Source organism: Bicyclus anynana, chromosome 8 (genome assembly GCF_947172395.1).
Source record: "Bicyclus anynana chromosome 8, ilBicAnyn1.1, whole genome shotgun sequence".
In the NCBI taxonomy this organism is placed as follows: domain Eukaryota; kingdom Metazoa; phylum Arthropoda; class Insecta; order Lepidoptera; family Nymphalidae; genus Bicyclus; species Bicyclus anynana.
The window spans coordinates 11,823,209-12,111,566 of NC_069090.1; the positions used below are offsets into that span (position 1 = coordinate 11,823,209).

Below are 288,358 nucleotides of genomic sequence, written 5' to 3' on the forward strand. Positions count from 1 at the left end.
TCCACGTATAACATTATAATGTAAATAGAAAATAATAAAAAAAAATATTTTACATGAAAATTTTAATTTTACTTAAAACAAATGAGTGAAAGTGCCATTACTTAAAACTAAATAAAATGAGAAAATATGTTATACGAAACATAACTCTCATAATGAAATATTCTTAACGGGCTACTTCTTACCACATTCATGGGAAAAAGTATTATAATGGCAATAATTTTTCATACTGACGTGCAAGGAACATATTTACTCAGGAGAAGAATACCAACCTCATACAAAAAAAGTGGCACTAAAATTACCGCCATCTGTGGAATGCCCCCATTGAAACAATTTGCCAACGCGGGAAATTCAAAGCTAATATATTGTTTTTAAATTTTCACAGTTCAGCTTTTGTAGACGGAATAGCTTTAAAATAAATATTTTTAAAAACCATTTCGATTAATTAATTAATTTAAACAGATATTTATAAACTCTGTCGATTAATTAATTAATTTAAACAGATTTTTAAAAATATTTATTTTAAAACCACTCCGTCCCCAAAAGCTGAACTGTGAAAATATTAAAAACAATATAATAGCACAATATTTTAGTAACAAGTAATTGTATATAATAAATTAAACAATAGAAAGAATAACAGTTTCAAGTTGAAATGTCTTTATTATCAAATAAAAAATCTTATGCACTTAATCAATAACTAAGTAAACATCAGCACCTTAAATATAATCTACATATATTCATTTTGCTTCTAAAACTAAATTTTATCTTTAAAGTAAAATGAAAACCAAAATAAAAATATATCTATGCATCAATTGGGTATTTGACTTCACTGAGATATTTGGGAAAATCAAGTCAATTATAACTTAACCAATTACCAACCAATTAAAAACCAATACATAAAAATATACATTGTCGGGATATTTGTACATATGATAAACTATGCAAACGTCACGCAGTTTCACCAGCGTAGTTCTCGTTCCCGTGGGAATACAGAGATAACAATTATGGCCTAATCCATGATTATAATGCTGTAAGAAATTTTTAAATCAGCAAAGTAGTTTCAGAGCCTATTCAATGCAAACAAACAAATAATCAAATTCTTCCTCTTTCTAATTAGTATAAATTTCATAAACAATAAAATTATTAGAATTTGGCTAATGAAAGTAGAAACTGAAATCACCCACCAAATTTTAAAAAATCAGAGTAAATTCTCAAAATTATAGTGCAAATATTGGAATAACTGAGTTTAACACTTATAGTATAGGTAATAATGTATTCACAAAGAAAAACTAATTTAAATAAATTATGAAAACGCATGTTTTTTTAATTTGTTTATATGATTTTTAAATTTGGCGGGCAATTTCAGTCTCTACTTTCATTAGCCAAACTTTACAACCTAATGCGATAACATAATATTACTTTTAGGCGAATCAATAGAGCATTTACCCTCTACCTCCTCAGAAACAGCTCTAATTTCGATGTTTTTTTTTGTTCAGTTTGTTTCTTCATATTCTTTGAAATCAGAAACCTTTTGGAGTGAGGATGGAACGATTTATACTATTTAACAATAGTTATGCTATTTATATAATAAATAATTAAAAAATAAACACTACCGACTTCAAAAACACAAAGTTATGCAGTAAACTAATAAGCTGAAGAAAACATTATAATATTTTCTATCTACTGATTACTTTGAAGCCGGTGCCAATTGTACAATTAATGGGTAGGCAATCAATCGTACCGTTTTTTTCCACCTTAAGGATTCGAATTGTTTTCCGAAATTTATATGGGATATACTTCGAAATAAACCCTTTACAAAAAGTAAAGAATTTTCAAAATGGGTCCACTCAGTAAAAAGTTACGCATAGTTTAACATTACAATAAATGGGAAAACAATTAATCATCTTCTATTTTCCTACTATTAGGTTTGAAATTGTTTTCCAACATTTTATGAGACTTTTAGGAATATACCCTTTCTATCAAAAAAATAATAATCAAAATCGAACCACACAATAAAAAGTTATGCTTGGTTTTACATTAAAATGAATGAGAAAACAATCAATCGTACATTTAGGATTGGAATTGTTTTGTAAAATTTATATGGGAGCTTTACAATCAAAATACCTTTACAATCTATAAAGAATTTACGAAATCGGACAACTTCGTAATAAGTTACGCATAGTTTTACAATACAATTAATGGGAAAATAACCAGTCATCTTCGTTTTTTTAAAATTTATAATGATTTGGGACCATTATCGGAATATACCCTTTCTATTTAAAACAAAGTTATTCAAATCGGAATTCGACGACATGCTTGGTTTTAAACTAAAACAATCAAGAATGATCAATCAAAAGAATTATCAAAATCGGACTACTCATGTTCACAGTTATGCTTGGTTTTACATTACGAAAACAGGGGATGATTGATTGTTTAACCATTAATTTTAGTATACGACCGATCGGTTGTATACTAAAATTAATCTATACTAATATAATAAAGCTGAAGAGTTTGTTTGTTTGTTTGTTTGTTTGATTGAACGCGCTAATCTCAGGAACTACTGGTCCGATTTGAAAAATTATTTCTGTGTTAGATAGCCCATTTATCGAGGAAGGCTATAGGCTATATATTATCCCCATATACTTACGGGAACGGGAACCACGCGGGTAAAACCGCGCGGCGTCGTCTAGTGGTTAAATATAATGAATATATAAATGGTTAAATAGGTCGGACCGGTCCGATTTTGATAATACTTTTTTATTATAAAGGGTTCATTCTGAAGATAGTCTTTTAAACATATTAAAAAGCAATTCGAACCCTATAGCTAGTAAACAATAGATAACTAATTGTCGGCCCATTAATTGGACCATTGGCACCGCCTTCAAAGTGATCAATAGATAGAAAATATTATAATATTTTCTTTCGTTTGTTAGTTTTCTGCATAAGTTTGTATTTTTGAAGTCGGTTGTATTTAAAAAAAATATATATATGTATAAATAGCATAGATATTTTTTAACAATTTAAATAATTTCGACCACCAAAACATTTCTGATTTTAAATAACATAAAAAAACATGACTTTAAAAAATCATCAAAGTCGGAGCTGTTTCTGAGGACTTCCAGCATATGCTTGTTTTATTTATTATTTGATTCCATTATTTCTTTCATAAAAACGTGACATTTTTCATTATGAGAAGTACAGACATAAAGAGACGAATTTTAGTATTCCAAAGAATCATGGTGCAGGTGCCTGGTCCATTGATTATATTTGTTACATCAATTGTTGTGACCTGTAACAGAAAATTTCATTTAACATGACTTTTTAAAATGCACTGAAAATAAATATTTACATAATTATATATAATAAAGAATTCCTATTCTCATCAGGGTCATTTTTAGTCTATTTTCTGCTCCATTTACAAAAAATCATTTTAGGAAGCTCAGCTGTAACCTTGAAAAGTATAGAAATATGGATATTTTGTTACATTATTTACAAGCGGACGCCCGCTACTTCGTCTATGTGGAATTCAGTTTTTCACAAACTTGCACACAAACTTAAAGAGAAATTATAATGTGTTTATTTCAGTTTTTAAAAACAAAACTGTAAGTGTATCTAGGAAACATGTAGTTCATTGTTATTAAGCAGGTCAAAACTACCTTGTTGGTTCAGTAGCTCACACGAGATCCTGGTTCTGTCTTTAAGAGATACTGAGTTTTTGCTTCTGCTAACAAATTCTTAGTCTGGAGTTGGGAAGTTGGTGGTGTCACACCCCGTGCCTCAGAGAGCATGTTAAGCCGTCGAACCCGGTCATTATCATTAACATTTCTGATAGTGATCATTAATCAATCTAATAATATCAACCTAAGCCGAATGAATAAAGCAAGTTACCTTGTGCTATTTTGCAAAAATGCCAGCAGCAACGTGGCTGCAGTAGTGTGGCTCGGGACGGGTACAGTTAGATCTTCATCTTTTATTTCTATCTCATGATATTTAACAATATATCTTCATTTTACAGCACCTGCAAAAATAAATCAGAAGTTATACATTTTACATAATTATTATTGCATGCACTGCACCTGCAAAAATAAATAAGAAGTATACATTTATGGGGTGTAAGGGGGAGGCTAGTACCAGTCAGCCTCTCCAACTGCCAACATCACCTGCACGTGGTGCACCCTGCAGATTGACCGACGAGGCTCTGGCGACCGACCAATGGCGGTTTAACCATTCTGATTCAGCTAGACTTCACAAGTACCACAGACCGGTGTCAGGCAGCAGCGATACCGGTGCGAGAAGTCTAGGCCTGCGAATGACCAACCCGCATGCCCAGCGTGGTCATTTATGGGCATTACCTTGCAATGTATAGTACAACACAACAAGATCCATGCAAGAGGCCTATGTCCAGCAGTGGACGTCTATCGGCTGATAAGGTATACATTTTACATAATTATTATTGTTACCAGTTAAGAGGATAATCCCAGAGGATGTTGCTATTTCGTGATCTAAACCAGACATTTTCTTTTAGCATAGTACTTGTAGAGCTTACTGTCCCGTGGGAGACTAACATTCCAAAGGATCACAGTATAAAACTGAATAAATGTTATGACCAACAAATGAACTAACTAAAATGGCTATATGGTTAGTCTGTACGCCGTAGAGAGGTGCGAGAGGATTACCAGCAAAATCTCTCTATAATTTGCTTAGAGACCTTGGTCTCTCTAGAAGTGCAGATTTGGGTTACAAAATTTGGCAGACCTTACTACGCAGGGAGAACAACACGAGCAGAGAAGGGGAGTGTTAATCAATTGTCAAGGAATTCTTTAACCTTACCAATTGATCACAAGTCCAAGCTCTGCTCAGCGTTTTTCTCTCTGCCACGTGATGGACACCCACATGGTGAATCCATGAATTGGTAAGATATTCGTCTAAAAAAAAATCATGTTGTACACTAAAATAATTTAGTTGAGTAGGGTGATGCAAGCAGCAATGACCGCGTGAAATACAGTTTTTCACAAATCTCCCTTGATTTTTTCAGGAATAAAAGTTAATTTTAGTGAAATTTATCAATGGTTTTTTTCAAGTGATTATAGTTATATACACAATACTAAAATGCAAACAAGGTCTTTTAAATTTTTCGTCTGTCTGTGTTTCTGTTTCTCTGGGATAATCTTTGGAACGGCTGAACCGATATTAATTGGACTTTCATTGGAAGATAGAGGAAGTTATTGAGCAATATTTAGGCTACTTTTTATCCCAGAAACATGGTTCCCGCTGGATGTTCAAAAACTGAACACCACACGGTTGAAATTGCGGGCGTCCGCTAGTATTATAATATTGGTTAGCCAATGTGGTTTTGGACAACGAGGTCGTGGCTTCGAATCCTGGGTCAGGCTATCAGATACTGAGTTTTTCTTTCTTCCAAGAAATTTACAGTTCTCAGCCTGGAGTTGGTGATTTGTTTGTATTACACTCCCGTGCCTCGTCCAGGTCATTATCATTAACATCTGATAGTGATCCACAATGAATTTCACTTTATCACCCTTAGCTCACCTTGTGCTATTTTGCAAACATGCCAGCAGCAACTGTGTGGCTCAGCACTGACTGGCACAGCTAGACCTTCATCTTCTATTTTGCTACAACTGGAAAATTAAACATAAAGAATAAATTTTATGTATTTTCACCAGTTAAAAACAAATGAAAACTAAAGTAATTTTATTAAGTGAAAAATGTGAAGAATAGATTATGAAAAAAAAACATAGACTCGAATTGAGAACCTCCTTCTTTTTTTGAAGTAGGTTAAAAATGTGAAAAAAATTCAGTTAAATTCTCATCTTGGAGTTGGGAAGCCTTTAATCCTGATTATTATCATTAGCATCAGATAGTGGTTATTAATTAATTGAACATTATCACCCTAAGCCCTCCAACAGCATTGGAGCAGTGTGGTGGGTCTCAGCTCCATAATCACTTTTCTATAAGGCCTGGCCCTGTAATGCCGTTAAAATAGGTTGATAATAACGATGAAGCAGGTTACCTTGTGCTATTTTGCAAACATGCCAGCAGCAACTGTGTGGCTCAGCACTGACTGGCACAGCTAGACCTTCATCTTCTATTTTGCTACACCTGAAAAATTAAACATAAAGAATAAATTTTATGTATTTTCACCAGTTAAAAAACAAATAAAAACTAAAAGAATTTTATCAAGTGAAAAATGTGAAGAATAGATTATGAAAAAAAATATATAGAATTGAATTAAGAGCCTCCTCCTTTTTATGAAGTCGGTTAAAAATAATTCAGTTAAATTCTCATCTAGGAGTTGGGAAGCCTTCAATTCCGATTATTATCATTAGTATCAGATAGTGGTTATTAATTAATTGAACATTTTCACCCTAATCCCTCCAACAGCATTGGAACAGTGTGGTGGGTCTCAGCTCCATAATCACTTTTCTATAAGGCCTGGCCCTGTAATGCCGTTAAAATAGGTTGATAATAACGATGAAGCAGGTTACCTTGTGCTATTTTGCAAACATGCCAGCAGCAACTGTGTGGCTCAGCACTGACTGGCACAGCTAGACCTTCATCTTCTATTTTGCTACACCTGAAAAATTAAACATAAAGAATAAATTTTATGTATTTTCACCAGTTAAAAAACAAATAAAAACTAAAAGAATTTTATTAAGTAGAAAAAGTGAAGAATAGATTATGAAAATAAAAACATAGAAGTCGGTTAAAAATAATTCAGTTAAATTCTCATCTTGGAGTTTGGAAGCCTTCAATCCCGATTATTATCATTAGCATCAGATAGTGGTTGTTAATTAATTGAACATTATCACCCTAAGCCCACCAACAGCATTGGAGCAGTGTGGTGGGTCTCAGCTACATAATCACTTTTCTATAAGGCCTGTCCCTGTAATGCCGTTAACTCTAGAAGCCCAATCATATTTAAATAGCTATAAAGCCCAATCATACGTAAAAATTACGTGTAAAAATAAATTTCAGAGTTTTCCAATGTTTTTCTGGTAATGAACTATATTTTTGCATGAGTTATCATAATTTAAGTTTTAATTAATAAATAAAATACTTTTTAAGTTAAAAATACTCTTTATTAATATAATTATGGCACTTTAATCAAATCTTGGAAAAAAATCAACAAAAACATCAAGCTTCTAACACTATTTCTTAAAATTACGTAATTATAAAAAAAAATCAAGTAGTTTTAATTGTTTTCATAAAATCAAATAAACTTGTAATAATACTATATAAGTCTCTTAGAAAAAAACAGTCTTTAAATGCAGTCTTGACAAACATCAATATTGTGTTCTCCACATATAGCCTTTAAGCATTTGCAACACTGCGCTTTGGTCATCCGCTTTTTTTTATATGAACAAAATCCACAATAGCGTCGTTTCTTTAGTTCTGGCTCATCACTAATATTTTCCGGAGATGGCGGTACCACATTTTTCAAAACATTTGTTATATTGTCTGTTATATAAAGTTGAAAACAGAGCAATGGATCAACAATATTCCGACACATTCGCGTTGGTCCTCTATTTGTGCGTATAATATTGATAGCCGAAGTCCTTCCCGTCGTACGTCCCTTTGTAGTTGACCATATATGGTTGTTTTTTCCACGTATTGACCGCTGAGGCAAACAAATTATACTGTGTGTAGTCAATGAAGTTACCTCAAGATTAGGCAATTCCCGAGAAGCAATATTGTTATCGGAGCCCTCTTGCCTTCTTGTATCTTCAATGAAGTCGATCATCGCGTCCTCGTTATCACTCCAGACATCATCTTCAACTACAAGATCTTCTTCCTCGGAGTCCGAATCCAGCGGAGAATAATCGTCATCATTTTCTAAAATTGCAACTATTTCGTCCTGGTTTAGCTGTTGACGGGATTCCATTTTGTATTCAACCTGAAAATATTAATATCATATGAAAAATGTAACGAAGCATTAAGATTAACTCAAATAAATCACAAAAATAAAAATTAGAAACAATTTCAAAAGTTACACAAAGCCCAATTATACGTCAAAATTACGTGCAACCTCTCTATTACAACAAAATGGCGGCACTTACCGAGATAACGCAACTGCGTCCTGCGAGGTCTTAATGGCCACTGAGTTGGTTAAGAAGTTAGCGGCGATCGGACGGTAAACGTGAAAGAGACAGAGATATTTCGCCGTGGTATACGTAAAATTTACGTAGATTGGGCTTCTAGGGTTAAAATAGGCTGATAATGATGATGAAGCAGGTTACCTTGTGCTATTTTGCAAACATGCCAGCAGCAACTGTGTGGCTCAGCACTGGCACAGCTAGACCTTCATCTTCTATTTTGCTACACCTGAAAAATTAAACATAAAAAATAAATTTTATGTATTTTCACCAGTTAAAAAACAAATAAAAACTAAAAGAATTTTATTAAGTAGAAAAAGTGAAGAATAGATTATGAAAATAAAAACATAGAAGTCGGTTAAAAATAATTCAGTTAAATTCTCATCTTGGAGTTTGGAAGCCTTCAATCCCGATTATTATCATTAGCATCAGATAGTGGTTGTTAATTAATTGAACATTATCACCCTAAGCCCACCAACAGCATTGGAGCAGTGTGGTGGGTCTCAGCTACATAATCACTTTTCTATAAGGCCTGTCCCTGTAATGCCGTTAAAATAGGCTGATAATGATGATGAAGCAGGTTACCTTGTGCTATTTTGCAAACATGCCAGTAGCAACTGTGTGGCTCAGCACTGACTGGCACAGCTAGACCTTCATCGTCTATTTTGCTACACCTGAAAATTTAAACATAAAGAATAAATTTTATGTATTTTCACCAGTTAAGAAACAAATAAAAACTAAAAGAATTTTATTAAGTGAAAAATGTGAAGAATAGATTATGAAAAAAAAACATAGACTCGAATTGAGAACCTCCTTCTTTTTTTAAAATCGGTTAAAAATGAAAAAAAGAATTCAGTCAAATTCTCATCTTGGAGTTGGGAAGCCGATAGCAAAATTTCACATATTTTCACCAGGTTAAAAACAAACAAAAACTAAAAGAATTTTATTTAGTGAAAAATGTGAAGAATAGATTATGAAAAATGTAAAAAAAATTCAGTTAAATTCTCATCCTGAAGTTGGGAAACCTTTAATCCCGATTATTAACATTAGCATCAGATAGTGGTAATTAATTAATTGAACATTATCACCCTAAGCCCACCAACAGCATTGGAGCAGTGTGGTGGGTCTCAGCTCCATACCTCCTCTACTATATGGAGACAATGATGAATGATGGATGTGTAGGATTAAAATAGCTTTTATGAAACATATCCTATTTTAACATACCTATTGCCTGGTTTCCATCTGTTAATGCTATATTTGCTAAGCATAGTTTGTTAATATTATTTTATTCTATTGTCTTCTTTTAAATTATCTTCTTGAAATTTCTTAGTCTGGCTTGCAAGTAATGTTATATGTGAAATTTGGGCTCATTTTTGTGAGTTTGTTGGTACTGAACTTCTGCGAACATTGTTTATTTTTCAAAGCTTTGATTGCTTTTTGAGACATTGTGTAAATATTTTTTATATTAAAAACCATCGTCATGCGGGTAAAATTCATGTGAAGAAGCAGGATTGCTGAAAGCATTAGGTATATATTTTAATTTTAATACATAATAAACTCTTATTTATCTCTCTCTCTCTCTCTCTCTAACTATTATTGGTTCAGTGTAACTATCATGAAATTCTGAAAATATTATTTTTTATATTAAAAACCGTCGTCATGCGGGTAAAATTCATGTGAAGAAGCAGGATTGCTGAAAGCATTAGGTATATATTTTAATTTTAATACATAATAAACTCTTATTTATCTCTCTCTCTCTCTCTCTCTAACTATTATTGGTTCAGTGTAACTATCATGAAATTCTGAAAATATTATTTTTTATATTAAAAACCGTCGTCATGCGGGTAAAATTCATGTGAAGAAGCAGGATTGCTGAAAGCATTAGGTATATATTTTAATTTTAATACATAATAAACTCTTATTTATCTCTCTCTCTCTCTCTCTCTAAATATTATTGGTTCAGTGTAACTATCATGAAATTCTGAGTTTGAGTCCTGGGTTGGTCTATGAAATATTGAGCATTTCCTTCTTTCAAGAAACTCACAATAAAAATCTATACTAATATGTATTCAACCCATTTTGAAATTAAATGTCTTAAATGGTGAAGCATAACATTGTGAAGAAACCTGCATAACTGAGAATTTTCTTAATTGTCTAGGTGTGTGAAGTCGGCCAATCCGCATTGGGCCAGCATGGAGGACTAAGGCCTAACCCCTCTCGTCCTGAGAAGTGACTCGTGCTCAACAATGAGCCGAAAATGGGTTGTTAATATATATCTATACTAATATTATAAAGAGGTAAAGTTTGTAAGTTTGTCACATTTTTTAAATGGGGTAATCTTCGGAACTACTGGTCCGATTTCAAAAATTCTTTCACCAGTAGAATGCTACATTATCGGGAAGTGCTATAGGCTATATTTTATATTAGCATGATATATATTCGCCGAGTAAACACAGTTTTTGTCATACAGGTCGGACCGAAAATCCTCTTAAGCAGACTTATTCGCATGTGCTGCCTTAACCACTGTGTAAAATTGAAATTAATGTATGGAGGCTTTTTATCTTTAAAAGTTCTACAAAAAAGTCCGCGACATCATATATCTATCTTCTATATATTAGCAGATATAGTACCTTTTGTGTTTTAAAAATTATAAATTTTATATACTTAGGTTAGCGTCATTATTTATGCTACTTAACTTAAATCCTTATCAAAATAAATTATTTAATAATCACAAGGATATGATGGAGATAAGATTTGCTCTTTATTAAATTAATTAATTAATTAGTTAAATAGTTTCGGAGATAATACAAAATTTCTCAAAGACGCAGAAATTCCGCTACATGACGCCCCGCGCTTTCAATTATGTGGTTCCCGTTCCTGTGCGAATATGGGAATCAAACATAGCCTATGACACTCGCAAATAACGTAGCTTTCTATTGGTAAAACAATCTTTCAAATCGGTCCAGTAGATCCAAAGATTATAATTTTAGCATAGAAGTCTCTATTTTCCTTTGTCATCGCACCACGCTCATAGGGCTGGACCGATTTTGCTAAGGGTAGGGGTAAGGTAGGGAAGGTATAGGGTAGGGTAGGGTAGGGTACAGGGTAGGGGTTGTGTAAGGGTAGGGTAGGGGTTGTGTAAGGGTAGGGTAGGGGTAAAGGTAGGGTAGGGGTAGGGTGGGGTAGGGGAGTGTATGCCTAGGTTAGGGGTAGGGTAAGGGTAGGGCCTACCCCTATCCTAGGGGTAGGGAAAGGGAAGATTACGGGTAGGGTAGGGTACGGGTAGGGTAGGGGTAGGATACGGGTAGGGTAGGAGTAGGGTAGGTATTTTCTATTTTTTGTCTGTCTGTTTGCCTTTTTTTTGATCGGGCATCACGCTGAAACTACAGAATGAATTCAAATGATACTTAAGACGTTTGAGACCATAATACGTAGAAGGATAATAGGATACTTTTTGTCGTGAAAACAAAATCAGAATTGGGTGAAGTAGGGGTAGAAAGTTAGTACGGAAAGTCCTTAATTTTTTTAGGTACAAGGTATAAGTTATAAAACTTGCAAAATAGAATGTGAAATAGGGGTTGAAAGTTGACATCGATTTTTACGCGGACGAAGTCGTGGGCGTCCGCTAGTATGTATTATAAAGAGGTAAAGTTAGTGGTGTTCTAGCAGGTAAACTCTGGATCTACTGAACCAATTTTGAAAATTCTTTTACCACTAGAAAGCCACGTTATTTCTGAGTATCATAGGCTATATTTTATCCGCGTATTCTCAAACTGCAGAAAGTTGGATAATATTTATATTAACACATTACACACATCACTAACTAGTCTCAAAGTAAGCTTAGCTTGTGTTATGGGTAGTAAAAGCTCAACTGAATGAGGAATGTTCATAAATAAATTATATATCTATACTAATATTATAAAGAGGTAAAGTTTGTAAGTTTGTAAGTTTGTCACATTTTTTAAATGGGGTAATCTTCGGAACTACTGATCCGATTTTAAAAATTCTTTCACCAATAGAATGCTACATTATCGGGGAGTGCTATAGGCTATATAGCCTATAGCACTCCCCGATAATGTAGTGCTATAGGCTACAAACTTTACCTCTTTATAATATTAGTATAGATTGGTATCGTATATATTAGCTGAGTTATCACAGTTTTTGTCATACAGGTCGGACTGAAAATCCTCTTAAACAGACTTATTCGCATGCGCTGCCTTAACTATTGTGTAAAATTGAAATTAATGTATGGAGACTTTATGTATCTTTAAAAGTTCTACAAAAAAGTCCGCGACACCATATATCTATCTTCTATATATTAGCAGATATAGTACCTTTTGTGATTTAAAAATTATTAATTTTATATACTTAGGTTTACTTCATTGTTTATACAACTAAACTTTAATCCTTATTAAAATAAATTATTTAATAATCACAAGGATATTATGGAGATAAGATTTGCCCTTTACAGTATGTTAATTACTTAAATAGTTTCGGAGATAATACAAAATCTCTAAAAGACGCAGAAATTCCGCTATATGACGCCCGGCGCTTTCATTTACGTAGTTCCCGTTCCCGTGTGAATATGGGGATCAAACTTAGCCTATGACACTCGCAAATAATGTAGCTTTCTATTGGTAAAACAATTTTCCAAATCGGTCCAGTAGATCCAGAGATTACCTCCTACAACCACACGAACTTTACCTCTTTATATTATTAGCATAGAAGTCTCTATTTCTCTTGGTCATACCACCACTCTCGAAGGACTGGACCGATTTTGCTAAGGGTAGGAGTAAATTAGAGAAGTTACAGGGTAGGGTAGGGTAGGTTTAGGGCCGGGTTTAGGGTAGTGGTAGGGTAGGGGTAGAGGTAGGGTAGTGGTAGGGTAGAGGTGCGGGTAGGATAGGGAAGTGGTAGGGTAGGGGTAGGATAGGCGTGAGATAGGGGTACGGGTGGGATAGGGGAAGGAAAGGGATAGGATACGGGGAGGGTAGGGGTAGGATGTAGGTAAGGTAGAGGTAGGGTAGGGGTAGGGTAGGGTAGGGTAGGGGTTGGGTAGGGTAGGGTTGGGGTAGTGGTAGGGTAGGGGTAGGGGTAGGGTGTGGTAGGGGTAACGGTAGGGTAGGGTAAGGGTAGTAGTAAAGTTGACATCGAAATTTACGCGGACGAAGTCGCGGGCGTCCGCTAGTACTTTATAAACTCAAAGCCCACCAACCGATACTGATGAATAAAGCATTGTGTATTAAAAAACTTTAATAAAAACAAGTCAACCGACTTCAAAAACATACTTACTAAACTAAAAATAACATTATACTAAGTTCTATATATCATATTATGTTCTAACTGATGATCAGTTTGAAGGTGGTGCTAGCCCAATGATGTATTAATTCAAGCCATGTAAGAATATCATAAATATTTAGGTTTTTCTGACAGTGTTTTTTCATGTAGTTCTTTCAGTAACAGCTTAAATTAAAACAACACCGGTTTAGCACAGCCTTCAAACTGATCATCAGTTAGAACATAATATGATATGAACTTAGTATAATATTATTTTTCGCTTTTTAGTTTAGCCAGTATGTTTTATGTTTTTGAAGTTGGTTGAATTTCTTTTATTAAAAATTTTTATTTTTCCATATTTAGTGAAATCATCCTAGATATTGATCTAGCGCCAAAGGTATGTTGCTATGAGTCGTGATAAAACATTGTATTTGATTGCGTCTGACTTAGAATCAAACTAATTACTACTGTGAACCATCGAGGAGTTCCCTTAACCGTCTTCATTACCAGACCCCTAATACAGTCACAACCCATCTAGGTGGAAAGTTCTCATCAATACAAATTTATCAACACATGGTAGCTACTGTGAACCATTGAGTTCTCTTAACTGTCCTTCGTCTTCATCACCAGACATCTAATACAGTCACAACCCATCTAGGTGGAAAGTTCTCCTCAATATAAACTAGTAGCTAAGGTAGCTCCTATTAGTGGACTTGTCAACACCTTGAATTTATGAGAAATAGTCCCGAGTACCCTGTATAAAATGTAACTTAACTATGCCTAGTTTGTTTCAGCTGATGCTATATTTATGAACAGCACCAATACATATAAATAAAATTTAAGTGTATGTCTGTGATTTCAAAATAACTGTGTTTTCTCAAGTGCCTATATACAATACTGACATACAGTCATACTTCTTTAAAATGTTCATCTGTCTGTTTGTTTGAGTCTCTGGAACAGCAGGGTCATTTTAATGGGACTTTTACTGGAAGATAGAGAAGATTATTGAGCAACATATAGGCTACTTATTATTTGGGCCATTACTTGTTATTTAACATGGGCATACACTCACAACCACATAGACACTGAAATACATCCATGCTCATCACACTAATATGATGAGTTCGATTGTCACAACTGGCTGTGGCGTGTAGATGCAAAGAGCAATGATGCTATCTACTGCATCACTGGAGAGCTGTTGCTGGTGTTATATCCCTATATCTCAGAGAGTATGATATGCTATATATCTCAGTCTTTATCATTAACACCTGATAGTGATCCTTTTATAATTTAACTTTATTACCCCAAGCCTATCAACCCACATTGGAGCAGTGTGCATTTTACAGTAGGTGTTTAACTTACCTTCTTATTCTCTCTCTCTCTTCTTCTTACAGGCAAAACATCTCATCTTTTTTAAAAATGTAGATGACAAACCATTCATAGTTCAATGTAAAATTTATTCTAAAAGTCCAATAGTCTAATCATTGATTATCTGGACATTACTGAAATAAAGAGAGTGAGTAAATTTAATTAAAAATACATAAACATACTACGCATGAAGAGACAGATGAATATCTTAGCATTCCGTGCAGGTGCCAGGTCCATCGCCTGGTAGAGAGAAATACTCCGAGCAGAGTCCTGGAGTTGTGACTACAGGATGTAGGGTTAAGGAATTCCTTGACAATTATACTACCCGCACCGTCGTACGATTAACATTGTTTCACAGTTGCTCCGTATTTATTTATTCTAAATCATATGTTAAAGTTATCAAAGTCACACAAGCAATATATTTTAGTGTAGTGTTTGAAATAACCTTGCGAATAGTGATTGAATCGTGAAGATTGGACGAGTGAATCGTGAGTTATTAACATTTTAAGAAACCGAAAGGTTGGTCATTTGATTAATTCCTGACCTACGACAACTCGCAAAGTTACCGCTTACGTCACGAACATAATCCACGCACTGTTCTGCACTTTAATTTAGCGCCTGATAATTATTAATAGTGCTGCTGTTAGTCGGGACTTTTGATAGCATATTTCAATCAGTAATATAATATTACCAAATGAGTACCAAAATTATGAAATCCAAAAAGTGCGCTGCATGCTCTGTAGATATAGAATCGATAGAACAACTTAAGTGCGTCACGTGCGGCTTACGCTACCACATCGATTGCGTTAGTTCTATTAAAAAGAAATATAAAGAGCTTACTTCGGAGTACAAAACAAAATGGGTGTGTCCATCATGCCGATCAAAGCAGCCAAAAGGAGATAACACTAACACACCTGTACGTGGTACAAGCTGTTCACCTCATGAAACGGGTGCTTCTTATGTTACTCATAGACGCCTACAGCCCCAAGAACAATATCACGACGATCTCACACTGGATAACGTCAAGCACCTCATCCAAGAAGAAATGAAAATCTTATTAGGTAACATAGAAAAAAATATTACAAAAATAATAGATAGCAAAACGAAAGAAATGGCAAAGGAAATCACCGAAATAAAGGATGCTATTTGTTTCATCAATAACCAATATGAAGACTTTAAAACGGAATTACAAGGAAAGATTACGCAAGTAAATATTCTCAAAGAGGAAAATGAAAACCTGAAATCCACTGTAAAGGATCTCAACAACCGACTCAATGTGATCGAGCAGCACTCGCGTATGTGTAATCTCGAAATTCAATGCCTACCAGAACACAAAACCGAAAATTTACCTAGCATCATTGCGCAAATAGGCAAGGTAACGGGAAGCAGTATTTCAGACATGGATATACATAAGTGCACAAGAATTGCCAAAATAAACCCAGATAATGGACGCCCACGATCAGTGGTTGTAAAATTCTCTAGTCCGCGCACTCGTGATACATTTCTTGCTGGAGTAATTAAATTTAATAAAAAGCACAAAGATGACAAACTTAATACTAGCCATATTGGTATAGGAGGAGACAAAAAACCGTTATATGTCGTAGAACACCTAACACCTGAGCTAAAAAAAATACACGCTTTCGCTCGATCAACGGCAAAGAAATTAATGTACAAATTTGTGTGGATAAAAAACGGTCGTGTATTCCTGCGAAAAAGTGATGTATCTGAGCATATTGTGGTGCGAAGTATTGAACAACTGGAGCAATTAACTTCCTAGATTATATTTATCTTTATATGCTTAGTCTCTAATATTTATTCTGTTAACATACGATAATTTAAGAATATACTATCAAAATGTTAGGGGAATCCGTAGCAAAACGCAAGAAGTGAAACTAAATATTTTATCAACTGATTTTGACCTTATAATTTTTACTGAGACCTGGCTTAACGATGGGGTATTTGATGGTGAATTTATCGATAGCCGCTACACAATTTATCGTAGGGATAGGAATCAAACAAATATAAACAAAATAAAAAATGGAGGAGGAGTTTTGATCGCTGTAAAAAATAACTTAAAATCATGCCGTGTCAATACCTGGGAAAGCACTTACGAAGACTTATGGGTTAAAATTGAATTAGGTACCAAACAAGATGAAATAAATCACCTAGTCATTTGTGCTACATATTTGCCACCCCCCCTCAAAACTGCTTCATTTAATGATTTTTTGAATAATACATCTAAATCGATTAGCGAAGTTGATAAAATCTTACTAATAGGAGACTTCAATTTGGGTACACTACAATGGTCAAAAGTTCCAGAACTAGAATGCTTACACCCCACCAGTAACTGCAACTTAGGTTCTAGCTTTATTGACTTCATGGAAGAATGCGAACTAAAGCAATTCAACTCCGTTGTCAATAGTAATAACCGGATACTTGATTTAGTTCTATCAAACATAGCACAAATTTCAGTCAACGAAAGCAATCCTATAAGTGTCATTGACAGCCATCATCCTCCACTATACATAAAGTTCAAATTGGATACTGGTACAAATTTAAAGGAAAAGTCTGCTGAAAGGTTTAACTTCTTTAAGGCCAATTACAACGCTATAATAAAGGATTTAGATGATACACCGTGGCTAGATATATTCCAAAACATAAATGATGTCAATACCATGCTTACTATTTTCTACGACAAATTAAACTCAATTATTGAAAATCATGTTCCGAAAACCAGACCTAAAAATCATAAATTTCCGTTTTGGTATAGTTATAAATTAATCTCTTTGTTAAACCTAAAGAACAAATTTAGAATTAAAGTTAAAATTTATAAAAATCCTTTAGATAAACTGAAGTTCGAAACGTACAGATCAGAATGTAATAATTTAATTCAAAAATGTTATGATGCTTATATCAACTCAATTGAATGTAATTTATCGAAAAATCCCAAATACTTCTGGACACATCTTAAAAATATAAAAAAGACGCCAAATACGTATCCAGCTGATATGGTTCTCAACGATAAGAAGGCAACAGATGGCTTAAGTGTATGCAATCTTTTTTCTGAATTTTTCGCCTCCGTCTTCGACAACATTGACGTCACTGAAGATTATTCTTATCCAGTGGATCAGATAAATAACAATTATCTATGTTCTATAACTATCTCACGTAAGGAAGTTATTCAAAAGCTAAAAAGACTCGATATTAAGAAGGGTGCTGGTCCTGACAACCTACCCCCATTATTTATTAATAGATGCGCTGTCCCTTTAGCACTACCTGTTTGTTTAATCTTTAATAAATCTCTTCATACAGGTTGTTTTCCCGATTTGTGGAAATGCGCAAGGATTGTGCCTATTTACAAAAAAGGTGGCCGCGAAATTATCACTAACTATAGACCCATTTCTATTCTATCAGTGCTGCCGAAAGTATTTGAATCCCTTATACATCCTGTACTGTCTCGTCACGTCCAGCACACTCTTTCTGATGCTCAGCACGGTTTTGTTACTGCCCGATCCACTATTACAAACCTATCAAATTTTGCAACCTTCATAACAGATCTAGTCGACTCTCGCCAACAAGTAGATGCCATCTACACCGACTTCTCCAAGGCATTCGACAAGGTCAATCACAAACTGTTGGTTGTAAAACTTTCATCGTTTGGCGTGGGTGGATCGCTTCTTTCGTGGCTCTCTTCGTATCTATGTGATAGGTATTCTTTCGTGGCAGTTAAAGGTCATACATCCAAAACTTACAAAGCACCCTCGGGAGTTCCCCAGGGTTCAATTTTGGGTCCATTATTATTTAACATATTTATAAATGACATAACAACTTGCTTTCATAATTCAAAATATTATATTTTTGCTGATGATCTAAAATTTGCCAGAAAAATCTCCGACAGTAACGATTCTGCTTTACTGCAAGACGACATCAACAGAGTCACGGTTTGGTGTAAATGTAATGGCATGGAGCTGAACCCAGCCAAATGCTCTTTTATAAGTTTCACGCGAAAACGTACTTTGTTTGATGCCAGATACGCAATCAACAATAGCTACCTACGAAGAGTGGATTACATCCGAGATTTGGGAATAACCTTTGACACCAAACTACGTTTTAACTACCACGTTGACACAATTTGTAGATCTGCGCGCAAAATGCTAGGATTCATCATTAGAAACTCTAAGCCTTTTAAAAAACTAGAAACTAAAAAGCTTCTGTTTAAAAGCCTCGTCAGAAGTAAACTCGAGTACGGGACAGTAATTTGGAATCCTTCATACCAAATCCACAAAGATCGCCTAGAAAGCATCCAGAGACGTTTTACACGCATCCTCTCTGGACCAAATAATAGAGCATCCTACTCTACTCGTCTTACAAAATTCAAGTTGATTTCGTTGTCAGACAGGCGTAAGATGCATGACATTATGTTTCTATACAAGCTTATAAATGGGACCATAGACGACGCAGAGTTGCTAGGCCAGGTCACTTTCAACATTCCTCGTCGTATGCCTCGGTACCCGATCCATACCTTTCGACAAAAACACTACAAAACAAACCTTGGCAACCACTCAGTTTTACCCCGGATTTGTAAACTCTACAGGGAATTCATTGCCAAAAATAAGTCCATTGACTTACACAGTGACAAGTTGCATCTTTTCAAATCCAAAATTTTAAAAACTTTTCTTAAGAGCTCCGTTCAATAATTCGATCTGTAATATTCTCATCATAAGTTGTGACTTAAAAAATACCTAATTTATGTTTTTATTATTTTACCAATGTATAATTAATTAATTAAGCCATACTGTTATAATTGTAATTTTTATTCATAATTTGTAAAATGTATAATTGCAATTCTCTCATAATCATTCTTCATTTTATAAACATGTAATTCTCTCTCCACTTATAATTTTAAAATTTTAAAGTTCTCGTTTAAATTTTTTCTTTTGGTTTTTGTCAAAATGTGTAAATTCAAATTTATATTTTGTTTTTTTTCTTTCTATTTGTCAATTTTAATTTCTATTATTCGTACGACCTATATTTTTTGCATGCTGTGGCTACCTATAAGTAAAATTATATGTGTTATGCTACCCTTATTTGTAAAATATTTTGTATGTGTTCATATAATTTTGTTGGTGGTCCAAATTAATAAAAAAAAAAAAAAAAAAAAAAAAAAAAATTGATTAAACTCCCCTACTTGTGTTGTTCTCCCTGCTTAGCCAAATTTGGTAAGATCCTACTAAGAGCAGCTTTGGATACTTATTCTTCTTTCTCTCTTTCTTCTACATAGAAGTTGCTGCAGTCCTAAAGATGCCAAGGTCTTTAAACAAGTTATAGAAAGATTTTGTTGGTAATCCTCTTGCACCTACTTCTACGGCAGACAGACTAACCACATAGCCATTTTTACTTAGTTCATTTGTTATTACTATTTATTACAAAACCTTGACAAGAACCAGGTGAGAAATATAACTAAAATGTCCGGAGGCAATCTGATGATAGAACAGAAACACAGATGAGGGAATTCCTCAACTGTTCACAGAAGCTACATTGTCAAAAAGAAAAAAAAAAGTAAAATGTGCAAAGCTTAGGTCTTATAGCTAAAAGCTATTTCTTTCAAACAACCTTCAATGAAAAATGTAGCTTATTATTGGCAGAAGCTTTTATAGATCAAGGCAAGAAAAATATTGCCAAAATGGCCTCTGTAGCACAGTGGATTAACTATGCAAAAGTCCTGGGTTCTATCCCTGGCTGGGCCGATTGAAGTTTTCTTTCTGGTCTATGTCTGGCTGGCTAATTAATACCCTACTGGCAAGCGATTTAGTGTTCCGGTGATATATTATGTAGAAACAGAAATGTGTGTGGATTTTCATCTTTTCCCTAACTAATTATCTCGCTTCCATCTTAGATTGCATCATCACTTATCATCTTATTCTATAATTATGTCAAAGAACAGATTTTCGTACAAAGTAAACTAACATACTCTTCATTAGTCTGCCTAGTGCCTAACGTAATTATAAAAACTTGTAATTGTAGTTTCAAATTAACAAATTGTTCTGGTTCATCATTACATAATTATAAAGTACTTATAGATAGATAGATTCAAAAATAAAACTCAAATTTTACTCTACCTGCCTTTAGTACATATACCTGTGGTTTAATATTGAACAGTGGTATAGTAAAAAATTTACTTCTGGTAACAGATACTTTCAAATTAGTTCATGGAATTTGCTTTTCTCAGATGTTTATTTTCATTACCATTTACATTTACATAATTAACCTTATGTTGCTCCAGATTAAGCTACCTGTGATAACCAAATGAAAATCTGTTTAGTAGATCCAGAGAAGTAAACATTCAAACAGCTGCAGGTCAGACAGTTATTTGGGGTGCATTGCATCTACAAACCATAATGTGTAAACCCAGCATAATTGTATAATTGAGCACGAGTTTCATAAGAATTAGTAGGATTTTAATAATTCCCATATCTTGAGAAGACTACTAAGAAACCTAATTAACTAACTAATGTAATCATTATCTGATCAATAGCTATTATTAAAGTATTTTATTATTAGCTAAAACTTAAAGTAGGTACATACCGGAGACTAAATTTGTAGAATCAAGTTTCGGTAATCTCTGTAGGGTCTTCTCTGGATCATCGGCAGGCGAAGAACCACACTCAAAGCATTTTCTTTTGTTCTTCTTCATAGTTATAGAGACACTTGAACTAACAAAGTCTTATTTTTAACATAATGAAAAACCACAACACTCAGATGAAACGTAAAAGACTTATAGATCTTCTCAACATCAAGAATGGCGAGGGTATTACACAGCAGGTTGCTTAAATCCAATCCATGAAGAGGTCTTCATAAATATTAACAGGCCGTGGCAAACATTTATTTTATTATTCGTGAATTTGTGTTTTAAGATATTTGGTGAAATGACGCCATTTTCATTTTATAACATTTTTATTTTTTATTAAGTAATTGGGGTTGCCACACTTCGTTTAGAAAATCTTACCCATGCGTTACTAAAACAATATTCAACGAGAGTGTCTCTCTATATTTTTATAGAAGAAAAGTATTTATTCAGTTATTAAAGTCATATTTAAATCTAAAAATGTATTAGATTTATCAGAATATTATGTCAGGCGTGAGCTACTAACGATAATAATATTGTTACAACTACCAGACGGTAGAACCGTATGGATGATGACACCACAGGTCTAGCCCCCGTAGGTATAACCAAACTTTGTTCGAGAGTTGACCCGGCCTGCTGACGTGTATCCATTTCAAAGACAAAACATCAGAATCTACAGAATCTATAGTCGTCCATGGTCTATATTACAGATTATTCACAGCAATAAAAATATTCTGTGGTCTAAAGTTTTGGTTTCATAGTGCAGACTTCGCGCCACGAAAGAAGTCCCGTGTGAACTAAAATTGACAGCGCCATATACAAATGACAAATAGCGCTGCGATGAGCGCCATTATGACATTATGACATTGGTGCTGCGTCTGAGGTACTACTTTTGTGGCGCGGAGTATAGGTCGAACTGTGCTCAAAAGATGGTGCTTTACGAAGATAAATGGCCATAGAGCAAAGAATAATACATTACTGCCCTATAAACCAACCTAGAATCAATGATAAAATCTTGATTAAATGTTGTATAATCTCTAAATTTTAAATTAAAATTAAAATCGGTCTATGTCGAACAAAGAGTAAATTAATATATGATCCACAGATTAATAGATACTACGTTTAATAATGATATAATATGGTCGAACTCTGGTAATAGATGGCGTTAGGCGGAGATGGCACCTGATGATGAGTGATGACTCTAACTCTATACCACTCTATATATACCCTAATTATCTTTTCACTTTATCTTTATATTTGTTGTTTTTAATAAAAAAAAAAATTAAAGTTGTTTTTGTTTTGATTTTGAGTTCAATTATGTTATTCTGAATATTCTTTTTAAAGGATATTAAAATAAACTTCATGGTATAAGTATTAAATGATTATTCTTTTAGCCTTTTGTGATATTGATTGATTTTGATGTGATATTGATATTACAAGTAGTTCCTCGGTCCACCCTCAAAATGCACAATGCCGATATAAATGATTATTTACCATCCATATTGAAGCCCAGGACTATCCGCCGCGAAGAAGCCTGTACTTTGTCTCTTACACAGGTATGCTAAAAAAAAAACTTTCATTTTATTTAAGTTATCCAAAGTCTTTTTCAACCCTAATCGATGTGTACTGTTTACCTACAAACAAATTAAAAATGAGGGTATAAAATTAAATTTATAGTCATTTCACACTTAATATTAATTATGGTTTTATGAGTTTGACGTGTCTATCTGTCTGTCTGTAGCACTATAGCTTCCGAAGGTATGAGTTGATGAAAATAAATTTGATTATTATGCTTAGAACAATTAGATATAGTTAATATATTTTGAATAACATTTTATAAACTAACAATCGCCAATGGGCCTCACAAAAAGGCTCAGAGTCACACATCAAAAATAAAGTCACCAACATAGCTCAACATGTCGCAAAGCTGATGTGGCAATGGGCGGGGCACAGTTTGAAGAGCCGATGGCCATTGGGGTCCCAAGGTGCTGGAATGGCAGCCCCACATCAGAAAGCGCAGTGTTCTTCGACCCCCCACCAGGTGGACTGATGACATCAAGTAAGTCGCAGGTATTCACTGGATGCAGGCGGCTCAGTATCGTGATGTTTGAAAGTCCCTACAAAAGGCCTATGTCCTGCAGTGGACGTCCGTTGGCTGACATGATAATGATAATGGAACTAACAATACATAGTTATGAGTTGTCATGCGTTTTCTACTTTCATTTCTAATTTGTTTGTTGTTATAGAAACCGAAAGGGTAGGATTTTCATCCTACTCTTTACAAGCTAGCCCGCGTTCATCTTAGATTGCAATATTACTTACCATCAGGTGTGACTGTAGTCAAGGGCTAACTTGTAAAGAATATTTTAAAGAAAACGACAGAACTTGTAAAGAATACTTTCTGGTATGGGGTTGCCATACCTTGGGACCCCAACATCCATCGGCTTTTCGAACTATGTGGCCTGCCTATTGCCATTTCAGCATGCTTGGAATGCTAAGGTATTTGTCTCTAAAACACAATTGTAAATATTGTATATTTTTGAATTTAATATATTGTTTGCATTTTTCAGAATTCAGTTGTTAGTTATCCCTCTCTGTCTCTCAAAAGAAACAAAATAAATAGCACAGGCACTTCAGATAATTTAAATAAGGTATGTAACTTATTCTCAGCTTTTTGTGCACCATAACACAGGCTATTGAGCTTGCAAAGGATACCATTAGCTTGGTTTTTTTAAATGGAATTACAAGTTAACCCTTTGTTGTATTACCTAATGTTAAATAATGATGTAGTCTAAGATAGAAGCAGGCTTACTTCATAGAGGTAAGAGTTTATTTTACCCATATCTCTGACCATTTCTACACAGTATTTTACTGGAACACTAAACTGTTTGTGGAGTTATTTATGTCTTGGCCTGTTGTTGATGGTAACTGTAGTAAAGCCAAACTTGATGTGAAATATTTTTCAACAAACAAATAAATATGAGGGTATTAATCGCTACAGTTTGTTTCATGTAGGATGGTGCGGGTGACAGTTTGTTTCACTCTTGAAAGATTGCCGCGACTCATAATAGTATGTACTATGAATGTCATACAAGAGACTGTGACCATACTCATACTATCTGAAAAACAAGTCATTTCGCACCCAACGATAATTACGAATTAACTTGTTCCTAAATGTATGAATATAAAGGAGATCATTCATTTTTAATATAAATTAATTAACATAGAACAATTAGACATAGTTTATATCTTCTGAATAACATTTTTCTACCTTCATTTCCAATTTGTTTGTTGAAAAACATTGCACAACAAGTTTGGCTTTAGTATAGTCACAGTCAGATAGTAGGTACAATTTAGAAAAATATTTTTATAGGCCCTCTACAGGAGGCTCTTCTTGAACCAAGGCATATTTGGAGCCCTCATAATTTTAATTCCAAGTTTTTGAAGAATTATCACCTATTTAAACAATATCATTACCTGACGTTTCAAACATGCTTGTAAGCGAATTGCGATAAAAGAATTTTGACTTTAACTTTGAATATTTAATAGGGTGTGGAACTTGATCCAAGTCCTAGCACGAATAGTCCACATAAAAGAAAAGCTGCTGCTATCAACTTACAAATAAAAAAGAAGAATTTGACAACTGAGCAGGGTACAGAGCAAACAAAAGTTCCTAATTTAAAAACAGATGTCAATAAGAAACTAACACATGCCATTGTACAACCAGAAAATTGTAAATCAGTGAAAGGGAAAATTTTCGATAAAAGAAAAGATAAACGAAAATTTGGTTCAGAAAAGAATGGAATTAGTGTTGCGGGCTGTTTAAAACAGAAATCTATCGACGCTTATTTTAGATGTACAAATGTTTTGAGATTAAAACATTCGGTTGATGCAAATGCAAATAAGGATGCCTATGCATTGCTAAGTGATTGGAATGTTTGCACAGATAACAAAGTGCGTGTTGATGATGACATGAATAGGAATTCGATTGTCGTCGACGTAAAACACGATGGCCGTTCGTATTATAAGCCGAGTCCGAGTCAATCGGCGAAAACGCCGCGATTGCAGCACTCCCCGTCGCCCAAAGCCTCCCTCAAGTCATCTCTGTCTGATGTACCACGTGTTATCTCGCCGAAATGTAAAAGAGATAGCGTTGGATCAATCACGCCTAGACGACCAGTTGAATCTCTGAAATTCAATCTGCCATTAAAGTCTAGTTCAAACAAAGTCTCGTCACAAAAAAATATACCTCCTTATAAAATTGTTGCAGGTAAATCATATTATTGATGAAATTTTTGTCTTATCATTACTGTAAATATTAAGTGATTAGCTGACGCCGCGTGCATTCACCCGCGTGGTTCTCGTTCCCGTAGGAATACGGGGATAATATATAGCCTATAACGTTCCTCGATAAATAGGCTATCTAATACTGAAAGAATTTTTCAAATCGGACCAGTAGTTCCTGAGATTAGCGCGTTCAACCAAACAAACTCTTCAACTTTATAATCATAATCATCATTATCAACCCATATTCGGCTCATAGTCCACCACGCTGGCCCAATGCGGATTAGCAGACTTTACACACGCATAGAATTAAGAAAATTCTCTTTTTTCCTTCACTGTTTGAGACACGTGATATTTAAATTCTGGAAATGCACACAACTGAAAAGTTTGAGGTGCATGCCCCGGACCGGATTCGAACCCACACCCTCCGGAATCGGAGGCAGAGTCATATCCACTGGGCTATCACGAGCTTTATAATATTAGTATAGATTTCTTTTTCATTTCCATCTTAATTATAGTATTTTTCTTTTCTCTTAGTGTTTAACATACATCTATGCAATAAGTTTCGTTTCTGTATTTTTATTACTACTCATATATTTAGTTCATAAGATAAATACATAAATTATTTCTTTATTGTTTTGCGTTTATCAGGAACCCATTTTGCGGTAGACGCATTTTCGTACGGCGAAATTCCGAACGTGAAACATTATTTCCTCACGCATTTCCATTCGGACCACTACACGGGATTAAAAAAAAGTTTCAACAAATTGTTGTTGTGCTCTGAAATAACTGGTAAGTCTTACGCCAAAGCCCCAACCTGGCTCCAACATGCGAATCATCATCATATCAGCCGATGGACGTTCTCTGCAGGACATAGGCCTTTTGTAGGGACTTCCAATCATCACAATCCTGAGCCGCCTGCATCCAGCGAATCCCTGCGACTCGCTTGATGTCGTCAGTCCACCTGATGGGGGGTCGACCAACACTGCTTTCTAGTGCGAGGTCGCCATTCCAGCACCTTGGGATCCCAACGCCCATCGGCTTTTCGAAATATTTGCCCCGCCCATTGCCACTTCAGCTTCGCAACTCGTTAAGCTATGTCGGTGACTTTGGTTCTTCTGCGGATCTCCTCATTTCTGATTCCGCGCCGCGTCTACGGGACTTGTTTCATGGCGCGGAGTATACGTTGTTACGTTTAAAGAAATGAGTTAGGTATAGTCGGAAGCAATCTTTATGAAGTCTCCGAAATAAGGTGCGAATGATCCTACACATGTCACAAAAATCGACACGTGATCAGCGCCGTCTTAAACCAGTCTGGGGCCCATGGGCACACAAGAAAATGGGGCCCTTTTGGTAAAAAAAAGCGAATTATACTAACATTTTTTTAAACATTTTTTTAAACCACTTATTATAAGTAGGTAATCAAATACAGTATGATTATGATATTACTTAATGTTATTAATTAATTGTAATAGTTCGAAGAGCCGATGGACGTTGGGGTCCCAAAGTGCTGTAATGGCGACCCCGCACTAGTAAGCGCAGTGTTGGTCGACCCCCTACCAGGTGGACTGACGACATCAAGCGAGCGAGCGACATCAGTATCGTGAATTCGTGATGTTTGGAAGTCCCTACAAAAGGCCTATGTCCTGCAGTGGACGTCCATCGGCTGATATGATGATGATGATGATGATTACTTAATGACTTAATGATCTTAGAATGCTGCTGGTTTTTTGATTATGATTACGATAATGGTTTCTTTTGGGATTTCTATTGAGCAAAATCTTCTATTAGGTATATCCTTAAAGTCAACATTTTGAAGGATATTGATATTGTCAGTCCTTCGGGGGGCCCTGGGCACGGGCCCCGTGTGCCCTTATGGTAAAGACGATATTGCGCGTGATACGACACGTGGGTGGGAACCATCCGCGGGGTGATGCCTTGCCGCCGCCTGCCTGCGTAACGGGTGATACCTAAAATTTTGTATTGCACACCTTAACGCACCTTATATTCTTCTTCACTAACTTCATAAAGACTTCATAAAGATTGGTTTTTGGGTTCCCAGTGCGGTTTTTAGCGTTCCGTAGCCAACAAGGAACCCTTATAGTTTTGCTATGTCCGTCTGTCCGCGGCTTAGCTCGGAGACTAACTAATAGAGAACCTGTTAACAAACGAAGTTTCAGATTTATATTATTTGTATAGGTTCATAAGCATTATGGTTTTGGACCCCTAAAAGATTGCTTATTGCTTTAACTATTACTTAGTAGCTAGCTTGCTTATTAGTTCAAGTATTTAAATTTAAAACTATAGACGAATTCTTACTCATACATGGCGGCCTCCGTGGCGCAGTGGAATGCGCGGTGGATATACAAGACGGAGGTCCTGGGTTCGATCCCCGGCTGGGCAGACTGAGATTTTCTTAATTTGTCCAGGTCTGGCTGGTGGGTGGCTTCGGCCGTGGCTAGTTACCACCCTACCGGCAAAGACGTACCGTCAAGCGATTCAGCGTTCCGGTACGATGCCGTGTAGAAACCGAAAGGGGTGTGGATTTTCATCCTCCTCCTAACAAGTTAGCCCGCTTTCCTCTTAGACTGCATCATCACTTACCATCAGGTGAGATTGTAGTCAAGGGTTAACTTGTACAAAATAAAAAAAAAAACGTTAATTAATTTCAGCGGATCTATGCATTTCACGTTTAGGCGTGAATTCAAAATGTATACGGGTGATAAACATCGATGAAACAATATCCATCGAAGGTGTCGAAATCACAGCGCTCGATGCGAACCAGTAAGATTTGATTTATTATATTTGATATATTCCCAATGGTTCGTGGGGGCCGGGAGGGGGTAGCGATGCCCCGCGCGTACGACTTCATACCCGCGCAGACTTTCCCCTCTCCCCGTGCGCACGACTTCATACTCGCGCAGTTCTTCCCCTCCCGTCGCCCGCATATCATCAACGAACCTGCCAAGCTATAGCAGACGCCGCGCGGTTCCCCATCCCGTAGGAATACGGGGATAAAATATAGCCTATAGCACTTCAGGATAGTGAAGCTTTCCAACAGTGAAAGTATTTTTCAAATCGGTTCAGTGGTTTCAGAGGTCATTCAATGCAAACAAACAATCAAATCTTTCCTCTGTGTAATAGTAGTATACTCTGTGTAATATTAATATATACTAGTAGATAAAACACCCGCGTAGTTCCCTTTCCAATTGGAATACGGAAATTAAATATAGCCACTGTTACTCGCTGACAATGTAGCTATACCACTGGTGAAAGAAATTTTAAATCTCTTCAGTAAAATTCGATGTTAATTTCGCAGCCTATTCGATGCTTACAAACAAAATGATAGTATAGATTAGCTGACACCCAGATTAGAGATGAAATAAACCTTGCCTCTTTATAATACCTACAAGTATGGTTATGGCATCTTTGTTTTATCAGTTGTCCAGGTGCCTTGATGCTGGTGTTCACGCTGCCCAACGGAAAAAGCTTACTACACACTGGCGACTGTCGCGCGTCGCCTGCTATGGAGTCTTACCCTGTGTTCTGGAATAAGGACATACACACCGTATATCTAGACACGACGTGAGTTTTATAAGAGTATATATCTATAGCTTGGCAAATTCGTTCGTAACACTCCCGATAGTCCCCGATAGTAGTAGATGCCCCGCGCGCACGATTTCATACCCGAGAAGCCCTTTCCCCCCCGGCGCCCGCATGTCATGGGAGTGTCATCAACGAACTTGCCAAGCTATAAAATCGTACATGCAACGTGAGTGATTTTATATTTACATTTTTAAAAATGTCCCGATAATCTAAAATTGCTTAGCTGGCTAATTTTATTTATAGGTATAGTTGAATAACTATACCTATAAATAAAATTAGCCTAGTGGGTGTGGGCCCACGCGCAGTGTAGGGTTCCGTAGATTAAATAAATCGACCAACAAAAATAAGCACTTAAAACCTTGATATTTTACAAACTTATCCCTGAATCGACAAATATATAGGTAGAAGACCCTCATATCTTTCAAAGACCTCTGCAACGATAGCACACACTATTAAATAAAGGTGTAAAAAACAAATCATCCCCACTTTTGCACTCTTTAAAAATATTTTTCAACATTTTATTCTACCATTTTGTTTGTACGTATTTTACAAACGGATACCTGAATTGAAAAATAGTATTTGACACACCCACCATTTTTTTTTTAACTTTAATCCAAACAATACCCCACGCTATGACTTATGAGATATACAAGTAAAAAAAAATGTCTATTTTATAGATTGACTTGATTGATTTTATTGTACGACTTTGTCGGAATTTTATATGTACTCGTGCTAAATTACAGCTTTCTATAGTTATAAGTCTCTAAACTAAATCGCGGACGGACAGACAGACCGACTGACATGGCGAAACTATAAGGTTTCCTTGATGACTACGGAACCCTAAAAATAAAACGAACATTTATTTCCAGTTATTGCAACCCTCGCTACGACTTCCCAGCCCAAGACGACAGTCTGGAACTGGCGCTCTACATTTTGAGGCAAAAGAAAATGGCGCTGGAGAAGGCGGGAAAAAAGTTCTCTTCCGTTCTCATTGTTTGCGGCACTTACACTATAGGTATTTATTTATTTAATTTGTATTGATGTTCATCATCATCATCATCATCTTTAACAACCCATATAAAGTTCACTGTTGAGCACGAGTCTCCTCTCAGAATGAGAGGGGTTAGGCCTTAGTTCACCACGCTGGTCCAATGCGGATTGGCAGACTTCACACACGTAGAGAATTAAGAAAAATCTCAGGTATGCAGGTTTCCTCACGATGTTTTCCTTCACCGTTTGACACGTGATATTTTAATAAAAATATTTTTCTTTCTTTCTATCAATTTCTTAAAATGCACATAATTGAAAAGTTGGAGGTGCATGCCCCGGGCCAGATTCAACCTACGCCCTCCAAATCGAAGGCAGAGGTCACATCCACTGGACTATCACGTGTAATGATGTTATCAGATGTAAATTATACTTCTCGAAAAAAAAATTGAAACAGTATTCCCCGTTCCCGTGAGAATACGGGAATAAAATATACCCTATGACACTAACAAATAACGTGGCTCTTTCCCATTCATACCAACGTCCCTTTAAAGTTTAAACTAAGATCGGAGTCTCATAGGAGATTTTGAGAAAAACGTTAACGTTGTCCTTCCGCTTAGTTATAAGACTAAACTCTGGCCAAGTTTCTACGATCGCCAAGCCTGTACACCTTGATAATACTACATCAAATTACGGACTACAGTAAAAATAATCTAACTACATAGCCCTTTCTTTTTTTTCTATTTTTTTTCTAAAAATGGCTATGTAGTTATTCTGTACGCCGTAGAAGTAGGTGCGAGAGGATTACCAGCAAAATCTCTCTATAACTTGCTTAAAGACCTTACCAAATTTGGCTAGGCAGGGAGAACAACACGAGCAGAGAACAGGGAGTGTTGATCGATCGTGAAGGAATTCCTTAACCCTACATCCTGTAGTCACAAGTTCAGGACTCTGCTCGGTGTTTTTCTCTCTACCACGCGATGGACCCGGCACCCGCACAGTGAATCCATGGAATGCTAAGATATTCGTCTCAAAAAAAAAAGTACAAATACCAAATTTTAGCATACATAAGAAGTGAGTGCCTTCTAAAGGTAAAGAAGGTTCTTTGCTTTGCTAGGTAAAGAAAAGTTCTTCCTCGGGATAGCGCGTCGAGTCGGTTGCTCGGTGTGGGCGTGTCCGGACAGGGACCGCGTTCTGCGTGCGGCGGAGGGTCGAAGCTACGCGCACTCGCCGCCCCGCTCGTGCCAGCTGCACGTCGTGCCCATGAAGGACTTGACTCACGAGGTTTGTGCGCCGCATGACTGAGTTACATATTCATTAGGAAATACGTGTTTTTTTTTTGTTTACAAGTTAGCCCTTGACTACAATCTCACCTGATGGTAAGTGATGATGCAGTCTAAGATGGAAGCGGGCTAACTTGTTAGGAGGAGGATGAAAATCCACACCCCTTTTCGGTTTCTACACGACATCGTGTAACACGACACGAACGCTAAATTGCTTGGTGATACGTCTTTGTCGGTAGGGTGGTAACTAGCCACGGCCGAAGCCTCCCACCAGCCAGACCTGGACCAATTAAGAAAATCTTAATCGGCCCGGGGATCGAACCTCCGTTTTTGTAAATCCACCGCGCATACCACTGCGCCACGGAGGCCGTCAAGTTTTTAAGTATATAAAACTTCAATGTTTGTAACATCGAAAGATTTTGTTCCATTTGCAGAAACTACGGAGCTACCTTGACAGCATGCCGGGCGTGTTCACCGAAGTGGTAGCATTTAAGCCCAGCGGGTGGGAGAATGGGAAGAATTCCCCCGTTGAGAAAGACTCTGTCACTATTTATGGTACTTAATCATTTTTATACAAATTTGATTTTTTTTAAAATAGAAAGCTACGTTATGAGCGAATAACTGGCTATATTGTAAAAAAATTGTGGGATATGATATTATCTATCTTTTAGGGATAACTTATTGTTGCCAATTTTATCTTTAAAAACTGTTTCTGGGATCAGAGGCAGAGGTCATAATATCCACTAGGCTATCATGACTTTTACTTACTTACTTACTCTAGTATATACAGGGTGTCCCATAATTAATGGATAAAACGCAAATGGCAGATAGTTTAAAAAAAATCCTAAGGTAACCAAGTTATATTTTTACGGATTTTTCAAAATTTTCTATCTTGAATTAAATTTTTCAATGCTGCAGCTGCTGGAATTAAGATTTTGAAGATCTGATTTTTTTTAAACATTACTGATTAAATTACTTATGTACTATAATACTCCTTTTGTAAATAATGTTTTATTTGTTTTCTGTATAAAAAAAGCTTTGAATGCAACAATTATTTTTCTTTCATTATATCATACCATTATTTTAAAAACTTGAACACATATTGGTATAAAACTTGTGTCTACTCTTTGAATTTACAAAGTTGCTGATAAAAATGTATGGGGAGGTGCTGAATTTCCAATATATGAAAAAAAATTAAAGACACCCTGTATATGTAATTGTTAAAATAATATTTCCAGGTATACCATACAGTGAACACTCAAGTTTCTCCGAGTTGATACGTCTGGTCAAGTTCCTCAAGCCGAAGCAGGTCGTGCCTACAGTGGAGATTTCGGGCGGGATCAAATCTGTGCAGGTTCTGAATTCATATTTACATTTTTAACAAACAAATTAAATGTATAGTACAAAGATTTTATACTATTAGATTTATGTTATACTGTGAAAGTAAAAAAAAACAGCTTTTAATAACCTCTTTATTCATACAAGTTGGGGGGGGCAGTTTACCAGAAGTTGTTACTAACCAGATGTTTTTTTTACTGTTGCTTAATTAATAGTTATACAATAGGCAACAGTAAAAAAAACATCTGGTTAGAAAAGAATTAATACTTATACAACTTAACAGCCACAAAGTCCTTCAAATTCATTATATCGTACCGACGCTCAGAAGTTTTCATTATTTGGTAACCCAGTTAGCTCCCAGAATCGGGATTTTTTTGTATTATTTTTTTCTGTTACCAACAAGCTAAACAAATAAGGAAAGGAACAAACAAACCATAAGTCTTCAAAAAATATCGTAAAACTCAGGTATAGTCAACCATCTTGGCTTGTCCCCGTTGTGGACAAAGATGAATTAAAAATGTCGTAAAACAAGCAAACTTTTTTTGATAAAGTAATGATTTAATTGATTATGAAACACGGCTAAAACTCAAGTGATATTAGGTCGGAGTATGCCCGACTAGTTTCGAACCCATACGGGGCCCTCAGTCATGAGCTGGTTCTTGCATCGCGGCACGATATAAACTGTATTCTAAAAAATTTATGATTTCATTATTAAAGTAGAATTATCTAGATATTTTTGGATTTAGGTAAAGTGCTGGGTAGGCCTGGGCCGGAGATATGCATTCCCCTTTGATATGAGTCAACTATCATATTGGTTCAGCCATGTTATAAAATTCTCTCATGTTTTAATAATCCGTATTATGTAACTGTTAACTAAGAACCTGCCTTCCGAACCGGTGGTAGAATCTTTACAAATAGTCAACTGACGTGTCAAAAGTGCTTGTAAACTGAGCCTACTTGAAATAAATGAATTTTGAATTTTGGTATTTTTTTTTAACTGTTTCACAATGTACTGTTTTTCCCCCGCAGAAGTACTTCCCGTGTCCGTTGGTGATTAAAGACTTCGCGCAGTGTCAGACCAAGCTCACGGAGTTCTTCAGAATACCGAACCAGCAACAAGCGTCTGCTGTCACTTGAAAAGCGAAGTTTGTATTGCTTTACTTATGACCTCTGCCTCCGATTTTGAGGGCGTAAGTTCGAATCCGGACCGGGGCATTATGCACCTCCATCTTTTCTGTTATGTGAAATTAAATATCCTCAAACGGTGAAGGAAAATATCGTGAGAAAACCTGAATATCTGAGAGTTTTCTTAATTCTCTATGTATGTGAAGTTTGCCAATCCGCATTTAGCCAGTGTGGTGGACTATTAACGTAACCCCTCTCATTCTTAGAGGAGACTCTTGCTCAACAGTGAGCCGGATATGGGTTGTTAATGATGAAATCTGAAGACGATTCATACCGAACAGGCAATATCGCTTGCTCTTTCGGTTCGTCGCGATTGGTCGATTTGTCTTCACTAGACAATGTCGTAGCGCGCATGTTAGGTCTACTGGTCCTGCTATTTGCTGATATTGTACCACACTTTTTTGAGGCTTTTGAAGGCCTCCGTGGCGCAGTGGTAAGCGCGGTAGATTTACATAACGGAGGTCCTGGGTTCGATCCCTGGCTGGGCAGATGGAGATTTTCTTAATTGGTCCAGGTCTGGCTGGTGGGAGGCTTCAGCCGTGACTAGTTCCCACCCTACTGGCAAGGACGTACCGCCAAGCGGTTTAGCGTTCCGGTACGATGCCATGTATAAACCGAAAGGGGTGTGAATTTTCATCCTCCTCCTAACAAGTTAGCCTGCTTCCATCTTAGACTGCACCATCAGGTGAGATTGTGGTCAAGGGCTAACTTGTAAAGAATAAAAAAGAAACACTTCATATTTACCACCAACGTAAGCCCACCAACCCGCATTGGAGGAGGAGGTGAATCTGTGCTCCATATCAGCTGTCCAAAGTTAGTGAATTAGAACTTAGGACAACTATGACCAATTTAATAGTAGTAACTTTGGACAGTACTATGATCAATTTAAGTTGGCAACCTATGTGTCAATGTGAATATATTTTTTTAATATTTTCTATAATTTATTTCTCATTCCAATTAAATTACTGATGAGGGTATGTATTTCTTATGCCGGATCTCGTTCTATGTTTTATTTTTACCGACTTCAAAAAAAGGACAAGATTCTCAATTCGACACTTATGTTTTTTTTTTATGTTTGTTACCTCCTAACTTCGTCATTTATGAACCAATTTTAAAATTCTTTTGTTGTTTGAAAGAGTATACTTCCAGATTGGTCCCATTTTATTTTCAAGAAAATCGATTTAGTAGTTTTGTGTTAAAATCAAAATAACTGAAATACATATTTGAAGTTGGTTCCATTTTTATGTTTAAAAAATTTAATTAGGTTGTTAATAAAGACCAAATTAGTAAATAGGTCAGCTGGCCTGGCTGGCCTTGTTTGCTCTCTGTTTAGCCTTGTTGGCCTTAGTATAATCGAGTTTATTTTAATTGAGTTTGTTTTGTTACAGGTAAAAACGTTATTATAAGGTGCCATTTTTGACTGTGATTTCTGAATTTATTTATGGAATAATTGTAATGTTTATTTTATGTGATTGTTTTGTTACAAAGATTAATAAAATATTTTTGAGTTTCGTTTTGTAATAGTTGATTTTTCTTTAAAAATATAAATTGCAGCTTAATAGTATTTTTGAATAAACAAATAAATGATTTATGACTTCTATGCTCAAGAGGCTCAAGAAAAAAACGGGCTCGTCCGGGATTTGAACCCGGGACCTCTCGCACCCAAAGCGAGAATCATACCCCTAGACCAACGAGCCGCTTGGACTAATGTTTCAATTTTAGGTATAAATAGGAAAAAGCTGTATAAATGGAAAAAACCGACAATATGCCTCTATAATAAATACTTTATCAACATGACATGACGTCATGTGTGAAGTCTGCCAATCATTGGGCCAGCGAGGTGAACTATTGGCCTAACCCCTCTCATTCTGAGAGGAGACTCGAGCTCAGCAGTGAGCCGAATATGGGTTGATATAATGATGATACAGAAGGAGGCGTATGTGGCATAGAAGCTCATTTACCTACAATGGCTTACAACTGCTCACGGAGATGTTAATTTAAAAACATTTCTGCCAACCATAGATTTACGATTCGGTACTTTCAGTTTCATACTTATCTGTATCTCTTGCAACCAACCAACAACCAAACCCAACCCGTTTTCCGAAAATGGTTGATCTATAAAAAGGTATTTATTTGCTCATCATGTTTTTAATTAGAATGCACTTTCCACATTAGTAAATAAGAAGTTTTGGCTGGTGGGAGGCTTCGGTCGTGGTTAGTTACTAGCCACCCTACCGTTAAAGGCGTACCGCCAAGCGATTTAGCGTTCCGGTACGATTTGTAAAAACCGATAGGTTTGGTTAAGTAAAAACCTCCTAATAAGTTAGCTCGTTTCCTTCTTAGATTGCATCATCACTTACCATCAGGTGAGATTGTAGTCAAGGGCACTTGTACTGAATAATAAAAAATTGTAATTTAAAAAACTCAAGTCATATAAAAAGGTGATATAGAGAAAGAAAGAGATTTTAAGAATGAAGGCTCAATGCATTTATACTAATTAAGTAGACTTACTGATGCTGGGAATAAATGAAAATATTATCAATAATACACCAGAAACTTAGTTCATCACATTTATTATAATTTATTTGGAATATAACATCTGTAATAGTTTAAATTTTATAAAGTTTACAAGCCTCTATGCTAGGTTAAAAGATTTTGTCATACATTTTGTGGTAATGAAAACTCGATTTTCCGGAACTTTTTATGTGGATGTTGATTATTTATCGACGCCAAGTATAAATGACAAATTCATTGATGATGCGAATTATATGGTTTTTATTGAATAAAATGTTTTCAACTTATACACTAAATCATACAGACTTTCGATTATCTATACTAATATTAATGAGGTAAAAGTGAAGTTGTAGGTAATCTCTGGATCTACTGAACAGATTTTGAAAATTCTTTTACGAATGGAAAGCTACATTTACACCGAGTAACTATAAAATATTAAAGTATTTCTATTCCAACGGAAACCGTAACTTCGTGAGGCGTCTAAATAAATGCTGTTAAACAAATCTTTTTACTGTATCAAATAACGACAAATCGTTTTATGTACGTAATTTAACAAAATAAATACATATTTTCTATAAGCTCAAATAAATTACCCATAAACTTTAGGGTTCTCCAGCGGATTATCACAATTTCGGAAACCTTTGCACGTAAGCATTTGAGAGAGAATTAGTTTGTACCAGTGTTTCACAGATGGCAGCACTTGATTGATAACGTTCGTCAACTCGTAGGGGTCCCGCGATAGATCGTACATTTCTATGAAATCCTGAAATAATTAAAAAAATAGAGATACACTAACTGTACTTAAGCCATACTCGAGGAATACTGTTTACCACCAAACAAATTAAAAATGAGGGTATAAATCACTAGTCATTTCCCACTAGAGTTTGGCCTATGAATTTTTCATTTTCACTGATTATTATTATTAGTCTGGCTAATGAAAGTTAAAAAAAATCGCCCACCAAATTTTAAAAATCATATAAACAAATTAAAAAAACAGAACAGTTTACAGTTCCTGAACACACAACTCGACATTGTATACAATATTACGGTATAATGTATTTAAACAACTTTCTTTGTTTACTATGCGACTCAATGATATGAAGACAACTGTTTTTGTTTGCCTCAGTTTTGACACGCTAGTCACATACTCGTATCCATCGATATAGATCGTTAGATGGGCCCCTCCATACTAAAGAACGCACAATTTCATGTCATTATTTTATGGTATCTAAAGACGTGCACGCACGTCTTATCGTAAGTAACAAGCGTTATGCTGTGAGTGGATGTGGACTTAAAAAAATATTTACTGTTTTTTTTTTTTTATTTTAATCCCTTAATTATGCCTTCGTGTTCATTTCGGAAGTGTAAAAACACAAGCCACAACATGAATAAAGAGAAATGTGTTACGAGTGATGACGTACTCAATGTGCAAAACCAATGACAATTCCGCGACGCTTTGAGGCCCATCTAACGATCGACGCTCGTATCTGTATTATGAAATCTTTCTATAAACTCATATTTACCGTAGAGTCAGCAAAACTGCAATATTTCATGTTGATTCTCTTTGCAATGTGTCGCAAACACGCATAAGTATTGTTCCTTGCGTCCTGACATTTGCAGTTGTATTGCGGGTAGCATTGCTGGAAACATAACATAACATTTCTATATAACGAGCAAGTGGGTCACATGATGGTAAGTGATTGCCATTGCCCAAGGGATCACATTAATAAAGGACATCTTATCAGAGATGGATAATAAAATGATCCTAAAAATCTTGTTTTTTTTTTCATTTGAGATGCAAAACCATAAAAAAAGTAAATCCTTACTGTAACAGTTTATGTTCTCATATGTTTAAAATTATTAAAAGAATTCTCAGATATTGAACATTTAATGTTTTAAACATTGAAGATCTGAGGTAACATAAAAACAAATAACATATCTACTACTAAACTAATATTATAAAGATGTGATGTGATTTTTCATTTGTTTGTTTGGGAAACCACTGGACCGATTTAAAAAAAAAAAATCTTCAATGGAAAGTTACATTATCAGCGAGTAACACATTATTTATATATTTATCCCCATATTCGCACGGGAATGCGATTGTCATATATATTATTTACATAAATTCTGTGACTTTTCCATTTTATCCCTTAAGTTATAGTTTGCATTAAGTTGAATAATCACACATAGATCAACAAACTTTATTTAGATAATAAATCGTATTATTTAAACATATAACTGGGATTTGCTAGTGAAAAATAATGGCTTTAAAGAAAGTACCAAAGATACTCACAGCAAGATTATCGCTATCATACTTCCACGGACAATTCTCATCGACCGTACCATCCCTTCCCTCACCATAATACTCCACCAACATGTTTCTTTCCGTTTCCTCATTTCCAACTATTTCTATACGATGAGTCTTCCTGTCCAAATCATCTTTAACATTAAACTTAATACTGCGTCCGTCCATACTCTGTGGTGCGTTTAAGCCAGCTAAAGTCATAATTGTCGGTGCCAAGTCAATGTTTAATATTGGTTGATTGTCTGTGGCGTTCTTTGGTATTGTGGGCCCTCGAATTAATAATGGTACTTTTATGTCCGTTTCGTATGGTTGCCTCTTGTCGTATACTTGAGAGAACTGACCTGCAATTAATAAATGTTTATTGGAATATATTTTTAATTAATTAATCGTTTGTTAAATGTTTTAGTTAATAGGCTACTCTCCTGCTGTACAAAACTAAGAAGATTTTTTGCATATAGGCAGTTTAGATGTCAAGAAACTGTAATCACATATTTATTTGTGAAAATATCTCAATTTTAATATTTTTATAAAACAAAATTGTATTTTTATTACGTCACCGCAAACGCCAATCATAAACTGTGACGTCATTTGCTACAAGGCATCAGTTTGTGATTGGCGCTTCCGGTGACGTGATATATCACATCACTGCAAACGCCAATCACGCTGTTATCTCTATGAATGACGTCACTAGCTAATGTGTTGTGTTTCGGCGGCAAAAATTTTACGTAGACATTTTTTCATTTGTATTAAATTTTTTACTGGTTATTATTGACGGGATAAAATAAAATATAGCTTATAATACTTCCATAATTCAGTTTAAACACTGTTTACAAAAGAGGCAAGTAGCCTATTGTCTTGTTAGTTCAGTGGTTAGTCTATGGGTGGGTCTATGGGTTTTGACGGCCTCCGTGACGCAGTGGTATGCGCGGTGGATTTACAAGACGGAGGTCCTGGGTTCGATCCCCGGCTGGGCAGATTGAGATTTTCTTAATTTGTCCAGGTCTGGCTGGTGGGAGGCTTTGGCCGTGGCTAGTTACCACCCTACCGGCAAAGACGTACCGCCAAGCGATTTCGCGTGCCGGTACGATGCCGTGTAGAAACCGAAAGGGGTGTGGATTTTCATCCTCCTCCTAACAAGTTAGCCCGCTTCCATCTTAGACTGCATCATCACTTACTTAGGTGAGATTGTAGTCAAGGGCTAACTTGTAAAGAATAAAAAAAAAAAAACAAGGGGTTCTTCCTGGGTTCTAGTTCTGGATCGGACAATGGAATAATGAATTTACTTTTAAGAAATTTTCAATACAACATATTTTCAACTCACGTGTTTCTGGTGTGTTGTCGATTCCTGAACTTCGTTATAAATACTTCATGTAACACTGTATGTTGTACGTACCAATGTGGTACCCGTTGTCAGAGGTATAGATCAGGTAGGTGTCAGGCAGCAGCGCGCTGGAGTCCAGCGCCTCCACCACGTCCGCCACCAGCTCGTCGACCGCCAGCAGGCTCTCCCAGCGGGAGCGGTACACGCGGTCCAGCTCGGGCAGCATGGAGTCGGGCAGGGGGGACGGGGGCATTGTTATAAGCCAGTGTTTGTCCTGAAAAGGATAATATTGTTATAATGATGTCCAGTACCTCTACAATACATGAATGAAAGTGTTGGTTGACCTCCTGCAAGGTGGACCAACAATATTGAGCCGGTTACAAAGGACTGCTGGATGCAAGTGGCTTTAGACCATGTTGTTAGGAAATCCTCGAAAGAGGCCTATGTTCAATAGTGGACGTTCATAGGCTGATGACGATAATGATGATGATGGAATATCCCTTACCGTGATAGAACGGTTGAAGTTAGGGTGTCTCATCAAGACAGCAGGGTTGGAGTTAGGATGTCTCACTGAAACAGCAAGGTTGAAGTTAGGATGTCTTACCGTGACTTACGTACTTGACTACAATCTCACCTGATGGTAAGTGACGATGCAATCTAAGATGGAAGCGGGCTAACTTCTTAGGAGAAGGATGAAATCTACACAGCTTTCGGTTTCTACACGACATCATACCGGTACACTAAAGCCACGGCCGAAGCCTTCCACCAGCCAGACCTGGACCAACCAAGATAACCTCAATCGATCCAGCCGGGGATCGAACCCAGGACCTCCGTATTGTAAATCCATCGCGCATACCACTGCGCCACAGAGGCCGTCACGGTTGAAGTTAGAATGTCTCACAGTGAAAGTAAGGTTGAAGTTAGGATGTCTCACCGTGACAGCAAGGTTAAAGTTAGGATGTCTCGGCGCGGAGACGTTGCTGAAGGCGCCCTGGTGGCGCGGCGCGGGGGTGAAGGGCTGGTGCGGGGCGGGGGGTGCCAGCAGCATGAGGAACGGCTGCGCCTCCGTCTGGTTCTCTATGTAGCTAAGACTCAAGTCTCGCTGAAAATAGATTTTTTAAGAAGTTCATTTCAGTTATTCGTTGATAATGTAGCTTACTGATAATTGGTAAAATAATTGTATTGTCCAATAGTACCGGAGCCTATTTATAATAAAGAAAGAAAACAAACAAATAATGAAATCTAAACAAACTAATGATCAGATAAAGGTAGTATTTACTCTGTAAAAACTCGTCCGAGTCCTGTAGCGAGATTAGCGCGTTCAATCAAACAAACTCTTCAGCTTTATAATATTAGGATAGATAAAAAGATTTTATTAAATTATCGTGAAAAATAGAGGTGAATTCGAAACTCTCACGTGCGAGTTATACAAAACATTCTTACAAAAAAGCGCTATTTACTCACAGTTGCTCAGCCCACTAAGTGATTTTGAGTTTTTGTTCAAAATTAAATATTACCTACTACAAGTTGGTTAATAAAAACTTACAATAATATCAGTGAGGTATAAGTCTGTAGAATAAGTTGGTACGCCGTTGTTGGATATAGTATAGTTGTAGTAGACGGAGTTGCCGACCAGGCCGTGCCATTCACTCCATCCCGGAGGAACTTGCTCAGGACCTCCAGCAGAGGGTGTACCATACTAAAATGATGAAACATAGTATATATTTATTTGCTGATTCAGTATTACATAGGAAGGCTGATTAGTGAGGTGATTAATGAATTTAACTTTTGTAACCTGAGGAGATCCGCAGAAGAACCAAAGTCACCGACATAGCTCAACGAGTTGCGAAGCTGAAGTGGCAATGGGCGGGGCACATAGTTCGAAGAGCCGATGGACGTTGGGGTCTCAAAGTGCTGGAATGGCGACCCCGCACTAGTAAGCGCAGCGTTGGCCGACCCCTCACCAGGTGGACTGACGACATCAAGCGAGTCGCAGGGATTCGCTGGATGCAGGTGGCTCAGTATCGTGATGTTTGGAAGTCCCTACAAAAGGCCTATGTCCTGCAGTGGACGTCCATCGGCTGATATGATGATGATGATGATGATGAACCTGATTTTAAGTGACGATGCAATCTAAGATGGAAGCGGGCTATCTTAATAGGAGGAGAATCAAAGTCCACCCCCTTTCGGTTTCTACACGACATTGTACCGGAACACTAAATCGCTTGATCATGGATGATTTCCAGAGTCTGAGTGTTAATGTATGTATACCAAGTCCTGTTTAGTTTTTCACAGACCCCGTAGGTACCATAGATTATTCTGGGTAGCCTATTATGTTGCTCAGTATTCTCTTTTATATTACAGTCAAAGTCCCATTTAAAATTCGCTTTGCCATTACATAGACTAGTCCGGACAAACAGACAGAGATACAGACGGACGAAATTTAAAAAAAAAAAGCTTGTTTGTGTTTTAGTAACTATAATCGGTAAGACACTGTTATTTTAAAATCACAGACAGACACTTTAATTTTATTTATATGTATGACCAATATTATACCTACTTATAAAATGTCCTAATTAGTATTCACCTCATTCAAATATTTCCCCGCGTAGAAGGTGTTGTAACCAGAGTCCCTGAGCGCCTTAGCGAAGGTGCGAGCCTCCAGTTTCCTCCAGGTGCGGCCGTAGCAGCCACCATGCAGACTGTTGTTCCACGTCATGTGGTTGTGTACATGCAGCCCGGTCAGCAGGCTAGCGCGGCTGGGGCAGCATATCGGTGACGTCACGTACTGTAACATGTGTGACGTCACGTACTATAGCAGCGTATTGTTGATATCACTTACTGCTGTAGCATATTAGTGACGTCACGTACTGTAGCAGCATATCGGTGATGTCACATAATGTTGTCTCATATCGGTGACGTCAAGTACTGTAACAGTATATTGGTGACGCTATGTATTGTAGCAGCATATCGATGACGTCACGTATTGTAGCAGTATATCGATCATGTCACGTATTGTAACACCGTGTTGGTGACATCACGTATTGTAATTTGTAACATCATATTGGTGACGTCATGTACCTAACTACTGCAGCTATATTTGTGAGGACACAACATTTCGGCAATGCATTGTCTATATTCTAAGTAATATTTTTACTGTAAAACCTCTTATTGTAATGACTGTTTTTTGTCATAATAAAAAAAAAAAAGAAAAAAAAAGTCACGTACTGTAACAAGTTATTGGTGATACATGGATAGTCGGAATTATTTAAATCACTTTGATAAGTTTTTATTTATTTAATTAAATATTAGTGCAGTTCGGCTCCTATAAGTGGACTCGTCAACACCTTGAAGTTATGGGAAATACTCCCCAGCACCCTGTATAAACGGAATTTCTTGGAAGAATAAACCAGCTAAATATTTCAAAACCTGAGTCAGGCCCTCTACCCTACTACTGAATGTTAAAAGCCAAAGCAGAATGCAAAATATTTTGATTCATTGTAAATAAAACTTACAGAGTTAGTAAACGTGGTCCCTTCATTACCGATGAAGCGTCGCACATTCTTCATGGGGTCCTGAAAGTTGAAATTAAAAAAAATAAAACACCAACACTCTTCACTAAATAATTTATTTCACTAATACATTGGATACAGTTATTTGAGTTTACTAACCATCCCACCTAACACGTCATCTTGATCATCGGTTAAAATCACTACAAAGTTTGGCCTCTTCTCTTGGCACGAAACTTGAGTGAAGAGAAAAACAAATAATAAATATTTTAACATCTTTTTAACTGTTGATTATCTTTCTAAGTGAAACTTATATTAAAGCGTGTGTTGTGCCTACTGTGGTACTGCAGGCATGACCTCAAGGCCTGTGCACTCACTCGCGATAACAACGCCGATTGAGAAAAATCCAACACTCTTCACAATTGACCTGAAAGATTAGACGGGTATCAATGAACTGTTGTTTGTAAATAAACATTTATTTTTACATAATGATAGTAATAATAAGCCCTTTATTCTTTGTTAAGAAATTACAATATTATATACATTGCATTTTGTTTTAAATTTTTTTTTTTTTAAAGAATGTTTCTTAACATATTTTTAATTATAATTTATTACCATTATCAGACCAGTTGAATGGCTCACTACACAAGGCACAGCCTAACTCTTTTAACCAACCTCAAAATAAGGAGGAGGTACTCAATTCATAGGTATTATTTTAAAGGAAGGGACATGAAGTATAGACCCTTTTCTTGTACTATACAAAAATACTTCTTAGAGTTGAGTGTTCTGTTCTGAGAAGTGGGTTTGAGAAGAATGTTTGTAAAATTTCTCTGTAATCTGCTTAAAAAAGACCTTAACCTCACTAGAACTGCAGTAATATAAGAACAGGTATCCAAAGCTGCTCTAGTAGGCCTTAACAACTTTGGTTGGGCAGGAAAAACAACACAGACAGAGAAGGGAAGTTTTATATGTTGTAAAGGAAATCTTTGACCCTACATCTTTGGTGCTGGAATGGCGACCCCATGCCTGAAAGCAGTGTTGATCGAACTCCCAGCGGGTGGACTGTTAATATCAAGTGGGTTATAGGTGGGTTACAGTGGTAGAGAATAAGTTTGAGCCGATACTATGATTTTACCACAGGTGGGAGTTTCAGGAGTTCCTTGATGACTAGTCAACACTCACTCTTACTGCCTAAATTATTCTCCCCACCTAATCCAAAATAATTAGCTCCAAAATAATGAACCAGACTGCACATAGGGCGGCTATATATCCTTGACCGCTGGTGTGAGTTTCAGGAGTTCCTTGATGACTAGTCAATACTCACTCATACTGCTTAAGTTATTCTCCCTTCCTAATCCAATATAATGAGCAACAAAAGAATGAACACATAGGGCCATATATCCCCACTCTTTGGTTGTCCATTACACATTTATGGAACAATACTGATTCATGTTGCTTCATTAGAAGAAATCACAACTTACACTGATATCTTAAATAGCCAATGTGAGGTAATTTAATTAACAAAAACACAATAAATTGTTTATTTTCTTTTTATATTATGGATTGGATGGACGGATTATAATTTTGTATATATACTTCTTAAAAAAGTTTTAGTTGTGAATCCTTTTTAAACTACCCACCACTTATTAGAAGGTGGAGAAATTGGCCCTGAATTAAATAAATGCTGCCACTATTGGGCTACAATGTCTTGTTCTTTCCAGAAGGTTTCCTTGTGGCACACATCTTAGGCTTAACTATTTCCTAATTATGTAGGTGCGGTAGGCTCCTTAATAATTAATCTCAGCGGCTTCATTAAGGTTTTAAGCGAGCGCAGAAGCATCGCCTGATATGGCCCAAAGACAGAAGCAGAAGAGATGGGCGGAACGATTCTCTAAGAGCGTCTCCTCTAGACTCTAGGCCTAACTGATGTGTAACGATTTAAAAAGCACTACGAGTTCTATTGCGACTCCGCGGGAAGGCAATAATTTTATATTGTTTGCTACTTCTACCGGTTACTATTTCTACTGTATTCTACTGTACTACTGGTTACTATTTCTTATAAATACAGTACGACAAAATCATGTATAAAAGATTTAATCGCCTAAAATATTGTAGTACTGGATTAAAGATCAATAGTTGCGCATTTTTATCATGGCATTGAGGTTATGTATCGGCACTTACCATTTAAAGGGGTCATAATAAAAATCTTTGATGAAAACAGTGAATCCCTTATTGCCCATTATATTCGGAACTGGTTCAAGTATCAATCTTTATGTAACAAATACGTTAAATTTCCTGAAAAACGATAAAAATCTGCAGAAATTCTCACGCTGAAATTGATTGAACTATTTTATATTGATAATTTGTCAATTGTCATTGTCAATGTCAATTATGAAATTGACAGTGACAGATAATCATCTAAGGTATCTGTCTCTGTGGCAAAGTGCATAACAAAGTTTGATTACATAACTCTATTTCATTGCAACGATTACAATCAGATTAATTATAATCTGGAAAAATCGAGATTTAATTTGAGAATTTAAATCAAATAAAACAAAATATAAAATCAAGTAGGTAATTTTATTAGTTTCGAAATAGAAAAAAATCTAATCAATAAATAACTCCTACGTTTAATACATTAAGTGGGATAAAAATTTTATAAACTAAATATTTTTAACGATGCGATATATAAAGGTAGTTTCATAATTTTACAAAAATAATTCGGAGTATTTTACAACGTATACCAATTAAAACGAAACCTATTTGTTGTATGATATCGTTTTTACAATCCAATCTGTATAATGGGATACTTTTGTATAAACACCAGGATAGTATTTCAGTCCACAAGCATAACCAAATGATACAAGGCCAACCACAACGCCTTTATAAATTAAGGGCCCTCCTGAATCACCAAAGCACCCATCAACTCCATCTACATCTGTTCGGCCCGCACATAACATTGAATCTGCTATTATAGCTCCAATAGTCTGATATTGTGATTTGCAGTATCCTTGATCTATCACCAACATCATCGTTTGTTGAAGTTGATCTGGTTGTGGACCATCTCTCTGAAATAGAGAAAATATTAGACAGTCAAAATAACGGTTTGTGAGGAGGTATCCACGGTATAACTATTTTGCCATGTAACCAGCCAAGTGCAGGTCGGACTAGCGCACGTAAATTTCCGTTCAATTTTGTATACAAACAAAATCACGTTTGTTGTACGGAAGCCCCCTTATATATTTATTATATTATATTTTTTAGTATTTGCAGTTGAGCGGCAATGGAAATACAATATAAAGGTTTATCATAAACGACAGATGGATGGACGGAGAGCAAAGTCTTAGTAATAGGGTCCCGTCTTACTCTTTGCGTAATCACGCCGTATATATGGGCATCATTAGAAAATCAGGGTCAGACTAGTTGTTCATTATTTTAAAATTATCGTCGTTTCATAATCGTTTTAATTGATATTACCAAGAGAGCTAGAATTGTAGCATGCTAGTAGAAATTTTATGCTCCTAAACTTATACGCTATCTGTAGGTCTAATTTCAATAAATTGTCATTAATAATAGTTTAAACTGCTATACGTTACGTTATTTGATACGATGCTTTGAAAGTTGTAAAGAATAAAAAAAGCTACATCTTCTACGAGTAACAAAGGCTCTATGATCTAAATATATAAAACTCAAAGGTGACTGACATAGTGATCTATCAACGCAAAGCGTAACACAACTGGAGGGCCGAAATTTGCATGCAGGTAGATGTTATGATGTAGGCAAGGGGGCGAATTTGGAGATGAAAGTTTGTATGTTAACAATGTATGTTGTTTGGAGATGAAAGTTTGTATGTTAACTTTGTCAATTTTGCGGCGATTTGGCTGAAATTTGAAATGAAAATAGATTTGACTCTGGATTAACGCATACTTTTCATACCGAAAAAATCCTTGATTCCCGCGGGATTCGTGAAAAACTGAATTCCACGCAGACGAAGTCGCGAGCGTCCGCTAGTTATTATTACAGCCCTGTATATATACGGAAACAGATACTACGCAGATAAGACCTCGGGGAGTTTGCTAACTGACTATGAACTTACTTCTATAGTAAATCAAATAACATACCTCAGTAGAACCCCATCCGACCAATGTACATACAGAATTAGGTGAAAGTTCGCTTTCTGGTTTTATGATAGTGCCTTGCCGAATTAGATTTCCTATCGTGAATTTCTTGGCTACGACTACAACGGATATGTCATTTGTATAATAGCGTTTGTCAAATCCATAATGTGGTATGATGGACTTAACTTTGTGCAAAACTCCACCTCGGGTACGGTAGGTCGAGCCAACACGGACCTTCCAATATTGCGGTATTGAATAACTGAAATTAATAAACATAAATAATGATCCAATTTTTTAATTCTCGCATTACTAGTGATTACCTCAGCTATAACTCTAGGTCTAGGATTATTTATAAATTAATTTATAAAAAAATATTGGACCCGATTGATTAAAAAAAAATAATATATTTTGCCCTTCAATCTGACTAATATTCCCGTTCCAATATTTATTGTAATATCTGACCTCAACAGGCACAGTAGTTTATAAATTACACTATATGACTAAATTACATTATTATAAAGGTTGACTAGGGCACATTGTTATAGCGATAAGCGATAGGACCACCTTTGCACAATGTTGGTTGAATTAACTTTATTCCACGTTTTTAAATAATGTGTGTCATTGTTTGTTGTGTCACGTGTGTTCAATAATCAATATTAAATTAAACATTACATTTAATGATAGTAATAGAGTCGTGATATGTTGTGTATATGACCAGTGGATATGACCTCTGCCTCTGATTCCGGAGGGTGTGGGTTCTAATCCGGTCCGGGGCATGCACCTCCAACTTTTCAGTTGTGTGAAATTAAATATCACGAGTCCCAAACGGTGAAGGAAAATATCGTGAAGAAACCTGCATACCTGAGAATTTTCATAATTCTCTGCGTGTGTGAAGTCTGCCGCATTGGGCCAGCGTTATAGACTATTGGCCTAACCCCTCTCATTGTAGAAAGGAGACTCGAGCTCAGCAGTAAGCCGTCAGCAGTGAGCTAAATATGGGTTGATAACATCATGTGTATTTTGGAAAGTAATCCAAGAATATATTTTTATGAAGCATTGACTTACTTTCTCCCAGTATCTTTATTGTATTGAAAACAATGAGCTGCAGATATCAAATGCCGTGATGTCAGAATAACGCCTGCGCAATGTTGAACAAACTGTTGATTGCCCCACGCGTCCAACAATAGTTGAGCCAGTATAGGGTACTGCTGTATTGTTGTAGGTGATCCGTTTAGAACACGCAAAAATGGGTAATGAGCATTCACTGCAAAAAAAAGAAATAAAATAAATAATTATTATTAAGTATTGAATCCTACTTGAACCTTGATTGAAATTGTTTCAAAGTTCCGTAATCTGGTTTTGCTCTATGGTATTAGAATAATCGTTATTTTAAAACGAATAACGATACAACCATACTATTATCTAATAAATCAACTCACGACTGTACTCGTACGTAAGCACTAGCCAACGACGTTTTAATGTACCTTGGCACTAGCTGTGTGCCGAAAAATGTCAATAATTTATCGTAGCTAGCTAGGTAGGTACTACGTATCTAATAACTCAAAAAAAAACTCTTTCTACAAATGCTAACCAGCGAAAGTGTAAAATAATCATATGAATAACGTGTATTTCGACGGCCCCCGTGGCGCAGTGGTAAACGTGGTGGATTTACGAGACGGGGTCCTGGGTTCCATCCCCGGATGGGCCGATTGAGGTTTTCTGTTTTCTTAATTGGTCAAGGACTGGCTGGTGGGAGGCTTTAGCCGTGGCTAGTTACCACCCCACCGGCAAAGACGTACCGCCAATCGATTTTGCGTTCCGTTACGATGTCGTGTAGAAACCGAAAGGGGTGTGGATTTCCATCTTCCTTCTAACAAGTTAACCCGCTTCCTTTCTTATATTGCATATTACCCTCAGGTGAGACTGTAGTAAATAGCTAACATGTAAAAGAATAAAAAAAAACATTCATGAGGATTTTATAGGTTAGGTACTGACTTTCTGTTAACCCAGAGCACAGATAACATAATAATTACAAGAAGAGCTATTAGTTTGGCAAGACATACCCATAGACATAGCCATTTGTAGCCCAGTCATATCAGGTAAAAAGGGGGTTAATTGCGGAATGAGTAGGTACACTTAATCTAAAAGCCCTATTACCTAGACCTTAATAATTTAATCGATTGATTTGAATCAATTTACATTCAGAACTACAGTATCTACTTTATTAGGTCGTACGAGTAGGTTACCGCTATGTTACTCTTATTCGTGCTGTACAATAAAAATAATGTATCAAAATCACTCACCATTGTAACACCATAATCCAAGGAAACATATTATTATCCATTTTGTAACACCCATTTTCTTCAGGTTTTTTTTTAAAAACGCCTTACAATAATTCTCGCAAAATTATGTTACGGTATGTTCATACACTTTGCAAGTGATATTTGTACTGACTTCTGATGAATCGAAATACTATCTAACATTCTTGCATCTAATAGCCGAGCTAGTAAACTCCTCTTACAGTTATGGGAAGTTCATTGTGTAGTGCGATCTATATGTTTTGATCATTAATTACTTACCTTTATACCTACCGAATGCCTATTTTTCTAGAATTATTTTTATAAACATAGTATATTATAAGAAATAAGTACATAATTATATATTTTCATAAACATATAAAAGTATAGGTATAGATACCTACTGTTTAAAATTTTATATCTATTCGATCTACCCTACCCACTATAACACTATACTTATTATAGGTACACAGACATATATTAAATTAATTATTACATGTAATTACTTTTACGTACTATCTATTTACATATTTCACTTAAGATAGCAATAAAGCAACCGAGCAATAAGGCTAGTTTAATAGCCTTATTGCTCGGTTGCTTTATTGCTCGGTGCTCCTAAACTTGTTACCTAGGTACCTAAAAAGCAGAGCCGGATTCAGGTTCCTTGATGCCCTAGGGCCTAGGCAATTGTGAACTTCAAAGAATTTCAAAAATGTTATTACGTAAGTACTGCAGGCAGAATTTGTATTTTTTATTTTTTATTGTTTACAAGTTAGCCCTTGACTACCATCTCACCTGATGGTAAGTGATGATACAGTCTAAGATGGAAGCGGGCTAACTTGTTAGGAGGAGGATGAAAATCCACACCCCTTTTCGGTTTTTACACGACATCGTACCGGAACGCTAAATCGCTTGGCGGTACGTCTTTGCCGGTAGGGTGGTAACTAGCCACGGCCGAAGTCTCCCACCAGCCAGACCTGAGCCAATTATTTCGGCCCAGCCGGGGATCGAACCCAGGACCTCCGTCTTGTAAATCCACCGCGCATACCACTGCGCCTCAGAGGTCGTATCAAGCAACGTTAATTCATGCGCATATTTTAAAATGGCTTTGATTTTCGTGTGCTCGTTTTTTTTCTTGATCATATTTGATTGCTCCCTAGACGGGATGTCGTAAGCAATTAGTTAAATAGCTTAGAGAATAATCCAGGACTTGGTGTAAGAATTTGAGGTGAGATGAGATTTATATAGGCAAATAGATACCTATAAAATTTATAGGTAAATTATTTCTTTACTTTTTATTTACGTCATTCAAGACTTATCCATCGAACTTCACACGTAGGTACCTATTTCCTCTAAATATAAATAAGTAAGTAGATTTCTAGAGGCTGAACAATATTAAGAACATCAATCATGCTAAGTGGTTCGCTTTGGGTGGTACTAACGTTACAATAACAAATTATAATATCTGGGCGACCGAGCTGTGCTTGGAATCGGAACGGCTCCAATATTTTCGAATCGAACGTATGGCAATAACATTTTGCTTTTTGTATTCATAAAAAATAATAGGTTGATAATAATTATTTTTTATGAGTGTTCAACTTACATAAAAAAAGCGTATAGATAGGTCCATATCTATCTTTGCCCATTATTACAAAACCGCATCAAAATCGGTCGGTCTATAGATTTTATACATAGTTATACTTGGGGTGTACCTACAACTATTTAAAAATTACCAACTCATACCTATTTAATTTATTTATTACATCTCCATATTTATATAAAAGCAGTAAGTAAGCGTTTGGAAAGTAAATGACCCGTAAACTTACTACCGTTTGCTTTACGTCGAATAGGTCTTGTTCGTTTTAGCGGAGTCAAAAGTGATTACAAAAATAAGAAAACTATTATCGAACAAAGGTTATGATTGACATTTGTCAGAACAACTTAATTAACAAATCAAACTGTAACCAAAATAAGACCCTAGAATGGCAGAGAATGTTCTTAAGTGAATTCACGCACTTGTGAACGATGTGTGAGGGGTTTAAGGATCCTTTGACTGTTAACAATCACTCCCCTTTTCCATTCAAGTCACTCTCCGCGCCTATACCAAGTAACCCATAAAGAATTCCATAACAAGAGATGAGGACGGCTCAAACGCCACGAGCACACTAAAGCCGTCCGTACCGCAAGTCGTTGCAAAGCGGCGATAACATTCTTTCCTGGGCTTTTTCCGCACTTTACCACTAAGGTTGGCCGTTCAACGTATTCGTAGGTCCATTAGATGCCGGTCTCCATCTGGCTAGTCCATTAGTACCTACTGGAGTTACACCAGCCAACCGAGCTCGCTCTAAAAGCTTAGTAGGCCGCCCCAGATCTCGAAGGCCTGAAGGAGTGTTGCTGGGGAGCCAATGTGTGCTGCGCGTTGTTCAGATACACCTCTGCATCTGAGCATAAAATATTATCGGTGTTTCTTCTGCCTCCATGCATGCTCTGCACTGCACAGACGACTGTCGGTTATACCTAGAACCTCCTAGAACCGAACGGTGTATAAGTATATTATAATTAGTTATTAGTTGTACCTATTTTAAGTTACGGTTAAATTTAAGTAGTTTTAGTTTACCTAAACACGGGTTGAGGTTTAGTAAGGCTTCTTAAGTGAGTTTGCAGTCATTTGTATTAGCCCATGACTATGCATGTGTCATCCGTGTTTTTTTTTGTACTCACTGTTGGTACCTTACGTTAAATAGGTACTTATGAACCTAATACCGATTAATAACCCTGCTTTTCTTGTCTTTTGTTCATTTATTTTTGACAGTTGACTCTGATATTAGGCTACAAATCTACTCACACACACACACACACACAAACACAAACAACGCAATTATGGCAACACGTAGTGGTTGGGTATCGAACTCAAGACCTCTAGGATATGAATCCGGCCTCTTTAACAGTGACGCTCAAGGAGTTAGAAGCTATTTAGACTTTACGAGTTCAAAGTCCCGCAAAGCCAATCAAATATAGATTAAAATTAAAATTGGATTACTCAGTATAATTATCATTTTTTTGCTTGTATGCCTCATGCCTCAAATTGTAATATGATAATGATTGATTGCTCTCAGAAAACGATGTAGGTATTAAGAGGCAAAACAAAAGAAGCAAGTGTTACTATGCGGAGTTGACGTTTAATTTTACCTATATCACTCAATTCACAATCACGGAAGCACTCGGATTGATACAATTAAGCCAAAACATGCTTTCAGGACGACCCTCTAAGCCGAGGTTCGATTCTCAGAGGTTAGAGAGAGAGAGAGTTGCTCCACCAATCTCTTTGGCCTTTGGGCCCCATCAGGTGATGCTTCTGCGCTCGCCCAAGCCCCGCCGTGAACCGCTGAGGTCCCATTAGGGAAGCAACGGCGGGGCACTTACACAATCAAAAAAAAGATGTGTGTTAGCTCCGACGCACGAATGGAGTTTACCGTTTCTGATCAATTGTCTAAATAGGTGTGTATGTTGCCCCGCAGCATACACTATGTACGTCTCAATACCCACGCCTGAAAAGTGAATGGTGCGCAGAATAGGTTGCGCACAAAAAACGTAACGCTGTCATTCGTTCATCCAATTTTACTGCCAATATTTTTTTTTATATCAGGTGCTCTTTAAGATAAATCGATTCATATGGGGTAAACTCCAAAATTCTGCCACTAGGCACTCAAAAAGGAGTGTGGATGCTCAACCTACAAGTTAGACTGCGTGCTTCCATCTTAGTCTTAGCATCATCACTTACCATCACTTGATATTGTAATCAAGGGCTAACTTGTAAAGTATGAACAAAAATTAAATTCTGTGCCTAGCTGTGGGCCATTAAGAAATAAGATTAATAACATTGATATTTTTAACAGAAACAAATTATTTATTTCAAAAAATCATCTATAAGTATATATACATAACAAAAATATAGAATAAAATTGTAAAATGAGATTTTATCTAATAATTCCTTTATTTCTAATAGCAGTTTCAATTTGTGTGTCTATACTTGTATAATACTTCATGTAAGTTAACAATTTTGTCACCCTTTTCAGATCTCCATCAAAGAAAGCTGTGGACAACTTCTTCTGTAAATCTTTTATCATCGCTTTATTTTCCTTATTCAGTTTTATTATGTCTTCCTCTGTACTCGCTTCTTCTACTTCCTCATTCTTCTCCATTATTTTCACTAAAAACTCCTGATCCGCTTCTGTGTTCTCTGGTATTTCTTTACCTCTTAAACGCAGCATATAAATACCTATAACAAAAGGGAAATATATAAGATAGATTATTTGTTATTTTTGCATTATTAAAAAAAAACTAGCAGTCAAATTATGCTTATGTGCACTTCTTCCCTATCCCTACCCTAAAATAAAGGAAACTCTCCATAAAAACCATTATCATACTTCAAGGAATGTCTTTAAAAATAGTCTTTCAAATTGGTTTAGCCATTTGCATTTGCATTTGCACTTAGCAACACATTTCATACATTTGTTTTTATATTATAGATGTTATACTGAGTGAAATTGCCAATTTAGTTTCAAAAGCACAATCTTACTATAACTGGCAAAAATAATGCCTAAGGTTAATTTTAGTTAATTATAAAGACACAGTTACATACCTCTTGCTAGTGGCTCCAATAAAGTTTTATATGCATCATTAACTATTGATGAGTACTGTGCTGATATTTCTTGTTCTTTTTGATCTCTGTAAAAATTAATAGTGTTTAAAAAAATTATAACAACTTCTTCTATAACTTATTTCAATAGAAGCTGACACAATTACATTAAACACATAGTACATGTTTTGTTTTAACTATAAAGTTTAGATAAAATTAAATGAAATTTAGTCATAAGTATTCATCTAAATATCTATTACTTTTATAATTAAAATGACTTTGATTCCTGTTATAGTAACCTTCCTAAATTGTGTTAATTGAGTAGTGATTTTCCTTTATATGCACATAACTGAAAAGTTGGAGGTGCATGCCCCGAACCGGATCTAACTACACTCTCCAAATCGAAGGCAATGGTTATATCCACTGGGTTATCATGGCTCTTTAAGAAATTAAATATCCCATTTCTCAAATGATGAAAATATTGTAAGGAAACCTGCATACCTGAGAATTTTCTTAATTCTCTACATGTGGGAAGTCTGCCAGACTGCATTAGGCTAGACTGGTGGACTATGACCCTAACCCCCTAACATTCATAGAGGAGACTCATGCTCAACAGTGAGCCGAATATAGGTTGTTAATGATGAATGATGAGTGATTTTTGGTTTCAATACCAAAAAAAAAATTAAATATTTACCTATTCGCATATTTGTCAGGATGTAAATACTTCTGCAGATCTTTATACTTTTTAGCCAGGTCGGTCTCATCAACGTCATATGTTTCTTTTACACCGAGAATGCAAAAATAATTCTCCGCTTTGTCTGGCTTTTGCAAAGCTTTGCAGTGGGAACAAAAAAGGTTAGAAATCAAATTGTTGTCATTTTTACCGCAGGACCAACAAGATCTATATCTCTGATGTATAGTAAAACGATTTTGTCGTCCGAAATTCCATACAAATCTTCCGATACTCATGATTTTCAAATATTTCAATTTAGTTTCAAATAATCAGTGAGGCTGTTTTCTGACCTGAACTTGACCTTTATTAAAATTTCACGTCACACATCATAGTACACACACTTAAAATAGTTTTTTACGTAATATTACCCCTATATTTGCTATACAATATTTTAAATAGTTTTTGGTATATTTTATTTGTTTTCATTTCATAATCAAAAAGTCACCGATCAGCTGACTGTTATCAAAATGACAATAGCAGATAGCTTTTTTAGTTTAACTGACTTTTTGGCTCTTAGTTCTTGCCTCTTTTTTTTTTTTAGCGCCTAATGGCTGCTAATGACAGATCTGCAAGAAGACAGATGCGGATGGTTATAAAACACATTGATAATTAATGTTCCTTGGGCTACTCACATTGCTGTCGCCGCAAGCCACCTTGGTTCTGGCCGCAAATCTATACTCGAAACAAATAGGTATACTGTGGCCTAGACCTCAGAGCCGCAAACTGGTTGTTAAAAAATATGAATTGTCAATGTCAATGTCAGTCATTGTCAATTGTCATTGTAAATCTTCATTTGTGGTCTGTGTTGTAAATGTTGGGAATGGAATGGAGGTTTTTTTTTTGTAATTTGTTTGTTTTGTTGAGCTCTGATTGAGATATTTGATGTGATTTGATTTGAAATTTCAATTTTTAATACAAATAACATTTACATTTTTTCATTTTAGTTGAACATTTACCATACTACATTGTGGGCTGAGTGCTTGTAACGGCTTGGAAGGCACTACAGAAAGGAAAACGCTTTACATCTGGAAGGACCTGAACTTGAATACTTTATTACATTCAAAAGCTTTGAAAACCATGGTATCATATTTTACTATAGATGCTACAGGTGAGAATACAAACTTTCAAAAAGAAATCTCGAATATGATGCACGGTTTTGGCGACAATCCTAACCCGAACGCTGCTACAGTGGTGCTAGTAGAAGACATTGTCCTTCAGCAACTCAGATCAATGATCCAAGAAGCTTTGAACTACTCAATGCTCAAAGGCACGAATGTAATATCAAATCATGAAATTATTTATTTAATGAGAAAGAACCCGGTTAAATTAAAAAGACTACAAAATTATCAGATAAAAATGGATCATATTGACAACACACGTAATCCAACTGCTGCAAATCCGTCTACTACGAGTATATTAACAGGAATCGTTTTAGAAGAGGAGAAGGAGAGTAAAAAGAAGCGAACGCACATTGATGTAATAAAAGATTTGGATGAAATGGATGAAGTAAGTTTAGTCAAGTTTGATGCTATAGATTATTTAAGGAAGGTTAGAGCTGCTAAGATAACAGAGTCTATGTCGTTTGAGAAATATGAGGCTTATCACAAAGCAAGATGCAGTTCATTCCGTTCGGGCTATGGTCTAAGTAAAGGATTTGTGAAGTTAGAGAGTTGGATTAATCCTACAAAGGAGTTGAAAATAACACAATTGGCGTTAGAAGTATTATGTTTTCTTGCATATGAAACAGTTGCGGAAATAGTTGACGCTGTATTTTTAATACGGCAAGACAGTAAAAAGAAAAGTGGTGATCCCTTTAGTAAGTTTGAAGGTGGTTACTTCTGTAACCCGCAGAGTTTGAACAATGCTGTGTACATAAAATCTGGATATGAAGGCGTACCGGCCATTACTGTGGCTGAAGTTAGAGAAGTGTTGCGAAGATATTTTACACCTACTACAGGAATCAATGGCCTGTTTCATAGAAATATGAGCAATGATTTGCCTGTTAGATTTATTGCTATATAAATTTGTGACCAAGTTTTTTTTATATTGGAGCTATAAAAATATTAAATAATGTCATTACAGTATTTAATAGTTAAGATCCATACTTGTAATCCATTGATCTTAAGTATAATTTGAATGAAATTGTAATTTCTACATGAAAATTCATCAAATAATTTTTTTTTAAGTAAAAAATTACTGAAACTTACCTGTACTGTTTGCTGGATGCAGATGGCTCAGAATCGTGATTTTTGGATCAGTGGACATCCATCGGCTGACATGATGATAATGACCTGTACTGTAAAGGCATTGTAGCATACTTTGTTTTAGAACAGCAGTAACTTTGTCAGTTCATGCCTCCCATAAGTAAATATGTACATAGTGGCATCTATGAAGTTTAGGTCTATGATAATCTAATGTTAATTACAAACCTTTTGTGAAAATTCAAGAATTTGTGTCATTAGAATCATCACAATTTTTCTTAAATAAAAGTCATATAAAATGTCTCTATTGTTTTTATTTTGGGTGTTGGCAGATCTTGTTTAAACAACATTTATGTAATTATGTAGTGAGATTTATATCTAAAAGCCTAGAACATGCCAACAGCCAAAGACAATTCCATTCAGTTTAAGTTCAATTGAATAGCCTTAGTTATTGAGCATGTCTAAAACATTTCATTGTTTGTTGTGACTTTTCATTATCCTACTAATATTATAAACACAAAAGTTTGTATGGATGTTTGTTACTCTTTAACGCCACAACTACTGAACTGGTTTGGCTGAAACTTTTCATCCCGGAAACATCCATGTTTCCCAAGGTGTTTGTGAAAAGCTAAACGCGGACGAAGTCGCGGGCGTCCGCTAGTAGACTATAAGTTTCAAGGAATTTATAGACTAGTGGACCCAGTCAAGCTTCGCTTTGACTTATGAGCACTTCTCCCTGCCCCTACCGGTTACTCTACACTTGAATTATATATTATGGTATTCAAGTTCAAATTTAGGACTTTTATGTATTATTTCAGATTGTTTGTATAGAAAAGTTTGTTTTAGACGTTTTCATGCCATTTTCTTTGAATTTTTTTCTCCGTAAGAATCGTCTTCAAGAAATATTCTATAAAAAGAATTAGCAAAATCGGTTCAGCTGCTCTCGAGATTTGCGCTTAGGAACAAATTCAAGATTCATTTATAAATTAAGTATAGAAAAAAAGGAGGTATTTCTATAAAGTTGTTATGACAGTGGTAGTAATAATCTTATTAACATAAAAATGGAACCGACTTCAAAGACGTATTTTGATTTTAACACAAAACTACTGAAGCAATTTTCATGAAAGTGAAATGGGACCAATCTGTAAGTATACTCTTTCAAACAAAAAAAGAATTTTCAAAATTGGTTATTAAATGACGAATTTATGAGGTAACAAACATTAAAAAAAGACGCTTTGAATTGACAACCTCCTCCTTTTTTTGAAGTCGGTTTAAAATAAGAGTGTATTTTGATGACGTTCTTTTTTGAGCAGCTTGCATGTCGTCATGCTGCTCGTCGCGTTAATGATTGAGTGCGATAATGTTCTGTGGTGTATTACTGATCATAAATTATTTAGTTCATGTTGAACATGTTGGACACGGCAGGTGAGTGTTATGCATTCTAAAAGGATCCCTAAAACCTACACCCAAGATCCCAAGTCCTGGGTCTGTCTTTTCCACGTAATTAAACTGTTTAGACTGTAGCTTAATCAAAGAACTAGAGGACGCCCGCGACTTCGTCCGCCCTTAAAGCTCCTTAATTCGGCCCTCTTGCAAAATCCGTTCTTAGCGGACGTCTACTAACTGTGTGCCTAGTTGGAGTTTTCAATATTTTCATACTGTTATTTTGTTATTATCGCGTTGACGCAAACGCAAATTTATATGGAATTGAAACAGTTGTGCAGTAGTGCCACTAGATGGCGCTGTTTCTATTTCTAAGAAATTCGCGTTTACGTTAACGTGATAGCAACTGTATCATACTGCCACTAGGCCCTCTGTAAATGAACTCCCTGCCAAATGTCATATATACGTCAAGTGGTTTTCGAGATTTCGATATAAGTGATTTTCGCATTTATTTGTATACTAGCTGACGCCGCGCGGTTTCACTCGGGTGGTTTCCTTTCCCGTAGGAATATGGGGATAAAATATAGCCTAAAGCCTTCATCGATAAATGGGCTATCTAACACTGAATGAATTTTTCAAATCGGATCAGTAGTTCCTGAGATTAGCGCGTTCAATCAAACAAACAAACTCTTCAGTTTTATAATATTAGTAGGTATAGATTACTAGCGGACGCCCGCGACTTTGTCCATGTGAAATTTAGTTTCTCACAAACCCTCGGGAACCATGGGGTTTTCCAAAATAAAAAATAGCCTATGTGTTAATACAGAGTAAAATGTATTTCCATTGAAAATTTCAGACAAATCGATTCAGTAAGTAGTTGCGGCGTTAAAGAGTAACAAACATCCATACAAACTTCCGCGTTTATAATATTAGTAGAAAATAGGATGCTGACGCTGAAAATGCAGGCATGCCCTACTACACGAGCAAATAATCTAGATAACTCCAGCAGTTGATTAAACACAAAGCAAAAAGCAAACAGAATAAATTCAGGAACCTATTCATATATTTCTAAATCCTGCAGCACGATTTTAATATCACAGCACATAATTCAAACCAGTAAATAACATTATGGGCAACTGTGCGAACTGTTGCTACATACTCCGGGCATTGCTCCAGCGCGTGGAGCAACTCACTTTGTTTGATAATTGTTGAGCAAACTGGTATGCAGAGTCGCCCGTCCTTTGCAATTAAGTGTAACACAATCATGCTGCATACAAGTTTGAGCTTTAGCGATCCGCAAATTCTCTGGATATTGTTTACGTTCATATAAACAGGTTCTGGTAAATATTATTTGCAGTAATACCGTAACTGTCTCGTAAGTCCTGTAGTTTCGGATTACGAGATTCGAGTCCTTATTCAAGAAATGAAAAACCGAGTTTTTCTTCTGAGTTTTCTTTAAAAAGGCCCAAAGTTGGGAAGTTGGTAATGTTATCCTCGTACCTCGCAGAGGACGTTAAGTCGTCGATCCTAGTTATTGTCATTACCATCTGAGCAACTCTCTGTTTAATAATTGTTGAGCAAACTGGTATGCAGAGTCGCCCCTCCTTTGCAATTAAGTGTAACACAATCATGCTGCATACAAGTTTGAGCTTTAGCAATCCGCAAATTCTCTGGATATTGTTTACGTTCATATAAACAGGTTCTGGTAAATATTATTTGCAGTAATACCGTAACTGTCTCGTAAGTCCTGTAGTTTCGGATTACGAGATTCGAGTCCTTATTCAAGAAATGAAAAACCGAGTTTTTCTTCTGAGTTTTCTTTAAAAAGGCCCAAAGTTGGGAAGTTGGTAATGTTATCCTCGTACCTCGCAGAGGACGTTAAGTCGTCGATCCTAGTTATTGTCATTACCATCTGAGCAACTCTCTGTTTAATAATTGTTGAGCAAACTGGTATGCAGAGGCGCCCCTCCTTTGCAATTAAGTGTAACACAATCATGCTGCATACAAGTTTGAGCTTTAGCAATCCGCAAATTCTCTGGATATTGTTTACGTTCATATAAACGGGTTCTGGTAAATATTATTTGCAGTAATGCCGTAACTGTCTCGTAAGTCCTGTGGTTTCGGATCACGAGGAGATTCGAGTCCTTAGTCAAGAAATGAAAAATTTTATTCTAGATTTTCTTTAAAAAAGACCAGAGTTGGGAAGTTGGTCATGTTACTCTTGTACCTCGCAGAGAACGTTATGTCGTCGATCTTAGTTATTGTCATTACCATCTGAGCAATTTTCTGTTTAATAATTGTTGAGCAAACTGGTATGCAGAGTCGCCCGTCATTTGCAATTAAGTGTAACACAATCATGCTGCATACAAGTTTGAGCTTCAGCAATACGAAAATAAGAAGTTATTAGTAAAAATTGGCAGCCTGGAGTTGGGAAGTTGGTGACTACACTCCCGTACCTTAGCAAGGGCGTAAAGCCGTCGGTCCCGATCATTATCATATCATTAACAATTGATTGTGGTCGTAAAGAATTAAACATTATCACCCTGCTCGCCAACCAGCGTTGAAATAGCGTGGCGGATCTACGCCCCATATCTCCTCTCCTACCAGAAGGGAAGCCTGGTTCGGTCGTTAAAATATAACGAATAATGATAAAGATCCATTTCCAAGTAATCTAAATATCTCTCAATGTTTTTTTCACAAATTTTCACTTAGCCATACTAAATTTCTCCCAGTATAATTAAGACCGTCTAGACGAAACGCATTAACTTAAATAATGATTAAGTAAATAGATACGTGACATGGCAAATTGAAGAAACCATATTTACCTGTCTTAGATACCTACCGATTTAGTTAGTCTATTTGCAAATTATATCATCATTAGCATCATCAACAACCCATATCGGCTCACTGTTGAGCACGAGTCTCTTAACCCCTCTCAGAGTGAGAGGGGTCCATTCCATCCATCCATAAAAATACTTCATACACATAGAGTATTAAGAAAATTCTTAGGTATGCATTTTTTCTTACGCTGTTTTTCTTCACCGTTTTAGACACGTGATATTTAATTCCATAAAATGCACTTAATTCAAAAGTTGGTGCCCCGACCGGTGACGAACCTAATCGCCCTCCGAATCGGAGTCAGAGGTCATATCTCCATTGGGCTATGATGAGGACACCTGCATACCTTAGACTTTTCTTAATTCGTGTGTGAAGTCTGCCAATCCGCATTGGTCTTGGCATTAGCCTTACTCCACTCATGCTGAGACGAGACCCGTGCTCAACAGTGCGCCAAATATGGGTTGTGAATAATGAAGTCAACTAGTTACGAGTACCTAAGTACCTCAACGCAAATTAAGTGTTTTTCTCCGCCTAAAATATCTTTCTCAAAGAAGATTCAACGCAACGATAAATAAAATGTGGCAGCGCCTTAATAATTGAGTGCTTAATAAGTAAGCATCTAATATATAAACCATTGGCCCGACCTCCGCTTACCGTTTCAATAGCGATACGATCTTACATTTGCCTTGTGTCCAGGTTCAAGTAGGTAAGTACATAAGTACATAGTGGAAACGTATGAGTATGCTTCAACCCCTAGAGATCCTTCAACCCAGAGCTCAGACCCAATTCCAACGATTAATTGAGTGGCCGAAGGGAAGCCGAATTGGCTATCGTAAGGCCACATGTTATGTTTCGTGACTGAAGTGCCTTTCTACTTGCGTGGAGCGAAATGCTTTTCTTTTATCTTCGTTTGAAATTACTTTTTTTCATTCGATGAAATGTTGCGATGCGATCTTTACGTCGAGGCATTAATGATCTTTGACTTTATATTACTAGTAGATGCCTGCGACTTCGCCACTTGAATTTTAGTTTCTTACAGAATACGTTATCATAGTTTTTTTTTGAGATAAAAGTACATACCTAATAACATATATAACATAACTAATAAAAGCTGAAGAGTTTGTTTGTTTGGTTTAACGCGCTAATCTCAGGAACTATTGCTCCAATTAGAAAAAAACTTTCAGTATTTGATAGCCTATTTATCAAGAAAGGCTGTGTGTATATGTTATCCCCGTATTCTTACGGGAACGGGAACCATGCAGGTGAAACAGGCGCGGCGTATATATTGTTTAATACTCCTCCAGTGATACTTCTTATAAATTGGCTTAGCCATTCCAAACATTAGGCCGGATAAACAGAAAGATAGAGACAACATTTTTAAAAGTTCATTTGCATTTTGATATCGTGTAAATAACTGTTAGCACTTAAGAAACTCATTTGTTTTTAAATCACAGATATACACTTTAATTTTATTGATGTGTATTGATAACTAGCGGATGCCCACGACTTCGTCCGCCCTTAGACCTCTTTAATTTAGCCCTATCGCAAAATCCGTTCTTAGTGGATATGTACTAAATATAGATTACCTCCCTGCCAAATTTCAGCTTGGTAAATCAAGCGGTTTTTGAGATTTCGTTATGAATGACCTTTCGCATTTATGTATTAAGATTATTATCACATAAACTTGATTCAAGATGAAAACATTCAGTTTCAAGGTACACAGTACCTAGGTATACAGATAGTATGATGGTTTTTAAGATTACGGTCAAATGTGGCAAGTCAAAGCAAGGTTTGAAGTGAGCCTCAGGGAATACGTGTACCTGCCTACTCATAGAAGACTTCACTTTCTTATACTTAGAGAAACCTATTTGCTTAATACCTAAAAGGTCCTGTTTGTGAATATTAAAGCTACTTCGAAGAACCACCAAGTTTAATAATATATTATACGCATTAATGGAGCTCTTATTTAAGCATATCTTAACTGAGATACGGTAGGTAGATGCCTAATTATTCTTCAGAATTACTTTCCTAAAGTCTGTTTTATTAATCATCGTCATATTCGCGGCTCACTGGTGAGCTCGAGTCTACTCTCAGAATGAAAGGAGTTAGGCCAATAGTCCACCACGCTGGCCCAATGCGGATTGGCAAACTTCATACACGCAGAGAATTAAGAAAATTCTCTAGTGTGCAGGTTTCCTCACGATGGTTTCCTTCACCGTTTGAGACACGGGCCCGCGTGGTGGACTATTGGCCTAACCCCTCTCATTCAGAGAGGAGACTCGAGCTCAGCAGTGTGCCGAACATGGGTGGATTTAAGCCTCTAAAACTATTAGGCAAATTTGAAAAAAATCTTTAACCAATCGACAGCTGCATTATTAGGCCAGTTACTTACGGGATTCCTACGGGATCGCAAGTGAAACCACGGGGTTCTGCTAATAATCTAGAATTGAGAAAGTTGGTAAATGTTGGTAAGTTCTATTTCTTTTATGGTCCAAATACTTCTTACATACTTCAATATTAAAAACACTGAACCATTTGAATCTGATCAAACTGTCAATTAAAAGGGCGTATAATTTGTATTACTAAAGGAGATGGTCCAAAATTATATGGAGCACAGGATCAGTCATTGTACCCTAGCGGAAATAAAAGAAAATATTTTTTTAACTATTTTTGATTATTAAAAATCTACGAAATTACTTTAATTCTTTTGAAAAAATATACATTCTCTCCCAAGAAATGCAACACTCATATTTTTTGCAACACTGGCGGATCGATGACGTTTTCCATGCAGTAGTCGATTTGACGATTGCTGTCAATTGTCATGTCATAGTTACTTTATGGGCGCCAACTTGATATAACTCAAAAACTTGGGTTTTAATTTTATTTATTTCTTTTTATTTAGTTAGATTTATTCACTTATTTAGATTTTAATAAAATCCTTGTATTTTTTAAATTTTAGACCACTCTTGTGGTCTTCTCCTTTGAACCAAAAGCAAACAGAGAAAGCTAAACATAACCGTATAAAATTACGACAACCCTGCAATATCACCTCTCTAGATATCAAACATGAATGACTCCCGAAGATTAAATCAACCAAATAAAGGCCCAGTGCTAAATGACAGCAAGAAATGTACGGATATATGCGGCACTCAAATGTATTTGAAATCCTCAAATCAATAATTCCTACCCATCTCGAGAATCGGGAATCTCAGATATTCCATTAGAATGAATGTCTGTCAGAGCGATCTATCTTTCTCTACTTCTTTATTAATATATTATAAACTAGAGGACGCCCGCCACGACTTCGTTCGCGTAAAATTCGGTGTGCTTACATCGATTTTCAACCCTATTTTACCCCCTCTATATATTTGCGTATGTTTTATAGATAATTAATATTCCACTAATCATTTAACAAAATCTTACTAAAACGATGAACGATTTATTAAAATAAAACTTCAACCCCTATTTAACACTTTAGGGTTAAAAGTTTAAAAAATCTTTTATTACATTATTTTTCTGGTAGTATACATACCAATTTATACAAATGCAACTAGTATAAAGAAAAACTTTCCAATAAAATACAAAATTTTAACCCTTGTTTCGCCCCTTCTGATTTTTACAACAAAAAGTATCCTACGAGAATAACCTTTGTATTATTGTGCCAAATTGTACCAAGTTTTATTTGAATTCATTCAGTAGTTTCAACGTGATGCCCGGTCAACTAAAAGACGGACTACAAATAAAATATTTTTGACTTTAGTATCGATTATATAATGCCTGATTTTTAAAAGAAAGTTTCAAAATTAAAATATTTTTGATGTACTTGTTAATATCTGAAAGTGTCTAATAAAGTTTTAATTAGTTTATAAAATTTTGCGTAGCGGAGTTACGGATCCGCTACGTCATTATGAACGTAGCGGATAGACGTAGACATAGATTGTTATGTCGAAGCGCTACGATGAAGTGCTACGCGGACATGTACGACGGCTGAAGATGTATTAGAAGGTATACATATTAGACGGAGAGCTAGCGGCAGTCAGACCTTCGTCATTTCAGTCAGACGCTTGCCTTCATGACAACTCTTCGCTAGAGAGACTTGAAGTTTCATCTTAAATAGTGTTTTTCGAAGGGTTGCCGTTAAGGTAATCAACTGGCGACTGGAAATATAATTTCTTATATTATGCCGTGGAAAATATAAAAAAAATACACTTTATATTTAGACGTTTGGGGGTCTGGACCCTTACTTGCTACCTCCCAAAGCCACCACGATCCAAACTCGACAATGAATAATGTTAACTATTTTTAATTGTTAGCTTTCTGTATTCTCTGTTGAAAACAAAGAATACTCGTGAAAGAACTATTTAATTAGATACGTTAATTAATTCCCGAGATATAGAAATTTAACGTGAGCGCTTGGTGATCGTTTAACGCCGTGACGTCATCAAACAACATTTGCTCGCCCCTTATAGACAATTTCGTACTTTGCCTTACCTACTGACGAACTAATGGTTAGAATTGAAAAAATCTTTTTGTGTTGAATAGCCCGTTTAACGAGGAAGACTATAAGCTACATAACATCTCGCTACGACCGATAGGAGCAAAGCACCGATCATAAATGTGGCCAAAACGGGAAAAATAATGGGAAAATAAAAAAAAAATTACTTTAATTTATATTCATATTGCCTATTTACCTGAAACTCATTCCACAAGTTCATCGGCTCGTACATAAGTGTAAACAATAAAAGTAAATTACCATGCAGACCACGAGTAAGTAAAATATGAAACATTTATTAATGTTTTAATGGTGGCCACATTATATCAATGGAACACGCATTCTGGTCACGAATCCGCCGTGTTCCACGTCGTGTGCGCTCTGCCTTACGTCACGTAGTACTAATGATTGACGCTAAACGTAACGCGGCTAAAATAAAACGTGCCCCCACTTAAGTATAGTACATAATTTTCGGGTTGGGAGACTGGAATTCCGTAAATTTCGCAGCATTATATTCTCTTAATCGCGTTATAAATATTATTGCAAGTTCAAAGAAGGCTCTCCCCGTGCGAGAGGGACGGAGAACACTTGACTGTGCTACGCGATTTCAGACTTCAGTATTCGGCGAACAGCCTGCGTGAAATATACGTGTTATGTGTAAAATTTTCACGTGAAAAATCACCTAAAGAACACGCGATTGTAAACTATCGTAATATATTGTTAGTGTGTAAAAATACGTGTTTAGTGTAATCCACTGTAGTGATTTTAAATAGTTACATATATGAAGTGTATTGTAGTAAGTTTCTTAAATGTTCCTAGTGGTTTTATAATAATTTAGTAATATTTCCCCAGTTGTAATTGTATATAGTAGTGTTTGTGTGTGTATTGAACTTACTGCGGTTGTCGTAGACATTCACAGCTGGTGAGTTGAAGGTTTTTGTTAACTTACGTATTAAAGTGTTATTATGCTGCCATTGTGTTTTTTGGGCTTTTGCAGAGCGTTTTTAAACAAATGGATTTCTTTGTGGCTGTACAGTGTACATATGACGTTTCATTTAGATTTCCTTGATTTTACATTAATATTATTATAATAAACGATTTTATTTATCCGTTTATAATTAAATATTTGCTACACGCTCTATATTAGCTTTACTTGTAACTCTATGTATATAAGAAAATCTTGGAATCGCAATTTGACCCACTTCCCGGTCTTCGCTTAGGATGAAATTTTGCACACGCTCTGAGTTTTGATGATAATACATGACTAGTTAACTAATTAACTCTAACGTGTCATGAAATACGGCTTCTTATTTATATACTAGGTAGTTGTAACCTGCGGTTTCAACCTTGTTGATCTACTTTTAATTTAATATACAGATAACAAAGAGCCTATTTTGTGACAAATTCTATCCAGATCCATTCAGTACACCATTTTGGCGTCATTGAAAAACACAACGTTCATCCATCTATCCAAATATTCACATTTTCAATATTAATGGTATTACGTGTGAAATTGCTTTATTTATATAACGTCTAATTTCAATAAAACCTTGCTTAGGGAGTGTAGAATGTTGTTCGATTTATGTAAGACTAGACAACGCCCCGCAGTTTCACCCCCGTAGTTCCAATTCCCGTGAGAATACGGGGATAAAATATAGCCTATGACAATCACAAATAACGTGGCTAAATGAAGAATATTATATTCAATATCAGTTCAATAGATTCAGTAGATCCAGAGATTACCCCTTACAACACCACAAACTTTAAGTCTTTAAAACATTTGTATAGACAGCGGTTTATCGTAGATAGTAGACACTAATTAAGTGTGGTATGTTTAGAATTGAACAAACTTTCTAACAAGGAACGTTTAAACGAAAACGGAAAAAAGAATACATTTGTTAATTAATTATTTTTGTGTTTCTATGGTAACTGCATAACTGCAACAATATACGAGTACGCCTGAGTAATTCTACCGATCATTATGAAATTTCGAATACTATATGTACCTACTCAAAATTTCATAATAGGGGTAAAGAAAAAGCTATATCATACCATGAATCCATCCAGAATGTATATCCCATTCCTGATTTATAATATAATGACTTTTTTAATAAAATATCTACCATAACGCGAGCGAAGCTGCGAGTTTAACTTAGTTGTTTGAATGGTTTAAATAAATAAATAATAAATAATATAAACCTATTATATTTCTGTACGCCATGTTTGTAATTCTAAGCTTACATTTCTAATGTTGTTAGTAATTTGTAAGTAGGTAAGTTTTCTTAGATTATGTTGAAATGTAAGTGTGGTAATATAAGGTAGATACTAACAAAATAATATTTACTTACATCTATTAGCCTTACTTCACACTAATATTATAAAGGCGAAAGTTTATGTGTAAGTGTGAAAGTGTGTAAATATGTTTGTTCCTCTTTTACGCTGCGGCTACTGAAGCGATTTGACTGAAATTTGGAATGAAAAAAGATTTTACTCTGAATTAACACATAGGCTACTTTCATTCCGGAAAAAATTTGTGGTACCCGCGGGATTTGTGAAAAACTGAATTCCACGCGGACGAAGTTGCTTTCGTCCGCTAGTTTAATATAAAGTAATAAACAAGAAACCAAACGTGGAATGAGAAATTAAATACGTACATCTAACGCATAGTTATATTATAACAGAAATGAAATATTTTTTTTTATAAATTAGGTAGGTACCTCTATTTCTATGAGCGTTATGTTATACGCAACATAAATTGTTACATAAGTTCGATTCTTCTCCCAATACTGTTACAATTTTCCTCGTATTGTTATACAAAGACAGAACATAAAACCCCTTTTAAATAAATCCCTTTATGTATGGAATGGGATCGTCACGGATTTATTGCTGACTTTATGCTCTGAACCGCCGTGGATGATTAATATCGAAATTTATATTTGGGCGAATCGTTGATGGTTGGTTCTTATTACTGCCTGTGTACTCGTAAATTGGAACATACTGTTGTCTATAATACTTACGATGCTTTTTTAGTGATAAATAACATAACCTAAGTAAAATTATTCTTAAAGTGCGGTAAAATAGCTTAGTAGCAAATTCGTCGACGCTGATGTAAAATCTACTAAGCTTTTTATAAACATTTCTTATTTGTTCAATCTTAACGTTAAAAAAAAAAATAAAAAAGAATTCAACCGACTTCAAAAACATAAAACATAGTGACTAGACTAAAAAGTGAAAAATAACATCATACTAAGTTCTATATATCTATTATGTACTAACTGATGATCAGTTTGAAGGCGGTGGTAGCCCGATGATGTATTTATTCAAGCTATGTAAGAATATCATAAAAATTTAGGTTTTTCAGCCAGTGTTCTTTCATGTAGTTCTTTCAGACACGGCTTAATTTACAATGGGACCATTTCAGGAGTATATACTTAAAACAAAAAAAATATATATTCAAAATTGGTTAAGAAATGACCAAGTTCTGAGTTAACAAACATTAAAAAAAAACATGCGCGACGAATTGAGAACCTTCTTTTTTTTGAAGTCGGTTAAAAAACAACAACTACAACTTTATAAGATTTTAAAACTGCTTTTCTCAGTAATTATTATGCATAAGACATTCGAGGTAGGTATGATTTTTTTGTCCAGACAAACACAAATATTTTTTGTGTATTTCAGTAGGGCTAGGTACTCTACGTCATAGATGGCTCCGCGTCATACTCGTAAATTGCTTCAAAAATGTTTTAATATTCCGAGCATTACGAACGAACGTCAAACAAATCCCCGGAATATTAAAGAAATAAACTCCCGACGAACGCAAATAAAGGGATTAGAAACGCGGCGACCGTGGCTATAATTCGGTGAATAATTCAAGGAGCTCCTCGCTCGGTTGCCTTCTCACCTTTTATGTTGGACCGTCTTACGTACCTGCGAGTCATTCAATTAGTGACATCGAGTCGATACTGTGTAATCTCTGATGAAGACCCTACAAAGAAGTCATTTAACGTAGATTTAGTGCCCTCTTTGACTCAGTTTTTGTGACCATTTTGAGAAACTATTATGTTAGCCTGTTTTATGTAATCCTGCCTGTTTTATGTAATCCTGCCTGTTTTATGTAAGCCTTAATGACTTGCAGGTAAGTCATTAAGTTAGCAACATCTTCTTTGTAGGACCTTCATCTCTGATGAAGGTCCTACAAAGAAGTCATTTATTGGAGATTTGGTGTCCTTTTAGATTCGGTTTTTGTGACCTCTTTGACAAACTTTTATGTTAGCGCATCTTATGCGAACCTGCAATTTATTAAATTAGCAACATCAAGTCGATAATGTGTAATCTCTGCTTAAGGGCCTACAAAGAAGTCATTTATTGGAGATTTGGTGTCCTTTTAGATTCGGTTTTTGTGACCTCTTTGACAAACTTTTATGTTAGCGCATCTTATGCGAACCTGCAATTTATTAAATTAGCAACATCAAGTCGATAATGTGTAATCTCTGCTTAAGGGCCTACAAAGAAGTCATTTATTGGAGATTTGGTGTCCTTTTAGATTCGGTTTTTGTGACCTCTTTGACAAACTTTTATGTTAGATCTTATGCGAACCTGCAATTTATTAAATTAGCAACATCAAGTCGATAAAGTGTAATCTCTGCTTAAGGGCCTACAAAGAAGTCATTTATTGGAGATTTGGTGTCCTTTTAGATTCGGTTTTTGTGACCTCTTTGACAAACTTTTATGTTAGCGCATCTTATGCGAACCTGCAATTTATTAAATTAGCAACATCAAGTCGATAATGTGTAATCTCTGCTTAAGGGCCTACAAAGAAGTCATTTATTGGAGATTTGGTGTCCTTTTAGATTCGGTTTTTGTGACCTCTTTGACAAACTTTTATGTTAGCGCATCTTATGCGAACCTGCAATTTATTAAATTAGCAACATCAAGTCGATAATGTGTAATCTCTGCTTAAGGGCCTACAAAGAAGTCATTTATTGGAGATTTGGTGTCCTTTTAGATTCGGTTTTTGTGACCTCTTTGACAAACTTTTATGTTAGCGCATCTTATGCGAACCTGCAATTTATTAAATTAGCAACATCAAGTCGATAATGTGTAATCTCTGCTTAAGGGCCTACAAAGAAGTCATTTATTGGAGATTTGGCGCAGTTGTTTATGCTTTACAACTAGACTTTAGACTTTTAGGATCTCTTTGGCGCAGTTGGTAGTGGTGTAATTCTCAACAGAGAAGACCTGGGTTCGATTACTTAGGGACAGTTTTCTAGGTACCATAATACCAGAAAGAAGTACTACATCATTGACAAGAATCGAACACACACCTTTCTGGCACTCACTTCTTTACCAAATCTCGACGCTTTCAGATACACGTCGCGTGGGTGTCGAATTTCACTAATAATATTTTGCTCGATTTCACCCTGATTAGGTAGAGCGGAAATACTTTCCCAGAAAGATCACTTTATAAAAGGATTCGCTAGAAATAGAAGAAGCACGAGAAATAACCTGCAAATAAATATTTTTCGTATTTTTGTCTTCATTAACCGATTTAAAAATAATGCAGAGGCTCTCAATTCGACGCGTATGTTTCCCGTACTGTGGCGATAAGCTAGGACACACTAAAAAAGAAAAATAAAATCTTTTTAACAAAAACAATTGAAATTTGAATAAAAATAAAGATTTACAATCATTTATTTGCACACACATGTTCTTTGTAATAAGAATTTAAACAAAATTAAACTTCCAAGATTTCTAAATGTAATTTTAAATGAATATCACAATACTATACCAAATTAATAACCTAACACTGTTGTCGGTACACAAAAAATCGTGCACAACGGCTTACAAGGGTTTGCTTAGTCTCGCTATTCCTCTAATGGTTAAGATTTTTTTTTATTTAAAGGTTAAATAATTTTATATTTTTTGTGTATGTACGTACACAAATTACATAAGAAATGGCATGAGAGAAAACGTGAAAGTCTCCTTACAAATTTTCCTAAAATAGATCTTTCTCCTTTTACTTCAGGTATACTCGTAAGTCATTTAATTACGGGCTCGGATTCGGTAACCAATACGATTCAACGAAAACCTTCTTCTTAATAAAAAATTAAGAATTGTGCCCCAGTTCCGGGAGATTACTTTTGAGAGAATGGTTTCTGAATTCTAAGCTAGATTGCGTCACGTAAAGCATACAAATGAAAAGAGGTTTCTAAAGAATATTAAAAATAATTCGTGGAACAAGTTCTCATTTTGTTCGTTAAAATAGTTGATTTTTCGGATATTCATATTCTAGATACACGATTATTTACAATTTTGAACATTTTGTCGTGTATGAATAAATTTATACTAATACTATAAATGCGAAAGTGTCTGTCTGTCTGTTACCTTTTCACGGCTAAATGGATAAACCGATCAAGGTGAATTTTGGAATAATGCTAAATGGAACCTTGGAACAAAACATAGGGTACTTTTTGACCCTCAAATAAAAATAGAAGGGGGTGAAATAAAGTTAAAAGTTTCCAAAGAAAGTCCTTCATTTTACAGTTTTGCAGTTACAAGTTACAGTTTTGAAAGTTTGGTAATAAATCATAAAAAAAAATACGATATAATATAATGTGATTCAAGAGTTTTTAAAATTCAACCTCTAAAGTGGTGAAAATAGGGGTGGAAAGTTTACATTGATTTCCACGCGGACGAAGTCGCGGGCGTCCGCTTATCAGCCTAGTAATTTTAAAGCCTCTTAAAGAAGAGTGGAGTAATCTTTATTAAATATGCGTGGTCCAATAAGGTACCCTGTGAAAGGACGTAAATGAGAGCGTTAGAAGATAAATTAACAGAAATAACTTTGGCTAAGACGAAGTAATTCAGTGAATAAGCTAAGAAGGTTAAACCTTCTTAAACCGTAACCTTGCCGTGGTAGATTTGTCTTGTGGAAACTAACGTAAGTAACTCAATGCGGGCCCGATACGGGTTAACGAATGCCTTCATTATAAAGTTTTCGCTGGATCGCTGGAGTTCAGATGGATATATTCTTTCTGAAAGACAGTCTGAATTCTTAACTAGGATAAAACGGAAGACTTTAGACTTATTGACTTATTATAATAGGTAAAAATGTTATAAGTCTTCTTCTTGAATATAATTTTCTTTTTAATTTATCTACGACATAGTATAGATTCGTCTTTGTTCATCATGGGAAACTCGGACAATAAAATCACGATCTTATTATGGTTAAGTAGAAAAAATGTGGTTCCTTTTTTTTAATTTTTTGTCAAAATGCTCATTAATCTACTTACTAGCACATACATATGACACAGGTTATAAACAGACACTACTTAAGGTCCAAATACTTTGTTTTGTTTTTATGCTTTGGGAACGATTTCACATATTATTTATTTATTTATTTATTAAGGAAAATCACCGCTAATACATTAAATTCATGCTTACATTTAACTACATTGATAAATTATCAGGTTTGGCAAATCTCAGGAATCCGTGGATTTTTCGGGATAAAAGTAATGTGCTATGTATTAATCCAGAGTAAAATCCATTTCCATTCCAAATTTCAGCCAAATCCGTTCAGTAGTTGCAGCGTTAAAGAGTAACAAATATCCAAAAATCCGTACAAACTTTCGCGTTTATAATATTAGTACGATTCATGCCCAGTTTTATCTAATAAATTTTTTCTTATATATCTATAATAAAGAACAATTTAATTTTATTATTACTTCCATAAAATTTAAGTCGAAATCAATATTAATATACCTAGTTGTAGAAATTGTCCCAATAAACTCGTAAAAGTTTTGTTGAACTGAAAGCTCGGCAATGGCAATATAAATGAACAATGCGAATAAAGGTATTAGAAACGTTGGCGATAATTCATGAAACAACTTGAAAATGTCCCGCCCACCGCCTTTTTCTCTGCTAGGTTTGCCTTAAACAAACCGGTATAGTAATTGAATTAGATAGTCAGGTTCGATAGCCGAGACGAGCTTTAACGAAGACCTTCATTATAAATGGAATTTAAGACGTTAATGCGATAATTTAAGAAGATACTGTAACTGAATAATGTCTGAAACTTAAACTCGCTTTAAAGATGGTTACGGGTAATGGACAAAGTATTTTTTTTTAAATATTTATTTACAAGTTTTAAATGTATCATGTAATGGTACAATGTATGTATTAATAATGGCCTCTTAGTATGTGTGGATCAAATATTGGAAGCTATATTCATAAACCCTGGTTTCAGAGATAAGCAAGTTAAACAAACATACAAACTAACTCTTATGATTCATAGGTATATTATATTATAGTGATTCTTATCTCTCATATTATCTATATTATGTTACTTATCCAAGAAATATTAAAAATTATTACAGCAAAATGGCGACTGCGAATATGATTACTTGACGAAAAAAATAAAAAAAATAATGTTAATGTATGGATAATAAAGGGTGTTCTTTGGTTCAAACTCCATACTGTACCTGCCTATGGTAGGAGCTGACAAGCTTTCACCTTCGATAAATACGAACCTTTTATAAAAGAGGAACTTTTGATACAATAAAAAAATCTTTTATGACAATGAACCTTTTATAAAATAAAAATCTTTTATGATAGTTCCTCTTTCATAAAAGATATTTATTTTATAAAAGCTTCCTTATCATAAAATATTTTTGTAAAATAAACAACCTTTTATGAAAAAGGAAGCTTTTATGAAATAAAAAAAAAACTTTTATGACAGAGGAAGTTATTATAAAATAAAGAATCTTTTATGAAAGAGGAAGTTTTTATAAAATAAAGAATCTTCTATGAAAGAGGAAGGTTTTATACAATACAGAATCTTTTATTAAAGAGGTATTTTATAGAAGAGGAATGCTATATCGAATCGATCGAATGATTATTATCACGATTATCTTAAGTTTAATATTATTACCTGACGTTTCTAAAACTTCGTAAACAAAGCCTATTTGAAATAAATGAATTTTGACTTTGACTTTGACTTATAACTTTGCTCGTTATGTCTTGTTAAAATTAATATTTCCTTTATGTTTCCGCCTAAAATAGTGGATCACATTTCGCGTTATGAAGTTGACAATAATAACAATATAACAGCAACAAACTAATTTAATAAGCAGCAAACTGAGCAGTAATAGGCCTCTGTAACATCCCACACCATATTTGGTATAACGAAGTTTCCCAAACTCCTCGAGTCAGCTCCGTTCTGTAGTTATGATGACTTCCCTAACGTTGTTAGAGACTGAATTTGTTCGATTTCTTTGGGTTACACAAAGTCTGTCAGTATCCTTCGCCACAGTGCGGGAACTTTTTTGATGTTGATAAAAGTTATGTTTCTTTGCTTAGCGATGAAGAAGATTGGACTTTTTTTATTCAAAGACAAGTTACGCTGCGGTCTCTTATGATGTTAAGTGATGATGCAGCATATGTTTTCTGTGATGCAGGTTTAGGTAGAAACGGGCTTACTTGGAAAATATCCAAGTTTATTCCAAACATATCTTTTACGTTTTTTTACGGGTTTTTATCGTAATCTAAATCATTTAGCTGTAGGTCTTTGTTGGAAAGGGGAGCCCGGGATATTAAATTTGCAGTTACTAAAGCGTCATGGGGACCGATTACATTAGGTAGATTGAATTATAGGAAGAATAAATTTTTACTTTATTCGCTTTTAACCGTGGAAAAAGAAACTACAGACTTTAAAAGCAATTTTTATTACTTTTATTTGGCTTGATGAAATTGTCAAAAGCTTTAGCGATTAATTATGAGGCTTATTTCCTTTAAAATAAAAAAAAAAATATCGCGTCCGTACGAGAACTAAAATAAAAGGGTTTTATTTTGTAACTCTTTGGAACCCTCCCATTCTCATTCAAAGTTTTTACTTTATTTTAAAAATCGCTTAATGTTTTTGACGAATCGATTATATATTTTATTTAAATTATTTAAGCTCCTGAGCCACCAAACATCACGATATTGAGCCACCTGCATCCAGCGAATCCCTGCGACTATTGGTGGCTCAGTATCGTGATGTTTGGAAGTCCCTACAAAAGGCCTATGTCCTGCAATGGACGTCCATCGGCTGATCTACAGGTTAATTCACTATATTTGACGATTTGATTGACATATATGAAATTGAGATTCTATGTAGCTAATGTCATCCGGTGTCTACTGGTGTATATTGGTGGATATCATACTCTAGGTAGATGACATTTCTCAATCTTTTGATGTTTATTTTAATAAGTTGATAATAAAGGCCAACATAGTGAATAGGCCATATGATGATGATTTAAGCTTCCCGTCGTATTTTCAGTTTACAGAATAAACGCCAACGTCTACTTAATTATAAATAGAACGCTGGCAACGACGGTCCTCGTAACATTATATTAGGCATAGAAATTGAGTGCCCAATTGAATTAATTAACCAATTGTATGAGCAATCCACCTGGAAGGAAGAAGTCGGCTGAACAAAAACTTTTTGAATTATTTACTTCGTTATCTTCAATTGTTCTTCTTCCTTTATTTGAGCCTCTTGTATATTTTTTAGGTGTTTGTTTACACGTTTTAATCGCTTGATTTTGTTTCCTTTATAGATGTTTAAGGTTTCCGTGACTCAAAATTAATAAACGGAATCCTTTGAGAAATATACTTTGAGAGCCGTGATAGCCCAGTGGATTCCGCCTCCGATTCCAGACGGTGTGGGTTCGAATCTGATCCGGGGCATGCACCTGCAACTTTTCAGTTATGTGCATTTTAAAATAAATATCACGTGTCTCAAACGTTGAAGGAAGAACATCGCGAGGAAACCGGCATACCTGAGAATTTTCTTAATTCTCTGCTTGCGTGAAGTCTGTCAATCCACATTGGGCCAGCGTGGTGGACTATTGGCCTAACCCCCCCCCCATTCTGAGAGGAGACTCGAGGTCAGCAGTGAGCCGAATATGGATTCATAATGTTTTGTCCTGATAACATGTCTGGCAAAGCAGTTATGTCTAACGGACGAAGTTTTAAAAAAAAAACATTGTTTTTTCTCGAGTCTAATCAAACTTACTCGGCACTTATGATCAAAAGTAAAAAAACTAACCATCGACGGAGGTCAAAATCATACCCTATAATATTATAATATGATAAAAAGTCGCAAAACTTCGCTAGTTTCAAGTATTATACTCAGCATATGTACTGGTATTTTGAAATCCGTATTTAAAGGTCAGAGGTCATGGCTGCGGTCATGGTTTCAGTTCACCCACAACCGCAAGCTCTCAAAAGAGTTGTGAAAAGTCGGCATTAAAATATATCGCGCAAGTATGAAATATCTGAACGTAATACGAACAAAATGTTCGAATATTATTACGTTAGAGCTTTTTTGAACATTTTGTGTATGGGATCATATAAGCTAATATTATAAAGCTGAAGAGTTCGTTTGATTGAACGCGCTAATTTCAGGAACTACTGGTCCGAATTGAAAAATGATTTCAGTGTTCGATAGCCCATTTATCTAGGAAGGCTATAGGCTATATAATATCCCCGTATTCCTACGGGAACGGGAATCACGCGGGTGAAACCGCGCGGTGTCAGCTAGTCATCATTAACAGCCGATAGACGTCCACTGCTGGCCATAAGCCTCTTGCATGGACTCCTCTTGTGTATGTACTTACTACTTAATAGGAACATTTCAGTTACTCTAGATCAAGTTTTTAAATTACGACTGTTCTGCCCCTGTAGCCAAGCGGCACGTCGATTCTCTTTCTACGATCGCAAACGCTTCGAAAACTAGAAAAATGTATGTTTCGTTTAAATGTCCGTCAAAAAAGCTCTCGTGCGAATGAGGGATTAGGGTCGCGGCATTGGTGATGTTTAGAAAAAGAATATATAAAAATATATATATATATATTAAAAATCTCGTGATTTAGAAAGGCACTATACTTCAGCCTTTCTTGATGAATACTGTTTACCAAACAAATAAATTAGAAATAAAGGTAAAAAACGCATGTCGTGTCATAACTTATTTATTTAAAATTATATATGATTTGTTTATAAAATGTTATATAAAATATATTAACCACGTTTAAGCTCATTAATTAAATTTATTTTCTTAAATTTAAAAACAAGTTAATTATAATTATTATTAGGTATGAAATGACTAGTGATTTATACCCTCATTTTTAATTTGTTTGTTGGTAAACAGTACTCATCAAGAGAGGCTGAAGTATAGATGCAAACTTTTCAAGGGTCCACCCGTTTTCAGTTGGCAAAGCATAAATAATTTCTTTGTGGTTCACCAACATGTTATATTAATTAGCCAGCTACATGCTCGTTACTGAAATTCGAGTATGACACATGTTTGCAGAGTTTTCAACAATCTACCAAGTTGCTGAACTTTGACAAAGACCATTGCACAACGTTGCGAGTTAATTTGTTTGTGGTTGACAAATTGTACCAAGTCTGAGACTCAGAGAAACATAAGGCGAACTTTGGCGAACTACGAATATGCACAGCCATTTTGTGGAAAAAAATCCGCCTTCCATTTAAAACTTTGTCAATAAAGTTGCCAGTTACAAACACCTGTTTGGAGGTAAGCAATCAAGTTTACAAATTATGTAAGAAAGATCTTTTTTTTTTATTATTTACAAATTAGCCCTTGACTACAATCTCACCTGATGGTAAGTGATGATGCAGTCTAAGATGGAAGAGGGTTAACTTGTTAGGAGGAGGATGAAAATCCACACTCCTTTTCGGGTTCTACACGACATCGTACCGGGACGCTACATCGCTTGGCGGTACGTCTTTGTCGGTAGGGTGGTAACTAGTCACAGTCGAAGCCTCCCACCAGCCAGGCCTGGACGAATTAATAAAACCTTATTCGCCCAGCCGGGGATCGAACCCAGGACCTCCTGCCTTGTATATCCACCGCGCATACCACTGCGCCACGGAGGCCGTCTCGTATCTCGTGATTATCGTCTCCTTTCAGAATAAGAGAGATTAGGCCTTAATCCACCACGCTGGACAAATGTGGATTGGCGGACTACACGCGGAACAGACCGAAACCGAAAGGAGTGTGGATTTTCATCCTCCTCCTAACAAGTTAGCCCGCTTCCATCTTATATTGCATCATCGCTTACCATTGGTGAGATTGTAGTCAAGGGCTAACTTGTAAAGAATAAAAAAAACACACACACGTAGAGAATTAAGAAAATTCTCATGTAGGTATGCAGGTTTCACCATGTTTTTCCTTCACCGTTTGAGACGTGATATTTAATTTCTTAAAATGCACTCAACTGAAAAGTTGGAGGTGCATGCTCCGGACCGGATTTGAACCTACGCTCTCCGAATCGAAGGCAGAGGTCATATCCACTGGGCTATCACGTCACAATGCTTTCGATAGTATACGGTATTACTAGATTTAAATCTTAATAATGCATGATTCTGTATCAAAGGGTAAGTGAACCCCGACCGAATTAATTAGTAAGTCGCTGGTAGCGATTTTCTGAGTTTCGGGTTCCGTAATTATCAATTATTATTTTATAAATATGTCGGAGGAAGTACTTAGAAAGGAGTTGGTTGTATAAAAGCAAATATTGTTATTTAGGTCGTTCAAAGGAGTTTATAATCATAAAGATAAGACGATCTACTTTTTATTTACGAAACTATTAAATTAGGTAGCTATTAAATTAAGCAACAGTAAAAAAAAACAGCTGGTTACTAAAAACTTTTAATAACCTCGTTATTGATACAAGTTAGAAGGAAGGTAGTTTATCAAATAGATATAATCAGCTGTAAAAAATATTGTAAGGATACCGGACTATAGGTTCTTTGAAAAGAGTTCAATTTGATTTAAAAAAAAATGCGAGAAAAATGTTCAAAATTATTTAAATAATGCGAGTATAAATCTTATTTTGTTTTTCTATTTTGTTTTATTACTGTTCTATTTTACTATTGAGTTTACTATTACTTCAAATAGGACTGTAAATCGAGCATTGATTATTTCGTGTTTCATTTTCATTTTTGGGCGTTGGTAATAGACCTTCATTTCATGCTATATTTGAACGCTTTTTTAACGCCTACTAAAAAATCTCTCGTGCAAATCGGGGCTAAGAGTTATAATACACACAGGTTTTTAACATGACAAACAAAAACAAAAGACTTTATTTTGCCTACCTACGAGTATATTTTATCCATTTTTAACTAGCGGGAAGTCAAACAGATAGTCAAAAATCCATAATACGAGTTAATACAGAAAGTAAGAGCAACCTTGACCTTACATCCTTTTAGCACTTAATCCGAACAGTCTGATGGAGAGAGCGATAACCACGAAAGGCAGCAATTCAATCATCCGTAGATTTCCTAAAAGCAATCGGTCAGATAGGACGGCGATAGCGAAAATAAAAAATCTTCGCCTCACAGATAGACATGCCTGTTTCTAAATAAGATGCGATTTAAAAGTAAAAGCTTATACATTACCTAATATAAGTGTATTGTATCCGTTATGAGTATCTTACACGGTGCCGTGTGTAGCCATCTTAAGAAAAAAAATCGTATTTAAAGATAATTGTGACTAGAGGTGCTCGTTACCTCGTAAGCGTGTGTAATTCATTTTTTCATAAATTCCGTAGGAACAATGGATTTTTCCGGGATAAAGAGTAGCCTTTATGTTGCTCAATAACTTCCTCTGTCTACCAGTGAAAGTCCCGTTGAAATGAGTTCAGCCGTTCTAGAGATTAGCCCAGAGAAATAATAATTTTAAAAAGCTTGATGTGTTTAAGTATCTACTCGTACTACTATAAGCACTTGAGAAAACACAGTTATCTTGAAATCACAAACAGACATTTCAATTTTATTTATATGTATTGATATTTTTTAAACAACAAAGTTTGGTTGACCCCCCACCAGGTGGACTGACGACATCAAGTCCCGATAATGATGATGATGATGATGATGATGATGATGATGATGATGATGATGATGATGAAAGTTGATAGAAGATGAAAGAATTTTTTTTAAATACTAAAGTTGATATAAACCGTCTAGTACGTTCTTGTCAGTAAGAAATGTACCTAGTCTTACATATTTATGATACTCATGCATATAAATGTATTGCTCGATTAAATACATTAGATAGATAAACGATATAGAAGAGAACTGCTTTTATTTTTCGTTTAAAAATCCAATTTAGTAGAGTTGAGATACTCCAAACATAATTAGGTTTTTTATAAAGACGATGCCTTTGTGTTGTTTGTATAGTTTGTACAAAATTATTTTAATCTAGTGCTTTGCTTAAATACCGGCACATTAGCTTTGGACTTCAGATCAAGTTATTTACTTCATTTACTTATACTTAGAACGCTTCGCTCAACATGGATACAAATTGTAAACTTTATTCTTTCTTCTTCTTTTTCTTAACTTCTAATTTCTTGAGTGGCAGAAAATGACCTTGAGTGGAGTCACGCACTTGTGAACGTTGTGTGTAGGGTTAAAGGCACTTAGTGAATTCATTTTAAGATTTACCTTAGACCACCTTACTGTTTATAGATTTTCACATTATTAGGCACCTACTTATACTAAAACCGATGCCTGCCGCATTTTAATCACATCAAAGTATACAGGGTGCTCGGGAGTATTTCCCGTAACTTCAAATCTGATATGAGTCTACTTATCGGAGCCGAAGCATAACTAATTTTTTTTTAACTAAAAAATAAAAACTTTTTATGTTTTCAAAGTAATTCAAATAATTATGACTATCCATGTAACACACGCCTTTATCTATCCTTGCATTTTAAAATACGTAAAACTTGGCTACGTCATAATTTTAAGGATGAGTTTATGGGGCACAATAAATTAAGATCTATTTACAAAAGAAATATTATTTATTCCGAAAATTTTCATTTTAGAACACATGTTCCATAGACACTTTTAATTAATTTTCCTTAAAGGATATAACCCTAGAGTTATGGGAAACACTGCCGAGCACCCTGTATATACCTAATTGCTTATTCTAATACTGGTATTACTAAAACTAGTTTAATTTAGTGGTTTGTTAAATGAAGCCTAATGGAAGGCATAGTTGAAAGGCATACATTTTCCAGTAACACATTAAACACCTATATCAAAGACAATCAGTGCCCATCACTGTCTGAATAATTACTACAGGGGATAGCCGTGAATTACCAAATTGTGTTTACTAATATGTTCTAGGAGACTGTGGTTGCCACATCTTCGTAATACTATTATATATTATACGTTGAAATTTTGTCAATTTATTTTCTCACCATTTACAGGAATTAAGTAAGTAAGTAGGTAGCTATGAAGTATATAAATGACTAGCTGACGCCGCGCGGTTTCACCCGAGTGGTTCCCGTTCCCGTAAGAATACTGGGACAATATACAGCCTATAGCTTTCCTCGATAAATGAGTTATCTAACACTGAAAGAATTTTTCAAATCGGAGCAGTAGTTCCTGAGGTTAGCGCGTTAAATCAATCAAACAAACAAACAAACAAACAAACAAACTCTTCAGCTTTATTATATTAGTATAGATGATAGCAGGTAACAAAGACCCTAAAATTATTATCAATCAAAGATATAGTTAAGGGTGCCCAGTGAAGATTTCATAGTAGGTTTAAGATGCGCACTACGATAGGTATATCTCGACACGATCTAAAAACAGAATACGTCAACCAATAGCGGCGGAATAGAAAGAATCACTCGCTTTCGTCTCATCGCAACGAACATTACCCGGCAAACGTTATTCTGTCTTTGATACAAAAACACTAAGACGGTAGGATTTTCGCGACTAATAAATGTGATGTACGGTAAAAGGAGGGTAAAAAATAAAAAAATACATTGAAATCGATTGAGATATTTCGGAGGGTTGCGACTACAAAAACTATGATACGGACTTTCTATATATTAGATTACGCGTTATATTTGAACGATTGAAGGTCGTCAAGACCTTTTGTTATAAGTTACCTCCCAAAGTCACCTTAGTCCAACCTCCATCGATACCTAACGTAGGTAGGTACTTACGTAAAGCAGGGGCATGAGCCTAACGATCAGCTTTTATACGACGAAAATCTGGCAGTCACAGGCTTTTATATCATAATACGTATGTAGTGGTGTCCTAGAATCCCCAAAATAGGATTTGTGCTCAATTAATGGAAAGCGTAGATGTAGTCCAAGGTAGAACGCACTTAACTGAGGGATGCCTATTAGGCAGCGGCTTGTTGTATGCTAATATTGCAGATAGCTTTAAGGCAGTATCTGCGCTTAATTGCTACCACAACTTTGCCTGTTTGGGGTAACAAACAAATAAACACAACTAGAATTTAATTAAGATTTCCTTGTTTGTGTTTTACCAGTGGACACCTTGACGTTTAATCCGCGTAGTTCCCGTTCCCGTGGGAAACCGGGGATGACGTATCAGCTTCTTTATAACATTAACCATCTGCCAATGAAAATCCCGTCAAAATCTGTGCTACTGTTTTAGATATTAGCTAGTTTTAGATATTATTTTAGAAGACAAATAGACAGACAGACAAAAACATTTACTACTGATCGTTTTAAGGTGATGCCAAAAGAGAAACAAAATTAATCTTAATAAGCACTGTGAGCCGCGGTACCACAGTGGATATAACCTCTGCCTCCGATTCTGGAGAGCGTAAGTTCAGTTTTGTGCATTTTAAGAAATTAAATATCACGTATCTAAAACGGTGAAGGAATGTTCTTAATTCTCTGCGTTTGTGAAGTCTGCCAATCTGCATTGGGCCAGCGTGGTGGACTATTGGCCTAGCCCCTCTCATTCTGAGAGGAGACTCGAACTCAGCAGTGAGCCGATTATGGGTTGATAATGATGATGATGAAACACTGTAATGTTCTGTCCACTCGTTCACTCTGACTTAACCTGACCTCGCTCGGTATTTGTCTTTTATACCCTTTTTCAGGGCACAAACGGTATTTGACAATCCGGTGGACGTCAACACGGCTGCGTACTTGACACGTGATACATCCAGCAGCCATCTTAGAATCTCTTTGGTATGGACCATGCTGCATCCATAGAGTCGTTGTTTGCGTATTACTCTATGACTGCCTTCTACAGTCTGCTTAAATACCTGTATATTACAAGCACCTATACCTATTCGCTACCAGGGCCAGGAAAAGCGGGGCTGCCGGGGACTAGGGGCTGTGTTTTAATTTGTTAGTCCATCTACAAAGGTTTGCCCGATACTGACCACGCTGGACGCACGCCTATGGTTTCGAGACTTGGTCGCTAACTATAGGCCTCATAAGAAGGTCCAGAGTCACACAGCGGGCGATGGAAAGAGCTATGTTACGAGTATCTGCGTGATCGAATCAGAAATGAGGAGATCCGCAGAAGAACCAAAGTCACCGACATAGCTCAACGAGTTACGAAGCTGAAGTGGCAATGGGCGGGGCACATAGTTCAAAGAGCCGATTGACGTTGGGGTCCCAAAGTGTTGAAATGGCGACCCCGCACTAGTAAGCGCAGTGTTGGCGACCCCCTACCGGGTGGACTGACGACATCAAGCGAGTCGCAGGGATTCGCTGGATGCAGGTGGCTCAGTATCGTGATATTTTGAAGTCCCTACAAAAGGCCTTTGTCCTGCAGTGGACGTCCATCGACTGTTATGAGGATACCTATTCGGCATAGCACCGCGTTAGTTATATCTTTAATTTTTTCTAAAAAAACGAATAATTTATAAGATACACGCAGTCGCGTGTCTTGATTCTCTCATGTGCGATTAAAACCTGCGAATCGTTAGCATAACATAAGCGTTTAATCTAAAAGTACAAGATACTCAACAGAAAGCGTACGTAATTAAATATTAAAACGTGCTCATACCGCGTATCTAATATTTAACATTTGTTTACATTTATCTGTTTGGCGCGATCGCTGCGTGTGTAGGGTTCTTTGTTTTCTTCGAATCGTTATAATTTTGCCTAGCAGGCGCTCCACAGTTTCACCCGTAGTTCCCTTGTATATGTTTGGGTATACGGGGATAAAATATGCACTATGAAATTCACAAATAACGTGGCGTTATGTTGGTGAAAGTATTTTATAGTCAGTTTGGTAGATCCAGAGATTAACCCCCTAAAACCAGACAAACTTTATCAATTTATGACATTAGTACACTTTAGAACCTTAGTAAGAATACCTGTATCTATACCAATATTACAAAGCTGAAGAGTTTGTTTGTTTGCTTGAACGCGCTAATCTCAGGAACTACTGGTCCGATTTGAGAAATTCTTTCAGTGTTAGATAGCCCATTTATCAAGGAAGGCTATAGGATATATATTATCCCCGTAATTCTACGGAAACGGGAACCACGTGGGTGATACCGCGCGGCGTCAGCTAGTTTAAGATATATCGCAAAACAAACAAGCTTGATAATTCAATAAAAATCGCTATTCTCATTGAAAAGTTCGTATTTTCGAACAAATATTTTTCAAGTCAGATGATATATTATCTGGACGAGCATGTCTACATAGTTTTGGCGTATAAATTTCCACTTTAAAATATCAGCAAGTTACAGACGTCTGGTCAACAAACGTGGCATACGCTCGATCATTCTCATCGCGGTTTATGAAACTCTGTGATGACAGCTTGTGAAAATTATTCAGATAGGTATGACATGAATTACATTTAGGAAAATATATTTATACGAGCTACAATATTACGCCAACAGCGTTAATTATAAAATTAAAAGTTCGAATACTATGCAATATGTAGCCTTAATATCTTAACGGTAAAGGAGCTGGAGTCAACACCTAGAGATTATGGACTATTAGCGGACGCCCGCGATGTTTCTTACACTTCTTAACTTAGATTTTCACAAATCCCTCGGGCTTTTTCCGAAAATAAAAGTAGCCTATGTGTTAATCTAGAGTAAAGTCTATTCCCATTCAAAATATCAGTCAAATTGGTTCAGTAGTTGCAGCGTTAAAACGTAACATACATCTAAACAAGCAAACATCCATACAAACTTTCGCGTATATACTACGAGTAGCAGGATATATTGTCTTAGCCACTCCTAGCACAAGGAACGGAAAAATTGGATTTTTTTTTATAAATATGGAAAATGTCCTATTAAAACAAAATAAATTTTTATTTACCCTTTGTAATCTTTGGTAAATTATTTTGGTCTCTTGATACATAAGCAATCAACTTACCAATGAACCGAAAAAAATAATAAAAGGCTCCCTTATTGATTTTCGGAAATATTTTAAAACTATTTTCGTCATACCTCGAACGACAAGGGCCGACAGCCATTTCCTTGATAGAAAAATAATTCCCGGCGATCCATCAATGACAGGACAGGAGAGTGATACGGGAACGACTGTAATAAAAGTAATATAACTTTTGAGAAATGAAAATATTTGTATGAAATATATTTTCTGCTGAACTAAAAATAAATTTACGAACTGCTCTTGTCAAAGATTCACGGTGGACGAAATGAAATAACTTTCTAGCCAAGTGCTATCTGGCTATCGTCACAGCTAAACTTTTGTCGGAACAATTTACTGAAGACTCGAGTACAGTTTTATTGATGTGCTTTATTTATTAAATATTTTTTTTATTAAAATATTTGTTAACTAGCAGACGTCCGCGATCCTCCTTTAGACCTTCTTAATCCAGCCCTTACAGTAGTATCACTGTAAAAATGGAGTAACTTCTCCCGTTTTCCCAACATATCCCTACACTGTTCTACTTCTATTGATTGTAGCGTGATGAATAGTATACTATAACCTGCCCAGGAGTATGAAGAGTAATTGTACCAAGTTTCGTTAAAATCCGTCAAGTAGTTTTTGTTTCTATAACGAACATACAGACAGACAAAAATTTTACTGATTGCATTTTTGGCATCAGTATCGATCACTAATCACCCCCTGATAGTTATTTGGAAATATATTGCATGTAAAAAATGACCTCCCTACAAATTTATTATAAGTATAGATATAGATAAAGTGCCCATTTGGTATTTGTAAAGGCATAATATTTTTGAAACAGATTATACTCGTACCACCATGGTCTCCGATTGAAATATTCATAAACTCCGGTGAAATATTTCCTTTTTCGGAGAGTTGTGTGATGACTGGTATTAAGACTTACCGAGTCATTTTTTGGCTTCTAGTAGGTACATTATCTACGTCACAAAACCGATTAACTTAAAAGTATTTTTTACCAAATTTACTTTACTACGGATTACTTTACAAGTCTAAAGGAAACGAATTTAACTAGAAAGTACGAGCGAAGTCATAGTAAAACATGTAAATAAACGCTGGGACCCATTACGCAAATTATTGTGTACAAAATTTAATAAGGCGGTCAAAAAAATGAAGTAATTTTCTCATATAAAAATTCCTTTTATCGGTCGTCATAAAAGGACGTCAGTGCTAATGAAACCTTATTAATATTTTTCTGTAGGCTCTAAGAGGCTTAATGCGGCAGAATTTTCTAAGGCACCTCGACCTCTTTTTTTGAATATAAGCCGTATTGAGGTTTCGTGAAAATTAGCTCCTTTATGTAAGCTCACTTTGCAGCCTTTCCAGAGCTTCTTTTTGCGTGAATCCTAAGCTTTGAGTGTTATTTGCTTATTTATCACACAGGATGTTATGTGTGGTTTTTCGAGCATATTGCTTGTCTCAAAGAGGCCGTGGCTTATGCTTATGAAATGCTATACGTCATCATCTCACGTCATCTTTGTGAGTGTAATTTTATACTTTGATCATTTAAAATTGTTCACGAAAGGTTTATACCACGAACACAGATATAAGAGGTAACTAGATTTATAAAGTGCCTATTCTTTGTATTGAACCGAGCGTACCCAGGGGCGTGACCTAAATGGCTGTCTAATATTTAGTGAAAAATGACATATGTCACCATTACTTTAGAGTTGAATATTATTTATTCCATTCATTTATTTAAAACAAGATTGCTAGTACATGCGCGGACACGCTTGCGTTGTTCCGCACACCCGGGTGTACGCGGGCCACGCGCACGTCCCCTTGCTACTTCTATTGCTAAAAGCGTTAGCTTTTAGCGTTGTCTGTTCTGTGACCACGAATATATGAAACCCTAGCTTAAGCAGTTGGTCTATGTTTTGTCGGTTGTACAAACCTAATGTAAATAAGCAACAGCCCATCAATTTTATGCCGGATGATTCTCTTAAATTTATTTCTCTATTCTGCGGATAATTTCTTTTTGGCTTTTTTGGGTTAAGAAAGTCTTAATCGCATGTTTACAAACAGGAGAGCGCTTACGATCATAACGAGAGCGCTACATTTGATCCAAAACCGTAAAAAATATTTGTAAAGTAGTCATCTATACTAATATTATAAAGAGGTAAAGTTTGTAAGTTTGTCACATTTTTTAAATGGGGTAATCTTCGGAACTACTGGTCCGATTTCAAAAATTCTTTCACCAGTAGAATGCTACATTATCGGGGAGTGCTATAGGTTATATTTTATATTAGTATGATATATATTCGCCGAGTTAACACAGTTTTTGTCATACAGGTCGGACCGAAAATCTTCTTAAGCAGACTTATTCGCATGCGCTGCCTTAACCATTGTTTAAAATTGAAATTAATGTATGGAGGCTTTATGTATCTTTAAAAGTTCTACAAAAAAGTCCGCGACACCATATATCTATCTTCTATATATTAGCAGATATAGTACCTTTTGTGTTTTAAAAATTATAAAATATATATACTTAGGTTTGCGTCATTATTTATGCAACTTAACTTTAATCCTTATCAAAATAAATTATTTAATAATCACAAGGATATTACGGAGATAAGATTTATAGTATGTTGATTAGTTAAATCGTTTCGGAGGTAATACAAAATTTCTAAAAGACGCAGAAATTCCGCTACATGACACCCCGCGCTTTCAATTATCTATGACACTCGCAAATAACGTAGCTTTAGGTAGTGTAGGGGTAAAGGTAGGGTAGGGGTAAAGGTAGGGTAGGGGTAGGGTGGGGTAGGGCAGGGTAGGGGAGTGCTATGCCTAGGTTAGGTGTAGGGTAGGGGTAGGGCCTACCCCTATCCTAGGGGTAGGGAAAGGGAAGATTATGGGTAGGGTAGGGTACGGGTAGGGTAGGGGTAGGATACAGTTAGGGTACGGGTAGGGTAGGAGTAGGGTAGAGGTAGGAGATCGATAAGTGGACTATTTATTAGGTATAAGTTATAAAACTTGCAAAATAGAATGTGAAATAGTGGTTGAAAGTTGACATCGATTTTTACGCGGACGAAGTCGCGGGCGTCCGCTAGTAGCTGTATAATACGTAAACGTACATACGCTAATATTATTTACTACCTGACGCGGCGCGGTTTTACTCGAGTGGTTCACGTTCCCGTAGGAATACGGGGATAATATAGCTTATAGCCTTCCTCGATAAATGGCTATCTAACACTGAAATTATTTTTTAAATCAGACCATGAGATTAGCGCGTTCAATCAATCAAACTCTTCATCTTTATAATATTAGTATAGATGACTAACAGACGCCCGCGACTACGTGCGCGTAAAATTTAGTTATTCACAAAACCTGCGGGAACTATTGATGTTTCCGGGATAAAAAGCATCCTATATGTTACTCTATGACCTCCTCTATCTTCTAGTCAAAGTCCCATTGAAATCGGTTCTGTTGCAGAGATTATCACGGTCAAACGGAAAGACAGGCAGACAAAAATTTTAAAGAAGCTTGTTTGTGGTTTTAGTAAATAGTTTGTAAATTACACGATAGCACTTGAAAAAGTTACTTTGATGTCACAAAAAGACAATTCCATTTTATTCATGTTGTTAGTCCAAGATCCTAGAGCGATCTGACACAGATATTTATTTATTTTAATTTATCAATTTTGTTTTATTTATATGTATTGATAAATGAATTTAATACAACATTTTTTCGAAGTCGTTTAAAAGTTGTAAACGCCTTGAATCTGCTTGCATGTACGTATAGAAATCCGGGCAATACGCGGAACAAATAACAACTATTGAGCAAAAGTTTCCCCTATACAAAAGGATAGTATCCAGCTCCTGCAATAGTTGGTAACCGTTCAACGCTGTGTATTGTTTGGTTTAGAAAGTTCGCGATGGGAAATTATTTCAGATATCGCGATCCTCAGAGATTCCTTCGAGATCCTATTTCAATGATAAATAATATTGATACTTTTATTATATACCTAGCGGACGCCCGCAACTTCGTCCGCGTGGAATTTAGTTTTTCACAAATCCCTCAGGAACCGTGGAATTTTCCGGGATGAAAAGTATGTGGTTATCCAGAGTAAAATCTATTTCCATTCCAAATTTCAGCCAAATCGCAGCGTAAAAGAGGAACAAACATACTTACACACTTTCACACACAAACTTTCGCCTTTATAAAAGTAGGATATTATTACCTGATGTTTCAAAAGCGCTTGTAAACTAAGCCTAATTGAAATAAATAAATTTTGACTTTGATTTTGTATTTTATATCAGTAAAAATAAACATTTTTAAACATGTAAAACCAACAAAATAATATACATATCTCGCTACAAACCCAAAGAATATAATTGTGAGTGCAAAAACAACATTTGCAATCCCTTAGAGGGTTCACATAAAAATGTTCATAAAGCTTACAGTATCATGTCTCTAGGGAGGATACACGATCTGGCGTGCCCATTTCATACGTTGCAATGAGATGATATGGTCCATAGAGGATAATATTTCTTTACAGTCTCAGAAAAAGTTAACTTTACATTATGCTTTGATGCAAATACACTAATAAAATACAAGAAAACACGGATAAAATGTTCTATAATAAAAATTGTCAAGTGTATGCTAGTTAATACTTTCGTTAAGCTTATAGTTAGAACATATTACTCTGACAAATTCGAAAATCTCCACAAATCTCTATGTTAAGGAAAAAATAATACCTAATAATATTTTATGATACAAATATTTCGTGTACATATACTAATATTATAAATGCGAAAGTGTGTATGTCTGTTCCTCCTTTGAAATGCAGTTACTGAAGCGATTTTGCTGAAATTTGGGTTGGAAATATATTTTACTGTGGATTAACACGGCTACGTTTCATCCTGGAAAAATCCATGGTTCCCGCGGTATTTGTGAAAAACTGAATTCCACCTGGACGAAGTTGCTAGTGTGCAATAAAAGCCTTCTTAATTAATGTATATAAGCAAGCAAAACAGAAATTATACACATCTTCAACCGAAGTGTTCGTTTTACTTATACTCGTACTTGCATTGAGTACAGTAAGAATCCAGCAGTCAGTGTTGTTTTTAATCTTCTTATTAAATTCTTATTTTTTCGTAAATAAATCCATCTCGTAATTTTTTGATTCAAATTGATGTACCACTATAATATCAGCCCGTTAAGCTAAGCGTTACTGTATTTCGGGCTAATGCTTCACAATGCTTATGTTATAGCTAGCTAAATCTCTTACTGTTTACAAAAAATAAATAAATAACATCTCTTAGTTCTACAGAAACAATAACCAAATATTTTGCAGAACAGTTTTTTTTTTCCAATCTAATTTTACTTACTATAGATATGTGGATACATAGTAGTATATTACTTATCTATTTAAAATTTGGAATCAACAAACGACGCAACGCTTTCCCGATCAGTCCGTGAGCTCACCCTGGGGTCATGCCTGAAAATCAGCGCTACAGTTACTTAGCTGTAGCATAGATCTGAGGCAGCGCCCCATTCAGTCGAAGCCTTAGTATTAAGTTAGTATTAATTCTCATGTTTTTTATTCTTATTTATGTTATGTTTTTTTGGCTGAATAAATGTTTTTATTATTATTATTATTACGTATGTAGGTACTTTCTAGAGCATGGCATGGTAAATTATTTTTATAGGCTCAAAATTCACACCTATATTCCAACGATAAAATCGGTTTTACAGGTTTTTCTGTTCGTATACTCTAGGGAGAATAACATCTCTCAGCATTGCAGAGTAGCCTACAGCAACAGTGCCTGAGGTACGATTTTTCTGGTACATGATTCATACTTACTTTATATCTTGCTTAAAGCACTTTAGAACATTAGGAAGTTCTCAAGATTAAATTTACTCGTATATATCGAACTAGCGAGCTGTAACTTTGTTCGAGTTAACATTATTTTCTTCATGTAATCTTATTAAAACGAATGACTGAGAACTTAACTGATGTAAAGGAAGGATGCAGCCGAAGATGGGAGCGGACTTTTTTTTTAAATTCTTTACCAGTCAGCCCTTGTCTACAATCTCACCTAATGGTAAGTGATGATGCAGTGTAAGATGGAAGCGGGCTAACTTGTTAGGAGGAAGATGAAATTCCACACTCCTTTCGGTTTCTACACGGCACCGTACCGGAACGCTAAATCTCTTGGCGGTAACGTCTTTGCCGGTAGGGAGCTAATTAGCTATAGCCGAAGCCTCTCACCAGCCGGACCGTCATCAACAGTCGGAGGACTTTAGAAGTACATGCTTATTTTTGACGGCCTCCGTGGCGCGGTGGTATGCGGTTGGGCAGATTGAGATTTTCTTAATTGGTCCAGGTCTGGCTGGTGGGAAGCTTCAGCCGTGGCTAGTTACCACCGTTAGTTACCGGCAAAGACGTACCGCCAAGTGATTTAGCGTCGTGTAGAAACCAAAAAGGGTGGATTTTCATCCTACTCCTAACAAGTTAGCCCGCTTCCATCTTAGATTGCATCATCACTTACCATCAGGTGAGATTGTAGTCCAGGGCTATCTAGTAAAGAATAAAAAAAAAACCCACTTCTGACGACTTTTAAACGGCATTATATTGGAATGATAAATCATTCAGCAGTATATCTTTGATAGTAGCCACGGCTGATGGCTGCCATTAGATTAGATATAAGTTAATTTAGAAAATAATGGCAGATCCTCCGTGGCTTCATCCACGTAGTTTCCGTGGGAATACGGAGATAACATTGAGCCTGTGTTAATCACTGATAATGTAGTGTGGTGGTGAAATAATTCTTTAAGTCGAACCAGTAGTTTCGGTGCGTATTCGTAATAAACAAACAATCCAAAAAAATAAATCTTAGGTACCTCTATATTGGTTAATTAGTATCTCAAGTATCTTTCTTTTGAAAACCTCAGCATTACCAACTGCAGTCGTCAAAGGTCCTCGAAATTAAAAAAAAAACACGCCAGTTAAAATACTTACAAAAGACAGCTTATTTTAAAAAGAAAATTGAACGACCATAAAGCAGCGTATCATGTAGATCTGCAGGGACAAGGCTTTCTTTGCATGTTCGCAAAACGTCGGACGTCGAATGAGATTCTCGACTCTAAATGTGATTGAAGTGCTGCCCTGCGCGTTGTCGCCTTGTTACTAAAATAGCTTGTGATAGCCAGATATACCTCAATTTATGTATTGCTGTAAAGGTCTATGCTCTTATCAGAAGTCAGTTCGGTTGTCAATTATGAAGTTTGAACTGTGGCTTTGGAAGCTAGCCGGTTTTAAGGGTCCGGACTCTCAACCGCCCAATTATAAAGCGTATTTATTAATATTTTTTTCAGCATAATATGAGCAGCGTGTTTGCTTTAAGCTCCATATCCTCTCTCTCATAAAGTGGAAGGCCTGGCATTGTATTGGGTCGTTAAAATAGGCTCATAATAATTACGTCGCCAGTCATTTAACTTCGCGGAACCCTTTTTAAAACACTGTTGAAGATCAACCTTCAAGGGTCTCTAGCGAATGGTTGCCAAGAAGCTAAAAGTCTCGCGACTAAAGAAGAAATGATTCCTCATGATACACATCCTGGAAAAAATAAAATAATTGCGTTTATACTATTTGAGAATATTGAATAAAACTGATAGCAAGCCACCACGGTTCAAATTTCACAATTGGCTACCTTACTTACGAGAGCATTGGCTGATAAAATTTTCAAGCCTTCTTAAAAATGAGGTAAGTCTGACTACAGCAGGCTATCGTTCTATCGCTGTTGGGCTGATGGCTTCAGTGTGAATTGGTTTTGTTTTATTCCCGGATACTTTATCAAAAACCTTGCAATTTCTCTCATATGTATGACTTGAAATGCCTTTCTGATTTCGACGTTTCCCGGCTATTATTACATCTCGGTTAGAAGGTCTGGCTCATTTTTTGCGCAAAGGATCAGCCTGGCTGTCCAGCGCGGAAATGCAGCCAGTATTCTTGCCACCATTCCACGTGGGCATGATTTGTATAGTTATTAGGATAAGTTAGCTCAAGTTCCTTATTATTACTGTTATTTTTAATGTATTCCTTATTAAGTATATTACAAATATAGGCATTTCAAAAATATAATAAGATAAAACGAGTGTGCTTTTAGACCACACGACTGAAGTAAAACTTCTTTAGCTCTCCCATCCTGTGTTCGTTCACTTCACCCGATTACACTTTTTGTAACGCATTCACCAGCTTACTCCTTAAGTCAAGCATGCATTAAGAAGTTTTACGTCAATAATTTCTAATTTTGTTCATTTATAGCTAAAATCATTGTGTGTCATCCTTGGCGGTCAATATGGGAAAAGCCTCCCTATATCATCACATGGCCAAGAGCGGAAACGGCCCAGAAGGAAGAAGAAGAAGGAAAGCCTCCCTATTTTTAGCCGCATTTTTTAGCCGCGGATAGACTAGCCCAGCTCACTCCCGTAGATCGTCCTACCATAATTGTCGTCTTTTTTCATTCTTTACAAGTAAGCTCTTGACTACAATCTCACTTGATGGTAAGTGATGATGCAATCTTAGATGGAAGCGGGCTTTCGGTTTCTACACGACATCGTACTGGAATCGCTTGGCGGTACGTCTTTGGCTGGTGGTAACTAGCCACGGCCGAAGCCTCCTACCACCGGAGGACTGTGACTCCTACCACTGTTTGCTCTTTTCCCAATATTTTTCTTTCCAATATTGAAGATAACCCGCATTGGAAAAGCATTGTCGGCTTAAGCACCCCAATCTCCTTTCCTATAAAGAAAGTTGGCCATGATGAGCCATTCATATAAGCTGATACGAATACCTGACTATACAAAGTAGAATTGATTTAAACCACGCAACCGTATTGCTATAATTGGCAGAATCAAAACCACATTAGCCTATTAGCCCGAGGCGATGTTAGCGCGCGGTAAGCCGAATGTAAAACAAATACAGCAACACGGGATTTTGAATATCCCACGCCAAATAAACTCTTTGCTAATTTATATTGTTTTATAAACAGTGTTACTAAATAATTGTTTGTTTTAGTGATTAGGCTACCTGGGGGCATAATATGTTTTTTATTATATGTTTGGTTTTGTCAACATCTTAATCATTAGTCTATAGACGTCCAAACTTCAGTTCTTGGGTAGCGGCGTAGCGTGCTTTAGAGGAGCCCAGTATCAAAATTAGTTGGGGGACAAAATGAAGGGTAAATATTTCTTCACAAAAGCAACAAAAATGCTTGTTTAAAATAAATATGACAGTGACTTAGCCTATGTAGAATATTTCCAACTTTTGTGCGCAAGCTTACTTTTGTAAAGTGAAAACTCTATAAGCAGTTTTTTTATAATTTGTTTGTTTTTCGGGATTCACCAGAGTGAGTTTGTGAATTAGGTACATTTTACTTATTTTTGCTTTCACACGTAAGAGGCCCTCTAGTCTGGGGGGCCCTTATTATTGATACGGCAGTAGCTACGCCCCTGTTCTTGAGCCATTTCCGGGGTCGCCATTCCATCACCTTCGGCCTCGAACGTTCATTTCATACTTTACTTGCGGACGCCCGTGACTTCGTCCGCGTGGATTTCGGTTTTTCACAAATACCGCGGGAACTGTCGCGGACTTTTTTTTTAGAACTTTTAAAGAGGCACAATTATGTCATACATGATTTTTGGTTTTATCGTCTACGCAGCGCACTCAGCGTAAGCTTTTTATAGGAAAATATCCCCCGATTTAGAAACATTCTTCATTGGTGCTCCGCTCCTATTTGTTTTAGCATGATAATTTGACGGCCGCGTGGCGCAGTGGGTAGTGACCCTGCTTTCTGCATCCAAGGTCGTGGGTTCGATTCCTACAACTGGAAAATATTTGTGTGATGAGCATGGGTGTTTTCCAGTGTCTGTGTGTATTTATACATTATATATTTATTATTTTTTAACATTAATAAGTGCTCCGTCATTACATTCAGTCGAATGGTTGAACCGATTGTAGTTACTTACAAACTAGGCGACACAAATCTTTCGCGTGTAACGACAGTTAGGGATTTGGGAACGACTATGTCAGAAAATTTGACATTTCGTAGCCATATACAAGAAATAAGTACCAAAGCCTATAGGACTCTAGGGTTTGTGCTCCGCCAGTCACAACATTTCAAATCTATTGAGGTTATAAAGCTTTTGTATAACGCATATGTGAGGAGTAAACTGGAGTGTAATTCCATCATATGGAATCCATTTGAGCATAAGTACGTAGATATGGTGGAAAAGATCCAGAAAAAATTTATTAGATGGCTCTACAGGAAGCAATATGGCTATTCAGTTGGGTACCCCACCATATATCCAAGTATGTTTCTCCTTGGTATGACCGGGTATGACAAATTGGAGTTAAGGCGTAAGGTAGCTTTGTTAAAATATGTAATAATTTTAATTCAGGGCAAAGTGAGTAATTCTGCCATACTAGAAACAGTAGGTTTGCATGTCCCGGACAAATACGCTAGTGCGCGACGTCGCCATTTATTTTTTATACCGCATGGCAGGACAAAAGTGACTCAGCACGCACCGTTAGCGCTTGCGCTGCGCCTGCTCAATGATCTAACTGGTAACAATTTAGAATTGGACGTTTTTCATTCTCCACCGCAGATGCTTGTAAAAACCATTAAATTATTATTAATGGAGTAAGTTGATGTTTTTCGGGCATTTAATTTTTATGTTTTGTTAAATTGTTAAGTAGGTATATTATTGTTATTGATTAATGTTTTTTGTATTTAAATTATTAATGTTTTCTTTCTTTGTTTTTTCTTTTTTATGTTATTTTTGTTATAGTTTGTAATTTTGTTTGTATTATTCTAATGTATGTATAGCCTGGGAAGACGAATTGGGCAACTGTAATGTCTTCCCGGGTATTGATTAAGTAAATAAATAAATAAATAAATAAATAAATAAGTATTTATATGTAGTATATAAATGTATATGAATATTATAATATCAACTATCTTAGTACTCATAACACAAGCTACTCTGTATGCTTACTTTGGGGCTAGATAGTCATGTGTATTGTTTAGGTATATTTATATTTATATTTATAATATATAGCCTATAGCCTTCATTGATAAATGGGCTATCTAACAATGACAGAATTTTTCAAATCGGATCAGTAGCTCCTGAGATAAGCGCGTTCAAACAAACAAACAAACGAACTCTTCAGCTTCACAATATTACATTTGAAGGAACTAAAGTTACACACAGCGTTCAATACAACAGTGAGATGGGCATATTATTGAGAACTTGCCAAAAATGAGTATGTTGATACCTAACTATACAATATACACTTCACAACTAACTTGAGAAACTGATATTTCAGCAGACACATTTCATGCCTGTTGACTTTAGACGCGGGTAAATATTTGTTCAGAGCACAAAGGGGTACACATATCATATAATAAAGCAAATATGTTAATCCCAAAAGTTCTAGGTAAATCGAAATTGGGATAGTCAGCTCTTTAGTAATAATTTAATGCGTTGTACGTTATTTGCGTAATTCAGTTTAGGGTTAACGATGATTTTTATTTACGTCAATGCACATTCTTAGGTAAATATCTATAGAATCATTATCAATATCATAATCTATTTCCATTTCAAATTTCCCAAAAAATAGTTGCGGCGTTAAAGAGCAACAAACATCCAAACCCTCGCATTTATAATTTTGGTACGATTGTCGAGTTGTGAGTTCAGAAAGTGTAAAAACTATATGTACTTAAATATATGTACGCTAAATTCGGATCACTTTTTACGGATTTTGTAAGGACTTAACATATTTACAATATAAAATATTGATGGCTCTCCGAGGCTCGTCACATCACCACTTTCCAACTGTAATAGGCTGAGAATTTAACTGTTTTTTTTTAGAAGAGAGAACTGATTTTTTTTATTTGATGAAACTGATTTTTTTTTAGGTCATAGTATACCTATTGAGGTATACTGTGACCAATGGCGTGCACAGGGATCTTAACTAGGGTATGCATTATACGTACGAATAGTACAAAATAAAAAAAAAACCATCTCTAATACAAGTTCGTAATGAGTCTTCAGGGTAGGCAGTGCATTTTAGCATCTATGGAGTGCACGCCATTGAATATGACCTGACCTAGGAATCGAACTTAGGACCTACTACCACTGGACCAACGAGGCAGTCAATCTTTACACATTTGCAATTTTTAACCGTTTTACTTTGTACAGTGAAGATTTTGAGGGACAATTGTTTAAATATTCTCAGCTGTAAGAATGAAAAAACTAATAAAATTTATAAACTCAATGTATAGAGATTGAACTAAATTATTGCACTATCCCGCGTTCCAGTCTACTAAATCGTAACACCAAAGGTTCTCTGTAAGAGATTGCTGTAGCAATAAGACCGCCTTTGCTCACTTTATATAGAATTTTTTTCTTATTGTGACGCTTTAATGTTTCTTGCTAGTGCAATAAAATTAAATTATGGGTGCAATTCATCCGATTGAAACTAGAATATGGTGAGTTTATACGGGAAGGTTTTTGAAGTAGAACTTTTTTTCACCCTTTACTTCTCTATCTATTCTATTCGCGGTAAAAATGCCATCAATGATGGCAACAACAATTCGATTTATTAGATTGTATCTTCCACGTACATCCTGGACATGCAACCTGGAATGGGGATGAAGTAATCTATCTTATCTTATCTCATATAAATCAATATATTTAAACCTAGGTTAGAATATATTGATTTACATGAAATATTCGGGTAAATAAGGTCAATATTAACTAATGAATACATACACAATGATATTAAATACTGTTAGATGTGTTACTAGCACATGAAAAATGAGGCGCTTAAAAGAGGAAATTCATAGTCAACGCAATGTAAGTTGTTATCGACAATGAAAGTTATTTAAACAAATAATAAATATCTTCTACAATGTATATCTTTTACATTATCTTTATTTTTTATGTACAATGATAATTTTATACTATAGATCGTTTACGTCCCTACAAAATCACCGCAAAAAGCGATCCGAATAATATAATACAACACTGAGCGCACACATGCATAATTTTTTCCCTAATTATATATTTATGAATAATAAAAAGCCTCAATAGCTCAACGGTAAGAGCGGTCAGACTCATCACCGAGGGGTGGTGGTTCGATCCCCACCCGTTGGTCTATGGTCGTACCCACTCCTAATACAGTCTTTCCCGACCAGTTGGAGCGGAATGGGAATATTGGTCATATTTAAAAAAAGATATGGCAAATGTTCTTTAAAAAAAAAGAAGAAAAAAAAATACTCGTAGTTTTTAAACTTTCTGAACACACAACTCGACATTGTAGACGATGTTTAGGTGTTATTTGTATAAATAACGTTCGTGGTTACATAAGCGACTAAATGAAATAATGCCAATTGTCCACAATAGTTCGCCTCAGTTTTGATGCGCTGCCCCTTCTCTAGCATAAAATATTATTGGTTGTAGGCATATTAAAAGTATATTACACGTGTAGTACTCGTAAAAGTGGTAAAAAAATGTAACGGTGTGATATACTCCGTTCGAATGAACACTCAATACTAACACGTATGTCGCGTTTTTATTTAAATTAATTTCGAAGGTAACAGGGGAAATCGGTTCGGGACTCCTGCTGAATAACTCGTGGCGGAAAATGACATTTTGTATCCGCAGAGAATTATTCGATAAAAATACACGAAAAAGTGTTTATTTGGCGTCACATGAAGGGAATAAGAGTGAACAAAAGTATATTCTCCGGATTTTACAAGGATTTGTGGTTCAGTCTTTTTCAGTTTTAAAACGATGCATAATAGACGAATTTACTTTTTACTAAAAAATGTGTTTAAATAAAAAAAAACTACTTACATGTCTATTTTTAAAAATAAACGCGTGTTTAAAAATCTATACTAATATTATAAAGCTGAAGAGTTCGTCTGTTTAGTTGGCACTCGGCATCAGCTAGTGAAGCAATATAATATATTTACCCTGCAAGAAGGGTTGTTTTTTCAAATGTACTCATACATTGGCCATGTTATTTTTATTTCTGCAAAGAAAACTTCCAGGAGTAGGTACTTGGGGAGTTCCCACACCGGTCCCGACATCAAACGTGCCTCGCCAAGTTTGAACTTAAAGGAAAATTAATCCACAAGCGATGCGAAAACATTCGTCGAACTTTGAAAAGCTTTAAAAAGAAATCTGATAAGAATACTTTCCAACTTTTCAATTGCTCTTTGAGTTGCCATATAAAATGCGAAAATTTGCTACAATTTTGTGGATTTCTCTTAACCACAGTTGAACGACGTTTGGTGAAAAAGGTATTGTAAAGACGCATTAAAAGACTACGCTAGCCAGACATACTACAATTTATTAAAAGCTGAAAGTTTTCCAGTCTCTTACCATAGGTAAGTTACGTGTCAGTGGCGTATAAATTCTTTAGTTTTTCATTTACCCCTAACTGTAAAAGTTCGAGTGGATATATTGAAATAAATAAAGAAAATGCCTAAACTTTTCAAATTTAATAAAATTTATAACAAAGTTTAGGCAGTTTTTTATGTTTATTTTTCGGGAAGCACCATATTAAGTGACATTGTGGATAACATTTTACTAATTTTTGCTTTCACACGTAAGGGGCCTATTTAGTCCGGGGACCCCGTATCTATACGGCTGATACGGCGGTAGCTACGCTTGACACGAGTACGGTAGCCAAGTATGGAGTTTGGATTGTGGTGGCTTTGGAATGTAGTAGGTGTCAAAAATCCAGACACTCAACCCTCCAATGCGTATTTTTATAAAATCTTTTTAACAAATAAATGAAACCCACTTCAAAGATGTATTACTTTAAAAAAGCGAAAAATACATCGTCCTTTCTATTGATCGGTTTGAAGGCTATGCCAAATAGACTTCTAAAGTTCATTTTGTTTTTTGGTATTGCACTGTGTATCGACCAAAATATGGTCGATGTCAAAATGTCCCCATCTGTGTATCGACCATTTTTTGGTCGATTGCGTAGTGTTTTATTTTTTACCTTCTTTTGGTTATTTAGCCCCTTTTGTGTCACATTCTTACTTATATTACACATAGTAAAATGAACAAGGATGGCAATAGGCCCCTCATTACTTTTTCAAAACACGTCTTTGGATATTACATTATTTTTTTAAAACCGCGCTCTGGATGCGTGGTCCACAGACGCGTGGTTTCAAAAACATATTTATTTTAAATTTTTGTACATTATGAGAGTCTTTGGCAGAGTAAATGAGAAATCATACAGTCGCCAGTCGCATAGCTTCACGACAACCTTTCGAAAAACACCGAAGTACTTGTGGTGAAATTTGAAATTTAACATTTAAAAACGGAGAGCTTATTCTTGATGTTTTTAAACATTTTACTTTGTATGAATATGTATTAACTTACACAACATTTTACGTTGCGGTATATAGTCATATGTATTTTAAATCGGATAGGGTGTCACAGGGTAGCCGACGTAAAAAAGGCAATAACCCAAACAAACGACACGTAAAACCCGGGGAACCCTTTTAAGAATTAAATGGCCGAGGGACGGTGTATTGTTCGATGAAAATTTTAATTGTCTAGAATAATTTTAACGGAGAGCTAAATCTAGCTATCTTTGCCATTTGAAATTGTTTTGATACCATTGTATCTATTGCAGTTAATTTTTTTAAAAGTACAATCTGTGATTTGTGGTTTGACCGGCTATTCTACACTGAAACTTGTCTAATATATGCCAGTGTTTGATATTTACAAATTTATAAACATTTATAAGTTTTTCTTCTTTGCACCATAAATTACTCACCTGTCACCTGTGTGTACGTCTAACGACTCAAAAGCCAGGATCAAACGTAAAAAGTATCTGCCCCCCTAACCAAGTGGCACGTCGATTCTCTTTCTACGATCGCTAACGCTTCGAAAACTAGAAAGATGTATGGGAATGACATTTGCTATCGACTAGTCACGTAATCAAGATCTGTCATTCCCATACATTTTTCTAGTTTTCGAAGTGATAGCGATAGTAGAAAGAGAATCGACGTTCCACTTGGCTAGGGGGGCTGGGGGCACAGCAGTGTCCCCCGAAAACAAAAAAAAGAAGCGGCACAGCCAAACTTTTCTCGAAGCAATTCAAGCCATTTTCGACTCCTGTAACGTTTTGAGTACTCAAGCAGGCGTTGTATAGACACAGTATATTTCAAATTTCATTGAATTTGAACGAGTAGTTTAAGAAAAATTAGTCAAAAACCACACGGCCTATGTGTACTGTTAGGACTTTTCGTGTAAAAAGGAATGTCCATCGGCCCATACAACGTCGGCCCAGGGATTCCGGGTATACCCCCGTATAAAAGTATATGGAGATGATGATAGTATGATGTATAAACAAGGATCAGGTTAATTGATTGGCTTAATAAGAGTATGTTTATTGAAGAAAATTACATTTTTTTATCACTCTTCTAGGGCAAAATGTTTGCAGGTGTACAAAAGCGGCGAAGTAACATATGAAGCTGTATTAACAAGCACAAACCAATCATAAATCTTCAAAAAATATCGTAAATTTCAGGCTGTATGGTCAACGATCTTAGCTTGTCCCCGTCGTGGACAAATTAAAGATGAATTTGTCGTAAAACGTTGTAGCAAACTTTTTTGATAAAGTAATTATTACATTATTAAGGTAGATTTATCAAGATTTTTTAAATATAAGTAAACTGCTGGTTAAGGCCGGCTGCGGGCCGGGTATGGGCATTGATTTACCTTTGGTATGCAAAGACATTAATTTGTAATTATCGAGGCCCCAGCCTAGTGCAGTGTTGGTGAAAGCCATTGTCAACGTGTCTGGCGAGGAAACTGTTTGCCTGACAGCTAGACGAGTTTGTAGTATCGAAAGGTACGAGTATGTGGTTTGCTCCTGATTGTCTTCGCTTCGGTGGTGAAGACCTATCTTAGATAATTAATGGAAACCAGCGAATTCTCCTAACCAGCTTTACCTATACCGTTCTATTCCCGTAGGAATATTTTACAACACATGGTTTGATCCACAGATTAATCAATAATATACAGATGGGGCGTACCGAACTCGATGGTCGATGGTGTCGTAGCCGCTCCAAATACGATATTCAAAAGTAATACATTCTCAAGTCAGTACGACACGAACCGTCGCATCAGTAATTTTCAATATTATTCAAAAAAAATGGCGTATTATGTTTTTAAATATTTTAAATAATGTTCACAAAATTAAAGAAATAATTAGGATAATAATAATGGATAATAAGATATTATTTTACATAATAGTTGTTAGTTTTGAACATTGAAATACAAATTATGACAAAAGTTTCTATATGCGGTTTTTTTAATGGGTTTCACAGGCTTCAGTACGTTGCATGTTAATATCACTCTGGTTACTCTGTGGTTTGATTTATGAGAAAAATATTGAAAGTAGATATTTAGAGCATGTAATATTAAAAATGTTTACATGAATGACAGTGAAATGAATAGCAAACTGTATGAAAAAAATTTCAACGACACAAACGAAAAGTACTCAAAGAACATTTTACAAAGGAAAACTGAACTACAGTAGAAAGAGTCTTCAGCTGCCGTAGTAAAATCTTGTTTTCCTCAATCTACTTAGGATTCTAATCTTATGTAGATCTAGAGCAAGATTTTCCTCGCACTTCGCTGTCTTTGGCACTTTGTGAGAGGTTGCTCTTTTAAATCTTTGAAGTGGCCAGTCTTTTTATATTGATAACTTACAGACACCCCGCGATTTTGCCCGCGTAATTCATATATCCGTGGAAATATATGGATGTTGCTTGCGGGTAATGTAGCTTTTGGTGAAATACAAATTATAAAAAAGGCCCCAACCTATAAAGGAGCCAAATTTTACAATAAAATACCAACACCAATTAAAAATGTACACTCACTCAATGCATTTAACTATACTAGCAGATTACATAATAAGTGAGTAATAGCAAAAAACATGATGGCGAAGTAATATGACTTAATTTAAGTTAAAAATTATGTTCTCATGTTAGCGGTTAAGCCATTTTATGAGAATAAATATCACCTTAAACCTTAAAAATTCCGTTGTTAATTAGTTAGATAAAGTTGTTAGTAACATAACTGCAATTAATGCAACTCATAATCATCATCATATCAGCCGATAGACGTCCACTGCAGGACGTAGGCCTTTTGTAGGGACTTCCAAACGTCATGATACTGACCTGCACCTGCACCCGCATCCACAGAACGCATTTAAATTGCATTTAGCAACTGCTACATGTAATTTGGCAAAGAAATTTAATTAATTAATTTTTGGCTAATTTCTACGGAACCATACACTGCGAATGGCCCGATACATACTTAGTTCCTGTTTCCATAGGAATACGAAGATATATAAAATATACTGTAGCTTTTCAACAGTGAAAGATTTTTTCAACCGGCTCTAAAACTAATAATAGTTTCAGAGCTGATTGAATGCAAACAAACAAAGAAATAATCAAATCATTCCTCTTTTTTAATATTAGTATAGATTATGTATAATTTTGTGAAAACATATTATTTATACTTGCATAATTACACAAGAATTGCTTCTTTCTTCTCAGAGTGCCTCTCCATTACTGAAGGTCGGCGGTCAGCTTCTAAACTTTTCCTTGTCCATGGCTAGGCGGAAAAGTTCCTCGACTGTCTTTATGCCAGTCCACTCCCTAATATTTCGTAGCCAGGACTTCTTTCTTCTTCCTACACCTCTTTTGCCTGCAATCTTGCCCATCATGATGGTTTGAAGCAAACGGTATCTTACGTGTCGCAAAATATGCCCTAGGTACGATATCTTCCGCTGCTTGATGGATGGAATTGCTTCTTTAAACATATTAAAAGTGTAAGTTCTTGTAATATAAAAGCACCCAGAAATATTTATGTGCACAGTTCATAACTACCCACTGAGTTCATGAATGTTTGTCATATATAAAATGGATAAACTTTAATCTTTGTGCATTAACGTTTTATGTTCCGTGCTCTGGAGTTAGAGTAGTCGGTCCTTAGGGCGAAATAAATCTTAGCAATTAAAAATTTACTCGCTATAGTCTACTTTGGCCATAGAATTAACTAAGAGAATTAAAGAGATCTCTGGAGCTTTGGTGTCGTTTGCTCGGATTACCCCTGTTTATATTGTACTAGCGGACGCCAGCGACTTCGTCCGCTTTAGACCTCCTTAATTCCGTTCTTAGCAGACGTCAACTACCTATAAACTACCTCCCTGCCAAAGGAGACGGTCCATTGCAGGTCCACCCTTGATTAAAATTTGAAAAATAATCTAATAAAATAAAAAGAAATAAATAAAATTAATTATTATTGTGAGCTGTGATAGCCCAGTGGATATGACCTCTGCCTCCGATTCCGGAGGGTGTGGGTTCGAATCCGGTTCGGGGCATGCACCTCCAACTTTTCAGTTGTGTGCATTTTAAGAAATTAAATATCACGTGGCTCAATCGGTGAAGGAAAACATCGTGAGGAAACCTGCATACCAGAGAATTATCTTAATTCTCTGCGTGTGTGAAGTCTGCCAATCCGCATTGGGCCAGCGTGGTGGACTATTGGCCTAACCCCTCTCATTCTGAGAGGAGACTCGAGCTCAGCAGTGAGCCGAATATGGGTTGAAATAAAATTAAAACCCAAGTTTTGAGTTATATCAATATGGCGCTCCAATAGCATGACATGACAATTGACAGCAAACATCAAAACGACTACTGCATTGAAAACGTCATCAATCCGCCATTATTACCCATATTAGTGTTGCATTTTTATTTTTAGTAAATTCGTAGAATCGAAAATAGTTAAAAATTTCATTTTCTTTTATTTCCGCCAGGGCTCCATACAATTTTGGACCATCTCCTTTCATCTTTATAAGTCAAGAGGTTTTCGCATTTATTTATTAAGACTATCTATCTTCAAGTATATTAGTCGCAATTTTAGCAAGTTTTATTTGATTTACAATGTTTATTAATTTACAAATACCTCGTTAGTTCAGTGGTTAGGCTTCAGTTCTCGAGGTCCTGGATTCGAGTCCTGGATCGAGCCGTGAAACACGCTAGAGCTTTAAGAAATTTCAAAATTTACTCACTATAGTCTATTTAAGTCAATTATTGAAAGATTTCTAGACTCTTCGGTTTCGTTCGCTATTTATATTACTTGCAAGTATAATTTAGTCGCTTTTTACAAGTTTTTTTTTTAATTTTGCAAATATTGGTACCAGCAAATTTTGTTTTAATTTTACCTGATTTATTAATGATTTACTTTCCCTTATATGTTAATTTTGTTGTTTATTACTCTGTTCCTTTTTGTCAGTCAGTTAGTTTATAGTTACAACTTTAGTTGAACAAATATTGTTGTCATTAAGAATAAATCTGTTTTGTTGTAAGTTTTAAGTTAACCATAATAGTCGTACACGTCTGCGAACATCCAAGGTTTCACCCGAAAACCAGCGCCACAGCCGGCTGTGGTATCGTGCTGAGGTGGACTTTTTTTGTCCACGACTATATAGATTTTTGTATATTCTGTTAGTTTTTTTTTATTACTTGTGTGTGGACAAATAAAAATATATTCTATTCTATTCTATATCGTACGGCCTTCTAGTGAATCTTGAAAATAAATTGTAGAAAAAAAAACACGAGTAGAACATGGCGCAAAACTTGATAAAATTGACGAACTTTTAAAAAAATAGGTAGTGCAGTTGATTTTATTTGTGAAAATGCGTTATTTTGCTCCAAGAGTCCTCCGTATTTCGATGGGAACGACGAAAAAATTTATTCGAAAAATTTTTCGTCACGTTCGTTGGCTGTAGGCGATAAAATCGTCGCCTTGTTCCATCTTGCTGGCGGTTTGCTTCGCCTCGGAATGCACGTTCGTAGAGCGAAATACTGATGGGTAGACATATTGGCCATAAGACTAAATTAGTGAATAGGTCTGCTGTCCAATTCAATAAAATTTTTGATTTTCCAGTCTTTTTTTATTTAATTGTCAAGTTAGCCGAGCAGCCACCGTACCTGATGATAAATGAAACCAGCTACCTCCCAAAGCCAGGTTCAAATTCGTATCCTATTTACCTATCATAATCCCCTTTCTTGGAAGTTTTATATATAATAAGGCTGACGCAGTTCTTTCAATTCACTCACTATCTTCTTTTCAGTGTAAAAGAAGAGTACATGACTGGCTCCAACAATTAGACTATGTTACTACCGAAAATCTGCTGTCAATTCTGAAATAATACTTATTTTTCATTACATCTAAGCAGGGAAGAGCACATTTGTCTATAATACAAGTTCTTTCTTAGTTTAGATACCTGTTACTCATCCATTAATTATAGTGTTAAGCTATTTTTACCTATTATGTTACGGTTTTATAGAGAACAAACGATTATTATTATATTATTATTATTATAATCATTATCATCAACAACCCATATTTGGCTCACTGTTGAGCACGGGTTTCTCAGAATAAGACGGGTTTAGCTAATACACCATTCCGGCCCAATTCGGATTGGCAGACTTCACACACGTAGAGAATTAGGAAAATTCTCAGGTATGCAGATTTTCTAATTTTCTTATATTTTCTAAAATGCACATAGCTGAAAAGTTGTAGGTACATGCCCGGATTTAAACCTACGCCCTCCGAATCGAAAGCCGAGGTCATATATATCACGGCTCACTTATAGTACAAAGTAATTTACCTATTATATTATATATAAGCATTCATAAAATCACGATGCACACAGTTAAAATCGTTATCCTACCTTAGTCCTTAACTAGAAAAAAAACCTCTGCTAAGAGAGTTCTTTGATATTATTTCAGTGGATGAAATTATATTTTAAAAAATGCATATTTATTTATTTTAGAGGTTTTGGATAGCACGAATTTTAAACATATAGCAAATATTTTTTAATAGTTCAATTCAATTATTTATTGTGGCAAAATGAATTTGCATACAAACTATTATGGGAGAATGAATTTTTTTAAGAAGCCGGTACTGCGATCGACGTCCATTCATAATATTTCATTAGCACTATGTCAATGCAACCGGGAATAATTAAAACAGCGTTTTCATTATAAAACTTTGCTTCGATGGCTGCAAATAAAACATGGGAATTCGAACAGATGTGTGAGTGTTTTAAACATATATTCACCTGCGGTTTTGTGTGCAGTGTTTATGGAGAAAAACGTATAAACTAATACAACAGAATTACTCTTTCAATGAGCTCACTGACCTTTTTTTAAAATGATCCAAGTAGACGCCTGCGACTTCGTCCGCATGGAACACAATGTTATACTCACAAACTTTTCTCTTGAACTAATTTATTTATTAGATTTTAGTAGTTCAGTTCACGAATTACAAGTATAATAAATAAATCTGTAAATAGTTTTTACAGATTGTTAATAAAATACTCTTAAAGTGTTAATAGGGTAAAAAATTTATAACCCAACCAAGCAACACGTAAATAATGGGTAAAACTCAGGGGATCTTTTTAATTTTTACTCGGAAAAGACTGTTTAAGGCAAAATTTAATTGTCTCAAATCGAATAACTTCCCTCACGGGGCCTGTATTCTGTAATGTTGTAAAAGTAAGAGGCGTTAAGCGTGAACCTTTTTATTTCTGTATTCGCTACGTGATCTGCCTTGTAGTCGTTTTGTATTCATATTAAACATATGTTCACTTAGTTTTCATTTGAGAAACAATACTTTATTACAATTTTGTGTTCATTGACTTTGAAAAGAATACTTGTAACTTCATCATCATCATATCAGGCAATGGATGTCCACTGCAGGACATAGGCACAGTCCTGAGGTCCAGTGAATCCCTGAGATTGGCTTAATTTCAGTCCACCTGGTCAAGCGTCGACCAGCACTGCGCTTTCTAGGGCGGGGTCACCATTCCAGCAAATTGGTACCCCACTTGTAATTATAATTAATTTATTTGTTTAGAAAGTATAAAATTTACTATTAATACACTTAATAATATAAAGCTGAAAAGTTTATTTCTTTGTTTTGTTGAATGCACTAATCTCAGGAACTCCTTCTAACAAATCACACTAATATAACAACAACAAAGTGACTTACCTAAAAACTTTTGGCCAAATTATCATTAATGATATTAAATAATGTTTAATAATAGTTTGGCCAAAAAATGTTTGGGCAATCTACTCGAAATATATTTTTTACCATACTGAATTTGATATAAAGTACTTTTCAGCCATTAAACAGACGGGGGATGGTCGTTTCTAATACAGATTTCCAACAAATAATTCGAAAAAATCTATAGTTTCAGCAGGAATTGGGAACGAAGTTTCAAACGTTAATATGTTCCAAAGCCATAAAAATACCACAAATAGAGCAAAAGTTGAAATATTAGAAATACACCCAAGCCAAGTATCACTTTAGCGGTTCTTCGTATAGTTAACGTGAATAAAAAAGTGTACTTGTCGCTTAGATGTTTACGATGTTGGTGTAGATGTAATAACTTCTTAGCCAAGTACGCTGGGACCGTTTTCAGGACAAACTTTTTGTCATTATTTGCGCAGGACAGAAAACCTCGACAAAGTAAGGCGTTGTTCTACTTTGTAACTTCACGTATTGTTAGCCTTTTTTACCTACTAATATGTAACCATGTAATATTTAAGTTAAGCAATGTTATTTCTGCGTGATCGAATCAGAAATGAGGAGATCCGCAGAAGAACCAAAGTCACTGATATAGCTCAGCGAGTCGCGAAGCTGAAGTGGCAATGGGCAGGCCACATAGTTCGGATGGACGTTAGGTCCCAAAGTGCTGGAATGGCGACCCCGCACCGGAAAGCGCAGTGTTGGTCGACCCCCCACTAGGCGGACCGAGGACATCAAGCGGTTTGCAGGAAGCCGCTAAATGCTCGCGGCTTGAGACCGTTTTGTTTGGAAATACATGCAAGAGGCCTATGTCTAGCAGTGGACGTCCATCGGCTGTTAATGAGGGTTTCGGTCGGGGAGGCGTAGGGTACGGTAGGGTAGGGTAGGGTAGGGGTAGGGTAGAGGTAGGGTAAGGTAGGGGTAGTTGAATGTTCACGCGGACGAAGTCGCGGGCGTCCGCTAGTTTTTTGTATATTATGTTTATTCATGTTCACATGTATCAACTAGGCCATGACCCCCGTCCATTTATTTCTATTCTTAGCACTCATTTCCGAGTGAAGTTCAAGAAAAAATTAAAGATGGTAGACAAAAAAGGTCAAGTGCCATCTCCCTTCCCATTAAATTGTACGTAGTTTTTTAATGTTTGCTTTTTATGTTTAATAAAAACTGTGTCACCGCAATTAATTGTTCGGAAAACAAACTCATTTATGATCCGAAGTTTGAGGGATTACTTTATGCTGCTTTGTAATGGGGATGGAAAGTTCAAAAAATTTTACTTCTCTATATATTGTAGGAACTACATTCATTGATAGCATTACTTCATGAAACAGTAAATATTTACTTCATAAAACTGTAAATATTTACTGGTTTAGTCTTTCTGGCTTCTGAAGCCGGCTTTTTTTGAAATTTGGCTTTAGTAGTGAGGTGTAAATAGAAAAGTGTTATTATTTACACTTTAGAATTATACACAGAGAAACGTGCAAAATCATAACCTGTATACCAAAACCCGTTACTAATAATACAAAACATGTTTTTGCATTGCTAACGTACGGAAAATGATTGTAGAAGTTTTTCTGTATGAAACTGAAGCTGTAAGGTGTACCTACGTACAACTTACAGCTGCAGCCAAAGCGTCTTTTAGAAATTAAAACATCATTTAATTTTTCGGTTAAAACTAAAAACTCATGTATCAGCGCCGATTAGGGATTGCAATTGCTGGATCCAGCATACAGCAATCCAGCTGGATCCAGCGCCTTTTTAAACATGCTGGATCCAGCATACATCTTGATCCAGCGATGCGGATCCGCAAACGTAACAATTTCTATTGTTTAGTTTTGAGTTGCCGCCATTTTCGAATCGGCGCGGCAACATTGCCATCACGTCACCATAGCACGTGCCGTATGAAAGGCAACGCCACCCGCCCCCTTTCCCCCTTACCAACTGTATCGCTTATGTTTGTTCAATCCAAAAAAGTATGAAGAAGCAGTAAAAAAACCTGGCTATTTTCCATTGCCAAAAAATAATGCGATGCGGCAGGAGATAAAAACATTGTTAAAACGAGTAAATAAACAATATATTGTAGAGCCGGTGCAAGAAGATACCATGGAGATAGAAGAAGATCGTGTAGATGATGATGCAGAATCCGTTAAAATGGCTTTAGAGCTAGAGCTTGAGATAGAACTTAAAAGAGAGAAGGAGAACTTTAATAAACAAAAGCCAAATGGTCAATTAGATTACGAAAAGATCCTGAAAAAAGAAATGACCGTTTATGAGAGCGAAGGAGTGCGAGGTGAACATTTATCAATGGTTTATGAGTATTTAATGACCTTAAAACCGACCAGGGTAGAGGCCGAAAGGGCATTCTCAGCAGCCGGCTACATATGCAGTTCTGTGCGAAGCAGGTTGGGAGATAAGACTATAGATAAAATTTATTTTCTAAGGTCTTACTTTCAGAGAATTCAAAAAAAGAAGTAGTCTCTTATCGTCAGACTTTAAACTGCTTAATTATTAAGGATTAACGAGCGGAGAGAAGATTATTTCAAAGCTTTTTTTGTTTGATACAAAAATTCTATTGAAAATTAAAATAGTGTTATTGTTACGGTCCTTTTTTAAAAGAATGTTAATTAAGTTAATTTTAAAAGAATTTGTGAGACTGGTTGCTACTGATTAGCCGTCCTATCATTTAAAATAAGCGTAATTAATAAGATAATGCTTACTTAGAAACATTATCTTAAATGTTATATGAATATAAGGTTATATGTTTGTTATTTAATTTTATGTTGATTATTTTGATCTGAAATTATTAAAAAACCAAAGCAAATTAATATAAGATATCACCAAATGAGTGGAAGATTTCAAAGATTATCGTAAGAAGTACAAATTAATAAAAAAAGTCTTAAAAATGTCGTCTTTTTATTTTCGTTCCACGTTTTGCTGGATCCGCGCTGGATCCAGCTGGATTCAGGTCAATCCAGCAAAAATTCCGCTGGATTGAAAACGCAGCTGGATTGCAATCCCTAGCGCCGATACGGAGCGGCTACGTATTGCCTCTACGGCTAAGCTAAGCTACGTCGCTACGTATGATACGTAGCCGGTCTGTAACTGCTTCGAATCGGCTATTCTCTAACGGTGTTACGTATAACTCGCAAGTGCGAGTTTCTAATTAGCCTCTATCTTTCTCATTCTATAGTATCGTGTTAAACAGGGAGAGAAAGAAGCGAATTCGAAACTCGTTACAAATATCGTTACAGAATAACTGTTCTGCACATTTTAAGAAATTAAATATCACGTGTCTCAAACAGTGAAGGAAAACCTGCATACCAGAGAATTTTCTTAATTATCTGTGAGTGTGAAGTCGGCGGATTATTGGCCTAACCCCTCTCATTCTGAGAGGAGACTCGAGCTCAGCAGTCAGCCGAATTCGTCATTATCAACCCATATACGGCTCACTGCTGAACTCGAGTCTCCTCTGAGAATGAGAGGGGTTAGGCCAATAGTCCACCACGCTGGCCCAACGCGGATTGGCAGACTTCACACACGCAGAGAATTAAGAAATTCTCTGGTATGCAGGTTTCCTCACGATGTTTTCCTTCACCGATTGAGACACGTGATATTTAATTTCTTAAAATGCACACAACTGAAAAGTTGGATGTGCATGCCCCGAACCGGATTCGAACCCACACCCTCCGAAATCGGAGGCAGAGGTCTTATCCACTAGGCTATCACGGCTCTTCAGCCGAATATAGGTTGATAATGATGACAACTGTTCTGCACAGCTATTCACTAACGTTGTTTTGTATAACTTATCGTGTTAAGCAGAAAGAGAAAGAGTTGAAATCGAAACTCGCACTTGCGAGTGATAAAAATATCGTTACAGAATAGCTGTTATATGAGTTTTAAGCTTTCAACTTAAGTATATTTGATTATGAAAAAATCATGTTTTCTGGTAAGCACACGAAATCGTCATAACATAATTGAATACTATATTATTCTCGTATACCTCCAAAATGCTAAGGTAATGGAAACGCTTCATATAATATAAGCGAGGGAAACGTACCTACAGTTCAGCCGTCGTATGATAATGTAATTAAATTACGCCAAATCTCCTGAACGTAATCTGAGTCGACTGAATTGGATTGTATGGTTCTTACGTTTGCAATAAAGATGTATTCGTTTTTAACCGATCTAAAAAAGAGGAGGTTGTTAATTTGCTGGAATCTTATATTTTAGACTGCCTTGCGGTTTCACCCGCCTAGTTCCTGTTCTCATGGAAATACGGTGAAAATATATAGTTTAAAACACTCACAAATAACGTGTTTTTCTTTTGGTAAAAGAATTTTTAAAATTAGTGTAGTAGATCGCGAAGTAGTAGATCGAGAAATTACCTACCCACTACAACCCCACAAACTTAAAAAAAACATACCTCTTTATAATATTAGTAAATGTTAAAGAAAATTTAAATTGTTTACCGATACAGCAATAGAGTACTGTCGTATATGATGTTTATTTTTAGCTGAAGTATATTTTTTTTGTTTTTTTTTTTTAATTTTTTATAATATGACCAATATTACCATTCCCCTATTTGCCTATTTTTTATAATATGACCAATATTCCCATTCCCCTCCAACTAGTCGGCAAAGACTGCTAGGAGTGGGTACGACAATAGACCAACGGGGTGAGGATTGAACCACCACCCCTCGGTGATGAGCCCAACCGCTCTTACCTTTGAGCTAGGCTTGTAATTTTTTTGTTTATTATTTTTGCAACTTGTCGAATAACAAAGTTTTATAACATTCATACTTGCTTCGAGTAATGTTACAAAAAAGTAAACGAAATTCAAGCGTGACAAATTACACAAATTTGCAGTAAGGTTTTGTTAAAGCCCGTACCTGAGATAGAAAGTTAGGACATCTATTTAAACTAATCCTAAAAAAAAAGAATTGGCGACAAACCCAACTGTACCTAATTTATTTTATGCGTGTATAAGAAATATTTCAGCACTACTTTGATACGTTACGTTAAAGGCTTTGTCGGTAGAGTGGTAACTGGTAACTAGCCACGGCCGAAGTTTACCACCAGAACAGTGAGAAAATTCAACCAATGGCGGTGCAAACAGAAATAACGTATAATAATGTCTCTTTCATTGAGTAGGTGCGAGATGGGACTTCGACAATTTTGACGCTATTGGACGAAATTTTGTTTATATTTCTCTTCACTGGTCGTATGTTAGCACTACAAGCCTTGAAAAGTCGTATAAAAAAGATCCTCTTGGTTACAAAGAAAGGAATTTTCAACTGCAATCCGTGAGTTGTTTGTCGTGTCTACTTTCAACTATATTCTTTGTATTGAAAATGTTTCACCATCTTGTCCTATCACTAGTTACTAGATGACGCCGCGTAGTTTCACCAGCGTAGTTCCCGTTCCTGTAGGAATACTGGGATAATATATAATTTGTAGCCTTCCCGAATAAATGGGCTACCTAATGTTGAAATATTTTTTCAAATCGGACCAGTAGTTCCTGAGATTAGCGCGTTCAATCAAATAAACAAACGAACAAACTCTTCCGCTTTATAATATTAAGTATAGATTCGAAGAGCATCTTAGACAGTAGACTCGAGTGTAGTAAGCAACTGATCAGATCAACGCATTAGGTTACGCCTCTGTGGCCTTCTCCTTCTACTTTGCCAGTAACAACTAGTTTTCTAGATTATCTTTCGTCTTTCCTGGCAATTTGCCTGAAGTACTTTAGAACACGCTTGAGGCAAATGAAAGAGCGCCTTGTTTTGATCGTGAATTTAGCAAACATAGATGCAGTGGTCTGAAATGCAATCTTTGGAATCCGGAGCCTTTTCCTCCAATACCAACTGCATTATAGAGGTATTTAATTCATGTTACAAAGTCGGGATAGTTAATATTTATAACTAATATTCATAGCCATTTCAGCAACTTCAGAGCGACTAAACAGTTGGTAGGCCTACGATGCGCGTGTTGTGAACAAGTGACATCAGAAGCGAATTTAAAGAGCAAAACACAATTATTGAATGGAATCCTATCAGGTCTAACAATTCCCACCAAGAACGTTACTAATAAACCCTCAAGTGGCAGAGAATAATCAAGAGTGGAGTCCCGGACTTGTGATTGAAAGACGTAGGGTTAAAGAAGTTTTTAAAACTAGTTAACACAGTTCTTATTTGGAGGAGCATGCCCCGGACCAGATTTGAACCTACACCTTCCGAATCGAGAGGCAGAGGTCATAGCCACTGGGCTGTATCAGGCCCGGTCTGGGTAAAGTTTGTTGCATAGATGTATTACAGTGTTACTTAGCATATAGCGTACTTTTATCCCGATATTCCCACGAGAACTACGTAAAGTATTTCTATAGAAGCACGTGTCGAAAGTCGTTAGTAACCTACCGTTCTTTATATCCCGAAACCGCTATTCTAAGATAAAAAGGAGACGTGGATGAAACGGAAGGCCCAGGGGTGCGATATGCGACGTGCCCGATAACGTAATTAAATTAAACGAAAGGTCCTGAACGCAATCAGGTTTTACACAAATTGGAAATGGGTTTTAACGTGTCGATACGTGATGGCTCGTTTGGACTTTGGTAAGAAAAACGGAATTTTTTATCAAACGGATTTGATTTCCGTTTAAAAAAAGGAGCTTACTTTTGAACGGGATAAACTATTTTGTTTTTTACACTTCTTATTTTAAAATGCGATGTCAAACGAATTTTGTTTTTGTTTAAACAAACAAATAATATACTTTCTATCAATTTAAATTGTTTTTCAGATTCTATTCTTTGTTTTTTATTTACGCTGCGGTGCATGAATAACCAGGGTCGTAATAACGCGTGAGTTGAGTTGGTTATATGTTCAATTTACTTATAAACTTAAGAAAACAAGTATTTATTTTCATATTCATTCATATAAAAAGATATTTTAGTAGTTTATCAAGTGTCCATAAATCATCATAACTTTATTCTAAAATAATACTTTTAAGTATTTGCTTCCTTTTGTTTTTAACCAACTTCCAAAAAGGAGTTTCTTATGTTCGGCTATAAGTATTTTTTGTTGTAAATCAAGTTTACAGAAGATACAAATAAAATGTTATAGATTACGATTGCACGTTTTTCCGCCTTTGTATATTCCACAAATCCCCCAAACGATATTCTCCCGACGCCGTCGCAATTAAATTAAATAAAATCCTATACACGCGTGGTTCCGTATGTTCATAAAGTTTATCACGTCGTAAAAGGTTTCCCCTCACATCCTTATCACAAATCTAAACAGCTGTAGGCATAACGACCTAGATTATTTTATTAGTTTTACGCTTACATTAAAACTTGCGTAGTACTATTATAACTAACGTAAATTTTGTATTATCTTTACTGATCGTAACTTAATGGCTAGCTAAAATAGATGTATATTTGTTTTAATTAATATCTGATGACTACAAACATCCTTATTAAAAGAAGGGCCTTATTAGAAGGCTCAAAGTCACTCAGCGGGCGATGGAGCGAGCTATGTTTGGAGTTTCACTGTGTGATCGAATCAGTAATGAGGAGATCCGCAGACGAACCAAAGTCAATGACATAACTCAGTGAGTCGCGAAGCTGAAGTGGCAATGGGCAAGCCATATAGTTTGAAGAGCCGATGGACGTTGGGGTCCCAAGGTTCTGGAATGGCGATCCCGCACTAGAAAGCGTAGTGTTGGTTGACCCCTCACTAGGTGGACCGAGAATATCAAGCGGGTTGTAGGGAGCCGCTGGATGCTGGTGGCTTGAGATCGTTGTGCTTGGATGTCCATGAAAGAGACCTATGTCCAGCAGTGGACGTCTATCGGCTGATAAGGTAAGGTAAGGTAAGACTAACTAAGAGAATGTTCTATGTTCGGTTGTACAGGTTAGATAAACGAATTTATACATTTTCTTTTCACCTACAACTTTATGGGACCGAAGACCAGAATATACGGTTAAAATTTCAACTTTATAATACCTCCTTACATTCCAGAAATAAAGGGTTTTGACAGACAGACAACAAAGTGATCTTTTATGGGTTCCGTTTTTTCCTTTTGAAGTACGGAACCCTAAAAACATACGTAGGTACATAAAACTCGTGCGGATTAACTTGACACCTCGCTCGAATGACGTTTGTACTGTGTTTGGTCGTTTGTATTTGGTGGCCAGGTGTCAAGTTAAGGCTCACGAGTTATAAGTACGTATGTTTTTAGGGTACCCATAAAAGGTCACTTTGTTGTCTGTCTGTCAAAACTCTTTATATCTGGAATGCGAGGAGGTATAAAGTTGAACCGTACCTATACTCTAGTCTCCAGTTCCATAAAGATGTTGGTGAAAGAAAAATGTATCATCATCATCAGGTGTCCTTTTCAAACTGAAGTTTGGCGATCAGACGGAGAAAATTTTTTCCGATCTCTTGAAATATTTTTCAGCTGGCTATAATTACTCTTGGTCCACTCCTTAATATCGTCCACCCATTTACGTCGCTGTCGCTATTGTACCCTTTTTCCGACTATCTTGCCTTCGAGGATCAACCTGGCAAACTCGTCGAGGGACCCTCTTTGTATATGTCCAAAAAATGTAACCTTCCGCCTCATTACAGTTGAAAAAATGTATAAATTTGTTTTGTCGTTATCAACCCATATACGGCTCACTGCTAGCTCGAGTCTCCTCTCAGAATAAGAGGGGTTAGGCCAATAGTCCACCACGCTGGTCGAATGCGGATTGGTAGACTTCACACACGCAGACAATTAAGAATAATTAAGAATTGGTGTGCAGGTTTTCTCACGATGTTTTCCTTCACCGCTTGAGACACGTGATATTTAATTTCTTAAAATGCACACAATTGAAAAGTTGGAGGTGCATGTCCCGGACCGGATTCGAACCCACACCCTCCGAAATCGGAGGAAGAGGTCATATCCACTAGGCTATCACGGCGATAATAAATTCGTTTATCTAATAACAATAATCGATTTAATTCGCTGAAATCGCGATAATGATGATATTACATACTCATACGATTAAACCTAAGTAAGAACTTGGGTTATAAAGGGGTTATTTAAAGATAAATCTTTGTGTTAGCTCGGAAGAGTCTCTATTGCTCTAGCGGGAGCTGTTGGCGGTTAGATGCTATCGTGGCGAGTCGTAGAATACAATAGCCTATCAAATGTCCAGTGAGAGGCTTTCGTTCTGTGAGAATTTGAGCTTGAAAATATATCTCTATAGCTCTACTACTGATACTAAAAGTGTCTGTTTGTGATTACAGAATAAGTGTGGTTTTAAATGCTTATATTTATTTACACGGTAATATAGCAAAAACAAAATTTCGTGGTTTTAAATGCCTATATTTATTTAAACGATAATAAAGCGAAAACAAGATTTCTTATTTGTCTGTATCTTTGTCTATGTGTCCGGCCTTATCTCTACAATGATTGAACCGATATTAATGGGCTTTAGATAAAGGAGGTATTTTAGTAAAGTAAAAAAAGCAATGATATTTTATACTAGCGCATCAAAACTGAGGCGGATGAATGTGGAAAATTTGTGGCATTTCATTTAGTCGCTTATTAAACAACGAACGTTATTTAAACAAATAATACCTAATTATCGGCTACAATGTCGAGTTGTGTGTTCAGAAAGTGTAGAAACTATATATACATAAATATACAATGGAATTAAAGACAAAATTGTACAGCTGTGCGCTCAGTGGTGTAGCTAAATTCGGATCACTATTTGTGGTGATTTTGTAGGAACGTAACCTACCTATAATATAAAAGTATCGTTGAGTATAAGCTTCTTTTTATCCCAAAAACATCCATGGTTCACGATTTGGATTGTGAACAAATAAATTTTAGTAGAACGAAGTGGACGTCCGCTAGTTTGTACTAATAGCTGAATTCTACAGTTTTGTCTAAATTGATGCCGCTTATGTTAGAATATTATGATAATAAGTAGGTAGTCAATTCTGGACTAATCTATTTCGGTGTCAAATTGCATCCAGATCCCTTCTGCTTGATTGAGTTACAAACATCCATCCAAAGCAAAAAAAATGCAATCGTTAACAATATTAATTAAACTGATTATATTTCACTTTGAATTCAATTATTTCAAAGTAGCTGATCCAGTCAAGCTTCGCTTTGACAGTTACTTAAGCAACCAATCGCAAGAAAGCTATCGGCGATAAACAGAGTTTTTAGTCGCTTATTTATAAAATAGTCCTTCAACGTAGACGAATAAAACCTTTTTTATTATTTGCTATGTTTGATAAACAATTAGTCGGGCGGAGAACCTTTGAGCTTTCCAACACATTAAGCACAAATCAAGGTTTAGATTAATCAATCAGTCTGCTAAGATAATGTCCATGTTACTAATGTTAGCCATCAGATTGGCGTTAATCCAAATTCCTAATCTGATAATTGACTGAGAGCTGGGGTCTTCGTGTTTACTTGGGTGAAACTACACCTTGACTAGACGTGTGTGTTACCGTTAAATTGTAAAATACGTTAGTTTACAATATCACTAGTGATATTATAATCTACCGTTATATTGTAAACTGAAAAAACTGATTACAATTTAACTTGTTATTTTTCGGTATATTATAATCTATATTATATTTATCTGTAACAGAAACACAATATTATTAATATACTTTACGAGTAATACTGGCTGTTTTTGGTGCATTTGCCTAAAAAAAACGCTGGTGCTCGCACTTCGCTATCTCTGTAAAAATGACAAGCGTGTCAAAATGTCATCATATGCATATGGAAAACAGGCAAAGATAATAATTATTATTCAGAAAGTGTGTTTCCTTGCAAATATGTTATAAAACGTCGTATGACATACGTGCGCTTTGATAATTACAGCCTCTGCTTCCTTACTATAACTCTCGCCAAGGCTCGAGCTGCAATATCGCCTCGGCTGTAATTTTCAACTTACCGCACTTATATCATAATGTATTACAATCTAACGGTGACATATCCATTTCGTAGCATTTTAGCCCTCATTCGCACGAGAGCTTTTTTAACGGATACTATTATTATTATTTTTTTTTTATTCTTTACGAGTTTGCCCTTGACTACAATCTCACCTGATGGTAAGTGATGATGCAGTCTATGATGGAAGCGGGCTAACTTGTTAGGAGGAGGATGAAGATCCACACCCCTTTCGGTTTCTACACGGCATCGTAGGGTGGTAACTAGCCACGGCTGAAGCCTCCCACCAGCCAGACCTGGACAAATTAAGAAAATCTCAATCTGCCCAGCCGGGGATCGAACCCAGGACCTCCGTTTTGTAAATCCACCGCGTATACCACTGCGCCACGGAGGCCGTAAAAGAGTAGGACTTATGTTATAACAGCATCATCAATCGGCTCTAACTACTTAATTGATATAGTCGTTAATCCAATTGTATGCGTGGCCTTTATAAAAGAACAACACTGAGCTTATCCAAACATTCGCCCAAAACCTTTATACTCAAATGGAAATATGGAATGTTGAAGTATTTCAAACAAAACCATTTCTATATTTTAATCTTATTCAAACAGAAAATTTAACCACAATCGTTTTATAATGTGACATATTATTGTTTATAGAGACCGCACTGTTTAAAAGAGTAAAGTGTGAATTATCGAGTCCAGTTAATTTGTTTAAGTATGATTATTTAGGATGTGTAGATTCCTGGGAATATAATGTACCTTATAACACATTTGCTCGTAAAGTATCATTTATTTCAACAATTTCAATATCGTAATGTATCTCATTACGTACATGTGCCGTAATATAAAGTAAAATGCACAATGTAACATAAAACCTTTATTATCTGTCTAAAAACGAACGGTACTTTTCTAAGTCTTCGCAAAGAGTTTTTATGTCAGAAAAGTGATATTAATTTACTTTATTAGTAATACTGGCTGTTTTGGTGTAACAAAATGTCATCATATGGAAAACAAAGATGTAAATTAATTTTCAGAAAGTGTGTTTCCTCGCAAATGTGTTATAAAACGTCGTAAGACATACGTGCGCTTTGATAATTACAGCTTATGCTTCCTTACTATAGCTACTCGCCTCGGCTGTAATTTTCAACTTACCACACTTATATCATAATGTATTTTAGTCCATGATTTGACCCCAATGAGAGTTAACTTTGAAGAAGTACAATTCATTTAACAGAATAGAGAATTCAGAAAAATGAAGCTTATTAAAAATTTTGATAGGCACATACATCACACAAAGGTTACAAAGAGATATTAAATTATAAAGAGGTATCGCGTTACAAAGGTTACAATAATGTTTCGACCGTAATTACGATAATGAGATATAATAAATACATTGTACAACAAATACTTTTTTAAAGTAAAGCCAGATTCTACCCAATTCCAACAGGTACCTATGTCTTAAATCTACAATTACTTCAGCCAATTTATTTCAAAAACGGACCGGCCCAAGCCTGTTCTAATTCTATTATCCTAAAAATTTACTTATACATGAAAAAATCTTGATAATTACTTTATCAAAAAAAGGTTTGCTACAACGTTTTATGACATTTTTAATTTGTCTTTAGTTTTTCCACAACGGATACAAGCTAAGATCATTGACCATACAGACTCAGTTTGATGATATTTTTTAACACTTATGATTGGTTTGTTTGTTCGTTTTCTTGTTTATAAAGTTTGTTGGTAACAGAAAAAAATTATACAACAAAAAAATACAGCTTCAAATGTTGCTTCACCGCTTTGCCGCCAAATATTTTGCCATAGAAAAGTCATAAAAAATACAACTTAATCTACATCCGGCCCAGAAAGGGCTTTGTAGAGTCGTCCATGTAACTCCTTGATCTTCCATTTAGCCACATGATCTGAGTGACTATTTACTATAGGCTTAGTTTTATTTGCCTAGCGATATTATTATTATAAAAATTACATTACAACAATCTACGCTATCGCCAGTGTCGCTTTTGTAAAACTAGAAACTTATAATAGGGGCTCAGTCCAAAAGTTCTCGCTGTTAAGTTTAAGCTACACTTAAAATCTGCATTAATTTATACATTTCGTTTAAAAATACAGTAGCGAGGTTATGACTTGTATCGACTCTGCGGACCTCATTACAGATCTTTTTAGACCGTAATGAGAGCTCGAAGTAGATAGTTATCGGTCGTTAATGAGAGTTCCATCGATGTAATTGCCATTTTTACAAGTCTTCATTTAGTTTGTTTTGTTATTATGTACGTATAATTTAAATCTTGGCAAAGTAAAGAATCAGTTTCTAATAAACTTCGGTCTTTGAAATTATGCATATTTGTTTTATTAGGTACCTATACATTTATTTATTATTCTATACAAAAAACTTATTGAAATTAAGGCTAACCATATTGCTACTCAGCATAGCTGGGCATTAACTCGTTAATCCGTTAATCGTTAATTAACGAAGTTAACATTTTGATTAACGGATTAACTTTTAAGTTAACTTTTAAAAATGTTAACGGACACGTTAACTTCCGTTAATTATCATTATTAGAAGTCCGTTAATCGTTAATCCAATGCCTACTATTTACCGCACGGCATCACGGCTCGGCGCGAAAAACTTTTGATTGGATTCATTTGTATTTTAATTATTAAACACTATACATAAACAATTACTTTTTTTGAAAGGTTATTTATTTATATTTCCAAAGCAATCAACAAATTAGTATAATTTTGTTAAAATTATAGATATCAATCATCAAAAAACAAATTATGACACTTTTCCCCAGTGCTCATCCTCATTTTTCCAATGGCAATCTCACGCAACGATTTATAAATACAATTTTACACAGTCATATTAACGGATTAACGATTAACGTTAACTTGCGTTAATTCTTTCGAAATGTAACGATTTAACGTTTAACGAAGCTAACTTTTTTTGTAGCGGATTAACGATTAACGAAGTTAACTATTTGATTAACGGTGCCCAGCTTTGCTACTCAGTTGGTTCTATTTATGTTTTTTTTTTATTATTATTTACAAGTAAGTCCTGGACTACAATCTCTCAATCTGGTAAGTGGTGATGGAAGCGGGCTAACTTGTTAGGAGGAGGATGAAAATCCACACTCCTTTCGGTTTCTACACGACATCGTTCCGGAACGCTAAATCACTTGGCGGTACGTCTTTATCGGTAGGGTGGTAACTAGCTACGGCCGAAGCCTCCCACCAGCTAGACCTGAACCAATTAAGAAAACCAGCACCTCCGTCATTAAATCCACCGCGCATACCACTGCGCCACGGAGGCCGTCAAATTGTTGGTTATTATAATTAATTAAACGATATTAAAAACTAAAAAAACCGGCCAAGTGCGTGTTGGGCCACGCGCAGTATAGGTTTCCGTAGATTAAATAAGCATTTTAAACCCTTATAACTATTAAAATACTAGGGAAGGAACACCAAATAAATTGTTTTTATTTTTTCTTTATACCACTTTATAGACGTAATTAATGTACAAAGGTACCTACTATACCAAAATTTGGCTTTGTAAGTCTGACAAATTCTGAGTTATCTTACTGGCAACTTTTTCTTTCTTTGTAACCACGGAATTTTCGATTTCCAATTACTTTTTTTATGTTGGTCGACTATTACATTTTAAATATCAATTGCAACTTAGCTATTATAGTTATCATTGTAATTCCAAAACTACAACAGCTTTCGATACTATAAGTTTGTGGACTACGGAACCCTAAAAATGGCAGGTCAAAGTGAAAACGAAAGTGTGTCGCAAACTTTTGTGTTCGCGTGTCGCGCGGTGTCGCAGTGCTCCTCTAGTCACAAAACTCCAGCGTCACAGTTTCAGACGTGCGAGCCCGTATTTTTGAGCGAGACAAAGCGTCAGATGGATGAGGCTTTTGTAACACCCGTAATCAAACACTACACGTCTCTTCGTGTTGTGCGTTTTGTTGGGATCTATTTGTTTATTTATATTTACTTTTTTTTTCTCGTTTTGTTGGTCGAGTTGTTAGAGTATGTGGTCCTTGATTGAGCATTGTTGCTATTGCTATCGTCATCAACCCATATTCGGCTCACTGCTGAGCTCGAGTCTCCTCTCAGAATGAGAGGGATAAGGCAAATAGTCCACCACGCTGGCCCAATGCGGATAGGCCAGACTTCACACACGCAGATAATTAAGATAATTCTCTAGGTTTCCTCATGATGTTTTCCTTCACCGTTTGAGAAACGTGATATTTAATTTCTTAAAATGCACACAACTGAAAAGTTGGAGGTGCATGCCCCGGACCCTCCGGAATCGGAGGCAGAGGTCCAGATCCACTGGGCTATCACGGCTCTCTATTGCTATAGCTTTTCTTTTTTTAAGAATATCTCATGGTGTTATATAGTTTGGCAAGTTCGTTCATAACACTCCTATGATATGCAGGCGACGGGCGGAAAGTCTGCGCGGGTGTGAAATCGTGCGTGCGGGGAGGTGACGTGCATCAGTCGTGGGTTTTACATTCAACGTAAGCCAAAGCTTACCAACAAGTTTTTAAGACCAAACAGCACAAATACAGGTTTGTCACTTAAAAAATCGAAATGAGTATTTTTAAACGAATTGAAATTTTATTTCCTTTTCCGCTGAATCCTTTCATGATTGAATGGATATAATATCAAATCGTTTCCAACTCCAAAGAAAATTCTTTGAGGAAATTAACAAACTAGAAATCTTTTAACCTACCGACGTTGCATTTCGTTTAACATTTTTAAGAAAGTTGCGGCTTAATTTTTGTTAAAATAAGATTCATTTCTTGGAAGGAATTAAATGATTTTATTTTTATAAATCTGACAGAGAAGCTAGGTTATGAAGGAAGCTAGGGACAATCGGAAGACGATGACGCAGGACAGAGTTTAGGAATTAACCTGTATAAATAATATATATTTATTATTAATTTAACGATTAAATGATTAAACCTTTTTTTTACGTTCTTGTATCTAAAAATAATGTAAATTCTAATCCGATAAATTTTTGCATAGACATAGACTATTGTAATTTAATTATTCATGATTTTGTAACATTCATGTGATACCTTCCATAGTGCCATTAGAGTTTCATTATTTCGAAAAAAAAATTCCTTAAGTACCCAGCAAAAGTTTATTCCCCCCAACCCACGTCTATTTTAAGTGTTTTCATATCGCAGCGTTCTATTTCTCCTATACACCAAATATCCAATCTATTTTCCGAAGCGACGCCAGCGTCTCAAAAATATTGCCTCAGCGGCACTAAGTAATTGATTCGGAATTCTTTTAAGTGCAATATTTCGAAAAGGCCGCGGAAATTTATCAATAAAAGTCTCCGAAACGGATTTAGTTAAACTTAAAAGGAAGCGTGGCCGTTTACAAGATAAGAGGGGACTAGCAGATAATGGGCTTTTTGCCGCCACCGCGATTGTAGTCTGAGAGATGACGGACAAAAGAACCGCTAAGTGGGTAACTATGCAGCAATATGAAATAGTAAAGTGGCTTACTTTCTATGTGGAAATCGGGGCATCGTATAATCGAAAATATGAATGATTTATATGTATTTTATGTAAATTATGTTAATCTTAATTTACATTAATACATTTCATCTCAATTATTCAGGCGTGCTACATCTAAAGTAAATGAACGATCAGAAACAAAATCCATCATTACTACTATTATAAATTCTGCCTACTATTATAAAGTCTGTGTGTCTTTTCATAGCTACACCGCTGAACCGATTTGAATGAAATTTGGTATATTGATAAATTGGACCTTGGCACATATGGATTACACATATAGTAATCTATACTAATATATAAAGCTGAAGAGTTTGTTTGATTGATGGAACGCGCTAATCTCAGGAACTACTGGTCCGATTTGAAAAATTCTTGCAGTGTTAGATAGCCCATTTATCGAGGAAGGCTATAGGTTATATATTATACCCGTACTCCTACGGGAACGAGAACTACGCGAGTAAAACCACGTGGCGTCAGCTAATAAATAAATAAATTAATACAGTCAGCAGCTCTACACAGTCATCACGATTTGGATATGGATCTTAAACTATCAATAAATATTAGTGGTCGTCTCTTTGACTATTATGATTAAATCGCCACGAGCGTCCGAAACACAAATTCTGTTAAGGAAGAGGATATTGTCGACAATCAGTAGGGATACACAAAATATGGTAACCGAAGTCTGCGGGTAGTCGAGAGAAAATTGCATTTTTACGACTATGAATATAGGGAAATGTGACGGGTTATTGTGATAGACTTATCGTAGTTCGTGTTTTTGTAATATTGGCTTTTTTGTCATTTTAATGAGTTTTTATAAGCGTAGTACAAGTAGGTATCAGGTTCAGTCACTGTTACGACGTACTAAACATATTAATTCCCTTTATTATTCCTTTCTTAGACGGAGGTCCTGGGTTTGATTCCCTGTTTGAGGTTCCCCGGCAGATTGAGGTTTTCTTAATTGGTCTAGGTTCGGCTGGTGAAAGTCTTCGGCGGTGGTCGACAAAGACGTAACGCCAAGCGATTTAGCGTTCCGGTATGATGTAGTGTAGAAACCGAAAGGGGTGTGGATTTTCATCCTTCTCCTAACAAGTTAGCCCGCTTCCATCTTAGATTGCATCATCAGGTGAGATTATAGTCAAGGGCTAACTTGGGTCACAATATTGGTCACAACTCCAGGACTCTGTTCGTTCGGTTTTCTCTCTGCCACGAGATGGACCCGGCACCCGCACGGTGAATCCGTGGATCCAAATTCGTAGTCTCATAACATTGCAACAAATAAAGGCACTGTTTCAATGCCCATTACACTGTAACGTTTTATCTTTATATCTCTGTCTAACACGGTACTATAGATAGAGAGAGATAGAGACGAACGAAACTATTGAGTTATAAAAACATCTTTAGAGAGATTTGGACATAATAAATTAATTTCAAATTTAATCAATTACAATACAATCTATGCTCCATTAATTTTTAGCGAATTGTTATAGGTTAACAGAAAAATTAATTATACTATCAAGTCGATAAGATTAAAGAAAAACATATTTTAATACAAAAGTTTGGCAGCTCGTAACTTAAGCCTTCTTTCAAGTTAAACGGCACGCTTGTTTAACCATCAAACGAAATTGAACCCTTTGGAAGTGGCAAGGTCGAAACCTTTTTGAACTATTAGTTACTAAATTGATTTTCAATCAATCTTGATTAGGGGGAATATTATAAACTTTTCTTAGTCAACGTCGTTGAAGGAAAATAAAACTTTATTGTAATATTGTAACTTAAATTAGTGTACAGTTTCTAAAATTTTAATTGTTATCAAAATTGTAAAATTAAAGATAAAAAATGTATTTTCTGAGAAACCAATAACTCCAAGTACGGAACTAAAACCTCAACAAAAGGAAATTTTACTCTGAATATTTGGTATGTATTTCACATTAACTCAATAATATTAATATTTTTTATTTCATTTGATTTATATGATCATCATCATCATTAGCAACCCATGTTCACTGTTGAGCACGAGTCCTTTCTCAAAGTCCTATGAAAATGAAAATTATAATGGGTTAGGCCAATAGTCTACCACGCTGGCCCTATGCGGATTGGTAGACTTTACACACCTTGAGAATTAAGAAAATTCTCAGGTATGAAGGTTTCCTCACGATGGTTTCCTTCAGCGGTTGAGACGTGATATTTAAAATTTTAAAATTCACATAACTGGAATGTTGGAGGTGCATGCCCCGGACCGGATTCGAACCTACGCCCTCTGAATCGAAGGCAGAGGTCATATCCACTGGGCTATCACAGCCATAGCATGGTATGGGCATTTGATTTATATAATTGCGAACGCCAGCGACTTGGTCCGTTTGAAAACCGATGTAAACTTTCAACCCCTATTTCACCCCCTTCTATTTATATTTACGGATGTTTAATATATTTTAAAAAAATCTAATAAACATTTTACAAAACTATAACTCAAAACATGAACGATTTATATTAAAAAACTTCAACCCCTTTTCAACCCTTTAGGGGCAGAATATTAAAAATTTTGAATGTAGTTTATAAAAGAGATTTAGATACTCCAATATTAAAATCACAGTGTATCCGGCTGATACACAGGATAGAATACAATATAACAATATAAGATTTAGCCCTTAAAACAGTTTCTATGATATTACAACTGTAATAAGTGTTTCGAATAAAACGATATAATTATTTAATATTATTCGATTTTCCATTACTAATTTTATTCATCGTTTAATCTATAACGTTGTAAATCGAGATAATAATTCCCGGAAAGGGAATTAATTTGTATTGAATACTTTATTATTGTTGTGATATTAATAACACTTTGTATTAATACAAAATTAATGTTAATATCTATAAGGGCATAGCTAGTTTCAATTAAGTACGCAGACTATTTTAATTTATTTAATAAATAAAGAGGTTAATAATTCGATTGTTTTGTTTTAAGCGCGTAGGTACGACGTACCTACGTGATATATATATTATGTAGAGATTTTAGTTATTATTTTCCTTGTAACTGTAGCGTCCGGAGAAATTCAATAAAGATCTATTAATTTGCCGCACCGCAATACTTTAATAGATTATCTTCTGCAAGTTACCAGCAAATTGATTGATATTTTCCATTAAAGTAGAACTAACTTTTTCAACTAAAAGAAAAAAGCTGATATCCATCATTAAATTAAGAGTGCTTGTAAGTACGAAGTAAATCGTAGTTTACTGAAAGCATATTAAAATAAATAACATTTTTATGATTAATAGCATAAGATCTGAGGTAAATCAACTTTTCATTTAATAAGGTTTACACAAAATTCTAGACCCGACCTATTAAAAAATCATGGTTAAAGTTAAAAAAAATTGGACCGTTTTTTTTATTACAACGTAGGTACTACAGGACCCCATTCGGTTTTGCCCACATGGCTTCCATTCCCATTGGAACATGGGGATAAAATAAAGCCTATATTATTCGCTATTATTTTGAGCTCGTGTCTCGTTATATTGGATGGGAAGACACTGACACTTCTTTCAATCCTGTATAACACAGACAGTAAGGCGATACTCTATATTCTTCGTTTTATGCGAGAGTTTTTTTGATACCTAGCGATCGTAAATGATAACTCGAGCTCTCGAGCTACTGAATTTTTCCGTTGAAGACAAATTTCTAGAGAATTCTCGAGCATAAATCTTATTTAAAAACCTAGGTGTTTCAATACAAAAAAGGTTGCAAAACTCTGATCTACCATAATCGAGCCAAGAACAGTCCTTCAACTTTCCTTTTTTTCTAACTTCAGCAGGTAAGTGCTAAGTATCTACTTAATCAATTTAAATTAATTCAAACCACCATTGCCGCGCGAATCTACAGTCTTTCCTCCGAAGTGCTTCTTCTAAAGTAGACCACTCAGCCTCAAAGCACTCCCCGTTTCTAACAAACTTTCCACTCAAGTGTTTTGTTTAAGTTACCGAATGTACGGAGAAAGAACTCTAGACACTGCCTCCGTGTGGCTTAATTAGTTAACTTATTAAAACGAGTCAAATTTTCAAGTGCACTTTATAAAATAAGAAAACTTTTGTTATTTTAGACAAAGTTCTATGTCATTTACTTTAAGTAGGAAAATACCTTACCTCTTTCGTATATAATCATCATCATCATCATAGCAGCCGATGGACGACTGCAGGATGTAGTCCTTTTGTAGGGACTTCCAAAGATCACGATCTTGAGCCGCCTGCATGTAGCGAATCCCTGCGACTCGTTTGATAGCGTCAAACGAGTCGCTGTCAGTCCACCAGCCCCTGTAGCCAAGTGGCACGTCGATTCTCTTTCTATGATCGCAAACACTTCGAAAACTAGATAAATGTATGGGAACAACACTACCGACTGGTCACGTGATCAAGTTAAAACACAGTCTGTACAGTGTAAGTTTCGATTTTGTAGATACTTACAAAACTCTTTGTCTAAAGTGTCGTGTTAGACAGAAATAAATAGAGATGAATTTGAGACTCATAGCATCGAGACAACATCGGAACGACAACATCGCATCGGAACTGCTCAGATCTTATTGTTTGTTCTTTTCATTGCTTAAATTAAAATGCTTTGAGTGAAGTTTGAAAATGTGCGATCACATTAAAATATTAAAACAGCTGTTGAATTTATTATCCAATGAACCCTTTTTCCAATGAAATATGTGAACCTTTCATGAGAAATGTGAGATAATTTTTGAATCATATAAACAAGAGATACGCAATATGCTGTAATAAATCATGTTTAATGACAATGGACGAAGTGAACGGGACTCATATTTCCATTGAGCAGTTAAAGGAAAAACATATATTGACATTTTGTATGTACCTACCAGATATTGTATTTATGTGTCTCTTATAAATCATTTCCATATATGATATTGATTGATTCGTATTATAGAACGAGAGCATGCGATAGCGGCTTTCACTATTTTGGTCGTTAATTCATCATCATCATCATAATCATCGTCATATCAGCCGATGGACGTCCTTTAGGACATAGGCCTTTTGTAGGGACTTCCAAACATCACGATACTGAGCCTCGCTCTGATGTCGTCAGTCCACCTGGTGGAGGGTCAACCAACACTGCGCTTTCTAGAGCGGGATCGTCATTCCAGCACTTTGGGACCTCAACATCCTTCGGTTTTTCGAACCCCGCCCATTGCCACTTCAGCTTCGCAACTCGTCGAGTTATCGAGAAAAGTGACTTTGGTACTTCTGCTAATATCCTCATATCTTATTCGATCACGCAGAGATACTCCTAACATAGCTCGTTCCGTCGCCCGCTGTGTGAATCTGAGCCTACTTATGAGGCCCATAGTTAGCGACCATGTCTCGAAACTATCGGTCATCACTGGCAACACGCACTGTTCCAAGACTTTTGTCTTCATGCACTGAGGACTTTCGAAGGAAAAGATGTCGCGAAGTCTCCCGAATGCAGTCCAGCCGAGTTGAATTCGGCGGTTTACCTCTTTCTCGAAATTGGACCTACCAAACTGAATCATTTATCCTAGGTATATATATTCGTCTAGAATTTCGAGTGCAGCGTTCTCAATTATATCTGGGTGGAGCGATACATGAGGATTGCACATTATTTTAGTTTTGGCCATGTTCATTTTCAGGCCCACCCGTTGAGAGACTCTGCTGAGGTCATTGAGAATGGTACTAAGGTCATCCAGAATCTCTGCCATGATGACTATATCATCCGAACTGCAGTTGAGTGATGTACTCGCCATCGATGTTGATGCCTAGTTCGTCCTAGTGGTTTTTAATTAAGCTTTATTAATTGAGGTATGTCTACTGCGGCAGATTATACAGAAGACCGAAGAGTAGCCACCAGCCACTTAGCGTTTGTGGACTATGAAAAATTCGATTTTCGATTCGATTCGGTGGAAAACTTAACTATGCTAAGTTAGTTATAGAGATGCCGAATCGAATACAATTATATCCACGTGTTTGTTTGGCTATATTAGGCTCTCATTATATCCATTTGCAATTTGTTTGAAGAAGATGTTACGTAAAAATAATTTTGTTATTTTCCTCATAAACGTGATGTTTTGGCAGTATAATAAGAATTTGAATTTTCGCACAACTCATGAATTATTTTTTCTTTTTCAGATATTCCCGGGCTTATTAAAGGTAGACGCTGTTTGATGTAGACTTCTAATTTGGGTATAATCTTGCTTACGTCACTGAATTTTCGCGCGAAATTTTGTCGGCAATTGTAATAAATGACAATTTATTTTTCACACCAATGGATCCAATTTAATGTAAATATTTTTGGATGTACTAGTATATTGAGACTAATAAGTTAAAATCAATGAAGATCAATGACCCATTTTGATTTAATCATAATATATTATTGAGCCTTTTGAAGTCACCCACGTTGTTTTCATCATATTTGAAAATCATTCAGGGTTTTCATCATATTTCAAATATTTCTAATATGATGAAAAACCTGGACCTTTATAAATAAACCATCACCCAATTAGACAATCATTTACCATTGAGTTACTATATACTAGAGAAGACTGCATGCACTGCACGTACCGTTCAACTGCGGCGATATCGCCGCAATTCATAGTTTCTTGCTAGCTTACTACATAGAGCTAAACGCGTAAGCACCACTTAAACTACGGCGCTTAAGGCCTTTCGTGAGAAAACAAAATTCACTAAGCGATCTACTCGTAGAGCTGCATATTTAAATAGTATGGGGTAAGACTAACTTAATTTGTGTTTTAGCGTTGCACCAAATATAAATATACTTAAAATTCAATCAGCTAGACGACGTGAATTTTTTGTTCGGAACAGTTTTCCTAATCATCATCATCATTATTATCAGCCGATGGATGTCCACTGCTGGACATAGGCCTCTTGCACCTCCAAGCATAACGATCTCGAGCCGCCAGCATCCAGTGGTTTCCTGCAATCCGCTTAATGTCCTCGGTCTACCTAGTCGACCAACACTACGCTTCCCAGTGCGGGGTCGCCATTCCAGCACCTTGGGACCCCAACGTCCATCGGCTGTTCGAACTATGTAGCCTGCCCATTGCCACTTCAGCTTCGCGACTTGCTGAGCTATGTCGGAGACTTTCTCCTCATTTCTGATTCAATCACGCAGAGAAACTCCAAGCATAGATCGCTCCATCGCCCATTGAGTGATTTTGAGCCTTCTAATAAGGCCCATAGTTAACGACCTATAACGATCAGTTTTCCTAATAGTACGTAGTAATTAAATATCTTGTCCTGAAATTAATATCTCTGTATTAATTAATTAATACTTATACTTAGGTATGTCGGTCCGGAGCGAGACCTATCGTTAATCTAAATTATCTTTTTGAGAATAGACGATGTACCTAAGTTAATATTACACTCTTATAATATTTATTCAATCAATTGAATCCAATAAATCATTCGTTTACTGTCAGTAAATAATATTTTTTTCCTACCCCCAATAAAGTCTGATATTCCTCAGTTTAACTCTCAAGTAGTAGTGGACCATTTTTTGGATTCAATCTTAATATGCAATATTTTCCGGTTATGCCTCGGGCCTGTGGGCCTTGTTTGGATATTAAACTCATTTTATGCATCAATGCGCCGCAGTTGATACGATCGCCTATCTAAAAGCCGGCCGGAATTATTATGTGCCCATATTCTATATCCATAGTCCATCGCTTAGTTCAAACTAATAAATGACTTCCACTCACCTGGAATATATTGGCGTTGATGAGTTTCACACGGTTTGACGATATATTATATAGACAGCTTTCAATATTATACCATAGGCAACCTATAGAATGTTTTTATTCGTGTCGGGTCACGCTTAGTGTAGGGTTCCGTAGAATAAATAATTGATGTTTAACCCTCATAATGCAGAAACAATTGAAAAATGGTGCTGTCATTCTAACAATATTTTCGTATACTTATCCAGCAACACCCCACACTACGAGAGTTGAAAAAAATCGCCCCAAAAAAAAATATTCAAAGGGTTTATTTTACGATAAGTAGTACAATAAATTTTAAAATCATTCCGTACTCATGCTAAATTACAACTTTTTAGTAGTAGGTACTAAATAGTTTCAGAGCTAAACCGCGTCAGGACAGAAGGATGATCGAACAGACAGACAGACGGACATGGCGAAACTATGAGAGTTCCTTGTGGACTACGGAACCCTAAAAGACATTGTGTGGTTTTTTAAGGCAAGTGACGCTATGGGCGCCACCATATTGACCTTGGCTGCTATGCCGAGCGTTTTTACTTCACGGCCGGCTGTAATGCTATACATTTGTGCACTATGAGGACTATGTGGAGTATGTGGACTATATGGACTATGTGACATGCGACAGAAATGGTCGCAAAAATTTGAGGCGGTGAAAAGTTTCATTTATTATCGGTATATACTATAAAACATGCTATCTATTATCGGTGATCTACTTGGACAACATTGCAGTTCAACCTTCCAACAACAAATTTTCAAACAAACTAGCGAGAGCCTCTAACCTCGGTAATCCGGCCCTGACACAAAATCTGTCCTGTATGTCTACTAACTAATGTGAGGCACATCTGTGTAGTATTATTATTTGTCCTGTTAAGTTACGCCTCGTCAATAAACTGCTACTTTAGCTCAGTATTATCAAGAGACGCGCAAAAGCCTTCCTTTCCGACAACACGATGCCCGTAAATTCAACTCGATGTGGGACCTGTGCACATTAAACATGTAATACTCTGGGGCAATAGTTCGAAATAAAACGATCGCCCGACGGCCTAAGGTGTAGGAAAACAATGGAATATTTTGTTTTCCTCAAGACTTGCGCGTATGTAACTAACTGTGAATAAGAAATGATTTTCTGTTTTGTTTTTTGAGTTGGTACTACCCGCACAATATAAAGAACTTAAGCTAACGCTTACCAATGCTGACGCCAGTATTTAATGGTAAGCGTAGTAGACTTTTTTGAGATAGAGCTCGTCAGACGTATTAATGTTTAGCTACCTCCTTATAGGAGAGGGGATAAGTATAGAGCTGAGACTCACCACATTGCTCCAGTATGGATGGGAAGTACTTATTACTATTGCGATATTGCTGAAGGACATGGTTGGTTGTATAGCTTAGTGTAATTACGGGCACATATGTCTTAGGTTTATGAACACAGGGTTACAGTTTATAGGACATGTTATATTCCTTACCTTGGTCCGTCAATTGTTACTGTAAAAAAATGGATATACGAACAGTTTTCGTTTTTAAAATAATCTTACGGATTTACATTACAACATACCTATGCATAAATAAAAAAGTAGAATCCCAGTAACTAAAAGTTGAGATAAGAGCGATGAATGGAAGGCAATAACATAACACAGAAAAACAAGGTAAAATCATGGCTTATTGAAATCAGAGATAGGATCGACATCGGGTACAAACACTTGCATGAAATAACAAGTTCACAGTCTTTACGGAATATCACACAGAACTGATACACAACATCATAAAGATTTTTATTCGACAACAAGATATTCGCCTCGTTGAACATGACAAAGATCCCAAAAATCAACAAAATATAAAAAGACAAAGAACATTATGATTCAAGAAATGAGCACACAAAAATTCACGATGCAAATGAAGATAATATTATTATAGAACTTTTCCGTTGGCGAAAGCTAATTTCATACAAAACATTCATTCAACGTTTATAATGCCGAAATTTTTGTCAAACAATGCTCCCGAGAATAATGAATACCACATTTAAATCCATTCGATGGTCCAGCAGATAGTAGCGGCTGTAATAAATGAAATCTACCTACCTATTCTCATTCCGGAAATTATGCTATTAAATGAATGTTTACTGACCTGTAACATTAGTAGTTATTACAATTATTTTCGTAGATATTTTAGGGATACTTGCTTCGACTTCAAAAAAGGAGAAGGTTCTCAATTTGTCAGAATCTATTATTTTCTTTGCACCGATATGTTTTTTTTTGTTTGAATGTCAGGTCTCACGGTCGGTTGTTAAGCCAAATATGTAGTGCTGTATAATAGCGTTGGAGACGGTGCCGTTAATATCATTAAAATATGTTAATGATATTAACGGCACCGCCTTCAAAACAAGCAGGACATCAAGCGGGTTTCAGGAAGCAGCTGGATGCTCGCGGCTCGAGACCGAGGTCTATGTCTAGGACGTCTGTCGGCTGATAAGTTAATATCTCTTTTGATCTCTTTTGGTCAGGAGAAAAATTTATATTATTATTTAAGATATCTGTTATCTAGGACCGCTGGAGCCGACATATTATTAGAAAACATAATTATTATCAGGTTTTAATATAGAAAAGCTGTCCGAGAGTGTATCCGCTTTCGTAGTCTTGTTATTGACATTTATGATCTGTTATTAAGGTTATAGGTTAATAACGTCGCTATTAAGTTTATTAAAGATCTAATGAAAAAATTAATAGCTGGGCGAAGGTTTGATTTCTCATACAAGTATGGCCGCAACATGAGTCTTTTAATTATAAACGTTGATATGAGCAAACGACGCAGATGATATCATATGATTAGCTTTGTGGACGATGAACGGATTATAACCAGTTGATACATCCATGAGAATTTCCTACTACGAAATATGAGACAGAAAATTAAAGAGCTTATATTGTTGCTTCAATGAAAGTTACTGAACGAAAGTGATATAGTAAAAATCTAAACTAATATTATAAAGCTGAAGAGTTTGTTTGATTGAACGCGCTAATCTCAGGAACTAACTGGTCCGATTTGAAAAATTCTTTTAGTGTAGGATAGCCTATTTATCGAGGAAGGCTATATGGTACATATTATCCCCGTGTTCTTATGGGAATGGGAATCACGCGGGTTCAAAATAAAATGTACAGATGGAAATGTAAAAAAATGTGTATTAATATTACATAAGTATGAAAAGAATATAACGCCTCAAAGGTATAAATGTTTGGCAGCAAAACGCTTTGTATGCGCGTTCAGAGGTGGAAATTCTCAAGACGCTTTGTGGTTTTCACTGAAAAAGGCATACGGGGAAATTTGAATTTAAGCATGTTCATAACTTTGTTTAAGTAAACCGACTAGTTCCAAAGACTTGGGGTCTTTACTCATAATCGTCTACTTAAAGCAAACTTCGCTTTAATAAAGTAGCATTTTGTTATAAAGCGACAGAAAAAGCACCTTATCAATAGCGCACTCATCCAGAATATAATTTAATATCCTTGAAGGGGCTCGATAAAATTCTTTATGCATCTAGCTGGAGGGAATTGTCTGAGAATTTCCACTCCTTAACAGTTTCATTTCGTTAGCGGAATTATTCAATTACGGTACGGCAGCGCTCGCTGTGCTTTTCTGTGTTCGCTGGCTGCGACCCTTTTTGGTTTGACGTTTAATATCCTATCTTTTGCGAGGGATGCTTTAATTGTAAATGATGCTCCTTCAAAAGCGGGGAACGATAGCCTGATGAGTTTTTCTGTAATTGAAAAGAAAAGTTCGTCTGTACAGAGTGCTGAACTAAGTTAAAAGACTCATCCAATGATACGGAGACAATATTTTTCTTAAATATATTCAATATCTGGGCAGAAAGGTGAAGGGTGAAAATCGTGTGGAAACCTGCTTACCTGAGAATTTCCTTAACTCTCTACTTGTGTGAAGTCTGTCAATCCGCGTTTGGCCAGCGTGGTGGACTAAGGCCTAACCTTTTTCATTCTGAGAGGAGACTCGTGCTCAACGTGCTAATGATGAATATACCCATCGGCAGTTTCCTTTTAATCATATTTCATGTATCATCATGAATCTAACTTTAAAGTTTAAAAGAATCAGTTTGCTAATAAATTCAAGTATGCAAAAATGTATGAGAAGACGTTTTTTAAAATATTTTATAAATATTTGTGGAAATTCTGATTTTCCAAAAAAAAAATACTAATATCGTTAAAAACCAATCCCTCATCATCGCATCCTGTATAACCCTACATAATCTATATAGATATCGCAGAATAAAGAATAACAGGCAGATAGAGCGTACGAAACACGGCAGGGATGCAATAATTCCAAATTTTAATTCAAAACTAATAAATTCTCGATTCAGTTCGACACGTTACATGAGTAATTTTAATATCATTCAAGAATTTTTTTTAACTATTTTAAAAACTGTTTACAAAAACTAAAAAAAATAAGATGAAGAATTTTTTTATAGGCAATTGAATTATTAGTCTATTATGCATATCAATTTACATATTTTTTTTGTTAAACCTTGAAATAAAAATTATGAAAAAGTTTGTATATGGGATGTCAAGGAGACGCGTGACGTTTGGTTTTTATGGATTTCACCGGCCTCACCACGCTGCTGTATATACTCATTCTGTATCATTCCTTATTCTGTAATAGATATACAAGAATCACTCATTTAAATATATTAGATTAACATCTATAGGATATGTTTGGATAGCAAAGATAAGTGGAAGAGGCTTTCAGAAATAGGCCAACTTATAGATTTGGCTCGAGTTTATTAACCTTTAGGTTGACACGCATAAGCCCGGCGTAGTTTGCCGTGACGTCACCGGAGCGCCATATCACAGGGTCTAAATTTCTGCGTTGTGATGTGTTGGTTTGGATCTGTGTATGCCAACTCAGAGATCAACACAAGAGGCTTAACACCCCTGCCACAGAATACAAAATAGTACTATGTCTAGGGGCACAAAGTAGCTATTGTAGAGGCGATTTAAAGTGGCAATGATTTTCCACATACCTTGGACCATAGACCACGTTCTACTATCGACAACCGATTAGTTTAAGTATATACAGATTAGTCGGATTTTTATAGGATTGGGGAATACCTTGAAGTTCGTCCCATATAAATTTGAAAAATGTTCCTACCCTAAGGGTTCTTACGAGTTATTTATTATTTGTAAATTATGAATTATTGCGTTTTCTGCGTTACATTTAAAATACCATTATTACATATAACCCTGTGTGTGTTCAGAACCAGTTAGTATACGAGTTTTTTTCTATAGTAATCATGATATAAGCTATCCTTTTTTTGTAACTAACAGTAATACATAAGAATTGTTATTGGGGGGATTTCTAACAATTATTGGTGATATATAGCATCTTATATTTTAATAATTAGCCATAGTTTATGTTTTTCACGAATATTTTGTTTATGTAATATTAATTATGAATTATTAAATAGACGAAGTTTTTTAAATAAGGGAATAAGTAATAAATTTTATACCTTTTTTAATATTGCGGTGATTTTTATACTATCTTTTAATATATAGCCTGGCAAGTTCGTCGATGACACTTCTATGATATGCGGGCGACGGGGGAAAGGACTGCGCGGGTGTGAAGTCGCGTGCGCGGAACAGAGGGAAGGACTGCGCGGGGCATCGCTACCCCCTCCAGGACCGCGCGGACCATCGGGCGTGATACGAACAAACTTGCCAAGCTATCTCCTATCATCGTCATCATGATTATTATCAGCCGATAAACGTCCAATACAGGCCTCTTGTAAAGATTTACAACCCACGCGATGTATTAGGTAAAAGAATTTTTAAAGTGTATCAGTATTTCTCGGTATTATTAAACTTTAAATTATTTGCTATAGGTACGAGAAATGTTACAAAATTTAAATGTTACACGTTGCTCAAACAGCTGTACTACGTTCAAAATCTTGCTGACGTAACTACGTCTCTTAAATAACAGGAACTAACTCGTTGAACGCCGGACAAGTGCAAGCAAACTTGTACAAAGTTTCCTAAATTGTCAGTTTCTGCTATGAACTACGAGCCTGCATAAGCTAGACTTACCTAATTTTATAAAGACGGAAAGTTTGTCAGCCTATGCTCCTACAATATGTAAGTATGGACCTTATCCAATTATGAAGTCAGGACCTTGGTGGATTATGAAGGTAGCAGGTTCTAAGGACCAGAAGTTATGTATGTACTACAGTGAAACGGACAATGCATTGCACACAATACTACAGTGTGTAAGGTTGAGTAAAGACAGAGAAAAGCTTTGTGCGAAAATGAGTAATATTTCGAAAGAAAACCTCGTACCCACAATGTTGGAAACGGCAAATAACTCGACTTCTTGGATAGACTCATAAGAGAAAAAGATAAAGAAAAGGAAAGGAGAAAGACATGAAATTGAAAACAATGGTTGCCGTGTTAAAGGCGTGTATATGAAAAAAATGTACAAGTATGTGCGTATTTTTTTGATATTATCATGATATCATGAAGGAATCATGTCTCCAGTTGCCAAAGAATCTTAGCTTTGTGACAACTCTTCGTAAGATACTCTTATAGTTTGATTTTAATCGGTGTTTTTGAAGGGTAGCCGCCGAGGAAGGTATAACAAAAATACGCTTTGTACTTGGATGATTGTCCCTTGAAACCCTCCGAAGCCACCATTAATAACCATACTCGTAGTTGCTAACTATATTTATGTATGGTAGGAGCGTGGAATGCCAAGATTTTCATCATCATCATCATATCAAACGATGGACGTCCACTGCAGGACATAGGCCTTTTGTAGGGACTTCCAAACATCACGATACTGAGCCGCCTGCATCCAGCGAATCCCTGCGACTCGCTTAATGTCGTCAGTCTACCTGGTGCGGGGTCGCTGTTCCAGCACTTTGGAGTCCCAACGTCATTCGGCTCTTCGAACTATGTGCCTCGCCATTGCCACTTCAGCTTCGCAACTCGTTGAGCTATGTCGGTGACTTTGGTTCTTCTGCGGATCTCCTCATTTGGTCCTGATTCGATCACGCAGAGATACTCCTAACATAGCGCGTTCCATCGCCCGCTGTGTGACTCTGAGTCTTCTTATGAGGCCCATAGTTAGCTTTTACCTTTTATAAAATAAGGTAGGTCTAGCCAACACAAGTTCTCAGTCCTCTAGCACGACACGTATGAAATCTATTCAGTTTGGGATTATTTTTTTTCCAGTGTCCGAAATCGGTGTAGCGACGTCCACCGTGTACGATTCGCTATTCAATTCCGTCAGTTCACACGAGGATTCGGGCCGAATCGACAGTTTGCTATTTGTACCACCGTTTATCCGGGAATCGTAGTATTGTCAGACCAAGCAAAGGAAGTGAATTTTATCGTCCAAAATCGAACGCAGAACAAAACTGCAACACGATTTAGCCTCGAACGTGCAGTAAAAGCCCGGTCGGGAATCCGATAGATGGAAAATATTAATCTTTCCAGATTGACATTCCGACGACTTTTGTGTTTGGTTCGGGAAATACACGTGAACATGCGTGACGCCACAGAACATTTTTGACGGCCTCCGTGGCGCAGTGGTATGCGCGGTGGATTTACAAAACGGAGGTCCTGGGTTCGATCCCCGGCTAGGCAGATTGAGATTTTCTAAATTTGTCCAGGTCTGGCTGGTGGGAGACTTCGGCCGTGGCTAGTTACCACCCTACCGGTAACGACGTACCGCCAAGCGATACGATGCCGTGTAGAAACCGAAAGGGGTGTGGATTTTCATCCTCCTCCTAACAAGTTAGCCCGCTTCCATCTTAGACTGCATCATCACTTACCATCAGGTGAAATTGTAGTTAAGGGCTAACTTGTGAAGAATAAAAAAAAAACATAATTATTAAGTGCTTGTATTATATTACTTTATTATCCGTGGGACAATAACATCATTTATTTCATACACATACGAAATAAAAACGAAACTGTACTGTAAAAGAAACGACAGTGTATGGTACTGCGTATGGATGACAATTTAAAATTTTGAAAACCCTCCAACCAAATCTATTAAAAAAGATAGTTGAATAATTCCAATTCAATACTTTCTTAACAGGTTGGCTTGCTTAATCAACATTTTTAAGTAGAAAATATTCGAATGTTATTTTCATTTCGTTTATGTTTTTAAAGAAATTTTTCATAACTTAATGCTGAAGTTAAAACATATTTTGTTGAGAGTCTTGTATAGCCATTAATCTTACATAGAAATAAAATGTAGTGGTAATGTATTAACTTAATCCATGGGCTACTTTTGAGTAAGTAGTCGATGGATTCCTAATAATCAATACTAATATTATAAAACTGAAGAGTTTGTTTGTTTGATTGAAAGCGCTAATCTCAAGAACTACTGGTCCAATTTCAAAAATTCTTTTAGTGTCAGATAGCCCATTTATCGAGGAAAGCTATATGCTATATTTTATCCCTGTATTACTACGGGAACGGGAACCACGCGGGTGGAATGCGGCATCTACTAGTAATAATAATATAGTGGTCGGATATACAGAGTGCTCGGGAGTACCCATAATTTCAAGGTCCGAGTCCACATACAGGAGCCGAACTGCATGACTAATTTTTTTTTAATAATAAATAAAAACTTTTATGTTTTCATACAAACTAATTAAAATAATTCCGAGTATCCATGTAACACAAACCTTCAACTATCCTATATCTTAAATAACGTAAAACTTGGCTACGTCATAATTATATTGATAAGGGGCACATTTAAAAATCTATTTACTAAAGAAATATTATTATTTAACACGAAAATATTAATTTTAGAACACATGTTCTTTGAACATTTTAAATTAATTTTCGGTAAAAAATATAACCCCAGAGCTATCTCTGGGGTTATATAAAAAGAAGTACAAAAGGGGCACATATTAAAATCAATTCACTAAAGAAATATTATTATTTAACCAGAAAATATTAATTTTAGAACACATGTTCCTTGAACATTTTTAATTAATTTGCTGTAAAAAATATATGGGAAATACTCCCCAGCACCCTGTATACAAAGAAGTAGACACATCTTAGTACTTAACTTTATAAAGTATCACTTGCGACGGACGACCCGGTTTTCAATCAACTTAACGATATCCATACAAAAAAAAAACGTTTTTTTGTATTCTCAATAACGGCAAGAGAGAAATATGAGTGGAGTAGAACTTCCCCAGACAATACCAGTTAAAGATACTCGTTGTATATATTTCAATACCTTTTCTTGCTTACTCGTACAAAAGTCATTTGAATCCGAGTCTGTATTTACAGTCACTATTAATTTTTATTCACCCAATCCAAGCGGAAGCTCAGAGTACACTGTTATAAGTTTGCTTGGATTGCTTAATTTTGTGACTTGGTTCTTTGCAAAAATGTTTAAAGGAGTACGGGCCAGTTCGTTATTTTCATTTTAACACAAAATTACTACACCGATTTCTATGAAAATTAAATGCTAGGACACACTAAAAAGAGAAAAATAAAATCTTTTTTTACAAAAAAATTGAACTTTACTTTAAAATCACAAAAATAAACTAAAAAGCAAAAAATAACATCGTATGTGCTACCTTCTGATCACTTTGAAGGCGGTGCCAACACAGTAAAGCCGATTAAATCATTAACTTTTAGAATTTAAAGACTATTCCGTGGTTCTTTCAGAAACGGCTTTAATTAATACGCCACTGGCTTTGTACCGCCTTCAAAGTGATGAGAAGGTAGCACATACGATGTTATTTTTCGCTTTTTAGTTTATTTTTGTAATTTTGAAGTCAGTTAATTTTTTTTTTTGAAAATATTTTATTTGAAAAAACACATATAAAGTATATAACTGCCGAAAAGTTTATAAAGTAGGTATGTGTGTTATTTTACTTAAATAAAAATAGTGGTTTTACTTCGAATTGTCAAGTATTTAATACAATTTTGAAAGATGTTAATTATTATTGTCTACTTAGATATCACTGATTTGCAATAAGTCAATCAAAATTATTGAAAAAATATTTTTGGTTTCTTCATTATCATTAATAGGCTGATCATTATTTTCAACCGATTTAAAAAAATTAGGTCTAAACTCGCAAATTTTTTAATTTTTGTTACCTCATAATTTTGTATTTGATAATAATGAAATGATTTATAGTGTAATAGGTAACTAGAACAAGTGTTGCTACAACACAAACATTCACTCGGACACACAGAAAGACAAACATGTCAAACTTATTCCTTCCCACCGGGGGCTATGAACTTAAAGGTCAAAGAAGGTAATGTTTGTTAGGCTTCGCATGACCGCCGCTAGTTAAATTAAGCCCCTATAAGCTCGGAAACTCAAGGCTTAAGCGGTGAAAGGCCCAGTGGTAGAGCCCAAAGGGATTGAGGGGCCCTAAATAAACAACAATTTCATCTACGCAACACTACGATCAGTGAAAGAGTTATCTGAAAGTGTTCCATTGTAATTCTCACTTCACCCTTTTTCGATGTTGACGAAAATTTATTGCTGGGAGATTTTGCTTGTCCATCCTCACTTCTACTATAAACGCAATGTAAAGCAATTTAATTGACTCTTCCTTTCTCTAATCTGACTCTCAATTTTGACGGCCTCCGTAGCACAGTGGTATGCGCGGTGGATTTACAAGACGGAGGTCCTGGTATCGATGCCCGACTGGGCCGATTGAGGTTTTCTTAATTGGTCCAGGTCTGACTGGCCCCACCAGCTTCAACTGTGGCTAATTACCACCCTAGCCGCAAAGACGTACCGCTAAGCGATTTAGCGTTCCGGTACGATTTCGTGTAGAAATTGGGCTGTGGATTTTCATGCTACTCCTTACAATACAGAGAGATATACAATAATTATGTTTTATATTATGATGCTCTGCCATTTACATCTTTGAAATATACTTTAATATGAAAATTTCCCATTGCTTAGTATATATTGTTCTTAGATATGCTAAACTAGGTATACTAAAAAGCAAGTTTGCAAATAATATTAGAAGGGTATACTATAAAATAACAGGTAGGTAGGTACGTAGAGATGTTTGTTATCAACCCATATTAGGCTCACTGCTGAGCTCGAGTCTCCTCTCTGAATGAGAGGGGTTAGGCCAATAGTCCACCACGCTGGCCCAATGCGGATTGGCAGACTTCACATACGCAGAGAATTAAGAAAATTCTCTGGGATGCAGGTTTCCTCACGATGTTTTCCTTCACCGTTTGAGACACGTGATATTAAATTTCTTAAAATGCACACAACTGAAAAGTTGGAGGTACATACCTGGATTGGATTCGGACCCACACCCTCCGGAATCGGAGGCAGAGGTCATATCCAGTGGGATGTACTACATAGAAATTAATGCAACTAAATTCCACAAAGTTTTAGTAGTTCAGTTTACTCTTCTGTAGTTACAAATATTGTATATCGCGAAATCAACTGTATTATGCAAAACTAGTAACTAGTAACGAACGAAAGAAAACAATATTCATCTGACCTACATCCCGTCGCTTTTCATTTGTTCCGTTCAACTGTATCAAAATAATTGTTCTTTGGGAGAATTCACGTGTATTTTACGTTACTCGCTAAAAGGTACGCGTAGGTATATGCTACGCCTATTGGTCAAAACTCCAGAGCTCTGCTCGGAGGTTTTCTCTCTGGCAAGCGATGGACCCGACAACCGCACGGTGAATTCATGGAATGCTTAGATATTCGTCTTATAGTACAGTGAATATATTTATTTACTGTAATCAACATATTAATATATTTCAACCACGTGGTTCCCGTTTCCGGGAACCACGTGGGGTTCCCGTTTCCGGGTGAACTGTCGACATATCAAGCGTGTCGCAGGGATTCGTTGAATGCAGGCGGCTCAGGATCGTGATGTTTGGAAGTCCCTAAAAAAGGCCAATTGTCCTGCAGTGGACGTACATCGGCTGATATGATGAGAAAGAACACAGATCTTGAGATCACGATCACGATGTCTTCTCAACAAATAAAATACTGTTTAAAATGCACATACGAGGAAATTAGCAAGGCTAGAGAACTAACACATCTCGAAAGAAAATATCTACCCATTACCAATACTCAACTAAATAAAAGAACATCATTATAATTACAACATATAACTTATCGTAACCAGTCAAAAGATTAAAACATACTCATTGTTTTGGGACAAAGCTGCAAAAGGAACACTCCGCCTCAGACTTCTGTTACTTTATAAAATGTTTCTGCTTTCCCCTAAAAGGCCTATATTTTATACAACCTTCGCATTAAATAGATTGACGGTGAAAAACATTTTTCTAGGCTGAAAGGCCTGACCTACCTGTGTTCATACAAATAGGGGATAAAAGGCAGGGTGACCAAATGTTTTGCATATTGCGTTATGCTTTCATGTCACGTTTGCGACGTGTTTGCTACATTTATTTTTGGTAAAGTGGAGTATTTTTTAAAAAATACGTGGATACATCAAATTTCCTCCTACGTTGCAAAATTTTATTTTACAATAAACGGAATATTATCTATTCTATAGTATTTTGAAAACAATGTAGGCCTGAAAATTTTTTATTAAAAATGTGTTTACTTTTATGGGATGTACAATTACCTAATTTAATTATATTTAATAAAGTAAATGTTATAATTTTACAAATTATAATAAAATAATCAAGAAAAAAAAGACGTAAACCAATGAAGAATATGAAACAAGGCTGAGTTGTAATCAGATACTTAACAAAATTTAAATTTAGAAGCGTTTTAAATTTACTTATTATAATATAACCTTCGTGGCTCATATTTAGAACGGTTTTAAAATTACTGATTATAATATAACATTTGTGGCGTAAAGCTCGTATGCCAGTAATGTCGTAGTAATCCGTTCAAATTTCCGTTTCGTGGAAAAGGGGCACAATAATATCCGTTGTAACTTTTCGGTACATTTTAATTTTTTAGCACTTAATTTGTTGTTTTTTCTAAAATTAAAAAAATAAATTAAATGATTTTAGAAGTTGTACAACTTCTTTTTATTTACCAAACTAACGACTTTCATTGGCTTCGCTGGAGCAAAACAATGGTCTGTTTATAGTAGAAATCGGGTAGAAAAGTATTATTTATGTACATTTCGTAACATCGAAAGTTGTTACATTATGCACATAAAATTTCCGTTTCGTGGGAAAAGGGGCGCAATAATCCTTTTGTTTTTTTTGGTACATTTTAATATTTTAGCTTTTAATTTATTGTTTTTTCTAAAATTGTAAAAAGAAGTTTTATAATTTAAGAAGTTGTATAACTTCTTTTTATTTACCACTAACGACCCGTATTTGTTTTGCTTGACCCTAAACAATGGTCTGTTTATAGTAGAAATCGTGTGGCTAAGTATTATTTATGTTCATATCGAAACATCGAAAGTTGGAAAATAAAAATGATAAATGTGAATTGTCGTTAGGATACACTCGTTGATACGAGTATAATATTCCCGCGGACTTTTTTTTAGAACTTTTCTCCAAGTACACTATAGCTTAAATTGGTTAGAAGTTTTAGTAAATACAATTTTATTTACTTACAATAACGTCAAATAATAATTGTTTACTATACTTCCTTAGATTTAATACATATAGCGGACATACATGTCAAAAAAATGTATTACCTTAAGTGTGACCATAACGGTCACACTTGAGGTAATACATTTTTTTTTAATTTCGATCATTATTTACGTATTACAATTACAGTAGCATACGTCGCGGAATTTTCAGAGGTTAAATTTTTTGAATTTAATTTCAGAAACATTTGCTATTTACACTTTTACTTTAAATAAATATCCTACTTAGTCAAATTTGATGGTCTTTCTACTGGCGGATAGAAAGACTATTCACGTTACTTGACAATACACGCAAAAGGTCTATTGATGACACGGGACTTCATGACATAAATATCTTTGACATAACGTTGGTGCATTGGTTCGTTACATCGTCCGTGCGGAGTTTAGTTTGTTTTAAGCTCAGAATACAGAAAACCACCAGAAGCCACGTTTAGATGTCATTCTATAGTGCGCAGTGTGTCCAAAAATTGTACACAACAGCCTGCACTCGTCGCAATTCTCACCCGCGTAATGTTGCTAGTACATGAGGCTGTTAAATTTTTCCCTATTTTGTGGTAAAAATTTATAATGTTAAAAGGAAAACAATAAGTGTACAGTTCATCACATTAAATGTTAACTTGTATGGTAAATAATAAAAACAGTGGGACCGGTTTTCTAGTGATTGCTAAGAGTCAGCAAGAAAATGAACTCTAAAAAATTTAAGACAAGGACAAATAAATAATAGATATAATAAGACGGTAATTATAAAACTTATCAACTAACAAACTAAAGAAATACATATTTACAATAATAATTTTATATATTCCATATAATTATATTATATTATTATTATAAATATGTATTTCAATCGCGTGCACAGTTATTATTATCTCGTCTTATTTCTCTAATTTTTATGTCTCTTAAAATTCAAGTATAAATAAGGCCATTTAATTGGTTTAATATCTTTTAAGAATGTGTTTTGAAGATAAAAATATTTTATTTAATCCTCTTGCTCAAACAAACAAGCAAACAAGTAGGTACACGAACAAACAAAAGACCAAACAAGCACACGAAAACAAACAAATGTGCAAACAAACACACAAACAGACAAGAACGAACGAACTTATTATAATATAGCACGCCATTGTTTTTTGTAAAATTTTAAAGCTTTAAGATTATTTTACACTTTCTTTATCTGCGCTGATTACCACAATTTTATTTCAACTTAATTGCCGGAACCTATGCCTACCTATTTAGTTGATTAATATTTTACATAAATAATAAATCCTTGAATTGAAATTAAAAGTAGGGAAAATCAAAACAATTACATTGGCAACACTTACAAAATGAAGTCATCGGTTTCTATGACAACTAAATTCACGTAAAAATTATTCATTATTTTAACATAAGAATATTTATTTGTGCTACTTACACGTGAAATGTGATCCTATTCAGTTTCTTTTTTTTACCAACGGCATTTTTACACGAAGGAATAGCACAAGACGGCTTAATTTAATTAAATTTGTCACCTGTATAGCACGTCAAACAACACGACAAACACAGAGTGAGTAATCGTAAAATGTGTAGTTTAAATGGCTTCACTTCTTTGCGCTATCACTCCTTCTGGTGGTTTTCTGTATTCTGAGGTTTTAAGATTGTAAATGAGAATCAAGGCGCCGAATCTTCAGTACAACGACTTTTGGACACGAGATTAGAGGTACTCGTATTCGGACATACAGACAGTAAGCGTACATTAATTTCAACTAAGTTGTACATAACCATTTGGACTAGACAGTGGTGTAGAACTAAGGAACGATAGGTAGATGATCCTGAGTTCGATACCGGGTAACAACAGTAAAACTGAAAAAAAAAAAAATTTCTTCTTTTTTGTTTTTGCGGAAATAATGTTGCTGCTTGTTTTCATGTAGATATGTAGATATGTAGACCTCTTCCTCTTGGAGTATATATTCTTTAATGAGAATTATCTACTAGGATAATTAGTTTTATACTCTCCAGCCTTCTGTATTCTATTCATCCTTATAATATTCATTGGATAGAAGCAGGCGTTACTTTGCGGAAGTTCATCATGATTATATAATGAATTATTTATTTTGCTATCATCCGCGAAAAGTCGACGAACCCATGCGACAACGTCACCCAGGTCCGACAAAATACTCTCTACGTACGTTTCAACCCGAAACCGGAGCATCCTCAGGAGATGTTGACTCTACAACGTGCAATTGCAAATGATGATAGCAAAATAAATAAATCATTATATACTTATGATATTCATCAACGTGACACAAGTGGTGCTTACTAAAAAGGAATACTTTTATCCGTTTTTGTTTATTCTATCATTGCTTCCCCATCTTCTATTATCGTAGCAGAATGTCCCTATGTAGCTTTTCTCAATAAATGGACTATCCATACAGAAAATAATTCGATTAATTGCCTAGATAAGTGGGTTCAAGCGTACCTACAAACTATAGATTATAGTTTGGCATTTTCGCTCGTAACACTCCCGATGGTCCGCGGGGGCCGAAAGGGGGGTAGAGATTCCCTGCGCGCACGACTTCACACCCGTGTAGTCCTTCCCCCCCACCGCATATCATGAACTTGCCAAGCTATAGGTGTACATTTTTGCAACAAAAGTATCTGAAAGTCATCTCCCTAGCCCAATCTATCTCCGTACCTCGCTTTCTCTTTCAATTTAGAATTAAAAACCTAACAAACCGACAATTAATTTTGCATTTATTATTATATCAATTAATTAATTAATGAACGCTAATACTAATACGCTTATTAATACAGTATACATTCGATAAACTGTATTGTGAGTACAGTAATTAAATTAATTAAATACGCACAAGCTTATTGGTCTATAAATAGTAATTACTTATTTACCCTTTAATACTTATTTACTCTTTCATTGATAAATAATATATGTATAGCATTTCATTGCTAGTATAGTAAGAGCTGTGATAGCCCATTGGATATGAACTCTACCTCCAACTCCGGAGGGTGTAGGTTCGAATCCGGTCCAGGGCATGCACCTCCAATTTTTGAGTTGTGTGCATTTTAAGAAATTAAATATCACGTGTCTCAAACGGTGAAGGAAAAACATCGCGAGGAAACTTGAATTTTCTTAATTCTGTGCGTGTGTGAAGTTTGCCAATCCGTATTAGGGCATCGTGGTGGTCTAACGCTTCTCAATCTGAGAGGAGACTCAGCAGTGAGCCGAATATGATAAATGATATGATGATAATGATAATGACCTAGGTAAAGTTTTCAGTAGAAGCATTATCTTCTTTCACCGATTCGCATTAGGCTGGGTTGTAGGTCTAAGGCAGTTACAGCATAGGGAAATACACACCATGTTGTGGGCCATTTTAATAGTCTGCTAAAAAGATGTACATGCTTTTTGTTAGCTATCTTTTCCAGCATATGGAAAGGCTGACCATATAATGGGCTACTCTAATAGTGTGATAACAAAATCTGTTGTTTTTTGTTGTTGTTCTGTTCTCTGATTGAAATCTGTTGTTTCAAATGTTTTTTGTTAGCTATATTTTCTAAGCATAAGGAAGGGTCGACCCCATGTTGTGTTCTAGTGTTACCTATCTAAGTGAAAAAAAAGGCAATTCTGAGAAAATATCAATGTAGTAGAGTTTGAAATTACTTTAGCTCAGTAGTGTCTTGGGTATTAAGAAATGTCACTTCAGCGAAACGCGTAACTTTCGGAATCAACTTCCCAAGTAGAACGCACTAACTCCATCCAACCAAAGTGTGGGGAGGCCTCATTTTGACGACTCATTAGAGCCTCAGATTTTCCGGGCCGTGCTTACGAATCCCCGCGTAATTGACTTTTTCTCACTAAAGACGTTTTTGCTTGACAAATAAACGTATAATTTTTCTGGCCTAATAGCATTAAGTAAATTACGAGTGCTCTTGCCAGCTTTATTACTGGTTGAGTAGAACATCAGCTAGGCCTCTTTTTTGTAAAATCTGTAGAAGATTATAGATTTATGTGTTATAGTCCAGTGGATATGACGTGATAGCCCATTGGATATGACCTCTGCCTCCGATTCCAGAGGGTGTGGGTTCGAATTCGGTCCGGGTCATGCACCTCCAACGTTTCAGTTGTGTGCAATTTAAGAAATTAAATATCACGTGTCTCAAACGGTGAAGGAAAAACATCGTGAGGAAACCTGCATACCTGAGAATTTTCTTAATGATCTGCGTGTGTGAAGTCTGCCAATCCGCATTGGCCAACGTGGTGGACTATTGGCCTAACCCCTCTCATTCTGAGAGGAGACTCGAGCTCAGCAGTGAACCGAATATGGGTTGAAATGATGAAGAGTACCGATTGTAACAAAATATTATTTAAGTTAATATCTAATCTTACTTCTGGTATTTTATTGTATTTTTGTTTCATTTCGTTTTTATCGTTTTTATTGTATTTTTGTTTTTCACTATTTACCCGACTGCCAAGTAGTGTCATATGTTATTTTTTTCTCTGTTGTCTTATTGTTTTTTTCAATTAAAGAATAAACTAATTTATTTCCTATAACAATCTATCGCGATTATCGATTTCAGCAAAGTGAGCCAGCTACAATATTTGGAAATTACGCAAGTTATATTTAAGTTTAAACGCCAAAGTACAAAATAGTACGTTACAAGTTGCTCTATAAAGTTCGACTGTAAAAGTTGAAAATATACGCTAAAGCGCACGCCCCAATACAAAGTTAGCAGGAGCCGAACTTTTTCCGAAGATATTTCTATCGAAGTCTACTCTCTACAGAACAATAAAAATACTGCCGACGTTCATTGTTGCGATATCGGCCATTTTTATTTTCGGTCAACTGGGATTTTAGTAATCGTTAAGCATTCGCTTTTTGTTGTAATATCGATTCCCGATACACATTACGGTTGTAACAATTGAATGTGAGGGTGGACAACGGTTTTGTTGTTGGATGAGACGTGCTTCAAAACAATCTTTATATTTAAATCTTAAATAATATCATCATTATTATCAACATATTCGGCTCACTGTGGAACACACTCAGAATGAGAGGGGTTAGGCCAATAGTCCACCACGCTGACCCAAAGCGGATTGACAGACTTCACACACGCAGAGAATTAAGAAAATTCTCTGTTAAGTAGGTTTCCTCACCATGATTTTCCTTCACCATTTGAGACACGTGATATTAATTTAAATTTAAAATGCACACAACTGAAAAGTTGGAGGTGCATGCCTCGGACCGGATTCGAACTCACACCCTCCGAAATCGGAGGCAGAGTTCCAATGGGCTATCACGGCTCAATAATATTATAATATTATTAATATCATCATCTCTCATAAATAATATCTCATCACTGCTGGACCAAGACATAGGCCTCTTGCATAGACTTCCAAATACTACGGTCTCGAGCCGCCAACATCCAGCAGTTCTCTGTCACCCGTTTGATGTCTTCAGTCCATCTAGGGTTCGAACAACACTGTGCTTTCCGGTGCGCCATCACCATATTAACCTCATCATTATCAGCCGATGGACGTCCACTGCCTGAACATAGGCCTCTTGCATGGATCCATAAAGGTTAATGCCCAAAGAATGCCCACGCTGGGCATGCATACCAGGAATGGTCGCCAGAGCCTCGTCGGTTAATCGGCAGAGTGCCTAACGAGCAGGTGAAGTTGGCATTTGGAGAGGCTGACTGATATTAGGCTCCCCCTTACACCCCTTTATTAACCTAATCTTTACATAAAGCGAAAACATTGTTCTACTTTCTAATATACAAAAAATAATTCAGATATCCATCAGTTTTTCTGTTATAATTAATCAAGGTCAAAGTTTGCGCAGCGCTAGAAAAGCTCCGATGACGAGCAGAAACGGTCCGGGGCTGACCCAATTTTTTACCCGACAAGCAATTCAAGTTGGTGACGTAATAGAGTCTTATGGCTGCGGGAAGTTCTGTGAAAACACTTGATCAAACCGCGTGGAAAAATACGGCTACATTCACTACTATATTTACTGTAATCGCGGTCTTATTGTTCTTTATTCTTTTTAACCTCGATATAGAAAGAAGGTATAATGTCTATCTTTTAATCGGATTTTCTGTTTGTTTCAGTGTATTTTTTCCACCATTATTCAGTAGGCTCAGACGAATTATATAGGAACCTGCCTCGCTAGACTAGTATCATGGTATAGAAGATCAACGATCTGATGCCTTTATAAAAACTGTTTTATATTCTCACAACTTAATAACAATAACAATTAACTTAACACAACTCAATACAGAATCGATATTTCATTATTGTAATAGTTTTCGTAGCGTAAAGAGTTCCTTAAAAATGCCCGTTTGTGTTGTTGAATGGTATAAAAAACGGTCAACAACTTCTAGTTTACTAAAAGTGAAGTTGCGTTTCATTTGTATCTCTTACATAATTAAGTATATCAAATTTGTCATAAAAACATATCTAAAAATAATCGATTATTCTGCCGGAACAGCAAAATATCGATTAAGTAATCGAATATTCTGCCTGACAAGTTTCAGCGATGCGTTTGTTTGTGTAAAAACCATACTTGTGTGTGTTGTGAATCTATAGTTGTGTGTAGTGTAAGGTAAATAAATATATCTATTGGTGTTAAATATTTTCGATGTGTGAGTTTACCTCGTACCCCTCAACATTTTCGTGAATTTGGGTGTGATACTAGTCTATATGTATTTGGTCTGAGGTCCGGGGATTTATAATTACTGCTGTATTTATTTCTGCCACCAAACATTATTTCTGTGATTTGATCTAAAGGCTATTGTTGTCTGTGCAAGTCAGAAAAACCTTTGATTTTTCTAAGATAATTCATAGTCCCATATGACATAATATACGAAATTGAGATTCTAAGTAACAAAACTCATCCGGTGCTTACTAGTGGATATCATACAGTATGTAGATGACATTTTGTCAATTGATTTAATGTTTATTTTAATTGTTTGTTATTATAGACCAAAACAGTGAATCCGCCAGCAGGGCATTTGCGATGAATGGGCTGCTTTACACGTAAACACGTGTAAAGCAGTCGATAGAGTTGTTTAGTACAACATAGTCAACTATAGAAAACCATAACAATATAATAAAACGACCTTTGGCAACGCGGAAATCGATGTTCCGTTGAAATTATAAACTGAGAGCCTGTGGCAGCTTGACATACCTCATTTTAAAAAGGCTGAAAGTTTGTCAGCCTGTTCACCTATAATAGGTAAGTACGGTAGCCAATTATGGAGCTTAGACTGTAACTGTTTAGCAGTGGCGAAGGATGGAATTTAGATGATGCCGTCCCAAAGAAAAGGAATTTCATATAGTGTGATACTGAACTCCTGTTTCTTATATATCTAGATACAGTACAACAATAAATATGCATAGATTTTGAAAGGTAACCCGGCGGGAATCGGCTTGCATGAACTCTTCGCCACTACTGATATGGAAGATAGCAGGTTACAAGGATCGTCAACCACCAAGTGTATAGCGTATTTATTTTCCTTCGTTATAATTTAAGGAATGTTGTTCCATATAATACGCCTCACATCTAACAGTATTTAACATAATGGCCAATATCGCGATTTCGAAAAAAACAACTAATTTTCACCTGGGGTCTATACCGTCTCACAGTCGTCGTGTTAGTTTTTTTTAACTTCACCTATTTAAAAACACTTGGGTTATTAATACAAGTCTAGCGATATCTTAATTACGTAAATCCGTTTAGCGGTTTGGAAGATATGAGGTAATAAAGAATATTACATACATACATATAAGATACGCGCGAAAAACATAACCCTTGGGTAAAAAAAAGCGGGTGAGTAATCCGGTGCTTTTTAGCTTTACTAAAATAAGGTCTGTCTTGCTCCCGCAGGCTCTCGGTCTATTAGAGTCGCAGTTATGAACTAGTTCAACAGAAAGACAAAGCTCAGTTCAATCGATGTAAACGGTTGACTAACTGTGGCGGAACTAAGTAATTGCATTGTCACGGATGGTCGATGTGCTCTAATATCTGATGTTAATCTTCTATATTGCTTGCTACATTACTCTAATCTGTACGCTTGATTGATTCATTTGAATATCAAGATTAATTTTTTTTATTTTAAGCTATTGCATAGCTTTTATCGAAGGCTTTGAGCGCGGCGACCGAATCAATAAATTCCGTTACGAAAATAAACCTAACACTCGAGCCGTGCATCACACACACACACACACACACATTTCGACGTTGTCATATCGATTCAATTGGACAAGTGGTGTGAAACTATGGGGTAGAGTTCGATTGCAGCTCAACGTAAAGACATTTTTTTTTGACGTGACAACGTCTTATAATTCGATGGAGCCTGCACACTCGAAAAAAGATGACGTCATGCGTCGTTCCCTCGCTCTAGGGTTGCCAACTTTTTTTACAAGAAATAAAGTATATTCGGTGTATGAAGATTATTAAACAGTATTTTAGAAAATATGAGCAGTATTTTATTTATTTATAGACGTTGTCACGTTCAACTATCGTCAGTTAACTGTTTTTACAACCGATTTTTTTTTATTTATTTACTAGCGGACCCGGTCAAGCTTCGTTTTGACATAAGTGCACTTATTCTCTATCCCTACTCTACCCTTCTGTACCTCTACCCCTACCCTACCCCGACCCTACCCCGACCCTACCCCTACCCTACCCCTACCCCTACCCTACCCCTACCCTACCCTACCCTACCCCTACCCTACCCCTACCGTACCCCTACCCTACCCCTACCCTACCCTACCCTACCCCTACCGTACCCCTACCGTACCCCTACCGTACCCCTACCCTACCCCTACCCTACCCCTACCCTACCCCTACCGCTTGACTCTTAAATGTTTGTATGGGAAATAGAAAAAGGCAGTTTTTAGGGTTTTCCCGGAAATTATTTGATTTTTTCTCACCTTTTAAACCTTCCCTATACCTTCAAAAACATTTCAAGACCAAGATAAGATAAATCCGTTCAGCCGTTCTCGAGTTTTAGCGAGACTAACGAACAGCAATTCATTTTTATATAATTATAGATTATTTTATTTTTTATAGACAAAAATTAGCCTATCCATCTTTTCAACTATCCCCATTTAAAAATCACTTCAATTCATCTCTTCGTTTTGTCGTGAAAGACGGACTAACACACAGACAGACGCTTTGTATTTATAATATTAGTATGGATAAAATGTAGCGAGCGGCAAAATTTCAAAGGCATGATCAGCTTTCTCGAGGAAGCCAATCTAGCTTTAAATGACATTTCAAGATTCGTTTGGTAATGACAAACAGAATAATTTATCTTGATCGCTCGGTGGAGTGCTTGTTTATGTACTGTAATTTATTAAATTAGCTGCCTACATTATACTGTATTTTGTAAATACTGGCTATGATGTTTTTAAATATGGTTAAGGGAATGTGTAGGGTCATTAGAGAGTATGAATATTATTTAAACGGGTACATACCACGATAAAACAACGAATTCCGTCAGTCGTGTCGTGACCACGATCCATGCATCTGGGTCGAAATATCGACATTACATGGCATCGTCGTTTTATCGTGGTTTTACCCGTTTAAATAATATTCATAATGAACAACAATCGAAATAAGTTTAAAATCATTAGAGTAATTGTTAGGTTTTCGTAGAGACAGCCGAAATTTTTGAGGATCGCTTTTTATCCTTTTTTTGTGTGTCAATGCCTTGAAGCTGTGAAAACCAGTCTTTTAAGTAAGTCAAAAGGTAATGTCGTATGTTTTGACATTTGCAAATCTAGAAACATGGACTAGGATTTACACTTCAAATTTCATCAAAGTAAAGTGCACTTTAATTGGTGACAATTAGGTCCACTTTACTTTGAAAATTGAGGTTTCTATCTCAATTCATGTTTATGAATATAATCCCATTTTGTAAACGTCGACTTCTAAAAGTTTACCGAAAAATCCTAAATTGACTACTACTGCTTTTGCACTGGAAAAGGCGTCAAAATTGGGCCAATAGCAGCGATTGTTGATGCAAGAATTCCTCTCCGAAATATCCTCTAAAACTAAAACTACGGGCAGTCAAACAGCAAGAGAAGTTTATGGAAATCGGAGTTGTAGACAAACTTTTTATCGCGAATATTTACTATTCAACTTTGCGTAGGAAACAAACAATGCTTAATACAGCTTCTATTGAAGCAAAACGACGCTTTACTGTTTAATGTTTGTAATAAACATGTTTAATAGTTCGATAAGACAGAACAAGTTTTTCGATGAATATTCATTTTTATGGGACCACCGGGGATATATGGATAGGTATGCATTCAGTAGTTTTAGTGTGACATACTGCATCATTGAATCCTCACGATCTTTGGTATGTATGATATGAAATATGATGGCATATTTAATCCAGAAGAATTACTGATAGCAACGTCTAAAACTTCACTGACGATTCATAGAGTAACATATTGCAAATAATGCAACACACATATCAAATTAAATTAATTTTAATACAATTAAGCAGCAGTGATTTATATCGAAATAAAGTGTAGATTTGTGTTATATTAATCTCATAAAAACATAAATGTGAAAATGGGAGCCAAATACATACAATGGGTATACAAATTCTATATCACAGATGTGTGTCGTTATCGATTATGCCAATAAAAGAAATGATATCTAAGTGGGTGCCAAACTCTATAGATTATAGAACTTAGAATATTTAAAGCTCAAGTTTTATGTTTTGATGAGATATCATTACTTTTTGTGAAGGTTACTTTTTAATAATTTATTTTTTTATAATCGATAACAACACACATCTATGATAGAATTTGGCTCACATCTATGTTTTGAATAGATCTATACTAATAAGATAGATTGTTTGTTTGCTTCACCGCGCTAATCTGAGGAACTACTGGACCGATTTAAACATTTCTTTCAGTGTTAGATAGTCCATTTATTGAGGAAAGCTATAGGCTATATACGAGTATTATCCCCGTATACCTACGGGAACGGGAACCACGCGGGTAAAACCGCGCGGCGTCTGCTAGTGTAAGTATATTTCTTTCATTTGTTCTCCACGTTTAGTTATTCGAACGATTCCTGACGACAAAGCCGTGTTTTGTGCTGGATGTAAATGTATACGTTGACCCAAATATTTGCATGTAACCCTTTTCCTTTTTAGCAAGGAATGCCTCTCGCACATTGTTTCTAGATTTTACTGGGTGATCTTTCTTTATTTAATAACGTATAATATTACATAACCGGAGAAACCTTTGTGATACAGAAATTATAGACATTTTTACATTAGAAAGGTTTCTCCACTCAGTTTCGCCAGTCAGTCAATTTATAAAAATATAATTTTAATCATGAACGAGCGGAAATTATGAATTTTAGATGATTGATGATGATTACTCCGATGGGAATACGAGGGAAAGTATAGCCTTTCTAGAGGTAAAAGAATTTTTAAAATAGGTTCAGTACATTCAGAGATACCCCCTACAACACCACAAACTTTATTTCTTTATATTACCCATACCCACACCAGTCCAAGTACTTGTAATTAGGAGAAGTGTTGGAAATTCTTACGTATACGTATTAAACAACTTATCATTATCAGCCGATAGACGTCCACGGCTGGACATAGGTCTTCCAAGCACAACGGTCCAGCTCGAGCCGCCAGCATCCAGTGGCTCCCTGCGACCCGCTTGATATCCTCGGTCCACCTAGTGGGGGGTCGAGCGACACTGCGCTTTCCGGTGCGAGGTCGCCATTCCAGCACCTTGGGACCACAACGTCGATCGGCTTTTCAAACTCAGCTTCACGACTCTCTGAGTTATGTCAGTGACTTTGATTCGTCTGCGGATCTCATCATTTCTGATTCGATCACGCAGAGAAACTCCAAGCATAGCTCGCTCCATTGCCCTTAGAGCCTTCTAATAAGGCCCATAGTTAGCGGCCAAGTAATCCGTAGGTCATCACTGGCAACACGCACTGTTCTAAGACTCATTATACGATTATACGAAATTAAACAACTCATGCCCCAATATTATGTGTGTATTTATTACTCTTATTAACGTCATAGTCATAACCTAACACATACATAACATAACAGCCATATTTCTTTGGCTTACTTCAGTAATAAAAGGACCACATACGGTGCTACTATCGATTTTCATGAATTTTCCGGTTGCCTTAAGTAACTTTATGACAAGAAACATTTGACCTACTTTATATATTTTTTTTGTACTTATCATTAAGGACCCATATTCCTTAGTCCAATAGTCCATCACGCTGGCCCAATGCAGACTCGCAGACTTCCCACGCGTAGAGAACTATGAAAATTCTCAGATATGCAGGTTCCCTCAAGATGTTTTTCCTTCACCGTCTGAGACACATGGTATTTTTAACTTTAACTTTTTAAAATGCACTTAACCGAAAAATTGGAGATGCATGCCCCGGACCGGGTTCGAACCGACGCCCTCCGAATCGAAGGCAGAAGTCATATTCACTGGGCTACCACATCTCCTTTTTTTCTACTCATAATATCAATATTTTTACAATAAAAAGTATTAGAAATGCGAATGCGAGGTTGTGTGTTTGTTACAATTCCACGCTTAAGCCCATTTTTTAGGGATTACTTTCGATTGGTGCAAGAATTTTCAAAATCGGTTTAGTAGATTTTAGTCATTAATCCAGAAATTGGATCACATCAGGACTTGTGAAAGTATTTACGTTTATAAGACATCGTTATGAACGCATTAAACATAAAACATCACTAACGATATAGGTAATAATAAGACAGATAGGTACAGGCAGGTATTTGTGACGTATTTATGACGTATAGGTATGTAGCTGCAAGTGACATGTACTTCATGTAAGCTAGACAGCACTATCTACCTTTTGGATTAATTATGGACGTCTTTTGGAGAAGGAATTTTACATTTTTATACGATTATTACTTATAGCGCCTACCCTAGTTAAACATCTTACAACTTGCTTAACACAGCACGCTACCAAATCTATACTATTATTATAAAGCTGAAGAGTTTGTTTGTTTGTTTGATTGAACGCGCTAATCTCAGGAACTACTTATCCGATTTGAAAAATTCTTTCAGTGTTAGATAGCCCATTTATCGAGGAAGGCTATAGGCTATATATTATCCCCATATTCTTACAAGAACGGGAACTACGCGGGTGAAACCGCGCGGCATCAGCTAGTCCAGTTATAATCCTACAACCTCACAAACTTTACCTCTTTATAATATTGTATAGATTCACGATTAAAGTGTATAAGCTCATGCAGTGACGTAATAACATCGTAGCCGTCGGGCAACTCTACGTTCGGGTCAGCGCTTTGAGTCTACGATACGATGAAGGTGATCCTAATCCAGATCAGAAGGCAAAAGGCGCTTCGTACTGACGTCTTTACGTAATAAGACATTCCGTGAATGCATACGAAGTGCTTTGTCGGTTCTAATACGGATTAATGTTATGTAGAACTCTACGTCTTTCATTGGTTCATGTAATAAAGTAACAAGTACATTAGGTTATTAAAAAAATCGGTTGTCTATAAAGACGGTTTACTGACGATAGTTAAACGTGACAACGTCAGAAAATACCGATGGAATGGTTGTTTTTTTTTCAAAAGAAAAATTTAATCAACGTATTTAATACAATAAATAAATAAAATACTGTTATTTTTTCTAAAATACTGTTTAATAATCTTAATAGACTTACTTAAGACATTTAACGTCTTAAAATATAAACCAATTAAAAATTTTAACTAAAAATTTTTTGGAAAAGTGAAAATTTGACAGGAAATATTTGACCTAGGATTCAAAAGCGCTTCCATAATCATAGCCGAACCTCGGCTGAACCGAAACCACATATGCTTAAAGCTTACCACTGGATATTAAAGCGGTTACGTACTAACTTTGATCTACAAAGTTATTTGTAATACAAATAAAAAACCACGTCTAACGGTATTACAAATAAGATATTAAATAATCCAAAACACGCCATTATCATTATTAATAAATAGATTGAATGGAGTACGCTGAAAAATGGAGGCACAAAGTCATCCTTTGTAGGCGTCGAACAGTACAAGACAATAAAGCGGCTGGACTTGAGAAGGATCTGGAAATTTTCAAAGAATTTTCATGCTTTGATACTTTCACGGTTCAGGTTTTCTTTATTCATGGCAGGAGGCATTCTCTTTCATTCAATCCAATTAATATTGGTTTTGTTTTGGTATTGTCGAAACTAGAAACCGATTTCCTTTGTAATTTCAGTGACTTTCTGCTATACCTACCTCTATGATATGTTACAAAATTATGCATACTAGGATTTTTTAATTTTTTTTTTATTTATTATTCTACAAAAAACATATTTAAATTAATCCAAACTCCATAATTGGCTACCGTACTTATGTAGAAGCAATAGGGGTGTCATTTTCAGCTTTCAGCTCTAAAATGAGGCTTTCTATTATAATAACTTGTACTAAGAGTCAGGTAACAAGGACAATGCAAGGTCGTGAAGGTAGTAGAAGGGAAAAAGCATATTTGTGTACAACCCTTAAATAGCGTGTTCCACTTCGTGACTGGAATGTTTACCAAAGTGAGCTGCTCAGTTATTACGACGTAACCTAAATACTTTTTTTAAAAAGAATTTCGTGTGGAAATTTACTGTGGCTAAGCCATTGAGAATTTTTATTCTCACAGTATTTAATCGTGTGATACTTATACTCGTGGATATATTCATTTTAAATGAAATTCAACCAATCATTTGTAGGTATCTATAGGTATATAGATATATGTATATAGATATAGGTTTGTTTGTTTGAACGCGCTAATGTCAGGAACTACTTGTCAGGTTTGAAAAATTATTTCATTGTTAGATAGCCCATTTATCGAGGAAGCCTATAGGCTACATATTCCTACAAGAACGGGAACCACGCGGATGAAACCGCGATGCATGCTTGTAAATAATAGTTAAGTATTTAAAATAATTTACAAGATTTTTTTGTTGAATAGTGTGAAGTTTATTATATATTTATGATAAGTAAATAAAATATTCTCTAGATCCTAAACAATAATTAACAAACCCCTTTTCAAGCGTATTATTAAAATGAATTTGGTGCAGGTTTTGTTTCGTCAGAATTATTAGATTTTTGTTTGTTCATCCGATCATGAATACTTACATATACACAAACATTAATACATATACATATACGAATCTATACTCTATGCTAATATATAAAGCTGAAGAGTTTGTTTGTTAGTTTGTTACTTTGTTTTGTTTAATTTAACGCGCTAATCTCAGGAACTGGTCCGATTTGAAAAATTCTTTCAGTGTTAGATAGCCCATGTATCGAGGAAGGCTATATTTTATATATTATCCCCGTATCCTTACGGGAACGAGAACCACGCGGGTGAAACCGCGCGGCGTCAGCTAGTACCTACATAAGGATAAAGTATATAACCTCTGTTTTTGACGTTGGCTAAATATTTATTACAAAAATTATCAAATCTTAAGCGAGATTTAACTAGTTAAAAAAAATGTTTTGATTTGAAAAAGATTTTGCTACAATAGTTGGCGGTATCAAAATAGATAATAATTGGTCGCTATTCTCTTGGTCACGTATTACTTCCCTTGTGTCACGGATATAGTTTCTACGAAGTATTTTTACCAGCAACATTTATTCGAAAATGTCTTCCTATATATTCGGTAACGATATACGAATAGTGGATACTTTTGTGAGGCTTAAAACATAATATAATGCAACATTTTTAAGAGCATACAAAATACTAATATATTAATAAAAAATCTTATTGTTTAAGTACATAAATAAGACTTCGACTTTCACATGGGGTAATTGTTTCGGGTAGCTTTCCTAGTTCCAATTTGAAAAAAAAGCGGGAAATGGAAACCGCGTATTGGTTTAGCAATTTCAGAAGTGAGCAGATAGGAAAAACGTTTAAAATACTGTTTTTTGTTTGTTTTCGGTTTTTAATTTATGTGCGTATTTTATGGCCATGTAAGTTAACGTGATTGGAGTACCAAACTTTACTCGTATCTATAAACTAAACTACTAACTGAACTGAATAACTAAGCATTTTTTCTTCTACGAGTTTTCAATAATAATAATTATTTTCGACGAAGCATAATTTTTATTAAACAATCATCACCATCATCATCATATCGGCCGATGGACGTTTACTGCAAGAGACAGACCTTTTGTAGGGTCTGAAACGAAACTGCTTGACTGAATGATTGAATTAAAAAAATGACAAAAATTAATAAAAACAATAAGAATTTCATGACAATTAAATGAAAATACTTTAAAAAAAAATTGGAAAACGTACCACGAATCTCAGCATTCGGACATACAAATTATTTCAAAGCGTATACAAAAGAGAGGACGATAATTGAAAATCGGAATTTACGAGTGTTTTTCGGTTTACTCGTTAACTTGTACGGCGAAAATCCTATTTAAAAACAACTACTACGTATTAGCAAGAGAGTTAGTGGCAATTTTGCTACATCAAAAGTTCGACTGCATCAAACCCTTTTTTATACTAATTAAATAAATTTTTTAAACTAAAAAAAAAAACAGAACGACACATTGCAAGGCAAAGTTGTAAGAAACATGTCCTTTAATGGCTTCACCAGAAAACCTGAAGCATAATAGCTATTAAGTATATTTCCAATGGTTTGCTCTAGAGTCAGGCCTTTTAGAAGAGGGACTTTAAACTATAGACTACTCTAAGTATACTCTACTCCAAGACTGGTTTGAGGGCTTACCTATGACAAGTTTTACTAGACATATTTTAAATGGACAGTCAAGACGATGACCAAGAGTTTGGTTAGTGGTAGAAAGGGCCAGTTGATCAAGTTTCAATTGTGTTTTTATAGGTATTTATTTATGTCTCAGCTTCCATAATATTTTGACCCAAAGAGGCTTGTGACGCATTTGAAGACAGCTAATTTTCTTTATTAAATATCCAAGAATAAAGAAAACAATAATCTTTTAGTCAAAAATAAAAAAAAAACTGAATAAAAAATATAAGATAGAACTGTGTAGAAGCTTCAAATGATTTAAATTTTTGCCGCAAGCTCTCTGACTATAGTTACATACCGTCTATACTTTTAGAATCTTTTTTATCCAACGCCCGTGTCGTTCCGCTGCGATTTTCTACGATAATATTGCAGCAAAACCAATTGCATGCGGGCAAAGTAAAATACTGGATTTCGATAGTACTCTGTTTGTCAATATTTCAATCCGTTTCCCAGAAAACTAATATAACATAATATAGTAGATATGTTAGGTGAATATTCGATGCGTTCTGAACTAAAATGGATAAGAATTTTTAGTAGAACGCAGTGGTTGGTTCATGGATATTGATTTTTAAGAAGACTTTTTAGTTTGTATACTAACAGAACAGAAAATTACATCACAAACAAGCTTGTGGTATTGTAGGGGTTAATCTCTGTATCTACTGAACCGATTTTGATAATTCTTTGAACAAAAGCTGCAAATAAAAGACAGATTGACATTAATGACACTTAAAAACTTTTTTTTGAGTGTCGCTATATTTTATACTACTACTACGTGGGTGAAATCGCAGGGCGTCTTTTTTTTCTTTTTTTTTAATTTATTCTTTACAAGTTAGTCACAATCTCATCTGATGGTAAGTGAAGATGCAGTCTAAGATGGAAGCGAGCTAACTTGTTAGGAGGAGGATGAAAATCCACACCCCTTTCGCGTTCTGTTAGTCTATATTAATATTATAAAAAGGAAAGATTTGACAGTTTCTTTGTTCGTTTCCTTTGAATAGGCTCCGAAACGGACCTATCGGCTTTTTATTGACAAAATAATAATCAAAGTCAGTTCAGTGGATCCAAAGATTACCCCTACAACACTACAAGATTTACCTGTTCACAATATTACGAGTAGTATAGATAAGTGAGGTCATACTTCTGGTTAGCTGTAGCCTCCTTCTGTGAGATTGTTATCACAGAAGGAGGCGGAAAGGTTAAGAGAGGTTGACTTGGAGTGTCATCTTATCCACCGTAGAGAGCCATTTTTTGAAGGCTGGATCTGGGTCTGAACAGCTACTTTGTACCTACGAGCTAGCTGTAACAATACCCTTAAAATGTTATATTAAAATCAAGCTGGCAAATTGACTTCACACTTGACAAGGCACCGAGCCGTTCGCGCGTTCTAATGAAGCGATACGGGAAATTAACAAGATTAAACTCTTTCCAATGAACACAGTGTAGCATGCTAACGAGACGCCATCTTGGATCGAGATCTCGAGGCGAGATGATAAAGAAGCTTTAAAAATATAAGCTGGAAAAGGAAATGAAAGATCGATTTAATTAGAAGTATGGAAAGGAAGTGGGAAGTCATTGTTAATTATGGTGATAAACAAATGAAACCATGTATTCATAATGGAACTGCCTGGTTGGAATTCGGGATCCTGGGTAAAACCCTGGGTAGGGATTGCAAATATTGGGTATTTTCATTTTTAAGAAACTTTCAGCAGCAACTAAGAGTTCGGAAATCAGTGGTGTTTGCTCCCACGAAGAGGCCTGTAGCCATGTAGCACGTCGATTCTCTTTCTACGATCGTAAACGCTTCGAAAATTCAAAAATGTATGGGAATGACAAGTCATTGATCGGATCTGTCATTCCTATACATTTTTCTAGTTTTCGAAGCTTTCCAAAGCTGAAGCTTTTTAGATTCACCTATAGAAATTTTCGTTGCAGCTGAATCAACAGCCACCACCAAATTAAATGTTTAAAAAAAATGTGAAAATTGATTACTTAGTTGTTTAATTAATTGAATGTGCTGATGAGTGGATGAGAAAAAGTAAAACTGTCATTTCAGCCAACATACATTTTTGGTATCTACTCACAGCACAAGGAAGCAATCAATTCGCAAATTATTTTATTTAGAAACTCCCGATTCGGAATGAAACTAGATAAATTTTCATGGACCCTTTTTTATGTCACGTCAACGTAGACCTCTGCCGAGTCTTCCGTAGACCTCTGGGGGTCCATCTGGACCACTTTGGGAATCGATGGTCTAGAGTCTAGACCTTCGTCCATATAAGGACGGTTGAGAATCTCAAACCTAACATTTTACATTATGTGCATTTCCATACTTTAAGTCAAATGCTAAAGAAAATAAGCATATCCATAATTTGAATCTTATGTTATACAACTTGACATACCATCACAGCGATGCATTTTTTTATTTTGACATGAATAAGTTTATCTCATCTTATTCGTTGACTAAAGATAATTTATATCTGCCAAAAAAATGTAAGCAGCATGTTGCCTCTCTGTTGGCTTACAACTTAAATGAGTCAGTTACAAGTGTTGTAACACAGTCTATTGACATTAATATGACATGTAATAATAGTAGTTATGTTTCTATTCTATCTATTGACCAGAGTACGAATGATAGTACTGTCTCAATTGTTAATTGTAATTTAACCGATCCAGTTACAAGTATTGTAACGCAGTCTTCTGACATTTTTACAACCTGTACTAATAGTACAAATATTTCTATACCTGACTGCAGTACCAATCCTGGTACTGTTACAATTGAAAATTTTTTAAACTAGAAGATACGACAACGGAGATGCACTGTAACATTAACCTTGTACACCAAAACATACAGAGCATCAACGGCAAGGAATTAGAAGTTGAACTATTTGTAGAAAAATTCAATATACACATTTTATGTATTACGGAGCATTGGCTCACTAACTCACAGCTGTCAGTTCTTAAGATTAATAATTATTCATTGTCAAGTGTGTTCTTCAGAAGGGCTGGTCATGGTGGCTCCTTAATTTTCTTACATAATAACTTAAAATGTAAGGATAGAAAAGATATAGTTAGTCTTTCTGTGGAATGCATTGTTGAACTTTCTTGTGTGGAGTTGGAACAAATTATTATAGTATGCGTGTACCGACCCCCTCCTGCTGACTTTGATCAATTTGAAGAGGTAATGGAAGATGTAATGAGGCGATTGTGCACATCTTCCAAACAAATACTGATTTGCGGCGATTTTAATGTTGATATTCTAACAGAAAACACAAAATCTATTAGATTTCTTAACTTATTCAAATGTTTTGATTTGACGCATGCTTTTAACGAACCTACTAGGATAACCGCAACTTCAGGTACCTGTCTAGATAATATATTTTATAATTGTGTGCTTGAGAAAAAGAAGATAATAAATAAATTAAGCTCTGATCATAGTGGTCAAATAATTACTATCTTAAATAATAAACCCAATAGCAATCAATGGGTAAAGTGTAGGCCAATATCTGAAAGTAAATTAAAGCGATTTAAAAACACAATTATTTCTAAAATTCCAAGTCTTGCATTTGAAAATAATCATCCAGACATGCTCTTTGGTACACTTTTCAAGTCAATAGACAGAGAGTTTAGTAAAATTTTTAACTTTAAACGCATAAATGCTAGCCAAAAGTTAAAGTTTAGCGAATGGGCTACTGTAGGCATCTATAAAAGTAGAGATAAATTGTACGAGTTGTACGAGGAAAAACAATATAATCAAACGCGAACTTATTTAGATTACGTAAAAAGTTACTCAAAAATTTTTAAACGTGTTTGTATTCTTGCGAAATCGTTACACATCAAACAGAAAATAATTGAGTCTGAGAACAAGATACAAACCACCTGGAACATAATTAATAGAGAATCAGGAAAAATCAAACCGCGGGATATGAGTTTTGAATTAATTGTCAATGACAAAAAGGTAAACACTGATATCGAGGTTGTTAATGCCTTTGAAGATTTTTTCCAGAATGTTCCTATCTTGTTAACTGATTCACTAGATTCGTCTGCTACGGAAGCCCAGAGACTATTAAGAGGCAATGTTAAAGAGTGCAACGTTCTTTTTGAATTTCACCACATAACTGTATCAGACATTAAAAGATCTTTCAATTTATTAAAATTAAAAAGAACCGGAGATCTGTGGGGCATGTCAGTGAAAGTAATATCTAATATAATTGATATCATTGCTCCCCACTTAGCTATTATTTTTAATGAATGTGTGGACTTAGGTATTTTTCCGAACCTAATGAAGCATGGCAAATTGATACCACTTTTTAAATCAGGAGACAAATCAGATCTTAATAATTATAGACCGATTACAATATTGCCAACACTTAGCAAGGTCTTTGAAAAAATCATATTAAATCAACTTTTATGTCATTTTAATTTAAATAACTTGCTTCATCCTGAACAGTATGGTTTTACAAAAGGTCGCAATACAACTGATGCAGGGGCTAAACTTTTAAAACATATTTATGAAGCATGGGAAGGTTCTAAGAATGCAATTGGTGTGTTCTGTGATCTGTCCAAGGCGTTCGATTGTGTTGACCATAACACGCTTCTACTCAAGTTAAGCCACTATGGCATCAAAAGTGTTGCACTCGATCTCATTGCCTCTTATCTCAGTGATAGAACACAGAAGGTATGCATAAATGATATAAAGTCGCACGGTTCCACTACCATAATGGGCGTCCCACAGGGTTCAATTCTGGGTCCTTTTCTATTTTTAGTGTACATAAACGATTTACCATACCATGTCAGCGGCATATGTGAGATTGTACTGTTTGCTGATGATACATCCTTAATTTTTAAGTCCGACAGAAATAAAGATAACTCTGACGACGTAAACCGTGCCATATCGCATGTGTCGCATTGGTTCACTGCAAATAATCTACTTTTGAATGCTAAGAAAACAAAATGTATTGAGTTTTCATTGCCAAATGTTATAAAACTAGATAAGTCTATAATGATCGATGGTGAAACACTAGAAATGGAGAGTTCCACAGTTTTCCTGGGAGTGACCTTGGATTGTAAACTTCAGTGGGGTGCTCATATAGAAAAACTGTCTGGTAAACTTAGCTCAGCGGCATTTGCCGTGAGAAAAATAAGACAGTTTACTGATGTCGATACAGCTAGGCTTGTTTATTTTGCGTACTTTCACAGCGTAATGTCTTACGGTATTTTATTGTGGGGCAAGGCTGCCGATATACAATCTATATTTGTACTTCAAAAAAGAGCAATTCGAGCAATATATCAATTAAAATCACGCGAGTCCCTTCGTCAAAAGTTTAAAGAAATAGGTATACTAACAGTAGCCTGTCAATATATATATAACTGTATAATATATGTAAGACAAAATATTAATTTGTACAAACGAAAAGGAGATCTAAACCCACGTCTTACTAGACACGGGCATAAGTTAGTTATTTCTGCATATCGTCTCCAAAGAGTAAAAAAATCTTTTGTAGGTTTGGGTGTACTCTTCTATAATAAGATCCCCAAGACTGTGATGGACCTGCCAATGCATAGCTTTAAGCAATGTGTTAAAAAACATTTACTTAGTCGAGGGTACTACAACATTGATGAGTTCCTTTATGATAAAAATGCTTGGAGGCCGTTGGATCAGCTTCCACCTTCACACAGGAAGTAAAACTATAACAAATGTAAACAGTAATTGTAATCAATTGTAAATTATAATACTGTATGACTTTTTCAAAAGAGCAACTGTTGAGTTTCTTGCCGGTATCTTCTCAGCAGGACCTGCCTTCCGAACCGGTGGTAGAATCTTTACAAATAGTCAACTGACGTGTCAAAAGTGCTTGTAAACTGAGCCTACTTGAAATAAATGATTTTTTGATTTTGATTTTGATTTTGATAACCCATCATTCGTCCATGGAAAAATTGCGAAAAAAAAACTTTCTGGTTTTATAAAACCACGAAGGTATGGTTAATACAGGCTCTCAATCTTAAATACATAATTGATTGTACATTTAGAAGATAAATCAACCTAACTTTGTAGACAATGTTATTGACTATCATTTAAATTGTTCCAACAAGATTTATTGTTTTCCATTTGATTGAATAGAACTTTCGAACTGAATTAGTCATAAGTCGCTTATTAACGTTCTTGCTAGATAACAAACAATGAATTAAATTTAAGCTCAGTTTGAATAAACTTTGTATTGGTAATCTTCTTCAGTTCTGTAATAAACCGTTGCTTAGAGATAAGACCAATTCATTGTACCAATTTTGTAGATTGTCAAGACTATATAATTTAGACAACATAATTGCTGAGTTTCTTGCCGGTTCTTCTCAGCATAACCTGCCTTCCGAAACGGTGGTAGATTCTTTACAAATAATCAACTGACGTTGACGAAAAGTGCTTGTAAACTGAGCCTACTTGAAATAAATTAATTTTGAATTATTAGGATGTTATGTAGATTGTACTGTCACAAGTTACATTTGTCAAAATTGGTATGTGTACTACCAGAAACATACTAAAAATAAAATCGTTCAAGATTTTTCAAAATTTTACCCCTGAATAGTTAAAAAGGGGTTGAAGTTATTATAATATAAATCATTCATGTTTTAAGTTATATTTTTGTAAAATTAGTAGTGAACATTATTATATATAAAACTTGCGAAAATATAAATACAAATGAATGAAACAGGAGTTGACTGTTTACATCGATTTCCACGTGGAAGAAATCACTGGCGTCCGATATATTACGTGCGCTGTAGCATGGTGCGGGTAACATTTGCCTTATGACGTTCATAATACGTACTACTATCGTGAATCGGGGCCAATTTTCAAGAGGAAACGAACTGTCACCCGCACCATGCTACAGCGCACGAGCTGTAGTTTATTAATATAATAGAATTCACCATTAAGTGCGATCGTATTAGAATGCAAAACTTGTTAACGATAAAAATCTAACTGAAGTACTTTATGCAAGGGTTAAATTTTCCAGCCAACCGACCTCCAATTTCATTCTCTTAACAAAATCACTCAATTGGGCACTTCAGATTGTATCTAAGATTAACTCGGCTCCTTCCATTAACGTTATGACGGGAATTGATATGAACTCGGCTTTATTACGTTTGAATGAATATTTTTGTTAATTAGATTTGCAAATTCATTTGGGGACGCCTTTGGACTTATTTTCTTAGCAATTTATTCCTGAGTACAAATTTTATGATTTAAATTTTAGAATTATGACGTAATATTGAAACTTAAGACCACCTTGGGTCTAATGTTTAATGTTTTTACATTAAATTCTACCTATAATAATATTATAAAGCTGAAGAGCTTGTTTATTTGCTTGCTTGAACGCGCTAATCTCAGGAACTACTGGTCCGATTTGAAAAATTCTTTCAGTGTTAAATATCCCATTTATCGAGGAAAGCTATAGGCTATATACATATTATCCTCGCACTCTTACGGGAACAGGAACTACATCGGTAAAACCGCGCGGCGTCAGCTTGTTAAATATAATTCTAATCATTCTCTTATAATCCAAATTAGTTTTATTAAACTCTGTATCGAAAAACAAATTCGAAGTGTTTTGCGTCCTGCGTTCTGATTTCCACGTTCTGCGTTCCGCGTTCTGCGTTTTGCATTCCGCGTTCTGCGTTCCGCGATCTCCGTTATTTGTATTGTTGGTAACTTTATAGCAACGCACTCGGTATGCAGCGAGGCCATAATGCAGTCACAAAAATGCGCAGCTCGCAGAACTTAGAACATCTGAGAGCCTAGTAGCAATTTGATACTGTGACGATGATGTTAACGTAAACGTGAATTTCTGAGGAATTGAAAGAGCGCCATCTAGTGGCACTAATGCACAACTGTTTCAATTCCATATAAATTCTCGTTTACGTTACCGCGATAGTAACAGTATGAAACATTGAAAACTCCCACTAGGCACACTGAACTCTTTTACTCGGGCACTAGGATAATCTATATCTATACTTATAATAAAACTGTAACAGGTAAAACTCTGTACATTGAAGGTATTTTAAATTTTTTTGTTGGAAATATTTTATTTTCGATTTTTTGTCTGTCTGTCTGTCCGTGGTTTATGTTAACCGGGCATCACGCAGAAACTACCGGATGAATTCAAATGGAACTTGGCACGATTTGAGACCATAATACGGAAATGGTTATAGGATACTTTTTATTGCGAAAATAAAATCAAAAGGGGATCAAATAGGTGTTGAAAGTTTAAATGGAAAATTCTTCATTTTTAGAGTTTACAGTCCTAAAAATTTATTCACAAATCATAAAAAAAATACAAAGTGGAATGTGATTTAAGAATTTTCAAAATATAACACCTAAAGTGGTGAAATATAGGTTGAAAGTTTACATTGATTTCCACGCGGACGAAGTCGCGGGCGTCCGCTAGTAGTGTTTAAAAGAAGATTATAATGTTACAGTGTATAACATAGTTCCGTAGTGTTGGAACTGGTTTACTGACCGTTCTAATTTATACCAGCGTAGCGAGTCGGCGGTTTTGGGAAAAATGCCAGCCGGCGTCTGGCCGTCCTGTATAATGGGGCTATAAATACGGTAATTAAACATAAACTAGTCAGTTCCGCTTCAGTTAGGCAGATTTTTCGATCATAATCGTTACGGTTAATCATTTAACCCTCATTTATCATCACTACATAGTTTAACACAAAGTCGCTTTCTTTGTCCCTATATCCCTATGTCACTATGTATGCTTAAATCTTTAAAACTATGCAACGGATTTTGATGCGGATTTTTTTAATAGAGTGATTGAAGAGGAAGGTATGTATTGTATGAATAGTGATCCGCCCCGGCTTCGCACGGGTGCAATGCTGATACTAAATACACTACAAAAAAACCGTGTGTATATGAATACATAGTGGCCCGCTCTGGCTTAGCACGGGTATCACACTAATATTATAAAAACGAAAGATGGTGTGTGTGTGTTTATTCCTCCTTAACGCTGCGGCTACTGAAGTGATTTGGCTGAAATTTGGAATGGAAATAGTTTTTACTCTGGATTAACACATAGGCTTCTTTTAATTCCCGAAAATCCATGGTTCCCGTAGGATTCTACGCAGCCGAAGTATAATAATAAATATATCTTAGTATAATAATAATATATTATAAGTTAAGGTTTAAGCTAAATTACTAATTAGTCACATATGTAGGCTAGATCGTAATCTTATGAAGTACCAAATTGGTACATTACAACAGAAAAAACAATTGTTAATTAATTAATTATTATTATTATTTGGTTAACGGTTTCTCTTTAATTTTCTTACATATTCTATTTAAGAAAAATAAAGAGAAATCTGTATTAATACAAATGAACCTCTTTTCTACTTGGTTACGTTATAACTTGAGAAGGACTTTACCGATGTCATTTAAATTTTTTAAGTTTTCGTCGCAGAAGTACTTCGTAGAAGGTGTTCACTGAAAAAGAAAATTAGGAAATATTCGGAAAAAATACAATTTTTTTAGACTACTTAACTAGTAAAGGTGTTGTATTATAATTACCCCTCAACGGATGAGCGTATCTATATGAATTTATTTATTACAGATATATAATAACACAGTTTTCTTTTTATCCTGATACTTCTACATAACAGGTCTGCAGGTGAAACTTTGTCTTGTTTTTTTCATCAAAATGTAATGTTTATTTATAATATACTTAGACAGTCTTTGAGCTTTTAACCTTGGTGGTATTCTCAGAATTGCTTCAGAATATATTTTCTTTATACTTAGGTATCTGTACTTAAAACTTTTACATCAGTGGCACATATTAACTATATAGATTTTTATAATTAACTAGTTGACGCTCGCGACTTCGTCTGCGTAAAACTCGATGTAAACTTTCAACTACCTCTACTCTAACCCTACCCTACCCCTAGCCTGACCAAGGGATATATGGATTCATTTATATATATATATATATAAAAATGAATCGGAGATATATATATATATATATATCTCCGAGAACTTCACCTTATTTTAATATCCGACGTAAAAACGGGGGGTGTAAGTTTGTCTGTCTACATGCTCTTGTAATTCTCGAATGAATGAATCGATTTTTATTTAGTTTATTTTTGTTTGAAAGATTTCGACTGGCTTACACTATATTTGATGAAAATTGATTTATATGTTTAATAGTTGTGGAGGTGGAAGAGGGGATGAATAAATGGTAGTGACTGTATGTATCCGGGTGCGAATGTATCAAATAAAAGGATATACAGCTGAATGCGGCACCATTCGAGCACCAGGCTCGAATGGTGTTTGTACTGTGTTTGTTTGATTGTGTATGGTGTTAAGTTGATGCGCACGACTTATATTTTTTTTAATACAATAAATATATACTTAAATAATAATATTCTTTAATGCAGCTCATTATTGCAACAATTTAAAAAAATTCTGTCATGATGGGAAAAAAATCCGAAATACAGGAAGTAGGTAAAACTTTAATGTTGTTATCAATTGTAAACTATTATACTGTATGATTTTTTTTAAAAGGTGCAACTATTGAGTTCCTTGCCGGTTCTTCTCTGCAAAACCTAAAAAGAACGGTGGTAGATTATTTACAAATAGTCAACTGACGTTTCAAAAGTGCTTGTAAACTGAGCTTACTTTAAATAAATGAATTTTCAATTTGAATTTATACAGTCCGTATTCGTTTAAATTAATATTTTTCAAAATTTTAAATTTAAATTATTATATATATATACAAAGTATATTTCATCAAAGTGAATAACAAATTACTTCTGGTTGTATTACGTCAGGGCGGTAATTTCTCGGCAGAGGTCTGATCCCTTGAAGTCGTTACGGGGGTTTAAACTTTTCGGACGGACTTCCCATCCAGATTTTAACTATATTTCAGAACTAAATAGTATATACTGTGGTGAGGTATAGGGTTAATTGGATTGCTCTGGCCATCGTTTCATTCTCGTCATGTGGGCAAAATTAGTTACCTACTGAAGAATTTCATTCACTGTATTAACTTTTTTATGGTGTTTTGTTATGTTGTTTTGGATACTATTACTATACTATACTGGATACCATGGATGAGCAGTGATAGCCCAGTGGATATGACCTCTGCCTCCGATTCCGGAGGGTGTGGGTTCGAATCCGGTCCGGGGCAATGCACCTCCAACTTTTCAGTTGTGTGCATTTTAAGAAATTAAATATCACGTGTCTCAATCGGTGAAGGAAAACATCGTGAGGAAACCTGCATACAAGAGAATTATCTGCATTCTCTGCGTGTGTGAAGTCTGCCAATCCGCATTGGACCAGCGTGGTGGACTATTGGCCTAACCCCTCTCATTCTAAGAGGAGACTCGAGCTCAGCAGTGAGCCGATTATGGGTTGATGACGACTGGATACTATGCTTTTTAATTAGGAGTCTAGATTATTAGTGTAAAAGAGTGATAACTGCATGCTAAAATTATTATCAAACGAGGTATTAGAAGTTGTCAAGTTCAAAATTGTCTTAATGCTATTATTATAGTTAAAGTTATTTTTAAGAAAATATTATTATAGTTAAAGTTATTTTTAAGCTTAGTTGCAGATGGACATCAAGGTCAAATCTTTGTGATTTTTGTGGTTGTCCGTTTAATTTACCTATTTATGTTTTGTAATTTATTAATAAATAAATAAAAAAAAGTGACTATTTCCTTACAAAATTTCATATATCATTATTTACGAGTTTCTAGCGGCACCTTTATCTTTATTTTGAAATCTGATTTGTATATGAGTGATATAATAACTAGTTAAAAAACTAAAAAACACTCTTTTAGCATGCACTAAAAATTACAAATATTGGTTTTAGGTCACGTTACTATTTTTTTCGTATTCCTGAAAGCAAACCATTTCATTTGAAATCCATATCGACGCGCACGACTGCACACCCGCGCAGTCTTTTCCCCCCGTCACCCGCATATCATGGGAGTGTCATCAAAGAACTTCCCAAGTTGTAGATTATTATCATACTGTGAGTCATATCCGTATGAACCGAGGACTGAGATTGCTGGAATCCTAGTACTGAGGAATAAATTACAATAAAATACACTATAAATGTAAAACAGTGGTCTCTCTGTAGTTTTATTTTCTGCCTTGACATGCATTTCAAATTGATTTCCAAGTGTATTGAAAAAGTGCAATATTATTGTGAACAACGAAACTTTTACTTTATGAACATTTAATACTTATAATAGAAATATGTTAAACAAGCGGACGCCCGCGACTTCGTCCGCGTGGAATTTAGTTTTTCACAAATCCCTCGGAAACCATGATTTTTTCCGGGATTATTAGTAGCCTATGTGTTAATTTATGCTATAATATATCTCAATACCAAATTTCAGCTAATTCGGTTAAGTAGTCGAGGCGTGAAAGAGTAACAAACATTCATATGATTAAAAATCATCAGTTTTCGCGAATCTCGGGAAACCATGGATTTTTTCGGTATAAAAAGTAGCCTATGTATTAATCCAGAATAAAATCCATTTCTATTCCAAATTTTAGCCATATCGCTTCTGTAGTAGCGGCGTTAAAGAGTAACAAAGATCCAAACAAACATACATCCAAACATCCATATAAACTTTCGCGTTTATAATATTAGTAGGATAGGAAGGGTAGGATAATTGGTTTCTATCAACTGTTTTAAGTGAAAGCATCGGCAAAGTTGGTATCACGAGATTATATTGTCCAATCGTTTCTTTTTCAGGTAGTCTCGGGGATTTGCTTGCAGCTGATAAAACTGCTCCCGGTATGTATTCAACAGGAGCGTAGCTACCGCCGTATTAGCCGTATCAATATTTTTTTTTTATTCTATACAAGTTAGCCCGTGACTACAATCTCACCTGATGGTAAATGTTACAAATAGTACCTGCGTCCCGCTTATTTCGTATAGATAAGTGTCGCCGCCTAGCGTATAGTAGCGTCATTTCATTTCATATACTACCGTCAGCGTGTAATATTGACATTATAGCGGAAGCTATGCTGAAATTGTTATCGAATAAATTTGTGTACAGTGAAACTATTATTTTACTTCTCCCACCTTCTGTTACATAAGTGATGATGCAATCTAAGATGAAATCGGGCTAACTTGTAAGGAGGAGGTTGAAATCCACACCCCTTTAGGTTTCTACACGACGTCGTACCGGAACGCCAAATCACTTGGCGGTACGTCGGTAGGGTGGTAACTAGCCACGGCCAAAGCCTCTCACTAGCCAGACCAGCCCCCAACAGGGGCCCCCTAATGTGTGAAAGCAAAAATTTGTAAAATGTAACCCATAATATCACTTAATCTGATGCTTCCCATCAGTGGTGGTCATTTCAGAAATGACAATGGTTGAAAAGCAATCTTCTTTTTACTTAAGTAAAGTCACTATCATATTTATTTGGAACAAAAATTTTTTGTTTCTTTTTTCTTTTCTGACAAATCTTTACCCTTCATTGGGCTTCTCAACTAATTTTGATACCCCTCCAATGCACGCTACGCCCCTGGCATTCAGCTGAGTTTAACTTATTCAATATGCGTGGCTTAGTCCGACAAAGCTAGGGGTGTTATGGCTTTGACCCGGATATGCCTATACGTCGACCCACGTATGTAAATCTTATTTTTCTTTGTAACTCGGCTATGAATACAATTTTCGCTTGAATATTTTTTTATCCTAGCAGCTTCTTTTGGTGTTGGGAATCATAATGTTGTAAGGTGAAAATTCGCTCCTTTATGTAGCTTTTCAATAGGCTCACAAAGGTATCTTGTGGAGAAAAATGTTGTGTGTATTTGTAGGTATAACTAAACAAAAGATATAAAATTGTTTTGTTTAATTTCGTTTAGTCATTACGTTTTCGTTGTATTTAAAATTTTATTGATCTGCAAGATTCTGTTTACTGTTTGTATTATTATTGTAAATTCACATTAAAAATAAACGTATTAATTCCTCAATATCAGACTCAAAAGCATTATCATTTAAAACGGGTTCTCATAACGACACATCAAAATAATAATTATTAATTAATAGACATATATCCCAGCTACCAAGATCAAGTCTTAAAACACTTTTTGGGATGGTTTATAAAGAGGTTTACAGAAGTTTGCCTTCACATAAAGGTACTATGGTCATCATCAATAACGAAATCTGCGGTCTTCCAAAATTTACTAAAAAAAAATAATTTACTTTTGTAATATAATCAAAAATAAAACGAACATTTAAAAATCAAGGTGAAAGAAGCTTTGTACATTTAAATAGACTAGCGGACGCCCGCGACTTCATCCGTAGAATTTCGTTTTTCATAAATCCTTCGGGAACCATCGATTTTTCCGAGATAAAAAGTAGCCTGTGTTAATCCGTGCTATAATATATCTCAATACCAAATTTCAGCTAATTCGGTTCAGACGTCGAGGCGTGAAAGAGTAACAAACATTCATATCATCAAAATTATCAGTTTTCGCAAATTTCGGGAATCCATGGATTTTTTCGGGATAAAAAGTAGCCTATGTGTTGATCTAGAGTAAATTCTATTTCCACTCCAAATTTCAGCCAAATCGCTTTAGTAGTAGCGGCGGCAAAGAGTAACAAACATCCAAACATCCATACAAACTTTCACGTTTATAATATTAGTAGGATAATGTGATAGATAGTCCTATAAATCTAGTATAGGTCTCTACATGCCTTTCACCTTTTCGCAGTCAGTTGAAAATAGAAAGAAATAAAAAAAAAATAGAAATGAAACAGACCCTAGCAAAGTTTAAGATCACTATGTGCGAGTGGGAGTGTCTCTTCACCCAGATTTCATCTCCCGCTTATCTCAGGCAATCCTACATTTCCCTAGACTTATCACTCAAACGGCGACATTTCTTTTTGTTTTATTGCGGACTGCCTTCAAGTAATATTTGCGGTGGCACCTTTTGGTACCTATTTTTATAAATGGGGTCGGTATTATTTTTATGAATGTTCTATTTTGTAGTAATAACTTTTTCGTATTACTTCTTGGAGAGGCTTTTTTTAGGCTCGCGTAATCATGACTCATGGAAAGTAATGATGAAATGTGATGCGCTTGTTTGGTAAGTGATTTTTAAAATCTCGCCTTGAAGATGTTTAAAATGTAGGTGGCATGTACAGACGACAAAGGTTTAGTTGACAAACACTTTTGTATCGTCAAGTTTGTTGTAGTAAATGTACAGACGACATAGGTTTAGTTGACAAATACTTATGTATCGTCGTGTTTGTTGTAGTAACTTTACTACCGTTTCGTAAGTCAAAATCTACTGATAATTAGCAACACTTTATTTTTTAAGGCATCTGGGGGCACGGCAGTCGCCTCGCCAAGACGAGCAATAAAGAGTCACGGCCGTGCAATACAGAGGCACTTTTCTCGAAGCAATTCAAGCCACTTTCGATTCATTATTTTCATATTACAATGTCAACTACAGTGCAAAAACCAACTGTAGTTTATGTTCGTTAGGCTTAATTTCATAATAAATGTATATAGTCCATACCTACTTCTATACTAATTGTGAAAGTAAGTCTGCCTGTTACCTTTTTATGGCTATATCGCTGAACCGATTAGGATGAAATGATGTGTGGAGAAATAATGCATAATGGTTCTTGGAGCAGAATATAGGCAACATTTTATTCCGGAATGGATTTGTTTTACGGCCTCCGTGGCGCAGTGGTATGCGCGGTAGATTTAGAAAACGGAGGTCCTGGGTTCGATCCCCGGCTGGGCAGATTGAGATTTTCTTAATTGATCCAGGTCTAGCTGGTGGGAGGCTTTGGCCGTGGCTAGTTACCACCCTACCGGCAAAGATGTACAGCCAAGCGATTTAGCGTTCCGGTACGATGCTGTGTAGAAACCGAAAGGGGTGTGGATTTTCATCCTCCTCCTAACAAGTTAGCCCGCTTCCATCTTAAGACTGCATCATCACTTACCATCAGGTGAGATTGTAGTCAAAGGCTAACTTGTAAAGAATAAAATAAAAAGTGACGAAATTTCACGCGAACGGAGTCCAGGGCGTCCGCCAGTAATTAATAAATAAATGGTTGCGTCAAGGTGAAATTCGATATAGATGCCATCAAGTAAATTAAAAAAAAAATAATGAAGGTAACTTATCGAGCGTCACCAGCAAATTATAGAGCAGATACCAGAAAACCAGTTAACTTTACTAATGAACTCGTATAATACGACTAGTAAAGTCCAAAACATTAACAAGTAACTTTTTACTGAACGAAACTTTTAAAGGGATCTATATCTAATGCCATAATAACTGAGCAACGACTACATTCCGTGTGCATTCGACTCACGAAACTGTACACGCAATCTAAAGACTAAGACAGACTGAAATATTGTTTAAGTTTTAATATAGTTTTTCTACGGGAATATATTTCCCGGTATAAAAAATATCCTCTGTTGTTCATCGCAGACGTTATTTCATCGTCGCGTTATAAATGTTAATTCGAAGACATTACTTGCAGTATGTTCTCCTTGCCCACAAAAATGCATTGCTTACAGTCAGTTTTATTACTACAAGTTTTGAGAAGGATATACGAGAATTTTACTTTTTTGTTATTCTTAATAGACTTGCGTTTGACTACAATCACGCCTGGTGGAAAGCAATCTAGTAGTCTAGGTTGGAGCGCGCTTGCCTCGAAAATACTTATTCACTCTTGCCTTGAAAGTGCACAATTCATAAGTTTTTAATCATTGTAATCATATCATCAATCATAAGGCACGAAAAAGTAAAAACGAACAGATATAATAGTCCTTATAATGTATCAGTAATATTTAAAAGGAAACCTGTAATGATTATGATGAATCCTACTAATGTTCAAAGCATGGATGTTCGTTACGCTTTCACGCAATAATCACTAAATGAATTTCACTAAAACTTGTATTGGAGATAGATTATACCCTGGCTCAAGCTTACACTACTTTCCATTTCATAAAATTCAAAAATCCGTGCGGGATTTTCTGAAATTCCTGATTAACTGAATGTCCAAAAAACTGAATTTCACACAGACTAAGTTACGAGCGTCTACTTGTTAAGAATATTTTATTTCATTCTGATTTTATTCAGATATATGATTTACATGTACATTGTTTAAAAATAAAATACCGACCGAATTGAGAACCTCCTCCTTTTTGAAGTCGGTTAAAAAGTCCTTAGGTATATAAATAATCTGATCGTTTATCAGACTAAAACAATTCAACTTACATCTTACTACAATCTTCAAGAGCTTAAACTGTTATTGTTATTCTATAACTGTTATTCTAGAAACAGTAACTATACCTATTGTAGTTGAGGTACTATAATGTAATTAACTTTACGCCTGTAAACCTAAAATGTTATCTTCTTTGAAAATTTCAGTTTCAGCCGTAGTTCTCTTTGGTAGTACTATTCTCGGCCATTGTCTTGCTCTATTCGGTGCCTACAAAAGGCTGACTTTGTGCGTCCATTTTTCAGTGTCTCCTATTCAATCTATTTACTTACGCCAACAATGGAAAGGCGTCGTAACGCTGTAATTAGATTCGACAAGTCTTGTTATCTCATTAGTACCTTCCAACTTTTCAGTTAACTGTAAGTAATATTTATGAGCTTTAATGACTTTGTAATAGTAGTGACAGAGACCCGCCTTGGCTCACCCTCACATCGGAATCTTGTCAAATTAACGATTCTAGCCTTAAAATGGTAGTTAGTTATGTATTACATTTACAAAGGATCATAATATGTTTAATGACTCATATCAATCTCGTAAATCTCTTCCATAATGATAAAAATAAGGCGATACTTTCTAGCAGGTGCACAGGTTTGACAAATAATTTGTTGATTTATTTTCTTATTCGTAGTTGTAATTGTGCCGCTGTAAAGACGTACTTTCGCTTTCAATATTATAAAAGTAAAGATGTACTTTAACTACCGGTCGTCCAGCGGTCATCCCCTCTCTTATAAGGATTTATGTCTGTAGGTGACCGTTAAAGTGACTGACAAAGTTGAAAAATGTACTTTTCGTCCAAGTGCATTAAGACGATAAGCAAATGTTTTTTAAATAGATTAAATGTGGTGTATGCAATTTAGCTATTAAATAAACTCCTCGTGCTATAATATAAAACTTATATCAAAATATCGTAGCATATTTGTTAGTACATTTTTAATTGGTTTTGTGCTCTGCTAAGCCCCTGAGGTTTCTAGGTGATAAATGAAAGCCAACGATTAATCAACAGTCGTTATATTAAAAAGAAAACAATTTAATCATTCATTTAAATCTGCGCGATAAACTCTCCACCCGTTGGATTATTATCGTACCCAATTTATTTATTTATTTGGACCACTAACAAAATAATTTATGTACACACATTCAAATTAATAAAAAAAAAATATATACAAGGATAGCGCAACACATAAAATATATAAAAGGTAGTATAAAATTTTTTAATGAAAATTACACAAAATTTATAATAAATTAAAAAGAAGACAAAAAATACAGGTATTACAGGGAAATATGTTCGTCATAATATTTGAATGCCGTGATAGCTGATGCCCAGTGGATATGACCTCTGCCTCCGATTCCAGAGGGTGTGGGTTCGAATCCGGCCCGGGGCATGCGTCTCCCACTTTTCAGTTGTGTGCATTTTAAGATATTATATATCACGTGTCTTAAACGGTGAAGAAAATACATCATGAGGAAACCTGCATACCAGAGAATTTTCTTAATTATCTGCGTGTGTGAAGTCTGCCAATCCGCACTGAACCAGCGTGGTGGACTTTTGGCCTAACCCCTCTCATTCTGAGACTCGAGCTCAGCATTGAGCCGAATATGAGTTGATAATTGAATAATCATGGCCATATAAAAAATTGTATAATTTAAAGTAAAGTAGACTTCTTAAACTTATATTAAGAACTTTATCCATTGGACGTCTTAATTAACTTTTTTTTTAAAAAAGATCAGCAATGTCAATGTTATTTTAAATTACCTTCCTTTTATCCTGGATAGACCAAAACAATGTTTCGCAAACGTTATTACGCATATCATAATATGACATGTAGAGAAAAGCCGTTATGAAAAAAAAATAAGGTCGCGTGGAATATTTAACGAAATATGAAACGACGGCAAACCAACGTTGCGGTTTCGTGTCCCGTTTCGCCTCTCTTCACTCTTATCGCTTTGGACTAAGAGCCTGTGTTAGCCAGATATGACACATTTTATAAAGGCTGAAAAATCCTCAGCCTTTACTCCTACCAGTAAGTACGGTAGTCAATTAGCAATTAGCATGTTACAAGGGTCCAAATCCTTATCCATCCAAATAAAAATCGCATTTTCTTCGGTATGATAAGAGAAATCATGTCTCCAGTAGCCAGAAATTTTGGTTTGCGGTAATCCTTCAAAACATCGTTAAAGATCAAACTTTGACGTTTAGTGAAAGGTTGCCACGAACCTCAGTGTTGGGTGACTGGATACATGATTTCTCATGATATCATAGAATATATTAACAAAATACTTTACTTTGACAATAATTGAGGAAACAGATTTTGGATGCATGTTTCCTGCCAATATCATTACGGTCTAAACTATATTTTTTTTATAAAAGAACACTTGCCATTATCTTTTAAATATGACCATTGTTCCCAATTATCATCATCATTATCATCATATCAGCCGTTGGACGTCCACTGCAGGACATAGGCCTTTGTAGGAAATTCCAAATCCTTCGGTTCATATTAAAAGTTTTTGCCTATACTGACCACGCCGGGCATGCGGATTGATCAGCGTAGTGCTAGATTTCACGCCCCAGTGTCGCTGTCAACGGCCTGTTTGGGAATGGAAAATTCGTCGATCGCCAGAACCTCGTCAGTCCATCTGCAGGGTGCCTTCGTAAAATGAGTAATATCTGGCGGTCGCAGGCTGTCGTTCTACTTGTTTCAATGCCCTAAGGCCGAAAATAATAGGCGCCAAGAATTTTTTTTGCTGCTTGATTAAATTGATAGCGCCGATTTTTCGTCGAGTCGACCGCTTTTTCTTATCTTTATTAATCATTTTACATGAATGCCCTTTTTAAACAGGCTTAATGGGAAAGGGTATTTAGTGAATATTAAGTTGCTTAGGAATTTTTACTTTAATGTTGTAGATGAGTTTTTGTAGCTAAAACAACGAAAAATATTTTGTAAATTTTAATCAATGTAATAGCGGATAAAATTAAAACGTAATCTTATGTAAGTAAGCAAAATGGTTGCTTCATTTTGTTTTTTTTTTTATAATATTTGCCATGAAAATATGAGCATTGAGCAACATTTCCATTCCCCTCAAACTAGTTGGAAAGTATTGTTTAGGAGTAGGTTCAACGGGCGGGAATCGAACCACAACCTCTCGCTGTTGAGTCGAGGCCTTTTATCATGGAGCTTTTGAGGCTTTTTTTTCTTTTTTTTTTTTAATTCTTTATAAAAGTCCACACCCCATTCGGGTTCTACACGACATCGTACCGGAACGCTAAATGGCTTGGCGGTAGGTATTTGTCGGTAGGGTAACTAGCCACGGCCGAAGCCTCCCACTAGCCAGGCCTGGACCAATTAAGAAAACCTTAATTTTCTTAATTATTTAGCGTTCCGGTACGATGTCGTGTAGAAACCGAAAGGAGTGTAGATTTCATCCTACTCTTAACAAGTTAGGCAGCTCCAATCTTAGATTAGATAGCGTGTAGCCCATGATTTTCATGAAAGTATTTAAAAACAATACACATGCCGAGAAGTAATAAACAACAATAACTTTCATCATTACCTACTGTTGTTTATAACGTAATTAATAAATTTCATCATAACTACAGTAGAGTTTCGCGTATTTTAGGAATAGATTAAAGTTACCTATATTTTATCTATTTTTTACCGTTTCACTGTATAATGAAAAAATAATAAAACAAAACTCGCCGAGAAGTAATAAAAATTAATAACTTCATCATTACCATGAATGATCAAAACGTAATTAATAAATTTCATCATAACTACTGTATGTTTCGCAGAATTTAGGAATTGATTAAAGTAATTTCTTCCCGAATTCCGCGAACCATTACAGATTCGTTTGACGTGACAAGGCAAAAAGTTTGAAGGCTGCTCTAAGTTGAGAATACCTACTAAATAATTTCTAATACGGCCTCCACCTTTAATTTACGAATTTTAAGACAATTTTACCCACCTTTACCAAATTAATCAAACAAATAACCCGAAGTGTCAAAGTGTAGACGTTTGAGCTGCGATTACCCCGTGAGGTATGAGGCGAGATTGTTTGATCCCTCAAGTTATTACGTGAGGCTTAAACTTTGCGGCCTGAACCTTCTAATCTGGCTTTTAATTATATTTACTTCTAACTATGTTCTATGTTACTGGCTTACTGTATTTTAAAGTGATGTGTAGTAAGCTATAGCTTACTATGTTGATGTTGCCAGTTTCTGGTGAAATCTATTGTTGAAATCTATACTTTCCGTTTAAAGTAAAAATAAACGTAGTGTTTTATAGCCGTGGTAGGTGACGCAAGTCGGGATAGTCTAGTGAATATGATTCACTAGACTATCTCTCCTCTGCCTCCAATTTCGGGGGTAGTACGTTTGAATCCGGTTCGGGGCAGGCACCTCCAACTTTTCAGTAGTTTGCATTTTAAGAAATTAAATATAACGTGTCTCAAATGATGAAGGAAAAATATCGTGAAGGAATTGGTATACCTGATAATTTTCTTAATTCTTTGCTTGTGTGAAGTCTGCCAATCCGCATTGGGCTAGTGTGCTGGACTATTTGGTGTAACCCCTATCATTCTGAGAGGAGTCAAGCTCATCAATGAGCCGAATATGGGTTGATAATGAAATGAGTGTTTTGTAATACAAGTAGGTAATCCGAAATCTGTAAAATTTTATTACATTCTTACGTTTACCTAAGGTGGGTTAGATGGTCAAGATGCTGACAATTGTGACGTCAACATGGCTGGCATAGATGTGTCGGACCAACAATTCCCCAATTCCAAGCTATGAATTTTTACTAAGAATTTCTTTGAGGAAATACAAGCTCAATATTTCACAATCTGACTAAGGTCCTTGTGATATGAAGCAATAAGTTAACTATTGGTCAAGTCTATAATTTATATGAAGTTGGTAAACTGACCGCGACCTATGTCCATGGGAACATTAGTTTTAGAACGTCAAAATTATCACAATGAAATTTTGTGGAAGAGAAACGAGGTATGAAATTTTCAACGGGAATTTAAATATTTTTGCGCTTGAAATGTTCAATACATTCTGAATTCATTTTAGATGTAATCATAGGCGTTCGCTACTATTCTATATACAATTAATTTTTAATATATTGTTCATTTTTCTTGAGGTTTCCGATTCTGGTTTTCTTAATTGGTCCAGGTCTGGTTGGTGGGAGGCTTCGACCGTGGCTAGTTATCACCCTACCGACAAAGACGTACGATTTAGCTTTTCGGTACGATGTTGTGTAGAACCCGAAAGGGATGTAATTTTTCATCCTCCTCCTAACAATTTAGCCCGCTTCCATCTTAGATTGCATCATCACTTACCATCAGGTGAGATTATAGTCAAGGGTTAACTTGTAAACAATAAAAAAAAAAACTAGAAAAAGGTCCATGATTTCTTCCGCTGTTGAAGGTCCTTACGTTCCCGTTGGAATATGGGAATAGAATAGCATATGTCACTCACAAACGACGTATCTTTCCATAATTGGTAAAATGATCCAGAAATTACCCCTTACAACCTTAGGTACATACTCTTTACCTCTTTTTATACTTGCTTTACCTCTACAGTATTAATGTGGATAATATTAATACAATGGGACAAAAAGTAAAATTATTGACTTTTATGATACTGTAGTCTCGAGAAATCAACATTTTATTCCTCACGATGTTGGATATATCGTACTACGGGGAATACTTTCCTCGGTACTAGAGAATGACGTGATGTATTAAGATGGCATTATTCATGATAGATTGCATGTATTGATTATATACTAGCTGACGCCGCGCGGTTTCACCCGTGTGGTTCCCGTTCCCGTAGGAATACGGGGATAATATGTAGCCTAAAGCCTTCCTCTAATCTAATCTGACACTGAAACAATTTTTTAAATCGGACCAGTAGTTCCTGAGATTAGCGCGTTCAATAAAACAAACAAACAAACTATTCAGCTTAATATATAAGTATGGATTATAGATTGAAGAATATTTTTTAGTGAAAGTTTCGTCACCAAAACTACCAAGTGCAAATTCGACTCATTCGAGGGTTATAAAATACGAACTTACGAAATTACATGTTAATTTATGTGGACGCCCCTGACTTCGTTCGCCCTGTGACTTCCAAATTCCGGCCATATACCAAAATTTATTAGCGGATGCCCGCGACTTTGTCCACGTGGAATTCAGTTTTTCATAAATCCCACGGGAACCGGATTTTTCCGGGATGAGTGAAATCTATTTCCATTCTAAATTTCAGCCAAGCCGCAGCGTAACGAAGGAAAAAACATACAAACGAACTTTTGTCTTTATAATATTAGTGTGATACCCGTGCGAAGGCCATTATGTTTTTATATACAACGATTTCAGTTTTTCTGTGGTCTATTTAGTATCAGCATTGCACCCGTGCGAAGCCGGGGTGGGCCGCTAGTTATACAAATAAGCCTTCATCTTCAAACACTATCTATTCAAAAAAACCGCATCAAAATCCCCTGCGTAGTTTTAAAGATTTAAGCATAGGTACATAGGGATATAGGGATAGAGAAAGCGATTTTGTTTGTGAAGTTTGTTCATTGTAGAAGATGAAATATTAAAAAAAAAAATTTTTCAAGTATCGAATAAAATACAAGTTATAAAGCATAGACTAACTTCGGAATTACAATCGTAATAAAATATTGTTAAAACGGCCTTTAAAAACGTACCTAAAATGCTTAAAAACTTTTAACACGGCTATCGTGAGAAATGAGAAGTATTTTTGGAGACCTAGTAACAAAAAGTTTAACCTCGTATATTTCTTTATTCTTCTTTTACTTAAACTTCGATTAACTTTAGAAAAGATGTTATTTTTGTTCAGACTAATCAATTATTCAACAATAAATTTTATACGTGAATATAAATATATAACGTAATATAGAAACTAATGTCTTCCAAACCGAATCACGGTCTCAGCGCCCAACCTCATGCTGAGGCTCATATGGTGAGGTGAATTAGTGTATGTACTTGCCAAATTCGTTCGTAACACTCCCAATGGTCCGCGGGGGCTGAGAGGCGGGTAGCGATGACAGATAAACCCACAGCTGATGCCACTTCCAATCTCAGACCCGCGCGCACGACTTCACACCCGAGCAGTCCTTCCCTCCCGCCCGCATATCATGGGAGTGACATTAACAAACTTGCCTATTGGCTGGTCAACATGTTCGGAATGTTTTTTTTTACGATGTTTAGGCCAGCGCTTGGTTACAATCAGGCCTGATGAAAGCAATGATGCAGCCTATGGTGGAACGCGCTTGCCTAGTGATCAGGTGTAGGATCGACGGCTTAAATTGAGCCGGGGGATGCATTGGCACATACTCAGCAATTCTGGCGAAACTTCAAGCCTCGAACATCTGAGGAAGGTTGCCAGTTTTTCAGTTTTATAGGAAATATATACTTAATATTTGGGAGAGTGTGCTCAGGAGCTATTCGACGTCGTCTATTTTCCCCTTTCTATAATTATCGTACTGCAAGACACTGGGTGGGTTTTCATCTCAATGTTGTTGATGTCTCTGGTACTCTTAGGGTGGGTTCTGACCAAAGTTACGGGGAGTAATGCACCATTTGCAGCGAGCGATGTTATGTTACGCCGTGTGCTTAATATCTGTTAATCCGTGTAATATGCTCGTAGGCTGTGCTCCAAAAGCAAAGCTGGGTACAGATCGGTGCAATGCAACATGTAATGCAACATGCAGTGCAGGAATTTGACGTCCACGTTGCTGCAATGTATCACAAATGCTCATGGTTTGGACGCCTGGCGCGCACGAACTGCGCCTGGGTCGCGCACGCTCCGAGCATTGCAACTCGTGCGCGGCTCGATCCGAGATTTGTCGCTTTTTGGTACGAACACAAAGGAGTGAGCAGTTTGCGCAGGACTCAGCTGTGGACGGTCGTTCGTTTCGTTCGCGCTCCTTCCTCGCTGCGAGCGCCTTGTTTTCTCGTACTGACTGCACGAACGCTCGCTATGTAACACGTTACATTCCGCCTCGTAACGTCGGTCAGTACCGACCTTTACAAAACGCTTTGAGTCTTTAATCAACATACGCAGGGCTAGGGTGTGGAATGCCCTTTCCAAGTCCGTGTTTCCTGATTTTTATAGCTTTGGTATTTCTAAAACAAGAGCAAATAGGCATCTTCTAGGCAAGCGTATTCCATCGTAGACTATACCTACACTTGGTGGGATATCCTGAGATGATCCTGGTCAAAAACGTAACATAAAAAAAAACGTGAACTCCAAGAACAGTCTAACACCACATTATTCCCAAGTTACAGCTGCTATTGAGATGTTTTAAAAAAACCACAATATTTTTTTGATTACCTGACTAATTTTCCAAGGCTCTCTGAGGCATGAGGGTCTAATAAGTCCAGACTTCTCAACTTCAGGCTGCTATTAAACTTTTCTCTAAAATAACATTTGTTATGTGGGCTTAACCCAGAACTTTGTTATCTAATAAGGCAGTTGAAACACTAGGTATATACACTGCAAATGCACTTTTTGCAACTAGGTAACAAAACACCAACAATTTTTCATATTCCATGTCAATGAAAGCGAAAACAGGGCCAATATCGAGTGCCAGATAATTCAACCCGATAGCTACATGGGTCCAATTCCGTTATGCCGGTTTTCGACGAAATTAGGCAAATTGCGTGGCTGTTTGATCAGTTTGAATTGTTAAAACTAGAATGCAATGTCGCTATTGATATTACAATATTTAAATAGAAATGGTTTCGTTGCCAAGTTTTAGCTAATGAATTCTCATAGTATTGAAAGCCTGGTCACTTTCACAGCTGATGCTGAAGCCGTTGGTATTTTAATTGGATTACGTAATAAGTTTAAGCATCAGTTCAGTCATATCAGTTTGGATCGTACCGAGTTGCAAGAGCCAGCTCATGACTAAGGGCCCTGTATGGGTTCGAAACTAGTTAAGCATACTCCGACGTTGTATCATGTTTTAGATGTGTTTCATAATCAATTAAAAAGTTAAAACATGTTTGTTTTTTATAATTAGGTAGGAATTATGTTGTCTGTTGTGTTGTCTGTTATGATCCTTTATAGAAGTAATTCTTTCTTATATAAAAGAAAGACGAGGAGGAGAAGGAGGAGAAAAAAACCATGTATTCTAAAATTATGCTACACAAAATACTTAATATTTTAGCATTTTAGCCGATGCCTCAACCACCTGAGCAAGGCAAGACCAAAACTCAAGTAGCAGAAGCACTACCTTGAAAAAGGTACTAGCACTTTGCCCCATGAACGAAAAATCTCTATCTCAAAATATCTCTTAATGAAATTATTAAACCACAACGCTTGGTGGGCGAACTCGTTAATTCTATAAATAAATTAATTTTCTTTTAATTATTTGTTTACATTATTTAACGTATCAATTAACAATGATATCTACTATTTTCATAATATAGTTGGTACCTAGATTATAATAGGTATATCAAAATACTGACCTAGGTCAGCTGCGGAAACTATATTATAAGGCAAACTAGGCTTTACTAGGCCGCGATTTCGGCTCAAAGGAAACTGGGTTAAAATAAAAATCTACAAAACTAGGGTATCGCAGTAAAATGTTAAATGAAATGCTTTAGATAAAATTTATGTGGGCATGACGCTATTTTTATATGTAAATTTGAGCCCTAAAGAGCTCGGTATTAAGCTATATATTTCGACTTTAGTGCGGAATTAAATTCTGTAATTCTTTTGATACATCTGGCCTTCTTCAAATAAATCGACATTAGCGAAATGTGTTGTATTGGTTTTATGTACAATAAGCTAAAATAGAAACCAAGAAAACCTTAATAAATAAACGCGAAAGGTCATTCATCCCGAAATCTCAAAAATCACTTGATGTACAAAAATGAAATTTGGCAGGGAGGTACTTTATAGTTAGTAGACGTCCGCTAAGAGCGTATCTTGCAAATGGGCCGGATTAAGGAGGTCTAAGGGTGAACAAAGTCGCGGGCGTCCGATAGTACATAACATTCTTTTTTACAAAATGTTCTTTTCTTAGCCTCAAAAGGTGTCTTGCAATTCTGAAGAAAATATGTATGTATCTACATACATATTTTCTTCAGAATTGAAAAAATCAAGTTCTCTTGTAAAAATTAGCAAACGTAATTTGCAAACTATTTTGCTAGAAAATATAAAAGTTGTTTGATTTTTTGCTGATAACTTCTTGAGTTTTATTTTATTAAACATTCAAGAAGAAGATTAAAAAAGCTTTAACTTTCAGATCTGAAAACCAATATTAGCTTCCCAGAGGGCTGAAAATATAATCGAAAATTAGAAATCTGGTCTCGCGAGCAACATCCTAATTCGGGTTTATTATATTTTTTTTTACTTTTTAATTATAAAATCCAAGATTTTTATGTATTTTTAATAATATCCCTTTTCATACTTAACATTATAGGAAGTCACTGGATGCTGGCAAATCAGTAGCGCTATTTAACGATGTGTTATTAACTCGACATTGTGAGTTTTAAATGATCGTTTGACGGCCTCCGTGGCACAGTAGTATGCTTAGTGGATTTACAAGACGGAGGTCCTGGCTTCGAGTTTAGAATTCACCTCTTTCTCTCTCTGTCTAACATGATACTATAGACTGAGAAAGATAGAGGTGATTTTGAAACTCGCACTTGCGAGTTATACAAAACATAGTTCCAGAATAGCACTGCAGGAATGCTTTTAGGCTAATCCAAATTCCACAGTGACGCCGCTGAGGTCCCATTAAGTAGCCTATGGTAGTTATTCTTACACAAGCGGAAAAATATATACTCGTACAGTGTTACCAACTCTCAAAAATATTTATCCCTAAAGTTTGTGTCAAAAACCCTTAAAATCGCCTATTGAGTTGTCCCCTAAAAAATATAAATTCATAATGATTTAGAAATAATATGCTGTAATATGGTTCAAAAGTCTTTTTATTATATATAAGTAATTATTTAATACATAAAATATTACGCCTTCATCTGAAGATTCAGATTTTTTAGAAATAACATAAATAACATTTTACATGTTGACATTGAATAAATTTAACAATTCTTTTTTATTGGATGGATTAAATGTTGTACAAGATCCACCATTTAATGCCAGTATTACCACTAGTCGCCATAGAGTGGTTGTAGAATTACGTATTATATGTCGATAGGTAAGTCGCTAGGTCAAGAAAGAAATATTAATATTATCAATTTAAAAATATTATAGAGTCAAAAAGTTCCTGAAAATGCCCCTAAAAATTTCAGACCCCTAAAAAATTCCCATCTCACTTATTTATCCCCTAAATCTGGGGGGAAACCCCTTAGTTGGGAATCGTCGTAGTTTATTAAAGTTATGGTCTTTAAAACATAATGCGCTACCAGAACCGAGGTATATGAAAGTTTTTAAAAAAAGCCTATGTCTAACGACTAAAAACATGATAACTAGGTATATAATGAACCCTGAATTCTAAAACAGTTCGCACCTAGCCGCTTTCACATCAATTGACTACACTCAAATTGCGGTTAGTTCATATAAAATTCATACACTCGTAACCCGCAGTGGCTGGTTTAAGCGTCACTTGATTAGATGCAATCGTTTAAAAATATCGCGAACTGGCGGTTTTCCAATGTAACGTAACAACGCCTTGTTGAATCCACTCGTATTTCGATGCCGTATACAGTGCAAGTTTTCTGTAAAATCTTTTATATTTAAAAGTTTAAAAGTTCGTTTGTTTGAACGCTCTAATCTCAAAATCTAATTTATATTGAACAAATCTTTCAGTGTTAGGTAACTCATTGAATTAGGCTGTAGGCTATATAATATATATCGGTTATGGTGTTTGTGGAAATGTTATCAATTGGATGGAATCATATCTAATGAATCGTGAAATGAATGTTGTTATTGGAGGATATCAATCAAAAACATTTATTGCTACTTCTGGAGTGCCACAGGGTTCCAACCTTGGGCCTACATTATTTGGAATATTTATCAATGATATTATAACTTGTTTTCAATATTGCCAATTTCAGCTGTACGCTGATGACCTCAAAATTTATACGAAAATAAAAGACATGAATGATTATAAAAACATGCAAAAAGATTTAGATAGACTTTCTAATTGGTGTTATAATAATAATATAAAATTAAATCATTTAAAATGTTTCAGTATTACTTTCAGTCGTAAGGTTAAGAATTTCAAGTTCAAATACAGTATAAATGGAAATATAATGGAAGATGTTAAAATCATAAAAGATCTTGGGATTACATTAGATAATAAATTGAGCTTCATACCACACATAGATAGTTTGGTAGGGAAATCTCTCAAGTTATTAGGTTTTATTATTAGAAATACAAAAGAATTTAAAAATTCATCAACAAAATTAGCCTTATTTAATACAATGATCAGAAGTAGACTTGAATACTGTTCAGTAGCATGGAATCCGTATTATCAAGTACATAAGGATAGAATTGAAAGAGTACAAAAATGTTTTTACGACATTTAGCATTTAAAGATAAAATATTGAAGGAAAGAACCAAAACAAGTATAATGATCTCTTAAAATTTTATAAAACGGCTTCACTATCTAACCGTAGAGATTTGATAGACCTTTGTTTTTTGCACAAAATTGTTAATTTTAAAATAGACAACTCGGAGTTGCTGAATAGGGTAAAACTTGCTGTGCCGAACAAAAATGCTAGATCTCACATTAAAAATAAACTAACTTTTAGGCCAAGAATCACAAAAACTAATCTGGGAAGAAATGCTCCTATTGAAAGAATAGTGAGATCGTATAATAATATTTTTAAAATGGCAAATCTGGATATTTTCAATAGCGGTTCTAATTCTTTTAAAAGTAAAGTTAAAAAACATATGTCGATGAATAATGTACTTTAAATGCATTCTGTTTTTGTTTTAAATGTAATTTCTTATTGTTAATTCCCATTATTATTGTTGTAATTACATTTTTTTTTCTTTCTTTCTTTTAGTTTCTTTTTTTTATTTTTAGTGGTAAAGATTACCACTAAAAATAAAAAAACCATACCATAGATTTAGTTTTTGTTTCTTTTTTTTTAATGGTAAATTAAGAATTGTATTAAAATAAACGCATGTTGAGTTAGCCTGTAAGTGGGGTGTACAATGTAGCATATTACTTTTTAATGCATGTTATGTTGAATTAGTCATAAGTTTTTTGTATACAACTTTGGCTTCCGAATAATTAATATCTGAAAATCGGCAAACATCCATTTTTTATACCCCCAAGTGTATAACTTATAAGGTAAACCAACGTCAGCTATGTTACATTATATCTATTAATGTTTAGCTTGTAAGTTTTGCCTCAGACATACTAAACAGGCAAGTTGAATAAAGAGTCTAACTAACAAGACTTTCTTGTATATATTTTATATTATATTTCTTATATAGAAGAATATAAAAACATGTAGTACAATAAGAAATTTACACTTAAATAAATTTGACGGAAAAACTCAAGCGAAATTTTCCGTAAAAATATTTTATATGTAAACCATGAAGCTAGCTATCGGCTGCTGACGTCACCCCTTTGTCAAATGAGACGTGAACTCCGAGGCAAGAGGAAAACGGTAACCTGTGAAATAAAAAGTTAATTGAAATTCCTGTCTTTTGGAGACAGCCATTGATGTGCTTGAACTAGAAAGGCGTGGAGACTTCATAAAGCGTGGTATACAATGTTAGGCTACCGTATTTTTTGTACACTACGAGTGTGTTCATTAATTCTGAAAAATTCTGTGAGATGGCGATTGGGCATCTATGTTACATGGCACGGGGTATCTTTGTTACATGCCTCGCTAAAAATTCATAGATATGTTGAGAGCTCCCTACCCTGGTTTATATGTGTTTATATGTACCATCTAAATGTTTCTTATCGCGGTAAGCGGAAACAAGGTGGACAGTTCTTGAGATATAAGGATGTACAGAAGAGGCATTTGGCTAACTGTAACATAGATTCTACTCGTTGGGAGATGTTAGCAAAGGATCGGTCAGAGTGGAGGTCCTATGTTTAGCAGAGTACCTTTGGTTTTGAAGATAGGCGGAGGCGGGATCTGGATAATCGTCGTTAGCAAGTTAAGGCCAAGCCACCCTCCAATATCTCATATAATTATGTGGACGTTACCCTAACTTGTCCTGTCTGCTCCAGGACATTCCGCGCAAAAATAGGGCACGTAAGTCACATGAGGGCGCATGATTGAAGCCCGCGTGTGATCTGACAGAGTCTCCAGTCGCTGTTGCCGAATCGGCAAAGACGAGACGACGACGACGATGTTTCTTATACACACGACAGTCCATGCTGCGGATTGTCCTAAGTCCATAGCAAAGATAGTCAAGCGCTCGATTAAATTTCTCCTAAAGGCTGACTGTTTAATGTTAGATGTTTGGTAAGTTAATTCAGTTGTTTGGGTTTTCTTGTTAGTCGTACAGTGTATTATTTTTAACTGTTCGGCTGTTTGTGATAGAGCTATCATTAAAAACTACTATAAATAAGTACACACTTTTATTTAGAGCATCATTACAATTTGTATTACTAGTGTGGAGCCGTGATAGTCCAGTGGATATCACTCTGCCTCCGATTCCGGAGGGTGTGGGTTCGAATCCGGTCCGGGGCATCCACCTCCAACTTTTCAGTTGTGTGCATTTTAAGAAATTAAATATCACGTGTTCCAATCGATGAAGGAAAACATCGTGAGGAAACCTGCATACCAGAGAATTATCTTAATTCTCTACGTGTGTGAAGTCTGTCAATCCGCATTGGGCCAGCGTGGTGGACTAATGGCCTTACCCCTCTTATTCTGAGAGGAGACTCGAGCTCAGCAGTGAGTCGAATATGGGTTGATGACGTATAAAGTGTGGAGTAAGCCATTATACTCGTAAATACTATACTTAGCTTAAAGTCTAGCCACATCTTGCGACTTCCACAAGCTCTACGTAAGCATGGTATCGATTTCTTTGAAATTTCCGCTTTATTTGACTTCTATTATGTAGAGGGTTGCCTAGATACATCTGACAGTTATTAAAGTTAAGCGGCATTTGTTAGCGTTGTTAGCTTTATTGCTATTACATAATAAACATAATATGATTATATGTTGTAGTGACATATTAGAAACCGGGTATTTTCTACACTGAATACAAATATCAATTATTTGGGTGATAGAAGTTTGACTTGATGAACTTTGGGTTATTTGTATGATATTCCAAACATCATTGTCAGTGTTATAAATTGACGAAGATCTGCAGTCTTATTCTCTATCTTTGACGAATGAATATTACATATACGAATTTGAGAGAGATTAAAAATGTCACCCGGTGCTTACTGGTGGATATTACACGGGACGAGTAGATAAATGACATTAATTGATTTGATGTTTATTTTAATAGGTCGATAATAAAGACCATATTTCTGAATAGCTGGTGATCATAGAGTCGTGCACACACATTAATTATTATTATCAAAAATTGGCAGGTAACTGTCATTTCGGTTTCCCTGGTATTGAAAACAATTCAGCTTTTCAAAAAGTTGGACAAAAATGCGCCGAAAACTTCATTAGGGAGAGTTTGTGCTCGTTAGCAGTGGTTTAGTATTTACTTAATGACGTGAAAAAGGGCCGTTTTTATTTTGTTTGTTTTTTTTTTGCTTTAAGGTTGTTACGTAAAATGGATTAACTTTTCTTCCTACTAAATAATCTCTTATTTTACCTTTAAATTAATATAATTCTGTTTGGGCTAAATAATGTTTTTCTGATTATGATTGATACTTTTCATTAATTTTGTTTTTGTTACTAACCCACAGTTGGTACAATAAATGATAATGGTGCAATTTAAGTTAAGTGTAATTCACGGTCGGTGCAATTATTGTTTGGAGAAATTCATGCTTCTTCCGACCCTAACATGTTTTTTTATTTACAATCTTAAAGATATCCTGCACAGCCCTGATGGCGATATGACGAAGACAGCATCTTTCACACAATCAAACTAAAACCTGTGTCTTCGCCGAGTACGAGTCCCCAATTATTATTAACGTTACCCGGATGTGGGCTCTTATCACAGTTACGAAAGCGTCAGGACTGATCGTGATCACGCTCAGGCTCAACATCCTTTCCGAGGGCCGTCTGAGTCGAGTTCTGAGTATCGCACGAGACGCCTATATAGTCTTTGCGCCCTCTTTTCCATTACTAGCGGTCTAGCGTCTCTTCTAGCCTTTAGACTCCATCAGGCGGAGGTTCGGCGCTCGTCGTACCTACTGGCGACGCCGCTGAAGAATTAATGAATATAGGAATCAGAAAAATAAAAAAAGGCATGGTTGTAGCAACTCACGGTTGGTGCAAATCAACTGTTAGAGCAATATACGGTTGATGCAAATGCCGATCGATGCAATCTACGGTTGATCGAATTTGCCATTGATGCAATTCATGGTTGGTGCTTGTCACAGTTGATGCAAAACTAGCAAATTGTATACCTAATTAATTTTTTTTTTTTATTCTTTACAAGTTAGCCCTTGACAACAATCTCACCTCATGGTAAGTGATGATGCAGTCTAAGATGGAAGCGGGCTGACTTGTTAGGAGGAGGATGAAAATCCACACCCCTTTCGGTTTCTACACGGCATCGTACCGGAACGCTAAATCGCTTGGCGGTACGTCTTTGCCGGTAGGGTGGTAACTAGCCACAGCCGAAGCCTCCCACCAGCTAGACCTGGACAAATTAAGAAAATCTCAGTCTACCCAGCCGGGGATCGAACCTAGGACCTCCGTCTTGTATATCCACCGCGCATACCACTGCGCCACGAAGGCCGTCAAAATTCGCGGTTGCTTTAATTAGCACGTGGTTCAATCAGAGGTAATTTTGGTAATTCGTGGGTTGGTCCAATTGATATTTTGTAGGAATTATCAAAAAGGCAAAAAGACTCTTTCACTAAAAAGCTATGCTAAGTGGGTCACATTTGATACTAAGGTTATCTTTATAAGCGCACTTGTTATTTCAAAGCATTAAAACGTGCATATTAACCTACTGAAGTCCGTAGAGAAACTTCTAACAGTGTATGGACTAAGGGCCTGCAATAGCCAGACATATCTTTATGAAGGCTTAAAAATGTCAATTATGAAGTTTGACTGCTGAAAGGTTTTAAGGGCCCAGACCCTCAACCGGAATAAAATTTTCTACGGAATATAATAGTGGGGGTCGACAAACATTCCGCTTACGGATGCGAGGTCGCCATTCCAAGATCCCAGCGTCTACAGGCTCTTCAAACTGGTCGCCCTGCCCATTGCCACTTTAGCTTTGAGACTCGTTGAGCTATGAAAGTGACTTTGTCTGCGGATCTCCTCATTCCTGTATCATTAAAATTAAAAAAAAAATAAAGATTTTATTAAAAGTTATTAAAGTAAATATATCCAAATAAATAAAAAGAAATAAATAAAATTAAAACCCAAGTTTTTGTGTTATATCAAGATGGCGCCCATACAGCAACTATGACATGACAATTGACAGCAAACGTCAAATCGATTACTGCATTGAAAACGTCAACAATCCGCTATTATTACCCTTTAGTGTTGCATTTTTTGGGAGAGAATGTATGTTATTTCCACCGATTTATGTAAATTCGTAGATTTGTATAATCAAAAATAGTTAAACAAAATATTTTCTTTTATTTCCGCCAGGGTACAATGACTGATTCTGGGCTTTATACAATTTTGGACCATCTCCTTTCTGCCTTTATTAAATGAGGTCTATCTGGCCATTTCAGGCACTCATTCTAGTAGTTATGATTTAACTCAAAGATGGCCCAACTTTGTTCAAATGGCTCTTGTTTTATTGCGTACGTGAGTATTATCTCCACGTTAAAACTTTATTGTGAAAGCTTTCGCTGGAAGAATATTTCTGAGGCAGTATTTGAGTAGGGGCTTTTAGATTTTTAAAAAGATATTTTTAGTTATTTAATGCCTATGAATATTTTGTTTGTCGAGTTTAAAAAGAAACACTAAAAATATACTGATATTAAATAAAAATATTATCAATAAACCGTCTTCCAAAAAGGCACAAATAAAGTTTACTTTTATCTTTTAACTAGCTGACGACGTCCCCGTTTCCGTAGGAATACGGAGATAATGTATAACCTATAGCCTTTCTCGATAAATGGGCTATCTAACACTGAAAGAATTTTTCAAATCAGACCAGTAGTTCTTGAGATTAGTGCGTTCAATCAAACAAACAAACTCTTCAGCTTTATAATATTAGTATAGATAATATGAAGTATTTTTTATAAAGCGTTTTAATTTCAAATTACTTTTGTTTTTATACTTATGTTGCAGTCTTGTAGGCATAGAGTATTTAGATCTATAACTATTTAAAGTTATACGGATTATTTTCGAGTACTGACAAGACCTATACCTAACAAATTTCTTAACGTTTCAATTCTTTTATTAATTACTAGGCTGCGGTTTCACTTGCGCAGTTCTCGTTCCCGTAAGAAGACGGGGATAAAATGTCGCCAATGATACTCACAAATATTGTGGCTTTCTAGTGGTAAAAGAAGAGATTTCCCTCTACTATAGCACAAACTTTACCTCTTTATATTATTAGTAGGTATAGAAAATTACTACAGTTTAAAAATTTCAATAACAGTAATATAATTCCTTGTTTAATTTCGTTTTCATTTTTCGACTTTGTAAATATATTTTTAATTTTAATTCACATACTTACAGCCAGTTTCTTCATGTAAAGCTAAAGTAACAGTAAAAGTAGTAAGTAGTAAAGAAGACTTTTTTTTTCAGTGAAGAAGACCGTCACTTTTGTTTTTATGATGTTACTTTGACTGTTACTTGCGATGAAGAAACTGGCCGTTAGTTATTAAATAGCAGCGGTTGTTGCCCGGCTCAGGTGTGTATATTTCACTTAAGTAGACATGATGGCAAGTTGTCTCAAAATTTGGGCGAACTTGCCGCTTTGTTCAGTCACGTATGTGCATTATATTCTCATTAAAAGTTAACTCAACGTACAAACATTACCGGGAGAATAGCGACGGAGTCTTTACGTGTTTTGATATTCAGGAATGGGATCGCGTATCGCTAAAAGGAGATATTTTGCATTGCACACATTAGGTAATTTCTTAAAAGTCGGCGGTGCATGCCCCGGACCGGATTCGAACCCACATCCTCCAGAATCGGAGGTCACAGAAGAAGAAAGAAATTAACCGCTCTCATTCTGAGAGGAGACTCTTCCCTGCCTGCAGCTTTATACAGTATTTAGTTATAATAATAAATTGATATTGTGATACTTGTTTTTCTCTTTTTAGTTCATTACGCTTAGCAGTATAGTTATTTTTATAATAATATTATAATGTATTATATTACATGTTACATGTAATACGCAAAGATGAAAGTCATATTAACAGGAGAATGTTGAAATTGCAAGTGGAAGGACACGAGAGGAGAGGAAGGCAAAAAAGAGATATGGTTGGTGTGTGAAGAGGGAGATAATAAGGTAACGGATGATAGATGTGAATGGAAGAGATTGATACATTTTACTGACCCCATTTATGCGGTAAAAGATAAAGGAGATGATGAGGTAGAACAACACAATTTGCTGTTACAGTTTTTAAGTATGGAAATGGTATAATGTTACGAGATAAATATCACGAACGAGTCTAGTTCAATATTGACGGCCTATATTCATGTCTGAAATCCATATTCGGGTGACGTAAGAAATCAAAGACGTCTCGAAGACTTTGAGTAGAGATACTGTTACCAAAGACTTCGAGTTGATATACTGTTGCGTTGATATACTGTTGGACGTAGGTTTGTAGTTATTTCCAATTTTTTTTTAATTTCAGTCAAAATTGATTCAACTATTACGCATGCGGGGTACACAAAGCCGTAAATGTAGTGATAGTCAACATTACCAGGAGATTGCACTAAGCTCGTGATGCTAACTTAGCTCAAAGACATCTGTCGTGTTCTCACTAACATTTGCTTTGTACGTTTGGTACTTACATGGACTCCAATCTCTAATCCATTTGACAGTCGACTGTGTGGATGAATCTTTGGGGGTTTTGCTAAAAGCTACTCGTGGATATACTTGTAGATACGCTTAGAAATTAATAATATTTAATTCTTATCTGTCTATCTATCTATCTATCTTTATCTATTATCCATAATCCAAGATTGAAACCAATATTGGATAGATGCAATGAAATCACGTACGCAATTTCAATTTGATTTTCAATCTAGAATTTTGAATGAACGTGCACAAGATAATAAGAGGTTAATTCAGGCTACATTTAATTTTTAACTTTCAATAGCCTCAATAGCTCATCACTGAGGGGTGGTAGTTTGATCCCGCCCCGTTGGTCTATTGTCGTAACCACTCCTAACACAGTCTTTCCCGACTAATTGGAGGGGAATGGGAATATTAGTCATATTAAAAAAAAACCAATGGTAAATATTAAAAAAACAAGTTCAAACTAACTTAAAAAATACACTCATATTATATTCAACTAAATCTTGATAAAATTTGTAATTTTTTGTAAATAAAAAAAGGAGCGTCAATCTTGAGATTAAAGATTGTTGGGTTAGCTTTAACCCGTCTAGTTAATCTGTATTTGTATATCGCAATAACCAAAATATGAACAAGCTAAGTGAGCTCCGGAATGGGTATAAAAATACCCCCAGCCACAGTAACAAAGCTGTTGCAAATATGCAATCCGCAATGCGCATTTCATACGTCAATTTTACCACTCTGGATACAGATACGTTGCGCTGAAAATTGGTACATCCGACTTGTGATACGGGTGTACCAATGGATTTTTAGAATTCAATCGGTGTCGCCTATATTTATATGTACTTTTTTTCATTGTTCCAGTCTATTGTAGTTGATTGTGTTTCACGAAGAGCTGTGATAGCCCAGTGGATATGACCTCTGCCTCCGATTCCGAAGGGTGTGGGTTCGAATCCGGCCCGGGGCATGTACCTCCAACTTTTCAGTTGTGTGCATTTTAAGAAATTAAATATCACGTGTCTCAAACGGTGAAGGAAAAACATCGCGAGGAAACCTGCATACCAGAGAATTTTTCTTAATTCTCCAATCCGCATTGGGCCAGCGTGGTAGACTAAGGCCTAACCCCTCTCATTCTGATAGGAGACTCGAGCTCAGCAATGGGCCGAATATGGGTTGATAATATGTTTCACGTTCTGTACAGTGAACGTGATTGCACTCATAGTAATAAAGGACATAATTATTAAGAGTGATAAGTAAGCCAAAAGATTCAACGCCGAGAGGAAATCATATATTTTTCGTCCGCGTGGAATTTAGTTTTTCACAAATCCCTCGGGAACCATGGATTTTTCCGGGATAAAAAGTATTCTATGTGTTAATCCAGACTATAATCTATCTCTACTTCAAATTTCAGGTGATTTGGTTCCGTAGTCGCGGCGTGAAAGAGTAATAAACATTCATACCATCAAAATCATCAGTCTTTTTGCAAATCTCGGGAAACCATAGATTTTTTCGAGAGGAAGAGTAGCCTATGTGTTAATCCAGAGTAAAACCTATTTCCATTCCTTTCAGCCAAATCGGCACTGGCACATAGGCTACTTTTCGTTCGGGAAAAATTTATGGTTCCCGCGGGATTTGTAAAAAAACGAATTCCATGCGGACGAAGTTGCGGTCGTCCGCTAGTATTTAGTTTCCTTTAATATTTACAGTTTTTAAAAATACTCCACTCTGCTAATAATAGTTGTAATTTAAATCGAGTGATTTCAAAAAGTATATCTACTAAAATTTGTAACTTCGTTGTTTTGCATATTTCATCACAATTTTTTCAAAAATTTCAAGACATTTGACATAAAAAAATATCGGTTGTCAGTAAAGTCGGTTTACTGACGCGACAACGTCAGAAGATTATACTGATCGAATCGTTGCATTTTTCAAAAGAAAATGTTCGTTAATCTAAAATACTGTTTAATAATATTCATAGAAAATACTTTATTTCTTGTAAAAAAAAGTTGGCAACCCTATAGCGAGGGAACGACGCATGACGTCATCTTTTTTCAAGTGTACAGCCGGCTTCATCGAATTATAAAACGTCACGTCAAAAATGTTTTTCCAAAATAAGAGTTAGCGTAGTATAAATTGTTGGCTTCAAAATGGTTCTACTACAAGCTTGCATTTTACAACAGTACACAAAGTTTATCAAAGTCCTAGGTGTCGAATTTCTTGACGGTGATTCGTATGCACGATTGAGCGCTACGCCATTGCGAATGCACTGCACGTTGCACATTTCAAACGTCAATTTCAGGACGCGTCTGATACATATCGCGCTGAAAATTGTTACCACCGACTTTCGATATGAAATTCGCGACGATTTTCACTATTATTACCACCTTGACAGCTTTGAAATGTACTGGTAATGTTTTCTTGATTTTTCATCTCCGTTACCGTTCGTGTTTTGTTTTGATATTCGCGGACGATTTGTTTTTGTATTTCTTTATCAGAACTAGACTCAAATACGAACTAGAAACGACCTTCGCCCATTTGTTTACTGTTTACACTACTTTTATATAAGTGTCGGATCGCTTATTTACAAGTTTTTCTGTTATTTTACATGAAATAAGAAAGTGACAAATTTTACTTTTCGACTGTCCAAGAATTATCAAAAGGTGGGGAAACCAGTCTAGTGTTTTATACCAAATTTTGTGTGCTACGCACCTCCAACTTTTCGTTTGTGTGCATTTTAAGAAATTAAATATCGCGTGTCTCAAACGGTGAAGGAAAAACATCGTGAGGAAACCTGCATACGAGAGAATTTACTGAATTATCTGCGTGTGTGAAGTCTGCCAATCCATTGGGCCAGCGTGGTGGACTATTGGCCTAACCTCACTCATTCAGAGAGGAGACTCGAGCTCAGCAGTGAGCCGAATATGGGTTGTAAATGATGATGATGAAATACATTTTGAAAGTTAATATTAAGTAAACGTAGGGTTACCTAAAAACCTCCTCTATCAGTCGTGTTCGACTCTGATCGAGTTCGAGAGTTCGAATCGTGTTCTACGTCATCGTGTTCTTCTTCGGCTACCTGAAGAGAAAAGTAGACCGTAGAGGCACGTCAATTCTCTGTCTACAATCGCTAACGCTTCGATTGGTCGGTCGGTCATTAATAACAGTAGCTTTTTAAAAAGAGAAGGATGGGTGAAGGTTCTTTCTAATTCAGATCTTGTACTATTCGATAATGCTAAATACGAGTATCTCTGTACAGAATGCTTGTCTATTCCAATTGTGCCGAGATCAGTAATCGTCTACGATCATTGATGCCGGCTTTATAGTATTATGGGTGATATATGCACCCCTTTAGTGCCAAGTCTATCATGAATTGTTCCGTTCCAGTTACTATTTATGTTAGATGAATGTGTTGCCATTTCATAGCGGTGAATAACTTTGAAACGTGATATGTTTGGTTGTGGTTTAAATGTACCTAATTGGGCTGTAATGGGGGATTTTGCTATATTTTAATAAAATATTTATTTATAACAATATTGCTCAACTTTTATGTCATGGCGAGTCTGAGAAAATTATGAATGTAGGTTTTTTAGACTTCTATACTAATATTATAAATAGTTAATAGGTAAAGTTTGTGGTATTATTGGGGTACTCTCTGGATCTACTAAAGCCACATTATTTGCTATTGTCATAGGCTATGTTTTGTTTCCTTACTCTCACGGAGACGGGAAATATGCGGGTGACACCGCGGGGCGTTTACTAGTATTTTAGTAGACGGAGGTCCTGGGTTCGATTCCCGGCTGGGCCGACTGAGATTTTATTAATTGGTCCAGGTCTGGCTGGTGGGAGGCTTCGGCCGTGGTTAGTTACCACCTTACCGACAAAGACGTACCGCCAAGCGATTTAGCGGTGTTGTGTAGAAACCGAAATGGGTGTGAATTTTCATCCTCCTCCTAACAAGTTAGTCCGTTTCCATCTTAGACTGCATCATCACTTACCATCACATGAGATTGTAGTCAATGGCTAACTTGTAATGAATGAAAAAAAAATTAACAAAGGTTAACAAGGTAATAGGGAATCACACTGCATTTCGTACAAATTTTTAAGCTTCACTGGCTCACATGATCCATACAATATATCATTTGTATTCGTATAAATTGTCACATAGTGCCATTTGATTGTACAGAGAACTTCCGAGGTGTATATCTGATTCCACAGTGATTGTTGGCAAGCCGAGCCGAGAGACGTCTGTTTTTGGCTTATATTGTGAAAATTGTATAGAATTGGTGGTATCATTTCTTCAGTAATCTATTGAAAGAACACATTTGCTCTTAAAGTATCGCTTATTTCACAAATTTCAGAAATGCATCTTATTACGCACATGTGTTGTGTAATATAAAACCTTTGTCATACGTCTAAAAACGAACGGTACCTTTTTAATCTTGACAAAGAGTTTTTATGTCAGAAAATTGTTCAACATATTATGAATAAAATTAACTTTGAGAATAACTTAATGAGATAAAATATATTATAAAGCAAAAATGACAAGCGTATCAAAATGTCATCATGTGGAAACAGGTAAAGATGCAAATTAGTTTTCAGAAAGTGTTTTCAAAGTGTGTTTCCTCGCAAACGTCGTATGACATACGTGCGCTTTGATAGTTACAGCCTCTGCTTCCTTACTATAGCTCTCGCCAAGGCTCGATTGCAATATCGCCTCGGCTGTGATTTTCAACTTACCACACTTATATCATAATGTACTATTATAGTCAGACTTGAGAGTATAGTTTTTATTTTGCTGTTCTTAATATGGACTTATTTAGTTAGAATTAAAAAGTCCTAAGCCGTTTAGTTCAACAATAAGTATTCATAATTAATCAAACGAATTTATCTGTTAGATTATTATTCGTATTTAGCATTATAATTATAGTATTATTTGCATTAACATCTATACATACATTTACTACTAACGAAAGTGTATACTTTCGTACGAGAATCAATATTTTTTTTTGGTACAAAAAAATAAACTGAAATTTATGAACCCATTTAGACCTAAAACTATTTTTATATTTCTATTGTGAGATTATCTATATATCTGTAGCTAAGTACTAATACTCGCAGACAGACGGCGTTCTTATAACATCAGCTATCTGCTGGTGAAAGTTCCGTCAAAGTTGGTACACCCGTTCGAGAGATAAGCTGGAACAAACTAAACATTTTTAAAATTGTTTAGTGAAATAAGTACCGTATACCTAAGCTTTCATATGCATTTATTTGTATAGATATAGAAGTACGATAGATCATAAATTTTGTTATTCTCAACCCCGTCCATATAATCCAGTAACACGATTATGTCATGTATTCCATATTAATCTTAGACTATTAATTCCAAGGGATTGAGACGGTGCGTGGGAATACAGTACGAACATGTAGGTATTACGATACACATGTATATGTAAGCCCTTGTGTGCAAACAATATCTACATACATAGAATTTACTTCCATAGCATGATTACCAATGCTCCTTGGTACATCAAAAATGATCGCCTGCATCGTGAACTAAAAATTAAAACTATAAAGACAGAAGTTGCACACTCAATGAAAACATACTAAAAGCGTATTCGTAAACATTCAAATCAACTTGAAGGAACATAATGATGAAGAAACCTGGTACAAATTTCAAAAGGCTCAAAAAACGAGTACCACAAGATGTCATGAAATAGATACTGCATTATTATATTTGGGAAAATGACTGGATTTTGCACCTAACACGCCTTAATACAAATACTTAAAATCCCGCTGAATGTCTCACGACATATTGCAGGAATAATGAGAGACTAAAAAAAAAGAATTTACAGGTTAAAAATAAGAATACGGGAAAGATTTGCATACTTGAAAATAAATACATTGAACTATACCGCCTTAAGAAGAGATGTTTATGTAAAATAATGTAGGGCTTAGTATTTTTTTTTTTAAATTTTGGTACTACGCTTCTTTGACTTTATAATATATATATATATACAGTCGAAGAAGTAAGTGTTTGTCCGTGATTCAATCATAACTGTTTTTTCTAGTGCTTATAGTTTACTAAAACATAATCACACACATTATTAAAACATAATCAAGCTTTTTTAAATTTTTTGTCTGTCTGTCTTTCGGTTTTTTTCGGCTAATCTCTGGAACAGGTGAAACGATTTTAAAGGGACTTTCACTGAAATATAGAGGAGGTTATGGAGTAACATAAAGGCCCGACATAAACATTTTATCCCGAAAAAATACATAAATCCCGCAGGATTTTTGAAAACAGAATTTGCGCCTGTTAGTTTTACATAAAAACTGTGATTTAAAATTGAGTTAATATGTGACACTGGATATTACAACTAGATCAAACAGCAAAGTATCGCCATCACAAAATATAAAACTATTGTGTTCAAAACCTCCGTGAAAATCAATATGATACAACCATTGTGATACAGATCTCTATAAAATATCGCAACTCAACTTTCATCATTACAATTATTTTATTTATGGTCAGTTGTTCACTTTTTGTCGCACAAAAGAACAACTTGGACCTTTTTTTCACTCTTTGCTCCCTTTGTAACGTTTTCTTTAGAAGTGCTCAAGATACCCTTTTTCTTTGTCAATTTTATAGAATATTATTTTAGAAGACATCTTCGTCGTCTATTTTATTTTTCCTGTGCATTATCTTTTTCATTAAAACTTCGTATCTGGTGTTAAACGTTAAACAGTTGCCGACTGTACTTTGTTTAATGACTCTTCAAGATTCTTTTAATCAGTTTCGCCTTTCTTGTAATGCCGATCTTTATCTGTTCCTCTTATCCAAACGTGATATTTAATCTTCCTAATACTTTTTTTTAATCACTGTGTTTTATTTCAAACTTAGTTTTAACCATTTTATATTTTTATTTTCGGTTTATAGATTCTTTTAAATTACTAGGTAATATCGCAAATGTTGTTCTGCTGTATAAAGCTTAGATCCGATTTTAAGGTTAGGAGGGTGAAAAATACTTCTCATACCAATCACATCACACTAATATTACAAATGCGAAAGTTTGTGTGTAAGTGTGTATGTGTGTTTCTTCTTTGCGCTGCGGCTACAGAAGCGATTTGGCTCAAATTTGGAATGGAAATAGATTTTATTCTGGATTAACACATAGGCTACTTTCATCCTGGAAAAGTATATGGTTTCAGCGGGATTTGTAAAAAACTGAATTCCACGCAGACGAAGTCGCGGGCGTCCGCTAGTCAAATATAAAACACTCATTATATGCGGTTGGACCGTTATGGAGGAGATCGACTACAAACACGACATTTTTATTAGATTCATTATCTAAAAATATCGAAATCAATGAGGATCGACTGGTTTGTAATAAAATGCTCATAAAAAGTAATTTAAATAAAGCCGATTTTAATCACGGACTCTCTGTTCCAGATAACTTTGTAGTTTTTAGCAAAATATCATCATCATCATCATCATCAACATCATCATCATCATCATCATTATCATTATCAGCCGATGGACGTCCACTGCTGGACATAGGCCTCTTACATGGACTTCCACACAAAACGATCTCGAGCCGCCAGCATCCAGCGGCACCCTGCAACCCGCTTGATGTCTTCGGTCCACCTAATGGGGGGTCGACCAACACTGCTCCATCGGCTCTTCGAACTATGTGGCTTGCCCATTGCCACTTCAGCTTCGCGGCTCTATATCAGTGACTTTAGTTCGTCTGCGGGTCTCCTCATTTCTGATTCGATCACACAGAGAAACCCCAGGCACAGCTCGCTCGATCGCCCGCTGAGTGGCTTTGACTTTATTTATTTGACTAGTAAATTATAAGAACTTAATAGTATTATTGTTTGCTTGTTTGGATAAACCCTGGACGTCTTTTATACTAATAGGATCAAGTACATTTCTTTACATATTTCTATAGACACTGGAGATATTTTTTCATCTATTACCATTTCATTACTCATTACCGATAGATTGTAGTACGATCTTCGCCTGCTGGAATACTGTCGTACGCACTAGTAACAGAGTTGTTGTCGTCTACTGGACAACTGTCGTACTGTTAGTTTCGGCTTCTCGGTGTTTATAAAAAAAAAAAACACTTTGTTTAACTGAAACTGAGTTTTATTGTTTATAATTTAACTATAGTTCAAAATACGACAACAAACTCTATTACTATGGATCACTACGTTTCGTGACTCGCGAGGACCTGCAAAGGGTCTATAGGCGGCTAGTATTATCAGGGGCTTAGCCTTGTTACTTAGTCCAGACCGGCGGGCATAAACCAGGTCCGTAGCTGGACAGCAATTCGGCTAATCACCAGAACGACTGAATGTTTAGAGGCAGAGCTACGGTTTATAAAGCAGATATATTGCTGACAGAACATTTATATCTGTGTCACAGCTCTGCATTACGAATATAGAATTTAGGGATGTAACAGTACGCACTCGTAACAGAGTTGTTGTTGTTGGAAAATCAACAAATTAGAAGGGGATGGGAATATTGGTCATATGGCTAATATTAGAAAGCTCCAAATTTATAATATTCGTTCAGGTCTTCATTGCTTTACATTTTCCTGACGGTTTGTTAAAATATTTGTTTTCACTACACGTTAATATTGACGTAACGAAGTGGACACTGAACGCTGAACAGTATATTGGTACATCGTACATGTTATTGTAAGGGTACACAAATTTAATTATTTTATTAATATTTATTGTATGGTTAAATTAACCGCCAACGTTTGACATTATCAAAGTAGACAAATGGCGTATTATTTTATTAAGTAGTTAAATTTTGGAATAGTATTGAAGGCAATATGTTATTAATCAGCTACAGGGTTAATTTTATTAATTAAGACGCCCGCGACTTTATCCGTGAAATTCACTTTTTGACAAATCTCACGGGAACCATACTTTTTTTCGTAATAAAAAGTTGCTCAATCTCCTCTTCTGTCTTTCAGTGACAGTCCCCATTAAAATTAGTCCAGCCGTTCCGAAGATCAGCCTGGAAAAACGGACAGACAGACTTTTTTAATGCTTGATTGAGTTTTTTCAAATATACTTAAAGAAAACAGGTATTTTGAAATCACATACAGTAACTTCAATTTTATTCTGTTTAGATATCTTGCTCTCTTGTCAAAGATATATATATATATATATATATATATATATATATATATAGTAGTAGCTCAGTAGGCTTTTGGAGCTGGAAAGAGGAGAGAGGGTGGTGGCCAAAAGCCGTAAAAACTACATAATAATTATTGTCATCATCATCATTAGTAACCCCTATTAGGCGCACTGTTGAGCACGAGTCTTCTCTCAGAATGAGAGCGGTTAGGCCAATAGTCCACCACGCTGGCCTAATGCGAATTTGCAGGTTATTTATATTGAATTTTTGCCTACAGCTACATAATTTCTAATTTTCTTATGAAAACAAAGTAGATACTAATAAAGGCATTTTTTACTTATTATATATTATTTATTTTATATGCAATGACTTTTTTTACAATAAAAAAAGAATGAAATATAATAATAATTGATAGACTTTGTAATGTTTTTTGATCCTTTGTCTTACTGATTATGTCGACTGTGGTTAGAAGAACATGAACCTAACAGTTTAGTTATAACCAGGAAGTAGATATGAATTATAGTAGAATAAAATTATGTATACAGTCATTAAAAGCTTTGGAGTCATTAGTTTTGTAGGTCTTGGCTGTGAAGTTTGTATTACGTTTTGTTACGGTGGTGATAAAAATAAACAAGTCTCAAAATTGCGCTGGCTTTTAATGTTAATGAGGAGTTTACGTTTTACTGAAGAAAGGATTTTTTGTTTCTCTTTGATGTTAAAATTGTTAATGACGGTAGTATTCTATTATATTTCAACCACATTGTTTAAGCATAAACATTGACGTGGATTAGGTATTTAACTAGGGTAGGCACGTATTAATAATATAAGTAAAAGTCTGTATTTCATAGCGTCTGTTTAATCAGTTAAATAATAATTAAATAAACGAAACATTTTCGAGACAAGCGCTTCTCATCTATATTAATAACGTCACAATAGGTGCTGGTCAAGAATTTGGGTTCCCAAAGAGATGTAGATATTGCCCATTGATTAGCGTGCATTTCTTATACAAGGTTGGTCCCAAGGTGCTGGAATGGTGACCCCGCACTAGAAAGCGCAGTGTTGGTCGACCCCCCACCACTTAGACTGACGACATCCATCGAGTCGCAGGGATTCGCTGGATGCAGGTGGCTCAGTATCGTGATGTTTGGAAGTCCCTATAAATGGCCTGTCCTGGAGTGAACGTCCATCGGCTGATATGATGATGATGATTTCTTATTAAATAGCATTGTTTATAATATAGATTTAACATTGACTCAATGCTATGTATCGTATGTAATGCCTATAGTTGAGACTTTGGTTTACAAACTTTTTGTCAAAGCCCAAAACTTTCTAGAGTATTAAACTACCTTCTCTTAAATATTACTTACTAACTTGAAACAAGAAACTACAAAGTTTACAAGATCTTAAATGGGAAAACAGGTAGATGGTCCGACGACATCAAGAAGGTAGTGGGAAGTGTCTGGATAAGTAAGGTGGAGGTTCGTTGTGGTGGCTTTCGGAAAGGCCTATGTCCAGCGGTGGATGGATATAGGCTGTAGATGTTGATGAAATGGAAAATCATGATAATCAGTACTGCAGCAGGCAAGGTACTTTTTTTTTATTCTTTACAAGTTGGCCCTTGACTACAATCTCACCTGATGGTAACTGATGATGCAGTCTAAGGTGAAAGCGAGCTAACTTGTTAGGAGGAGGATGAAAATCCACACCCCTTTCGGTTTCTACACGGCATCGTACCGGAACGCTAAATCGCTTGGCGGTACGTCTTTGCCGGTAGGGTGGTAACTAGCCACGGCCGAAGCCTCCCACCAGCCAGACCTGGACAAATTAAGAAAATCTCAATCTGGCCAGCCGGGGCTCGAACCCAGGACCTCCGTCTTGTAAATCCACCGCGCATACCACTGCGCCATGGAGGCCGTGGAGGCCGTACTCTCAGTAGGATTGTGTGAAATCATATGGAACTAGCCAAAATACCGCAGTTTCGCCTAGTTCGTTCCAGTGAGAATACGGCGATAAAATTTAGTCTACACTTACAAACAACGTGGCTATCTAATAGTAGAAGAATTTTCAAAATCGGTTCAGTTGATCTAGAGATTACCCCTTACAATTACTCTTTATAATCTATTTACCTCTTTATAATCTATACTTATATTATAAAGCTGAAGAGTTTGTTTGTTTGATTGAACGCGCTAATCTCAGGAACTACTGGTCCGATTTGAATAATTCTTTCAGTGTTAGATAGCCCTTTTATCGAGGAAGGCTATAGGCTATATTTTATCCCCGTATTCCTACGGGAACGGGAACCACGCAGGTAAAACCGCGCGGCGTCAGCTCGTATTAGTATAGATGGCCTTCTGGCTACAATATTTTATGTATTATGATTGTTGAAGTGCATCAACACACATCAATGATGTGTATGTAACTAATAAACCATTTGTTACAATATCACATTGTATACAGTGTTGAATGTCAATATTTCACGAATATAAGTGTTTTCATAAAGTATTAACATCTAGTTTAACGGCTGAATGTGAATTAGTTGAATCATAGAGAATAATACGTAGAATGAAAGCCTACAATAGGTGGACATATATAATTTTTAATGAAAGCTCGAAATTCGTTAGTCCAAGCTTCTACCATAGGTAAGTACGGTAGCAAGTGGAGTTCAGTAGTGCTTTTGAGGGTAGGTAGGTAGGCCGGTAGGATTCAAGATTCATATGGTAGAAGCATCATCATCGTCATCATATCAGCAGATGGACGTCCACTGCAGGACATAAGCCTTTTGTAGGGACTTCCAAACATCACGATACTGAGCCACCTGCATCCAGCGAATCCCGGCGACTCGCTTGATGTCGTCAGTCGACCAACACTGACCTTTCTTATACGGGGTCGCCATTCCAGCACGTATAAAGTTGTAATTTGGCAGGCAGGTAGTTCGTAGGTACTAAGAACAGATTTTGCAAGAGGGCTGGATTAAAGAGGTCTAAGGGCGGACGAAGTCGCGGGTGTGCGCTAGTATATATCTAAATAAAATTGAAGTGTCGTTCTGTGGTTTTAAAAGTATCTGAGTTTTTTTCTAGTGCATAAACCTATTTACACGATACTAAAACATAATCAATCTTTTTTAACCAGCTTCAAAAAAAAGGACAAGGTATCTCAATTCGACTAATAAAATTTTTGTCTGTCTTTCTGTTTCTCGGGGCTAATCTCTGGAACGGCTGAACTGAATTAAATGGAACTTTCACTAGAAGATAGAGCAGTTTAAGGAGCGACATATGGGCAACTTTTTATCCAAAAAATGCAAGGCGGGTTTTGTCATAAATTGAATTTCACGCGTACTAGTATAATAATATGTACACGACAATGTTTACAGAATATTTTTATAATAATGAACGATTGGAAAGTTTATTCCAGTTCCCGAAGGTAGTCTTTTTATGTAAACAAACCTTCAATATTGCGTAGTTCGACACAGATGTGTTTACCTTTTGATATTGATTTCTTTGAATACATTTCAATAAAAAATGCTAGCCTTCGTACAGTTGTATGAGTTAAGTTTTTTTGTTATTCTTTTATGTAGTATAGTTCTGTTTATTACGCAGAATATTTTTATATTGTAGTATTTACTTTTCAAAACAACTACTTGAAATAAAGAAAACGTTTTACTTAAGCCCGCTTTAGACACTTATTGATTAAGTAATACAATGTAAAGGTTTAAATTCTAAAATAAGACAATTATAATGTTATATTTTTAGCAGTAATAACTTTGAACTGTAGTGTAACACTACTCATCTGTAGAAATTAAATTTTAAGAATTTAAATATCACGTGTCTCAAACGGTGAAGGAAAACATCGTGAGGAAACTTGCACACCAGAGAATTTCTTAATTCTCTGCGTGTGTGAAGTCTGCCAATCCGCATTGCCAGCGTGGTGGACTATTGGCCTAACCCCTGTCATTCTTAGTGGAGACTCGAGATAACGACTACTCATCTGTAGTAGGTGTAGGTAGTTTGGTAGTTTTGAAACGCTATGTCTTTCATAAACACGAAAAAAGCTGAATGAATTGAAGTTCTCAAAACCTTCAACATAATTATATTGTAGTATAATAGTCACACTTATTATGCGCCGACTTTTAGCTGGTGGGAGCCTTTGGCCGTGGCTAGTTACCACCCCACCGGCAAGGACGTACCGCCAAACGATTTAGCGTTCCGGTATGATGTCGTGTAGAAACCGAAAGGAGTGTGGATTTTCTTCCTCCTCCTAACAAGTTAGCCCGCTTAAATTTTAGATTGCATCATCACTTACCATCAGGTGAGATTGTAGTCAAGGGCTTAATAAAATTTATTATTTGTAGTAGTATTACTTGTGTCTTCTTTATGTTAAACATATTTGCTAACTAGTTTTAATAAGAAGCGCTTAGAGTAATCAAATAACACGTAACTCTAAATCTTAATTAATTCAATTACAATTTATATATATAACTCTAGTTATTTCTGTTATGAGATATCAATCTACTGGCTATTGTTATTAACACGAATTCGCCGCACAACTTACGTAATTCTAACAATAACCAACAAATTCCAATAACCCCCTAAATATATAAACAGGGGTAGCATTGACCACTTACACATTCCATTGCGAATGTTGAATGGTCCCGAATCATTGCCAACAACGATCGGAATTTCGTACCCATCAGTTTAGGGTTGCCGGTTTAGTTTGGACATTAGTTATATGAATAGATATTTAGAGATATTTACGTCCTTAAATATCATAGTGCGGCCATTTTAAGTAAATTAACATCACAATCCATCTATACTTATAATATAACTGGTTGAATTCTATACGTTTATTTGCAATTTGAGATTTTACTTATACAATTTGTATCAACAAACGTTAGCGTGGCATAGAGTACTAATAGCGCCATCTAGAATCTATACTTATTATACAAATTCTGTACATTTAGTACATTCTGTACATTGAAGGTATTTTGAAAATTTTTGTAAGGGGGCATTATATAATCGACACTAAAGCTAAAAAGATTTTTTTGGGATTTAAATTTTTTTTTAATTCAAACTATAAAGTGGTGAAATAGGGCTTGAAAGTTTACATTGATTTACACGCAGACGAAGTCGCGGGCGTCCGCTAGTGTGTAAATAAAGCAGATATAAAATAATAGAAAAGCTAAAAGGAGATGGTCCAAAATTGTATGGAGCCCAGGATCAGTCATTGAACCCTGACGGAAATAAAAGAAAATGAAATTTTTAACTGTTTTCGATTCACAAATCTACGAATTTACTTTAATTCTTTCGAAATAATATTTATTCTCGCCCAAGAAATGCAATACCAATATGGGCAATAATGGCGGATTGTCGTTTTGACGTTTGCTGTCATGCTATAGTTGCTTTAAGGGCGCCATCTTGATATAACTCAAAAACTTGGGTTTTAATTTTATTTATTTCTTTTTATTTAGTTACATTTATTCACTTATTTAGATTTTATTAAAATCCATGTATTTTTAAAATTTTAATGATACGGGGTACAAGAGTGGACCTTAAATGGACTATTTCTTTCTAAATAATTAGTTATGTCAAAGTTACAAGCACTTAACGCCACGTCTTTAAAACGTCAAGTTTGACTATTGGTAGAGACTTTCAGTTCAATAGGTAGGTTTAGACTATCATTTCAGAAATTAGGCTTTGCTGATAAAAGCCATGACTATTCAAGCTTTGCTCTTTGAAATATTAATTCTCTACAATATTTATTTCGTTAACTATTAATTTTCTCTTTCTAAAGGTACCTTTATTTTAAAACAAAAATAAAAAATAGTCAAATTCCCACTGTCCAGTATTTAACAGCGTTTTTTTAAATCAATCTATAAGTGCCAAGAATGACCTGATGAGCCTTCAAAGATGTAAATAGGTACCGAATTGGCTTACGTTATTTAACCAGTGCAATTGAATGGTAGGAATGCCCTAACGTAATTAGGTTATTCCAACCTCACACAGGGTTGGGATATTGGGTAATTGTCTTATTATCAACTAGCGGATGCCCGCAACTTCGCTATTCTATGCCTATGTTGCAATAAACTCTTCTATCTTCTTGTGAAGTCCATTCCAGAGATTAGCCCCGATAGACAGAGATAGACAAAACAACATGGAAAAGTTTGTTTTTGTTTTGGTTTCTTAGAACAATAAGCACTTGAGAAAACAGTTGGGAAGTTTGATATTACACAGATGGACACTTCAATTTTATTTATATGTATTGATGTTAAAATTAAATAAATGCTAACTAAACGCTTTAAACACGGTCAAAATTCCAAGGTGAAGCTGCAAAGTTGCCATATTACTAAGTTATTTGATACGCAATAGAATGGTTTGCCTCGTAGCAATCAGGCCACAGCCACCTCAAACAGGGTTGAATGTATCACTAATGTTCTGAAAGTAATTACACGAAGTGTCACTAACGGGATTCGTTGCACTGTGGTTTGCTATTACTGCGTTTGGGTCCACATAAATTAGCACGTGGTTTATGAATTTGCGATGACTTATTATACTAATATTATAAAGCTGAAGAGTTTGTTTGTTTGATTGAACGCGCTAATCTCAGGAACTACAGGTCCGATTTGAAAAATTCTTTCAGTGTTAGATAGCCCATTTATCGAGGAAGGCTATAGGCTATATATTATCCCCGTTTTCCTACGGGAACGGGAACGCGGGTAAAACTGCGCGGGGTCAGCTAGTGGTAGATAAAGGTGTAACATAAATATGTTGAGTTTTTACGTTTACCTGATTTTTTGCTAGGTGAGTTTACAAGATTATAATGAAAAATTCGCTTTATGTTCGCTGTAGTAAAATCTTAAAATATTGAAAGTCTACCGAAACTCATGAATTTTACGACACTTACGGTCTTTCCATCATAATAGAAAAGGGCTGATATCTACGAATTGGCTTATCGGATCGTTATAGCTAAGAACCATATCGACTAAAAATATTATTCCCTTCGTTTATCCTGTAAACCTTCCGAAATCACAAAAATCAGATTAAAATAATCATACAATGAGTGAATTCATCCCAACTCTCGAATACTTAATTAATATTCTATACAAATAAACAATTTAAACTTCCACATATTAAGTCTGTTTGAAAGGAAAAATATATGAAAATTTCAATTCAATTGTTACCAATTATTTTCACTCTGCCGATCGCTTTAAAGTCTCGATTCGCCGGATAGAGAATGAAAACTCATTTTAACTGGATTTTCTATATCGGATACAGATATCTTTATGGGATTTTAACTGACAGCTGTGAAAAAGGTACGGCCGAAATCTGTTTGGAATTTGAATTTAAATGGCAAAGGGATTATTGCTTTGCCGAAGATAAGATTAACTGCCGTGTTAGATATAAAACGAATGGGTTCCCTTTAATTCAAATTCATTGCTTTCTAAAAGAATTGCTGGTGTAAAAGATGTCTTTCCAAAACATGTTTGAGATATAATCGTGAATGGATGTTTCCACGTTAATAATTTAAATGGAAAATTATGTTCGAGTTCGGTCCGGGGCATGCACCTTCAACTTTTTAGTTGTGTGCATTTAAAAAAAAAAAATTAAATATGACGTGTCTCAAAACGGCGAAGAAAAAACATCGTGAGGAAACCTGCCTATCAGACTTTTCATAATTCTCTGCGTATGTAAAGTCTGCTAATCCGCATCCGGCTAGTGTGGTGGACTATTGGCCTAACCCCTCTCGTTCTGAGAGGAGACTCGAGTTCAGCAGTGAGCCAAATATGGGTTGATAATGATGACTTCACATAGTCATTAGTAGTTTTACTAATGACTATGTACAAGAGGAAATGAAATGAAAATTTATCGTTTCATGAGGTTTACATAACTGATTGGACTGGACCTTCTATTAAACATTAGACCTGTACCAGAAGGCCTCGAAAGATATCTAGTAAAACCTTATATAGAGCAAGACATATAAATTTAAGTATTGTTACTTGTCTGAAAATAATTAAACTAAATAAATAGTCAAATGATAAATATTGCTCATAAAAGCTTTTCCAAATAAACATAAGTCTAAAAGGCAAATGACCCTTTGCCTTTTAGACTTTCGGCTTTTAAGTGTCATCAATAAAAAGGTTCTGAATCTTTGATAAATATTTTTATTGTATAAATTAAAAACTTAATTTACTTTACAGTAATTCCAAATTATTATGTTAACTTTTCTTTATATTAAAATCTTTATAGATTCATACAGACACAAGGTGAGATCAAAGTCAGCCATTAAAAAAGAAAGAAAGATCAAAACAGACTAAAAGAATTTCGTTAAAATTTAATAGAATATGAATAAAATAATGAATAAATTATTGTAAGATCTCCATTTTCTGCCTCAAGCGAATCCTTGATTGCTTCTAACACGTTTCCAGGAAAGTCGGAGATGATTTCGAATACCTAATTGTCAAAGTATAAGGAAAAATGTGTGTGTAATATTTTGTGTTAAAATATTTTAAGCAATTCTTTTCCATTTAAACTTAAACTGTACTCATCAAAGTTTACATTCATAAGTTCGTGTGATTTTAGTCAAAATGTACTGAAAGATTTCAATTTACGTATTAAGAAATTTAAGTACTAATCGTACGTTCGTTCGGACCCTAAAAATCTTCATAATCATTATCAGTCGATAGAAGTCTGCTGCTGGACATAAGACTTTCGGCTCTTTACAAACTTACTAGCAATAATGAATGTAGGTATAGACCCCGGCAAGAAAGTTGAACTAAAATGACGGTTATTATTATAATTATAAACAATAAACAAAAATAAATTGTTAGACGCACGCTCCGTGGTTACCCCGGGGTTGTGATTCCGCTATTTTATACACGTTGATGTAATATTAGCCTTTAACAAGTTTTATTAGAATTTGAACTTAATTTCTATGGGATGCCAAAAATAAAATGTCACTAACAACGACGTTGCCATGGCAATGAGCGATATCACTTTGCTGTAACTTTACATAATGCCCCTGGCTCTGGGCAGTACTTTAAATAAGTCAAATAATTGCAAATTTTGAACGTGATTGTAACGTTAAGGTGTTGCTATGGCTCAAGTTAAGTCAACGCCGTACGCACAAGGTTCAAGTTTCGACCTATACCTATATTTTATTCTGCAACAAAAGGCGGAACAAGAAATTGTATTTCATCTTGCGAGCAACGCTAATGAAAAACGTGAAAGCGCGTGTTGCCAGTAATGAGACGACAGTTCCAGGCTTAATAGCTATCAGCCTGACTGATAGTTGGGAATGATATGGAGTGCATCTATTAGTTATTTTACCCGGCTTACCTTAATATAGTTACAGGGAAGCTAACCATTAAAACATTTATTAAACACAAGCTTTCAGTAAAGTCTTATTATAGTGTTAATGATTATATAAATGATAAAAAAGCTTGGTGTTAAACTGTAGTATACGACTGTGTGCTTAGTTTTAAATAAGTTTGTAAAATGGTGGTAAACAAAAAAAAATAAACCTTGGTTGAGTTTGTTGTGGACTCTTCTCGGACCAAGGCGCGTTTGGAACCCTCGTAACTTTAATTTTAAGTTTTCGTCTATTATTACCACTATTAGATTAAATTAATTTTGACATATACCTGACCTGCCAAAAGTGCTTGTAAACTAAGCCTTATTGAAATAAATGAATTTTGAATTTTAAAATAAGCGAACGATTAACGTCTATTATCGAATTCAAAGTTCAAGGTTTAATTATTCATTTCTAGCAACCGGGTAGCTCCCGTTCCCTTGCGAATACTGGGATAAAATAAAGCCTATGTTACTTGCTGATATGATTGCTGAGATGACTTAGCTTTCCATTGGTGAAAGAATTTTCAAAATCGATTCAGTAGTTTCAGAGCACATTCAATTCAAAACAAACGATCAAATCTTTCCTCTATATAATATTAGTATAAAAGAAGAATCTCTTAACCAAGCATCTTTGCATATCGTTGCTTTGATAAAGTAAACTGAATACAAAGACATCGGAAAAAGTTACAAAACTCGAAATTGTATGTTTTGGTGTGTTTTTGTCTATACTCTCAGACGCACCGCGGTTTCACCGGGAATACTGAAATAAATTACAGCAACACTCATAAAAATGTTGCTATCCATCGGTAAAAGAATTTTCAAAATCAGTTTAATAGATCCAGAGATTACCCCCATAATACCACAAACATTACCTCTTTTTATAATATTAGTATAGATAAAGATGAAAAACTAGGTCGCATGTAATTAGCTATAGCGAAGCAATATCACGTTTGCGCTTCTCCCCATTACAAGGAGAAGCAAAACCAATTCCCAAGCTAATAACGATCCAGTTAATATACTGTTGGAACATGTTGCATACATTGTGCATATGTTATTGACAGTATAATAGATTTTGGATTTCATACATACTAATTAATACCTAAAATTAATTGCACATTACGAAATGTGCAACAAGCAACAACTGGTAAGTTATGTGTGTCTGCTAATGTTAACGTCATGAACACTTCTTTGGATAATTCGAATTTCGAATTCAATATTATGGAACGAAACTGCAATGGCCAGACATGCCTGTATGAACAAACCTTTACACATTGCACTCGAATAGAATCTTATGTTGAGAATTAACTTATGTTAATGTACACACTAACAATTTTTAAATGTATCGTGCCATCTACATCTACCGACCCCCTGTATATATATCATGCATGTATCTGCAAATAAATAAATTGATTGAAAAAAAATATTGATTAATTAATAGACTAAGCAATATGTCACAAAGTTATGGGTCTGGTGACTGGAGACATCATTTGTCATGATATTCCATAGTAAATATAAAAAATTAAGTTTTACAATTGGTCCAAAGTCCAAACTACATAACTGGCTATCAACCTTACCTATAGTTGGAGCATGGGACAAACATATTATTACATACAATTAAGTTTTAGAATTATTAGAATATAGTGCTCAGCTAGCGAATTAGGTTGTACTTGTAAGGCTAGTTTTAAGTCAAGATGTTAATAAATAAATTAATTAATATGAAAATATTAAATTATTTATTCATAAAATGAGGTATGTCTGGCTATCGCAGGCTCTCTTTCCGTATTGTAAACGTTAACATCATGAACATTTCTTTGGATAATTTGAATTTAGAATTCAATATTAATTAATATTTGTTAATACTCGTCTGAGATGCAGAGATTCGACTATCAGATTTGGTCGGATAGAATTAGTTCTTTTTCAACTTTAGTGCTAATGGAAGACGTTAAAAAATTTGCTCGAGTCAGCTTTTAAATTATTTCCTTTGGTTATTTTAAGTGTGGAAATATTTCCAATTTCTTTCAAGTTTCCAGTTCAGTTTACGGTAATTTTTTTCCAAAAATGTGTTAGTTCCGAATGGTGGTAATTCACCAAATATCAGAAAGTTTAGAATATAGTTTTAATCATCAATTGAGCCGAGCTGACAATAGAAACAAGGATATGTCTGTCTAAAACCACAGAATTACTGATTGCACTAGAGAGGTTGTACATAATACAATTCTCTTACTAGTAATTAGTTCTTCCATTAACTATATTTCTGTTTAACTTGTAAGAGTGTTTGTTTTGGTAAAATCGTTCAACTAAATAGAACAGTTGTCTCTGACAAACACGAAAAAGATAAACGTCGATTATTTAATCATCTATACTAATATTATAAAGCTGAAGAGTTTGTATGTTTGTTTGACTGAACGCGGTAATCTCAGGAACTACTAGTCCGATTTAAAAAATTCTTTCAATCATTATATAATCATGATGAACTTCCGCAAAGTAACGCCTGCTTCTATCCAAAATTCTTTCAATGTTAGATAGCCCATTTATCGATGAAGGCTATAGGTTATATATTATCTCCGTATACCTACGGGAACGGAAACCACGCGGGTGAAACCGCGTGACGACAGCTAGTGTTTATAATATTTTAACTAATACTGTTTTATCTATATTTTGGTCCTTTGGGGACTTTCTTTAATAAGTTATCTGTCAAGAATTAATCTGGATCGTGTAACGCCATTCCCTCTGGGTGGAAACGGATACGGCAAAATGACGCCCTAAGCGGTTTAGATGTAATTAATATTATCAAAAATGTATGTAACATCTACGACGTAGCTTTTTTCTTCTAATTAATAAGAGTCTTTGTCTTTGACAACCTTTTTAGCTTTGCCTTTTTTATTTGAGTCACAAAACAAAGGTCATGCATTTGCTGAGAAAATATTTCATTTATACGTTTATTTACTATCGAAAAAAATTACAAAAAATTACAGTTTTTCTAGGTATTGTTTTCAATGCTTTCTTTGTTATTGTTTTTGTTTTGTGCAATAAAATATAAATAAATAGTATTTTCCCTCACTAAAGTTACACATTTTGTCCACCTGGATGAGGTAATTTAAGTAAAGAATATATTTCTACTTATTTTTTTGATACTTTAAATAATTCTAATAAGCGTTTAGCTTTAACCAATCGTGCTAAATTCGGGAAAAAAGAAAAATAACAGGTCTGCAGCAGGTCCAAGGTAGTGTGAGTAGGGTGAATTCCAGAAAGAAATTCCACGCCTAAGCAGTGCGTATTAGAAACGTGGAAGTGATATGCACGTATTTGTGGAATTCCAATTACGTATGTGTGGAAACATCCGAGGCGTCTTGTATTGCGGTGGTAAAGGCTGTAGGAACAACTAGATTATTATATGTATTCACAAATATTGTTATTATTCTTCGATGACCATCCTCTATGAACTGTTTTGTATTAGGAACAGTACAGAGCCAAACTTTGGGTTTCTTTTCAATTTGATTCTGAATTGCTTGATTTAAATGTAATTTGAATTATGAAACAACATAGTCGACACATTAGAACCGTGTCATATCAGGGAGACAGAATCAAGACCGGGAGAAGCAGCAGAAAAAGCTGAAACCGGTAAGTGGCTCAAATATGCCTCTCTGACAGAGAGTTACATATTTGTACCTTTTGCCGTGGAGACCCTTGGACCATGGAGTCGCAGTGCCAAAAAATTTTACCGAATTATTTCACCGCAACTAGTTGCCTCGACTGGTGACAGAAGGGCTGGCTCATTTTTTGCGCAAAGGATCAGCCTGGCTGTACAGCGTGGAAATGCAGCCAGTATTTTTGTCACCATTCCACGTGTCCATGATTTGTATACTTATTAGGATAAGTTAGCTTAAGTTCCTTATTGTATTCTTTCACAATAAATAAAAACGAAACAAGGTAAATTTCTAGAAGGCATTGAATTTAGGACCTTGTAATGCGAAGACACATAGGCCAACTACCTACTGAACCAATGTGGTAGTTTAATATTATACTCATTTATCATCATTAACTGAGTCTCCTCTCAGAATGAGAGGGGCTAGGCCAATAGTCCACTACGCTGGCCCAATGCGGACCGGCAGACTTCACACACGCACAGAATTAAGAAAATTCTCTGGTATGCAGGTTTCCTCACGATGTTTTTCCTTCACCGTTTGAGACACGTGATATTTATTTTTTTAAAATATACTCAATTATACTTGTAATAAATATTTTAAATGATATTAAATAATAATATGTGCGTAAGTAGTCGTATTACGATCCAAGTAGGTCAACTAGGTGGCTATAAATAAACAACAACAAAATATACACCCCGTATTTTATTGACATCGGAAAAGTTTTCACTTTGATAGTAAAATCCACGATATCACTGTTTAGGAGGCGAACGAAAGTTTTATTGTATGTTTACTTTTATTCCCCTCTGATTGAAATGGATTTCCAATGCTATCTTCAAGTTAAGGCGATAATAAATTTATAACAAGATGGGATCTTCAGATTTGACGACATACGAACGACGCCGATACGATATTTGTTATAGATTAGAATATCTATAATTTGAGGTAGAATAATCTATATTTCCAATCTGCATTGGACCAGCGAGGTAGACTATTGGCCTAACCTCGAGTAACCTCTCATTCTGAGAGGATACTCGAGCTCAGCAGTGAGCCGAATATGGGTTGATAACGATCTGTATTAAAATAGACTTTTATTGAACTACTTTTTGTGGAAAGATTGCATTCGTGCTTCTTGTATCTCTGCTATTTTTTAATCGAATTCAAAAAACGGAGGAAGTTAATAATTCGACGCGAATGTTTTTTTTTAAATATTTGTTACGTTGACATCAGAACTCAGAGCGTGTGCAAAATTTCATCCTAATCAAAGTCCGGGAAGTGGCTCAAATTAAGATTCCACGATTTTCTTACATAAATATTAAGAAGTGAAGCTAATATAAGCGTGCTAAAAAGATCTTGAACTTATTATAGTAACACATACAAAATCTTGACTTGGTCTCTAATTATGGGCCTCATAAGAAGGCTCAGAGTCACACAGCGGGCGATGGAACTAGCTATGTTAGGAGTATCTCTGCGTGATCGAATCAGAAATGAGGAGATCCGCAGAAGAACCAAAGTCACCGATATAGCTCAACGAGTTGCGAAGATATGATGATGATGATGATGATACAAAATTCCGCTTGTATGTAAGGTTGTCAAAACATCCTTCTATAAAGGCGGATATTAATCGGTATACTAGTTGCCTAGTTAGAAATAGTCGTTGGCTATAAAAAGGCAGGGCTACGAACTTTAGGCAATGTTTTTTGGTCAGTGTCGGAATAAGTTTGGGCTAACGTTTTGGCTAGATGTCAAACAGTCAGAAGTTTGTATAGCCCGGAATATTAACGACTACAACTTTATCGAGAGGGAACCTTTCACGAACATACGAGTACTTCGTGATACTTATTGGCTGTTCATCTAAAATTAACCTACTATAAAAAGAGGTTTAATATAGTTTGTATGACCGCGATTTCCTCAAAAAAATTTTTTTTGATTTGGATGGGGTTTCCATTTTAGACCGAGAGCCATACCTCCTATTTTTATGAAGTGTGTAAACTTGTGGTATTTCTTACTAAAGGTATAAGTAAGGTGACGGGGTTTGGATCGTGGTCGCTTTGGTTCAAAGGTTTCAAAGGTTCAGACCCTCTCAAATGTCCAAATATGAGACGTAATTTTATATAATCCCACCTACTTACTTTTGAAAGTATTATAAAAATAGTTTAATTACGTAATTGAAAGATTTGAAGATTTAGTAAAGAAGAATAAAATATCGCTGGGAATTTTAAATAATAGAAAAAGAAATGTCAGAAAATTATTCAATTTAAAAATTTAAAAAAAAATGCAAACTACATTACCACCGTCTCCTGCAGGTTTAATTAAAATTTAAATTAAAATGTTTTAATATATTCTTAGTTGTATAAGTTCTTTGAATACAGCGTTCAGTCCTAATATAAATAAAGCGACGCCGACGGTCTTGGTAATTTAACGGGAAATTCATTTTCTGCATATTGCATATTTGATTTTAAAATTGAATAAAATTATGGAAAGCTTACTAAGTGTATTTTTCAGATTGTATAATTTGTGCCTTACAGAAAATGTTGCCATCTATCCCGGTAATTAATCACCCTAATTATCATCATTAACAACCTACATTCGGCTCACAGCTGAGCTCGAGTCTCCTCTCAGAATAAGAGGGGTTAGGCCAATAGTCCACCACGCTGGCCCAATGGGGATTGGCAGACTTCATACATGCAGAGAATTAAGAAAGTTCTCTGGTGCGAAGGTTTTCTCACGATGTTTTCCTTCAACGTTTGAGACACGTAATATTTAATTTCTTAAAATTCACACAACTGAAAATTTGGAGGTGCATGCCCCGGACCGGATTCGAACCTACGCCCTCCGTAATCGGTAGCAGAGGTTATATCTACTGGGCTATAAACTTAATTATGTAGTACCCTAATTATATAGGAAATTAGGAATATCACCCTAAGTCCGCCAACAACGGAGCAGCATGTCGGGTATAAACTGTGCATTCTTTGCCCAAATTGTAGTAAGCCATTACAAGTAGTTTTATGTTGTTAATGAGCTTAACCCTAGATTACTAACCTTCGTCGATTTGACGACGCGGATTTAAAAATAGCGAGTAAACCTCTGTGCGGGTGATCGCACTTCTTATAAATACTTTTTCTAATCTCGGTTCATCCGCCGGTTACCGACTTAACCTTGAAGGTCGGTTGCCTCGGACAGTATTGGATTGTATGTACGACGTCTGTAAGCGGTGTACCAGCACCTGACACGTGGCATCGGCAAAAGTCACGTGATATGTATCAGGTGTAAATCATTATTTGTTTTTTAGATGAATAATTTTTAATATTTTAGTTTGTGTTTATAAATGATAAATGTTAGTTACTTTAAATATAAGAAATAATATAAACAAATACTTTAATAAAATTATTAAACGGGCACACATTTCATTTTAAAAAGTATAATTGAATCCCCGTTATCAAATACAATTAGTATTCGTAGTCAAAACGACGAAGGTAAGTCGAATAATAAAGTTAGTAATCTAGGGTTAAATATTATCACAAAATTAGAAGCAAAGTATGTATCGTCTTAACATCATATCAGCCGATGGACGTCCCCTGCAGGACATAGGCCTTTTGTAGGGACTTCCAAACATCACGATACTGAGCCACCTGCATCCAGCGAATCCCTGCCACTCGCTTGATTCGTCAGTAACACCCCTTGCCCCGCAAAACAAAGTATATATGTATATTGTATATTGTAGTATGTTAGCGACAACGCGCACCAGAACAGCATATAGCAAGCGCACAGCAAACATTGTAAACTATTTGCATCTTCACTTGCAACTTGCACTTGAAAGATTTGGAGCTAAAATACGTATATCTCTCAACTCCCTTTACAAATGTTCAACGGTGTTCTTCTATAAATCGTACTTTTTATAGAAAAAAAATTGTTAAATAACTATATGCTGTAATGCGGTTTATTGGACGCTAGATACAAAATAAATATTAAGTAATTTTTAGATAGATATTACAAAAAATTCAAAATTCAAATTTTGAAGGAAAGGAATGGAAGGAATTGTAATAATCTGACATGCTTTTAATGGCCTCCGAAGCGCAATGGTATGCTTGGTGGATTAATAAAACGGAGGTCCTGGGTTCGATCCCCGGCTGGGCAGATTGAGATTTTCTTAATTGGTCCAGGTCTAGCTGGTGGGAGGCATCGGCCGTGGTTAGTTACCACCCTACCACCAAAGACGTACCGCCAAGCGATTTAGCGTTCCAGTACGATGTCGTGTAGAAACCAAAAAGGGGTGTGGATTTTCATCCTCCTCCTAACAAGTTAGCCCTCTTCCATCTTAGACTGCATCATCACTTACCATCAGGTGACAGTGTAGTCAAGGGCTTACTTGTAAAGAATTAAAAAAAAAGGGTACAGAGTAACTACTGGTGCAGAGAGGTAGTTACTCTGTTTGATTCCATTAAAACATGAACAAAATATCATACAACATAGAGATATAGAACAAAGTGAAATCTAGCCCCAAGCAAAAACACCACAGAATGAAATGGGTAGCTGAATCGCAAACGTGAATCGTAATAATTAAGCTGCGAACGAAATAGCGAGCTTAGGTTCTCATCCAATCACGCGATGCCGTCGGCAGCTCTCTCCTATAACACGATATCGTGAAATCCGTGGCTATTTTTTATTTTTAGGGTTCCGTATTCAAAAGGAAACGGACGTTATCCATTTACGATCAGTTTGAAATTGAAGTTTGCCTTTCTACAACTTTTCCGAAAATTTCAATTTGTGACTCTATTACTTATTCAGAATCCCTTCTGTCATTCAGTTAATTCAGATTCATTTGGTCAGTGGTTGGTGTCAGTCTTTCTATTTCTATATTTTACCTTTCTTCAAAATCAAGTTGTGCCAATCATAATTATTAGATATAACTCATCCCTTGACACACCTAGTAATTGTAAAATAATCAAAATTTTCAGTGGGCTCAATCAAAACATTCATCGCGCGATTTATATTTTTTCGCTCACAAAGGAAAATCCTCTAGGATATTTTCCCTCAATGCTTGATTGAGGGGAAATATCCTAGTATAATTATGTATCTGTTTGACAATCGTGTCCAACCGAATATGGGTAGATAACGACGAACTTTTTCATCATTGCACACCCCTAAGCTATTAATGCTTAAGTGATGCCTTCCGCTCTTTGCAAAACACGAAACTGTGAAATCCATAGCTTTACATTTCAAACCCAACGTTTTGAGAACACTAAACGCCATTGTAAGCCTCTTACAAATACTTTCAGCGGCGCCCCAAAGGAGTGGGAAATCCAAGATAATCTGCCGGCGACATGGTTTTGAAATTAGGACCGGCAACTTTTTACACCTAAAACAAATTTCGGTAATACAAAATGTTTAGATAACAACCTAAAAAGGGAAGAAAATCTTGACAAAAACATCTCAAAAACTTTTAATAGTAAATATATGCTGCATCTGTTGTCTAATAACAATGTACCTACTAGGATTATATGTGAATGAAACTATGGGTTCAAAGTCACGCAGCGGGCGATGAAATGAGCTATGCTCGGAGTATCTCTACGTGATCGAATCAGAAACTGCGTGACATAGTTCAGAGAATCGCGAAGCTGAAGTGGCGAAGAACCGATGGACGTTGGAGTCTCACAGTACTGTAATGGCAACCCCACACCGAATAGTGCAGTGTTAGACCCTCACTAGGTGGACCGAAGACATCAAGCCAGTTGTATTGAGTCGCTGGATGGTGGCGGTTCGAGACCGTGTTGTAATCTTTGCAAAATACCTATATCCAGCTATGGACGTTCATCGGATATTAATGATGATGGTGATGATGATGAGTGGTGAAGTGGTGGTGGTGTTACACCGTCATGCCACGGAGAGCACGTTAAGCCGTTGGTCCTGGTCATTATCATTTGATAGCGGTTTATTAACCACAAAATACGGAACTCTGGCTTCCTATTGTTGTAAACATCCAGTCAACTCGCACGAAACGTTTCTAATTAGAACAGTTAAGATGTGGAATACCCTTCCGGTGTCTGTACAAGGCATCTTCTAGGTAAGCGTGCTCCAACTAGACCATTGGGCTCCATCCAGGCATGACAACAGTCAAGCGCCAGCCATTTTAGTAGGCAAGACCGAAGTTGCTGTAAAGCTATCTTAAAGGGCTTTGATTCAGGTTAATGCACGCGAAATGTACAAACAATTGAGGCGCTTGTGAAAATAATTTGCAATTTGAGTCAGATACTTCAATTTTATTTAATGTACCTATGTTTTTAAATCTATAGTGATAACCGTTTGGTCCTACCTTGTTCTAAGACAAAGTTTTATAGCAAGTCTTTTACTTCTGAAGCTGCCAAAATGTGGAATAATTTGCCGTCTTTTGTCCGTGCCAGTAATTCACTTGCCATTTTTAAGTTTCGTTTGAAACGACATTATTTGTCGTTGAATTAAAATTTTATTTTACGAGGTATTTATTTTTTTGTTATTTATTATTTATGTATATATTAGTTGTGTTTTTATGCATGTTTTAATTGTATATATTATAATGTTTTATATTATATTTACGTATATATTATTTATATTATATTTATTTAATTATTTATATATATAATTACATACAATGTATTGCACCTTCCCGCTCTTTCTTCGCAAGTTCTCTCGTTAGGGGTTGCCTGGTAGAGATTACTTTTAGTAATAAGGTCGCCTTTGCATGCTAAGTTTAATTTATATTTTTATTGTTTTAATTTATAATTGTATTTTTGTGTGCAATAAAGTATTTCTTCTTCTTCTTCTTCTTCTTCTATAGCTATACGGTTTAAAAATTTTAAAAGGTAGGTTAAAGTGAAAATTATTATCGAATAAAGTAAAATATCAGTCTCGTTAGCAAGCGGCGGCATTTTTTAATTACACGGAAGCCAAACGTGAAACAATTCAACTTGACTTTTAGGCTCATGGTACGTGAAAACCGGCGCCTTGCAGCACCGAAGTCTATAAAGTATGTATTTTAAATTAAAAAGTTCATCACTTTCATCTGCTTTAATAATATTATTCTCATTTACAGACGATTATTTTTTTCTTACTAGTTTATTCCGAAGTGTAAGATGTCGTTAAATAGGTTTTTAAAGGTATTGTAGGTGTGTTACCATCATTTTTAGATTCAGGGATCTGTTGGTGGATTGTAAGTGTTTACTGTGCTAATTTTTGTTCAAATTAGTCATCACCATCATCATCATTATCAACCCATGTTTGGATCACTGCTGAGTTCGAGTCTCCTCTCAGAATGATAGGGGTTAGGCCAATAGTCCACCACGCTGGTCCAATGCGGATTGACAGACTTCACACTCGCAGGGAATTAAGAAAATTCTCTGGTATGCAGGTTTCCTCACGATGTTTTCTTTCAACGTTTGAGACACGTAATATTTAATTTCTTAAAATGCACACAACAGAAAAGTTGGAGGTGCATGACCCGGACCGGATTCGAACCTACGCCCTCCGGAATCGGAGGCAGAGGCTATATCCACTGGACTATCACGGCTCTCAATTTTTTTTTTCGTGCTGATTAAGTGCCGATGGCTCCATGTGGGACCACTACCGGCGTCACCGGGGGGTTCGGCTCTTGATTAAAGGGTTCAAATTACTATGAAATAAAAATTGACAAGTTTTAGTCGATTAACCAAAAACCATCAAGATGATGTACCACTGCGGAACCCTACACTGCGCATGGACTGACATACACTTAGTTTTTAAATATATTTATACGTTTTCTCCTGTTTCCAGTCCAGTTGCTATTTCCGAAAATTGTAGTAGGTACATAGTCACATCACATTCTATATTACTTTATGAAAAATCAGAATTTATCTAACAACTGTAAATGTCCATAGTGTAATATTTATGTCCACAGACATTCATGTCAATATATTCAAACTCGATAAGTCTCGTTGAATGCATTCAGTAAAAAAATCACGGCTGTAAATTGCATCACAGATTCCGAAATCAGCGTTTATCTGACCACTGCAATCGTCCAGTTTCGTAAAATTTATGTTCTCAAAGCCGTATATTTGATATCGCATATAAGTCTAGTTCAGAGCAATTTTCCGCAGGCTTCTAGGCAGGACTATTCAAGAGTTAAAGACTCGAGGTCAACCGAGTGAACTGCATCTCGGAAAAAGCTCTCGCGTGTGTATTTAAGTGCATTTTCTTGGCAATTTTTCTTTGCGCTATCATAATATACAGAGCTGCGTGAGACATTATCGGTGATAGAATAAAAACAATTTGAAGAAAATCTTTTGACAACTCACTTCAAAGTTGAATCAAGACGTTTAGAGTTTAGACTCTTTGGGAATGAATTGACTGGGTGATTTTAAAATTTACTTTAGAAAAAATCCTACTAATGTTATAAACGCGAAAGATGTTTCTTACTCTTTACCGCCGCCACTACCAAACCGATTTGGCTGAAATTTAAAACGAACATAGGTAATATCCTGGATTAACACATTGGCTACTTTTCATCCCATCCATCGTTCCCGCGATATTTGTGAAAAAGTTAATTCGGTACGGACGAGCCCGGCGACCACTAGTTAATTGAAAATTATTAAAAATAAAGTTTTTAAAATTGTTCTAAAATGTTCCATTTGTTTGACAAATGAATCTAAAGACGGTGAGTTTATCTTGTTGCTGTTTTTAGCTTTGGATTCCATCGTCAGACCAGCAGGCTAATTCACCAATTTTGACGTATGTAGGTAACATAAACAAAACTAAGATTCCATGTTACAATTAATGTCTTCCCATGCCTACTGACAACCCTATGATATCATACAATTGGTAGATGACATTTCTCGGTTAATTTGTAGATCACGTAATATTTATTTTAATAGATCACTTCTTTAAAATAATACCCCAACGTATATAACGTTGGGGTCCCAAGGCGCTGGAATGGTGAGCCCTCACTAAAAAGCGCAGTGTTGATCGACCACCCCCCCGGTGGACTGACGACATCAAGCGAGTAGCAGGGATTCGCTGGATGCAGGTAGCTCAGTATAGTGATGTTTGGAAGTCCCTACAAAAGGCAGTCCTGCAATGGACGACCATCACTTGATAAGATGACGATGATGATGATGATAAAATAAAAGAAAATTACACATTTCTACGTGATAATTTGTAAAGTCATGCTTTTAAGGACTTTCCGTCAACACGCGACGAATTCATACAGAAAACTTTCTAAGGATTTCCTCTGTTGTTATTCAGCTAAAGTAACGTCACACCAGCTTAATAATACAAGGAAAATGTTCCGTATATAGTCGACATACATTGCTGTCCCAGAAAGGCATTCAGACGGGGAGGACAAATACTCTACAATATGCAGAACTCCACATTGCAATAGGTAATCTACGGCACATTAGGGACGAGACAAGTGTACGCCCGCACGTTTGTACAACAGAATTCTCATGTGATATAAATGGTTGACTTTTGTTAGTCCGAGTTGCAACCGGTATATACAGCCCAGTTATATATGTGACGGCCTCCGTGGTGCAGTCGTAGGCTGGGCCGATTGAGGTTTTCTTAAGAGCACGCAACGCGTCGTCGTACTATATGGATAAAATTCGAAGCGCGAACGAGACGCCGAATTATGACTTTCACGTGAGTAAAAAGCACGGAGCGATTGACGCGCGACGCAAATTTTATGACGTGAGCGCCAAAACCATTTTTACCTAATTGCAAGTAAATTAAACAACATAACGAAAAACAAAATGGTTATGTTTAAGATATATACCTAATTTTCTACAAAACAAAAATTTAAGAAAATAAGTTTGCTTTTCCTGAGATTGAAAGCAAAATGTGAGCAAAACATGTATTTTTCAAAAAAATAAACTATCGAGAAGAGTTTTACAAATTACGTATTTTGTACAGTTATAACAAAGCTTTGAAATATATACTTTGAAATATCATTTACCCAAATATCAGGCTCGTAACTTTTCCAGAATCTGAGATCTAGAACCATTTGTAACCACCAAATTACATATTGCACACTCTTAATTGGTCCAGGTCTAACTGGGGGAGGCTTCAGCCGTGGTCAGTTACCACCCTTCCGGCAAAGACGTACCGCCAATCGATTTAGAGTTCCGGTATGATGTCGTGTAGAAATCTTTATCCTCCTTCAGCTGGTCAACCCATCGTGTTGGTGAGCGGCCCCTCGGTCTTTTCTCGTCAGTGATGCCGTTACTATTAACTTCTCAAGCTGCAGTCACCACACCGGACAAAGTGATAAGAAAACATAAAATCTTTATATTGGTCTATATAGGAATCAAACCCAGGTTCTCTCCATTTTAAACCAATGCATTACCAACTGCCCTATTACTAAAGTAAAACTATTAAAGATTTCTTCAATAATACAACTAATTACTTCAAACTACAACAATACTATTTTTCCTTGAACATAAACATTATTATTTTTGTTTCATCTTTAACAAAGGACAAGGACAGACGATTAAAGAAATACAATCCGTCTTTGTATTTTTTTAATAGGCTTTTTCATAACAGAAAACATTTTTTTTGTTTGTAGATACCTAATTCAGTTACAGCAACATATAATATAAAAGTTACTATGAACTTTATAATATCAGTACTTTGGATCTTCTAAGAAAATACTAAGTATGAATAAAATATCTCAACACCTAAACGAGTTCTATCCTAAATAAGGAGCTTATATTAGAACCGCTATTTCGGGGCAACATCTATGACACTGCCGAGAAATCTGACCCTAATACATGACTGGGTCCTTAGCCTAACTTAATACACCGGGGTTAATAAAGATCCCTTTCAATCAAAACTAAGCCCATGCCGAAATGCGTAGGTCGGGCTTAATGCTGCTTTCCCACCAAAATGTGCTAGGTCTAAAGTTTGGAACATCGTTGGAGGTTAGTCTGAGTATTTAGGAGCATTTATCTTTTTTTAAATGGCTTAAGACCATCTAAATTCTGGCTTTCTGGCTGGTGGGAGGCTTCGGCCGTGGCTAGTTACCACCATACCGGCAAGAACGTACCGCCACGCGATTTAGCGTTCCGGTACGATGTCGTGTAGAAACCGAAAAGAGGTGTGGATTTTCATCCTCCTCCTAACAAGCTAGCTCGCTTCCATCTTAGACTACATCATCATCATCACTTACCATCAGGTGAGATGGTAGTCAAGGGCTAACTTGTAAAGAATGAAAAAAAATATATATTTGAATATATTAAGTCCATTGTTGTCAGTTCTGCACCGTCATGGTCTAAGATCCGGGCTTAGAAATATATATCTGTATATAATAACTCATCTGTTATTTATTAGTGATAAGAAAAAAATAATAGATAATATTCACAGTGACACATTGGAAATAGGTTGAATAGTTTAATTGCGGCTAAACACATTTTTCATACAAAATCTAGGAAACCATGAAATAGATCATATAATTTAATATAGTTAAATTAGGCATAAAATAATCTTTTATGTGACATATTAGATGACTAAATAACTGATGAGTGTATATAAATACTTTACTCAAGTGTTTATATCTAGCAACCCCACAGTTGCAGTGTTAAAGCAGGCTTACGTTTTCAATTCTAAAGTTCCTTAACTAGTGTACGTTTTTTTTATTTATTCACTGAGGGAAGTAGATTAATTAAATTGTATAAAAAAATAATCATTTAATACAATCCAACCGCAATTTAAGTATGCAGCCTATTTGCAAGGTGTCAAAGAGAATACATTTATTACTTATTCCAAATAATTAACCGATGAGGGTATATTTTCTTATGCCGGCTCTCGTACTATAAGTCTATTTTGATGGGCGACTACACTGAGAAAATAAGCTACTTACGTAAGGAGCTTGCAGATGACTATTTGCTGCGGGTGCAGCATCCGTAAATTAGATGACGTATACTTAGTAATGGTGCGGCTTACTGTCCCGTTCAAAAGCAACACCATGTTACTTGTGAGCTTACAACATAGTGACGGTTACAATAAAATGTCTGGTTTGCTACGTATTTTGAATATCCAGGATTTTTTTAGTGTTTTGGAGGTTGGTCCATTTGTGTTACTATATTTATGAGCATCATTTTTTAAACGACTTTAGTAACATTTTGGTAAATAATATTATATACATTGTTGTCAGATAATCACCATCAGGCTATTGCAAATATAAAGGTTGCTGCTACGCCTTGGTTCTTTTAAAGGTTGAAGACCTAAGGTTTCAACCTTACATCTTGTAAAAGGAGCTCTGAGCTCGGTGTGCCTAGTGGGAGTTTTCAATATTTTCATAATGTTACTATCGCGTTGACGTAAACGCGAATTTATATGGAATTGAACAGTTGTGCAGTAGTGTCATTAGATGACGCTGTTTCAATTCCTTAAAAATTCGCGTTTACGTTAACGCGATAGTAACAGTATCAAACTGCCACTAGGCACTCTGAAAGCTTAGATCTTACAACTTAGAACTTAGCTAAGCTTACACCATTGTAGTACGTCTGAGCTTTAGCTTGTTAGTTTTAACATACCTATTCCTTGACATTATTTTATTACAGGCGGATATTTCACTGGAATAATAAAATAGTTTTAAAAAAGTAATAAACACGCTTTTAGCACTCACTAATTTTCGTATTCCTGACAGCAAACCCTTTCATTTGATATCCATATCATGGGGGTGGATTTCAATCAGCCTGTCCGCTATCTTGGGGAGGCCGCCATATTGGATTTGTAATGACGTTTCTTAGCTAGTCATGTATTGTCATCAGAATTTAGAGCGTGTGCAAAATTTCATCCTAATCGAAGACCGGAAAGTGGGTCAAATTAAGATTCCTAATACAAGTGAAGCTAATGCGTGTTAAAATTAAAATGAATTGTCAGTACAGTTTTGTCGAGCTCCATGGCGCAGTGGTATACGCGGTGGATTTACAAAACGGAGGTTCTGGGTTCGATCCCCGGCTGGGTAGATTGAGATTTTCTTAATTTGTCCAGGTCTGGCTGGTGGGAGGCTTCGGCCGTGGCTTGTTACCACCCTACCGACAAAGACGTACCGCCAAGCGATTTAGCGTTCTGGTAGGATTTTCCTCCATCCTCCTCCTAACAAGTTAGCCCGCTTCCTTCTTAGACTGCATCATCACTTACCATCAGGTGAGATTGTAGTCAAGGGCTAACTTGTGAACAATAAAAAATAAAAAAAAAACCTTCGACCTTTGTTTTGCTGTGGTCAGGTAAAAAGTCAGGCCATACCTGTGTAACTATAGACACGAGGCAATATATTAAGCTGTGTACCATTTGCAAGTGGGATTGGCTGTGACCCAAAATAGATAAAACTACGCTCTATTCAAAACTATCCCGCTGCAGTTTTTCAAGCGACACACGATCGCATTTCATACGGTTGATCCATCTAAATGGTTATTTGATAACAATTTTTTTTTGGAAATACTTTGTTTGTAAACCTGTGATATATTAAAGGATTATCCTCTTCTATCTTCGCATAATATTAGTGAACATTTAGACCTTTAACGGTGCTTCGAATCAAGTTAGCGATCAGTGCTACAATAGGGATGATGACAGTTTTTAAATTGTATATAAATTAAGAGTATGCTAATAGTAAAGCAATTTTGTAAAAGGAACAGGGTATCTGCGAAAGAAGGGTCAGATTTGCGGCGATCGCAGTCAACTGCAGCCGGCGACGCCGTCGCCTGCCGCCGAGTCGTCGCCGACTGCAGTCGACTGCGGTCGCCGGTAGAGTAACTGATTATAAAAAATGCGAATCGTTTGTAGGTTTTCTTGATATAACATTAACATTAACAATGAAATTTTATCACCCACCGGATGGACATAACAAAACAAAACTCTTAGCGAGTGTTTCTCATTATTTACGACCAAACTTACGAAATGGGCAAACTTCGGTATTTTCTAAGCATTTTATAAAAAATATTGCTGTTTATTACCGCTGAAGATAACAGACAAAAGATTCATTTACGTCGCCTACGATTTTTATGTATTCAGCGATCACGTTAATGGTTTAGATATTACGATTACAAAATTGAATAATATTTTACTAAGGATTTTATGAATACTTTTAAACTGGAACAGCTAAAAAAGAAATCCGCAGTATCACAACACGATTAATATTTATTATCTCATTAACGACCCATATTCGGCTCACTTGTTGAGCACGAGTCTGGGTCGTCTCCTCTCAGAAGAAGAGGGGTTAAGCCCTACTCCACTACTCTTGCCTAGTCTACCAACATACCTACTTTCATTTTGTGGTTTTCACCAATGGGCGGAATAATTTATAAAATGGTTAAGTTAATCATTATCGTCATTATCAGACGATAGACATCCACTGCTTGTAGGGACTTCCACTTCCAAATGACACGGTTTTGATTCGCCTGCTGTTTTGTAATATTATTTGGCCTTGTTCATGTTCATTTAGAGTACCTTTGTATGTGTTGAGTAACTTTGATGTAAGTTCCAAAACATTTACATTATCGGCAACTCGCAGGTGAGTTCGTTACTCGCCATTTATGTTGATGAACCGACTCGCCCTTTCACTGCGAGTCTTGCGAAATTTCTGGAAGATCACATCGCCTGCCGCATTCGTCGCTACTATTAAATTGGCCGTGTAGTCTGTGTAGGTATAGGCATATAATAATAATAATAATAATAATAATAAGTCTTTATTTCAGGCTATAAACCCATTTAAAATATACAGATAAATAATAGTACGTAATTAATTAGTAAATCTACAGTAAAGTACCTAATTTAAATAATTTGGTACGTTAAAATATTTCTCTAGAAAAGCAAACATTTCTTATTTCCTATTACTGTCGCGATGCACGGTAAGCCAATACTTTAGATTATAGGGTTTTCAGGGCACTCGGAGCATACACTGAGGATTTCGTTACGAGAATTCCGGAGACGGAACCAAAAAGCCGCAATTCGCGATCTGATGATCGCGAAATAATCTTGTACTTTGGCGTCGGCAAACTTACCCGATGCACTACAGTATTTAGGCACGCATAGTGCCACAGGTAAGAGCAGTGATAGCCCAGTGGATATGGCCTCCGCCTCCGATTCCGGAGGGTGTGGGTTCGAATCCGGTCCGGGGTATGCATTTTACTAACTTTTCAGTTGTGTGCATTTTAAGTAACACTTCACTAATTTTTCAGTTGTGTGCATTTTAAGAAATTAAATATCACGTGTCTCAAACGGTGAAGGAAAAACATCGTGAGGAAACCTACATAATAGAGAATTTTCTTAATTCTCTGCGTATGTGAAGTCTGCCAATCCGCATTGGACCAGCGTGGTGGACTGTTGGCCGAACCCTTAGATAGATAGATATACTTTATTTGCACACCAAAAAGACAAATACAAGTGAAATAAAAACAAATTAGGAAGAGATCAGCATACAAAAGACGGCCTTATCGCTAATAGAAATAGCGATTTCTTCCGCGTGGCGTAAAACAAAAATAACTATAGTATTAGTAATAGTAATACACATACATACAAATAATTTACATCCTAATACATAAACAATATTACACAAATACCTACAATAATGAATAAATAAAATACATAACAAAATATACTAATAAATACATTATATTGAAGAGAAATAATATTTACAGATCGTCTTTACTGCACCAGATCATAAGTCTTTACGGCATTTTTAAAAATGTCCAGTGTCTTTGATTGCCGTATGTTCAAAGGGAGAGCATTCCATAACTTAACGGCTTGCACCACGAAAGAATGTTTATAAAATTTCGTCTTATGCCACGTGCATAACAAACATAGAGTTAAGAAACCTTCTCATCCTGAGAGGAGACAGGTATAGTGGCATGTTTGTGTAAACATTAAAATTCGCGTAATTCAATTATCATACAACCAAGGAGTTAACCAACTCATAAACAAAATCTTAATCAAAATCTTTCGAAACAGCTAATATAATTGTAGTATTTCATTTGAATTAAATTTTTCCGTGCGAAGTAATCTTGAGAGGTTAAAATCAACGCTACAACTATATAAAGTTTTTCAACAAGTTAGCGCGGCGATTCAGCAACACGTTAACTGATTTAAATTAAGTCGACTTTTTTTTAATAGACTAAAAAAAGTCGACTTCGTTTAAGTTACGTTTCGCTTCGTTTCCTTAAAATTAAAAAGCTCGCCGTCCACGGCTAACGAGAACTAACCTTGTAAATTGGATAAGACTTTCAGGTAGCGATATTCCGAATAGAGTTACAAGAAATATATACTTTTTTCATTTTCATTTCTTTTATTGATAAGTTACTGTTAACTTGCCTTTCTTTCCTTAGATAAAGGACTTTTGTGAAATAAGGAAAACTAAAAAGACAAGGAGTTTCTTTTTACGATTCAACATGTAAGTAAAAAATAGTATTTATGTTCACACACAGTTCAGAATATCATATTCGATATGATAATAAAAATTATTCTTTACTAAAATTTATCTGTGTGCTACATATACTTTCTTATTTTTTTAACCTTTACAAGTTAGCCCTATACTACAATCTCATCTGTTAGTATCTAAGTAATGATGCAATCTAAGATGCACTAGCCAGTCCTGGACAAATTAGGAAAACCTCAATCGGCCCAGCCAAGGATCGAACTTAGGACCTTCGTCTTGTAATTTCACCGCGCCACGAAGGCCGTAAAAAAATACAATATTTCTGCCTTATACAAGGTAGTCTGGAGCAGATACGAGATAATATGTATGTATGAGCAACTGATGAGTAGTATGAATATAAAAATGGGGTAGCTAGCCGGTGTTTTATAACATAACTAGCGGTCACCCGCGACTTAGTCCGCGTGGAATTTAGTTTTTCACAAATCCCGCGGGAACCATGTATTTTCCCGGGATGAAAAGTATGTGTTAATACGGAGTAAAGTCTATTTCCATTACAAATTTCAGCCAAATCGCTTCAGTAGTAGCGGCGTTATAGAGTAACAAACATCCAAGCAAACATACATTCATACAAACATTCGCGTTTATAATATTAGTAGCATTTAATTAAACATCACGTTCAAGTTTAAATTTACAGTTAAATTAAACATAATTCATTTTAGATGTAAAAACTCCGCGCGCCTAATTTCAAAACCATGTCGTGGCCAGATTATCTTGGATATTCCACTCCTTTGGGGCGTCGTTGAAAATATTTGTAAGAGGCTTACACTGGTGTTTTGTGTTCTCAAAACACTGTAGGGCTTACAGTTGAAGGCTATAGATTTTATAATGTACATTTTGTTACAAAAAGGGACAATACGAAAAGTATTGTTTAATTGTTAATGTTAATTTATCGTGTCTAAATATTATACGCATGAAAGTGCAGACTATTTGTCAAGACGTTTTGTTAGTCAATTCGAAAATCCAAACAAACATCCATACAAACTTTCGCGCTTATAATATTTGTAGGATAATATTAGTAGGATATAGCGTATATAATTTGGCAGGTTAAATTAAATTACTGTATCTCTCCATGTCAGCCTCTTGATCCTTGAGTATTTTATTTAGAGTGTTTCATTAAAGAAACGTCGCCAGAAGGAGGGTGTTTTAAAGAAAGTAATTAACATAATTACTGAATCCTCCTTCCTCGACGAGTTTGTATGCTCAATACTTTGATGCGGTTTCGGGAAGAAGATGTAATTAATGAAAGATTTTGCAACATTTTTGAAAGTGTTAATTTAATAAGCAGTAATATATTTTTGAACTGTGTATTTTTGAAGTGTACTTAATATTACTACTATGTCATACACACACAAGACACAGCAATTTCAACAGACAGGCTGGATTGCCCTTATTGTAAAATTTTTCTATCAACGCTTCATCTTTTAGACCACTATTCGTCGACACACAGCGTTACTAAGTGTTCCCTAATGTAATAATATATTATATGCGCAAAATTCTATAGTATTACGCCTGGCACGAATATAATATTATAAAGTTTATTACAATTTAGATTTATTTTACCTTTCTAAAACACAACTAAAAAAAGAAGTTTAAGTTAAAGAAGAAGACTTACTACTATACAGCAATCACCTCGAATAACTTACAAGTGTAGCTACTTAAAAAGTACTAGTAATAAATGGTATTTCTTACGATTTATTGCAGTACTTTACGTTCGAGCAAAACAGCTTGTAATACTTAGGCATATCTATCGTACTGTACCGTTCGGTATTATAAATGATTCAGTTTTTTGTATATGAGTGTATGCTGCTTTCATAAATTGTATTTTCCTTGATACATACGGAATGTAAGTGGAACCCCCCCGAGGGATAAAGATTAATGATACAAAATACGCTCCCGAAAAAGGGATAAAAGTGAGAAAATCTAAAAACAGGCGTCTCCGATGCCATGTTGATTTAGTTGTTTGTTCCCGTTGCTGTTTGTATTGGGCCTCTTTTTGTACTGGCGTTTATTAGACGTTGTAAATTTTTGATTGTAGTATACGCGGTTATTCGATAAGAAAGATAGTTTTTTTTTATTATTATTTGGGTCAAGAAACAGTAAACAATAAGATTACATTTCAAAAAATCAATTACTTACATAAAAACTAAATCGTCAACCTACACAGTTAACTACAGATTAATAATAGATATTTGTCAGTAATTAATTTAATTTGCGTCAATAAATTTATTTTAGAACTAATAATTTCTTCTTTTTCTTAATTGAATATTTTTACTAACGCTAAAAATGTCACTTGAAAAGAACACCAGAGAGTTAGGGCATTATTAATTTAATTAAAAATTAATGTAAGTAATTTTTTATAGATTAACGTTTTAAGTAAGTACAATACGTTAGAGACGCTGGTTTACAATATTATGGTGGCAATAGTATGACGTCATGAAACTCTTGAAACATACTTTATCTTAATGATCCAGTTCACAGAGCTAATTTGAAACTGATATAAAGATTTTAAAATGTTATGTTAAAGAATAACAAGATGTTCTGTCTAGACATTTGCCGTAGAATGTGCCAGCATTCTATTATCGTTCGTTCACTTTCCAGTCACATGTTACAAAACACGGTCACTTAGCGTTTTGAAGCGCTAGTGTACGGGACATTCGAGGCGTAAGGCAGTCAGCCATATTTTATTGTTAGGAACAGATTGCGCCGTCTTCGTGGCTTATATTTATACATACGGGGTTCACTTTAGAGAATTGATAGCTTATTTCGGCATGGTAATGCTACCTTTGTATACTATTGTGTACCTTACCCAAAGATAGTGTGTAAATAGACGGGTGGTATGAAGCAAATATTTGTTTTAGTGTAATAGTTGATGGAACAAGTAGATATTATTATATGTGGGAAACTATCGCAAATAATATAGCAGAACATCAAAGGGCATACAAGTAACAGCTCCTTAAATGAGCTACCTTGCTGCATAGCTTTGGTTTTTATCTTATTTGTCTTAATATACATATAAATGGGTTACAGTTAGTAGACGTCCGCTAAGAACGGATTTTGCAAGAGGGCCGGAGTAAGGAGGTCTAAGTTTGGGCGGACTCATTCTACAACATGAGATGCCCTTAAAGCTCCCGTCAAAATTAGGTTAACCGTTTTGGAGATTTACCGGAACAAATTTACAAAATTATATAATGATTTATTTATTTTGCTATCATCCGCGAAAATTCAGCGAACCCATGCGACAACGTCACCCAGGAGGTGACAACGTGACTCTACAACGTGCAATTGCAAAGTCAATTTGCAATTGCACGTTGTAGAGTCAACATCTCCTGAGGATGCTCCGGTTTCGGGGTGAAACGTACGTAGAGAGTATTTTGTCGGACCTGGGTGACGTTGTCGCATGGGTTCGCTGAATTTTCGCGGATGATAGCAAAATAAATAAATCATTATATAATCATGATGAACTTCCGCAAAGTAACGCCTGCTTCTATCCAAAATTTACAAAAGATAAAACATAACAAATATGTGAGTAACATGTACCTGTTACATTATTTAAATCAACATGAGTTATACACTGTCTAAAAAACCTACATGTTATGATATTCTTACATGGCTTGAATGAATACATCATCGAAACTGATCAGCAGGTATAACAAAAAAATATTATTTTATTTATCGCTTTTTACTTTAGTCGGTACGTTTTATATTTTTTCAAGTCAGTGAAATGGTTTTATTAAGAAAAATTATATTATATAAATTTCATAAAGTATTTCACGAGCCTACACCCCACGCAAAATGTTTTTAATAAATGTATGTACGAGTAAATAAAGATCAAAGAAGCCTCGAAAGTAAAAGATCTGTTGGCAGCAAATATTTTGATAAATAATTATTAACCGACTTCCAAAAAGGAGGAGGTTCTACGTTCGGCTGTATGTATGTTTTTTTTTTTTTTTTTTTTTTTTTTTTTTATGTATGTTCAGCGATAATTCCGTCAATTATGGACCGATTTTGAAAATTCTTTTTTTGTTTTCAAGAGTTTACTTCCAGGGTGGTCCCATTTTTTTCATGTCAGGATCTGATGATGGCATCCTGGAGAAATTGAGGGCAACTTTCGAAAGTTGTAGACACGGCTAGTGCGTTTGTTAGTGTTTCCATAAGGTATTTTAAACCACTACAACTTTATGAAGGTTTGGAGTTGGTCTGATGATGGAGCCGAAACACAGACGATGGAACTCGTCAACGATTTACAGCAGTCACCTTTTGTTTGGGCTTGATTAATTTGTATTGATGAGTACTTTCCACCTATATGGGTTGTGACTGTATTAAGGGTCTGGTGATGAAGACGAGGAACAGTGAAGAGAACTCCTCGACGGTTCACAGTAGCTACCTCGTGTTTGGACTTGATAAATTTGTATTGATGAGAACTTTCCACCTAGATGGATTGTGACTGTATTAAGGGTCTGGTGATGAAGACGATGGACAGTGAAGAGAACTCCTCGACGGTTCACAGTAGCTAACTTTTGTTTGGACTTGATAAATTTGTGTTGATGAGAACTTTCCACCTAGATGGATTGTGACTGTATTAAGGGTCTGATGATGAAGACGAGGGACAGTGAAGAGAACTCCTCGACGGTTCACAGTAGCTACCTTGTGTTTGGACTTGATAAATTTGTATTGATGAGAACTTTCCACCTAGATGGATTGTGACTGTATTAAGGGTCTGGTGATGAAGACGAAGCACAGTGAAGAGAACTCCTCGACGGCTTACAGTAGCTACCTTGTGTTTGGACTTGATAATTTTGTATTGATAAGAACTTTTCACTTAGATAGGTTGTGACTGTACACACGCAGTAGATATGCTAACACTAAAAATAAAAAAATAAAAATTTTAATAAAAAAAATTCAACCGACTTCCAAGTCAAAAAATAACTTTAACTAAAAAGCAAAAAATAACATCCTACCTATGTGCTACCTTCTGATCAATTTGAAGGCGGTGCCAAGCCAGTGTTGTGTTTTAATTAAAGCTGTTTCTGAAAGAACCACAGAAATATTGTAGTTAAAACGTGTTTAATTAAAACATCACTGGCTTAGCACCGCCTTCAAATTGATCAGAAGGTAGCACATAGGTAGGATGTTATTTTTTGCTTTTTAGTTAAAGTTATTTTTTGACTTGGAAGTCGGTTGAATTTTTTTTATTAAAATTTTTTTTAACCAGCTCTGCCCAGCAATTTTTGTCGTGAAGCCTGGAATGAATATCTGGAGATAATGAAGATAAAAAGTAACTTAAATGCTATTTTAGGCTATATTATATCTCTTTCTATAACTAAAGAGCATCAAATCGGTTCTAAATTATAAGATTTTAAATGAATTAAAATCATGAAATCTTTGTAAACCTAAGGGCAACGGCGTGCGTGGAGTCGTTAATTTTTCAAAAAATTAAAAAATTAAAAATTTTCGAAAGGTGCCATGAATATCTCCGCGATTATTAGTAGCTTATTCGTTAATCCTTGGTATAATCTATCTCCTTTCCAAGTTTAAGCCAAATTCATTCAGTAGTTTTTGTGTGAAAGACTGTCAAATTTTCGGATTTACAATATTAGCGGCATTATGATGGATAATACTTAGTATAGTTTAAATGCTAATTACTAAAATGATCATTTTGATAGGTAATATTATATTATATTCTTAGTTTCCTATATTATGCAAAGTTGTTCAAAAGTTATCAAAAAGTTAATGCTTTTATTTATATCTCAATATATCTATATATCTCAATACCAAATTTCAGCTAATTCGGTTCAGTAATTGAGGCGTGAAAGAGTAACAAACATTCATATCATCAAAATCACCAATCCTGGGTATAATCTATCTCCTTTCCACACTTGAGCCGAATTCATTCAGTAGTTTTTGTGTGAAAGACTGTCAAACTTTCGGGTTTACAATATTAGGCATTATGATGGATAATATCTATCATAGTTTAAATGCTAAATTCTAAAATAATCATTTTGATTGGAAATGTTATATTATTTTCTTAGTTTCTTATATTATGCAAAGTTGTTCAAAACTTATCAAAAAGTTAACCATCTTGATCGTGCAATTTTTAATTGCAAGTTTCCTGATCGTATAATTAAATCTTTCAAGAGTATCCTCTCGTATAGAACCTTCAAAGATACAGTTCAAAGGCAGTCAATAATACCTCTGTTCGACACAATAGGCTTTTTCGCTTTTCTCGGACAAAGGAGTGCGAAGAATTTTCCTTTAGTCAAGTGCTCCTTTTGACGAAGTCGTTCTATAGATTTAACATTTTAGATATGCCGTTGGTTAAACAATATTCTTTGATTGATATTGAAATAATTGATTTTGTTAATACTTTCAAATAATATAATTTATTTCCTTTTACTAAAACTGGCAAATCCTGCGTAATTTACATAATGGTATTTGCTTCCATTTTTTTTTTTGTATTTTGTTCTTAGCATTCAATCTTAATGAAAATAAGACTTGTTATTATGTCTGCCTTTTATATTGTCTCTTTATTCAAGCAATATAAGGCTACAAATAAAATTCCAATCTGAAGTTAGAATCTGTCAAAAAACTGACTCTGAAAGATTTTTTGTTTAATTTAATTAATTCGTGATTAAACATTTATGTAGGTATAAGTCTTATATATCGATGTAATTAACAGAAATAATTTAAACAGCACTTAAGTATATCATGTATGATATAGTGAATTTTCTTATAAAGAATAAATTCCAAGAAGCACTTTATATTAAAGCGTATCCATATCGCTTTTCCTCCGGATTTGTTGCCATAATCTGGTTTATCTTCATCAAAAGCTTTCAAACCTTATATAAACTGCGATTTGTCGACAGTACACTTTTCCTTTGTGACATCGTTCAGAGATTTGATCAGATCGAATGGATTTGTGGAGTTTTTGATTAAATAAAGGGTTTTGCAAATTCTACACAATATTTTTGCTTCTATATACTTTGTCAGTGTCACTCAATTTCATTCACAACACTCATAATGTTGTGAATGGAATGGAAATTATTGATTTTATTATTTTTATTTATGTAAACTGAACTGAAACTCTATGATTTAAAACGAAGGGTTATCGGATAGGGTAGGCACTGGATGACATTTTTTACCTGTAATCTGAATTTTGATTAGTTGGCATTAAAAAAAATCTAAATATAAAATCGCGTGATTTAAGTATTACTAACACTTATATACTTAGTTGGGAAAGTTTGTGAAATTACATGCATAGTGAACTAGCGGACGCCCGCGACTTTGTCCGCCCTTAGACCTCTTAAATCCGGCCCTATTGCACAATCCGTTCTTAGTGGATACCTACTAACTATAAACTCCGTGCCGAATTTCAGCTTTGTTCATCAAGCGGTTTTCGAGATTTCATGATGAATTACCTTTCGCATTTATATATTAAGACTAGCGGGCGCCCGCGACTTCGTCCGCGTTAAATTAAGTTTTTCACAAATCCCGCAGGAACCATGAATTTTTCCGGAATGAGAAGTAACCTATGTGTTAATCCAGAGAAAAATCTATTTTCATTCCAAATTTCAGCCAAATCGCTGCAAAATTGATAAAGTTTTATACAAACTTTCATCCCCTATTTTAATCCTTTGGGGGTAGAATTGATCAAAATCCTTTCTTAGCGGATGCCTACGTCAAAACATCTACCTGCATGCCAAATTTCAGCCCCATCGGTTCAGTGGTTTGTGCTGTGCGTTGATAGATCACTATGTCACACAGTCACCTTTGAGTTTTATATATTTACATTAGTATGCAGGCCCTAACTAACATTACTCTTAAAAATATATACCCACATGTATCTTTCAGAAGCCGGGTGAAATTGAATATATATTTTTTTAATTTCAAACAGAAGTCATAAACTTGTGTCATTTTACGCAAAATCGTATTAAGCGCGATAGCGACAAGCGGGTCACAATGTATATTGGGAGATACAAAATTCAAAACGTGTCATAACAAAGCAACACAAAGCCGCCGTGGGGACACTTGACGAGTCCCCATTGCATGATACGAGCTAGATGTAATTGCAAACATAAATGAATACGGTGTATCGTATTACCTACATTTACGTACGAGATAAAACGAAGGGTGATACAAATTTTATTTCTGTAGCAGATTTTGTTTACGGGCCTCCTCCATACCCATTCTATAATAAGGCGAATATGAAAAACAGTATTGGATCTTTATTTGTATCCGGCTTGAAGCACCATATTTTTGTGACTTTTGCATTGTGCAGGGCAATAACTTAATTTTCAGCTATACTTTATGTATATACATACAAATAGATTTCATAATAAAAGTTACCAGTGTTATCGCCGCGTTGCAACGACTTGAGGTACTGACGGCTTCAGTGTGCTCGTGGCATTCGAGCCGTCCACATCTCTTGTGGGTTAATTATTTATTAGTTACTTGGAATAGGCGGGGGGAGTGACTTAAGTGGAAAAGGGGAGTGTTTGTTAACAGTCAAAGGACCCTTTAACTCTACACACAACGTTCACAAGTGCGTGACTTCACTCAAGGTCATTCTCTGCCATTCTGGGATCTTATTTTGGTTACAGTTTGATTTGTTAATTAAGTTGTCCTGACAATCATTTGATGTTGATGAAATGACCTTTTTTCAACATTAGTTTTCTTATTTTTGGTAATCACTTCTGAGTCTGCTAAAACTAGTTAGCTTAAAATATATATCTCTCAACTACCTGTATTACATTTTATATTTGTTTTATCAAGTATTGTCAAACTTGTTCGAAAGATCAATGTTCCTGACCTTAAAATAAACTGCATGCGCCATGTTGCCTACTATTGAATAGCATTGTATCGTTTCTTTACATAATACTTTTTTTTCTTTAAATTGGCCCTTTAAATCTCACCTGATGGTAAATGATGATGCAATCTAAGATGAAAGCGGGCTAACTTGATAGGAGGAGGATAAAAATCCACACCCCTTTCGGTTTCTACACGACATTATACCGGAACGCTAAATTGCTTGGCGGTACTCAATAGACGCAGTCGGGGATTCAACCCAGGACCTCCGTCTTGTAAATCCACCGCGCATGCCACTGCTCCACGGAGGTAGTCAAAAAACCAGCAAAAGTTAATCTTGTTTTTGTAAGACTGCGATGAAGCTATTGTCTTTTTACTTTTCTGTCTTCGCGAGATGGTTTTTCCTCCTTCGACGTTGTCAGTATTCTCGGGTAAACAGACTCCCGTTTAATTGATCTTACCTATTCGTAATTTTGAAGAGGATTAGGGATCGTATAATATAAACAGCCTAATTAATATTAATAGTCTAATTAACTGTTGAGCGGCGTTAAATTTTGGGATTTTCATTGTCTCCTTCAAATATTTCAAGACCCAGTTTTACATTTCTGTCTGTTTGTCTGTGGAATTGTAGCTTCTAAACTAATGATCCGATTAAGATGCGTATTTTAGTTTGAAAGCTTACGTCATCGAAATAGTCATTTTGCGATGACTCTTTACAAAATTTAGTTGAAATTTACGATCCCTGAAAGTTAATAACAGATTTTCATTAATTGTTTTTATTACAATTTTATTCTCATCGTCATCAGACTGTACTGTTGGGTAATAAAGCCTAATAAGAATTGATGAATGCTTGTCCAGTATACAAAATTAGACTAGATGATTATGACTCTCTATAGAGTTAATTAAATACCATTAAAATGTACCTTGTACACATTGTGTGTATTTTTAAAATATATCCCGAAAAAAATTATAGTTCCCGCAGGAATTGTAAAAAAAAACTGAATTCCACGCGGACGAAGTAGCGGGCGTCCGCTAGTTTATTGAAAGAAAAACAAAACGTGCTTCAATAAGCACGTTAAAAATATTACGTATTAAATAAAATATGCCTGACTAAAGAGCTCGCGTCCCATTTTGCGTTTATACAATTAGTCTGAACGAATTAATGAGCGTTTTAAATAAAATACAACACGTTCATAATTTCCATCTAAACAGATTCCGTCTCTTTTATCTCAGAACACATCTCCGTAAGAAACAGAGATGGAAATATTTTAATCTGCCTTCTTGAGCAGGGGATGTGTGGCTTAGGGTCGTTCCCACTTCCCTCTTCCACAGATTAAAATACAAAACGTTTACAGCGAGATTACCTTCATTTTATTTCTTTTACCTTTGTGTTTATATCAGGCGGCATAAGTCGCTTCGGAATTAATTAATTTTGCCTCCACGTTCGGGATTTTTCGTTAATTAACGTCAAAATTACATGACGCGTAATAATTACACTGAAAACCGCTGCGCTAATATTGTAGTCGTGTAAAAAACGGTCGTAGGCTTAAATCAGGGAATTATTTATCTATATAAATTTTACCTGTGGCTAACGAGATAGTCTAGTGAAGAATTAGATAAAATTCAACCAATGGCGGCGCAACCGGAAGTACCGCTGTCACTTTCATTGCATGGGGACAAAAGAAAAAAAAGAGACAACCCCAACGTCATGGGTTGAAATTTTGTCTATGTTTATTTAAACTGGTTGTACAGTACAGGTACAGTAAACTACATACATATTGTGCTTGTGTTATAAATATGAATGAAATAAGAGGTCATTTAAGTGGCATTAGGTCATTCGCAATAGACAATTGCTTCCATCAATTTGAACTTGTGTTCTGAGGGTCTAGTGGCAGTTTGATACTGTTACTGTCACGTAACGTAAACGCGAATTTCTAAGGAATTGAAACAGCGCCATCTAGTGGCACTACTGCACAACTGTTTCAATTCCATATAGATTTGCATTTACGTCAACGTGATAGTATGAAAATATTGAAAACTCCCACTAGGCACACTGTTGTTAAAGGACGAAGGAGTAACATTAATGTGAAGTTAGAAGTTAAACATATTCGGTAAAAAGATAATAGATATACGACTTTGCAATCGTGCATAATATTCGACCCTCTTCATCCCCCTTTAACAAGATATTACATATATTATGTTAGTAAATCCACCCCTAACTAGATATTTCATTTATGTTGATGAATCCACCCTTAACTAGATATTTCATATATGTTGACGAACGTTATATTTTAATTTAGTCCGCACTCAAAAATGAATTTTAAAATCTGTCAGAAAATGATTAAAAAGATAATAAAAATGCTAAAGCTAAACGGATTATTTGAAAGTTTAAGAGCGCAATAAAAATCTCGTTGGATGGCTTCAACTTGGAGCCTGTTCAAATGAGGCAGCTTTCACGTTTCGAGACCATTAATTTCAGAGATTAAACAAATAATGATAAAATTTAATAACGTCAACGTACCTAGTTAGTGTAGTAATTGTCTTTTATGGACATTTAGGTTTAAGATGAAATTAGCAACCGAAAAAAAATATCCATGTGCGTCTTAATTTTTACGGCGCATTTTGTCAAGATTTACTTAAAAAACGTATCAGACGCTTTTAAACAGATTGAAATATAACCATAGAAAGTCATACAAGTGCGTCTACTGATCCGTATCGTACGGATCGCATTGAACGGATTTTATCTACCGTACAAATTAAAAAACCGTTAGATGCAATGCGTCTGACACATATATGTAGAAGCCTACGTTAAGAATATTTTGCTCTTTTATTAGCGGGATGGATGGAATGGAGTGTTAACATTTTACAATTTTTTTTTTTAGAAAGTTGTGTTGTGTTGGGAGAATGCGGCTAGGCGGTTGAGAGAGGTCAACGAGGACTATCAGTCTCACCCGATCCGCCAAGGCGGGTTGGACGATAGTCGGAACCAGGCGACCCAGTTACGACCACAATTTACCTTCACGATAAAGAGCTCTCTACATAATACATATCTACGGTGAATCTTTTGCCCACTAGAGATAAATTGGGAAACTATTTATATCTCACATGTTAATAGGTGTAAATGTGGCCATAAGTGTGTTTCACATTCGCTTGTCAAGAAAGATGCTTACTCACTCTAATCCCATGGTTCAATAACTCGACGGTAAGAGCGGTCGGACTCATCTCTGAGTTCAATTGGGAATATTGGTCATATTAAAAAAAAATATGGCGAATATTCTTTAAAAAAATGCTGATTTTCTGAATCTGGAACCCAGACTTCGGGAGAGAGCTATATAATAATAGGAACCAAAAACTTTTGTATTAGTACTGAAAACACACCCAAGGACTTGCAGTGCGATGGTGATATGGTGAAGGACTGAAGGTCGTCCGAGCCTAAATAGATCCTGAGCATACTCCGTAATATAAAGAAACAATTCCGAAAATACTGAAATACTGTCAACCTTTCGGTAAAGGTCAGGCAGGACTGAAGTTTTGCCAGAAGAAGTGAGTTTTTGCCTATGAGGATTTCTCTGAGTTCCCAATATGATAGGTATTTGTAAACCTTTATTAACAGCATTTGCCCTTACTTATTAGGCGATAAGTAGGAGCATCCTGAGATACAAGTTATGCAAAAGCAAGAACGTTATGTCGAAAAGACTAGATCTAGGACGATATCCTCACAAGATACTGTGATGAAATCTAATCTGCAATTTTGGCTGGTGGGAGGCTTCGGCCGCGACTAGTTTCCACCCTACCGACAAAGATGCACCCCCAAGCGATTTATCGTTCCGGTGCGATGTCGTGTAGAAATGGAAAGGGGTGTGGATTTTCATCCTCCTCCTAACAAGTTAGCTCGCTTTCATATTAGATTGCATCATCACTTACCATCAGGTGAGATTGTAATCAAGGGCTAACTTGTAAATAAAAATCTAAGCTGAGGTAGCGTACGAAATAATGTAAAATAAACACGACAGTGTGCACGACTGACAGACAGCCACTCCCTGACTTTATTTTATTTATATTTTAATTATTATTTTATCTCATCTCCTTTGCTTCAGAAATGTAATTGTATCATGTTTGATGTCAAGAAAATTATGTTCTCAAAATTACTCGTAAATAATGTTTTATAAAATGAACAAAATCATCTTAATTTCCCCCATATTTTGGACGAGATAACATGTTTTTTGTAACGGTAAGCGCTTAGGTTAATTGTAGCACACTCTCGAGACAAGATTTGAGATTGAATAGGCGTGGGAGGTCGGAATGAATTATGCAAAAACAGAATGAGTGTCAAGCAATCTTTATGTAGGAACGTTGCGAGCGGCCTCATTTTGAAGCCGTCTTGAATTTATTTTCACTTTCGGCTTAATGTAAAAGTTTTTCGCTGTGAAGATTTTTAAAGAGTATTTTATCGGGGGTTTTTTTTAAAGTAACCTTCTGCGTAATATTTCTAGGAAATATTATATTTTTAAGGTATTTTAGTTACCTGAATATTTTAATAAATTTTATTTTTTATTGAAGCTTAGCTTGAATAGCTTATGTATAGTACACACACACAATACAGTTTATGAGGAATAAAACAAACATTCAAGTATACATACATAATTTGTGCATTAATGTACCGTACATACCTACTAGTTGATTAATGCCTTATTAGTCCAGTGGTTATGGTTGGGACTTGAATCAAGGAGTTCTAGGCACATCTCCCTGGCATATAAAATTTCGAGCTTTTCTTTTTTGTATTCCCTTTTCTAACGACTAAGCCAGTGTGTAGTAAAAAAAAATATTAATAATATTATATTAGGCAACAAAATTGTAATTATCATCATCATTTTCATCATTATCACTGCTGGACATAGGCCTCTTGCATGGACCTCCTTAACAGGTTTGCTTATCTTATTGAGTATGCTAGTCGATCAGCATTGCTATTCTATATTCTCTTCACCTTCATCTCTTCCTGTATAACACGATACTATAGACAGAAAGCGATAGATATAAATTAGCATGTGTAATATACTTAAAAATAGCATGCTTATTGCTAGCAAATGTAAACTGATGATAAGCATGCTCGTATGGACCATACTTAATAGCACGTTTTGAGCATGCTATTTTAGAGCGTGTGTAACAGTACCTATAATATATTTAAAATAAGGATTTCCATCTGATATATCCTGTGATAATAATTATTATCAAAAAGTCCGACAGCAATTTCTTTACCTTATTTTTGACAAAATTCTAAAGAAATTCACACTATAAATTCATGAACGTCTCGTCATCATCTCGGTTATTATGACTAACGATCTCACCATAGAAACCGGTAACAAAGGCGGATTTATTTTAGACAAATTAATCAAGGTCGAATTTAATTTGTATTAAATATCCCAAAACAAAATATGCGTAATATTTATAATGAAATTTGATAAACTCTTTAACAGAGGGTCTACTAACGATCGTTGTCTTAAAATCGACTTAATTTTCATATAATAAAGGAGCCGACGAGGAGATTTTTGGATATACATGAGTGAGTATCAACCTCACTCATGTATATCCAAAAATCTCCTCGCTCCAACCTTGCATGTTGTTAAGTATTTACGTTTTGCAACTTTGTAACCTTCCATTACCCTTGGGTTACGCGCAAATTGACAGATTTTAAATGCATACTTTTTAGCTGTTAGCTACCTTACAATTACCAGGTTGAGTATTTCTGAACATATATTTTTTTGGTTGCCATAAACATATTCACCAATACTTGGGGCTCATACTCGATGTTCATTGGACAACCATCAACTATACAGAGCAACACTTAGAAGGAACATGTCTTAGAAGAAACATGTCGTACAAAATGGTATCATGTGTCTATCAATCTGAGAGTTCTGTGTTAAGCCTCATGTGCCTCTAATTACACCAGTAATTATGCCCTTCCGTACCACCTCGGAAGTACCACAATGCTGCATGACCAAAATAAATGAGGTGGTAGTAGGTACTTCCCCAGGCAAGTTCTGTCACAAAAAGCTCTACTTATCATCACCATCATCATCATCATCATCATCATCAACAACTGATGGACGTCCACAGTTGGACATAGGCCATGTTGGTCTAGAAAAATCCCATACTAAGCTAATTTCTATATTTAGCATGGTGCATTATCTAATGAGAATGCTATAGACGTAATAAATTACAATTAGACATTAATTATTTTGGTAAAAAAAATTCCGAAACAACACATACTAAATTTTTACGTCTCGATATTGATGACAGTCTTAATTGGAGGAAACACATAGACAATTTGTGTTTAAAGCTAAGCCGATTTTCATATGCATTATATATGTTGTCCAAGGTAGTTAACCAGTCAGCAGTAATTGTAGCGTACAATGCCTACGTAACAGCTACTATACGATATGGAATTATTTTTTGGGGTAATTCTTATGACCGAGACAGAGTATTTAAAACCCAAAAGAAATGTATACGATCCATATGCCGTTTGAAGCCCACAGATTCCTGCAAGCCATATTTTGATAAATTTAAAGTTCTCACCTGTCCATGTTTATACATTTACGAGGTTTTAGTATTTGTCAAATTACATAAACACCTATTTAAATATTCAGATAAAGAACGGAGGAAAAACAAAATCTGCTTCACTCATTTTTTCATATGGCACCTCTAATTTACAATAAATTACCAGCAAAATTAGCTGATAAAAATTCAAGTGTTGCTTTATTTAAAATTAAAATCAAAGAACTATTGTTAAAAAAACGGTATTACACTATCAAAGACTATTTAACTGACAAACAATAATAATTAACGTATAACGGACATAATAATAAATTAATTATTTTAACATCATAGTTATTAAGTAAATTTCAATAATTATAGTGTATTCAATTCAATAATTACAAATAATTACAATGTAATTTAGTTATAAGATTATTTTTAAATTTGCATGCTATTTTGTAGCAAATTGTATGCCAACATTTATATCAAGATCTGTATTTAACAATTTGCAAATAAAGAATTATGAATTATGAATTAACTATGTCAAGCTATTTGTCAGGGATCCCTAGAACATTTTGTACAACTGATTACTATCAAGGTAATTTTTCGTGAGTAGCTTCATCTCGATGAGACGATCAACTTTTTTATTGACGAAAATTCTTGATTCTGGTAGCTAACTGAATTACCAGTAAACAAAAATTTCAGAGCGTTGGAACGAGATAATGTACCACGCAATTTGTAGGACATTTATGTAAGTTGTATAACTATTAATTAATCATGATCACCAATGGCTTGTTAGTAATCAGGTGTACAAAATGTTCTAGGGATCCCTTACTAATAGCTTGACATTCTCATTCAGATAATGCACTAAACGTAGAAATTAGCTTAGTACGGGATCTTTCTAGATCAACATCGATATAATAGTAGTTCTTTTTTAGGGTTCCGAACGTACGTAGTACAAAAACGGAACCCTTATAATCTCGCTCGCGCACATTTTAATGTCTGTCTGTCTTCTCCGAATGTACTGGACCAATCTAGTTAAATTTTAGTGACCCAAATACAGGGATGTATCGTGAATAGGTTAAATGGGTGTACAAAATGTTCTAGGGATCCCTGACTTTATGTTATCTAGTTTTGTTAAGTATGAGTTTATTATACAGCCTGTATAATTTATAGAGCACACATAATTTTCAGCTGTCGAGTGGTACTTGCATTTTATCATCATTACAAGTTACAGGCTGTTGGGTGCAATTTATCTCCTGAATTTAATTAAAGGTGTACGGTACAATGAGTCATGGTAACAGGGGCGTAAAGGTAGATACTACAAAGATTTATTTACATTTTATATTTTGTTATTATAACCATGCTGAACTATGATATTATTCAATAATACTTATGTTCTTTGTCTCCGTTTTGAAGTAGCAGATGTCCCGCAGTTTTACCCGCATAGTTCCCGTTTTCATGAGAAAACGGGTATAAAATATTAGTCTGGCAAATTTTTTGATAACTCTCCCAAGATATGTGGGCGACAGGGATAAAGATTGCGCGGTAAAATCGTGCTTCCGGGGAAGTGACGTGCATCAGTCGTGGGTTTTTTATTCATAACTACACGCCCCTCGGCCCGCGCGGAACATCGGGAGTGTTACGAACGAAGTTGCCAAGCTATAGCTTATTACATTCACAAATTTCATAATGTGGCTTTCTTTTGGTAAAATAATCGATCGGAAAAATCGGTTAAGTAGATCACGCATGATGATAAAAGATCCTTGACGGTCTCCGTGGCGTATGTGCTGGATTTACAAGACAGAGGTCCTAGGTTTGATTCTCGGTTGTGCCAATTGAGGTTTTCTTAATTTGTCCAGGTCTGGCTGCTGGGAGGCTTCGATCGTGGCTAGTTACCGGCATCGACGTACTGCCAAGCGATTTAGAGTTCCGGTATGATGTCGTGTAGAAATCGAAAGGGGTGAAGATTTTCATCCTAACAAGTTAGCCCGCTTCCATCTTAGATCATCACTTACCATCTAGTGAGATTGTCGTCAAGTGCTATCTTGTATACTAAAATTAGTTTAAAACAAAATTTATAGGTATAGGTATTCAGTTTGTGGTATTGTAGATCTCTAGATCTACTTCACCGATTTTGATAACTTTTTTACCATTAGAAAGCCATGTTATTTCTGAGTGTTATGGGCTGTAACTTACCCCCGCTTTTCTGTGGGAACGGGAATTAGGCGGTTGGAACCGAAGGGTGTCTACTAGACCTACAAATATTATAAGCGTGAAAGTTTGTATGGATGTTTGTTACACCTTAAAGCCGCTACTTCTGAAGCGATTTGGCTGAAATTTGAAATGGAAATAGATTTTACTCTGGATTAATACATGGACTACTTTTTATCCCGAAAAAATCCATGAATTTCTCATGATTTTGATGAATGTTTGTCACTCTTTCACGTATCGGATTCTGAACCGAATCACCTGAAATTTAAAGTAGAGATAGATTATAGTCTGGATTAACACATACGCTACTTTTCATCCCGGAAAAATCCATGGTTCCCGTGGGATTTGTGAAAAACTGAATTCCACGCGGACGAAGTCGCGGACGTCCCCTAGTTTTCAATAATTCCATGTGCATGTATTATGCAAACAGTTCAGGTATTTTAATTCTAGAGAGAACGTTAGTTCAAGATGCTCAAGCACTTGCGCTTACCGCCATTAGACTTTACAGTGTGTTGGATGGAAATTTATCTCTTGAATTTAATTAAGGTGTACGGAGTAATGAGACATGGTAACGGGAGCGCGAATTAACCTGAGCGTAGGGAATTTATTTGTTTTGCTTCGTTATATATATTAAATACATCGTCGTTATCAACCCATATTCGGCTCACTGCTGAGCTCGAGTCTCCTCTCAGAATGAGAGGGGTTAGGCCAATAGTCCACCACGCTGGCCCAATGCGGATTGGCAGACTTTAATCACGAAGAATTAAGAAAATTCTCTGGTATGCAGGTTTCCTCACGATGTTTTTCCTTCACCGATTGAGACACGTGATATTTAATATCTTAAAATGCACACAACTGAAAAGTTGGAGGTGCATTCCCCAGACCGGATTCGAACTCACACCCTCCGGAATCTGAGGGTGTGAGATAAAACATATTGAGAAAAATACGTATTGATTTATTATTGTTACTAGCTGACGCCCGCGACTTCGTTTGTGATGTTTAGTTTTAGTCTTTGTCGGTAGGGTGGTAACTAGCTACAGCCGAAGCAACCCACCAGCCAGACCTGGACCAATTATGAAAACCTCAATCGGTCGTCAAAACTTTATCAATGTAATATCAGCCGATAGACTACTGGACATAGATAGGCCTATTGTAGGGCCTTCTAATCACAATTGTCTTGAGCCGCCTAAAAACAACGGCTCTCTGCAAATTTTTAATGTCGTCAGTCTACCTGGTGGAGGGTCAAACAACACTGCGCTTTCCGGTGGGTGGTCGCTAACACCATGTGATCCCAACGCCCATCGGCTTTACGAGGTATGTGCCTCCCCCGCCAGGTTATTAACACATCAGCTTTGCAGCTCGCGCTTCTCATAGCAAAACAAAATTTTACGCGAACGCCTGAAGAACACGATTTTCTCGGGATAAAAGTGCGCTAAAGGTCCATTTACTTGTACAGTGTCCTGTACCAAAACTATCATCATCACCATCATCATCATCATCATCATATCAGCCGATGTACTTCCACTGTAGGACATAAGCCTTTTGTAGGGACTTCTAAACATCACGATACTGAGCCACCTGCATCCAGTGAATCCTTGTGACTCGCTTGATGTCGTCAGTCCACCTGTTGGTCGACCCCCTAGGTCGACCAACACTGCGCTTTCCGGTGCGGGTGTCGCCATTCCAGCACTTTGGGACCCCAACGTCTATCGGCTCTTGGAACTATGTGCCCCGCCCATTGCCACTTCAGCTTCGCAACTCGGGATAAATTATTTGATAGATGGATTACGTAATAAGATAACGTGAATAAACAATATAAATCTCTACACGCCACATTATCGGCATAAAAGACGAAAATAGAAACATCAAGTCGCAATTCGTTGGAAACTTTCGTTTTGTTCGGTTCTTGTACAGACGATATACAGTCTATCGGTTTTGGGGACGCAGTGACATAAATCGTCGTAAGCTATTTTTAAACTACATATTTTATCGACTTCGAAACTCGTTAGCGTATTTTTTATGTTTATTTGTTTAAACTGTTTAAGTAATAGCCTTGATAGCAGAGGCTCGCGGCATTTGAACTTGGTCCAAGTTGAAGCTATCCAACGAGCTTTTTATTGCGCTGCAAACTTTGGAATAATCCATTTAGCTTTAATAGCATCTAGGATTTTGCCCCCGTTTTATTAATAACCAGAATCCATATTGCGAAGTTTATATTTTATAATCGTAAACAGTGATGAAAAACAGTGCTAAAATAAGATCTAGATACTCGTATAGTAGAGGAACTACGGTTGTTAAAGTCGTATCCCCTAAGAAAGTAAAGAAAGAATTTTGCCATTTCAGCTTCACGACATGTTGAGCTATGTTGGTGACATTAGTTGTTCTGCGATACTCCTCATTTTTTATTCGATCACGTAGAGATACTCCTGGCTAGCTCTTATGTACGCATTAAATGATCCTTTTTTTGAGTCTGCAAGACGGAAAAATAAGTAAAAATTACACATTAATTCGGACGTTTATCTTTGTATAAAGTTACATCTTGATTACGGTAGCGGCTAAAAACATTTTTTTCATTCGGAAAACCTTTTACAGAAAACAAAAGAATACGAATTAAATAAATTCGTAAAGCGACTTAGGCCCGGCAGATAAGAATACACAGGTAGAAATAAATACGGGGGTAATCTCCCTGTAAAACGATTTCAATGAGTAAATTTGTATTTTAATCTGGGGAGACGGGAAGTGGGAGTTTTCTTAAGCCGCATATCCCGTGCTCAAGAGAGCGGATTTAATATATTTCTGTCTCATTCTAACTCTTTCATACGTCTTTGAGGGAAAGACGTGGGAAGAGGGAAATACATACGTGGAGGAAAATTTTAACGTTATCATAAAATCCTTTGAAAAATCACGCTAAAATTGTAGATCAACAACTTAGTGAGCACAGCGAGACATGAATATATAATAAATACAGTAGTTTCATTTCATAAATCGCTTAATGGAATTCATAATGGCAAGGAAGAAGCATGAATTTTTGTTATTAAAAAGTGTATAAAATATCTGGAAAATTTTGCCATATCTTTTATAATATGACCAATATTTCCATTCCCCTCCAACTAGTCGGGAAAGACTGTTCTAGGAGTGGGTACGACAATAGTTTGTTATTGGTCTGTTCTACCTTCACAAGATCTTTTGACAATTGTGACGTCATAGTGTACGTTCCTATGCACGCTAAAAAGGCAGTGTTTTAGACTGTCCTCCCATAAAAGAGCACACGGGCCATCGGCCACAACCACAAAACACCGCTACCGGCATATTTCCTGTAGTTTTCATAAATTTTATATGGACGCACGCGGTTGACGCTGGCAGACGCAGATTTCGTGATGAGTAAACCTTTTGCTTTTCTTTAGAGAGAATAGTTGTATTTACACTATAATTAAGAAGCTTTCACTTAACTGTCGGATACAGAAGTCAGTGATTCTTGAAACGGCGCGTATTGTGAGGAGGTTTCTCTCTCTGGAGCCCTAACCACCGGTTGCTTGGGCACTCAAATGTCCCGCAGCGTTTTTTTTTTAATTTTTAATAGTGTTTTGTATTTTATTTTTATATCAACATTGTTAAAAATTTTAAAAAATACTAATAAATAAATGAGAGAATATAGTTGTTATAAGTAATCGTAAACGCTTGTCGCTATCGCTTTTGAACTCGTCACTTACCTTTCTTGGCACACGGTTCAAACAAATTTCAATATTTTAATTCCACTTTTGCAAACTCATATTTCTAAAAGATATTTTAAATATTTTATTTAGATATTTTAAATTCTAAATATGCTGTGATGTTGCTTTCAATTTGCGTTGTGCTGTTTAAAAAAAGTATATGAAAGCAAAAAAGGACAGCTAGAACTCATAAAGTATCACTCACAGAACATAGAACAAGAACTAAAGTTTGAGACGGGAAACAGTTTGTATTTGCCGCGTTGCGTCATCAAGTTCATGATTAGGAACCTTAGACCATTAATAACTGGACGAGGTTCGCTAACCGTTACCCCTCTGGCAAAGATCAAAAATCTATGATCTAATGCGATTATAAAAACTGTTGCTACAGAATCGATGTTTCATTGTTGTAATCGTTTTCGTCGTGTGAGGAGCTCCCTAAAAATGCCGGTTTGTGTAGTTAAATGGCATAAAAAACGGCCAAAAACTTGTAGTTTAGTAAAAGATGGAGTAACGTTTCATTTGAAAGTATTTAAACCTTAATTTAATCAAATTTTTAATAAAAACAATTTATAAAAAGAATCGATTCTTATTACGAAACAGCTAAACATCGATCAGTAATCTAATATTCTATGTATTTAATCTGTGGATAGTCTAAGCAATGTCACAGTAAATATGCAAGCAGTAGTTTGACTTCATACTAGAGGTCGAAACGCGAGCTATACCTCAATTTCAATTTCAACTTACTAGTTAAATAGATTTTATTAATTAGAAATAAGGCTAACTCACTAACATACTAAACTTAAAACAGATACACTAACAATATACTAACATAGAAAAAAAAATTAAAACTGTTACTCTTATTAATTGAAAAACTTGTTTAATATAATAATGTAAGGAATAATAAAGGCTTTGAAATTGAGAAAAACATAAGGGATTAAAGGGCTAACATAATCTACGGAACCCTACACTGCGCGTGGCCCGATACGCACTTGACCGGTTTTTTAATATTTGGTCACGTCGTGTGAAGGTAATACCTAGATGGCATCAGAAAAATAAACATATGAATACGACCTATCCTTCAAGGTCATTGATTAGTATCAGCCTTATTTAAATCTACCAATAAAAAAACAACACGCATTTTATTGATCACTTCCTATTTTACTACAATTTACAAAGTGTTTGTAAGTAAGTATTTGTTAATTTAAAAAAAAAAAGTATATTTACAATCACAAAACTAAATGGAAATACAAAGTTGGCAAATGTAATTAAAATGCTGGAGGCAGGCAGCCCATGTTTACGTACCGCGCGCTGTAAGTATTTATTTCAAAAATACGACCGAGTATACTGCTTGTATATATTTTTACTGTGCACAATGTGTTTGTTAGTGTGTATAAAAATTACGCGTGTGTGTATTGCGAGTCAAATTTATAGTTGTGTGTAGTGTATGGACACAGAATATTCTTAATGGAGTTAAATATTTTCGATGTGTGAGTTTACCTCGTCCCCCTCAAAAAATTACAGACTTTTTTGTTGGTGAATTTGGATGCGAACCACGTCCAGTTATTAATGGTCTAAGTTAGGAACCCGTTTGTATTTTATTCAGATTATTATTTTTTTATTTTGATTTTATTCTTTTTTTTAAAGTGAGTGCTGATTTCGCCAAATGTAACATGTAGGTTTTAGCCCATTTTGTACGTTAAGTCGACTTCTTCTTCGTCGTTACACTCTTTACAGAGTGGTCGTGGTCGTCATTTGGGCGCGGTGGCAAGCCACACTATCCGTCGCCATTCCTCCCCTAGAACATTCGTGGAGCGATCCACAAGAATTCGACTTAGGTGTATTAAAAATAAAAACAATAAAATAAGACTTTATTAGGTACTTGTGATTGATATCAAAAATTCACAGCATTTTATTAGCAGCTTGTCATTCAATATAGGAAACAGACAAACAGTTTTACTTCTAAAACTGTTTTGCATTACAAAAACACCCAGTGCAGAGTAATAAATTGTAACTTGCATTAACTCAGATTGGAGTTTTGGCAAAAAACAGCTATTACTGAGCCGTTGTTTCTGCCTCATTCACTAATAGAACGAGGCCTGTAGTAGCCAGACACACCGCATTTAAGAAGGCCTAAAGTTCGTCAGTCTATGCTAATACTTAGTACTTATGGTATTAGCATGGACTACGTACATAATACACAGGCATTAAGTACATAATATACAGATATATTAGGTACTAGCGGACGTCCGCGATTTCGTTAGCGCAAAATTCAGTCTTTCGCAAATCCCGCGGGAACCATGGATTTTTTCCGGATAAAGTAGCCTACTAGTGAACATACTGTAAAAGCGAAGTCGGCTGAATTGATTTAAAGTCACGTTTAAATCAATTCCAGAGCTTAGCCCGGACAAACAGACAGACAAACAAAAAAAAAAAATTGTAAATAACTATAAGCACTTGTCACACGCATACACTTTTATGCTATTTTATCATGTGCATATAGTTATTTTACAGCAGCCAATTAATATGGAGTTTGGACCGTGGTTTTGGAAGGTAACAGGTTTTAATACCACGAAATACAGTATCTAGTCTAGTTTCAAGCAACCCTTCGCAAGAAACTGACAAATAGCATAAGTTATACAGAATACATGAAATTTTTCTGCCAGGCTACATCATCATCATCATCAACATATCAGCCAATGGACGTCAACTTCAGGACATAGGCCTTTTGTAGGGACTTCCAAACATCACAATACTGAGCCACCTGCATCAAGCGAATCCCGAAATAAAAAATGAAGGTATGTCTGACTAATGCAGGCTCTTAGTCCGTAACAGAGACAGTAATGCGGCGAGATTTAGCAAAATATATCCTCAGTGCGAAAATGAGGCCCATGGAAATGTAAACTAAGCCACTGCGAAGCAATACACCGTATAGGAAAAACTAAAACTGGAACGAACTAAAAGTTGTGTGAAACGAAGCAGATTTGCGCTTGACCAAGTTTTACGTGCCTTATTTATGTTTGTATATTACTCAGCAAATGTTACTGTCTACAATGAGCTGGGAAATTGAGATTTTCTTTCTGCTCTGAAATTTTCAGTTATTTCCGGACATTATCAGCCACAATTTTTGAACGACTTCGTTTTCGCGTTTCTTTTTATGTTTGTTACCTCATAACTTCGTCATTTCTTAAACAATTTTGAGATTTCTTTTTTTGTTTGAAAGTTACTTCCAGATTGGTCGTCCCATTTAATTTTCATAAAATTTTGTAATTTTGTGTTAAAATGAAAGTCTACTTTGCAATTGCACGTTGTAGAGTCAACTTGCTAACATTGTAACACGCGGGGCTAAACCCATTATAAACTCGGTTTTTGTTTAGTAGTCCTCGCCTTACGACTCGTGCCCTAAAAATACCTCGTATATAATGGGTCTTTTTAGTCCCTCGTATAACAATCTACTATTTAATATTCAAACAATGAAAAAATATTATTATTTTTATTATATTTAGCAAACCACGCTTGGCAAGCATTGAACGGCAAACAATAACTTTAGGCTCGCGAGTATGGTTCTTCATTCAATATATTTTTTATTGACCTTCTTCTGCTAGCCGAGACTGGTCAGATTGATTACTCAGGGGATGAACAGATCCATCAACTTCGGTAAATACGTTAGTGTTTCCGAATTTTGTACACCCATTGTTTTCTTGACCATTGTTATATTTTCATTCGATACCGTACTTCGATATTTGTACTGGTCTGATAAAATTTCGTTACTAATAGGTAACTGTGACCAAATATTTATCTGAGGTAATCTTGGTAAGAGCATATGGTGGTGAAGGGATAAAAGTTATATTACACGAAGAATGTTGTGAGAAGAAAGGAAGCCTATAGAAGAGGTGGTTGGAATGTGCGAAAGAGAATCAAAAGAAGTGTACGTAATAAAGATCTACTAGCACTACTACTAAAAATTACTGTGAAGAAGATGATGAGTATATTATATCGTATAAAACAAGCGAATAGAAGAAAATGTCCTATTTTGTGACCCAATTTACTAAATGAAACAATGGCAAGGTGTTGATGATGAATTTTTATAATATCCAGGCGGTACGTTTTATTTTGAAAAATAAAATAAATTGTGAGACGTAGTTAATTATTGCAAGAAGCACATGATTTCCATAAAGACCTAACTAATTAAGTCGTTATAGGTACTCGTAAAGCGAAATATTAAAGTCCAAAGAAGTTACGCTATAAGGAAATTTAATTTACAACAGCGGAGTTATGAAGGTAACACGAGAGCACTTCACTCGAAACTTCGTATACAAAGTGAAATTATGGTTAGGTGATAATTTCAGAAGCGGGAATATACTTTAATAATATAAAAGTCATAATAAATTACATAAAAAATATGATATATTACTGTAAAACAAGAAAGAAAACGACTTTTTTATTCTTTACAAGTTAACCCTTTGACTACAATCTCACCTGATGGTACGATTAAGTGATGATTAGATTAGATTGAAGCGGGTTCACTTGTTAGGAGGATGAAAAATCCACACCCCTTTCGGTTTCTACACGACATCGTACCGGAACGATAGTTTTTAGCTTTTTTAGTAGAGTAGTAACTAGCCACGGAAGAAGCCTACCACCAGCAGACCTGGACCAGTTAAGAAAACCTCAGTCGGCCCAGCCGGAGATCGAATCTAGAACCTCTATCTTGTAAATCCACGATGCATACAACTGCGCCACGGAGGTCGTTTCTTTTTCTAATTTCTACCATTATTATGAAACTAGCACATGCCCTCGCCATTAGTTTCCTTACCAGTGAGGCTATGGGGATATAATATAGCCTATAACACTTACAAATAAAATGATAGCTTTCTAGTGGTAAAAATAATCCATTATCGGTTCAGTAGATCCAGAGATTACCCTCTACAATACCAGAAACTTTACCTTTTTATAATTATAGGGAAGTACTAGTGGACTTAGTCAAGCTTTGCTTTGACTCATTCCCTATCTCTATCCTATTCTACTCCCACCTACACCTACCCTGCCCTAGCCTGCCCTATGTCTACCCTGCACCTACCCTACACTACCCCTACCAACTCAAGCTACCCTACCCTACCGTTTGGGAATGTTAATAGCTAAGAATCACTTTGTCTTTTTTAATAACGAAAATTAATTAATTAAAATTAAACATATTTTTTTGTTATTGAGAAATAATACACTATACAAATCATGCCCACGTGGAATGGTGGCAAGAATACTGGCTGTATTTCCGCGCTGGACAGCCATGCTGATCTTTTGCGCAAAAAATGAACCAGCCCTTCTGTCACCAGTCGAGGCAACTAGCCGTGGTGAAATGATTCGGTATTTTTTTTGGCACTGCGACTCCATAGCCAAGAGTCTCCACGGCTAAAGGGTACAAATATATAACTCTCTGTCAGAGAGGCATACTTGAGCCACTTAACGGTTCCAGCTTTTTCTGCTGCTGCTCCCGGTCTTGATTATGTCAAATACGTATATTAAATTAAATAAACTTTAATTAACTTAATAATAAGCTTCTGATGAAAGTCTTAGAAGATACAAGAACAAAAGTCGGAAAAGTTTATCACACATAATCCGTGCGACAATTTTATTAACACTGAAAATTATTATCACAATACAACAAACAATAGCATACTGGAGTCAGTTTTGTATTTACTTTTTAATTCCATTATGTTCTTTTCTTTTCCTTTTCCTCATTATAATGATACACAACGTCCGGTGATAATCCTGGGTATGTTTCTTGAATACAGTGAACTCAACTGCAATTTTCCCGCGGAATTATGTACAACAGAATGGACTTGCAACAGCCAGATACGCCACGTTTTATGAACTTTGAAAGTTTGTTGACCTATGCTGCTACTATAGATAAGTATAAGCTAGAGTTGTGATAGTCCAGTGGATAACCCGGTCCAGGGCATGCATCTCCAACTTTTCAGTTGTGTGCATTTTAAGAAATTAAATATCACGCGTCTCAAACGGTGAAGGAAAACATCGTGAGGAAACCTGCATACCTGAGAATTTTCCTAATTCTCTGCGTATGTGAAGTCTGCCAATCCGCATTGGGCCAGCGTGGTGGACTATTGGCCTAACCCCTCTCATTCTGAGAGGAGACTCGAGGTCAGCAGTGAGCCGCATATGGTTTGACAACTGTAGCCATTGATGAAGATTATTCTGTAGTGCCTTTGGAAGGTGGGTTTCAAGGGTCTGACCCTCAAAAATCTAACTATAAAGTGTATTCTTTTTTAATACTTCCCCCGACATATTAAGAGAAATCATGTCCCCAAACGCCAAATAATTAGTTTCGCGGCAAAATATCTTTCAAGATATTATAAAGAAAACTGTAAAGATCACTAGAGACCACTGAGAAAAATAAGCTATGAACTACTTAGGTAAGGAGCTTGTATATTATTACTTACTACGGGTGCAGCATTGTAGAATAGATGCCGTATACTTACTTAGTAATTTTCCAGCATATTGTGCCGTTTGAAGCAAGCGTAATAGTACCTGGTTTGCTACCTAGGTATTTTAACTATAGTGGTCCAGAAATTTTTCTCAGTGAAGGGTTGCGATTGTAGAAATGATCCCTGAATTTTCTACGGTATATCATATTCCGTAGAAAAAAATAAAAAAATAAGTTTCATACGTAGCATCTGGACTCTTAAAACCTGCTACCTTTCAGAGCCAGCACGGATAAGCTTCATCTAAAACTACTCGTAATTATGTTTGGTCCAAATTTCATAATTGGCTTTTATAAAATGAAAGGACATGTCCCGAAATGGGCCTTTATTATTTATAAGCAGGGCAATAGTATTTTTACGGATAGAAGATACAAATTGCTGTTGAGAAAATAATTCTCAGAATTTTTGGAAACCGCATTGATTAGATAAATATTTTTTTTATTTCGCTCTCTTGTTTACAAATTAAACATAGACAATACAGTAAAAATGTTCATAACACCCAATAAAAACACCTGGAATTGAATTCATATCCGGTGTAAGTGGTCAATGTCATGTAATATTGTTAAATGCCAATAAGACAAGTTAAAAAGAAACATTTAGTCGTGGACATAGAAGCATTAAACAAAAAATAATCCTTAAATTGCTTCAAAAACACCATAAACGAACGCTACTATGCGAAGAGAAGACAATCTGTCGGGGTGTGAGTTACAAAGATGTTGCCATGATAAAAATTCTCAATTAATGTTGTCAGCTAATGAAAAAAAATACATTTTATTTAATTAATTAAAAAAATGCGGGTTCCAAATTTTTTTTTTATTTTGGGTTTTAAGCCCTATATTTTATGTTCTTTTAAGATTAAAATAATTTGTTCTGCTTAGTTGACACTCGGAATAAAGGCCAGCCCATACAAAATTGGGACATTTCCTTTGTCTGACTATCGCAGGTCTAGAATAACTTAAAGTTTAAATTATAATAATTAAATTATTTGCAGCGTTTATTCGGGTCCCCGAGGAATGGTAGACCGTGCATTAATTAGCACTTAAAACCGGTCTACTAAATAGGTTTAGTCTTTGCATACTGTGACCGCAGCTGGTATGCAGATGTTGTGACATATTATTGTCTGATATTATGGATTACTTTACGTAGCTTTTGAGTTTTGAGAAACGCTTTTGTAGGTAGCCTCTGATTGTCATACGTATAAATTTTTAGAAACAAAAACTACAACTTTAAAGCTCCTTTTTAACCGACTTCAAAAAAAACAGGAGCTTCTTCTTACTACGCATATTATGATTTTTTTTAATTTTTGTTATCTCATAACTTCGTAATTTATTATCCAATTTTAGAAAATACTATATTTTTGTTTGGAAGAGTGTATAATTGTATATACATATCTCTTAAATATATATAATTATTATATATATTTTAGAGAGCTATGTCGGTAATTTTGGTTCTTCTGCGGATCTCCTCATTACCCAAGATGTTGGAATGGCGACTCCGCACTGCAAAGCGAAGTGTTGGTCGACCCCCTACTAGGTGAACTGAGGACATCAAGCGAGTCGCAGGGATTCGCTGGATGCAGGTGGCTCAGTATCGTGATGTTTGGAAGTCCCTGCAAAAGGCCTATGTCCTGCAGTGGACGTCCGTCGGCTGATATGATGATGATGATGATGATGATAATGATGATGAATCTGACTCATGACTGCTTACCATGGTTTTATTATTAGTTACCGACTGTCATACTAACCGCATGACCAACGAGGCAATCAATCATCACATCATAAAAGAATATCTGTGATAAGTTTACTACACGGATATTGATGATAGATCGAATGATTGTGTGAAGATTAAGTTATAACATTTTGAGTAGTAATCTCTTGATTGGATTCCAAATCGAAATTGATGGACTTTATTGTTTTAAAAACACTACAATTATTTTTGATCTGAAGCGAGAATCGCGTCGAATTGCCTATCGGAAATTGGATTGGCGGCCTCTGTTTGAAGGTCGCTCCACCAATTTATTTCTTTGCTTTTAAATTTGAATATTGCGCTCGAGTTTTACACAAAATCGTGAAGGGAACCTATTTCATAACTACTTCCGTTGGCAAGCCAAAGTAGTTTTATGATTTGTTTTTATTTATTACAAGCTGTGCTTCATTCGGATATATACTATTTTCGTAGGAGTATCGGGTACTAGCGGACGCCCGGGACTTCGTCCGCGTGGAATTCAGCTTTTCACGAATCCCGCAGGGACCATGGATTTTTCCAGGATGAAAAGTGTCCTAGGTATTACTCCAGAGTAAATTCTATTTCTTTTCCAAATTTCAGCCAAATCGCAAAGCGAAGGAGGAGCAAACATACTTACACACTTACACGCACACAAATCGCCTTTATAATATTAGTGTGATAGTGTGAAATATGATAAAGTACTTACTCTATGTGCACCCTATAAGCCTATCTCTATTATATCATGATATCATGATTGTATCTGTGTATAAACAATTAAAAATATTTAAAAAAAAAATTGAACCGACTTAAAAATGACAAAAATAAACTAAAATGCGAAAAAATAACATCGTATGTGCTACCTTCTGATCACTTTGAAGGCGGTGTAAAGCCAGTGATGTTTCAATTAAAGCCGTTTCTGAAAGAACCACGGGATAGAACTGTGTTTAAATCCTAAAAGTTATTGATTTAATCGGCTTTAGTTAACGCATTACTGTGTTGGCACCGCCTTCAAAGTGATCAGAAGGTAGTAATGTCGCACGGGGGTGTACTAACACCGCCAACTTCCCAACTCCAGCTATTAAGATTTTTCTTGTAAGAAAAATCCCAATCACCTATTTTTTTTTGTTGGCCTGACCCGGGATTCGAACCCTGGACCTCATTGTCCGTAGCTGATATCCGTCTTTGTATTATTAGATAGGTATATGTATATATACACATTTTCCAAGTGCTCTTATTTCCTCCCTAACAGCTCTTCTCTTGCGTTCGATATACCTAATAATACTCAATCTAAAGTGGCTTAGGGAGAGTTCAATTGGCGTCACACGTGAACTCACTTAAGAATCTACAGCTAAACGTATTTTTACGTGTAAATTCAATAAAGAGTCAACATGTTAAGAATATTATTATAGACGTAGACGTGCAATTTAATATTACAGTACATTTGTTATATAATGATTTATTTATTTTGCTATCATCCGCGAAAAGTCGACGAACCCATGCGACAACGTCACCCAGGTCCGACAAAATACTCTCTACGTAAATTGTGCAATTGCACGTTGTAGAGTCAACATCTCCTGAGGATGCTCCGGTTTCGGGGTGAAACGTACGTAGAGTAGTACGTATTTTGTCGGACCTGGGTGACGTCGTCGCATGGGTTCGTCGACTTTTCGCGGATGATAGCAAAATAAATAAATTTATAATCATGATGAACTTCCGCAAAGTAACGCTTGCTTCTATCTATAGTAGGTACATTTGTTGTAAAATAACTATGTATAGGTGTAAAAGTCTGATTGTGACATTAGTATTTTCTTGCTTACTTATGTGATATGAAAATATTGAACGTTAGAAAGCACTGTCGCCACGATATAGTCGGTGAACAGCATATTGTGTTTCATTGTAATGTGTTTGGTCGCCGCTGACATTATAGGCACATTAGCAGCTAGGACCCGCGTTTTTACTTGTTTGAACCTTTTAATTTATTCTTTACAAGTTAGCCCTTGATTGCAATCTCACCTGATGGTAAGTGATGATGCAATCTAAGATGGAAGCGGGCCAACTTGTTAGGAGGAGGATGAAAATCCACACTCCTTTCGGTTTCTACACGACATTGTACCGGAACGCTAAATCGCTTGGCGGTACGTCTTTGTCGGTAGGGTGGTAACTAGCCTCGGCAAAAGCCTCCCACCAGCCAGACCTGGACCAATTAAGAAAACTTTCATCGGCCCAGCTGGGGATCGAACCCAGGACCTCCGTCTTGTAAATCCACCGCGCACACCACTGCGCAACGGAGGCTGTCAATACTTACTGGTACTGTGCGCGTGCGTACTGGTATTGGTTAGTTGTTGTTAGTTATTTTAAAAAGTTTGTTGTTATAATACAGTATGATTTTTAAAAGCAACTGTTGAGTTTCTTGCCGGTTTCTTCTAAGCAGAACCTGTCTTCCGAACCGGTGGTAGAATCTTTACAAATAGTCAACTGACGTGTCAAAAGTGCTTGTAAAATGAGCCTACTTGAAATGATTTTTAATGTTGATTTGATTTGAAGGTAACCAAGACAGTATTTTCCCTTATTTTATTAAAGTAAAAAATCAGCCCAAACTTGATTCTCTATAAAGTAGTTTAAGTAGCGTTTATTCAGCGACTGGGGAATGGCAAACGATGCATAAATTAGCACTCTAAGCGAAGGTAAGGTAATTAGGCTCAGTGTACGCGCGCTGTGGTCACCGCAGAGACCGGACGTGACGCATTGCTTACGTACATACACGCTGATTTATACGCTTTTACACTTTCAATTTGTCTGTGGTAAAGATAGTTTATGCCTAAGAACGCAATAGTTATTCATGACCGAACTTTTTAACTATTGCCATATGTGTGGGCAAACTTCCGGCGCCCCACGCGAATTGATCAGGGGCTCATCAGCTGATCAAGGTGGGGTTCCGGACGCTCGAAATACGGCGCTGCACCGCGAAATGAGAGCCCTCAAAGAATTGGTCAGATCGTTAGACAATGAACTTTTTTTTTATTCTTTACAAGTTAACCCTTGACTACAATCTCACCTGATGGTAAGTGATGATGCAGTCTAAGATGGAAGCGGGCTAACTTGTCAAGGAGGAGGATGAAAATCCACACCCCTTTCGGTTTCTACACGGCATCGTACCGTTTTTGCCGGTAGGGTGATAACTAGCCACGGCCGAAGCCTCCCACCAGCCAGACCTGGACAAATTAAGAAAATCTCAATCTGCCCAGCCGGGGATCGAACCCAGGACGTCCGTCTTGTAAATCCACCGCGCATACCACTGCGCCACGGAGGCCGTCAAACTACTTACGGTCAAGGTGTGTTGACCCTAGCTGACGGGCTATACGAAGAATAGGTTATGTGTCTAGTGTAGGTCGAGAATGGTGTGTTTCAATGTATCACCCGTCCGCAGGCCACCGCAAGTCACTACCAGCCAATTTACACTTTAATGTCCAAATATCGCGACAAAAGTTAGTTCAAAAGCGACCCTTTACGGATCACCAAACGTATTGTCCACTACCGCGGTAACAAAAAAGGTCATGGGCTATCCAAATTCAGACGCGCTTAACCTCGTCAAGCAGGCTACAACAACGAATCGACAAGATGACTAGAGAATACAGAGATAATATAAAGCCGTCTTCGATAAATGGGATATCTAACACTGAAATAATTTTTCCGTAGTTCCTGAGATTAGCGCGTTCAAGCAAACAAACAAACAAACTCTTCAGCTTTATGATATTATAGTATTGATTTATGCCCCTTGAAAATATTTTGACAAGGTTACCACTTCATTTTAAATATCTTTCTCTATTTTTACATTATTTTGTTTGTGATCTTCGCGCAAAATTGAGTATTTTTTTAATTTTAGATAGGTTTTATGTCTTAAAAGCTGTGTAGTTTTTATGTGTATGTGTGTAATTCCACTACACATTCCAAATAACATTAGCTTTAGTTGTACAGGTAGGTATGAGATACTACGAGTATCTACACCGGAGTCGTTCCGTTGCTGTAATTAAATTTTCTTTCAACGAAACGGCGCTCCTCTCAAGTATCGAGAATTCTCTTCATTTTATTCTATAACATAATTGCTTAGTTAATAGTTTTTGTGCCACAACTGCTGTTACTTGGCTGTAATGAAGACATTATTTCTCCTAAGCACTGTTGTACAAAAATGAAGACCAAAAATTATTGTTTAATATAGTTTTAAGTTGCTTTATGTTGGAAATAAATTGTATACCAGCTAAGTTAATATGACTGTTACAGAAAATAAGTATTGAGGGAATATACCATGATTTATATAAGAAAAATGACAATAGTCTTTGGGGTATTGACTGTCAGTAACTTTTAGATTCGAATAAATTTATTTTATTTCTTTCCAAAAACTATAATATAAATAAAATAGGTAATGTTTGTACCATTGTAAGAGATAATCTCTGGATCATCCTTTTCGACCCATATTCGGCTCACTGTTAAGCACGAGTCTCCTCTCAGAATAAACGGTATTACTCCGCCAAGCTTGTTCAATGTGGATTGGCAGACTTCACACACGTAGATAATTAGAAAATTATCAGGTATGCAGGTTTCCTCACGACGTTTTTTCTTCTCGTTTGAGACACGTGATATGTAACTTTTTAAAAATGCACATAACTGAAAACAACATACCTCGGACCGGATTCGAACCCTTCAAATCGAAGGCAGAAATCATATTTGCCATCAGGGGTCTATATACAGGGTGGCCGGGGAGTTGACGTTCAAAGTTAAAATTTGGATGTCTTGTAACGAGGAGTATCCGAATCACCCCCATGATTTTGCTTAGTTTAGGAGATAGATTTTTTTTTTATGATTTTTCCGCAATTTGGACCTAACATTGGTTTTTCTCATTGTACTGTGCATTTTTCGCTGGGTTTGAAGATAATAATTATGAACCATACTTAGGGGTACCACGCTAAAAATTATGACTCAACTAGGCATTGTGGAATAAAAGTATATCTGTGAAAGAAATACAGGTCTACAAGTCAAACAAAAAGAAGTAAAATTAATATTGTATTCCGGAGCAAAAAAAGGTTTGCAGGCTGAATTAATTTGCTCAGCACGTAGCTAAATAGGTTATGCTTATTGACCTAAACCGTATTTAATTTTCACTAGACTAGCCGCCCGCTACCACTTCGTTCACTTTGAATAATTTCATCAAAGCATTATATATAAACCTTTTGAGCTTTTACGCTCCGTTAGACACAGAAATTGTATTTCAAAATCTGGATTGGCTAATTTTATATTGTTAGCTCAGTTCCTTAGTCATGAACATTGAAGTTTGACTTAATAAATCCAACTCGACGTTATGGAGTCAGTGAGACATAAACGGGCAAAACCTTTGAAGTATTTTGATGGCTTCCGTGGCGTGGTATGCGCGGTGGATTTACAAGACGGAGGTCCTGGGTTCGATCCCCGGCTGGCCAGACAGAGGTTTTCTTAATTGGTCCAGGTCTGGCTGGTGGAAGGCTTTGGCCATGACTAGTTAGTAGACCACCTTACCTATCTGCTATCAAAGACGTACCGCCATTGGGGTGTGTATTTTAATCCTCCTTCTAACAAGTTAGCCTGCTTCCATCTTAGATTGCATCATCACTTACCATCAGGTGAGATTGCAGCCAAGGACATGTAAAGAATTAAAAATAAGTAACTATACTGCCTAGTTGGTCCAGTGGTTAGCCAATATGGTCACTAGGTCTTGGGGTTCGGTCAGATTTTTTTTTCTTTCTTCTAAGAAATTTTCAGTATAAGTTGAAGTTGGATAGTTGGCATCCAGCAAATCCCTGCGACTCGCTTGATATCGTCAGTCCACCTGGTGATGGGTCGACCAACACTGCGCTTTCTAGTGCATGGATGATACAATCGAAGATGAAAGCGGACTAACTTGTTAGAAGTAGGATGAAAATCCACACCCATTTCTACACGACATTGTGCCTAACTAATTATATGGAATTTTGTTCATATCTAAAGCAGTATATAGCATCTATATTTTATACTAGCTGACGCCGCGCGGTTTCACCCGCGTGGTTCCCGTTCCCGTGGGAATATTGAGATAATATATAGCTTTTAGCCTTCCTCGATAAATGGGCTATCTAACACTGAAAGAATTTTTCAAATCGTACCAGTAGTTCCTGAGATTAGCGCGTTCAATCAAACAAACAAACTCTTCAGTTTTATAATATTACTATAGATATAAAAATAAAATATTTTAGTATATCAGTTTGTCTATTTATAATTCGAACTTCGTCAGAGACCGGACAAATTGACTTAAGAATGTAGGGTTGGTATGTCTTTATTTGACGAGGCAAGAACGCAAGTTTACTTAGTGAAACCCGAGATATTTCATAAAAGGCTATTTTACCCCTGAAAGCGTTGTAAACTTCACGCCTATCCGTCCAGACACTGATGATGTCATAAACACATGTTATTAACATAATTTCAGCCGTTCCCTGCGTGAATGATGTTATTCCACCCTCAGAGTTTCTATTGTTTTATTCACTTAGCATTTTCCTATCGTATCACAGTAAACAAAGGTTTACACTATTTTAATAGCCGGCTACAGGGTCTAATAGTAGAGGTGATATGGAGCTTAGACCAACCACGCTACGGCAAAGTTAGGCTGACGGTCATCATCATGATCATCATCACCTGATGGACGTCCACTGCAGTCATCATCAACCCATATTCGGCTCACTGCTGAGCTCGAGTCTCCTCTCAGAATGAGAGGGATTAGGCAAATAATCCACCACGCTGGCCCAATGCGTATTGGCAGACTTCACACACGCAGAGAATTAAGATAATTCTCTGGTATGCAGGTTTCCTCACGATGTTTTCCTTCACATCTAGTGGCTAGTAACCACCCTACCGAAAAAGATTATAGTGTTCTGGTATAATGTCGTGTAGAAACCGAAAAGGGAATCTTCGCTTCCATCTTAGATAGCATCATGACTTACCATCAGGTGAGAATGTAGTCAAGGGCTATTTGTAAATAATATAAAATAAAAGCAATGGTCTGCAATTTGTGAAAGAAAATAGTGAAGAAAATGGTCCAAATATTTTCATGATTTCGTCCTATACTCGTATAAAGACCTTATAACAGAAAAATACACGAGCAAAAATTTTAAATTACTGATCATTTCTCTACGTGTACAGTGTACCTATCTGTGAACGCCTGCATCGGTGAGACAGTTAACGCGGCTCGGGCTTGTCCCTGCACTAACGAGCCACTTTGCATCGATCCACATTGTCGAAGATGTAAAAACTTTTGCCGTACTAAGTACCTAACTTCATCATGATCCAGTAGCGACATGATCCAGTCTCGTAGACCACGTCTAGGGATCACGAGGTTTTACGGTTCGAATCCTGGAAGACATCATTTATTTATTTATTTGGTACAAATACTTTTAGCGGACTCAGAAGTGATTACAAAAATAAGAAAACTAATATCAAACAAAGGTTGTGATTCACAACATTTGTAAGGACAACTTAATTAACAAATCAAACTGTAACCCAAATAAGACCCTAGAATGGCAGAGAATGACCTTGAGTGAAGTCACGCAGTTGTGAACGTTGTGTGTAGGGTTAAAGGACCCTTTGACTGTATAAACAACAACAAACAAACACTCAAGTCACTCTCCCCGCCCATCCCAAGTAACCCATAAAGAATTACACAACAAGAGATGTGGGCGACTCGAACGTCACGAGCACACTGAAGCCGTCCGTACCGCAAGTCTTTGCAACGCGGCGATAACAATATCAACAAAATTATATGAACACAGACTTAAAACGTTTTACAAATAAGGGTAGGTTAACACATATAATTTTACTCATAGGTAGCCATAGCATGCAAAAAGTACGAATAATAGAATTTTTTAAATCATAGAATACTTACTTACTTACATAGGTTTACTTCAACACAATCTTATACAAAAGTCGTATAGTGTTAATGATTATTATAAAATGATAAAAAGCTTGGAAATTTATTCCACTATAAGACTGGCTACTTATATACATCTATTGTTGATTGTAAATTAAAAAAGAAAAAACCTGGCTGAATTTGATGTTTGATGAATGTGATGCTCTTCTTGGACCAAATTTTGGAAGTCTCGTAACTTTAATTTTAAGTTTTTGACTAATTATTATCACCATCTTATAATTTTATTATCTGACTTTTCGAAAGTGCCTGTAAACTAAGCCTTATTGAAATATATGAATTTTGACATTATTGACTTTTTCTTCTAAAAAAATTTTCAGTAACAAAGCTCGGAGTTGAGAAGTTGGTGGTGACATCCCCGTGCCCCGGAGAGCAAGTTAAGTTGTCGCTCTCGGTAATTATCATTAATAACCGATAGTAGCCGTTAAATGAACATTATCACCTTAATCTCGCCACCCTCGACGGAGCAGCTTGGTGGGTCTAAAGCTCCATATCGCCTCTCCTCAAAGAGGGAAGCCTTTAAATTTTTTTGCCAACACCTTGTCAATTGATTCTTATGACATATTTAATCTATTCTAATATTATAAAGCTGAAGAGTTTGTTTGTTTGAACGCGCTAATCTCAGCAACTACTGGTTCAATTTGAAAATTTTTTTTAGTGTTACATAGCCCAAATATCGAGGAAAGCTATAGGCTATATATTATCTCCACATTCTTACGGGAACGGAAACCACGCGGGTGAAACCGCGCGGCGTCAGCAAGTTTGGTAAAAACCAAAAACCAGCTCGGTGAAGGTCGTCATACTATTTGAGATCTTACCATAAAGGATTTCACATTTGCAATCTTAGTAGAGTGTTTCTCTCCCCTAACAACACAATTCAGGGTTACAACGAACCTAAATAATATATTATGGGCGTAACGATACATAATACAAGCGTGCAAAGCCACTTCCCAGCTATACAATATTTAAGGCCAGCACAGTACTTATCTCTTATAGTATGAGGATGCATATTTTAACAGTCCCTTCCAGTCCCGCTCTAATTCAGCGATGTTCTGTTAAACATTCAGTATTGGAAACAGCTGTACTTAGATACTTTGGTGTACGCTGTAGGCCTTCGATTGTTTTCTTTTTTTTACGAGCATGGATACCAACGAGAATTTAGAGAAGCGTTTCGTAAATTGGAAACATTTCACGTATCGACGAGACTTTGATTCAATTGTACAAAAGTAAAAATAAATATTGGGAAGTCTGAAAGTGGCGTCAGTTAAAGGTCTTTTGCTATACGTTCACATAATTTTACTAAGTAATATAACCTCGCTCATAACAAAACAAATGCCAAAATGATATCAAGAAATAAGTCACACGTGACTCCTGAACTTATTCCCAAAATTCATTATGTGATTCATTGGACTGTTAAGTTTTTAAAAACAAATTTACACACAACAAAGTTGCGAGCTTCCGCTACCTAAGTGCAAGACCACTTTTTGTTATGCGTCATAAGCTAAGCATCGTAGGTTTATGTATCGGACGCATCGCATCAAACGGATTTTTAATTTTACGGTTGATAAAATTCGATGCAATCCGTACGATATGGATCAGTGGACACATTGTATGACTTTCTATACAAAGAATACTAAAATCCGTTTGATGCGATGCGTCCGGTACGTACGATGCGGATCTGTGGTGGCCTACGATTTACAGGAAATTCCGAATTATTGGAAAGAGAAGACATTTTTTTTATAGTCGAAAACTTACATTATTATCATATTTGTATTTTTCATGAAATTAATTATAACTAAATTAAAAAACTTAGGTAAACAATTTTTAAGTAAAAAAAAGACAGAAAACTTAATTTTACGCAAAAGAAGTCGCGGGCACGCTAGTGTTAAACAAGTAAAAGACAATTTTTAATAAGAAATATTCTGCCCCGTAGCTTGAGTTTTCATTTTCATATTTGTGTTTTTTTGGGTTATACATTTTTTAACAAAGGTTCTCTTGATATATTCTTTATTAGCAATGCCTCCTAATTTATAGTTTCAGCCAAATCTTTTCAGTCGTTGCGACGTCGAGAAATAACAAACATATACACAAACAAACGTTTGCCTTTATATTAGGTATATGTGATATTATACGTTGAAGAGTACTCTCATAAAGTTTCCCATGTAAGGAGGTAATTTAGTTAAGAATCTAAAACAAGACATTGTTAGAATCTAAGAGGCGATACTGACTTCGTAACAAGCTTCCATGAAAGGTATGGAGAAGCTCTCACGAACAATTAGTATAGCGGCATTGTAAATTGTTCCTAAGTGCTTGTCTATTAAAGTAACTATAATAATAATGTGATAGTTCACTCACTAACTACCTCTATGGTCCAGTAGTTATCACATGCTTCGGATGAGGTTTTTGGTACGAATCCTGGATCGGTATTGACTTAGTAATGATATTTACCTAATTTTGCAGGTTGGTTGACTTTTTTGCAGGTTTTGACTGCCTTTTCATAGAAATAGAGAGCGTATATTCGGACATTGTGCCTCTATGTACTGAGAATCTTTTCAAATCAGTGCTACAAAAGTAAGTTTGGAAAAGGTTTATATTAAACAGGAGAGCCAAGATAGCTTAGCGGATATGACCTCAGATCGATCAGATCTGATCAGATCAGATTCGATTCGGAGGGCGTAATTCCGAATCCAGTTCTGAGCATGTACTTGCGACTTTATGTCAGTTACGTGCATATATATAAACAGTAATTATGTGCATTTTAAGAAATTAAATATCCCGTGTCTCAAATGGTGAAGAATAACCACCGTGAGGCAGTCTGCATACCTGAGAATTTTCTTAATTATTAACATCTGAGAAGTCTGCCAATCCGCACTGTGCTAGTATGATGTACTATTAGCTTTATAGCTTTTAGCTAATTCAACTGAGAAATGTCATCTACCTACTGTATGATATCCACGAAGGGTTGCCAAGACACCTGATGTCATTTGTTACATTGAATCTCAATTTCGTTATGTCAAGTAACATACGTCAAAGTCAGTGAATTAGCCTGCTGAGACTAGATCCACAAAATTTCTTAAAAAAGAAAAAAAGATGGACGTCGGGTAGTTGTAAATTGTATTGTATGGGGACAGTTAAGTTGTCGGCTAACCACTGAACCAATAGGCTCGCAAATAAAATTTGTATTCGCTGTTTGGAAGATACGTTAATTCGTTTGGTGGTTGCCTTTATCGGCGGGGCAGCACTCACGTTCGGGGGAATCTAGTTTGTGAATCTCCCTATCGGTATTTCCCGACACGTACGACTTGGGTGTTCGCATAAAGAAAAGTGAGTGGCCTTGGACTAGTAAGTGCGGTCCACCTAAAGGGTTCACCAGGAAATCGGTCACTTTACATTTTGTGCTGGTCCACACATAATATATCAGCTAAAGAAATAAATGTAAAATGTTTGAGTAGTATTATTTATTACCAGCTATCGCCGCGTGGTTTCACCCGCGTGGTTCCCGTTCCTGTAGGAATACGGGGATATTAAATAGCTTATAGCATGTCTCGATAAATGGGCTATCTAACACTGAAAGAATTTTTAAAATCAGACCAGTAGTTCCTGAGATTATCGCGTGCAAGCAAACTCTTCAGTTTTATAATTTAAGTATAGGTAACTGAAAGAATAACATCTAGGTAATATATGTTTTTCTTTATCTTCATCATCCTTTTAACAGCCAATGAACGTTTACTGCTGGACATAGGTCTTTTGTAGGGAGTTCCAAATATAACAATCCTGAGCCACTTGCGATCTCTATTCTAGAACCTTGGGCGCCATCTTTTACTGCGACTGCGTTTAGTTTCGACAGTAAATTTTATTCTTCCTTGGTTCTCATTTCTGATTCGATCACATAGAGATACATCGAACATAGTTCGATCCATCGTTCTCTGAGAGACTCTAAGCCTTCATATGAGATCCATAGTTAGCAACCAAGTCTCAAACCCATAGGTCATCACTGGATATTGGATCAGCTTCTACCTTCCTTTAGGAAAAGTAAAAGCAATTTTAATAAATTTTACTTAAAAAATATTTTATTTGAGTATTGACTCAATAAAAGAAGACACTTTAATTTTATTTATATGTATTGAGTATTGATTAAATAGAAAAGCTGAAACGACAGTTATAACTACGACATTCAATACTCGCGAGTTCCATAAATGCAATTGAGTGTATTTTATTCTATGTAGATATCCATTGCATATTATAATGATGAAAAGAAACTTTCTTCTCACTATAATGTTTGTTAGTTAAATAACAATACGAGTAGGTGCAATGTTTTTTCTACCTGTGTGATAAATACTATATAGCGACATTAAATACAAAGAACTGCCGGATCTTCCTGTGCAAATGCACAAAGAGGTAGTACAATGCGCCGCCACATTCCATACTTCACTATAATGAGTACACATCACTTACCACTAGGGTAAGCAGTTATTCCGACATCTCGGGACACGTATTAACCCTTAGCTAATTTTATTTTGTTTGTTTCAGGTGTTTGGAACGGTACAACCTCTAGAAAGATCAATCAGCAGAAGGTAGACAAAAATATATTCATTGTTCGCAAAAATTAGATTATTACGTTCAATACTATGATTTCTGTATTTTACTATTACAGTAAATATGAACTAAGAGTATGTTAGGACTGCCTTTATTCACTTAACAATTCGAAACTTATTCTTCTTATAGACCTTGTGCCAACTAAATGAGTACAAGTAATTAAAATCTATTTAGCCTATAAATTCTTGCATTAAGTTGAATAATTTTGATTTTAAATAAAAATATAAACCATATCTTTTAAGCATATTAACTATTCTTCTTTTTGAAAAGACTGGACACGAAAAAATCTCACGGTTAGAGATTTAATCCAGGACTTCACGGCCTTAGTGCCGGCCTAAAACGGTGGAGATTTTTAGGCTTTATAAATACATATATTAGGACAAATGCTAAATAACCATAATGCGTGGTCACCCGAAGCTCACCACTCACGTGACATACATTTCGCCCGGAAAGCGACGCATACCTAATAATCAGGAATTAGAAGCTCTTTGTCATTCCCCTGTTATAAATGTTTGCTACTTTGTTCGTACTTGTTTTGAGAATGGGAACACGGTATGAAAGGAAGAGGCGTCGCCTTTAAAAGGCTTTCTATTAAATCTATTGTCATCATTTTCACAATTAATTTAATTATGACCTGTCTGTACCCAGCCGTTTCTCTCGCGTAGATCTTTTTCATGTAGTAGTAACAAGATAATTGGCCATCGTATGAAGGTTCAAAGTCACTCGGCGGGTGATGGAGCGAGTTATGCTTGGTGTTTCTCTGAATATGAGGAAATCTGCTGAAAGTTCAGCGAGTCGCGCAGCTGAAATGGCAATGGGCAGGGCACATAGTTCGAAGAGCCGTTGGAAGTCGGGCTCCCAAGGTGCTGGAATGGCGACCCTACACTGGAAAGCGCAGTGGTGGTCAACCCCTCACTAGATTGACCGAAGACATGAAGCAGGTTGCAGGGAGCCGCTGGATGCTGGCAGCTCAAGATCGTATTATTTGGAAGTCTATTTCAACAGTGGACGTCCATCGGCTGGTAATGATGATGACGATGATGATGCTGGATTATAACAAATAATAATCTATCTCCCTATGAAATCTCATCCAGAATAATCGTTAATCATCTTCATTATTTATTAAATATTGTTAATAAATATGGTGTAACTAACCTTACTTACCTATAATACCTACTCGTAATACGAGATATTTTGTAATTCTTATTTACTTTTAAAGGTATTATGTTGTATTTAAATAATATTTTTTAAAATAAATACAAAAATTAGTAACAAATTTCATTAAGTCATTTATTTTAGGAAACTTCGCTTTAAGCAACATTTCGAAAGGTTTGTACTCAAAATTAGCTGGGTGGTCAACCGTTGTACTATTTTTTTTTTTTGGTTTTTTGATACGTTGTCACCACGTTTATTATACCGACAAAACGATTACAAATTTTTTAGTAGTCATCTCTACATAATTTTAATCTGTGATTTTTTAACACTATGTAACCAGGATCCACGGAAAAAATGTTACAAACAATACGAGGCAGTTCACCAGTCCATTTGTAGTCAGATAAACTGAGATTTATGACACTGTTACTGTGACGTACTCCGCATGGAAAACTAAAATTTCAGGTCTCGTAAAAGTTATGTTAGCAACATCGTAGTTCTGAAATGCCTGTATGACCCTGATGCAGTTGGTAATGCATTACAATGGGGTTGGATTCGAAGTTGGTGTCAACTTGGGATTTTACATTTCTGGAACTGACTCAGGATTGGACTGATAAGCCTCGGTCGTAGCTAACTACCACCCTATCAAGACATACAGATAAGCAATTTATATATTCAAAATTTCCCTTAGCAGCTCACTTTGTTCGTTTTATAAAATAGACTCGAGTTTGAACAGCTCTTATTATGTAACAATTAATTAAATGATGATCGTACAAAATGGATTCAAACTCAGAATCCTCTCTAAATTAAGAATATCTTAGATATACGTATATAGGAAACTAGTGGACGCCATCATGAAGGAATAAGGGGATAATATATATAGCTATCTAACACTGAAAGATTGACGACTGCGCTTTTAATCGGCCCATTATAAAAATAGACTGATGGTAATAAAAATATGTTGGTCGGTTTACATATATAGAAAACAAAAGTTAACTTTTAAAGTGTACTTCCTTGAAATACACATTTTTTTGCCTGACGTTAGAAAGAGTTACTGCAGCTGCACCGTATATTTAAATCGTATGAACGACATGTTAGGGAAAACGAGTATATTTTGCAGTACCAGCGCAGGTATCAATCACCTTTTTCAAAGGAAACTTACAACATTCATCATTCCCGTACTCGTCATGTATGATCATTATTTCTGTGGTCCAAGACAAAGGTGTAGGATAACTTCAATACATTAATGGTAGGGTAATCAATGCAGGATAATTGTAATACATTACAATGGTAGGTCAATTCTAAATAGGGACTAACTCGAGCGTTACAGAGACATATTAGTTGTAATAAATAGGAATTTATAGGAAGAATAAATGGTTTTATAATGTCCCCGTTTTCAACGGTGGGGAAAGCGTCTATAGACTTGAGATTTTTACTACTTCTGCTTGCATAAATCGGCAGACATACTTTTCATTTTTATTATTCTGGCATAAAACAAATACTAAATATTAGTCTTAATTTTAAATAAATAAAAAATTCTGGAAAGAGAAGGTAGTAATATTTTAATTAAATCGAACCTAATTATACAATTTATCATGTTATCGATTAAAGCTTATGTCTTAAACCACACGCTGTCGCTCGGCAGAATATCATTCGTCCCGACATCTTTGTTTTTGCACTATTGTCGATTCCGTAAAAAATAATCACCTCATCTTGGCATTACATAAGAATTTATTGTACCTTTTTACTACCTTCCTATTTATTATTTAGAAAATTACTATAATGTTAAAATAGTTTTTTCGTTTAATATTAAAATATACCATTATAACGCACTATAGCGTAAGACGCAAATTAAGACGTACCGCCAAGCGACTAAGCGTTCTGGTACGATGTATGGTGTCTAAGTAAGCCCGCTACCATCTTGGACTTTTTATTTTACATTATATAGGCGAGCGTTTGGCTGATATCATGCTTGATTAAGTAAGCGATGATACAGCTTATGGTGGAACGCGCTTGCCTAGAAGATACCTATACAATCTTGACTTGAATATAAAAAAATGAAAATGGAAATGGGAAAATGGAAGCTGGAATGGCATTCCATAACTTCGCAGTGCGGATTAGGAACGAAGAGCTGAAACGCTTCGTACAAGTCCAAGGGACATAAACTACATATGGATGCAGCAGACCTCTGCGATGCCTGGCAATTCTATGGTAATAAGGTGAAGAAGGAATCATCGAAAAGTTCCTAGGAGCACTCTCCGAAATAAATTTTGTACAAAACCGACAGACAGGCAACTTTTCAATGATGGCAATTTTGTACCAATTAGCGCCTCGTTACCGAAGAGCCTTCTAGCTCGGCGATCCACCGAGTCCAGAGCAGCAAGCTGGTATTTGGCAGATCCACCCCATAAATGGCATACATCGTCACTTACTTGTGTCATCACGTGACATGGCATTAAAGGTCTAACTTGTCATTGAAAAAGGGGACAGAAGTTGTCAATGTAATGGAGTCATCACACTGTATACAAATACAGCATAACAACAGCATGAGAATTAATGATCATTAGAGCCTTAACACACGGGTCAGTAGGCTGACACGTCAATATGATAGATGCGCTACTTTATCACGTTTTGATTGATGCGTCGACTTCGGACGCCTCCAGATAAGGCTGTCTGACCCATGTTCTGCGACGCTCGCATGGCCCATTGTACCTCTATTAATATTAGATGCCATTGACAGATGCATACAATTTGTCAAAATAGCCATGTTGCAAATTACGCATCCATGGTTATCATCATTTCATAGTCATCATTACCATCTTTATTACCATCATCATTAATCAGAGTATTTTTGTAAGACAAAACGAGAGCAAAGACCATTGTAACGAAGACCTTTGTTTCATTATCTCGAGTCTCGAGTCACTTCTAAGAATCTCTTCTAAGAATGAGAGTAGTTAGGTTAGGTTAGGTAATGGTCTGTAATTTTTTTGTCTGTCTGTCTTTCTGTTTGTCCGGGATAATCTTTGAAACAGCTGAATCGATTTTAACATGACTTTCACTGGAAGATAGAGGACGTCGTAGAATAACATAGAGGCTGTTTTTTTCCTAAAAAATCCATTGTTCCCGCTGGACTTGTTATAAACAGAATTTCACTTGAACGAAGTTGCGGGCGTCCGCTAGTGTTAAGCTAAAATTGATAACAGCAACGTCTCACCGTGTTCAGAGTTATCAATCAAACTCTGACAAAGTAGCGCATCTGTCAGTCGCGCTGAATAGACGTAATGAGATGCATGTTCTTCATGTTTCATTGAAGCATTTATTTATCAAACTACGTACTTTATACAGCGGCGTGCACAATTTTTTAACTAGGGTATGCACTATACCAGTCGTTGAGGTTGTGTCGTGATAGCCCAGTTGATATGACCTCTGCCTCCGATTCCGGAGGGTGTGGGTTCGAATCCGGTCCGGGGCATGTACCTCCAACTTTTCAGTGGTGTGCATTTAAAGAAATTAAATATCACGTGTCTTAAACGGTGAAGGAAAACATCGTGAAGAAACCTGAATACCAGAGAATTTCTTAATTCTCTGTGTGTGCGAGAGGAGATTCGAGCTCAGCAGTAAGCTGAATATGGGTTGATAATTATGATGATGATGATGATGATGATGATGATGATGGTAATATATATTTCATATGCTAATCCAATTTGGAAGAGACTATTAAGCGAGATTTTTCATGACTTTTTTTTAAATGCACCTAATTTAATCCACCCTTGTCACGTTTTTCATTTTAATTTTTTTTTTTAATTCACTTGGGACTCAATTTTGTTGTTTTTTCTGCAAGTCAGTTCCAAATAAAGCTGAAAACCGTTAGGTGTCTACCTTTTTAATTTGGAGACGAAAGAGGAAAATAAAATGTAGTTCCCGACAGAAAGTATCGAAGATATGCGAGGAACGTTCTTTGGGTAAACACGAAAATGTAGACTCTGAGATACTTTTCACGCGGACTTGAAATTTTGTGTCACTGTGAATTTCATCAAAAATACCTACTATGTATTTCGTTTTCTATGTATTTTGAACAATCTTTGTTTTCTATACTAATATAATGAAGAAGTAAAGTTAGTGCATCATAGTTAGTGCAGAGGTCATTTACACTGGGCTATCACGGCTCATATACTATATAAAATTTGAAAAAGTATCGCTAACACACTTTCACAAAATATAATATCTTTTTTAGAAACCAGTTGAAGATTCGAGTAAGTACGTATTACATTATAATACGTGCTGGAACAACATTCCGCCACCTATTCGCGAGTCTCAGTCCAAATTTAGCTTCTCTCAGAAATTGAAGAAGTTCATGTTATATAATCAAAAAGAGTTAGAAGATTATGCAGTGGAGGCATCAATTATTTAGTGGGAACTTTAGATGCAAATAACATATTTAGGTACAGTCTATTAATTGGTATAAGTATTCATATTTATATTTATATATATTTTATGTATATATATGTCATATTAATTATTGTATGTTGGCATTTATCTTTATTTTATTATCATTTTATTTATACGCTCTTATCAAGGTTTTTTTTTTTGGTTTTTTATTTTGTGTCTTATTATATGAATTTTTATTTTGAATGTATTTAAAGTATTTTGATTAGTTGTTTAGTTTGTAATTATAACTGACTGTGACGTCACCCGGGTCTCAGCTGAAAATCAGCGCTGCGCATTGCTTTCCAGCGATGATCGGCTAATGCTGAGCTGTAAACCCTTTC

The 288,358-nt window shown here is 35.8% G+C and overlaps 6 protein-coding genes, 2 long non-coding RNA genes and 1 other non-coding gene across 11 annotated transcripts in view; 4 read left to right on the forward strand and 5 right to left on the reverse strand.

Moving 5' to 3' along the window:
- Positions 1-2,697: 2,697 nt before the first annotated feature.
- On the reverse strand, positions 2,698-21,889 carry LOC128198318 (uncharacterized). 3 transcript variants are annotated; one of them, XR_008251030.1, is made up of 9 exons: positions 21,342-21,889; positions 20,876-21,049; positions 14,751-14,890; positions 8,256-8,340; positions 6,504-6,592; positions 6,029-6,117; positions 5,548-5,636; positions 3,886-4,015; positions 2,698-3,286 (listed from the first exon to the last, which is right to left on the reverse strand). It is a non-coding gene; the product is annotated as an uncharacterized LOC128198318 (long non-coding RNA). The 3 variants fall into 3 exon arrangements; XR_008251029.1 differs by lacking the exon at positions 20,876-21,049 and having other exon boundaries at positions 2,699-3,286; XR_008251028.1 differs by lacking the exons at positions 14,751-14,890; positions 20,876-21,049; positions 21,342-21,889 and adding an exon at positions 8,697-8,787 and having other exon boundaries at positions 2,701-3,286.
- Positions 21,890-22,628: 739 nt separating this feature from the next.
- LOC112052681 (uncharacterized) lies at positions 22,629-35,585 on the forward strand. Its single transcript, XM_052882993.1, has 12 exons — positions 22,629-22,937; positions 23,952-24,032; positions 24,931-25,651; positions 26,317-26,457; positions 28,338-28,449; positions 29,107-29,250; positions 30,141-30,286; positions 31,376-31,542; positions 31,976-32,096; positions 32,780-32,895; positions 33,909-34,024; positions 35,453-35,585. Exons 1-11 carry the CDS (start codon positions 22,845-22,847, stop codon positions 34,014-34,016), a joined length of 1,950 nt encoding a protein of 649 aa, XP_052738953.1. The 5' UTR covers positions 22,629-22,844; the 3' UTR covers positions 34,017-34,024; positions 35,453-35,585.
- A 104-nt stretch (positions 35,586-35,689) lies between these two features.
- On the reverse strand, positions 35,690-35,761 carry Trnap-ugg (transfer RNA proline (anticodon UGG)). The gene has a single exon. It is a non-coding gene; the product is annotated as a tRNA-Pro (tRNA).
- A 1,370-nt stretch (positions 35,762-37,131) lies between these two features.
- Positions 37,132-46,095, reverse strand: LOC112052677 (N-acetylglucosamine-6-sulfatase). Its single transcript, XM_052882994.1, has 10 exons — positions 45,898-46,095; positions 43,879-44,143; positions 43,723-43,782; positions 42,795-42,995; positions 41,754-41,906; positions 41,142-41,309; positions 40,280-40,481; positions 38,875-39,227; positions 38,102-38,218; positions 37,132-37,341 (listed from the first exon to the last, which is right to left on the reverse strand). The coding sequence occupies exons 2-10, from the start codon at positions 43,990-43,992 to the stop codon at positions 37,168-37,170; spliced, it is 1,542 nt and encodes a 513-aa protein (XP_052738954.1). The 5' UTR covers positions 43,993-44,143; positions 45,898-46,095; the 3' UTR covers positions 37,132-37,167.
- Positions 46,096-46,363: 268 nt separating this feature from the next.
- Positions 46,364-50,659, reverse strand: LOC112052678 (trypsin, alkaline C-like). The gene is made up of 4 exons (XM_052882996.1): positions 50,138-50,659; positions 48,900-49,098; positions 47,838-48,093; positions 46,364-46,784 (listed from the first exon to the last, which is right to left on the reverse strand). Exons 1-4 carry the CDS (start codon positions 50,190-50,192, stop codon positions 46,476-46,478), a joined length of 819 nt encoding a protein of 272 aa, XP_052738956.1. The 5' UTR covers positions 50,193-50,659; the 3' UTR covers positions 46,364-46,475.
- Positions 50,660-54,015: 3,356 nt separating this feature from the next.
- On the reverse strand, positions 54,016-55,975 carry LOC112052679 (iron-sulfur cluster co-chaperone protein HscB). The gene is made up of 3 exons (XM_024091856.2): positions 55,465-55,975; positions 54,774-54,859; positions 54,016-54,410 (listed from the first exon to the last, which is right to left on the reverse strand). The coding sequence occupies exons 1-3, from the start codon at positions 55,737-55,739 to the stop codon at positions 54,109-54,111; spliced, it is 663 nt and encodes a 220-aa protein (XP_023947624.2). The 5' UTR covers positions 55,740-55,975; the 3' UTR covers positions 54,016-54,108.
- A 383-nt stretch (positions 55,976-56,358) lies between these two features.
- Positions 56,359-57,748, forward strand: LOC112052680 (transcription initiation protein SPT3 homolog). The gene has a single exon (XM_024091857.2). It carries the CDS (start codon positions 56,581-56,583, stop codon positions 57,523-57,525), a length of 945 nt encoding a protein of 314 aa, XP_023947625.1. The 5' UTR covers positions 56,359-56,580; the 3' UTR covers positions 57,526-57,748.
- Positions 57,749-67,052: 9,304 nt separating this feature from the next.
- On the forward strand, positions 67,053-177,305 carry LOC128198344 (uncharacterized). Its single transcript, XR_008251074.1, has 3 exons — positions 67,053-67,339; positions 132,469-132,489; positions 177,263-177,305. It is a non-coding gene; the product is annotated as an uncharacterized LOC128198344 (long non-coding RNA).
- Positions 177,306-282,363: 105,058 nt separating this feature from the next.
- LOC112055902 (TWiK family of potassium channels protein 12-like) overlaps positions 282,364-288,358 on the forward strand; it is a 201,118-nt gene continuing 195,123 nt past the window's right edge. Inside the window, exon 1 of the mRNA XM_052883277.1 lies at positions 282,364-282,415. The gene's annotated coding sequence lies outside the window, so the exon portion shown is untranslated. The remainder of the gene's footprint in view (positions 282,416-288,358) is intronic.

Coding starts and splice junctions, on each gene's coding strand:
- LOC112052681 (XM_052882993.1), top strand. CDS start 22,845: ATGCACAATGCCGATATAAATGATTATTTACCATCCATATTGAAGCCC. Junction 24,033..24,930: donor CTTCAGATAATTTAAATAAG/GTATGTAACTTA, acceptor AATATTTAATAG/GGTGTGGAACTTGATCCAAG. Junction 26,458..28,337: donor GTTGTGCTCTGAAATAACTG/GTAAGTCTTACG, acceptor AATTAATTTCAG/CGGATCTATGCATTTCACGT.
- LOC112052677 (XM_052882994.1), bottom strand. CDS start 43,992: ATGTTAAAATATTTATTATTTGTTTTTCTCTTCACTCAAGTTTCGTGC. Junction 42,996..43,722: donor GGACCACGTTTACTAACTCT/GTAAGTTTTATT, acceptor CACATGTTACAG/TACGTGACGTCACCGATATG. Junction 40,482..41,141: donor ACTTTAACCTTGCTGTCACG/GTGAGACATCCT, acceptor TATCCTTTTCAG/GACAAACACTGGCTTATAAC.
- LOC112052678 (XM_052882996.1), bottom strand. CDS start 50,192: ATGGGTGTTACAAAATGGATAATAATATGTTTCCTTGGATTATGGTGT. Junction 48,094..48,899: donor AATAAAGATACTGGGAGAAA/GTAAGTCAATGC, acceptor TATTAATTTCAG/TTATTCAATACCGCAATATT. Junction 46,785..47,837: donor TCGGATGGGGTTCTACTGAG/GTATGTTATTTG, acceptor TCTCTATTTCAG/AGAGATGGTCCACAACCAGA.
- LOC112052679 (XM_024091856.2), bottom strand. CDS start 55,739: ATGAGTATCGGAAGATTTGTATGGAATTTCGGACGACAAAATCGTTTT. Junction 54,860..55,464: donor CCTGACAAATATGCGAATAG/GTAAATATTTAA, acceptor TAATTTTTACAG/AGATCAAAAAGAACAAGAAA. Junction 54,411..54,773: donor ATTGGAGCCACTAGCAAGAG/GTATGTAACTGT, acceptor CTTTTGTTATAG/GTATTTATATGCTGCGTTTA.
- LOC112052680 (XM_024091857.2), top strand. CDS start 56,581: ATGGTATCATATTTTACTATAGATGCTACAGGTGAGAATACAAACTTT.